The sequence below is a fragment of the Corvus hawaiiensis genome, chromosome Z, assembly GCF_020740725.1.
Source record: "Corvus hawaiiensis isolate bCorHaw1 chromosome Z, bCorHaw1.pri.cur, whole genome shotgun sequence".
Classification (NCBI taxonomy): Eukaryota; Metazoa; Chordata; class Aves; order Passeriformes; family Corvidae; genus Corvus; species Corvus hawaiiensis.
The window spans coordinates 33,715,547-33,941,333 of record NC_063255.1 but is presented as its reverse complement, the minus strand read 5'-3'; the positions used below and the strand labels follow the sequence as shown (position 1 = coordinate 33,941,333).

The following is a 225,787-nucleotide window of genomic DNA, read 5'->3' as shown; positions in this document are numbered from 1 at the left end:
GGTGCGGAGGGGTGCGGCCCGGTGGGGCTGCCCCCGGCAACCTCGCTTTGCTCTGTGCGTCCTGAACTCGCTGTCGCAGCAGGCGAGGCTGGGGGCTCATCAGCGGCCACGGTTCCGCATCATCCGAGGGCGGCCACGGGGCGCCGGACAGGACCGTCCCGCCCGGTCGTCTCCTCCGGAGGGGTGGTCGTGGAAGGCAGGTCCGGCGCGTGGTGTCGGGAGGAGAGAAGCCCTCTCCGCTGCCCCCTCTCTGGACTCTGTTTTCTGCCCTCGACAACTCCCCAGCAAAGAGTGCCTTTTCCCGTGGCGTGGATTCCCACGACCTGAGTATATTGCAGTATTAGTAGTGTTAGTATTATTGGTATTGTTAATTTTGCTTTGGTTCTCATGAGCTCCAAGATGCTGGAGCATTGCTTCCTCATTCTCCTGACCTCTGGGTAATGGCACTGTCCACAGCCCAGGATGACTGACAGCAGGAATTAAATGTTCAGGACACTGTGCCTACAGGGACAGTTTTAATTCTGAAGTTTAAGGTTGCCTGCATATTCTCCACATTTACATGCATCTCTTATTTAATTGTGCAAGATGTCTATCTCCAGCAAAAGCCAAAAATTGCTCCTCACATCCATTTGTTGTTTCACTGAAATATATTGATACAACAGATCCAGTAGCAAATACGTATCTTTAATAGTTTTCAGGTAAACCACCCATTTTTGTAGCTAATCTGTGGCGTTGTTTATCACTTCTTGTGACTTTATCAGTTGTCAGGCACGCCAAGGTGGGAGGAGGAGTATGGAGGCTGGTATTCTGTGATGTTAGCAAAAGTATGGGAACAGTGAGAGAAAAATTTCAAGCCTTTTTGGAAAAAGACAGATACTGCTTTACCCACCTAACAAAGCAAGTTTACTCTGCATAGTCTTTAGCTGTGAAGAGGCCACTTACTGAAGTAATTTGTAGTTTTTCCATGTGACTCCGCCACATGCAGTGAGCAGGCTGTGTGCTCTTTGTGTTTTTGGGATGTGGAAGCATCAGGCTCAGGAAGCATACCCTATGGCTTCCCCAGGACTGAGTGCCCTTTCAAAGCACTCCATCATTAATTTCCTCTCCATGTGCACACAGGCTGGCACATTTATAACACCAATCAGTAAGGCACTAGGTATTCATACCAGCTGTCACCACTAAAAACAACCCAAGCATTGTGTCTGGGCATATGAACACCACCTGAAATGTTGTGGGATGGACAAGGTGGCAGATCCTGGGTCTGTCTTCTCCAAGCTACTAACAGACAAGCTAAGTGGAAAGGATGTCCTCCAGAAAGCTTTTACAACGGCATTGGGAATTACCAGTATTATGAGCATCTCAGCTTTCCATGTGAGGCTTGCATTTAAAAATACTATCTCCCATCCCTTCCCCCCAGCTCCTTGCACACAGCTGGGAGTTGCTGGGCTCTGGTGAGTCATGTCCAGTAGAAAGGGCTCCTTGAGACCTACACAGCCCTATCATAATGGTGTCCTAAATTTTCAGACAGCTTAAGTACTCTGGGGTTGCAGAGGTGCAATGTATGACACCAAGCCGCCTCCATGCTTTTGCATATACTGAAATGACTCCAGTCTGTGTCAGCTGCACCAGCTCCTCAGATCTGACAGCTCTTATTTTTGTCACAAAAAGAGCAGGTAAACCCATGAGAGGTGACCATAAACCCTTTGCACACTTTGGAGTTGAAAATGGACCCCAAGGTGTGATGTGTTATCAAAATAATTCATAAGGAAATTGAATCTTTATCTGCATTATATTTTTAGTGTGTATCTATCTGCATTATATTTTTAGTTCAATATTATTCCACTATTTTGATACACTGCAGAGAAATCTATTGAAGGTTTGCGGGGTTTAATGGACGAAGACACAGACTGGACCACTTTTAGAGGAGCAACGGTGGCATCTAGTGGTTAACAGTAACAGTCCTGTACCTGTGTTCAGAATGCTTTTAAGAATCATGTAAAGGGCATCTAAAACACCGTTTGCCATATCTTTATAGCAGCCATAGGTGGAAAGCACTGACTCATTCTAGCTGCCCTGTAAGTGTTCTGTTAGGAAGTTAAGAAAGAATAATGGTGATGAATGCCATTTTTAAAACAACCAAAAAAAGCATCAAAAAAGTGGTGGCAAATGGATATGCTTGATGCAAGAAAGGAGAAATTTAAGACTAGAATGTATTAATTATTGAAAGGACTGGAGCTATTTCTATCACTAATCAGACAAATCTGAAAAATTTGCAGTAGGTTGGCAGTGTTCAAATCCAAATCAAATCTTTTTTCATTTCTTTTTCACTTTCATTCTTTAAAATATCACCACAAATCAGCAAAAAGCTCAGTTTTAGGTGTGCGGGATTAAAAAAAAATCTACAGCATTTGGTGCTAAGTGATAGAAAATAATGTGCCCACCCCATAAAAATAGCTCATATCGGAGCTAGCACAGCCACCTGCAAAAGATAAAGAAATTTCAATTGTGCTTGTAGAGCAAATTTTGAGGGACTCTGAGCTTGAAATTCCCCTTGGGCACTTGGTTTCATTATGGAGGCATACAGACATCATTTACAGAGCAGTAGTTGTAACTGCCAACCGTCCTATAACATTTTTATAAGCACATATTTATTCATTGATACACCTGGGTAATAATATGCATTAATGGTATCATAACTAAGAAATAGTTTTATTGTCTTAATTTTTAATGTTGCGTTACAAACATTTTTACACTCTGCTTGCATTATTGCAACATCTGGCTCTATAACCGTTTGCATTTCTATGTACGGTTTTATTTTGGAAGGTAATTATATGTGCAATCTATTAACCTTCACAGACATCCGACTGAATATGCCTTTTCTGTTGATTTTACTGGGCACTGATCCAGCCAGATCTTGGATAAATATGCCCCTTTCTTTCAAGAGAGACCAGCTCCTTATGTCCTTACAGTCTTACCAGCATTTCCTTGCAGAGGAATTACAGCTACTGCAGTAGGAGGCCAACTGCACTATCTTGTTCCTTCACTACTGTCCACAGAGCCAATTCTTATGCTCATATATTCAGTCCTGCCCCAGACTGAGATCAGTGAAGTGCAACAGGCGTTACTAAAAACAAAACCTTTGTATCTTTTAGAATTATATGCAGTTCTGAAAATCCATCAGTAATTCAAATTTTAGATTCAAGATGATTTCAAAACATCAACTATTATTAAACTCATCTTTTATTTGGGGGAAAAAACCAAACAAACTACATGATCTGCAATTTAATGAAAGAAAAGTGTGAAGCTTCATACTCAAATTTAAATAAAAACAAAATTGAAATAATATGACTATTGTGGGAAATCTGTACTTCTGAAAATCATTTTAGATTTAACATTTGCTCCATTACTTATGAAAAGTTATTATTGCCTAAAGTTTACATGGGCAATTTATATGTAAACTTATTTAACCTGCTTTATTTTACTCCTCTTTCAAACTGTTCATCTTGTCTGTATCTTGTAGTTGTTTTCCCTCTCTTCTTAGAATAGAAATAAATGAGACAAAATCACTTTCTTTTACAAATAGAAGACCTCCATACATAGCTCCCACCTCTATATGGGATATGCCAAACATAAGTGGTGGACAGCAGTATTTACTCTCTTCCTCCTGAGGTACCCCCTTAGCTATGAACTATGTATGGAAGACATAGTCTCAAGTGGTTTAAACAGTTCAAGTGGTTTAAACACTTCTGTCACACATTATTGCCTTCTACTCTAATGACAGATATAAGGATTAAAAGAACTAATTTCTGCCGTTTGAAAGAAAGTCAGCAATGTGTTGTGTCTCCATATGTGCTTAGGATAGACAGAAAGCCGCTGTATGTCAATCCTGGTAAAGAGGTCACTACAGCTGTAAGAAGCACAACTGAAAATTTCTCTTTTAAAGACCTCAGCAAACACATTCTCAGTACACTCTGAGAACAGGCCATATGGAGAAAGATTAAGATTGAAAGCAAAAACCTTTCTTGCTTAACCTAACTTCCCTGCAGTATCTGCGGTAGGAAAATAAACTGTGTAGTGTTTTCTTTCAAAATTGTAAAATATGTTTGTAAGACTGAAAAAGTTTTATTTGCAATAGCTTTTCCTAATTGTTTTACTACCAAAGGTAATAGCACCATTTGATTAACCTGGATACAAGATGTCTTTTTTCTTTTTCCACCTTGGAAACAAAAGAAGGTAAAATGGAAGATTAATTTCTAATAGCAATATCAGTATCCTATGTAGACAAATACCTTACTGGTTAATCTGCAGACTGCAGGAATGCATGCCAGAAAAATGCATGACAAACTTTGTTGTGTGGTTTGGGGAAGGTAGAGGGCACTGCTTTAAGGCTGCTCAAGCAATTTGAAAAGAAAAATCTGGCAGAGTAAATAAAAATTTAAACTAAGTTAAAAAAAAAGAACCCATTCAAAAGAAAACTCTAGAAAGGAAGTAGCAGGGTGTCTACAGACGTGAACAGCTATTTTTCCCAGAGGAAGAACAGAATGGTTATCTTTCATTATAAACCAAAACAAAAGTGACAATAAACACATACACATCCCCTCTTCCCACATCTAGTGTCAATGAACCACGTGACATCTTAAAAGGGAAAACTAGGAGAGAACTGTGTGGTCAGAAGTCTGATCCTAGGCCTGTTGGTTTCATGCATTTATATAATCCTTTATTAAGAACTGTTGAAGAGGTTTTACAAACAAGTTGATAACAAACAACATTTTTTTCAAGTTTGTTAGGAATTTTACTCAATTTTGATTTTTACTCAGATTTTACATCAAAGTCACCTAATGGAATATCCTTCTAGTCTGTGACTTGAAATGTCTGGATACTTACAATACTCACCTTCTTCATGAAACACTGCAATAACATTGTTTTGCAACTGTTAAGTAAAACCAGAAAAAAAGTTTCTTTTTTGTGCGATGTCACTTTCACCTCTTGATCTTAGAGACAAATTGCTGCAGTGGGGATCCTGCAACACGCATATACCAAACCAGGCGTCCCGTGGAAAGGAAATATATATGGACAGACAGATTCTTGATAGCTGTTTCAGAGATGTTTATTTCTCCAGCCGCATGGCCGGAGCTCTGCTCAGGAACTGTTCCAGTCACGGGACCAAGGGTCCTTCTGCCCGCGCAGGGAACACAAACCAACCAATGGGAACGAGGCTGAGCAGGGGCAGGGAAGCCCCGTGTCTGTGCCCTCAGGGCCCCTCTCCCAGGGCTACACGGCAGGGGAGGGACCCCAACAACAAATTTCCAAAGTTTGAGTTAAGAATATAAAGAATTATACAGTCACATTAAGAGAGCAAAATATCAAGAATTTTAATTAGAATCCACTCTTTCAGTCTGTCAGTACTCTGAATTTACTTAGAAGCCGTCCCATTGAATTTGGTAGGATTATGGATGTGTCAGCTTCTTGTTCCTGTTACTAGATGACTTATTAGTATTAGTAATCATACTAAGATTTCTAAAAAGCCAGACAAGACCTAAGCACTATGAGCTTGTTTTTCCTGAGAAGTTTAATATGTTGTCTCCTGTAGCTAATCACACACAGGATTAGAAAGCCTGGCAGGAGAGTTTAAACATGCTATATGTAAACTATTAAATTCCTATCAAAGACATTGGAAAGCTGCTTACTGATTTCAACAAGCCTTGGAATGGGCCTGAAATCTTGCTTATGCCTGAGATCTTTCTTATGCTTGCTTGATTTGAATACAGGTAGGCTCTTTTACAGCTACACTGGGAGCCTGGTTAGATGTTGGTTGAGGAAAAGTTTACATGCACGGTGTGAAGAGTAGTTGTGCCACCTTGTGAAACAACAACGTGGTTGCAGTCAGATGGTTTCTGGCAGCATTTCATTATAGTTCAAACCATCACATAATGTCTTCAGGACCAAGTTATTATTACACTGTTTTATTTTATACCTTTTATTAGAAAAATACTTTAAAAGAAACTGCTTCTCTACTTGATTTATTTGCTGAAAATGCTATCACAGTTTTGAAAAAATTATCTTTTACCTGCTAATTTCTGCCCAATGTAGCTGGAATACATTGTGCAAAGAGTAGATCGCTCTTGATAGCAGAAGTTTTTCCAAAATAATTGCGTCTTTGGCAAAAGCAAAAACTAATTTGTATAAAGTATTTTGTTCAGACAATCTAGAATTTTGAGGGGAAACACAAACAAACAAACAATCAAACAACAAACAATCAAATCTTCTAAGAGGCATAAGGAATTTCCCAAGGAAAAAGTTTGATTTTTTTGTTTTACCTATGATTGCATTCAAGAACTAAAAAAAAAAAAAAAATTAAAGCAGTTTGAAAGAAAACACTTTTTAGATTTAAAAGATATTATATTTCTGTGAGTAAAAATATGTGCAGGAAATGTCAACCACAAAATCAATTCAATGAACTTCTACAAGAAAACAGTTGCTCTGTTTTAAAAATACATCATATAACATATATACATCATAATTTTTACTAGCATTGTTTACTTACAATACAAATAGGAGATTTGATTAGTAATATTGGAAACCTTCACTCGGCTGAAGAGAACTCCACAGTTGAAGAAAGAATCATCCACATTTCCATTCTATCATTTTGCTTATTCAATGATCAGTTTGTGGCATATTTTGGCTACTCAGTTACCCAGTACCTGGTGGCCCAAGTTCAGCAGAATATATTCTTTTTGGCATGGAATGTATCCTAGGACAATTAAACTAAAAATCTCAAAACAGAAGTTATAGGCTAATTTTGTGCATAAAATTAAGAAGACACCACAAAATTTTGCTTTAGAATGGCTATATTTTAAGAGGTGCTACAAATTAAATTACAGCCTTACATTTAAAAGCACTATCCCCAAACCACTTATGTGGGAATTAAGCTTGTTGTGATTATTGAAATAAAGTGCTTGAAATTATGTCTGTTTCAACTTTTTTTCTAGTAAGAAAGTTAATAATTTTCTTATGCCTAAACACATTTAAATGTAGCTCAAAATATAGTTTACCGGTCGAATGTATTTTTACACTTAAAAGTGGCTATAGTGAAGAGGGAAGCTAAGAAATTAAATTTGTCACTCATATGCATTTAGCAACATAACATTCTCAGGGCAATGGCATCAAGTGTGAAGTCTGGCAAATTTGCTTTGCAAAATCCCACTGCTTACATAGCTACTTGTATTTTATGCAACATTTGCAAAGGAAAAGTTTGCATATTGGGGAACTGGCATTTATAAACTGATGAGCATCAGCATGTAATGAATTGCGGAAAATATCCAGGACTCGGAATTGTTTATCAATTTGAACTGTGGCCTTGAGGTAAGAGCGCAGGAAATTTACAGATTTATGGTCTCATACCACAAGTTTCGAAGAAAAATCTTCTCATGGGTAAGCTTCTGAAATTTCAGATGGTCATAAGACAAACATGGATGAATTTCTCTGACAATAAAGTAAGCATATGTGTCTTACTTTCTTTTGTATTATCCTGACTATGGTTGTCTCAAAGAACTGTGTTATGACTTTAGACAGACTTATGCTAAGTCTGTCTAAAGTAAAAAAGGCTTCAGATTTTAAAGGTAGGCTAGTTAATCAGGCTCCTGTCTCACATGGGAATCCATCCTTCCAGGCTGGAAGATGCAAGCTTGATGACAGCAGATCCTGATGAATTTTAATTTCATTTATATTAGGGAACAATTTTGTATGCCTTGTGCCTCCAAGCTGCTGTGGAGTATGTGGCAGCCATAGAAGAAGGGGCTGAGAAGATCTGCTGAGAGCTCCCTGGACAAAGACATGAAAGTTCTCCTGGGACAAGAAGGATAAATTGCAGATTACTCTTAATTAACACACTAAGGACCTAGGAATTCCTCCTATAGTATATTCTACCACTTCCATTACGTATAGTTCTTTCCAGATGGCTGGGACAAGCAGGACTGATATGGAGAGATACCATCATACCACCCAAAGGAAACAGCCATGCAGAGTTTAGCAGGAGAACATACACTGCTCGTTTTGTCTGGACTGGTAAGGCTGATTGCAGTAGCCATCAAAACTTACCCTTTACCATTTTTCTCAATATAATCTTTTATAAAGCAGGAGAGAAGGAAAGAAGAAGCCAACAACCAACTAAACCAAACTTTGAAAGGCCGGAGATAGACCTGAAGGCATAGCTGTGCAGCACAATATGAAAGCATTTGAGGAGGGGAGACAGCCCCATTCTTCCCTATTCCTGGGACATGGACAGTAAACAACATTTGGTACCATTACCTAGAGATATTTTTATATGAAATTAGTGGTTCAAGTCTATTATTTGCTGTATTTGTTTCACCGGTAATTGTAAATGAGAAAGCAAGTAATCGGCATTTCTTTGTCCTTGCTGTGTCTATGTCGCTAACATTTGTCTCTGGCTCCTTTTATTCAAGTAATCACCACTAGGAATTGTAACACTAGAACTTATGTTTTTCAGCTAACAAATTATTTCCTCTCAATATTTTAAACAGATTTCAGCTACTCAGCAGTTAGTGCAATATAAGAGTATATACAATAAAAACCACTGTCCTGTCATTTGCAGCATTTCTCTTCTGCCATGGTACAAAAGGTGATTAATACACTAAAACAGTGATATTTGGTAAATACAGCTTATAAGTATTTTTCTCTGTCAAGCACACTTCAAGATCACTGCTACTACCCTAAAAGTAGCATTTCCCAAGCAGCATAAGGCTGCAGAATTTACTTGCTGGAGAAGAACATTTTGTACAGATCAACCTCCCTATTCTGATGTACACACCTCAACTCTTCTCATACTTTTGTCTTTTCCCAAAGTGTGATTTCCTGAGCAGAGGGGAGTCAGAGTAGTATTCCTTATCTGTCTCTTGCAGTGTCAGGCAGGAAATTATAGATTTTATTGAAGATCTAAAATTTGCCATTCTCTTCCATTTATTTAGCTTCACTCTTTCAAACCTGGGACAGGGGAAAAAAAGACTTATCTTCACCTTCAATACACTCAATGATTCATCTCTTCCGTTTTCAGAGTTGTATTTGAAAGCCTTTTCACATTGAAGAGTGCTCAGCATGCTGCTTTATGCTTAAACAGAGGCTGACAGATCCTACACAAGAAAAAAGTCTCCTTTTCAGTGCCTCATTTTTAATGAAGCTGACGCTAGCATGGGGGCATATTCTTAGAAGAGAGCTCACCACTGACACCAGTTTTCAGCAGAACAATACATTACAGAATGGGCAGGCATGAATAAGTTTAGAGCACTGCCATGCAAAAATCCCTTGGGTTTTAAAGGAAGCAAAGTGGATTCTCAAAGAAACAGTGCCAGTGCTAAGAGAAAGAAATTCCCGTTGTGCGCATTTACAGTGCACTCATTGATAAGTGCAACAACTGAACCAACCTGACTTGGTTTTACATTTTTTAGTGCCTTAAATAAAAGAAAGAATTATGCAGAAAGTGAAAAACAAGTACTGAAGACAAGGCTGAAAATTTAATAAAGCGTCCAGGGACTGAAGTGATGCAGGATAACAGCAGGTATCAGAGGTAACAAGAACTTCTTGTGTAGGCACAGAAAATGCAGTGATCCTGAGCAGGCCAGAGGGCAGATATGTGAGAACTCATTATATCTTTATTTTCTTCAAAATGCCATCATACTTATATTTAACTGAGGAGGCTGTTTTTGAACTGGTTGATAACACAGACTGTGTCAGCACCAAAGACATAAGAATTCAATTTAGCATAGAGAAGGAAGAGACCAGCAAGAACCCTTAGAGAATTTAGATATTGCAAAGCTTCAGTCTAGGATGCTTGGAGAGCTAGGTTGCTACAGTAAAACCAGAAGTTGTCTCTCATAGTAGCAAGTTTGGTGAGGTCCTACAAAAACAAAGCAGGACCAGTGTTGATTTCGTTTAAACTTCAGTGATTAAAAACTCATGGTTTGCTTGACTATGGCTTCCAGAGAGAATAACCTGAAGTAAATCCAGCAATTTCTTATTATGTGAAAGCATAACAAGAGCTGAAAGTAGAAAGTTGTCCTGAACATAGGGCTTTGCTGAGCACAGGAGGCTGTGTTTGGCCCATCTCCATTTTTGACAACAACAAAAACACATCCTGAGGCTTCAACATGCTTCACAGAATCAAATCAGCATTTCTTGAAGATGACTCAGGTTCAGTCACTTAAAAATTCTAGATTTTTGAACATGGAGCTCAAAATTAGAGCAGGGAAATTTGATGTATTATTCTTAGCATCAATTCTTTAACTATTTTCAGATTTTTCACGTCCACTGCTGAGACTGACATTGAAAACTAGGAGTCTGCACCGATGCCTTTACTTTAAAAGCTTCCACCATAATTCTGATCAGGAGCTTCCATCTGTTTAAACTCAAGTGACTTCAGTTTCTCCTTCTAGTTCCAGTGGACACCCCCATAGTGCTTCTACATTCTCCTGAACTTGGATGAATTTTTCCAAATATTTCTGCTGATGTTTGCATATGGAGGCTCTATTGACCTGACAGAGCAAGTGATTTTCTGCCACATCAGTGCTGTACACACCACTCTCTAAGCCTGTGCAATAAAAAGTCCTAGTTGTGATTTCTTAGCAAGCATTTGATGGTACACTTACAGCAATGAATTCTTTCTAAAAAGTTGTCTTCCTTGTCTGCCATTTGTCTGTCTAGGTCACGAGCATGATGCCTGCAATATTAACAGCAGTCTTCCAAAGGAAAGTCACCAATAGACTTCTTTTGAAAATTTTATTTGAGGGGTGCAATATTATGATGTCTTAGGAGAAAAGCATTGGGTTTGTATTTGTAGCTTGTATTGCCAGGGTGCACTTCATACTAAAAAACAGTTCAATTCACAATAACATAGTTAAATTATTTTGTTGAGTGTTGGGGTCTCTCCCCCTGCCATATAGTCCTGGGAGAGGGCCCCTGGGGGGACAGACACGGGGTTTCCCTGCCCCTGCTCAGCCTCGTTCCCATTGGTTGTTTTGTGTTCCCTGCGCGGGCAAGGACCCGCGGGTCCTGTGATTACCTCAGTTCCTTGGCAGAGCCCCAGCCATGCAGCTGGAGAAAGAAACATCTCTGAAACATCTATCAAGAATCGGTCCATATATATTTTTTTCCACAGGCCTCGTTGTTTGATACGCGTGTTGCAGTATCCACACTGTAACAAATAGTAGAGAAATGCTGGCAAGACACCGATCCCTAAGGACAGAAAATTCGTGAGTAAAAACCACTCTAGATCTCTCTTCTCACCTTGGTTTGGATATTCTCTCTGGACTATGGAAAAATCGTGGGAAATGTGGCTGAGTCACAGAAAGAAATGTACCTAGAAGTTAAAGGAATCCTTGAACAACAAGAAAGTATTGTTTCCGGGAGACCTAGAACATTTTTTTAACTGGCTTTTCAAAAATTTCTTTTATATTTCTTGAGACTTACTTTTTGATATTAATCCTCCTAGAATTACTGGAATTAATCACGGGTGTCTTTGGCACAAGATCTGGGATGAGATAAGGGATCAAACAAAACATGCACTGGTGATAGAACCTCTCCATGCATCCCTTGTAATCAGCAAAGCTCTTGAGGAGCATTTGTATGATCCCATTACCTCTACAGCAGAGGATGGCCATAATGCCATGGCTGAGACCACGCGGCAGCCATCCCAGGAGTGCGTGACTGCAGCCGTGCCGGTGGAGGTGCCTGTACTGGATGTGCCTGGCCCCCTTGGGAGCCCGCGCCTTATCGCGGACCCCATCCCTGTCTCGGGGTCCCCGGACGCTCCACCGCGATTGAGGGAACAATGCCGCAGGCGCCGCGGGTGCCGTGAGCCACGTGCAACAGAGAGGTGGCCCCCACGAGCAGCCAGGAACCGGGCATCGGCGTGGCAGGCCACTCTGAGCACACGGCTCGGAGAGCCCTGCAGAGGGAGAAGCGGCGGTTTCCACAGCGACACGAGAAGCCGCGCAGCGCCGAGCCGGAACGGGGCCGCTCTCAAAGCAGCGTGGAGTTGGCGGAGCAGAACCGCTCGCAGGGCGTGGGGCCGGCGGCGATGGCAACGCGGGGCCGCGCAGAGCCCAGACACACGCCGGAGCAGCGCCGCTCGGAGGGCGCGGAGCAGCTGCAACGCGGGGGCCTGGCCGAGACATCAGAGTCGGCGAGGCAGCAACCACGCAGGACCAGCAGCCACGACGAACACGCAAGCACGTGATAGGAGGAGTTATAGCAACGAAAGTCACAGGAACTGTGAAATGGAACCATGTAAAAAACAACTATGGATTTGTAACATGAGATGATACAGGGGAAGATTTATTCATCCATAGAACTGCCATTAAAAGGAATAACCCTAAAAATTACCTGCAAAGTGTAGGAGATGGGGAAGTTGTACAATTTGATATAGTGCAAGGAAAGAAGGGTTTTCAAGCAGCAAATGTTACTGGGCCTGGGGGTATTCCAGTCAAAGGCAGCCGTTATGCACAAAATTATAAACGATATCCATCCCAGCAATTTCCCTACCCACAGCCTACTTTCCCCTTTTACCCTATACCCAATATGAACCCTTTCCTAAGTTTACCCCATCCCCAGTTTATTCCTAAGCCGTTTTTCACCCCATGGCTTCCCAATCAATTCCCTTTCCCTACAACTCCTCTCTGATGCCGAGGGGGGGATGAAAAGGGGGAGGGAAGAAATTAAACCCTCTCCTGCCTCAGTTTCCCCACAAAGCACGCCCGGAGAGTCCTGTCTCCCTTCTATCAGCCTTAAGATGTTCCAGAGAATCTGTCTGGACATTTAAAGACTCAGGAGGGTGGCTTGTTTTGTTTTAAAACTGTTCTTGTTATGTTTATCCAGTTGTTTTCAATGTTAAGTTTTAAATCTCCTTTTGTTAAAAATAAATGGGTGAAATGTTGGGGTCTCTCCCCTGCCGTGTAGCCCTGGGAGAGGGGCCCTGGGGGACAGACACGGGGTTTCCCTGCCCCTGCTCAGCCTCATTCCCACTGGTTGGTTTGTGTTCCCCTGCGCGGGCAGAAGGACCCTCGGGTCCCGTGACTGTGAGAGTTCCTCAGCAGAGCTCCGGCCATGCGGCTGGAGAAATAAACATCTCTCTGAAACATCTATCAAGAATCAGTCCATATATATTTTTTTCCGCAGGCCTCGTTGTTTGATACGCGTGTTGCAGTATCCGCACTGTAACAGTCAAGGGGGTTTTTTGGTGCTATTTTAATATAAAGAATGGAAAGATAAAGTCAAAGGTCAACCCTCAAAAATTAAAGATAAGCATTTTTCCTCTGTTATTTCTACTTCCAAAAAAAAGCATTAAATTAAGTTTTGAAGAAAAATTTAAGTATTTAATAATTTTTAAGGAATTATACAATACAACAGTAATCACAATTTGTTCCCTGGTTTGATGCCAGTATTTTCATCAAGGGAATAGATGTTTGCTGAAGACCTCACTTTTTTTTTAATGTAAATTATCATCTGAGAATTCTAGCTGTAGATGGAGAGGTTACGCTAAGTGGAAAGCAAATTTATGGTACATCATAAAAAAAGTACTTTTATAATAGAGCCTATTGACTTCTTTGGTGTGTTAACGTTCTCTGGAAGAAAAGAAGTGTTTGTAAATTAGACCCCAACCCTGCAATTATATTGCATAGCAGTTATGGTCATTTACCTTATAAAACCTACTTGTATAGTTAAGACTATACATTTTTTCTTTCTTTTCATTTCATTTGAAACTCCAAAACAGGAGAACTTAGAAGATAGAACTAGATTAAAAGGCAAAGCCGTCTGCTTCTACTTGCTAAAAAAAAGAGGGAAATATCTAGGTTTTGGGCATATTCTGCCAGCATAATTAAAATAGAACAAAATCCTTGTTTATGAACATCATGTTGATTTACTGAGAACTTCCTTCACTTTTGTTTTCTGTAATAGATAGTAAGTAATTTCGTGTCTTAACATCACCACATGCAAGAAATGACATGCAAAGATGAGTCAAAATTATTCACCTCTTTACAGAGAGTAGGGAAATACATTTTAATATTTTTTTAATAAAAACCAGCTACTGTTTTTTTGTCAGAAGCAACATGGTGATAATTTAGGCAGTGTCTCTGTGTCAGGCAGCTCTCAGCTCCTGCTGTGTTCCTCAGCAGTACTATCTGCTCACCCAGGAAGCGGGTGATGGTATAGTGACAGCCAGAAACTCCCCAGGAGTTCTCAGCTTCCCACTTCTTAAAGCAGCCCAGGGCTGTTGCTTAACAGGACCTGGTCACCTGCATCCTGCCTGTGAGAGTATCATGTTTCAGAGTCTGCCTGTTTTCATAAGTCTTTACTCATTCATTTTGAAGTCTGTTTCTTTAAAGGCATAATGGCCACTTTTAGAGGTGGCATGACTGATGTAGGTGCTGGTGCAGCTTTCCTGCAGCTGGTGTGACACTGGCTGAGATAGATCAATGTGGCAAGACAGTCTCCAGAGAATATTGCATTGCCTGTGGTGTAAATATGGTGCACTTAAAAATACATCAGAGGGAGCTGCAAAAATACACTGAATTATTTTGAAGCTTAAATGGGCTTGACAAACTTGCATACTGTCAATGTGCAGCATGAATGGAAATCTGCTAGAAGCAAGCTGTGGATGTAGTTGGCTCCATAAACTTGAACTGTGGCAGATAACCAAATATGAGGTTGGTATACACAGATATAACCAGGATGGATCAGCAGGAGCTAACTTTGTGTCAGAAAAGGAACTTGAGAAGAATCTCATAACTACACTGTAAAAGGAGGATTTGTCTAACAACACCACTGCTGATGTTATAAAGAACCATTTCCAAGGCATCCTGACCTCATCTCTGAATGCCATATATGAAAGGAAAAAACTGAAAAATCCTAAGCCCTTGAACATTTTTTTGATGAAGATATTACTGTGACTCACTAGAATGAGTCCTCAAGACAAGTCCCCTCTTTGTTATCAAGTTTTAAAGGTATAGCTGAAAGCACCTCTTCCAATAGAGGGCAGGCAGGGAAAGCCTCCTGGACTTTAGTACTTGTTAATCAAATTTGGTATACCACTGTGTTACTAGTGACAGAACTTAGCTCTTTTTAGTCTGCAGAACTTTATGATGGATGTCTTCCTCATAATCTTGTTGATCAACAGCTTCCTCCAATTGATCCTGCTGAAATCATCAGTAACAGTTTATTCTTTAGCACTTCATAAGCATCCAGCAGCAGTTTACTTAATTACTAGGTTGGAAACTGATTTTGAACACTAAGCAACTCCTGATAATTCACAGAAATACCTATTATTTTGGTTTTGGTGAGCTGACACTCTATCTCACATTTATGGTCCACATTACCGTGGTGAATAATTAAGTCAAAATGGATTAAGAGAACAGTAACAAAAAAAAAAATTTATTTTCAGCAAGCATTCAGCCTCCAGTCATAACATGTTAAAACATTTGCAGGTGAGAAAGTGGGGAGAGTCTTTTTCATTAAGAGACAGGGTCATCCCTCTAGAGTGAACTGATCCCACAAGAGGTTCCAGTGGGAGCCAGCACAGATGACCAATGCTGCCTCCCTGGTTTCCCCCAATTGCAGGGCTGCCCTGCTCCCCAGGTAGCCAGTAGAGCCTGCTGAGCTGCTTCAGTGTCCAGCTCCTTGTCTGAGCTGCCTGTCTGGCAGGTGGGGTGCCCACACCCCTGTGCACCCTCAGCAGCCCCAGATCAGAGTTGCGTGAGAAATGCAGCTTTACAGACCTCTGAGTAATTCAGGATTGAAAATGCACTGAACAGCATGCCTGGAGCCAGAGGTATATGACTAAGGATCCAAGAAATGTTACAGGTGTCAAACAAATGGAAAGGTCGATGACAGCTCCCCGCTGCCAGGATGCAGAGAGAGGAAGGCCAGGCACTTTGGCAGCATCTGACTGAGCCATCCTCACAATTGTTGTATCCAAACTCAGGGGTGCAGGGAATAATCTATCGTAGTGGAAGGAGATCTGTCTCAGAATGGAAGCAGATTTTCTGATGGTAGAATTGCCATCTGAAAACAAGGTCAGCTGACTCCTTGCTTGTGGTGGGGGTATGGACACAGCACTGGGGAAAGTATCTGACCAAGGCACATACTGTTAAATGTAGTTACAAAGGTAAAATTCCATGGATTTCACTACGTTGATCCTACCATGAAATGCCTTTATTTTTGTCAAAAAACACTCAAAGAAGCTGATTTCTCACTTCAAGGTCAGACATGCATTTAGGTCGTTAGTGAATTCTTCTCTCCCTTGGCAGTTTGCAGTGTATTTCAACATTCATTTCCATACAACATTACTGCTATAAACCCTTTTACTTACATGTTTTCTATTGCCTCAGGATTTGACAACTTGGCAATTTAACTCACTGCCTTCCAGGCTGCAAACAGTATCTCTACTCCATTTGCCAAGAGAACCCATTTTTCTCTAGCTCTGAGCTTCGCATAAACTGATACTGCTGACTTATATACTTCTAATATTTAATATTTTAATCTATATGTGCAAAGCCAGAGGTACTGTTGAATCAGCTCATTCAATTCTAAATGCCTTGCCCAGGATTTATTCTTGTCCTAAGTACAGTTTCTGCGTCACATTTCAATCAGGGACAAAGCCTGATTTAATGTCATAGCTGTCTCTTTATCCTCAGCTTAATCTTAACAAATTAGGAGGTTTACCATTCCATTTCTCATTATTTTATTTTTAAACAGTCTCTATAAACTGTGCTCTATGGTAACCTAATATTGCAGGCATTTCAGAAGTGTTTATGGGGTGCAATAACTTGTCAGACGTTTAGAGCAATACAGACCATTTCAGACAAAATAGAGCTTCCATATTCCCTACTTGATTTTTTTTCCCCACAAATGATCCTGAAACTCGATGCAGTTAATCTTAAGAAACAGACATTAATAAAATGAAAATAAAAATAAAATTTTTGGCACCCAGCTATGCAAATTACCCACATGCCAGTTTACTCGTACTTGGTTCAGCTCACATCTCAATGAGCTGAGACAATATTTATGGCATTGCTCATTAAAAAGCAAGAGAACTAATGCAAATTTAAAGATTGAATGCCCTGTGCTCATTTTAACCTAAGAACTACTTTTATAAAGCACATAGTCTTTCCCTTAGCAATTCACCACCAGGGCTAGTCACACACAGAACATTATTCACTAATACCTTCTGTATCCAGATTATTTTTTATCCCAAGAAGTTTCAAAACTTTATCCTTCTTACAGTTCAATAAATAAAAAAGTGGGTGTAGAAAAGAGGAATCAGACTTCAAACAAAAGCAAGCACCCCTCCACTACAAAATCATCCCCTGTTATTTCCACTATCTTTACCACTTCCCTTTCTGAGGAAGTACCAAGTTATTTAGAAGAGAGACCCAAACAGCTGAACAAAAAATACTGCTTCAGTATGCATACTTGTATGTGTGTTTTCAGTATTCAGTTGTGCCTAGAGAAAAGAAGCTTTGAAGGCTGAACAGGACACACACCCAGAGGTATTAAAAACAGCAGTCTACCAAATTTGAAACAAATAAGCCCAATACTCAGTAGATTTGTGCTGTGTGTTGAACAGTAACTGTGCTGCCATAAAACTTTCTGCCTTCCACCTTAACTCCACAATGCTCCCTCCAAAAAGACTAACCTTACCACAGGCAACAAGAATTCCCACAGATGAACCCACTTACAGCTACAAGAGTTTCAATTTACTACAGCAGCTGCAGCAAATTGATTTTTGAGCTGAGAGTGGCCTATTGGAGAATTTCCAAAAAGAGCACAATCAGCACAGAGGAAACTCCAGAGAGAAACAAGCCCTCTTCAGGAAGGCTGGTTCATATACTGGATTGTCTGTGAAGCTAAATACATGGATGGAAAAAATAATGCGCACAAACTCAGGAGCTGTGTGTTCTCATGAAAATGACATAGCAAGTCATACTGCTACGAATTAACCATCCTCCTCTCCCAGCCTAAAAACTGCCTACCAACTGGTTACAATAATGCATTGAAAATATAACTGTGTACAGGATTTTTGTTGCTGGGTTGCCTTAGTAGAATGTAATACACCAGAGGAGAGTGTGTCCAGCATTTTTTCCTCAGCCAGATGGCTTACGGTAAGTCTGGTGAGGAAAAAAGAACCCTTAACAATATGTAATTTATAACTGAATATTCTGACTCTTGGATTCAGTCTGTCATTCTGATCAGCATTTAGCTGTATCAGGATCATTACAACAAGTTTCCAGTTGCAAAGTTTCACAAAGTCAGCCTCCCTGACTAGAAAATCTTGACAAGTACCTCTGTCAGGAAGGGGGTTGCCTGTCAGGGTGCACCACCACCACTGACCAGACTCGCTGCTCCCAGGGAGAAGTTCACTAAGAAACAGCTGCAAAAGGAAGAAATCAAGAGAGATAGAGGGATCCGGTCAAAAGCTGCTTACCTAAAGCACATGTTCATTTAGACTCCACCTCAGCTCCAACTTGAACAACATCTGTTCTTCAGCAGAAATCTGCCTGGAATGTGTTTGTGTTTGGAGAGGAGGGGAGGGGGCAGTGCTCCCACAAATCCTGAACCTTGCAAGCTAAATCTTTTACAGATTTAGATTCACAGACTTACAGATAAGTATTACATGAAGAAATGTATTTTTCTCTACCATTGTTCTGTTGTTCTCCTTTCAGACAGTGGACAATAAGCCGGCACAGGCCTGTCGAACTTGACTTACAAGTGGGTTTGCAGTGCCATCAGGTTGCTGAGAAATTAATTGAACCATGGCACGTGTCATGTTCTTACCTATGAATACAGGTACCTGAATAGGGATGTAGCAATGTCTTAAGTCCAAACCAATATCATGGGAAACAAGAGTTGGAGCAGAGAAAGCCTTTCCATATAAGCAGGAGCTCACAGACACAAGAGTCCTTCCTGCATTCATTAATGCATTTCTCCAGAATGTAAATAATCAAGTTTGCAAATAAACAGTTTATGGCTGTGTAGGTAAGGCCCCAGCAGAACTGTCAATCCACAGAAGTGCTCTGGATTTGCATGCTTCTTTGTCCATGAAGTAAGGCTTTCCAGGAAATTAAAAAAAACTAAACAGATAATTCAAAGGGCACTTTTCACAAAGAAAGCTACATAGGAGGAAATGCTGTTGTTAAGTCAAAAAGTGTAATCCACTTAAAATACTAGATGCTAAAAACTTTTAATATTTATCTTATGCAACAAAGAGATTATACACTTTATCTTACATCTGTCACTTTTTACAGCAGGTAACTGCTACTCTAACTTTTCAAATCTAGATACATCTTCTAACCCGTAAAGCCACATGAGAAAATAGTTGACAGGAGAACCACATTTGCTGTGCTGGATGGCTGTCTAATGGCTGACTAGATTCCCTATAAATTTGCATTTCAGTGAATTACTCAATTTACAGGAGCATATCCACATAGAATAGATCCTTGAAGTGGATTCAGCAGTCTGGTCTGCTTCAAAATATCTCTGAACTAACCAGTGGGACATTCTCCTTGGGTAGGGAATTTTGTGGCACACCTTCCTGATCTTTCAGTGATAGATAGCAGGGATGCAGAGCATCCACACAGGTTCTGCTATTATGGTTATTCATTCACCATTCACACACCAAAATATCATAACTAAGGGAGTAACTTCTGACCTGCCCAGAGGTATTTATATTTATATTACATTATACTATATTGCAACTCACAACTCACATTGCTTCTTTCTTTTTCAAATCCTGATGTGACCAGATAATTTTGCTCATGGTAAACTCAAAAATGTCTCTTTCCCTCCCCTTTTTCTGTTATAGACCTTGCCTTCTGTAGTAGTTGCATTGGAAGGAAAAAAATATTAGGCTGGAAGATGAAAACATATACCCTGCTAAACAGCAAGCCCTGTGAGATCCTTTTCATGGACAAGGTCTGTACTTTACTGAAGGGGAGTGGTAGCTGTAATTTTCCCAAATTGTGCCTGTTGAAGTGCCAGAACTAAGCAGGACTCTGTTTTCAGTAACTTTAGAGGCCAAAACCAAACAAAATGAGAACATAGTTGCATATTTCTGAACAGTTTTGGGATGGGAAGAATGCAGCAAAGGAAGAGGAAGGCTGAATCTTCTAATATGTTCTAGTGATTTGGGAGAGTAGTTGTACCGAAAGGCAGCAAAAAAGTTCAATCACTTAGGTATTTTTGAAAGCTAAACCTTATTTAATAGAGAAAAGGTAGTTTTTCTATCACTTGTGAAATATAGTAATTACCAGTGCCATTATAAGTGGGCACAATCTGCAGAACTCTTACTTGCTTCCAGGTTGCTGCTGTGCAGTTTATAAGAGCAAATTCCTGCAGTTACTGCATCTTACAGCAAATTCCAGTTTTCCCAGTAAAAGGTAGTATTCTACCACAGCTATACCGTTCTCCTACATCTTTTTCGAGGTGCTGGTAAGATGTTGTTATATCAATTTGGTGTGGTGTGTTAAGAAGTTTCACTGATTACATAGGAGTTTTTGCTGCTATTCTAGCTGAGTACTATTGAAATAAAAATTTAAAAATCTTATTGAAGCTAAGTTTTCCACAGGGCTGCAGGAAAGGGACCTGGGGGTCCTTGTTGAGGACAAGTTGAACATGAGTTATTGTGCCCTGGCAGCCAGGAGGGCCAACCTTGTCCTGGAGTGCATCAGGCACAGCATCGCCAGCCGGGCAAAGGAGGATTGTCCTGCTCTGCTCTGCACTGGGGCAACCTCACCTCCAGTGCTGGGGGTAGTTTTGAGTGCCACAATATAAAATAGATGTTAAGTATCAGAGAGACTCCACAGGACGGCCACCAGGATGGTGAAGGGTTTGGAGGGGAGGCTGTATGAGGAGTGACTGAGGTCACCTGGTCTGGTCAGCCTGGAGGAGACTGAGGGGAGACCTCACTAAGGTCTTCAACATCCTTGTAGGGAGGGGCAGGGACTGATCTCTTCACTTTTGTGAGCATTGACAGTACTTGAAGAAATGGAATGAAGCTGAGAGAAGGTTTAGGTTGGATGTCAGGAAAAGGTTTTTCACTCACAGCGTGTGGTTGGGCACTGGAACAGGTTCTCCAGGGAACTGGTCACAGCACGAGCCTGACAGAGTTCAACAAGCATTTGGACAATACTCTCAGGCACATGGTGTGATTTTTGGGGTGTCCTGTGCAGGGCCAGGAGTGGGACTTGATGATTCTGATGGGCCCCTTCCAATTCAGCATATTCTGTGATTCTGTGAAAGTATGAAATTATTTGTGTAAGTGTGGTGTCAGGGTAGGGAGAGACCAACAAATGTAGATCACAGAGATTATGTACTGGAAACTCACCTAGTAGAGTTGTTTTATTCATGGAATCATATAATGATAAGGTTGTAAAGGACCTCTAAGATAATTTGTGCCAACTCTTAACCCAGCACCACTGTAATGACTACTAAACCACGTCCCCACAAACCACGTCCATACATTTCTTGAACATTTCCATGGGTGGCAACTCCATCACTTCTCTGGGCAACCTGTTCCAGCGCATGAAAACTGGAATTTCAGAGAAGAATGTTTTTTTAATATTGAATCCAAACCTTCCCTGGCACAACTGAGGCCATTTCTTCTTGTCCTGTCACTTGTTATCTGTGAGAAGAAGCTGACACCCACCTGTCTACAACCTCTTTTCATGCAGTTGTAGAGAGCGATATGGTTCCCCTGAGCCTCCTTTTCTCATAGTTTTTAAAGTACTTTTGGAATACACTAAACATTCTGTTCTCCAACCAACAATACTGATGCGAGTTTATTATGAATGTTGTGTGATGACTTGTCTTCTTCATTCTCTGTCACTAATGAATTAAAAGAACCCCAAACTACCCAAAACAATAAAAGAAAAAAATCTCACACGACAAAAGAAACAACACACAGCAATCTCTATTAACCAAAACTTTAAACTCTTTTTCTACAAGACATGTAAAGTAATACTGCATTAAATGGTTAAGGAAGGGTAGTCTCATTTATTGTTTTCAGACTTAGCACACGTCACAAAGGATTCCGAGGCTCCACCACTCTCCCCTGAAGAAAAGTCTTTATCTCTCAGTCTGTTGACGCTGGTTGGTCTTTTTCCCCTCGAAGTATTCAAGTGTTGTTTATTTCCGCAGTACCAAGAGCACAGCTCGCGTTTACACAGAAAATGGGCTCTCCCCATGCGAGCGCTCTCTGAAGGCCGCAGCAGCGAGCCCCTTCCTTCCCGGCGGGCAGGCGCTCCCGCAGGGCACGGAGGAGCCCTGCCGGCGCTGCCGCCGCTCCGCACGCCGCGCACCTTCCCGGGAGCCCGCGGGAGCCGCCTCCGCCCGCCGCGCTCCGCCGCGAGGGGTCACCAAAGGAGCCCGCATCGCCACGGCGCCAGCGGAGCGCAAAAGCCCGGCAGCCCTTCCCCCACCTCCAACAGAAACTGAACATTATATAAAAAAAAAAAAATTAATTTAAAAAAAAAAAGTTCAAACCAGCGTCTTATCTCCTGACACGTTTTTCCTCTTTTTTGACTCTCCGCTAGGTGACAGCAGTGAAGTAGGACTGAAAGAGCCCGTAGTGGACTTGTGGAGGAAACGGCTTTATGCTTTCAGCTAAGCCCTCACACAGTAATGCAGCTGAAAAACTCGCGTTATTGGCTGTTTTCCTGGAAATTACGGAGCCCTTTGCTTTTAGGCTTCCCGCCTGCAGGCCTCAATAATTTACAAAAGTACGTCTCTGTATTGTATGCAATGCACTTAAAGCAAATGTACTTGGGCTGGAAAGAAGTCAAGTATTCTTGGTTTAATGTGAGTAGTTACTTCATAATGACAGCTATTAGTCTTGTAAAATACTCCCAAGTTCTTACTTTCATAAACTGACTGGGTCTGATCTTTCAGACAAGAAATAATCTGCGCTGAAACTGCAGCAAGGCAGGAGACTGAGTTCCCTTGTAAATTGACAGCGATGTCCAATTTTGTAACAGGGATACTAATTTTACGCATGTGTATTTAAATGCTGCTACTCTTCTGCTGTTGTCTGCATACCAGATTAAAACAGTAAGCTTTTTTAGCTTGAATCTTCAAACTAGTTATAGTACAAGCTAGATCAGGGTCCAAGAAGTTACGGAACACACAAGAATCAATCATGGACTAGATGAGAAGGAAGGAATGAAATACACTTTTCTGAAGATGAATTCATCTTGAATTAAAGTGCTGTAAACCTGGTGTAAGTAGGGCACATTCTATAATTCAGAGGGGACAATACAAACCTCCTACCTTAGTTCTATTCCTGACTAATCCAAAGCATTTTTTTGTGGGACAAGAAGCAGACCTCGTATAACCTCAACTTTCCAGCTTCTGTGCATCTTCTCTTGAGTAAGGGAAATCCCTATCTCAATAGTATTCATAGCTCCTTAAATACCAAATACATAGATATAACTGGTCTGCAGCACCCAGAGTGTCTTTTCAGAAAGGAAATAATTACTTGAAGTTTTTCTCTCCCTGTTCACTCATTTTTTATTTTCCTATGTTTTCATTCTCGTGAATTATTCTGAGGTGTATTATCTTAGTTGTCTGTGTGCTCTGAACATTTCATTTTGTTCCTTAATTTACAAAGATCCTTTTTCACAGCCTGGTCATATAACTTTAATATTTTTAAGGTGAATTAATTCCAGTTTATACTCTAATACTCTGCAAATTTTTTTCCAAAAAAAAATATTGTCACTCCATCTTTTGGGGTGACAGAATGCTATATGTTGAAAGAAGATGACATAGGGATGGAAAAACTGTGTCACGGGTTCTCAGGCAATTTTTTTTAATAGAAACTCAGGGATCTATTTTCTGGTTTTCTTCTCTGAAAAAGTGTAAGAAAATATTTATGCATTTAGGCTGGGGTTTACTAAGTGCTGCATCATTGCAGCAATGCATTTAGTCACTAAGTAATGTGTTAATTTTTGTTTTATAATTCTTTGTGATATCTTGAGTGATACTTTATAATGCTTTTCGGTATTCTAAAATAGCTATCATAAAAAGACAAAGAGGATGGTAGGTGTTTATTAGAACAAATAGTCAGCTGGTTGTCTGTACATACTATATGTAATATATCACACATATTGACTTAAATCACTAGTCCAAAGAAGGCACTAAAAAATATAGCATATAGTTTTCTTTTTAAATTATACCTGTAAGGTGACATTCAGCCATGCTCAGAGTATTTGTCTCTTTTCAGGGTCAATTCCTTATGCTGTACAGGAATATTTTGAAGTAGTGATGTCAAATAAATTGTGGTTGTGACCAAAAAAAAATGGAGTTCAAATAAAACCAGAGAAGAGAATAGTTTAATAAAAATATTTATTGAAAAAAAAGTTCATCATCATTTGGCTGTACTAAGTAAATAAAACACTGAGCGTGATTACAGTAATTAGGATGCAAACAGCTAGTACCATGAGCAGGACGATTCGGCAATATTTGGAATGCTTTTTTTCTCTCTCCTTCTTTTTTAACAAGGTATCATACCCAGGAGTATAAATATCCCCCATCCAGAACTTTAGATCATTAGGATTTTCCTAGAAAAAAAATCAGAAAATTAAATTCTCTCTTTTACACACAAAGTCATTAGAACATACCCAGAAGTATTTTGGCTATCATCAGATACTGATTAATGAATTTAAGACATCATAACACATATGCAAGACACTTCTACTTGAATGTAGGTTGTGCTACTTTCCAGATGCTGTAAATGTTCCACTGGGGAAAATTAAAACCACACTTTTCATCCAGGAACCAAAAGTAGGACACCAGCCATTGAAATGTGTTTAAAAACCCAGAACAAACCATGTTGTCTTCTCAAGAAGAGATGTCATTGTATAAACACATCTCTGACTCTCTTTTCAAAAAATGAAACAGCAGAAAAAAAAGCCTACAACACTAATCCTAGAAGTGGTTTGTGCCAGCCCACAGGGAGGCAGGATCCTGGATAGTGTGGATGAGGCTGAGAAAAATATATGAAATTTTATAACAGAATTTGCTATGAACAGTTATTAAAGTGACTATATAGTATTTAAGTGCCATATTTATAGCTCCTCCCTATGTAAACAGGGAAGCTGAGTTGTACAGTGTTGTGCTTTAAGAGTTTTTCTAGTCAGAGGTCATGTACTGTAAAATTTAAATTCCTGGAGTCTGACCAGATATGTAGACTTCCTTTCCTGATCAGACTCATGCTAGTGTCATGCCTGTACCAGAAAATACCTCTATATTTACTTCTGTAATCCCACCTAAACATCCAAGCGAGCTGCGCAGTGGTTTGTGCATGCACAACACAGCTCACAGCAATTCACTTGCTCAAACGTAGCACAGCAGCAAATTACCTTTATGTGGCTGGCCAAGTTAGAGTGCAGTGACTGTCTGTCATAGTCCTGTACGGTCCAGGAAGGAGTCTTTTTCTTCTCCTGCCAGTCATCCTCCACATGGATATCACTAAACAGTGGGTTGCTTTTGATTGCGGATTTCAGGGTGATGGGTGTAATGTGTTTCCCCAGGGATTTGTCTATTATTTCTTGACTGACCCTGTTCAAGTCTAAGCCTGGCAGCTCAGTGACAGTTCTCTTTTCTCTCTGTAAGACACAAGTTAGATCAGAACCTGGCTTTCATTTGCATTACCTACGATGCAGGCCCACTTCCAGAATTACCACTTGTAATGCAACAGAATCATTTTAAAACTACACATGCAACCATTTTTCTCCTTCTGGCAAACTTCTGCAGTGCAGTGAGGGAGCCTGACTGCTCACTCAGGACAGATTTCTTCCTTCTGGGGAAAGGAGGTGGGTACAATCTGAACATTAAGTTCTTTTGCAAATGTGAACTGACATTATATTGCCTGCTGGAAGAAAGCCTCTGCTTTCACGAAACAGGGCTATGAAGAACTGCAGTAGAACATTATAGTTCTGGTGAAAACCATGGATGTATGATGAAGCAGCAAAGGTGTAAGGACAAAGCAGAATGATCACAGGGGAAATGGTGTGTAAATGACAGCCTCAGCTGGAAATGTATCTTTGATAGCAGGGGTGACTCGCAGTTCCGCTCATCCTGTTGAATGCTAGACCCATGTCAGGACGTCAAAGAGGCTCTTCATTTGACTGAGGGCACTGTCAGTATTCACAGGTAATTAAATATCTGAGCAGTCTCCCATTAACAAAAGCTTTTAAATAAGACCTTTTAGAACATGTGGGTGTCAAGGGAGGAAGATGAAGAACAACCCTGGTGGGATCACATTTTTTGAGACACCACAATCTGCCTCTTAAAACAGCACTAATGGCCTCTTTCAGAGTCTGCAAAATAGTAGTTACCATATTTTTCAATTTGTAATTCACCTGTAAAATGCAATCAGACTCTCTAGTTCAAGCTGTTCAATATTTATCACAACCTTCTGTCCCCGATGCTTTCAATTAACCTGCCCCTGATCTGTGGTTCCATGGTGCCCTTGTCTTATACTAACACCTCCCCCACCTCTCAGGACTCCCAGAACCAACCCAGAGCACATCCATCCTTCCTCATTAGTGCTTTTGTCCTTAGGAACTTTATGCTGAGTCAAGGGGAGCCTTGGCCTGACCCAGTGGTCCAGCGATCCCCACCTCTCTCCTGCTCTCAGAAATTACAAAGCTGTGGGCAGCACCTGCTGCAAGACGCACGTAAGGTTAAGTGCACAAAATAAACAGCTGATGAAGAGGCTGGGTCCTGAGAAACTTACTTCCATGTAAGGATGAATTTTCCTAATTTTTCAATTTTACTGAGATCTCCAGCTGTTAAGGTACCACGGGCTGAGTGGACTTCAGCCACAAAAGGGCTAGGGGCATGTTCTGCTTCTCCTTCTGCCTTTCTAGTGATAGCTCAGGGAATCTGACCTCTTGCACACTGGCTTTGGGAAATGCTTGGACACCTCATCAAGTCAGTGAAGGTCCCTAAGATGATAGCAAACTGTTGGCTTCTTCTGCTTGAATAATTTTCTGTTCACTTTGTGGGCTGGTGAATCCACTTTCAGTGGGAGTCAGCTGCTGTGTATCATCACCCACTTCATGACTGCAGTGTCTGTGTGCATGCATAGACACATGTACATTGGTCTGGGGCAGCCAGGTGTAGAAGGAAGCGTGAGAACTGAATTCCTTCAGAAAGTGAAGGTGGAGAAGAGAAAACAACAGGCTTTGTCTAAGAAACTCTACGAGGAAGCATCATACTGGCATTCCTATCACTAAACCCTGCAGAAGTGACTAAGCATGTTTCCCATCAATAATTGCCATTAGTAGACGGGTGGATCCTCAGTGACCTCCCATCCTTCTGTTAGTTCATCATTTCCACATGTAGTTCCTTAGCCTTCACACATCCCCTGATAATATTACTTTTTGCATTGCAGTTACAGCTGGCACTGAAGCCCTCTGGGCTGTACTGGCCAGATTTCAGCTGAGCTGGTGTTTTTAACCGCCTTTTCTTTCTGACTGCATTTTATTTTATTTACTTTATTTCTTATTTAAGATTTGTCATTGACCTTAATGATTCTTCCCTCAGGCTTGCTAAATAGTTGAACTTAGAGAACATTTTGTTGAAGAACGCGAACTGTCTCACCAAGGGATGATTGGTCTCCCTAGGCTAAAATGTTGTGAAAAGAATGTGACTTGACAGTAATTTCTAAAGCTGTTTTAAATAAAATTCTCCAAAACTTGGAATAGATGGCATGATGCAAAAATTTTTTCATAAAAAGAGTGCTTTTATGAAGCGCTCTTTTATGAAAAGAGTGGCAAAACTTTTCCCTCTACTCTCTGAAGTACCTTTCTTTTCAAGGGCATAAGGAGAATGTGGTAGCTTGGAGCAGATGTAGAGAGGGAATACATTGGGATGGGAAACGAGGTTTTACCATGAGAACTGGACTGGAATCTGGGATAGGATATAGTTTGCAGAAATTTTAGAGAACAGACATTGAAGTGACAAATGAATTGGGAGAATGTATTTGAGTACAGCAGAGGCTTGATTGTAAAACTTCTGCGGTAGATATGTCCTACAGACTAGTTAAGGAAAAGAAGGACAGAAACCAGAATCACATACAAAACCCTAAAGTTTTAGGTCTAAGAAATAATACAAAGACATATGAAGAATATCGTATTAAACATAGGCATTTCTAGAAGCAGAGAAACATAAGATTAGACAATAAAAATATGATTGCTAGTATTAACTCTTGCAAAAACTACTCTTTTTTTCTTTTAAGATTCAAAACACATCCCAACCTTTGTCACAGACTCTGATACATGAAGCAAATGTTCAAAGAAATACTTTAGGTATCCATATCTATTACAGAATTCATACAATATACAATGAATCTAAGAAGACAGTGTGAATGAGGGTGGAACAGAAAAAAATCAGAGGCAATTTGTGTTATTATTCACTGAATGGAAGGAGGGAAGAGTGAATACTCAAAGAAGCAGCAGTTTTGAAAAACACTGAAAAACTGTAGATTAAATACATTTGTGAAATACTTATTTAGCAAGATAAAAAACTCAAACTCTGCAAACATATAACTATGTTTGATCTACATATAGCTCATGAGCAAGAAAAGATGCTATGGAAAAACTGTCAGGAAGGCAAGGATTAACCAAAAACACATAAGGAGATATGAAAGACAGTAGGGCAGACAGCTCATATCAGCAATTCCTGAGAAGCCTGAGCAGGTCCAGATGAGACCACGAAGATGATCAGAGGGTTGGAGCACCTCTCCTATGAAGACAGGTTGAGTGAGCTGGGGTTGTTCAGCATAGAGAAGAGAAGGCTACAAGGGAGACCATGTAGCAGCCTTCTAGTACATACAGGTGTCTGACAAGAAAGCTGAAGAGAATTTTTACAATGATAGGACAAGGGAAATGGCTTTAAGCTGAAAGAGGGCAGGTTTAGATCAGCTGTTAGGATGAAATTCTTCCCTGTGAGGATGGTGAGACACTGGAGCAGGTTGCCCAGAGAAGTTGTGGATGTCCCATCCCTGACAGTGTTCAAAGCCAGGCTGACTGGGGCTTTGAAGACACCTGCTCTAGTAGATGTCTCTGCCTATGGCAGAGGAGTTGGAACCAGATGACACTTAAGGTTCCTTCCAAACCAAACCTTTCTATAATTCTATGATCCTAGGAATGAAGGTTTTTTTAAGGAAGAAAAAGAAGGGGAACTGGACTCCCTGTCAGGTACCCCAAAAACTGAAAAGCCACCTGACACAGATAGGAGAGAGATCAGTAGATGGTTATAAAAACTTCAGCCAAAGTGACAGGGATATTTACAGAAAAGTAAATATTCAGATGGACTATTTTAATTGCTCATCGAGGTTACTTCTTGTAATGAACTGTTTAGTTAAAAAAGGTGTTTTGTCTGTCATTGGTAATGGAGTTCTGCAGGGCTGTGAGTGCATTATATAAAAACTTTTGTTCAGTCTCAGACTAAAGCTCCTGCCAACCTTGCAGCTGGCTCTTATTGTGGCCAGTTGCAGATGTCTAGGGAAGAATAAGGGAGAGAGAGTGGAAATACGTAATGCACATATGAGCCAGGGGACAAAGAAGTGACTCTAACCTGGCACCTAACTTACAGATTTTAAAAAACCCTCTTGTCCTGGTATACTGAGAAACAAGCAAAGACAGGACACAGGCGTTAACTCATATGTAAGGCCAAAAAAACACCATGCCAAGAAGTAGCATGCTGCTAAGATTAAATGCTCTCTGCTGTCTTCCAAAAATAGAGAAAAAATGGAAATATAAACAAGAAAGAGAAGTCTGAGAATTGCAGAAAATTACCAGGTTGACTACAGGGGAGACTTGCATGAGAAACAGATATAGAGGATTAATCATCTGGTGTGTGCTGGGTATTAAAACATACTGTGGGGCAGAGGGTCCAGCAGGACTGGAAATTCTCAGGGTGAGCAGAATGCGGTCAGCAACAATCCATTTGCAGGAGAATGTCTGTGCTTTTTATGCTGCTTTTCACAAGGAAAGGCCAAAATTCCTGGACTGCTTTATGGTTTGTTTTAGTCAAAGTAGACGATGAAAGTACATACTAAGCTGGGAAGCTGTTTAGTTTGCCTGATACCAAAGAGGAAAATGAGGAGAAAGAGCAGCAGCTTTTTGTCATTACATGAAGCTGCTTTTTATAATGGAAACAAATTTTAAAACTTATAGGTGGAGAAAACACATAAGCACTTCAGTGCATTTGAAATAAAGTGATTTCATAATAAAGGTTTGGAAGAGTCCACAAACACACCACGGAGCAGTCACTTCACATAGGGAGCCCTGAGTAGCATTAGTTTCTTAACAGAATATTGACTTCTAAAAAGGGAATTTAGGCCACTCTCAAGGTTTAATGACTTTAGGAATCTTTAGATCACGCACATATGTTCTGAAATTAATTCTCTCTCTCCCCCAATCCCCCTTTTTCCATTTCTAAACTAACTAACCCTTAACCCCGTTATCTCTCTCATCTTAAAGTGAAATATATTATTCCTGCACCATTAGTTCTCCACTGTGCCATCGTGTTTCTTCTAATGTCTGGAACTCATCAGTACTTTTTCCTTTATTTGATTGTCAGCAAAAGGGGAAAAAGAATGCGAGCTCCTAAGGGAGAGAGAATGGCACAATGAATTTTATCTGGACAGCCTGAAATCACTAATGGCTACACTTACAAGTATAGATTGTGTCCTAGGTTTAACACTTATAAAATATACCACATGGCAAATGCCATATTTGGAGACATGGTGAGTACAGACATTTCCTTTGAAACAGCCATCCCGGGGCTGGGACACAGAGTTCCAGGAAAACCTTCTCACTGGTGGCGAAGAGCAGAGCACAGGTCAAAAAGCACAGGGCTCCCCCCACATTTTTAATCCTCCCGCAGCTCTGCAGCCCTGGCTCGGTGACAGTGCGTCCTGATTGACAACAATAGGGAGAAGGATCCCTGCTGTGGAGAAGGCTCTGTGTGTGGCTGCCTCCCTCCTGCACAAAAGAGGGGCTTGGGGGAGGAGGGGGGAGCACAGGGGGGAGGGGCAGCGAGGCCAGCATTGCACCATACCCTATTGTTCGGGATCCTTCAGGCTCCGTCCCTTGGTTAGGGCTGTTTGCATGGGAGACTACGGGCGACCGTGTGCTCCCCGCCCCAGCTCTCCTTGGGGAGTCGCCAGCAAAAATTATACAACACGAACAGAGTGGCTGGAGGCAGGGGAGTAGGCAGAGGGAAGGGTGTCTGGGATAGGGGAGAAGCTAGGGAAAGTAAGGGGGGAGCATGGAAGCGAGTGTCGCGGGGGGAGGACTTTTGCAGTTGGAGGAGGACTGGAATGGACTCCGGGAGGGAGCAAAGGGGTTTAGAGAGCTGATGGGGAGAAATGTCTGAAAGGGGAGAAGTGCAACAGGAAGTAGCCGTGGGAGACTTTCGGCATCATTCTCCTCCCTTCCCCCAGGTTCAAGATTTCTTGGCTCTTGCTCTTCACTCCCCTGGGGAATCGGACCCCCACCCTAAGGATCCTGAGAATGTAGACTCTTCTCCATCACCCCCTCACCCCCAATCACTTATGTATGTCTCCATCCCTTGACAAGAACCAGACCTTGGAGCTTTTTCTCATGCTAGGGGTGGGGAAAGGCGAGGGGCTCCCCGGGCAGCGGGGAAGGAGCACTGTGGAGCAGCGAGGCCCAGAGGGGTGTGAGCTGATGCAGCTGTACTGCTGCTGATCCAGACATGAACTTCTCCTCCGCCAGCTCCAGGGCCTCTGCTAGGCAGTGCACGTTTACATTTTTACCAAGAAACTGCTGCTACCTCTATGTAATAACCTGGATTGATGCAGTCAGCATGTTTCACACTTTCAACGCTTGTCTTTCAGTACAACAGGAATGCCAAAGTTGAATGAGGAAAAAAAAAGGCAAAATAAAGAGGAAGTTATGGTGAGCTATGTAGATATATACGCTTGTAGCAAGAATCTCTAATGTCTATCTAATGTGCCTTTTTATTAAGTTTAAGGGATATGACTTGACTTTCAGTTTTAAATCTGGGACTTTTTGTACTTCTTCAGAGAGTATATTCCATGCACAACTTTAGTACAATTAATTGGTATTTGACTTCAGTACTCCTTCCGGAAAATGCTATGAAAGTGTTACAAAGAGCAGTAGAAAGACTAATACACTGAAATAAAGTCAGTGGACCCCCTGAAGAGAGTAACTCTTCTCATGGAGCCTGATCCTCTCTGATGTCAATGGGAAAATTTACAGGAATATTAATAATTCAGATTAAGAGACACAGGAAGCTGAAACTACAGCTGATGTGTCGCTGTCATGTAATTTTTCTCCTGATCCTTAAAACAAGGTAGAAAAATTAGGAAAATGTCAGCCTCTTTTAGACCTTACCTGTAAATAGATCCTGTTGTGCCACCGTTGCACTCCAGGTAAAGCTGCTTCTGGGAATTTTGCCCAGCTGGCTGGTAGAAAGGCAGAGTTTTTCTCTAAAGATTTTACCTCCAGTTGCAGGAATTTATCAGGATGGTTGTTGTTTGGCAAAACAGAGAGGTCCATGTTTCTGTGCTGTAGAGTAATACTGAACACAGCCCCCGCTTCTGCTTCCTGGCTGTGCATGCTCTTTCTATTATTAATGACATGAAGAAGGATACGACAGTTTCCTGAAACTGTATCTGACCCCTGTTTGGTATCAGGCTCACTTATTTCATCTACCAATGATAAAAGATTGTTTGGAAGTGGCAGAGCAGACAGGACAAGTGTAAGTGCCTAGCTTAAGTTTTCGGGTTCAAGGTCTAGTTTGATAGATACATATGTGATCATTAAAACTAACTGAGAACCAGTGAGTAGATGCATAAGACACTTAAATGCATACCAGCACTTCCTCAAATTATCTGCCAAAAATGTCAAGCCTACAATACTTCAAAGTAAGATTTTTTCCCCCAGAAAATTAGAAGCAGCTTCCAGTCCAAAGCTTCTTTTCTGCAGCAGTACCAAGAGGCTCCATTGTGCTATGTGGGTTGGTACAATTTACCATGACATCTATGACATGCACTTTTTTAGGGTCAGGGATTTCTTTCACAGTCAATTCTTCTTGACCTTGGGAAATATTAGATTGTTTCAAGTAATTGATAACAGAAGTTTTCAGGGAATTGATTCTGCTCCCATTCAAGTGAGTAGAAAAACCCACTGTTACTGACTTGAATGGTATAGTCTCAGTCCCACCACTTCTATTATTTTATTTTGAGACTTGATATTTTCATAATCGTTTTATGATTCTTAAGTCCTTTTGACTTTCAGCTAATGAAATTACCCTTCTCATTATGGCCTCTATGCATAACTAGCAAAAATAGCCTCCTCATTTTTATTTTAACCTTTTCTTAAATATTGTTGTTTTTCTAGGATATGTTTCATTTTGATGACACTGTCACAGAGGAAAAGCTTTTGAAAGTTCACTGCTTGACATCTGGGAAAACCTATTTTGAATCAAATTTTGCTGAGAATTAAGACATCACAAAACTTTTAGCCCTGTCCTTAGACCACAGAATCAAACCAATTTATTTATGACACAGAAAATAGCTGAAATATAAAAATGAACTAAAAATAGTAAAACACTTTTAAAATCCTAAAGTAGTAAATGAATACTTGGATATACATGTAAGTTACGCTCCTTATTTACTTAGAAAGCTCATAATTTTTCCTTGCTTTTTTGGAGATTATTTTACAGTGTATCTGTTTAAAATTATTAATCTGGCACCTTTCAAGCAGATGGTCAAATAAGTATCTGCGAGCAGCCACAAAAGAGACAGTAGTGACTGTGTTTCTGAGTGGGTGTGGGGAACCTGCTGCTACATTTACAACTATGTCTCCCCTGTCTAATGAAGCCCTGAAACACTAATGCACCTTTCCAGTGTACCATAGGGATTACCATGAAGATGCTGTCTTAGACTTACCATGACACAGTGTTCTCACTTTTTCACTGTGCAGAACTACGACAGTAATTATTTTGTTCTAAAATATGTGGGTATATACAGCCATGACTTCTTAAACACAGACTTTCCAGCATCTCTCAAAACACAGGGGTTTCTGCGCTACTGTAGCATAAGATGTGGTGTGCGCCTGTGTGAATTTACATACCAACACTGCTTCATTAGACATAAGAACATAAAAGACATCTCACTGTGTCAGACCTCTCCCAGTCCCAGGATCTATCACTCTGTTTAAAAAGGGCAAGAACAGATGCTGTTTAGGGAGACAGTGTATATCTGGCTACTTTCTGCTGTTCATTCTTCTAGTCCCTCAAAAGACACACTTTTTTTTTTTTTGGCTGAAGTATCTATTTCCCAGGCTTTTTTATTATTTATTTATAAATTTGTTGTCTATAAAGCCATCTAACTGCTTTTCAACTTTTCTGATAGTACCTCCTTCAGAAGCAAGCTTCAGAACCTCATGACCATCTGCCTAAATTGCTTACTTTTATGTCTTTTAAATTAATTTCCATATAGACATATCATGGTGCGCTCTTTGCAGTACTGCACAGTTTTAAGAACAGATACCCATGCAGTTTATCCATCATCTTCAGGATTTTTTAACCTATAGTTATCTCAGTCTCTTTCTTTTCTATCTGAATTACCAACTTTTTTAATCTCATCTCATAAACCATCTAGTCTATCTCCTTGCTCATTTATTTTCCATTTTCAATGTGTTACACTGTAATTCCACTAAATTGTTCATAAGAATACAACAACCATAAATGAAAGCAATGTTCATGTTGTGGTTACACCAGTTCCAAAAATGGGAAAAATTATGTCTTCTCTTCTGACAACATCCCTCAGTTTCTGGTGCTTTTTTCCCTGCTATTCTCATAGCAGTTAGTAACTCTCATAGAGCTAGTAACTTCAGACCACAGAAACAAATGATACCATGATTTTTCTTCACTTCTATGACTGCCAGTTGCAAGTTCAGTATCTCATAGGAATGGTTCAGGCTATTTTTCATAGCTATAATACTTGACATTTAACTACATCATAGTTTTTCAGCTAATGTCTTGTCTAACCACTCAGTTTTATGTTTCTTGCCAATTGAGGCAGGAGTTAACCAGTAGAGCTTAATGTCACCTGCAGAGATGGAGAACTCAGTTTTTACTCTTCCTCATGCCATGGATGAAAATGCCAAAAAACCTAATCCCTTAGGGAACCATACCACTGACTTCTCCCCATCCTGAAAGATGACCATTTTGCTTCCAGTCCTTTAATCCTTTCAAGCCATAAAGATTGCTTCTGTTGTTCTGTGTGAACACAGTTTGTTGAATATCCTGTAATACTGAACTTCGTCAGAGATTTATGTGTCCCGCAGATCCTCTTTGCTCTGTTCACAACTGAAGCCATGCTGACTCTCACCCAAGAGCCCATGCTTATCCAGGTGCCCAGGGATCTTACTTTTTTTTTTGTTGGCTACTATGGCACTAGGAAAGGAACTCAAGACTCCCTAATCTGTAGGTCAAGGGGCTGCCTTTTCTACAGGCAGGAATTATACTGCAGTCTCCCAGTCCTCTGGCAGAGTGACTGTTTACGACGACAGCTTAGGCACCATGGCAGGTGGGTCTGATACCAATTTCCCTGTTGTGTTCTTCCAGTATTCTCAGGTGACTGCCACCCTAGATACTACTAGCATATAACATACTTATTTGGTCTTACTTTATTGTGTATTTCTTTCAGCTTGATCCAACTTCTCTGACATCTCTGCTGTAAGGAACCCTGCGACCTTTCATCTGGAAAGGCCAACACAAGTAATTCACTGAACTTCTCTTTCATAGCTTTATCACTCCTGACTGTCCCTTTCCCCCCTGTGTTATCAGATGGTCCCACCATCTCCCCATTTGGCTTCCTGGTTTGGATGTTTTTCAAGTTCCTTTTCTATTAGTTTGCACACTTTTTTTACAGAGCTCTTTAAATGAGTGTATCGAATTTTCTTTTTACAATTGATCTGTTAGGTTTTAGGGCCTCCACTGGTCTTATGATGCAGGCAAGATTTCTATTTTTAGTATATTGTTAGAATATACAAATGGCTGCTGTCATATCTTCTGTCACTGAAGAAGATAATGAAAACTGAATGGAAAAAACCCAGGCAACCCAAAATGAAACCCACTTCCTCCAGAACAAAGCAGCAATTTCCCTTCAGAATAAATGACAATGCAATTAAAATTCAGGTGTTTCTTCAAGAAAGTTATGACAGGTGGTAGCTATTGTAACTTTTGGTCACTACTCTAGCTGGCCAGCACATATGTGGGAGGAGGAAGTAAGCCTGCTGTGAACCAGCCTAGCACAAACCCTGTGTACCACTTAAATCCCACTTAATCCAACAAAATAGAGTCTAAGTGGTTTTTAATTAGCAGAGAGGCCTCCTCTAGTCCTTAGCTAAGAGTGAATTTCACCTTTACACACCAGCTGAACTTGACTGATTTAAGACTCATTTGTTGAACTGTTACATATCCATCAGGCTGGAAGGAAAACATATTAAAGCAGAGGGATGGGTGTTGAAAAAGAAAGAACAAATAAAAAAAAACCTAGTAAACTCTGGACTGTCTATGCCTGCATAAGGCTATGGATTGCCTGAACACAGCTGGAAAGGGCTGCCTGCTGCCACGAGGTCTATGGAAAAGCTCTGCAGGGCTGGCATACGCCTGCCCTCCCCACAGCATGCTGTGGCTCAAGACATAGCCCGGGCACATTTTCAGAACGTCCTTGTAATTTTCTGATCAAAGGGGAATTTTGGTCTGTACTGCTCCTCTGAATGATGACAGAATATACTAAAGCAGTAAAATGAACTTGTTTTAAAATGCATGCAGAGAAGGAAGAGGTATATTTGCTATTTAGACACAAAACTGCTTCAAAATCATTCACACACATTTAACTAATAGTTTTGTACAACAGATGCTAAAGGAATCAGAACCAGAGTTATCAGCACTATAACATCCTGATTTCACTCATTAGATTTTAAAAAAATGTCATTTCAGACCACAACTTTCCATCCCTGACTCCCAATCAAAAGTACTTTCCTTTCATGATGTTCTTATAGAGGTGATGGGATGATGATTTCAGCAGAAGTCACTCATCTGTTTTTGACAGATACAGGCAGATTTAAAACTCACTTTTTAAATTTTGTGATTAAGATGACATTCTTATTAGTGAAATATTCAAAATCAGCAGAGAATAAATATTTAGAACTGGGAGGATGATATCACCGGCTGATAAAAAATTTTTCTCTGATCCCTAGTCTGGAGGCATCTTTTCTTTTGCTTGATTTTCAATTGTGATTCAAGTGAGTGCAGGAGTATTACCAATATCTGGTGCTAAGTAAGAAGAAAATTTAAAATAATAATTGTTTCTTTTGCCTGCCAACTACAATAATTCTATTAAGACTTTCAAATGCATGGCTGTGACATTAAGGAGTTATGCCCAAGAGCAACTGAATATTCTGTGTATTTTAATTATACAAAATATAACATTCCATTATGTCGATGTTATTTTTCTTTCTTTTATTATTTTTCAGAACCAGAAGATATTTTATTTAAAATCATACACTGGCACCTCATTAAAGTTGCAGTTTTTGAATGCAGAGCCAAAGATTTTGATAGTACAGCTATTTGAAACACAGATGTTCATTTCAATGGGAGTTAAGACTGCATCTAAGTATTCTCTCTGGACAGAATCACAGTCCTGACTGGGGGCCTCAGTTTATTAAACTGTGTGGATATCTACATCACATCTATACAGTAGACTCTTTGCAGAGAATGAAAAGGAACAATCACTTAAAAATGCATTCCCTTTTTGCTCTGAGTAGAAAATATTATGCCTTCCTGACTTATTTCTCCTGCTGTCTTGCCTTTAGGTTTTGCTCTCCTACATATTTTCAGAGCATACTTAAAGGCTTGTGTCACAAAATGTGGGCAGAAGACCTACAGCTGACCACTTGCCAGGTTCAGTGGCTATAGCACTCACCTGAAATAAATAACTGCCTATCCATGAAATGTTACTCTGTTATTCTCAATGTTCCATATAAAGGCTCACAGAGTGACATGTCTGTCTGTAGCTGCAGAGTGGTGCCTAAGTCAAGAGGCAGAGAAGGTACTCGTACTGTAGCTGTACCTGCTGTGATGCAGGGCTCAATTGATTAATCTATCAGACACAGATACCCAAAAAAAAGAAAAATTCAAATAACAAAAGAAGCTTTACTTTTTATTGAAAATGTAAAAATCATGTGAATCATGTACAATATTTTCTCATAAGGAAAATCTTAGCTGTTTCATAATGTTTCACAAAACTGTAAAACATTTAATTTTTATAAAGACTTTTTCATTAGACAAAGATAAAACTAAAGTAGTATTACAAAGCTATTTTCTAAATCATCAACAGAAAACTGAGAATGTTTAACAGATTAATTCATACAAGTGGCAGGAGAAAGGACTCTTCCATTTGTAAATCTGCAAAAGGACACACAAAGGTATAGAGGGGCATGGGTTTTTTGTTTCAAAACTTTTAAAATTAAGTGACATGTTAAAACACTACAGACGTGGATTCATAGGATGGTACAAGTTCTAGGACTGCATTTCTCTACACTACCTCAAACAGTGCAACAGTGATTCAGTGTAAATCTCTACAGTGTTTCATTGATTTAATACTTGTGTTCAAGTATGTGTCCATGAGAATGATCAAAATCTCTACTTAGCTATTTTAATTTTCTTGTTTATAATATGTTATAAGTTACAGTAGAATATCCCCTTCAGTATGTTTCTAAATCAAATGAACTAATTTCACAATACATTCTGTAATAACCTGTTTAATAATGTTAGCTTGTTCACTTCGACATCTGTTGCAAAAAATACAAGATCATTCTGACTCCAAATGCCAAAAATATAATAAAATTTAAAAGGTCTTTATTTCCATATACAACAAAGCTATTCAGCTAAATTAAAATAAATTTAAGATAACACGACTTTTTTGCAACAGATGACCTTACTGAAAATAAACATTCAAAATACTAGTTACTATTTTTTAAAAATTCTGATAAATGTAACCAAAAGTGTTCATATAAAAATTAATTATGAAAATGTCAGAAGATAAAACATGTTGGCTGTGTAACCAAAACCATTAAGGATGTCTGGCAGGCAAAAATAAATTAATTTGATTAAATTATATGTCATCTGATAATATTTGGTCTGAAAAAGCGTGTGTGGGTGTGTGTGTGTTTATAAATAACAAGATTGCAAAGAGCTGAGAGCCAGCCAGCCTGACAGAGGTCAACTCTTTTTTTGCATTTTTTGCGCATAAAAGTCCCTGCATGTCTCGCAGCATCGCTGATACCACCTCATATCTTGACAGAGGTTCTTCTCTCTTATCACTCTGCAGTACACAGGCCACTGGTCTCCCAGGCACTTGAATGTTAAAGCAGCTGTGAAACAACAACAGCAAAATCAAATAAACATTACTGTTGCCTTTACTAGTGAAGAATCAGGTAGCAAAAGAGACAAGGGCACAAGAAGTGTATCTGGGGAAGAGAAAGAGTAATAGATGTAGATATTTAACAAAAGAAAGAATCCCCCTCGTCCTCCTGTTGTCAATATATTTAACATCAAAAATTTTTAAGGCCAGCTTTATTTGCAAATTGGATTAAGTTGCATTGAACTTAATTAATGTCATGCAGCTATCTTCTCATGAGAGAATGGAGCTCATCTTTCTGCCTTGTTTCACTTATGATGCCTCTTACAAAGTTTATCATAGAAGGACCATGGTACTAAAGCTGGAACTTTGCACATTTAGTTATACAAGCTGTAGCACACACATGGAATTAAAATGGGAACCCAGTGAAAAGCAGGGCACAAGAACAAGATATCGTCCAAAATCCATCACAAACACTGAATTGAGAAAATAAGTCAATTTCAGATTTGAGTTAATCTCCTATTTTAATAGAAGAGAAATTTGTAAAAGAGCTGGTGGCACAATCCCCTTAAGCTTTCACTAGCCCTACCCCCAAATCAAAAGATCTATACTGCATGATACAATGGAATGGGAGGCCAAAATTATCAATACACAGAAGAGAAGCATTGCATTATGTATTTTGGAGATATTAAGGTTTCTACTGGTTTGGATTCTGACTCCATGCTGGATGACATTGACCTGTAGATTACTAATTTCAGTACCACATAATCCATTCCGTGATGACAACATAGCCAAATCTTTTTTTTTTTCTTGAACTTCACATTAAGTCAAATTTTAATTGACACTGTATTTTTTCTGTGGTTCTTTCTGATTCACTGGACTCTGTGACACAAAGCTGCTTATATAACCTCACCAGAGGAAAATCATCAATGATGGGGCAATGGCATCTTGCTTCTGAAAGACCAGCTGAACAGAGAAAGCTGAAGTACGAAGAGGAGGAATCTTCAAACAGTGAAATAGCAAGGAGAGGGCCATAAGCAACAGCAAATTGAAACAACGACTACTGCACAGAAATGTTTAAAGGTTAAAAACCTGAAAGAGAAATACCCTCCACTGTCCTAAAGGAAGTATTGCATATAGTCTGAAATGCCAGTCTTGTTTTCCATGTGGGAGTAATCCATTGAACAGGAAGCTTTATCTTAAAAAGGGCTCTGAAAAATCAGCTGGAAAGGGTGTGCTGTCTTACAGCAAGCCTTTGAATATTCTTGTCATGCTCAAGATGCAAATGAACAATTAGGAGAACTAATGGTAATCATCATCAACAATGAACTAGGAAATAAAAACTACCAGAATTAACATCTCTGTAGTTGCACAATAACATAATTTGCTTAAGAACAATAGAGACTTAAGTTCTGCCAGGTACAGCAAATCTCTTCATTCAAACTAATTTTCCTTCACACATTCTAATACATCAGGCATAGACGTAGACATTTCAACTAAAGACAAGTGGAAAGAGCTGATTGTATTTGAGAAACAAATAAAGGCCTCCTTGATCTCACAAACATCAAGAGAACACAGTTTGCAGAATTTTTAAACAGGAAAGAAGATATTTTTCTTACTTTAGAAAGGTTTGATAAAATCGAATGGGTGAATATATATATCTATAAACATATATATTTATAGTGTCTCTAATATAAATATATTTTCATATGGGATGCTTTGTTCCCATAATACCATACAGTCTCATAATAAGTTCCTTCCTTGCATAACAAAACCCTTCACCATTCTTAGTTGCAGTCTCTACTGTGCATGCTCAAAAACTAAGGCAGGAAGATCAGTCTCTGCATAGAATTTAAATCTCCTGAATATCTCCTGAATCCTAGCCTTCTGTTTTTAAACAGGGATCATCATTACTGTATGGAGAGAAAGAACTGAAAAGAGATTTGTCATTTTTGACTGCTTACCTAACCTGGGTGATGTTATTGTGTTAACATTAATTTTCTCATTGCAGGGATGGAGATGACAGGGTCTGTAAGCTGCAGGCTTTTCTGAAGAAAAGCATTCATTGCCATGCCTTCCCGTGATCTTGTGCATGCACTGGATGACTCGAGACTGCATTCCTTTGCCACAGGTGACGGAGCACTGGAACACACAGAAGACACATTCAGTGGAAAGGTATTTTTGCCTGTAATCATGAACATGAAATGCCAGTCCAGGTGAATTCAGTGGCTGCTTCTTCCAAATTCCAAGATTTCTGCATTATATTGAGTTAGCTAAATGAAAATCAATTTTCAGCACAAATAAACTAGCAGTATTAATTGAAGGACTCATTCCTGCATCCAATTGCTATCAAAGCCCATTTTATAGAGCCTGTGATGAAACTCAAATACAGCAATGTGCCTGAAGGAAGCAAAGGCTACTCTCTTGTATCTGTATACTAATTTACTCTTATTAGAGGTTAAAGTTATGGAAAAAAAATTCACAGATACTAGCAGAGAGAAGAATTTTTAATAAAGCCATTAATTAACCACAGCAAAGATGCTCTTTCTGCTGAGCAGAGTGTATGCCTCCTGTCTTTGCATCACATCTTCATGTTTTCACAGGTATCTCACAGATACAACTCACAGTGTGAGACATGATACCTGGCCTTTAACTATCTTGCCATCTTGGTGCCACAGAGAATGAGGTAAGAAATGAAACAACTGAGCATTGTAACAATGGTAACATTCTACTTCTGTCACAGTAACATAATATATTAGAGTTAAAACTTGGACAGTGCTGTACAGATGCTTAGAAAACCTATTCCAAACAAAAACAAACAAAACAAAACAAAACAACAAAAAAAAAACCCCATGCTTTCCCCCTCTCTGACTTTATGTGAACAAAATTTCCTAAGACATGAATTACTTTTGTGTGTATTGACACACATGCTATTGCTTTAACTACAAATCTATTAAGGAATTACATATTGGAATTTCCTCCTACTCTCTAATGATTTTGACATAAGTGCCCACACATTTCACCAAGTTTTAGAGAAATTTACTATAGAGAACATCTTCAAATACTAATCAATTTCTTGTAATGAATAATCTAAGAGCTCAGGCTGAAAATTTTGCCACATAATCGTGAAAGTGTTTTTCTAAATAATTTTAATTACATAAATGTTCAGAATATATTTCCTTGCGAGACTTCAAGAAGCAGCTGAAAAAAAAACTGAAATGAGAAAGACAAGGAGAAGGTGCTATAACAAAAAATGTTTCCCACCCATCCTGTCTCAAGATGGAGATGGAGAAGTACAGTATTCTGCAAAGTAGGAATAAACCTTGACTACTGGAAATACTAAACAAGTTTGGTTTTGTTATCTGTGTGCTTTTGAGTGACATTTTAAACACTGTTACTTGGAAGAAAGATTTACATGTGCTAAATAGGAAGTAGAGGGCTTGCATCCCAAAATGTACATCAAGAGTGTATATCCTAGTCTCTTGTACCTCTCTTGAGCTCTTATGAGCTCATAAGAGCTCAAGAGAAGTACAAGAGACTGAGAGCTCAAGAGACTAGGATATACACTTGGAGGTTTTCACAAGGGACTGAACTTGTAACCACATGAAATCAAACACTGGCATTTTATAAAGGCAGCAAGTGGACTTGATTTTGCTTCTGTTCTCAGTGAGTCAATACAGAACTGTATGTTGCTGAGTTAATCAGATACAGCCTCCATGAGCCACGGCATGTAAAGATATTAAATTAACAATACATAGTCGTCTATCCAGTATCAACCACAGTTTAACACATGAACAATTATATGGTTTAGAGGAGGGAAATCAGTTAGTACTGTAGAATTTTCAAAGTATGCTATCAACTTTAAATTTAGTATACTGCTGTAAAATTGCTTGAGAAAAGCCTCTCAGTAGAACTCTTTTTCTTGAATTCTCTGCCTTTTCTCTGTGCAGCTAAAAATAATCTGAGTTCCTATAATAGCAAACATTATGCACATGGTCAACATGAAAAATCACACATATACTTAGATGAATTTTATCCCCAATAGCAGACGGAACACAGATTTTAGTCTTGTCAAAATTCTGGCCACTCCTTAAATTCCTCTCATTGTGATGTCAGAGATATTTATTTTTGGAATATTTTAATGAAATTAAAATTGAGACAATGGAATAGCAAAATTAACAACGGGAAAGAAAAGACAAAATTAAAACTATGACACAAAAAGAAAAAATAAGTGAGAATAAAGGGAAAATGAAGGAGATATGATGAAGCTAATATGTTGAAGATGTCTAATAATAAGATAATCTTTAAATGTTACCATAGTGATCTTAATTTAGAGTAATATTGTACACAGTATTACAATTTTTCCCTTCAGTAAAAGATTTGCATGTTTTTCAACCAAAGTTAGAGGATGTCTGAGCTTGTGGTATTCCTTTTGTTATCTACAAAGAAGGAGGACATGGGCAGGTGGACCTGGTACACAAGATCTCAAAAAAAACCTATCTGCCCTTAACCTTAGGTTATCAAAGAGTGAGTAGGTGCAATCCAGCCATCTGGAGTACTGGAGGGGAGAATGCGATTTGAAAACACTAGACTTTTGCTAATAAAATGGGCTCCAGTGGTTTATCTGCTAATTGATAATGCCAAACAATTCATGTAGGCAGGTGCCTTTGTGGAGAGCATTCTGGCAGCAGTCACATCCCTCCATCAGACGAGCTCTAGCCTGAAAGTTTGTTGTGACTGCAGCTGACAGAACACGTAACAGACAGATCTCTCTTGGCTAATCAGTGTTTAGGCGCTGAGTTTCTAGGCAGAATCTGGCAAGATTTTGGCATTAAAATCTTAATTGGTGAATTAATATCCTTTTAATAACTGAGCCTCCACTGGCCTTGGTGAGATATGTCAAAGAGTGCTGTGAAGCATTACAATGTAATTTTCCATCCAAAGATGTAGAGACATTGCAAACATTTAATTTTACCCTTGCTTTACCTACTTTTTAATATCACAACTTTAGACAAAGAAACTGACATCAGAGGATGATTAAATGAAATGTCTCAGTTCATATAGGAAATATGTGGCAATGCAGGAAATAAAGTAATTAGTGGTCTATCTTCTTTTCTCGCCATAGAAATGCACCGAATTTTAACAGTGCATTTATTCTTATTTTGAAAGAATGGGAACTTATTAAGTCTTGTAAGATGTTTGGGGAACATTGAGAAGAGGCAGGGCTACCACAGTGATTTGCAATCCAAAACATTTAAACTCAGCCTAGTCAGTATGTAAGTAAAGCAAGATTTTTTTACACAGCTAGGATTTAAAAATCAATGAGGGATCTGATAGGCATGCTGTGCTCTTCATACAGCAGCAGCAGCAGCAGCAGCGGTGGCATCTGACTTCAAAATTAAGAATTCTACTGACTGGAAGCGAGAAAAAAAAGTATCTTTTTGCCATATCTACATTATCCCATATTCAAAGTAATATGAAATAGTATGAAATAGGGAAAGCAGCAGGCATTTAGCAGTGCGCTTGCTAGCTACACAGGCAAACAGTGAAGTTTCTGTCACCATGAAGTGGCCTTAAACATGAATTTGTTTTGCAAACACATCAGCCAACTGCTGTTACAACTGAGAGAAGACACTAATATTGGACAACAGAAGTACATAATATTTTTCTTCTTTATCCTGAAAAGATACGGGCTTTGTCTGACTTAACTAGGAGACACCTCAGCTTCTGCAGATCAGCCAGATGTACCTTCAGAGCAACAGCTCTGACCCTCATTTTACATTCTAGCTGAAGCAGACTCTTCCAAAACTGCCTCCCAAGCTTGCCTCACCTTTGGATTGATCTCATTGCAAATATTGAATCTGAGGTAAATACCTTTCACTGGATATGCAGCTGTCACATTTTAGGTATTGATTGTGGTATGTAGTTGTAGTGGTTTGGTTCAAAATATCCATTACTTACTTATTTGGCTTCTGTGAGATAAGAATTAGGGGAAAGCAAAGCAGGAACAAAACTTAAAAGAATATAAAGAAGTTTATTAACAGACCTAACAGAAAGAAAAAAAGTCAGACTAAACCTTCAGAACACTTCTCTTCCCCCCACCTTTCTCCCCTCTCCCACTGACAATGTAAAAAGACAACCCTTAAGATTTTTCCAGTCAGTTTACCACCTCTATGATAATCTCTTTTTTTCAGTTCACTTAGGGAGAGGAGTCTCTCTTGCTCATGCTATGGAGACATCTCCACAAGAAACAGTTCTCTCATGGCTTCAATGTCACAGCAAGACAGCCGCCCAGGATGGTTCTCTGCTCGCATGTGAGAGTCCCTTCCCTTGTCTTACAGCTTTCCCCACAACTGCTTTTGAGGATCCAGTCTTGACCATTTTAAGGTTGAGCTGTTCAGAAGCAAAGGTTCTCCTCCCCCATCTCTGGGAGTATCTTCATCTCTAGGAATAGAGGTCTTCTTCCCTGGGAGCAAGGGTCTTCATCATTTTCATCTCTCTCTGTTCATGCTTCTCATCAAATCATAGCTACTTCATCATTTGCTGGTTTCAGCACAGATACTTTTGCTCACAATCACAGTTTGAGCGCTCTTCCCCCCCATTGCTTTTATGAAATTACAACAGGTACTCTGATGTATCATAGTCCATCACCCTAGATTTACAACAGAATTTCAGCTTCTAGGCTTGAAGCATCTCCTCTTTCTCCTCTCTCGGGGTTTCAGCTCTTCCTTCTTCACTGACCTTGGTGTCTTTATGGTGTTTTCTTCACGTGCCCTCACCTTTCCTTTTCTTGTGACTTGGGAGAGGATTGATGTCTGCAGGCGTCATCATTCCCTCTGCAGGAGGGAGCTTACAGCCCTACAAGGGTTAATGTCACCCGGCCCCGCAGCTGGAATTCCCTTATCGCTGTTGGTCACCTGCTCTTTGCCGGGCAGCGGCCTGAGATGAATTTGGGCCGCACTGGAGGGGTGAGGGCCGGCCTGGCCGAGCCGCGCCGCGGGGCCGCCCGCACGGAGCAGGGCCGCGGTGGAACACGGCCCCGTGGCTCCGGGGTGGCTGTGTCCCGGCCAGCCCGGCCCGCACTGAGGGGCTGCAGCTGAGATCTCAGCCAAGCCGTGACGCGGGCCCCCAGTTACCTGTCTGAAAGCCAGAAGCAAGAGAGCTTTCCCGGGCTTTGTTCGTTCTTAAATGTGGCTCACAGAGGTGTGTCAAGCTTCTCAAGTGGCTTAACAAAGTTGCCAATATTCAAACTGGCCAATTGATTGGTTCTGTCAGGTCATAGAGGAAGTTGTAAGCACCTCTTTGCAAAGAATCACTTCCGTGGCTGATGGAGCCCTCTTTAACTAAAAACCCGAACTATGCTAAACCACGACAGTAGTTGAAGCTGTATAGCTTCTGCATATTTCTGGAATTTCCATGTTTAAAACTCTAACGAAGCTTTCCATTTCAAAGAAATAAAAATATTTTCACTTTTACATATGAAGCAGTGAATTCAATCAGAAATAAATTTATCTGTCAAAACTGCCACTGCTTGCATTTTTATGTGCTTCTCTATATACATATATCTATCTATCCATCTATATATATCTAAAGGTAAAGCTTACAGATTTAAGCTTACAGCTTAAAGATTTACAGAAAATGCCCACTCCAAACCAATATGTAGCATTTTCATTAATTCAGCAGGTCTCAGGTTAACTTAAACCCACAGCTTTTATTAGTAGTGATGGAAGAATACATTTCTATAGTTCTTCTTCCCACCCACTCTATCTCCAAAATATCAGTCCTACACATGCAATACCTTATTTTTGTGGGGGTTAATTGCATTTTACTTCTCACTGTTCAGATGACCTACCCTTTAAGGCCATGTAGCCAATTAGCAAAAATTCCCGTAGGACAACTTTATTTGTAGGTTTAGACTAAATGTTCTAATACACAGCCAGAGGGGGTTTTTTATGTGGCTGTTAATCTATACATTTTGGACACAGTCCTAAAGGTACTGTAAAACCATTCAAGCAGCAAGACATGTAAAACATTCCTGTTAAAGATTACAAAAAATTCCTGTGCAAAGACAGTTAACAGCTATTCTTTAAAATCTCTTTTTTTCCTTTCAAAAAAAAAATCTAACCACCCTGTGATTTGAATTTTGTCCTATCTTTGAACTTCTTTTAGACATAATTTCAAGGACAGAAACCTATGTGTTAAATATAACAATCCTTACACTTGGCATGCACACCCGCTACCCAAGATTCCTTCTTTCTGTTCCCTTCCAAAGATATATATTCTGGAGAGAATACATATTCCCAAGGCCAACAGCTGAGGAAGTTGCTGTAATGTGTTAGCTGCTTCCAGCTGGCCTCCATGAGAAGGAGGAATTCCTAAATTAAGGGAAAAATTGTCACTGGCAGACAGTAACAGTCAAAATGCATCTTTCTGCCAAGACAACAGGCAATCACTGAAGAGGCTGATACAATCCACAATGAAAAAGCCAATCTGTGACAGTATTAACAGAATTGACTTGGACAATTTATTTTTGAGAATAAGTGGAGTGTTCAATAAAAGGTTTTACAAGTCTAAGTAGCATTCAAAGCAGAGGCTGACGTGCTCCTAAGGAAACTCAGTGATGAGTTTTACTGGAAATTATTAGCAGAGCATTCCTAATCATTTATGTATAGGTTCATCAGTTCCAGCTTTTAAGCGGTTTCAACCTTTTCATGAAGCAAGTGTGAAACAAGAATAGCAAGCAATCAGACTTTAGCAGCAGGATTCATATTTGCTGACATGCTTGCAAAATCCTTTTCTATTTTGTCTTTATATGAAGTTTGTATTTAAAGGCAGGTAGTAGATAAAGTGGTGCATTTTTTTCCAGCAAAGGCTTTTTACTGAGTTTGGCAATATTCTTAAAGATTACCTAAATCAAGCAAATAATCTGGAGCTTATTTAAGTCCTTTTTTTTTTTTTTTTTTTTTTTTAATATAGGCATTTCTGAATAGTGTAAAAAAAAGAGGGACTGATGGATACAAGCATAAGATGGAGTCTGAGTTCTCACATGCATCATTTCCAGGAAGGTCTTTCTGCCTCTCTCATTTCTGACACACCCAACACCTCAGCATGCCAAATTTAAAATTCAGAACTTGTGCTAAGTTTAGATAAAAAAAATCTGCTGTTGGTCTCTTCTAAGTTTAGAAAGTTTGAGTCGTCCCTATTTATTTTACTTTTACATTCTTTTTATTTTCCTTCTTCTGCCCCTGTCCCTCCATTTTTTCTTTCTAGCTCCTCTTTCTGGGATAAGAGCTTGTACTGCATAGCTCTTCAAAAGAGGTAAGATTTTCAATTAAGTCAGACAGAGCCCAAGTTCCCTTGATAAACTAGAGATAGAGCTCCTATGGTGGAAATCATCATCACCTCATCTCAATAACCTGGACCTTTCTTTTCTCTTTCTTTTTTTTTTTTTTCCTTCCCCTTTTTCCTTTCTTTCTTGAATCCCTTTTAAGGTCCCATGCAGAACAATTTGGTTGTTTGGCAGAGGAGGCAGAACTGCCTTTGGTATCAAGACAAGAAGCAACTCAAAGTTTATGAGTTGATTACAAAAGAAAATTTTTTTTTCCAGGTCAGTATTTATGCACCTATTCTTCAGAATATCACCACCTGTCTACTCTGAATCAGTAGTGGGGTTTGATAGGTTTGAATCTGAATGGGCTCTCTGGACTCAGCTTGGAAGTGGAAAATTCTTTGTCTCCACGTGAAATCCAGGCTCCATCACCCAATTTCTTTCTTGGATGAATTAATGAAACACAATCATCCACTTCATGGTTTAAAAACCAGGATTATCCCAATGACACTGGTTTGTTCTGTTAGAGACAAGCTGGAGTTCAAATCCATAAAAAACCTAAGACCCTATTACAGCCTCCCATTTCCCCCCGATACCATGGAAGGTATCAGCATTTTTCTCTCATCATTAATGACCTATATTAAAACATGGACAAATTCTGTAGTACCATAACAGATCTAGAAAGCCAAGTTTCTCTATATGCTCCAGATGTACTTACACACCATTTTAAATTTTGTATTTATGTTTTCTATAAATCTATATTTAATACAAAAACACATTCAAGTTTTAAGGCAAGTTAAATATACTGCCTCCTGAAATAGTTATTTATTCTTATTTAGGACTTTAGACACACTGCTAAATAGTATTTGACATCATAACACTGGTGGGTTTTACAAATTTTAGCCATGATTGTGCACCTTTGCTTGGGCACTACTGCAGGGACTCCTGTTAGTGAGGAAACAGAAATAAATTTTAGGTTTGGATTTGTGGTTGTCCTGGATGTCTGCCTGTGCTGACTCACCCATGGATGTATTATTGCCACTAGTGCTTAGCAAAGAACAAGACATTATTATATTTCAAATTTTCATATCTGAAATATCATTGCATGGTATTTTGGCAGGACATGACCTTCCATTCATTTTAGCTATCACACATCCAAACAAGAATCTGGAAACAGTTAGATTTCATGACATAATTACCTTTATCTTTCTGATTACATTAGTTGAGTGTGCTATTCAGAACTGATGAAAATGAATTCTTAAAATTAATTTGAAATATTCACCTTTGAGTACATAATTATATCAGGATACATGACAATGCTAGCCTGATGCTCAGTAGAAAACCTTGCAGGGAAAAGCATAGCTCAACAGCACAAAGAAGTAATTAAAGACTTATGGTATTTCTAATGAAAAGACAGGTCATAGAACCCACTAAGGATATAAAGGAAATTTCAAAGGAGGGAAAATGAAACCTCCAAGAAAATCCTTTCTTTTAAAATCTTCTATTTTACCTATTTACTTTTCAGAAATCAAAGAAACACATGTCAAAAAGCTGTTTTGTACAACATAGAATTAAGCACTGGCCTTTAAATATCATCAAACTATGTAGCACTTTCAAGTTTTTCCAGTAGATTGAATAAATGAAAGAACTCTTTTCTGATAATGAATTTACTTCCAGTCACTGTATCTACCAAATTTTAAATAATGAAGACCTGAAATGATAGCAGGTGCCTCACCTAAATGGCTATGAAAGGTATTAAAAAAACCAAACCAAGTTTACAAGGAATCAGAACCCTTAGAACTTCTATTTAGCTGAAATACAAGAATAAAATCATAGAATCAGATAAACTGGAAAAGACCTCTAAGATCATTGAGTCAAACCATTAACTCAGCACTCCCAAGTCCATCACTAAACCATGTCTGTAACTAACACAACTACATGTCTTTCAATACCTCTAGGGATGGTAACTCCACTGTCTGCCTAGGCAGTCTGTCCTAATCCTTTTGCTGAGGAACTTTTTCCTAATATTCAACCTAAGCCTCTGCTGGCTCAACTTGAGGCCATTTCCTCTCATTGCATCACTTGTTACCCGGGAGAGGAGACCAGCTCCCACCTCACTACACCTACCTTTCAGGCAGTTGTAGAGAGAGAGAAAGTCTACCCTGAGCCTCCTTTTCTCCAGGCCAAACAGCCCGAGCTCCCTCAGCCACCCTTCACAGGACTTGTACTCTAGACCCTTCATCATCTTCTGTTGCCCTTCTCTAGACACGCTCCAACACTTCAATATCTTACAGTGAGGGGCCCAAAACTGCACAACCTCACCAGTGCCGAGTACAGGGGGACAACTGCTGCCCAGGTCCTGCTGGCCACACTACTGCTGATATAGGCCAGGCTACCATTGGCCTTCTTGGCCATCTTGGCACAGCTGGCTCATGTTCAGTCACTGTTGACCATCAGCCCCATCCTTTTCTGCCAAGCAGCTGTCCAGCCACTCTGCCCCCAGCGTGTAGCACTGCCTGTGGTTGTTGTGATCCAAGTACACAATCCACCACTTGGCTTCGTAGAACGTCTTACCACTGGCCTCAGCCCATCAATTCAGCTTGTCTTTATCCCTCTGCACAGCTTTCCTACCCTCAGCAAGTCAACATTCCCATGCAACTTGGTGTTGTCTGTGCACTTACTGACGGTGCACTTGATTCCCCTGTCCAGATCATCAATAAAAATGTTAAACACGCCCTATACTAAACCCCAGGGAATACCTCTTAGTGGCCAATTGCCAGCTGGATGTAACTCCATTCACCACTCCTCTCTGGGTCCAGCCATGCAGACAGTTCTTAACAGCAAAGAGTGAGCCTGTCCAAGCCATGGGCTGCCAGCTTTTCCAGAAGAATGCTGAGGGAGACAGTGTCAAAGGCTTTACTAAGGCCCAGGTAGACAACATCCACAGTCTTTCCCTCATCCACTAGGTGGATAACCCTGTCTTAGAAGGAGATCAGGTTAGTCAAGAACTGCTTTTAATAAACCCATATGCTGACTGGGCCTGATCATGCAGGTTCAGTACATGCCATATGATGACACTCAGGATGATCTGCTCCTGACCTTCCCCAGCACTGAGGTCAAGCTGACAGGCCTGTAGTTCCCTGGATCCTCCTTCCAGCTTCCTCAGTACCCTCATGTGGATCCCATCCACCCTCACAGACTTGTCAGCTTCTAAGTGATGGAGCAGGTCACTGACCATTTTTCCTTTCCATTATGAGGGTTTGGTTCCATTTCCCATCCCTGTCTTTCAGCTCAGAATGTAGTATTAAAGATCGAGGCGAAGAAAGTATGAAGCAGTCTTTTCTTCATCCTTTGTCATTATGTTTCCCTCTGCATCCAATAAAGGATGGAGATTCTCCTTAGCCCTCCTTTTTTGTTGGACATGTGTTTATAGAAGCATTTTTTGTTCTTTATGGTAGTAGGATGATTAAATTCTAGCTGGGCCTTGACCCTTCTAATCTTCCTGCATAACCTCACAACATTTTCGTAGTGCTCCTGAGTTGCCTGCCCCTTCTTACAAAGGTCACAAACTCTTTTTTCCCCCCCAAGTTACAGCCAAAGCTCTCTGTTCAGACAGTTAGCTCGTCTTTCATCACATAGGGACAGACAACTCTGGAATCTTTAAGATTTCTTTCTTGAAGAATGTTTAGCCTTTCTGGACTCCTTTGCCATTCAGGACTGCCTCTCAAGGGACTCAGTCCATCAGTCTTCTAAACAAGCCAAAGTCTGCCCTCTGGAAGTACAAGATGGCAGTTCTGTTGCCTCCTCTCCTTACTGCTTTGAAAACTGAAAACTCTATCATTTCATGGTTGCTGTGCTCAAGACAGCCTCTGAAACAATTATTTCAAAAGAAATTTTCAAGATTTGGTTATTTCTTATGTTTTTAAAGTGTTTTCATCTTTTCACTAGTCATAAGTTACCAGAAAACAGCAAAAAAGTGACAATCACACAGGTTAAAACAAAACAACAAAAACCAAACAATAAATACTTTTGAGACAGAAAAGAATTTCATAGAAGATCAAGTTTATCACAAAAATGAACACCTGAGGCAATATTTTCTTTAGCTGCATGAAATATAGGATAATGGAAACATGAAAGAAAAGAATTTCCAACTAACAAAAATCAGCTAGGTCCCACCAAAAAGAATGGATTACATAAATTTTAACAGAAACCAAGTGAACCAGCTATAAGAGTTATGCGTTGGCAGATGATAGTCAGAGATACTGAGGAAGATATTTGGAAAGAGAGAGATTAGCTTAAAAATGGAGATACAGCAGGCAAAAGAACCCCTAATGCACTGAGTCTCAGCACCAGACGGTTTATCTACCTGCTTAAAATACACATCAGCCTTCCAGAAGATCCACTGTTCAAAGATCTCAGCACCCTCAACAAAAATTGGTAGGCATTTCTGGGAAAGCACATAGCAGACATAGGACATTTCTTCTCTTCAGCAATTCCCAAGAATGGCTTTCTTCACTTACATCTATGTTTATATGCATAAATTAAATCCCCTACAGCAGTAATGCATGGCCTAGCACTGTAAAACAAGCAGAAAAGTTTGAAATTTGTATCTGCTTGGGTATAGCCTGCACTAGAATGGCTTGGAAGACATTAGCAGTGGCAAAGGAGGTGATGGGAAGCTGCCAACACTGCTCTCCGTAACTTCTGCATTTGTAGCAGCATGACACAGCTTGTCTCCTTCGCCTGGCCTTCCAAGGGATCACTAAACCCAGTCAATCACACTTGTCAATTTCAAAGAGTGCCAAAAGCTGGTACAGGAAATAGCAGCCCCACTGCTTTGCTTATAGCAAAGGTTTCAGTCTGTAGGTAGAACCACAGAAAATCTGGCAAGAAGGAGCACACAGAAAATTTATAGAGCTGCCTAAAGGTTCAAAGTCAATAACTGCATACTAATATTAACAATATTTAGTTTCAAAATATTGCTGGGCATAAGTAGAAGAAAACAAAATTTGTTTATAATGTTATCAATTATCTATTTTAGCACCATTTTTATCATTTTACTTCTAATACCAGGGAGTAGAAAAACCCTACCTTGTTCAAGTATATTTCAGACCTCCTTTTCTTTTGGAATTTCCTAGGTTTTCTCTAACTGTTCAGGTTTATGAAGGTGACTTCGAAGTCAATCTTTTCACTACTGATTTGTGTCTCTACAGAAGACATCTCAGCCTGCTTCCCTGGAAACCACTTTTTAATATCATCAGAGTCCGAAACAATTTTGTTCAATTGCTGAATGCATCAATATTACCCTTTTCTTTCTCTGTCAGTGTCAGAGACACAACAGTGTCTCCCAACAGTGGGAGGGAATCTCCTCTTTCCCTGTACTGCTTCTTCAGGTGGCACTGTGCAGCATGTTGTACATTGTGCGGCGAGACCATGGTTGTACAGACACATTTAAGCACGGGGCTGCATTTGCCTCCACAACAGGCTGCCATCTTCCAGGCATCCTCTTCTAGCTATGAGGGTTGGTTTTCTGCACATGCACCCTTCTTTTTGCACCATACCATCTCTTATACTCCATGTGAAGGTCATTTTGGGAACAAACTTGTTCACTTCTTGATGAAAAAGTTAAAAAGTAATGTATAAAAGTGGTAACTTCTGCTTAAGACCTTCTCCTAGGACATACAGGGAAAAATAGAGTATATATTATGAGGTGGACTTAAAATTTTTTTTCTTTCTTTTCCTTTTCATTATTTATTTGATTGTATAGTTCTCCCATTACCATGTCAAGTAAGATTGCAAGCATCTTTCAGGAGCAGCTGTTAGTTTCTTTTGTTCTTGTTTCTTCATTATTTGATTTTCTCTGAGGCCTAGGAAGGTTCAATCCAGATGTGAACTATTAAGATGTACTACAACTTAATTATTTTCTAATATAACCACATTTACAGATAATGCAGCTTGAGAGACAACACAACACTCACTCATAATTACCTTTAGATTCCAATTTGGTATTCCCCAAAACTTTCTTAACCTAAAGACACTTGTAGCAGAAAACCAACAAAGACATCTTAGCAGATCTAGGTGTGATACAGACGCTAGAGTTTCCCATTTATGTGTGATTTTTTGTGTATGCAAAATGGGTGATACCTACTTTTAAAATCCTTTCCAGTCTTATTAGTGGTTTCTTCTATCATTAAGGGTAGTCTCATTCTGTTTCTCTAGAAACTATCATGACACTACATTTATTCCAGCCAAAATACTACAGCATATTGATCTAAAAAAAACCTTTATCTGAAACAGAAGATGTTAATATTACAGGACTGGTTAGAAATGTACAAAATTTCCCAATCTCATTTAATGATATTGACATCTTCCATATTATTTGCTCATGCTTCACTTCTGAAACAAAGACATACCTCATTTGCTGCAAATTAATGATATGTAAGTCAATATGAAAGTTATTGACATGATGACAATATTATTTTAATGTATATTATTTCACATAATGTGATTTCTTTGTCCATAAATCTACTGATAGTGTTATATTTTGACTCATGGCCAGCACTATTCCATTCCAAGAATCTAAAAGACCTTAATGATTTTGGATGGGGATACAAGGAAAGAAACCAAGACTAATTCCCTTGTCAGTAAAATTACAACATTAATATCATCCTTTATTTTTTTAATTGGAGGAGATTAAATCAGTTGAGTTTGTTTGCCATGGGAATTCAGAGGTTGTTTAAATATTTAAGCACACAATTTAAAGGTTGAATGCCCCATGCTCTTGAATAGTTGGCAAAAGAAGTTTGTGGGTTTTTACCTTCTGTCTGTTTACACATGTTCTCTGATTGGGGCAGAAGACGAACAATCCTTATCACTGACATCTGCTTTCTGTACCACTCATTTAGTAGATCACTCTGTGATTCTGCCTCCTGCTAACAGCAGGAGACTTGACTTCCACCATCTACACACTTTCTAGGGAGTACTGCATGTACTGTCTGAAATAAATAATTTGGAATAGGCCATGAATTCTGGGATTCATTGGTGTAAAAACTGAGCAGTTGTTTCAGATGCCCTTTCAGACTCAGTGGAAAAAAAGAGTAGGAGACTAACCTTTGCTTCACATTTCTGCTTCTTCCAGCTAGAGACAAAGTGAACTGCATCCCAACCATGGGGATCACTACCCCAGATGTTGTATTTGACTCCTCAGCATCTCTGGTCTAACACACAGATACTACTTCAAAATTCTGCTGCTGCTCCATCTTTAGTTTTTACAGAATGCATTCTTTTTCCAATCCTTTTACAACTTATGCCACATTATCCTCTCTGGTCTCCTATACACACATACTATATATATCTTCATCTTACAAATTGCTGCGCCCTAAATTCTAGTTTGTTGCCCAGTCTTTTGATCCTATTTTTCCTTGCTGAATGATATAGTACCATATCAAATGTAGGTTTTCAAATATCATTTTCAATACCCACTTTTCTAAATTATTCTCTCTTCCAAAATTCATCCTGCTTCTCATGCTTCATTTATTCTGACAGTGTTCCGAAGAGTCTAGATAGTAGCAGAAAAAAATATAGTTTCCTACATAAAGTAAAGTACCTTAAACATGCCTTTTGAGCACCCTATGCTGCTGAAATTTAAGTGTTTTTTGGAGAATGACTTCTACAATCATATGTTCTGTAGTAAGCTGTGCAGATGTGTAAACATGCAATTCATCTCCTTTTCATTTCACCTCTCCTCGGAGTATTTGTTTATACTTAGCTGATGAATGCCTCTGAGCATGATCCTGTCCTCATATGGCTTTGAAATGGGTAGCCAGTGGGCAGCTTAGCAAGGGACAATGGTGCTAACAACACCTTGCCCTACCTGGTGCCAGAATAGCTATGATCTCTGAGCATTCCTCATTTGAAGGTTACGCTCACATTGTTAGGTAGGATATTCCATGGATGGCATTCGCTGGGAAAATACATTGTCATTGGTAATGTTGCTAGGTACTAGCTCCAGAAGCTCAGTTTGAGCTTTTATTCTTTTCTTTCTCATCATACTCATATTCCTCACAAAGGTGGGCACAGGGCCCAAGTGATGTTAAGAGCAGAGATGTTTAGCGTATTGACTCACTGTACTGACTCAAATGCCATTACAGATTGAAATGTTGCACACAGGCAAAAGACTTCTTTTAGATTAAGTTTGAGTTTTAGAAGGATTATTGTGTTTATTGATCTGTTGGAGCATGGACTTTCGGTCAAATTTTCTTTGATCTTGGTATTGTTGAAACATAGAGCTTAAAAACTATTTGATCTCTATGTAACTATACCAATAAAACAAATTAACACCATTACAGCACTTCATAATTATTAATAATGTTGTCTTCTCAATAATACTTTAATTTAAGCTTCATTTTAAATTATGTCTTAGGAGTTCAAGGGAAACAGCAAAGAGAGTAAAGATCACATTAAGCCTCTTGTTTCAATGTGTGAGAAGCGTCATTTAAATTTTTCAAGTCAAATCTTGGCATTAGCTAAGGAGAACTTGGCTCTGCTCAAAGGAACAGACTTCTGTCAATGTCAAGAACAATCCTAAAGAGTAAAAACAGTGAACACAGAAGGCTGCACTGAACCTCTGGGTTAGAAACAAACAGTGAACAAAGATTAACATTTATCTGAGCTTTTAATTTGTTTTCACCATTGCAGACATTTTAACATATATGCCATGACTTCATGTTGCTATGTACTCCTTCAGTGGAATAGAAGAGTAACAGAGAAAAGAAATATAAATCCAAGTATATTTTAAATTGAACTTATGTCTCTGTAGAGAAATCAAAGTATCTATTTTTTAGTATAAATCTTGGAAAACCTCTGCTGTAAAAGTCACAGTCAGACTGTATGTTAACTGTTCAAAAGATTTTGCCAATTCCATAATTCCTCATGTCCTAATTGTGAAGTTCAAAGTACAATTTAGGTGAGAGTGTTACAGCTTTGACTCTAGGAGAAGAGCAGAAAATACAAGATTGTCAGTAAGTTTTTTGTACACTCATCTATGACATGGATGTTTGTGAAAAGTACTGAATTAGAGAATAAAGTTCTCTCCAGAGGGCACTGGGAACACAGTGTAACTGTCTGAGCATCCCCACATAGCCTCAGCAACCCCAATTTGAATGACTGCTTCAATTAAGAAAGCAGATGGTCATTTCTCCATGGTTTACTTCCTACCGGTGCTAGTGCTAAATGAGGCAGGTTTTAACCATAGTTATGTGGTAGAGAAATGGAAATACTAAACTTTATTGCCAAATGTATCTTCTTGTAAAAGTAATACTGCTACTGAAAGTTAGTTGCTTCTGTTGTTTAAAAAAATTAATGGTTATACTATGTGCTTTTGAAGTAGCTAGTTACTCATGAAGTACTTGCAGCTAATTCTTGGAAGGCTGGCTAGTCATACACTGCTGGCTTTAGTCCTTGTTTCCAGCTCCTACATCACATGAAAGACAACTAAAAATACATTAAATACTTCTCCATACAAGCAAGTTTAAAAAATGCTGCAATAATGATAGGTGCTGAAAGTAAAAATGTTGTGTGCAAAGTTATGAAGAGAAGCAAAGGAAATAAAAAGAGATTACAATATTTCTGCTAAAGTGTAGTCTGTGACACAGCAAGAGAAAACCTTGACAACATTCAACTTCAGAATTTCAGCATGTTTTGGATATTCCAAAACTGTATCAGATATTCAAGGTCAATCATAGATCTAACCAATATAATTTGTTACTGTTTGTCCTATGCTTATCCACCTCACTAAAATCAAAACCCATATGCCAAGGAAATAATGTAATGACAGCTATGTTGAGTATCCACAGTAATAAAAGAATAATAACGGAATAACAGTATTAGATGCTTCCTAGATGCTAAATGGTTTATGTGGAAATTTAATAGGCTAAAGGTGCTCCTGTATAAGGCTGGAGGGTGTACTTTATTGGAAATACAAATAAAATGTGCAAACACAAATTAAAAAAATATGTCAACTGTAAGGTTGGAGTTAATTGCAGTTTCTGAAGTTGCTTGCCTGCCTACTGACAACAGTAAATTCATACAGATTTGAATTATATTGAAGATTTATCTCACACTTATTTCATATTCCTGATTTTTATTTATTCTGTAGGCTCACTGTGACTACCAGTTTAGGGTTTGGGTTTTTTTGTCTATAGCCTTATTGTTCCCTCAGCTGGGACATTTGTACACTTTTGATAAGAGTAATTCTTATTAAGAACTCAACTAGTGAAATGTATTATGCTGGGGGGCACTGGTATCAAGGATTACTCACCTTAGACCAGTCTCCCATTCTCCAGACGTAGCATTTGGAATAGTCCTCACAGTCCTCCGCCTCTTTAGGTCTTGTGGACAAAACACATTTCTTGCGTGGATTGGTGCACCTCACAGTCCGATGCCGTACTCCCTTACCACACTTTACAGAGCACTGTTGGAAAAAAATGTTTTTCAGATTTCTACAAAATTCACTTACCCCATTTCATCCCCTTCTATATGACTTCTGCTAGGCCAACATAAATATTTCACAGCTTCAGTGATCTACTGACTGCCAACCTTCAATTGCATCAACACCAGCTATATTAAAAAATAAAAACTAACAAAAAATCCTTATGGGACAGAATGATAATTGATTCATTTTTACCTAAAATTAGATCAAAACTTAAGGAAAAAATAGGCTTTAAAATAAGAAAATATCTGAAAAGTTATTATTAAATGGATGCAAAATGTTATAGTAAAAATATTAGACAATCTTTCTTCTTCAAATGAAAAGAAATACAATGATAGAAAATCAAAATAATATTCATAGGAATAAAATATGAAGCAACTTCAGAAAAGGTCTGTTAGTGTCCAACAGGCCTTTTTTGGGAGGGGGAAAAATGTAGAATGGAAAAGTAAATATTCCAAAGCTATGCAAGAATACAAACTGAACTTGAAAATTCAAAGTCACTATATAGACAGCATGTGAAAACTCTCTTCAAGTTGCTCAGAAGGTCCTAATCTATGGGGTTTTTCCATCATTCCCACTTAAACTGCCAAAAATGATGCCATTTCCTTCTCAAAACATTATCACTGCTTTTGATCATCCCACTGCTTGCAGTTCAAAACTCTCCTTTGCCAAGCCGATTATAACCGCAGGAAGCAGTAATGGCTAGCTTCCTACATAATGGTGGTAGTAGGAATGGCCATGGGAAATACCTCGTTCTTCAAAAAATATTTATTGCTTCCAACAAAAACATGCTCACTCATTTCTCATCTCTGAAGTAAAACAAACTGACTAAACAATCCATGTATTTCTTTTTCTCACCTCTGTAAATGGATGCCTTTCTTCTCACAACCAGCCCTCGCATTATAAAACTGTGTACCACACCAGAAACTGCTGCTATTTACATCTCCTATCTCTACCTTAGCATCTGTTTTTCATCTTTGAAAACATTCCCTATTTGTTAGCTGTTTCTTGGTTGAGGATCAAGGGGTTCTGCTGAGTAGAGCAATCCAAAGAAGGGATTGAACCCACATTCAGAAGCTGCTATTTGTATTTTGATCACAGAGGGATCCATAGCACAGCTTCTAGTATGGGAGGCAATCAGAATTGCCTTTACTCTTCCAATGAAGAAGTTCCAAATAACCCTTTTCATCATCATCACCAGATGGCAGTGAGAACAACACTCTTCTTCCTGCATGGTCAGTTAACTTGAGAAGAAATCAAAGATGAAGAAAGCCAAATGGACAAGCACATTTAAAGACCTTAAATTAATAAAGCTTTTTGAACAATAATTACATTTTGCAGCAATCCTTCAGGATGCAACATATGTGAAATCGTGTTATTTGCAAGCCCATTTGCCTATTGCTGTTGCTTTGGAGAAAGAGCAGAGAAGAAAGAGGAAGGGAAGAAAATGTCTTTCTTTGCCAGAAGCTCCCCTCAAAGCCTCTCTGAAGCAGGATGGCATCAACTATCAGCTGATCAACATCCCTTGGTACAAAAGTACATCCCAGATGTTCCCACTCTGAGCCCAAGGTCTTGTAGCTTGTAAGTGGTGCCTTAATTCTATTTGCCCCTAGTTACCCACTACTACAGTCAGGACATACTTGATTATACGTGCTTGAGAACTAGCCAGAAGAAACTGTTCCACGACATTAACTAGGTAAAATGTAGTAGTTCTACACAGCTGGTTTTCCTAGTCCCTGAACCCTTTGCCAAATCGTTGCATGAGGACCGTGAAAATCATTAGGCTGAGCTGTGCCACTTGACGCTGAAAAAAACCTTATTTCCAAAAAATGCTAAGGCACAAATAACCACTATGGAGTATTTGTATAAATAAATGCAGCACCTCCGACCAGACTCCTGCCTCCCACACAGTCATGCAGTCCTGGCCTTCACAGCGCTGTGCAGAAGCAGGCTTTGGCCCCAGACAATCCCTCTCCCTAGCTCTGATCAGGGTCCCATTTCTGAGCTGCTGTGTGCAGGCTACTTGTCTGTTCTGGGTTCCTTTCCCACATGTCCTTGAACATGGTGTCCATTCTGTCATCATCCATCTGCAAAGAAACACAGGCAATGCAGTAATAAGCAATCAGGAAGGGAAAAATACCATCACATTATCTGGTTCTCTTTGCTCACCACTGTATACACCCAAGACACACTTGCATATTTTCAGCCTCCTCTTGTCTTTTGCTGTCCTTTTGCTAATGAAGTATTTATTAATCTAACATATATTTCCTCAAATACGGTATTAAAGTACATATAAATTCCTTCTGCAGTCCGCTACCCCTATGTTTTCAAAGAACTTTCCTCTAATTATAATTCCAATCAGAAAACTTTCAAAATATATATACATTTTAAAGATGACAGATCCTTGATCAGCCTGCTTGTTTTACTCTATATGTCTATCTATGTCAAGTGTATGCCATGCATGTAAAGTCCAGCATTCCTTGAAAATACTCTGTTGCAAGAAAGAATCACTCAAGTGTGAAAGACTCATTGCTCTGGAGAAAGCACAAAAGCCCACAATTCTTCATGTTCTTCAGAGTCAGGCCTAACTCAGGGTGCATGGTTTAAATCACAGCAGCAAGGAAGGCTGATGCAGTTGGCAAAGCCCACATACCTGGAGAGCAGTTGTTCTAGAACATAATTTTCCCCAGATGGTCTGTAGATCCAGATTATGGCCATGTGCCCTTAAAAATCAAACAGTTCTGCTCCTGATGCAGTACACAAGCATATTCAAGGAAACTTAGTTTGCAAGGAGAGTTCTTAAGAAACTGAGATTTAATAAATTTGTTTCAACCTTCTGTCATGCATTTGTAGCAAGAAAATAAAACATTTAACTAAGGGGTTTTTTGTTATCTGTCCATATATATAATTTTAAAATCATAGCCTGTCAAGATAATGAAGTAGACTTTAAGGTATTTCTTCAAATGCCAATAGCAAATAAGTAGTTATGCAAGTGTATGCTTCAGTAACATTTCTGTTGAAAGCTAATAATTTTTTGTAATGATCACTTACAGTGTATTAAAAACTGGATCATTAAGGATCATTAAATCTTTCTACATTTCTCAGCACAGCATCTCTGAGTTTCAATTAGCAACATCTTAAATTTTTCACTTAAGAAGCTGGAAAAAACACAGAATGTTGAAAATTTATGGTAGACAATACCTCAGAAAAAGACTAGATTATTCCATTTCTATCCATTAAGTGAACAGTAATGTTAATAAAATAAAACAAAGGTGTTTTCAAAATGCATATAATGAAATATAAATAATCCCTTCAAAGGGTAATGCCCTAGTTTGGGAAAGTACAAATGTAAGTGGTTTTGTCTTACTTAAAATGTATCCCACTTTGCATTTTACCAATTTCAGTGCATCCTTTCCAAGAAAGCTGTGTCTTCTAGTTCACTTTACATACTTTCTTCAACAGTATTTGCATTTAATTTATTTTTGGATTGTGTTGTTTAAAAATGCCATCTACCTGTCCTCCAGATGACTGCAGTAGACTGGTCCCAGTGCTTACTCCTGGAGGTGCTAGCCAGCTCTTGCTAGCTGGTCTCCCCTCCCTGAAAGGTGTGGACTTGCTCTAACATGCTTTAAACAAGTCCATGCGATTCTTGAGGACTTCCTCAAGTCGTAGTTCTTAGCTACCAAATGGAACCTCTCTGAAATGGGCCACTGTGCTGGCCTGGTCAGGCAGCGCAAGGAGCAGGCTGCCAGTTCAGCTGCAGGGACACCAGTGGGTGGTGGGCTTTGCCTGGCACGGGCTGCACACGGTGCTGCCTCCTGCCTCTTCCAGTGTTCAGCCATCAGAGTCTAGTTCAGCCTATTTATTGATCCACATACAAGGGTGAGAGGGAGGAGAGGAGCAAGGGGCAGGTTCTCTATACTTCAAGTTGCATAAATGTAGAAACAGTGATTAACAGCAGTTATTTATTTATTTATTTATTTACTATTTATTTATTTATTTACTATTTAGTGTACCCAGAGTTTAACAAGAGCTTTTAAGAAGCAGAGCCTTGATTGAAAAAAACCCACTAAAGTATATCATTAATTAAGTGCATGGGATTAAATCCCTTATACATCTTTATATAAACAGCATTTAAATTTCAGTTTTGTAGCACAGGTCAGTCTGTCAGAACAGTTTCTGAGGAAAGTAATGAATCACTTTATTGAATAAGAACTGATTTAGGCATGGTGCTTAAGGACTCTCTTTCATTACAACTCAGGAGAAACAACTTCCAGTGTTTCTGTTTTCCCTACATTTTGCATTATAACATTTTGGATGAATGTATTAACTGCACATTCATTGCCAGAAGCAGTCCACTTTGAGATTTTTACATCTAGATACTACAGTTTAATTTAACCAAATCACTATTACCTGGTCTGGCAGGGCTGTTCATTGCATTTGCGGATCTGTGGTTCAGGTTTTGTTAAATATTTGCACTTCTTGTTGTCCACAAGACTGATATTCTTGTTCATAATCTTTGTGCAAGAGACTGTTGTCTTTCTTTCACCTAGTGAAAAAAGAAGCAGGTATGTGAGGAAACTGAGAATATGCAACTTTGTTAAAGGAAGGACACAGATACAGCTATTTCGTATGCAGTTTGGCTAAAATAACTGCAAAACCAGTATAAGAAATTCAAAGCTAGCAGGGAGCCTGAAAGAAATCCTACAGTTTGTAGGGAACATTTTGAGTTTCTAACCTTGTCTTTGAACACCACCATCAACAGAGTTTTTCTGCTTTACTCCTGCAACTAGTTACAGGCCAAACCCTTACTCTTACTGGAATAATTTTCTTTCTCAACCACTGAAACCCCAGAGCTGAGCAAAGCTTACAGAAAGTTACAAAGAAAAGTATGGTTGTTAATTACTCCATAAGACGAGGAAAGAAATGACAAATTGTGGCAGGCACTCAGATGAAGGGAATCAGCACATGCATCCTTCAATGGGGAGCCTGCACTATTTCTCATGAACTAAAAAGGCCTGATGACCTGATCTGCAGGGTAATCATTTAGGAAGCTGAGTATGGTAGCAGAGATCCAGTGCATGCTCTGTACAGAATTCTTGTCCTGATGGGTGGCCTGGAGCCTGGTGTCTCTTGAACATTGAAGCATTAGAAATTAAAATTTAATGTAATACTGACCACAAGCAGAAACTTGTAATTAGACTGGAGCCTAAATTTTAGAAAACTAGCAATCCTTGAATTCAGGATTTCAGTTAGTAGAAAATAGGCTCATAACCATTTGCTCCTATGGTTACTTTTTAACACAGTCTGGAAGTTTACTGGCAAAGGGGCTGCGTGCATGAGCAGGGCAAGCTTAAGCATGAACATTCACCAGAGGTCAAAAATGAGCCTGTGGATGGAGCAGTTAAGTTATAAATGCACATTATGTGCGTGATTACAGCTGATATTTTACACAGTGCTTGTGTACGTGAGAGCACATGCAACTAATCTATCATATCACAGCATTTGAAATGTTTGACAATTCTTTCTGTGTATTTGTATTCTCTACCACATGAAGAAAACTTTTCTGCAACACAGGAGGTCGCAGACCAGTTACATATATAAACATACACAAAACCACATTGGCTTCATCAATAATTTTATCCTGACACATACTTTGAGCATTTAAACAAAACTATTGATAGTTTTTATATTATTTATTTGGATTAATTAAAATATTGATGCTAAATTTTAATCATAAATAGTTAGGGTAAAAGCTGCAGTATTTTAATTTCATTATTGCTTGATATTTAGGGAAGAAACTGAAAGAAGAGAGAAAATAGTTTTGTCTAAAGTAAGAAAAATCTTCCAGTAGTATTTCAGAATATTTGCAGTAAGAATACCTTCTATGGAATTTCGTAATAACTCAGCTATTTTAGACAATAACATAAAATGAAGGCCAGTTACAACAGAAAAAAAAAGATAAACATTAGAGTAAAACATTTAAATATTTATTTAAGCATTAATGTAGAATAAATTACTGACATACTTCATTTTAAGATTTCTGCAGATGATAGGTAACTTCAGAAATATTTGGGGCAATAATGACAGATTGTAGTTGCATTAAAAGTATTCTAAAAAGCCATCAGGAAATTGTAAAAAGTGTGAATTCAGAAGTAAACAGGAATGCACTTTCAAGAATCAGAGGATGCTACTAGCACCGTGTACAAAATACCTACTAGGGAAGAAGCTTTCTTACCAAACCACAGAAAGCATGTTTATGGAAACTACAGCAATCTTTCATGACACCAGGATTGTTCACAGAGTCAGAGGAGCTAGAACACTGTGTTCCTTATGCTGCTGTTATTAGAAAGAAAAGCATTTCCAGGTTTTCCTATTCAATCACAACGTGCATGGCAGTTTTCAGAACTGTTGATCAGAGCAACCATGACTGTCAAGATTGTAAGCACGAAAGACAGGTATCAAAAAACAGGACAGTGTTCACAGGCTGACTAATTGCACAAGGTATGAACAGATCACTGTACATTGCTTTCATTAAAAATAAGAAGTGTTTTTCCAGTGTAATTATAATTTTAAATAACATCTTCTAGAAAACAGTTTTAAAGATTTTTGTTACATCAATACTGTTCATATTCCAATATTTGTTTTCAGAATCATATTTTGTTCTTCCAAAATCACATTTTTTATGGTTAATAAACATAGGAAAAATATCACATAAGCATACTAATATCTGCTGTTGTAATATTTGTTCCATATGTTTCTGGATCATCCTCAACCTATGTTAATAACAGTACTTATTTGATCTGAGACTGGGATTCAGCTTTTCTGTGGTTTGAAATGTCTCTTACAGATCATTTATCTTCAGTAGTTCCAAATACAGAGTGGAATGCACTTTCTATTCTTGTTCTAGCTCTTGCACTTGTATTTCTTCTTGGAAACTGTCCTGAATTTGCTTGTTAGTCTAGATTTTGCTCCTTCATTACCATCTTTTGCTACTTTTTATATTTAGTCTGAATCTTTTCCTACAGTTATCACAGTTTTTTTAATGCATTTAGGAAGCATGAGACTGATGTACGGCCACATTGTATGGAATCATACAAGCCACAATGACGATATTAGTATTAAATATACAACACTGACCATCAGAATTGTAAATATATATAAACACACAGTGTTTATACATATAGGTGCATATTGCATAACACATTTGCAATGTATATATATATATATGCATATTGTATACACATATGCGTTTTTGATACGCGTCTCTGTGTGTGTGTGTGTGTGTTTGTACATTTTTCTCTTATTTTACCTCCTCCACATACAGCATCACAGTCCTCCCAGGTAGAATGTGTCCACATGAAAAGGGGCTCTGGTACTTTAGAGCTCTGATTTTCAGGGAGAGGATCCAGCGGGATTGTGTACTCATAGTGTAAACCATAGCTTTGGTCATGGAAGAGCAGCACCTGCAAGACACAAGTAAGGAAAGCCTTCCTACATACACAGACACTATGGAAGACAAACGCCAAACTGCAAGGAGATAATCTTGAAAAGCACAACAGAGTGACTTGATGCTCTATTGCCTTTCAGTCCTCCTGATGGATTTGCTGGAAGAAATTAATTAGAGTATCCAAATCAAGCCAATGTGAAAAAATATTTTGCTTTATTAAGAAAATTCCTTTAATTTAAAGGATTTGAATTGTGAAGTACTCCTCCATCATGTCTCCCTCTTTCTTTATGGTGGCTATTAACTTTTCCTCTCCTAAACTGAAATGCATCAAAACTCAACTTTTCCATGGAGAACTTGGGGATTGCAATTCTGAAATGGTGATGCTGTGCTATAGTCAGCCAGGATTAAAACAGTCTGAAATTAATTTGAATCTCTCTCTTTAGCTGGCACATCAGCTTTTTATGACATTTGTAGGAATGCTGAGACCTTCAATCCTGCCTCAACAACATAAAGATTGTTCTTGGATTTAAATGCATTTTTTTACAAGCAGGCTGACAGACCTCTCTCTCTCTCTCTCTCTCCTTACCACCACCCCCTTCCCACTTTTGTAGATATATATGTAAAAACAAAAGTAGGTATATCTTACATATATCTCATTATCCTCAGCAGTCTGGAAAAAATATTAGTTACTATTCTATATCATAGGAATCAAGTAAAAAACCCGAATTGTCATACCAGTAAATGTAAAGGTGATGTTGTGGGACCTTTGGCTGATATTTTCTCCCAGAGACCTCTCCGAACATAATGGACTGTGGTCCCAGCAATATTGAATGTTCCAGAATGCTCTATCTTCCAATCACTATTGATTGACTGTTTTCCAGCATCCCGAAGAGCTGCAAAATATATTAAAAAAGCCCAGTATAAAAGGTGCCTGTTCAGTAGTGATTTTCTTCTCCTCTCACTTCCTGTTTGGATAATTTAAAAAGTAGTTGAAATTCACCTAACTCTGATTGCAAATATATTTATGGATCCTACTGTACATGAACTTCAATTGGTATATACCTCAGAAACACCTTCTGGAGGGAATGCCTGGCAAAACCATGTTTAACATTTAACATTACTTGAAGTTAGCAACAGTGTTTTAATGACTAAAAAGACTGACAGGCTCCAACATAATTAAAAATTTGAACACTGAATTAATTTAAGGCAAAGGGAACTATTCTGTATTCCTAGGGTGGTCATTTCTATAATCCATAAAAGCACGGGAAACACAATTTTCACATGAGACTCTTCAAGATTTGTGGAACTAGGCTAAAACTTAAAAAAAAGAAAAAATTCTAGCTCCAAATTCTTTCCTAATAACTACACTTGCCTTTTCTGCACCTTGGAAAGTGATAAGACTTTATACACCAATTACCACGTAATTGGGTGCTTCTAACAAGTAGTAAAAGCTTGCTCTTTTTGGCTCATTTCTCATGCTAACCTAATTTACATCTAAAAACATTATCAAGCCATGTAAGATGTATTTCATACACTGAGAGCAAAGGATTTTACATTAGTAAATGGAATAGATTCTTCTGTGAATGATTTGTAATTTTATTTTGTTTTATTTATTTTATTTTGTTCCAATCAGTTCTGAATAGTCTTGTGAAGTAGAATATACTTGAAGTCACCTTCTGGACAAGAAGTTTTACACGTTTGTCTTCATTGAAATTGCATGTTTGGCATGAGATTGTTGTAAGACAACCTCCACATGTTCCAAAATTTCCCTTTTTAAAGTTGTAAGTTAATGTGAGTCACTCCTGTAATCATGTCCTCTCCTATTCATATTTATACTGTTATGTTTTGTTTCTACGGGAAACAATGGCAACAGGCCTACGGACTGGCAGGAATCCAACTGAGTAAGACACCACTGATGTGTACCACTGCAGCAGAGTGTAATAAATGTTAAGACTATAAAATCCATTAACACTGTATAAGTCTCGTACTAAAAAAACCCAGTGATTCTAAAAGATTTAAAAATTGGTATTTTAGGTTTAAACATTCAATTGTTAACAGTAATTAAGCTCCATTTAGTGTTCAAACTGTAGGAGCTAATCCTCTTCTCAGTGGAGAAATTAAAAAAATGTACTCGAATGTGCCAAGGTCCAGCTGGGTCATGCTGCTCAGATGGAGCAGCATCCTCTCCCCAGAGAGCAGCAGAGATCATTCTGTCTGGTCTTTAAAATTAACGTGTGTGCCATAGCTTGCAGACATGTGCAGGAAACTGAAATTCCAGCTCCAGAATACAAAAATATGCCAGATCTTGAATTTTCTGCTTTCAGATTCCTCATATGAGTCACTGGTCTTAGACAAAGTCAGAAAGCGTGTCCTCAAGACTTAAATTTGGACTTGGATTCAGGCAGTGCAGCTTCTGTTCTTGACTCTGTCACACCCCATTTTGTAAGCAAGTTCACTGAGTTTTATTCCATACCACACACATATTCCTATTCTTCTTAACTTTTGACAGAGGAGGTTGCCCTGTACAAAGTAACCCAAAACAGGAAGAACATTCAGCACACAAGTGTATCCTCTCTCAGGTAATTCAAGCAATACACGTACAACTGAAAAGACAACAAAAGAACACTTGGACTGGGAAAGCCTACCACAACTGTAACCACAACCACAATTTCAGTGCTAAACCAAGGGGACTAATTACAATTGTGTCTCTGTAGAGCATAAAACAGCCATCATAACAATGGCATTTAAGTGATGTTGATGAGTGGAATGTATTTTTTAATTACTGTACCAGGGCTATACATTCTTCCAAGTTTAATGAGGTGCAAGAGGCTACACAGCCAGAAAGATACAGTAATTCACAGTTTAGCTATTGCATCTCCAAATGCTCAGTGGGGAGTAACAGTGCCCTGGTTCTGCTCCTCCACTTGGTATATCAGTACCTACTAACCCTTTTTTTTCTATGAACAAATCATTCTACTGTATTAACTTAATGAATTTTGTGGGTTTTTTTGTCTAAAATATAGTCATACTTTCCAAAAAAATATCAAAATAATGCCATTCTGACTGATCCCTACTTTTCAATAGAAAATGTAAAAGATACCTGAAATTCAATTCTAACTGAAAGTCCATTCACTGATATTTTTTGTTAAGGAAGTAATTGTTTCACTTCCATTCAGGTTATCAGGTGTCCCTACAAGCCATCTTAAGAACATTAAGACTTGAGATTTGAGTAACTTTTTGAAAACTACAGCAGGCCTAAGTTTGACTGATCGGTAGTTGCCAGTGTCTTCTTTATCATCCTCTTCAAAAATGGTGCAATAGTCCCTTTTCTCCAATCACTGGGAACTTCACTGGGCTGCCATGACTTTTCAAATATACTTGAGAGTGACTTGATAACTACATTAGCCAGTTCCCTCAGGACCATAGGATGCATCTCATTAGGTCCCATATATTTGCGTATGTTCAGGTTCCTTGGCTGGTCTCAAACCTGATCTATGATGGGAGGAACTTCATTCCACCATTCCCTGCCCTGATGTTGAGGGACTTGAAAGATGTGGGGAAAGTGTTTACCACTCAAGCTGAGGCAAAAATCTGCTAAGCACTGCAGCCTTCTCCATGACCATCATCATTAGTTCTTCCTGTCCTATTTTTCAGTGTGTGTTGTGGGTGTGTATATCTTCTTTACTATTCCCTTTCTGACTAAAAACCTGTAGAAACCCTTAATAATCTCCCCATTCCTTGCAAAATTCAGCTCTACCTGTACCCTAGTCTTCCTGAACATATCCCCACATACATGAGCAGCATGCCTGTATACTTCCCAGCATATATGTCCCTGGTTCCACTGCCTATGCATTCCCTTCTTCCACTTCAGTTTGACCAAGAGGTACTTACTCAACCCTGCTAGTCTCCTGCCTTCCTTGCCCAATTTCTTATATGTTGGAATCAAGAGGTCTTGCAATCCAGGAAAAATTATTATCCTTAATTGTTATTAAAAATTATTATCCTAAATATTTAAAGAGCTTCTAGCTCTGTTTTGCTCCTGTACACTCAAGGGCAGTTTCCCAGGGGGTACCAGCTATCAGTTCCTTAGACAACTGGAAGTTTGTTCTCATAACATTCAGAGTCCTGGCTTTAGTCTTCATCTGGCCCGTATCTCTAAAATCATGAATTCCAGCAGAGCATGATCACTGCAGATTAGGCTGCCACCAAACTTGACCTCTCTAAATAGTTCATCTGTGTTGGGAAGCAACCAACAAGGTCCAGGAACACTATTACTCTGGTCTATCACTTGATTAAAAAATTATCCTCAATACACTCCAAGAGTCTCCGGGACTGCTTACACCTTGGTGTGCTGTTTTTCCAGCAGACATCAGGTAACTGAAATCACCAAGCCAGATCAGAGTCCGTAAGCATGATGATTGATGAAGCTGAAGTAAGAGCACTTCATCAGCAGACTCCTCTTGGTTAGGCAGCCTGTTGTAACCCCCAACAAAAAAGTCTCCTTTGTTGGCCTGGCATGCAATTTTTACCCATAGGCTTTCAACCATTTTCTGTGGTCCTCTATATACGAAAAGAAAACATGTTTAGTCTCAGTGGACTCTGGTCTCTGCTTTGCTTTCAGGGGCCAGGTTCTCAACTGGCTTCCCTTGAAATCTGAAATTACACTGTCTGCAAAGATTACACAGATTTGGTTTCAGGGGGTTTTTAAACTATTCATATTGTCAGAAATGAGGGATTCAAAATTTTTCAGACACCATCTTCTTTCCCACACCCTCCTGTCTCAAAATGTGACCCAACATGCTTTTTTTTACTAGGAAGCATTTCATAAAAGAAATCACATGGAACACAGCACACCTATAGGCTGGATGCCTAAAAGAGCATTGGCAATTACAATCTCATACTGTGTTACACTGCAGAACTGAAGGGTCTATATCCCTGAGGTAGCTTGATCATATATTTGAGAATAATGACACAGGTAATCCACTTCTTTAGTTCAGCTGAAAATGAATCTTTTCTCTCATTTCTGATTAGCACAAAAAAAATTCCATGGTTTAGACTGTAAGTAATTTCTGTAGCTGTAGTCCACTAACTAATCACATTAATTCATTGTAAAGCCTGGACCTGTTGTGCCATCACTCAAGTGTCTCATGAATGAGCTCTGTAATTTCAAAGCCTAGGACTTCTAAGACAGAAATATTTTAATTATCTTATACCATAGGAATGTAGATAATGCTTGAAAAAACTTTTTATAGCTGTTCTTAAAATGGTTTTTTAAGTATCTGATAGTGAAACAAATCTCAAAAACAGTGTTATTACTGCTAGTTTAGTCTTTGAAAATAAATAATGAAATTATTTCTAAAAATAATAATTTGTAATTCAAAAATTGGTACATTTATGCTTTAGGAAATATTCTTGACTTAAACAAACACTCCCCACCCACTGTACTGCTACATATAATTACCACTCCAGAATACTGTACTGATAAAAGAAGGATCACAAACTCTTGTGCTTTTTCCAATATAATTTCAGCGGGGAGGAATACCCAGTTTGACTGTATCCCTGCTTCTGCTTCTCCACAGGTGAGAAGAGATAGGACAGTTGTCAACAGGTCAATTAGTTCAGCAAACGCAGTTGCAAGTTTTACCTTGTCTTTTCCTCTGCTACGCCAGAGCTCCTGTTACTGTGGTGGATGTTGATATACTTCACACAAAGAAGACATCTGCTCTGACTATTTGCTTCAACAACACAATTATCCAGTGATGCTACTAATGTGGGCTGTAGTTTTACTAATCAATTTAGCAAAACCATTGCAGTTTCCAGATCATAGTGACTCTGTTTCCTGACCATCAAGTAAATTCAAAGAAGGGCACTGTATTTTGACTCCTTCTGTATTTGACCTGTGCTGTACAACAATGATCAAATCTTCCTTCAGCTAAAATTGCTTTCTAAGCAACAACTATTAGTGTATGCTGGAACACATTGTGTTTACACTTTACCTCCAGTTACACAATTATTAGTTGTATAGTGAGCTGTATTATTTCCAGACCTTAATCCTAAAATGTGTTTAGGACAATTAGTAAAACAGAAATAGTGTTGGCCTGTATTGACTAATTTCAAGTATAGAACCAAGTATCGTGCCACATAAAATTAACATAAAGAACTGTACAATGGAAAACCAATCAGAAACATTAAATAATTTAATCTGCATTACATTTCACATTTTTAACCACAGTATTGTGAAGAATATTGTTTCTACAACTAAAGACCTAAGCTTTCTCCCCAAAACTTTCATTATGTAATGCCTATTCAAAAACTACTCCTTTTCAATTCAGATTCTGATGCTTTCAGAATAAATTACCTACAAATGAAGAAATTTTAAATACCTTTTGCTAGTTAAAAAAACCACCAAAATGGTGCAACAGCACAGGTTTTAATTCAAGATGTGGCAACAGACCTCTTAATGGGTCCCCATAAAAGCTTACCAAAAAAAATAAGGCGTAAGGCTCAACAAAAGATATTGCAGAGAATACTGGCTGATCCTCAGTCAGACCTAAACCACTAAAATTAATGAAAATAAAATTACAGTAACAAGCAACTAGGAGCTAATTGGCAGCTTTCACAAATGAGCATCATGACTGACATTATTTCATGGGCATAAAAACCATTTCACTCTTTTTGCCTTTTGTATGGTAAGGGATAAATTAGTTTGCTACTCATAAAGAAGGAATAAATTTCCCTAAATGCAATGTCAGCAACTATATATTTATTTATGCACTATTCAAAAACCAGAAAATAATAGTATTTCTATTCTCTACATATGTTAATAGAAAGACAAACTTCATTTATTGTTTCAACACTCTTACCTATCCAAGTCCGTGGTTTACTGGGGAACAATTAAATATTCCAGATCTCAAAACCTCCTGCAAAGGCGCAGGCCTCAGACAAATCAGCAGTCATCCATTGATAACCTAGACTCTCCTAATTAAAATCCACCCTCTTCAACATTCTCTCAGTTGAAGTAACTAAGAATAGTGACCAGACCAGGGAATTTTTCATATCATTGTCCTGTTTCTCATACCATGTCTCTCTCAATTTAAATTTAAGCACTGCACAAAACAACACCAATTATGATATTTCATATATTCCCTTAAACCCTGTAACAATAATGGTAACAAAGTGTACTCTCCTACACAACTTCTTTAGACCTCATTAAAAGAGAAACACTTTTTTTTTAATCAATGAAAGACAATTTCACTTAAATGGAAAAAAAAAAAGAAAAAAATCACTGTGATTAAGTTTGCCTATTAGAAGATTTAGACAATTCAAAATAGTGCAAAGAAATACTTTTCTGCTTTTTCAGTCTAATTTTAGAACTTCTGTTCGACTTTTTTAGGGAACTGCTGTATGTTGCCCAGAGTGTGTCTTGTGTCTTGAGCACACATGATTTCATGTTTGAGCACAAAATTCTTTTCAGTAGTTTTAATGTGCTTCTCATATGAAAAATTAAAAATGAGCAAGTATGCACAGAAATTTTTTTGCATAATCTAAATAGTCTTTGAAATGTTCTCTAAAAAAGATGAGATAAAACTTCAGAAGAAGACCTATATGAAAACTGGTTCTGTAATAATTCTTTCCGTTCCTTAGACAAGTTCTTCACAGATCTACTTTTCTACTCAGAGTTTTGTTCAATCACAAAGGCATGTTTAGCTAGCACAGTTCAGTGTTGAGTAAAACAGGACATTAACACTAAAGCATATATAACGTTTACCTAAATAACTGTGAGCTGGTTTTTCTTCCACAACTTTGATTCTCCTTGCTCCTGCAGGTATCACCAAAGCTTCCACGTAACCTAAACATGAAATCAGATGTCCCAAGTTAAACAGAAAATCTGAAAAGCATAGAAAACTACATCTTGCACATTTCCTCATTTTTTTCTCCCCTATTTTGTTTTTTCAATGTAGGAAGTTATAATTTATAAACCAATATTTTGAGGATTCTTGCAAAATTGAAAAAGAAGCTATGGACCTGTGCCTTACACGTAATATATATATACAACACTACACAATTAAAAGAGCATAGCACAGTAAAACATAACAAGAACTAGTGAGGCTGGGAGACTGGGGCTGGAGCAGGTGAAGTTATCACTGCCTAGGTAGTTCTGTGTCACCATGACCACCAGATGACAAAAAAAGAATTCCAGCTTCACTCAGCATCTAAAGACAAATGGTATAGCACTAAAATCTAAGCATCCTTCTACTGCTTGGTATTTAGCTTGTTTTATATATTTTTGTTCCATCTCCTTCTTCTTGATTTAACATATTCAAACCCTGTCATGATAGGGTTTGAAATCTACTTATTAATTTTTAGCTTCAAATTGACATTGCTTCCTGATAGTGTGGGACTAAGAGAGGATGTTGAACAATTCCTTTTAAGTAAAAAATGGTGAAAAGGCAATATAGGTGGAAACCACTGTGCAGGAAGGAATGTCATAAATAAATAAACCCATGTTTTAGATTATCCAGGTGAACTTCACAAAAGGAAAAATATTCCCATCTTTTATTATGTGTAGCTATGTGATATTCTACAACAAAATACTTAGCATTTGCAACACTTTTTCAATAATCCTGAAACATGAAAATTAAAGCAGCATCTTTCATTTCTGTAAGACCTAATAACACTTTCTAAGTATTGCTTACAGCTTCTTAAGAAGGAAAATAACTTACACAGGTGTTAAGATGGCAATACCACAATATTGAGGGTTGACACAGCACCTCGAAAAAACTTTAAAGTGTGTAGATATTCACATTAGCAGCTCCACATTCAGTAGAAGAGACCTAACATAATGTGATTTTATTAGCAGGAACCTTCTTTGCTGTTTTTTTTGTATCTTGTAGTCCTCCAGACTCATCTGGGGTTTGGGATTGCTGCTTTGCCTTACATTCAGCTTGAGAGGGCCAGACATAAACATTTGAAGACTATGCCTAACTTTCCCCTCTTGCCTAAAGTACTATACTTCAGTCTAAAATCCACTGAAATCCTCTATTTTTCAAAGATATGCTGTCTGCTTCTAATTACAGTATTTTTTGATGTGATTTACTTACCACCTTTAAATTCTGCACATTTTCTACTCAAGAAACTGGAATTGTAATGGCAAACAAATGCTGATAGTTGGTCAAATGCTGTTTCAAAGGAAAGACTTGTATTCATAGTGCAAGGTGCACATTATTAGGATTTCAATTCTCTACTCTGTCAACATTATTGTGCTGGAGTCAGTAAGTTATTCTCATTCACAGGACAGATCACAGCAGCATGTGGATAGCTCATGTTCATTCTGCATCATAAAATCTGTTGGCTTTTTGAGATATTATTAGTATAAAACAATGAGTAATGAAGAGGTATTAGACTTCTTCACTTATTTGGCTTTATGATCTGTCACTGCCTGGCTTAGTTTAATAACATTACTCTAGGTAACAAATCATAATTTGGATATTTATTTTGAAGAATACTAAATGAATCTAAACATGAAAAGAATTTACAGTTCCTCTATTTGCTAAAGATTTAAATCTAATTTCTCATATTCCTTAAAAATTAGGCTCTTCTATGAAATAGAGTGTTTCTTAATGAAAGATATTTCCTTCATCTTGCAATTGAAATAATGTGCAATAATTTTGCAACAAATTTTAAAATATTTATGCAGTCTTATCTTCAATGTTTTATCTTTAAAAATCTAGGTCTACAGTTCTTTTGAGGATCTGCAAAGTTTTAAGAAATATAGTTTTTTAATATCCCAATGCTCAAAGTAATCAACAAGCCACTGGTTTCCTTAGTATTTGAAATAAACAAACAGACATTACCTGCTCCTCTGGTATGGTTAAAATCACCTTTAATAACTTTGCATGACTTTCCATTACCATTGCATATACCACAATGATCTTCACGAGCCAGAGATCCTAATATACCATCACAGCCAAATTTCTGCAGGAGAAGAAAGTAAAAGCTATTCAGATAGAGGCCATGTTTTTCATAAAGTTGCCCTTAGTATCAGGCACCTCTCCCTTCTGCAAGATGCCTAGCCTACATGACCCAGCCCTGCTGGGAATGAGGGTTGCACTAGCTCGTGACAGAGATCTGTCCCATAGAGAATTCCCCTGTGATTTTATGTAGATTGCTGCGTTTGCTCTTCCTGTGTGGTTGGCTAAGTCTACCAGCTGCTCTCCAAGAGAAACACAACCGCATTCCCATCTCCTGGTGGGACCTGTGGCACATCAGATGCCCTATGCAATGCAAACACCACAGGCCTTCCCACTAAGTGAATGCAATGTGCCTCTCCTGCTTTCTACTCAAAATATGGGTAGTTCTTTCCTATGCCCACAATGGGAAAGTGCCATTAATGTCAGCCTAAGACCTTATTCTGAACAGGGCATAAACAGGTCTAGAATATGTAAATATAAATTATATTCGTGTTTTGCTAAAAAGCATTCAGTTTAAAATAAATTAAGTTTACTCAAGCATCTCCATATTACTGTTAGACCTATTTCTATGAATTAGTATCAGGGGTAGCTTGACAACAGCAATAAAGTTAATATATGCAGGCCTGATATGAATTAAAAACCTTTTAAAGTCTTAACATATATGTGTGCTTGGTGTGTGCCAGTATATCCAGGTTCAAAACAAATAATTCATACCTGGCATCTACCATCTGCACAGACATCTAGCCCATGCTGGCCACAGGAAGTCCCATCCATCACCTTTTCTGTTAGAAGAACAGGTTGATCCTTTCCAGCCGGTGAACAGAATAAGGCACATGGCTTTTCTGTAGCAGCAATGGATGGAAAAACATGCAATATTGGAATAAGGGAACTTCAGAAATACAGAATTATCATCAACGCTATTGTTAAAACTGATACTTGCTTATGCGTGGCATGCATCTATGTTAACATAAGAAGTTATCTTAGACACAGGAAAAACAAAAAAGATTTTGATCCATTCCTTAGCTGTTTGAAAAACTTGAGGTTTTTTTTCCCCCTACAGCATGCTGTTGCTACAAACTTGGCCTACATAGTACTCATGTCATGCTCATTGTTGCAATTAAGAATATACACATTACAGCTGTTGGAATATTTTGGTTGTAACCTATACTTTCATTCTCCTATATTTTTGGCAGATCATAAATATTGGTTAAAAAAGGAGCTTAACACTTTCCAGACTTCCTAACTATGCAGGTCAAGGCGAAAAAAATGAAGTAACTGACACACCCTGGGAAGAAAAATATATGAATTTACAAATTCCACCTTAAAAAAAAAACAAACAAAAAAAAACCCACAACCCCCCTGGAAACATTATTTTTGACATTTTTACAAAGTTCAAGCAATTTTCTACTAAATTTCTAAAACATTCTGTAAATCATTTCTAATTATGAAAGCGCATAAAAATGTAGTAATGGCCTATGTATCCATGTATTTCTAATGGCCTCATTTATAAACAATGAAGTTTGTTTCACCACTGTGAAAGTAATAGCGAATAAAAGAAACTAAGTCTCTTCTCAGTGGCCAACAAAGTACAAAATGACAGGATTTTTTCGTATCTTTGTTCACAAATGAACTGACTCAGAACTTCTTCCTAAATCTGTTACAGACTTTTGAAAGGATAAAGTCAATCTTGAACCTGAAACTGATTTCACTTGGACACAATCTATGCCACTCTGACTTCATACTGACTTCTAGATTCCTGGAGTGCATTTTTATTAGTAAATTAAACAGTTCCAGGAAACATTCAGGGGCACAGGAATTCTACTGTCTATACAGCTGAACTGTAAAACAGTCTATGCCACATTTTTTTGCATGTGCTAACTAGCACTAGCTCAGTCTAGACTGGAAATTGCCATCTGCAAAGGACTGTTTTCAAAAAAGTCATTTTAGCATGCAAAAGAGTAGGAAAGTACAGACAGGACTTTTGTGCCAACTGACTTACACAACAGAGAGTGGTCTGGGCACATTCAAATTACTAAAATTGAGAGAGCCTCAGGGCTAGAGGACCAGTACAAACAGATGTGATCTCTTCTGCCAACATGTGAAGCTAGTCAGACACACACCATCTCCAGCTAAAAAGCTGCCTGAGTTTGTGCCCTCTGCATTCCTGTTATACTCCTTAAATAGTAACCTCAAAGTTCCCTGGGGCCTTTACACATGTATCAGCATTTTTTCAAAGGAATACATGACTGATGACCTAAACATTATTTTAAAGACACTGAACTCAAAGAGACAGCAACTAAACAACACCAGACAACTTCAACAGACTACAGACCCTCATACAGTAACTATTTTGGATATGGTGTACCATTAGTGTCCACTAAGAGAGCAAACAATTAAGGATTTGAGAGCAATGTATACTGGGATACTGGAACTCTCTGTCAGGTCCACTTTTGTCCCTGAAGGACACCTCAAGATAGTAGGATCACTCAGAACGAAGTTAGATGAAAGCAACCATCCATACTCGTTAACATGGCACAGGAGAGTGTCAAGATTTTTTCATCTGAATGAAATCATATTATTCAAAGTCAGATTTAAACATTTAGATCCTTTAGGATATAAATCATGTGGTCCTCTGCTAAAATGAAATTTAGTAAAACAAACCAAAAGTAATTGACTCAATAAGCACCTATGTAATAGCTGGAGAGAGTTCTTCTTACAATGAAATGAGCTAATATACAAGACTAATGAAAATACTATCACAAGTTTTCCCTTTGGCACCTTGAGAAAAGGCTTAGGAAAAAAAAAAACCTTCTTTAGTTAGGCATATATATTATAATATGTTGATAGCAAAATAGTCTTCTGTGCTTTCTGATGCTTTTTGATAAATTGTTTCAAGAGTTAAAACAATTTATAGTAATGAACTACTTAAAATTTGGTAACACACAGTACTCCTGTGTCATTCAAGGTTTTCTTTACTGTGGGTTGCTATGACTTTAGGTTCTCATGTCAACTGTTTTCATAACTGATGTGCTTTTGTTGTGCTTTTTCCTTTGTTTGTTTTTAATTTAAATAAATTAAAACAAAAAATTACAGAAAATTCAGTGGGGTGGCAATTATTGTTTACATTTCATAGGAATTTGTTTTCTAGTCACTGATGTCCTACACCAATATTATTTTTGCAGATAACATAAGTCTAATCTTACTATACTCCCTCTTGAGTGTTTTCCTAATGATATGGTATGAAAGCAAGTTTGTTGCATGGAAGCATGCAAACAGTATGCCAGGACTTTGCATGCAGTAGCTGTTAGGATTTAAAGAAATCTTATTGACGTTTACAGCATGTATTACATACAGATTGCTGCCAAAATCAAACACTGGTATGTGAAATACTCACAATGTTAAGCTGTAAGTTCTCTCCTTCCTCAAAAACAAGAGGCTCACAACATCTGCACTGTCTTTTTGGCTTTGTAGGTAAAAAATATAACTGATATATGCATGTTTAATGACGGACCATTACTCTAGAAAGTGCTATTTCTGAGACTCTTCATACTACAATTCTGATTAAATAGGAAAAAGCTGACTCAATTTTCATTCATCGTTTGTTTACTCTAGTTTTAACTATAGCTCTCTTGATCAACAATACCAACAAGCTGCAAGCCATATAAGCAGATGATAAGAACAAGGGAGATGGTTTATACTTACCATCATCAATGACAGCTTGCCACTGGTGCACATGCTTCTGATATGAAGATCTGATACTGAAAGCTTGGCACTGCCAGTCCCTAAAGGCAGGAACACCAGCAGGACAAGAAGGATTTTCACATACCCTATACTGCATTGTGGGCCCATGACACTCTCCTTCAAGGCCTGAACTAGAAAAGATGGCATAAATACAACCCTTTACTGTTGGCAATATTTTGTCAGATTTACAGTATAGTTTATTTATGCTAGACACAAACTCAAAATAGCAGGGTTTTTTTTGACACTTAGCATCCAGAAATCACCCATAAGAAATCAAAGTCACAGAACAAAACATGTTTGCCTTCTCTTTGTACCGGTTATGTTACATATAAGGAGGGATGGGTGCTAAGCCATAATTTACACTTAGCCTCAAGGAAGCATTCAGACTAGTAGGAGTTCAGTAAGGAGAAGCACAGCTGCAGTTTTGATATAGTTGAGATGATTTTTCTCTACCTGGGCTAAGCCAAAGGGGCTACTGAAAGGAAGCAACACCTGCAGATTTGCTACCTCTCCTTTTTCACTTTTAACAAGTGTAGTGTTACAGGGTTCAGACAAATGCTTTGTTTCTTTTTGGTCACTTCAGTTGTGCTTCCAGGTCCTAACGAACAAATACAAAAGAAGAGAGAACTGCAGAAACTGGAGCTAATTATTTGGAACCTTGCCTGGAAAAATGAATTCATGAGAGTGAAATTAAGAAATCTGTAAATTCTAGAAATAGCTTTAATGTATACAGCTGAAAGAGGTGTTTAGATGGCATGAACTATGAAAGCATTCTGCATACCTGAATTTCTGTTAAACTTATGCTTACATGCTTCTGTATAGTCATATCCAACTTTTCTGCAACATTCTTTATGCAAATTTATCTTTTTTAATCCTCCTGTCTATTTTGCCCCAAAATCTGCTATAATGTCTTCCATAATTCTTCATTTCCCCCTTTTGTTGTTGTATTATTATTTATTTAAAACCATTGACTCGACTCTTACCCACTCTGGTTTAGTCTTCCCTATACTTGCCTTCATTACTCTACTCTGTTCCCACTTCTATGCCTATTTTTCTTTTTCACTTGGTGTATAAATAACCCACAAAAATCAAGTTGGTACTGAGTAATTAAAAGGAAAATACCTTTTAGCTGGTCACTGAGACATAGCGAAACAAATTTCATTCAAGTCAAAAGTAAAAATCCCTTTATCTCCAATGGCAGAAGGCTTTCATTTTCACAAGATAGGGAACCTAAATTCTGTTTCCAGAGAGTCTATCTAAATGTCTGAGAAACTGGCAGAAAGGTCTCTTTGTAAAAGTTTCAATTCCTTGGTTCTCCAGATGAGATGCAGAAGTCAATCTTCTACAGTTAAAAAATTTAAAGACTAGAATTACACCCTGATGATCTGCAAGTCGGAAATTGTGAATTTAAGTTTCTGTTGCTTCTTCAGGTGAAGCTTAAAAAGAAAGTTTTATTCTTCCATTAATATTATCTAGGCTCTTGACAGAAGCAGAAAAGGTGAAAAATAGTGTTGCCATGCGATAAAAAAACTGAAATACCTCTTCTTCTAAGTTTTTCAGTATACAAAAAGTATTAATTGCTTAGGTAAAGGCCAATTGTTTCTTCATGGTTTCTGTACTCATTTAAGTTTTGTTCAGAAATTCTGATGAAAAGAAATGGAAACCTGAACTTGTTTTTACCCAGGGCATTTGCGTTGTCGACTACTGATTCCAGTGTTGCAAGTACGGCTACAAGTGCTCCACGCGCTCCACTCTCCCTCCATGTGCTCCGCAAAAGAGGTCCGATTGATACAATCTCCAGCCTTACACCACTAGGGGAAAATTCAGCTCTTATGTAAAAAAAATCAAGGCATATGCAAAACAATTCACTTCTCCACAAGCACATGGAAGCACAACATAAACACGTGGTTCAACATACAGTTTTCGTATCAGTCAGATATATTTTTGCCTAGTGTTCCCCAAAGCTTTTTTGTCTATCCTAGTAAATGCAGCAGCCAGAGACCTTTCTCTGGTTCAGTGGCCAAGGAGCAGATTCAGTTCTTGTCCATAACCTCAAAAATAAGTTAATTTCCAATGAAGGATGCCTCCTAGAAAAGGTATCCAGACTATGATGTCTCCCTTAATTTGAGTTGAGGCACTGCCTAACAAAGCATTTTGGGGTCCAGTCCAAACCTATTGCAGGGATCATCATCCTGCTGAACTGTATAGATGATCACAGCACAGTGTCCAGGGCTGTTCTCAGGAGTTGCTTGTTTCAGCATGACAGTTCCCACCAGCAGGAACTTCATTGTCCCTGACTATCCAGTGACAATTTCAATAGAAAAATATATTAAAAAGTAATAGAGAAAATAAGATTTTATTCACAGCTTGTATTCAAAGATAAAATGGAAGCTTCAAGAAGCTGGTGTTGAGAAAGTCAAAAGAATTTCTGTCATTTATTTAAATAGTAATAATAAACTCAACGATCTTGCATGCATATATCATTTCCCAGGACAACCGCAATTTCTCACTCAAAAACTATCTCATCACTATTGTTATGCTCTGTAACCTATGTTGATATCTCATAAAAATCATCATAAACTCTGCAGAAATTAGTGCTTTACCAAATTAACCAGCTATCTGTCATGTGTATTATGAAGTAGAGGTATTTTCCAATCGTAACAATTTCACCATTCTGTGATTCAGCAATTACAAAGCAATGAGGCTACAAGTAGACAACAAACACTTAATGTCATTAACATCAATAATTTAACTAATTTCTTTTTTCATTCTGAACTGTTGGTGAATGACTGTTATCAATGGAAAAAGTTCACAAAGAAGTCTCCTATTTATAGCAAAACAAAATGTGTCACTAATGCACTCAATAAAGGCTTTTGGTACTTTTAGAACACACCTCTGTAACTTTTAGTCTCTGTGCTAAATCCTTATCTGGTAACCTTTTCACCTGCTGGCCTTCACTGATCAGTTGATCCTAATTTTCTCTCAAATCATCACATTAAAATGATGGCATAATTATACCACTTTTGAAAAGTATTCATGTTCAATGGCTTCACCTTTATATTAGATTTTTAACCAGAAACTGTAAATTTTGTAATGCTCTTGGATGTTTCAAATCAAAAATGCTCATATCTATTTAAAGGTATTGCTTCAGATAAAATATGGATTTTTCTATAGACATACCATCTGCCCTATATGGAGTCTGAGGGATGCTTATAAATCCTTGACTTAAACCCCAGACAGGTTGGACAGGCTATGCAAATGGCATTTCCATCACTTCCTAAGATCCCAAGAGGAGCACAAGACAACAGTAATTCATCTCCACAATACCACTAAAAGAACCCAAAGCCAGTGATTTGTGTAACCTAAAGCCCATCTTGGACAGATAACAAACAAGAAGAATAATTCTTCCTCATCCCCTGGGATGGTTTGGTAAAGTCTGCTTAGTTTTTTACTGCTATACATAAAAAAGGCATCTCTATAGCCTGGCTCAATAAGCCATTTTAATTACAATCAGTAATTCTGAGTAATCTTTGTAAGAGGTTCTGCTTTCTTATTCCATAGCATGGGCAGCCCAGTCTCAATGTAAAACATGTGATATCAAACAACAGAAATGTCCCTTATGTTCCAGATGTTGACTTCAGACAGTATCACTACAAATTTTATCAGAATTAAAATATTGAAGCAATTGTCATTATTTTCGAGATATGAACAGAAATAAAACCTGGGTTTCCTTTCACATATAAAATTATATTTTTTGAAAATTTTATCTTAGTTGATTGATTTGATTTTAGGAGAATGATGAGAGTTCTGGTGAATGTAATATGACTCAAAAGAGTAAATCACTCCTGTGGGAAATTGCTGTCGGCACAGTATCAGGAAAATCCCAAGACATATGTACGCTCTTTCTCTGTTATCTATCTGGGGTTTATTTATATTCACTTACAGATATATACAAAGATTACAGATTATTTGAACTGGAAAACTCTTGAAGGACATTTAATGTACGTCTGACTTGGGTGACCATTTAATTATCTGTGATGGCATACTTTTAATGGCATTTGTCACTCTTTTACATGCACTTACACTATAAATATTTCATTACAAAACTTATCCTGAAAGGTTTTAACACAAATCTGTATCAATTCTTTCAAAAAGACTTTTTCCAAATCTTAAATCATAGCTGAGAACTCTGTATCTTTAAAATCTTAAGTTTCTAGTTATAGTTAGAAGAGCAACAATTGCATTCTATTCATAAATATGATACAAATTGAGAAAGATTTTTAAATAAAACAGCATAAATACTAAAACAACTGTCTCTTTGGCTAACTTTTTTTTAATTCACTGGTTTTAGGGAAATGTTCTTTTTTTCACATCTATATTATAAAATACATCACATATAATACATTCAACTATACTTAGTTTATTTTTATGATAATTGAGGCAAATAGGAACTTAAAAGAAGTGCAAAGACCTATTCAGTTTGTTTCCTTAACTATTAGATGTTCAGTATAGTTGATATTACTTTTCCACCAGAGGCATACCTTTCCAGTGTCACAATCTGTTCCATCCATTGGTGGATCCAGTTTAGTTTTGCATTCCTTCTCACTTTCCACCTTACACCACAACCCAGTGCAAATGACATGCTGAAAACCAAACAAAGAGTAAGCACAAAATCTATCCTATGCAAAATTTCTTTCTGCATGCAGTCTACTAATGTTGTCTAAATTTACTAGTTTGATGGTACTGAAATATGTTTAAAGACACATTAAACATGCAAAAAACCCCAAGTGGGCAGAGTGTCCTCAGACTTTTACTAATCATGCTTCTCTAGGACTTCTAGATCCCTCCTGTTTGTGCCATCCCAATGACTGCTGCTATCACACTCTTCCAATGATTCATAATTCCTCTAGAATTCATTTATTACTCCAGAAAAACAAAATTCCAAAAGCCATCGAACCTGATCTCCACAAAGAAGACATAAAGTAACCTGACAAATGAAGTATTTTTGCTGGAAAGAAGAGACAGGATATGACAGGGGTTCAAGTCAGCAGTGAATTTTAGAGATGGAAAGAAAAGCTGCTCATTCTGTCCCTCAGAAGTATAAGAACAAAAGAGTTTTTACTTTACTCAAAAGAAAGCACAGCCTTGCAGGATGCTGGCTCACATTTCCCTGAATTTCCTTGGCAGCTTTCCCTATTTTTCTCTAAAAAGTCCTCCTTCTCCCATGGTTTTCAGTCATGACTTCATTCTCCTTGCTGTCTGTTCCCCCCTTAACAATAAACCAAGTGGAAGTGAAGAGACGTCACATGGGGCTGAACTGTGGCCTGAATATTATTGCATAGGCACAGTGATCCTCCTCAATATGTATATTGCCCAAAGAGGGGCAAGAAGGATCAGGAGAGGGGAATGCATTGCAAGGAGGATAAAAGATACAGAACAGCTGGGTTTTTTAAACCAGGGCTGCCAGAAGACCTGCTTTTTCTGAGTGAAATGATTTGTTATATCGGTACTCCCAGTATGAGTCTCTGTGTCATTTACACTACGCATGAAAAACGTGTCATAAATCTTATGCTACCTTGAGAAAAGACTAAAAGCAGACGAAACGTAATTCAACAAAAGACTGTGTCTGAACCAGGAAACAGGGCAGTTCCAGTGGGAGTCTTGCACATAAAAATATCTGTAACATCAGTTGTCAAAAATAGTCAAAAATTGTAGAGGTCTGAAGCATTGTATAGAAACGAGACAGGATGGCAGCAGTCAGACTCACTCCTAATTCATCGTGTAAGAGTTTTTTGCTGAAGCTGAGCTAACAACACAACAACCAGCTTATGCATGTCTCCAAAAAACAGCTACAGAAGTTCTATCCTGTTCCTGGGTAATCTTAGCAAGCATTTTTCAAGTAACAAACTGTAATTTCTGTTCTTGTCTATTGTTCTTTAAACAATGTAGATGATGACAATAGTAGATGAGATAGAGTATCAGATGTTCATGACAAAGTACTTCCATACCAAGTATGAAATGAGAGACATACTGTTGGAACTACTCCACAAAAATATATGTTAATATAATGTTATTAATAAATATTTTTTGGAATACCTATAAGTCTTCATTTCTGAGTGACTAAAATGGTGGAAAAGCTATCCAGATTTATCCAATTTTTAAAAAAAATAGAGTCAAATTTTCTCTTGTGTTTTCACATTTTTAAGTACATTATCATTCTTTTTTTTCCCTAAACACTTTGACCTTATGGCTTACAACAAACAGCTCTTTACATATTTAGAAACAATTCTTCTAAATACAGAGAGGCATTAAGTCAGATTTACGGGGTTTGGAGTATTTTGGGTACCTAAACACAAAGATATACTTGAACCTTGTAAACTAAATGAAGTAAATCAAATCAAGACACTTTGCTTGCTAATCTGCATTGTATGCATGTTACTGTTTCTACAAATACTTGTATACCACCTCCGTACGAACCCAGGGAAGCCTAACTTCCTCAGACAGAAACTACTTTGAGCTGTAAGTGAACTGTATTCTAAAAACACTCACTTCACCAATTGTTAAAATAAGCATTCAATATTAGTAACTTTAATATTCCCCAAACCCAAGAAAAACTAAAATTTGTGGTTTACTTGTAAGGCTTTATTCTCAGCTTTTCATTTCAGTCAAATCACAAATAGACTCTTTAGTTACAGTTCAGACTGTATTTCTGTTCCAGAGGTATGAGATATGGAGATTACTGTCAGCATCTAAGTTTTGACATTTAAGGATTTCTGTATAAGGCCAGGCAAATGTGACACACCATGTGGGTTTTTCATTAGCAACCTGCAATGAAGCAGATCCGGACTGATTTGAAAACAAACAGAAATCTGGAGGCCAGTGTCAATGTTACAGTCACTCCAAAATCAGGGCACTTATACACCAGGATTTTACTCCTCTGGGGAGAAACTTTCCTCAGTCAAAATCAATATATCTAAGCTAACATTCACAAAGGTTTACTAGTTCTCTATGAAAAGTACAGTTCAACGACCATTACAGCTTTCTAGGCGAGCCAAGGGAAGGAACAGATATTGGAGATTAAAAGTTTACAATTGTGATATTAGACTATTCACAATCTGTAAAATATTTCTCTGCATGGACACTGGAAAACAAAATATTGCCAAGCACATACAAAGGACCTTTTTTTAAAAGAATGTGTTAGTCATGAGGTTTTAACAGCAAAAGCTTGTAAAATAAAACATGAAAGTCACAATGTACTATAGAAGTAGCAAAGGTCACTCCAGCTTTGGAGTTTTGTGGGGGTTTTGTGTCTGTTTGGAGTTTTTTAATTAAAATAGAGAGGCAGGTGTATGTGAATCAGAAGGATGCATTTCCAATCATAAAAGCATATGGAAAGAAAGTTCAGTTGAGAGGAATGACCAGACTGGGAATGACAAAAAGGGAATCTTAGAACAGTATTTGTGTGAAGTCAAGATTGTTTAGAATGTGGTGGTTGAGATGAGGACAGATATTTCACCAGGACTATAGCATTTCCATTACTTTTGTCCTTTTCATTTTGATCTTTCCCTGAAATGCCTTAAAAATCACCATGAAATACAACCACTCTCCTACTTTGCAAAGCTCACAGCTGTGTTATGACAAGAACTGTTTTAGTGGAACTGACCAGATAGCATTCACATCCTGGACTTTAATCTTAAAAGCCAATATTTAATAGTTCAACAATTGCATTAAATTGTCAAGCTTTACAATCCCATTTAATCACCAGGAACTACTTCTGGGCCATGATCTCACTATCTCTTATGTGAAAAAATGTTAGGATCTAATTGATTCTTGCATGAGACATTATGGGCATAAAAGCAAACTTGGCTCCCTTACAAAGTAAGCATTGAGATATGGTATAAATCTTGAACCTGGAGATCCACTTACGCTTTTCTAGGGTCTAAAAATTTTGCTTAAGATATGAAAAAAAAGGCTTTGAAATAAAGATGAAAAGGAAAAAATAAAGTCTGGACACCTTTTATGAAAGGGGAATGGGAGGGCTTCACTTAGGAAAATATAGGATTAGGATCTCAGTGGTTCCTTCAGTTCTTTACTTCATTCAATAAATTAAATTATAAAGAGGAATTCTTTATAGCAAGGGAATATCATTAGCATCAGTAGTATTTCTCAGAGGTTGCCATGTAATGTATCAGTAAAGTGCAAACTGAAAGTGCTCCTCAGTACTAATAGTTGTAGAAAATTACATCTCAGCACAAATGCACTACTGATTGTACCAATGATATCTGTAGAATTATTTTTCATCATTACCCCATTGTTTTCTTAGTTGAATGTCTGTTACACGTGAAACACAGTTGCTTAATGTAGAAGACAGTATGGAATTCTGCTCATTAAATCATCTTCCAGTCTCAAAATACATAAGATTGTGACATAGTTCATAATTTATCATTTACACAGTTATACTGAAGTGCATGAACTGTTCTGCAAGTAGAACATGTCCAAAAAATCCTGGGCTATAAATTGCTGGATTTACTGACATTTAAATGAACCTTCGAGGAGTGTGTTTCTCTCATTTCCTGGCTTGTGGACAACAACTATAACCATAATAAACTGCCAGTTACTGGCAGAGTAGGAGACACTATACAGAGGTTAAAGGAAGTAGTCTGGATATCACAGAATATTCAGTGGCAACCTATGCATAATTAAATAATTATTGTAATAAAGTAATACAATAACTAATGAAATACTGCATTCAATTTAGAAAGGTCTTCTAAATGTTGATTTCTCCAATGGCAGCCACAATAATTTGCATAATGAACAAAAAGAAATTTGAGTCATTTTTATATTAAGTAAAATGCAATTATATGCAAGGTTAGATTCAACATATTTGTTTTTTGTATCTAACATCTTTTTATTTCTGAAGAAGATGATAAAATGAGATACTGAGTAAGAGTGCTTCACAGTTAGATGATGTTGGTGTTGCACAGTTCACGTGCTAGAACTCATGAAGGATTTCTGGAAAGTTTAAATGGTTCGGTTCTAGCCCAATTCAAATGGTAACTTCTTTTTCCTCCTTTCACTTCCTAAACAGGAAGAAAACATGTAAGAGAAGGATGACTTTCTTATCCTCTGGGCTGTGCTCTATCCATTGCTCTGAGTTTCCCCTTCACGAAAGAAACATTATTTCTATTATTTAGAAGTTCTATATCTAATTGGACTAGCAGGAAACTTCCCTAAAGGATGAGATAAATTGAAGACCCACAGCAGGGAACAAAAGAAGAAGATCTGAATATGGTGCCTAAGCTTGCTCTAAGTAGCTCATCAGGTCTAGAAACTGAGGATCAAGTTTCTTGGATTTTTTTTTTTGTTGCAAGGAAGGTAAAAGTGTAAATTTTGCTTCCAGATAAAAGAACACAGAAGAAAACCAACAAGGTGATTTTACAGAGGTCTCAAGGAAGCTTTGGAAAATTTCTATCTCACCACTCTCACCATGTTTTCTCAATTTTGTCCTTTGTGTTGTTTATTCATGTGTATGTAATTTCTAATAGATCAAAGGTTCTTAAAATTCATTGCAATAATGTCTCGGTTCAACATTTCATTATACCATTTCCACTTCAGGGTTGGCAGTTTTGCAGAGGATTTTGGAAAAACTGCAGACGGTTCTTCCCCTTGCTCTCTTCTCAGAAACTGTTATTGGCCTCTCTTTTTCTAACTGTTAAGACCATAAGATTATCAAGTAACACATTCAGTTTTATGACAAGAACTAAAATTAAATTGCAGTTTGTCAGGAAAAAAGAATAGTTGAAATGAACACAGGCCTTTTTTATTGTCTTGAATCATTACTATATTCTTTCTTCACAGCAAACCCACATTATACTTGGATTTAAATTAAAATTGTATACTGATACAAATATTTAATAGGAAATTTCTGACAATTTTAATATAAGTATAAATATTTAATACAAATATAAAGCAATGATCCAGTAAGTAGGAAAAAGCAGAATAATTTAGTTAGCTTAAAATAAGTGATTTAGCTGAAAGGTGTTCTCTTACATACAGAATGTCAGAAGAGGGGACCACAATTGAAGATGACTAGAAATGGACAATAAGGTGTGAGCACCTAGAACCTAAGTAATCTCTGTGCAAACAGTTGAACACTACCTGGGTAATATTCACTGAATTTAATTTCCTAACATTTCTAAAATAATTATGTAAACAAAGAAACCTCAGAGTCAGGAAGTCAAAAGAATATTCACTGCATCTATGAAAAAAACACAACAAGCACAGGACAACTTGACTATCTGAATTTAAATATCTGAAGTAGAACAAAACACAAAGGTAATAAGAAAGGGATTTATCCAGACAAATGAAAAGCATACAAAGGTATTATGCAACAGCAAGTCTTGGCTCAGCAAAGTTTTTGTCTCTTCAACTACTTTTGAGAATCTTTCAACATTAAAGAAGACCTACAAGAAATACTAAACACTCTGCCATTTTCTTACTCAAAATAGACCTTAGAAAATGAAAAACAGAAATCGCATCCTTCAATTGAAAACAATGTACTAAAAAGCAAGAAACAGGTTGAAATTCATGAAAAAAGCCCTTGGAAGTAATGAAGAACATTTGTAGAACTGTGACATAGAGTTTTACTGCTCATGGCCAGAGTGAAAATGTTTTCGATAAGGCAGCTAAAACAAAATCCAGAAACTATGGCTTTTTTTTTCTCTTCAACTCTACCACTCTCAGCATGCCTTAGTTGTACATGTACTGTAATGTTTCCTTTGAGGGTCTTTTAGATAAAGATTAGTCTCAGTGAAAGTCTCTGAAGAAATAGTACTATGTCCAAACTGAAAACAGGAAGAGAACTGAAGAACTAAAGGGAAAAGGAATTATGTTTTCCTATTTAGTACTCCTAACCTTTTCAGGCTATCTGCCCACTGATTCTGATGGAATTTTATTTCACAGTTCCTCTAGTCCCTGCTCTATCAATCCATACTCCAAGCTCGTTATTTATTTGTATATCATCTTCCCACCTTGTCTTGGTAAGTGTCTTAAGGGCTTCCAAAATGTTTAGTCTCTCCTGTTGATGTTAAAAAAGGTTGACTTTTCTCCGTAAAAACCGTTCTGAAACTGCTTCTTCAATCAGATGTCTACTAGTATCAGTTCATAAAATTAGGAAGACCTGTTCAATTTTGCTAATCTGTCTTTTTAAGGTTAATATCTAGTGACACTGCTTCACACTGCTGATGAAGCAACATCAGCAAACTGACTTAAGTACTGGAACTCCTCTCGTCATGGCACTGTACAGCTCTGCCTGGGCTCACAGGGGCTTCCTGGGAGGTGCAGAGAGCCCAGCTAACACCACTATTACTCCTCCAAGCACAGCATAATCTTCTGAACGTTAGAAATGGCCAGTCAGTACCCAAACCATAATAAAATGGAACCCAAGTAATAAATTGCAGATATTCCACTTGCTGCAACAAGAAGTCTTAACACTATGACATCTTTTGTTTCTAAAGTGCAACGAAAGTATCAATAAAACACATTTCAGGGTATCCAGAGACCCAAAGCACGACTTACAAGAAAAACAAATGAAAATGTGCATATTAATTTTTAGAAAGCAAATGTAAAATTCTTATTTCAAAGGTGCTACATTCTCTACCAAACACATGTACAAAAGCTATTCTTACACAAAAATTGGATGGCAGATGTATTTTCTGAAGTACAGACACAGTCTTACCTGCATTTCTTGGCAAAAGGAAGCAGTTGGTCCAAAAAGAATCTGACACTGCTCATCGGCAGTGTATGTCATTCCTGGGAGCTTAGAGGGAATAATCACAGAATTGAGGCTCTGAGGATTCGTCTGTACCAGACAGTTACTGGCCTTTGACCTGGTAATATGCAGAGATTCATATGCTGAGCAATCCAAGAGTCTGATTGCCACACCAACTTAAACTTGCATACAACATTTGAAATACGTGGACAATTACAATTTTTTTATTCATCAGCATTGGGCTGCTTCTCATGTTTAAACTGATATGGCCCACTTGTTATAAGTTGATGTATTCTGTTGCACATTTGCAGAAAGATAATCTAATCTATCAACATTTCAGAAAAGTACTGGCCAACATTTTAGCATAACTTACCTAATGGATTAAGGTTTTGGTAGCCAAACATTTCAGTACACAGCATATTAATATATTGTAAATATAGTGACATACATAGAATGTGTATATAAGTATATAAAAATATAATCATATACCTTAAGACATGAAAACATAAAAATCCACATAATTGCTGGAAACAGATTTTAATAAATCTAATAGTAGATTGAGATGATTTTAAATATTTTGACGGATTTTGCAAAACAAATCTCCCACAGAAGCAAAAAATATTTAAAACTTATTATTTCAGTATATTAATTGCAACTATTTGTAAATGACATACAGTAAGAGTTCTTTTCTTGAATTATATACCTGAGAAATCTTTCCAGATCTTCCCTGCTGCACTGAGACCATGAAACATCGCCAAGATTCTGTCCTTTAATCCACTCCCCAGACATGATATGGACACCATCTGCACAGGATGGGTGGTCATTGTCGTGGTTTATCCCCATGCTGAAATTTGAAGGGATTAAAAATAAAACAAAGCACAACAAATTAACAGGTTGCTTTCAGAAATTTGGAAGTTAAAACTCTTGCAAAGGGCTGTAAAAAGCTCATATATACTATGTGTAGGAACTCTCTTTTGATTATTTTTCCCATGCTGTATTTCATAGAAGTGCATGGAACCATGTGTAGAGGCCAATTCTATAATTAAAGATGAAAGTGGAGCTGCATTTATTTGTTGAGAAATACTGCATTCTAATCATATTTTCATTTGCATTCTAATCATGCAGTTCAAAACATATTTTGGACAACTTTTTGAATTTTCAAAACTGTACAATTACTGCAAGTTTAATGAATACTACTTCTCTTGTAAATGGGCAATAAAAATACTGGAAATTTATTTTTTAAGATTCGTGATATTTTGGCAGTGACTCTATCTTCATTCTATATGGAACTGATTGTTTGAAATTTTACAGAACAGTAAAATTATTACTCCTTTAATGTGTAATTATTGTCTCTAAAGAAAAACACCTAAATGTGTTTTCAATCTCTTGTTAAAAGTAACACTGATGAAGAAATTAAATAGATTTTGGTTTTAAAGACGTAGCATCCATATGCATCCCAGTGAGTTCTCATACTCAATGCACTGCAATAAAAAATTCTACTAAATACCTGCTTGAAGCTGATGTTTTAACCGAAGATTCACTGTCACTCTCATTCACAATTAGCAAACAGAGAGGAAGAAGATACACTTAAACAAGATTTTCAAAATTAGCGAAGTGGATCATGCTTGACTCGTGTTATAAGAAATAAATACACTCAGCTGTTTTTGAAGATTTACAAATGAGTATGAGATTACTCTCCAGAGTACTGGATTTAAAGTAGTGCTGGAATTTTGTAGCACTAATCTGCCCTGCAGAAAAGCAAAGCTTCACAGTTGATAAAACTCTATGCCTTGTATTGATTCTTTCACTTACAGACTGCAAAGACAGAATAAATTGCTGTGTCTGTAGAAAAACTGGAGTACATCATGCTTCTCTTTATTTCACCACACCACAGTGGCAAATGGCAAAAAAGGCCTGTCTCCCAACACTTTTATTCTCCACTCTATCCCAAAATCCATTCATGACTAGACCAAATTTTACATACATTTGCAACTTGCTTTACTTTGTGTTTACTAATGAAATTGAAATATCATGCAGGGCCTATAGAAGTGCTCTGTGTCTTACACTGATGTGTACATCCTACAGTCTGGAGCTCTGGAACAGTGGCTTCTGAATAAATTGGATATTTTGCTATCTGTAAACAGTATAACTGAGGCAAGCAAATCTGTCTGACTCTCATCTTAGCCTCTGTCTTTTCCTGACCTACCTGAATGGGACAAAACATTTACACAGAAGTGCCTCTGCACTTGCTTTACATTCTCCTTGCATGTCTCACATGCAGAATTTGAGATGTCTCTATCTCCGGAGTTATTTACAACTGTAGGAACTACGGAGGAAGACACAAAAAATCTAATGATACTAAACCTTGTGGACTACATAAGAAATCAATTTTGCTTATAGCTCTTTGAGTTATATGCTTCCTTAGCGCAAAAGTACTCGTTTAAAAGTACTCATTTGTCAGTATCACATATACTGTAGGATTTAAACTAAAACATTTACAACACAAAATCTTGACAAAATTTATTATACAATTGATGGCTCCCATTTATGCAGAATGCAATTAACACATTTATATGTTTAAAACATTTTTTTAAATGAAAATTACAAAACCCCTGTAATTTCTAATTATTATTTCTCTTCACTCTGAAGAGCAATTCTTGAAGCTAGACTTCACAAAATAGTCTTTCTCTAAAGTCATCCAGAAAAATGTGTGCTGAGCTGAATCATGATCTTGACAGTTTGAAAAAACAATTACACTAGCCACCACTGCATACCTATATCAGTGTACCCACTTTTTCCAATCTACTACCACAGAAGCATTTTGTAAAGTTTATTAGCAAAAGAATTCTGAGGAAAACATTGTTTTAAAGTAAGAAGTAGTAAAAACTGTTGGACTTGTAACAGCTGTGTATATCAGCTATTTAAGCACGAGTAAAAAACCTAATTCTAATAATCATCCAAGACTTCAGCTGCCCATATTTTTATAACACTTCTCCTGTTCTGCTTTGACATTCAACTGTAGTTCAAAATATCTGCACTAATCCAATGGAATTCATTCCTCAATTCTCTTCACCTCCAAATTAAGTACACAGAAAAAAATCCAGAAACAGTAAAGACAAGTATTGAAGACTTTGCCTACCTGAATGAATAGGCATTTAAAAATGCCTATTCAAAAGGTAAATGCAGGTTGTATGTTAACAACATTTAACTAAATCGCGAGACAATATCGGAGAAGTAAGCTACAGAAGCAACAGAACCTGCTCTTAAACATTCTCAGAAATGTTTTCTTCAGTAAGGTCTTTTGATCTCTTCTGTGGAATGGTAGTGGCTGCATATTTTTATCTGACCTAGTATCAATTACAAGACCACATAAAAGTCAATGTGCAGCAGAACTGACTTCTGATTTCATTTCTCTCATTTCGTGTGTGGTGAAAAAAAGAAGATGAACAGTCATTGCTTTATTTACAAGAGAATGAGTAATGTAAGCATGTGTACCTACTTCTCCATTAACAATCAAGGATATAATAATATTCAATGCTTGCAGTGGCGGTCATGGTGTTTTCTAGCCTCCCTTGCTGCCCATGACAACTATATCCTTTCACTAATACAAAGGTACCACAGAAACTGTGTCTGTGTAAGGTGCTGTTCTGCCTCTTCCTATAGAATGTACTGTGCACTTAGCACATTGCCCCCTCTCCTCTCTCCCACAGCTGTGATCATTCAACCTCATACAAGAGTAAAGCAACACGATGTGCATGTGGGAAGAAGACAAAGGAGTTTGGGATTACAGGGTAACTTTGTAATAGCCTGAAAAAACACAATTAACAAAGAAGACAGTGCTGTACTTTAACCAGTACACCATGTCTATATATAGAAATAAAATATATTTTTAAGAACAGAAGTGTTATTTATTCAGTGTTACATAAAAATGCTTTACCCACTCTGGTTAAGGGCTGTATATAGCAGATAAAATACACAAGTAGGACGCATTCTATAGAATGCCTTCCCTAAGTAAAATATTAGCAACATTTAAATTCACACTATGCAATTAAACTATATTTTAATAATCTCAATTTAAAATTATTTTGGCAAAGAGCCTTGGTCCAATAAACTCCACTAACAGTATCAGCCAAGTCCACTGAAAAAAAATTTTTTGTTTAAAAACCCTCTAAAAATTCTTTAGAAGATTATTTATGGTTTTAGTGATATCATGTATAAAGTTGGAATCATTTTTCCTAAATCTTTAGTAAGTAACTAGGAATAGTACAAAGAAAGAAACATCATTAAATTCTCTGTGTTTGGAAATCAGAATTAAGAACTCAGGCCACTGAATGTAGAACAAAATTATTAGTTCAATATTTCAGTTAAAAAACAATTCTTTTGCAATTAACTACTGCAATTATATGTGTACAGCTGGAATCAGACAACAGCATCTCTCATGTCATTTTAGGGAATAGGTTATACTCTTGTATTCAAAATGCATTCCCAGTGTCAACATACTGAACAAGTACTAAGTATTATAATTTAACTTGACCTTATCATAGTGAAGTATTACAAAATCAAAGCTCTTTTAAGCCTCAACAGAGGATCCTCAGTCATTATTCTATATTTAAATAAGCTAAATAAGGTTATGCACACACCTTCTTGGAAGAACTAGGTCTGCGTTGCTATTTTATATTTCTCCTCACTGTAGGACATCAAAATTATTTGACGTGCTACTTTCATGACAACATGAATTTGCTCAGTGACCCCATATGCTTCCAGGTGAAAGCTTTTTATTATTTATTCATTATTTTATTTTTGCTTTGCAAATGGCAGATGATGGTTGTCACCATCCTATTACACTTAAAATGCAAGTAGTGCAGCTGAACAAGAATGATGCTAAAACCAGAAACAGGCTAAGAAGGGACAAAGATCAAATAGTAACAAAAACTTGATATAGGCGCAATTAATTAGGTCAGTTCAGATAGATGTGGAGAATTACTTTAGGCTTATCTGTAAACAAAAAATGAGAGAATTAAATAAAGAGAACTAGTACTGCTCAGATTTTTCCAGTCACTGAGACAGATTAGAAAGCAAGAGATGGATTAAGAAAAGTGCAAGAGCAAGTGGTCAAGGATCCAGCACTAGAATATTCACTATAATAAATAGATTCCCAAATACTAAAAGAGCTACTTCTTCCGAGTCATATATAGAACAAAGGAATGATGAGCATAAACTGCAGATCAAGTATAATACTACTAGTATAAGCTCAGGAGAGACTGAAAATTACTAGAAAACTTTCCCTTTGTGAAGGAGAAAGTCAATCTCTGAATGCAGTAGGCAGTTTGTATCTGTGATGTGTGATGGGATCATGGTGCCATCTGATCTGTTTAAAAATTCGTTTTAGTAAAAGTGATTACTACACAGTATTTGGAAATTAACTACAATTTTTATCCTACATATTTTTTCCATTCTGTGAAATAAATCACAAACATAACAAATTATATTACCTTGAAAATAAAAATTTCTTTTAAAAGTATTATTAATAATAGTGTTATCTTCCTTATTATTTCCACTGCTTTCTTTTTTGTCATCATTTTGTCCAACAGTATGCTAGAATGATCAAAAATTGTTAAACCGTGGACCCAGAAATTACAAGGTTTAAAAGCTTACATCAATTTTTCTAATCTGAAATTTTGCAGTATCATGAGGATGTATTTGATAAATGAAAATAACACCCCTTATGTGACTAAGAGACACAGAGACAGAAGCTATACTATTTTCTCAGTACCTTTATTGTACTTTTTCAATGAAGTGTTTTGTCACAGTGCCATTTTTATAGAGAAAAATATATAAAAAGACCAAATTAGCTGCAGTTTTTATAAGCTTTTTATATGTTGGTTTGGGGGTTTTTTTAATTTTAAAATTTTTTTTGTTGTTTTTTTTAAATCCCAGTTAGTGAAATAGTAAGTGTTGTATGATTTTTTTCTATGTCCTTTAAAACATATGCGGGCTTCACAGATCATTGAATAAATGGGATAAGACACATTTCAACTTGTAAATTAATTATTTAGCTGAAAGTGAAAGGCAATTGACCCAGCTACAGAAAAACTATGATGGTAAAAGGTAGAACATTATTTCTTTTGAAAAGAGTTTATCTTCAAAGGAAAATCTACTGAACAAGGAAATCTCAATCTTCTTGTTAATTATTAGATGATCTGAAAAATTAAAAATATATAACTATTTGCAAATATGACTTCTCTTTTGTGAATCATAAATCATTCTCCACAACGTTGGCAATTCAGATTACATTTTCAGTCTTAATTGGGTAAAAGTACCACATGCGTATTAGTATAGGGAAACTAACATACACTGGATGCTACTGTCCAGCTGACTTTGCAGCTTTTGCTGAACAGCTGTTTTTTCCTCTGTATCTCCAATACTTCTACCACCATGCTCCATGATGCTGGATCTAGACAAAGATGCCACGGTCCTTTGACTGAAGTATATAAATAATTTAAAGCTTTGCTGTGACAGATGTATTTAGCATCAAAACATGAAAATATAAATTGCCCCTTGCTGAAAGTTTTTTACAGAAATCATATAATACAGGAAAAGCATTTGCTTCTGGCAAATATGACACCCATGCCACATTCTTGAGCTATTACATACTTGGGTGAAGAGCTAAAAAAAATAGTTTTCTTGTTAAAAAAAACCACTGACACTGATCTTTTGCCAACTTTTTCACAGCTCTTTTAAATGTATTAGATTATCAATTAAGCCTTTGTAGGATGTTGCCCAGTTAATAACTGTTTAGTTTACAAATGTTATCCTAAGGAAAATCTAACACAAATCCATCCTGAAACAGTATAGCCTGGCAGAAATGCGACTCTTAATACCTTGCTAGAGAAACGGTTGACTAATCTAAATTTCAAGTAAAAAATCACCATATCTTTCAAAGTTACTAAAATGCTGATGCAGTGCTTCTTCCCTGTCTCAGTGCTTCATTTCTTCCTGAGCTGTTTCTTTCTTCAGCTGTCTTGCTACCAGCAAAAGGCTTGTGATGCTTTATTTCTGCCTGGCATTGCAGTGATGTGTGAAGTGAAGATCTTTCCGTGACTAGAACTGGACCAACAAAACTAATTTTCTTTTTTATGGTTTTTAATACCAGATAAGTTTTGAGTAAGAGTAAACAGAAATGCTAAGTATGTAACAGACTTCATTATTTTTCTGTTACCTGTAATCTTAAGTGTATTTTGGAGTACAATTTTCAGGCCACTGAAGTTTGGAATGATACACCCATGTGCCCAGTAAGACCTTAAGCTGATTGAAGAAGCCTATGACTGTGGAACACAGTCTACTTTGATATGGATGCAGGAGAACAAGAGATTATCAACTTTTAAAGAACTTGCCCACTAAACCATGAAAAATTAATGTAAGGTAATACAGTTTTTAATGACTGATTACACAGACAGAGCTCAAAAATCAATTGTTGACTTAATTAAAATATCATCTCCATTCAGATACACAAGGCTAGAACAAAGACGTTTCATATTGCAAAGTCAGGTTTAGTCTGCCTTTGTATTTCATTGAGAATATTTCTGTTGTAATTGGAAAAACTAAAAAACCAACGACACAATGCTTAATAAACATCCATGTATCACAAGTACACAATATCAGGGTCTCTTCTCCCAGGCAACTAACAACAGGACAAGAGGACATGACCTCAAGATGTGCCAGGGGAGTTCAGGTTGGATATCAGGAAAAATTTCTTCAATTAAAGGGTGGTTAAGCATCAGAACTTTATATTCATTAATACAATGACAACTTTGTTTGTATATGCTCTCAGAAAACAAAAATCAACAGCATCTAAATTGTGTAAGTTTTGAATCTATTTGTATGATAACTTATGGGCAAGAATAATATTTGTTGTACAGATGGGAAAAAAATACAATTTTTTTCTTTATCCTTCAAGAAGCAAAGTCTTTGGGAAAGCTATTGCTTCCATGCTGCTAAACTAGACTCTTCACAAGAGCAACTAGAATGGTTAAAGACATTACACACAAAAAAAACAAGGTAGTAGCTAAGTGACTTCAAGATTCAAAAAGAGTTAGTGAAAATTTTATAGAAAAGATGATGTGTTGAAAGAAGAACAATTTGTGACTGGTCTGTATGGTGAGCATTTAAACTCTGTTTCTGAGGCAGTTAAGAATGAGCAAGACAAATCTCTTTGAGAGATAGTCTAGATATGTTTGAATCTGCTGAAGTCCTTTCCAATAGGATCTACATTCAAATGTTTGTCTTCAAATATTTTTATATTGTCTCTTCACAAAGGTTCAGCTACTTCTAGTGTCTTCTTTGCAACTGCCAGGGCCTGGCTGGTAAACAGAGACAGTCAGAAAAACAGGCAGAAAAAACAAATGTCTCTAAAATACCACCTTACACTCTTTGGTGCGAGACCACTCTATTTCCATTTGTGACAGCTAAGGACTCTGACTCCATAATGAAGCAGGGATTAAGGTGAATGCCCTTCTGCCTCTGCATCTTTTACACTGGAGGATCCCCTTTTTTTTTTCTTTTTTTTTTCCCCAGCAGCTGCACATATATCTCTGGCTACCTATTCTTTGATTTTTGTGGTAGTCCTTCTATTTACTATCTCGTTTGTTACTAGCCTTCGTGAGTTCAGATTTCTTGAAGAAAAGTGTGGTTCAATCAACATCCTGTCTTTCATAATGACACAAGGTTTGATTTATTCTTTATTTCCACTTTTTAAAAATATCTATTACATTACCCACAGAGAATTGTGAGGATGTCTCTAAGGACATCCAAATGCCATTACTACTATGAGACTATGATGGCTGGGATACCATCATGATTTGTTTTTCTGAGTTTATTTGAATTAGTATGAAAGGATTTGAAAGCTCTGAAATTTCATATGTAGCCTTGTAACTTTTCTTCCCCCAGGATTTATGTATTAGCCATTTAAGTTTTACGTTCCTGCAAAATCCTTTCTCTTTCAAAGTCCAACAGCAATGCAAAGCCATGAAGATATTTCAAGTTCACAAACAAATATAACACAGGTTATAGAGCCTGGCCTGTCCTGCAGCCTTGGAAGAATTGCTAACAGCACCAGTGAGCTTCTCTGTCTACCTTGTTTCATGTGCTGCTTGGCATCTAGAAGACCTTAGCATGTCAAAGATAGGTTTGATTGTCTGCTGCAAGACAAAAACTTTACAACTGTGCATCTACATAAGCTTTTTGAGATCAGTAACCCACATTCTCAAATTTGCTATTGCACAATCAACACACCACTTGTAGCTTTGCAAGAATTTAATGTATCAGCATTTTTCAGGAAGCATAAAATGTTACATTTCTTGTTGATCAAGATGTCTCTCTTTTCAAATACAGTGATTCTGCTGTTAAGGTCTCTATTCTCTAAAAATATTTTTACTGTGTTGGGCATAAAGTAGTACTTACATCTGTTATTATCATACTTGTCTCAAACAATTTTCTAATTTACTCCACCAGTGAACTTATCATATCACCAGTGAACTTGATCATATTCAGTGATTGTTTCTTTCCTCTTATACTTGGAACAGAAAATAAGTCTTCCTCTACCCATTCCCTCTACTAATACCAGCAAACACTACAGCAAAAAATAGAAATAGAATGGTATGTAGCTACAAAACACAAATAATATTCCTTTTAAAGTCTTTCATTTATTGCAACTATCATGCAAGCAGGCTGGCTTACATTAACCAGGAGTTGCTTTCTGCAGTTACGAAAATGAAAAAAAAAAAAAGAAAAAACAGGAAAGATCAATTTTATGCAGCAACTTATACTTGTGTCAATCTTTATATGATTGCTCTGCATTTGCTTATTTTGCATCCGGGGGGAAAAAAAATCAATAGAAATATTTTAAATTCTGGTTTTTTCTTTCAACTAACTTCATGTTTCAACATTAGATGCTAGGATCTCCATTCTCAGAAAGCTTTGTCCTAATTTAAACCAAGTCACTTTTAATTCAGTGCTTGTCCTAAGATACCTAACCACACATTTAGCAGAACATCCCTCTCTGTTGTCTCTCTGAAACTGACATTATAATACAAAAACACAGCTACCTGGCACAGACACTGCAGACAAAAATGACAGCTAAATACATGCCTCCCTTTTGTTTCAGTTAGAAATGTTCTATAGGCATGTTCTATTTCTATAAGCATGTTCTATTTCTTTTTCTTTACAAGTAGTGAAGCCAAGAATGAAAATCAACTTTTATTAACAGTTTTTATTATTGCAAAATGAGAATTTTTCACTTTGGGTTAAAATATTTGACACTGAATGAGTTAAAACATGCAGCCCAATTGTGAAGGACAGTTTCCTTCACCTTCATTTTGCCATCCTTCTCTTCTTCTGCGAAGAAAAACAGTATTAATATTGCAATGTCCAATGACTTATCTACACTTTAATGGGATCTATCCTGAGAAAGCCAAACTAAATAAGGATTCTTCCAACTTATGATCTCATTAAAATGTTCGTTGGCAGCAATTGCTGGAGTTGGGTCTGTTACACAACACCATAGTCAGAGAAGAAAAAACATCTTGGGGTACCTGTTTTTCCTCTACACAATGGCAGTCTTTCCAGTTAATCTATTTATTTTGTAGCTATAAAGATTTTTGTATTACTTCAAGTTGTAAACATTTTCTTAAACTACATACTATATAAAGATACATGGTAGTATTATTATTATTATTATTATTATTATTATTATTAACAGAAACACTATTTTCCAAATTTTTCATTTCATTTAAATCCCTTCCTTACAGAAAAAAGAAAAAATTGAAGCACACAGTCAGATTAGTCAAATTGTACTAGTATTACGTGCAAACAAATACTAGAATTTAATATCCACATACTTACTTGTGACCCATTTCATGGGCAATTGTAAAAGCGAGATTCAGACCGTTGTCCTCTGCAATTATACATTTTCGTTTTTCACTGCACATTCCACTCAGGTATGCTATACCTAGGAAATACAACCACCACATTCAATTATTTTTAGTTATCACTAACTTTACATATTATGGGATAATTAGACCCAAACAAGACTGAAACCCAGTCTTGTTGTGGTCAGAGTCATCCTAGTATATAAACAGATATGACAAAGGTTTACCTACTCATTTTGCAACCAGTGGTAATATTACCTCACAGTAATGATTACATGGACTGCAATGTATAGAAAATGCATTCCTTAAAAGCACTGCTCGGTACCTTAACGAGATGTGATAGAACACATGTATGAATGTCAGTACTGCTGTAAATGAGAATAGATGTCTACAACAATAGAGCACAAGTTTGAACAGGTGCTTCCTCTGACAGACTTAGAAGAACAGAGTGCAAAGCACAGAGCTGTGTCCCTACACTTATCACTGCTAAGTACTGACAAAGCATTCAGCATGTTAGTGGTTTTAAAAATGTTTAGAAGAGTCAGATGTCCCAGAAGGAGACTGCAGCCTGTCAAACATATTTGTGGAGGCTATAATGCCTCTACTACATAACACCTTAGTTTCCAAAAAACCCAAAGAAGCTTCAGTGGTAGGGTTTTGAGTTCAAGTTCAGCTTTTAAAAGTAGAGTGTCTATAACTGTAAAAGCTTGAGGAATGCACAGCTTAATTTGGGTTTTAGACCACAAACACATTTAGCAGGGACAATAGTCATCACATGTCGTTTGAAAATCTGAAGCAACCAAAACACTGTTTCAAGTGTTTGGCCTTCTTCCCAGGAACTTCCTTTCAGTTGAATGGTGCCCTCCAGCTCAGCATGTTTGCTGGATATTTGCACATAAAGGTCAAGTTTGAAATGTTTGAGATTTGAATATTTGAAGTAATATTTGAAATTTAGTCATAATTATCATTCCAAGTTAATAAAATAAGTCATTCTTTTTACAGTCCAAGTATTTGTCAGTCTGTGAGCACAACACCTCACCCACAAGTAGTAACCCGATCACTATTCTGGCAGTGTTGCCCTCAAAAGAACTGGCTGAAAGCTTTTGGACACAGAACTTTTGACAAAAAAATGTTGTCCAGGACTGAACAAAACAATGATAAATTAAATTTGAATAAGGCATATTATTTCAACTTTTACTAATTGTTTCCAAAAGAGGGAATAGCCATCTGGGATACAAAAAAAAAAAAGCAAAAGGAAAAAAAAAATGTAGTCCTTCAAATGAGACCTTATGCTAAATGTAGGTATCACCGACACGAACTTGAATAAAAATAAGAGAAGAAATGCTCTGAAATGTAATGTTTTATTTCAAAAATGTTATGCTCCAATGGCTGAAATAAAAACAAGAATATTTCTAAAATCATTTTGTGCCTTGTAGTTCCACAACTGTATGCATGTTCTTCTAAGATTTGATGACCAAACTGAAAAAGATAGAAAGACTTTTAATGCTGGAGTTCGAAGTAGTACAGCTGGTAACAATACCGGAAGTGAACATCAGGGTCCTGACTTCAGCCATCATCAGCAAACTTAAGAAGTGCTCCAACAAAATAGAAAAATCACTCTTGCCAAAGACAAAACCCAATACTGCATTTTGAAGTGCTGGGAGTGATCCTTTACTATAATGCAAAACATTCCAAAATACCTTTCTTCTTGTGCCAGTTTTGGCTGTGATAGAGTTAATTGCCTTCACAGTAGCTGGTAAGGAACTATGTTTTGGGTTTGTGTGAAAAACAGTGCGGATAACACAGGGAGGTGCTCCCTGTTGCTGAGCAGTGCTTACACAGATTCAAGGCCTTTCCTCCTCCTCACACCACCCCACCACCAGGACAGCTGGGGCTGGGCAAGACACTGGGAGAGGGCACGGCCAACACAGATGACCCCAGCTGAGCAAGATATTCCACACCATGCAGCGCTGTGCTCAGCAAACACACTAGGGAGGTAGTTGCCAGGGGGCTGATGCTCAGGGATTGGCCAGGCTTTGGTTGGTTGCTGATGAGCAATTGTTTTTAGCAGCATCATTTGTCTTTCTTAGCTTTTACTTATCTCTGTTATTTTCCTTTTCATTGTTATTACTATCATTATTACTGTTATTTTTATTTCAATTACAAAACTATTTTTATCTCACTCTATCCTTGCAATTCTCTCCTCCCATTTCACAGTGTGGGGAGAGAGCAAGGAGCTGTGTGGTGTTTAGTTGCCATCTGGAGCTCAGTCATGACAGTGTTGATGGGTATTCTCAGTTGGATAAAACTTACTTGCCGGAATCTACAGAGAGGGAATTCCCAAACTTCCCTCTTCCTGGTGATGCTCAGTACTAACAGAAAACTATGATAATCTCTAGTTTTCTGAAGGAAAAAGTAGTTCCCTAACTTTCTTCTGACCTCTAAAATGGCAGGTTTTCCATACAACAACATGAGTACTACCAGTTCCTGTCCACTATCCTGACTGCCCCCCCGTTTACTCCCAAAGAATTATGAATGTTTCAAGTTTTATACCTGTTCTGCAAAAGAGGCAGTCAGCAGTATTAGAAATTTTCAATAATACTCATATATTGATCACATAATACTCATGTAATGCTCATATATATCCTCATATATCATAAAAAATTATTTTCTTACTTGGAATTCTTTGAAGAAAATTGATTATGTTTGAGCTTTATAAATTTGGCAGACAAAACACAAGACTTAAATTTCATTGAGATTGATTTAGATTACTGATTCTAGAAATTTCTAAAAGCATCAAAAGCGATTAATGCTTTATGACTTCTCCCCTACTAAACAAAGTCAACCTCGTGTGTGCCAGCCACATTCAACAGCAACTATGGGGTGTAAATCAGCCAACTACTAGCTGTGAACTAGTTTCATGTCTTGTCTTTGACTATGAATTTCACATGCAGTGAAGAAGAAACTGACTTCAGCAGCTGCTCTTGCTTAGTTGTCTGTGTATTAAGTAAGAGACAGAATTCGTTCTTTAAATATATTTATGTTCACTGCAGCTTCCTGTAGTTTATTAACACATCTGGAACTGCTCCAAGGTTAAATCCACATTTAAAAAAAAAAAAGAAAAAAAGAAAAAACCAACCCCCAAAACAAAAAAATCAATGAACAATTGCTCCCTTGTTATGATTAAGATATATCTAGTGAACCCCATAGCCTCAACACACTGTTTCAAATTAAAACACTTAGTATTTGAAAAGTGTTGGCTAGAAATCAGTAACTTCGTCTCACTGAAAATATAAGGAAGGATCCAATTATTTATCGATAAAATCTACGTTTTGAAACAAAAAAAAATCTTGATTGAATATATGTCAAATGCAATATATTCAAATTACTTCCCTCTGCGGATAACTTTTTCTCAAGTTAATTCAGAAGAAAATACATGCCACATCAATTAAAAGAGTAAAGCTTAACTTTATGCCTAAGAAGACCCCACATAAGGGACTACATTTTCTTATCAAACATGGAAATATTCAAATTAAATATATGCTGCTTCAGAAAAGTAGAACTTTTCCCAAGTGATAGCAGTAGTTTATTACTCCTGCTGTTAGTGCTACCCATAGACATGGGCATTTCATTCTACAAACTATGATAAATATTCTTGTTTGCTAATGAACACCCTCATCAAATCGCCAACCTTCTTGTTCTTTCAAAGGAGGCACACATCTACACCCTCTCTGTTGAAAAGTGCTAGTTCAGCTGACAGGGATGTTACACTTAACCAGTGTAAAGTATCTGAACAAGTCTGTTAGCTTTACCTACTCATTCATGGCCAGCTGCCTGTAACATAAATACACTATCTGTGTTAAAAAGGCTGCTGTCAGCATTCCCCCCAGGAACAAAAACTCCACAGTAAAAAAACCCCAAACAGAATCACATTAAGAGTATGCAGTCAAACTTACAATCATTGGTCTTCCTTACAGTGACCATAAAACAAGTAGGTATGACTCTAATAATGCGTTCTAAAAGGCTAGAAAATGGTTCTTACTTTTCTTTTTACAGTGAGCCACTGTAAAAATAGAGCTAATATTCTATAAGTCTAATCACCCAAATTACTTACTAAATTTCTTTTCCTCTTAAATTTCTTTTCCTTCTTAAATTTCTTCTCCTCTGAACTTCCTTGGTTTCACAACACATTAAAGTTTTTTTTGTCATGGTATTAGCTATGTGTTTATTCATAACTTCCAATAGCATGATCTTCATTTGAATTATCACTGATGCACAAAACTCACAAGCCACTACAATAGAAACATAATTTAAAGCCCAAGTACATCTGGCTTTTGATTCACAAATAAATATTTTACAGTAAAAAGTACTTAAAATACATTTAGAATGAACTGGCAAATCAATGGGCTTGTCAGCATAAGAAACCCCATTATTTAACTGCACTTTATTATTAATCTAAAAAATTACATTTTTTAGCAAACCAGATGCTTTTCTTAAGAAGCAAGTGTTCTTAAGAAAAAAGTTTTCCACCAAGCCGACACTTCAAAGTCTAATTAGCACAAGATGTTCTGAAGAGAGTCACAGATGACTTCCAGGAAAAACAAGTCTTGTAAGTTGTCTGTGAATCAGCAGCTCTTAAACATGTTAGTAATCAAAACAAGACAGTTAACAATCAGAAATCTCAAATGCAAAATGCAAAGCCCAGGAATATTTATTTTTCTCTTTTAAAGTGGGACATATAACAGTGAGGACAAATATACCTATACATGTGTGTCTTGCATCTTTACAAATACACATCAATGCAAGACATCAGAAAAAATGTCTTCAAATCAGTTTCTGTTGCATTTTTCCCAAATGTAACATAAATTTTATTCATGTCTTTTGTTATTTTATGATTTATGTACATTTTAGAAAATCCATGCTTTCAGGAGAACATCAATAACTACACTAATTTTTAGGTACTAGTAAGTATGTGATTTTATGTTTCAGAATAGACTATTAAGCTTACTTGTACATCTTGAAACAAACTGCCGCACTTGAATCCTAAGAGCAGGAAAAAAGTCTAAAAATGGAGAGCATATGTGTATGCCATAGATGCAAAAATAAATTCTGAATGTGTGTTTATACATTTTTAGGTTCTTAGTTCTTGTAATTTCTGAAGAATCCACAGGCAACTGAGATGCTAATATAGGGATGGGATGGCAGAAGTGCTGGAAGATACTAATTTTCTTCTAAAATGAAGCCCACATGGAAAAAATTTCTTCCAAGATGAATACACAGAGGAGACAATAAGTAAATTTCCCCCACTGCCCATTCCTGGCCTTGGCTGACAAGGGATGTACGGATGCCCTGAGCTAAAGGCTGGCTGCATCTCAACTGTCAACTTTAATAGTCAGCAAAGTACTTATCCTCTGAATTTGGGTATTCCTTCTTACCTGCATCTACTTGGGTCCATACCATGTGATGGCAACTAACTCCAGAGTGTAGTTGCCTACAACAGTACATATTTCTCTTCTTATGAAGATTGCAGAGGGAGTACTCTAACTCAAATACAAAACTCTCTTCATCTATTCAAAGTCATTTATGCCTTCCCAGACCTCTGTCAGCAATTGCAATGACCAACTGAGAAGATATAGCAAATTTAGCAACTCCTCAGGCAGAAGCCATCTACACCTATTTGACATCTTATAGCCCACTGCACACCTCACTTACTCTTGTTCTACTACAGTCTTTCAGACAGAAGTGGTTATAGTCAAAAAGACTGTAGTACCAAATAGAGGAGCAACATCATGATTTTTCTGTGGTTTTCTGTTCTTTCCTAGTCAGCCCTAATGTTCTGTTTACTCAGCTGATCATGAGGGCCAATGGGATCCTGGGATGCATTAGGAAGAGCAGTGCCAGCAGGCTGAATGAGGTGATCCTGCCCCTCTACTCAGCTCTGGTGAGGCCACATCTGGAGTATTGTGTCCAGTTCTGGGCTCCAAGAAAGACAAGGAGCTACTGCAGAGGGTCCAGTGGAGGCCACAGAGGTGACTTTGGATCTGGAGCTTCTCTTTTATGAGGAGACAACTGCAGGAGCTGGGCCTGTTTAGTCTGGAGAAGAGAAGACTGAGAAGGAATCTCATTAGTGAATATAAGTATCTCAAGGGTGGGTTTCAAGAGGATGGTGCCAGACTCTTTTTAGTGGTGCTCAACTGCTGGACAAGGATCAATGGCTATAAACCAAAACACAAGAAATTCCACCTCAACATGAGGAAAAACTTCTTTCCATTGAGGTTGTCAGAGCACTGGAACAGGCTGCCCAGGGAGGTCATGGAGTCTCCCTCTCTGGAGACATTTACACCCCACCTGGACATGGTTCCTAGTCACCCGCTCCAGGTGAACCTGCTCTTGCAGGGCAATTGGACTAGATGATTTCCAGAGGTGCCTTCCAACCTAAAAATTCAGTGATTTTTGGAGAACTGCCCCTTATCATTCTCTGATCTCTTTCCTGAGTGGCAGCAAAGCCCATGATTTCAAACATATAGGCTAAAGTCTAATTTTTTTCCTTCATATGCATTAGTTTGTCTATACTTCCATCTTCTCTTTCACTTCCTTTTCAGTATCTTGATATCTGTGAACAATTCTTCTTGTCAGTTTTATACTGAACTATCCAGAATGCTTCAAATCATATGAATGCATATGCAGGCCACCACTACTCCAAATAATTTATGAAGCAAGGAAGCTCTGAACTCAAGGATACCTTCCTCTAGTGTAAAAATTGACAAGTAATTCCCATGTCTTCTTTTAACTTATAAGTCACATATAAAAAATTCTTAAAAATTTAAAGGAAAATATTTAAAGCTATAAAACACTGTAACATGGTCACTGAGTACAGTCAGTATACTTTTGAAGTCTTTTAATTGCCCCTTTTTTTATTAAAGGCAACATCACCAAGTGGAAAACTTTTCCATAAAAATATGCACGAACAGGAAAAGACTCAAATGGAAAAGAAAACTGCATAGTGTTAAATGAAAAGCAGAAAGCCATAAATTTGAGAAAGTCACAACTTCCTTTTCTCCTCATTTAACCTTCCTTCTGTAATCTAGAAAGAAAAAAAAAACCCAACTTGAATAGCTTGTATATAATTAGTGTTGAAGAGGACCTAAATCATTCTGCTCAGAAGAAAATATGAAAAATTGGATATGAAGTTTTATGTAATAAAAATTTTCTTTGCTTCTTATTTTCTCATACTACCAACATGAAAGAAAAACCAAATGTAACCTTTCTAAGAAGTAACTCAATCTTCTAAGAAATTGAAATAGTTTGATCCATTACTTTAACTTCCTCATGGCATAATTTTCATGAACAATTTTTCTAGATGTTTGCTTTGCATGGCATAGAAAATTAATAAGAATCTTGAGCTACATATAAAAATTAAACTTTTGGACAGAAGTAGAAATGTCTATTTTTAGGACTTATGCAATAAGCACTTTCAGTCCTTAAATTATCTGATGAATTATAAGAGTGCCTTATGAAGTCTTCATGGAACTGCTGTATACAATCAAGTAAGATGTGACTTTGAAGACACCTCGCTTATTTGGCAACAAAACTGAATGAGGCTCTCTTAGTAAAGGGAAAGCTTGTTACTTAAAGAGCTGGCAACAGGTTAGAAGCTTAGCATGAGAACAGCTCTTACCAAATACAAACATAAATAACTTAATCTTGAGGATATGCTTTTCACTGATGCATTGGACAGACATGACAGACACACTGCTTACTGTGAATGATTATCACATGCCCCAGATCATGAGTTTGGGCCTGCTTCCTACCACAAAACTGTTTATGTACACTAAAAAAACCCTTTGTTATTCTACAAAATGATGAGATGATGACCGTGAACAGTGGAGTACACCATAGGAGGTAATTTTAAGAACTTGCTTTCTGTTTTCCAACTTGTTTTACAATTACATTTTCTTTCAAGGTGGGCAATGTCACAATGTTGCTTTGCAGTCTTTCAGGCTTTTCAACACAGAAGCTAAGGAAAGACTGCTATGAATGGATCATCACAATGACTTGGAAATACGTAAAACAAAGCATACACTTACCTTTTACTTCCTTACCTTTGTGATCATATACACCACTAGTCCAGACTGACACCTACATTTGCATAGTGCTACAAGGCGCACGTTATGATGGCTGCAACTTATTCGACTGTCTCTGCACTTCTGTGTACATAAATATATACACTTTTCTTTTTCTGCTCTTTTTATCTTTATTTAGTCCATCTCCCTTTTTTCTTTTCCACATCTGCTTTTCTTAAATAAACCTGTTTATTAAAAAAAAAAACCCAACCTTTTGATTCTTGGTCAGTAAACCCTTAAAAGAGATGCGGTGGGCAAGGGTGATGTACTTATGAAACTGAACAAAGAATGAAGGGAGTGACTGACCACAGCTGCTGCAAAAAAAAACCTGAACTCAAGAGGGACTGGAGAGTTAGCTTTAGATAAATGCCTGTATCAGTTCAGTGGATTAACTGCTTGTGTAAATATTTATCCTTGAGTTAATCAAAAGAGTGCGAATGGCTTCTTGAGTTAGCCACCCCAGCAAGGGGTAAGTGCATATGTAGCTCAGCCCAAAAGAGCTGTATAAAAACTGAACAACTGACAAAATGAACTGTGAACAGAGCAATGGGCTTGAGCTGACTTTAACTCACATGTTCTTTCCCAGCACCGGGGGATGTTCAGCATCATGACAGTGAGCATATGAGGGCCAATAGTGAGACTGAGATTTGTACTGTGATCCCACTGTATATTGTAATGGCTATACAATGGCTTGCACTGATTTCAGTATGCTGCCGTATCATTCTGCTAAATCAAAATCCCACATTAACATCAAATGTCTTCAGATAAGTACATTTTGTTTTAAACATGAAACCCTCCTCATGTGCAATACATAACAGAGCCTGGTCAAAGAATTCTGACCCTTGTGCATTTCATTACTCTCCACAGAGGATACTCTTTCAAAGATAGAAGAAGAAGTAATACTGTTCTATACAGCATACATACAGAACTAGCCTTTTCTAAAACATATTCTCTTCCTTATTGTTTTCAGTTTGAGTCAAGTTCTGTTCAGTTGCTGGAAACTAATCTTATGTCAGGGCATATAATAGCTCTTGAAACTGTCAGGAAGCAAGTGGGACCACTGTGAACATCTGGAACACGTAAGTGGTTATCTGTGTTTAATAGTGCCACACAAAAGCTTGACGATAGAGGGGTTCTTGAAAGCAAAAATTCTCTGTGAAGTTCTTTAAAGAGACAAATTATTCTTCAGATGATTTAAAAACTAATGTCCCATTTTAAAAACAGATAAGAGGAAAAAAGCATTATGAGACGTCCATTTTTCTTTCTGGAACATTTTTTTAGAAATTAAACACTTGACACACGGGAACAAATCTTCCACGCTTAAACAGCCTGATTAGTGCTGGATGACTTATATCTGGTATTTGTCCATTCAAAAATTTGTAAGAAATAGAAGGCATAGATTTACTAGGACAAGTATTTAGAAAGAGTTAACTTTAACAAAAAGAGAGAACAAGTTCATTTTGTAGCCTAGTATAATTGTGCAAAATGTTTTGGAGGCTTACATACTGAAGCTTCTGCTAGGGTATGACTTTAAAAGGGAAAGCAGGAACAACAGCTTCTAGTCTGAATTCAAAGGGAGATACCTTTGCCAAAAAGGCAAGTGAAATTTTAGTTTTCCAAGAATACCACAGTATAAGAAATCACAATATGAATACTTGCTACCATTAAGAAACAGAAACTGACCTCATTTGATGAAGACAATTCTTTCTAATAATTTGTTACAGCTTTGCTCTCAGATACTTTCTTGCTGCTGCCAGTCGTTTAAATTACCTTTTTTTTAATTTAATCACTATTTTAAGCATATTTTTATTAAAAAAACATATGGAAAGGTTTGGTCAATTTAAAAATATATTAAATGTCTGGAAGACATTAAAACACCCCAACATTTTCTTTTAAAGTATTTTTTTAAGCAGTCTTATCATTTGATGTCATGGGCCCTGGCTTAAGAAGTAGGAAGCACAGTGCACAGAAACAGCATGTTTATGAAAATGCTGATGTAAGTGTACGTTTTAGACTTCCATGGGAACTATACAGGGGCTTTTAAAGTTACTCTAGTTTTCAAGATCAGTTCTGAGGTAGCCTTTATTTTCTAAATGGAAATTTGACAGCACTTCTGTAACCTTAAAAAAATTGTGCTGGCCTTCAAACTTAAGTGCGTATGTCAAGATTTAATGTCCTCTGTTATTTCTAAATAGAAAAAACAAAAAAGAAAAAAATATTTATTGCACTCCTACTTCAATGCAAATGCTGTATGTTTACAACTCTCTCTTGTCTCTGATTCCACCTCTGAAAAAATTTGACTCTCCCCATAAAAAATATGATGACTAAATGCAGCCCTGGAACACAAGATGGTACAATTAGCTGTCAGAACTGCTTCCACTGCTGTGCCATGTGAGTTCACTTTAAGGTATTTTAGAATACTACGAGCCTACAACTCTATACACTTGGATCAAAATATATTAGCATCACAAAGTAAAATTTATACTAGCATTAATTAAGAATTATGTCCAACTAGTGAAAATATTCACCCAGGTGCTCATCTCTCTTCTTGCCTTCCTGACATCGGGATTTCAGTTCTCATCACATTCATAAAATGTGCAGCTGCTAAAGCTGCCCCCATGTTCTGTACATCTACACACATTGCAACGCCTTTGAATTCACCTCCTGTCTCATTCCATCAAATCATGTTTTTTCCTGAATATGTTTCCAAGGCTTGTGTAACATCAGTTCCCCTTACTGGTTTGATCTACTCATAATATATCACTGATTCTTTTCCTGCTCTTAAAAAAATTCCAGCCTTCATATCCTATTAAGCTGATTCTCCTGTAATTTAATTTCTGGTGCCTTCTTCCTGGAAGATGGTTGCTACCATCCCATATGCAACAATCCAGTGTGAAATCACTCACATCATTTTCACCCTATAATACATTATTTAGACCTATTTTTGTTCCTGCAAGAAACAAGACTGTCTTGCTTTTTTTTTGCAACTTATTTTATTATACCAACATTGTGGAAATGACACAGTGTTATAGAAACATAAAATTGTTCCTTGATACACAGGGCTTCAGCACAGTAAAACATTTCCTCATTTTCTGCAACCTGAGTAATTCCTGTAAAACGTTCCTCATGTTTTTATGATATGCTCAACTTAAAAGTGATATGGAAGTGAATATTTAACTGTTGCTGAGATCCCACTTAAAGAAAATATTTAGGACTTTTTTCCCCATTATTCAATGGGGCACTCTCTTTTATGGGAAACAAGGTCCAGCTAGTGGGACTGAAAGTGGTATTAGTCTGTTTTTGCTTTGTTTTTTAGCATAATGTATTATTCTATGGCCAAAGTTTTTGCAGTTTGTGCCATTTAAGATTTTTGTGTGAAATTATACTTTTTTTCACTGAGAGATGCGCTATAAGAAAGTCACTGATCTTGAGGCTGCTTATAGCAGACACTATTAGCACATCTTCTAGGAAATGTGAATTGAATAGCCAACTGTTCCTTTATACAGAAAACACTGACCAGACATGGATGCACAGCTTAGCTAGCATCTTTTGATAAATGAGAATAAAGGAAAAGCTATCTTGAGAAGGGTCTTCCACTATACCTCTTTTCAGCTAAAATAATTTGATTTAAAATCACTATTTTTATCTGCAGATGATCATCCTGCATTTTGTCTACATTGGTACAACTAAGGCTATGTTGTTTCATGCTGTATTATCACACATGATCAAAGTGTTTACGGTGCCCCAGTAACAGTCAGTGTTAACTGACCAGTGGCACAACCTGATGCACAACTTTCTTCAAGTTCATGTCTCAATGTTCTTGTAAACTGTTTTCAGTTCATAAATTCTTTGAGTTTGTTGGGATGAACTTCTCTGGAAGTCTGAGTTCAATGAAAGCAAGCTGAATAGACTGAGACAATCAGGTCTTTCTTCTTCCAGGGTGCACATTATCCAAAATAACCTTTGAAAAGTCTGCAAGTTGCAAGGTAATTGAGAATGCAGCCTTAGCTCCTACTTGAGCACTCTGAGTAAAGCAAGACTTAGCTGATGTTTTATTCAGGGTAGGGTACTATCATCCTGCAAACATAAAACTTTAGTGTGGACTCAAAACAAAACTACAAAAAAAACTTGTTGCCACTTAAATGTCACAAAAGGGATCTATGAAATGGATTCAAACTGAAAGTCCTCCCAAAGGCATTTAAATGAAGAGTGAGACTTGGCCCTATCTCTCTGTTCTTTTCTGCTGACATTTGTGGAGCACTTTTCCTTGTATTTTAACAAGTTAGATGCAGTTGAATCAATCATCTGCAGTTCTCTCCACAAATATGGAGCTCTTCTAGTTTCCTCCTCAGTTAAAGGACTCATATCACTGACCACCACTCCCATTCTTCAAAAAAATGCATTTTTTACATTCTAATTCCATTATACCTTTTACATTCTAATTCCCCCCAATCCCCCCCTGTCATATAGTTACAGGACATAGAAACTGATGCATTAGTTGCAAGGAGCTACCTGTCTCTCTTGTTATGAAAACATTTCCACTAAAAAACACTGGCCACAACACTATACAAAGTTGACTATTCATGCAAAACTTTGCAAATACTTCTTCTGAAGGGATAAAAATATTTTATGCAAGCATACCTACCAAGAGCTGAACACACTACTCATTACCAGTGGATGGCTAGCTAGAAAACAGGTATTTTACAGCCATATATTTTGAATGCCTTTAATTTGTAATGTGTGACAACACTTTTTTTTTTTTCCTTTTTAAAATTTAATTGTATGCAGGATACATTAAGTGAGGAATAATTCTTTATACAAACTAATCCAGAGTATATACTGGTATTATAGCATATAGAGTAACTTATTATTTATGCATGATTATTTACAGCTCCAACCCACATGATTTTACATTTTTTATACAAAAAACCCTGTAAAAGATGAGTAGTGAAGTTATAAAATCCAGGAGACAATGGAAGACATTTTTAAGTGCTTACAGTTGCTTGGAGCTGATTCAGTTGTTCAACCATTTCAATGAATAAAGTGACACAAAACATAATTCACTGTTCAATGCACTGAGAGGGTCACTAAATCACTCATGCTTTTATCTCCTACAATCTGATTAGCAAAAATGGTAAATTTTATCCTGGTGAAAGAATTTTTGCCTAATCTTAAGTAAGCCATGCCCACTTCTGTCCTCTGCTTTCTGTCTCACCACCCTGCCCCATCCTTGGCATGATATCTCTTGTGTACCATGGCAGTCTTTCTCTGAGGCTTCACTGATTTTTCACTTTTGCATCTGGCATGATTAAGTGAAGGATCCGCACATGAAGTTAGAAAGTACACACTACTCAAAAGACAAATGCAAATTACTGTGATAATTAACTTGCAATTTCCTTCTGTTTTCTTTAACACATAGTAAATATGCACTGTATAATATATGAGATTCTTTTGTCCTTACTTTGGAATGCCTTTTTCTGATGGAAGCAGGAATTTTGTCTATGAAGAAAACTGAAGTTCCAGGTCAAAACATAAATATTCTAAATGCTATTCAGTGTAATGTTAAAGTTCTTACAAATAGTAAGTCTCTCTGTAGTTTAAATTCCTTTGGAAGAGCACTTTAAATATCTCAGGTTAAGTTGAAACTAAACACAGAAAAGAAAATAAAATTAAAGATATACCTGGTGATGAACCAGTATAATCTGTAGCAAATGACAAAGTCTCATTGCATTTTCACAGAAGGGATATGAAATTACAAGGGTCTGTGGACAGCACTGCGGCATATTACAGGACCCCTTACTCAAGTCAAGGACCAAATTCAGAGACTGAGCTTGGAGCTGAATCCACTGGGATTTAAACATACGTTAAGAACAATGATCACATGATAACTAGATAAGAAAGAGCACAACTAAATCTTAAATGGAATGTGCAACAGGAATTAGATATGTGTCTAAACTAATAGTTATTATTACAATATAAGAAAAAATGGCATCTAACCTCAGAGGTATTGCAAGACGGACACTACCTGAAAGAGTTGATTTCTTTAGTAACTGAGGAATGATTGCACCTTTAATACTATCTTAAATATACCACATTTATTTTTTATTAAGAACTATTACATAAATAAACAACTATTATACAAATAAATAATATCAAAGACAACCATACCACACCAACCACACCAACACTACCAACAAATACACAAAATTATTCTGCCCATCAAATGAGCAACATGTTTCAGCCTCAAAAATTCCTTGAACTAGAACATCCAGAGGCTAATGGAAGTTCAATACAGAATGTCACAGATTTTCCCAGCTCTAACATTTACATAGATTTCATTGTAAACTTCTGAAACTGTACGTAGACATAAAAATTAACCTTCCCATTTTCCTAAACACACTCAAAGGCCCTACTGCTTTCTAAGACAAACTGTTAACATGTACTTAGTAAGAAAGCAGTAAGTGATCTCTGTAGTATAATCTGAAAAACAAAACAGAAAATATCTTTTCCCCATTACTTGCAGCTCTCTAAATGCATTGGCTAACTACTTCAAAGTAAAATACATTCAAATAAAGAAAAAAATTGAGTTGCCTGCATCAAGTCCTTGATCAATTTTTTAATGAAGAAAAGACTTGTTTTTTAAGAATGGTAAGTGTTGCTAACTAAAAGCTCAGTGATTATGAAATTGCCATCAAGAGTCCATTCAGAGAGATTTATTCTCTGTCACCCTACTACTGTTGAGACTAATTAAGCTTTAAACACTTTAAATAAAGCACTGGAAAATAAAACAATCTGATGTGTTGTAACATAGTTATTTTGTGTTTGAGTTACAACATCACTTGAAAACAAAGGTTTGCACATCTCGATGTGAAAACTTATCTCTCTGGTCTCAGTGGAGTGAGACCAATTCACAAGACAAATGCACTGGAGTGAGACCAACTCCAACTCAGTAAAACAAGAGGCAAGCTAAGATAGGACTGCATCCTAAGAGTTTTGCTAGAAACATGAAGCTCAGTAATTTTTAGAACTGTATTTCATATAAGAAGAATAAAGTTGAGGGTTGTAATAGCAATGTATGGACTTGATGACTGAACACCTGTATTGCAGTCCCATATTCTGCTTTTCTGAAAAACTGCACCAAGCATGCATAATTCATTTGATGTTTTATGACATATGAGGTAAACTAAATTCTATTTACTTATTTTGCTTCTGTTTTTTACATTTATTGGAATTCACAATTAATTAGGTTCTCTTTTGCTGTACTTATGGACATGCAACTCACTGGCAAAAGCAAATTTTATTCTGTAGGCTGTAGAAGTCAAAATTTTCCAATGATTTAAAAAAAAATCTTGTGTATTAAAGGTATTTGTATACTAGATACACTAGACTATTGTATGGATATCACTTCCTAGGGAACTTTTGCATTTCTACAGAAGAAAATCAATGTTCAGAAGCCCCATGTGAACAATGGAGCTACTGAGGCATTTGCAGCTACTGACTACACATCTGAGCTACAGTACTTTTCTTTCAAAAGAAACAAAAGTCCAGGAATTATAATTGAGTGAGATCTCTTCGGCTAGCTTTTTCACAAAAGCACTTAAATCAGGGTCCTGCTCTCACTGTATGAGATGTTCCTATCTATGCGAGTCTGTGAATTATTAATATCATGATCTTGCTGTAAAAGAGAATGTTGTAAGAATGCAAAATTGCATGCATTGTAAATTTTATGTGAATGACTTAGATTAGATTAGACATTGGAAATCTCCTGCAGATTAAAAGATGAGTCTAGTTCACTGAATGTCAGCCATCTTACTGAAAAAAACTTATCTTTTCTTTACACAGGATGTGTTTAGAGTACCTTTTGTTCAGTGGGGCAAATCAATTCTGTGGGAACCCAGAGTGCAGAGAATATTTCTCTGCCTGTTTTGAGGGGTTTCACCCCCCTGAACAACACAGCTTTTGACCTCCGTCCATGGAAAAAACTGCCTACTATCAGACAAGAACTAGAAACTACACTAGTGTAAATTAGGTGATAGACTACTATGTAAGATTGTCAAAGGGTGAAAAATTTAGAGGTTTTGGGTTTGTTAATGTAGTAAATAGATAAAAGCAAAAAACATCAAAATGGAGGATTGTTGTTGTTCTTCAAACCTTCTTCTTCTTCTTCTACTACTCCATATTCTGCAGTAAAAGTAGTTTGGGATGATTGGACAAAGAATTCCACAGTTCCTAGCTGTGTTACTAAATAATTGGCAGAAAAGTAAAAATAATGTACGTTTTTAGTAACCATTGGTTGATTTACCTTTAAAAAGGCCGTGTAATCTTGATAATCCAGCTTTCTCCTGCATTCCCTGTTTTGTGCTATGTCTGGATCACGCTAGTGACTGTTTCTCTGATAAGACTTAATAAACAACTATCAAGAAGCAGCGAAGGCTGAGAGTCCCCGTTTGTCTCTGGAAATCAGTGTCAAATTCAGAGAGCAAAACTCAAAGTTTACAATGCTTTTGCTGTTTTTGCAAATTTTGTCTAGCATCAAGCTTGGAGATATGTCAGAGAACATTTAAGACCTAGGAAATTTAACAGACTGCAGTTATGCCTTTGCTGGGAGAAAGTTTCTGTAATTGTTTCTCACCATCCAGTCTGTCATTCAACTGCCCTCCTCCAACTCTGAATTCCCCATGGCACCAAGACCAGTAACATTCACAACAAAACCAAGCAAATTAATTACACTAGTGATGAACATTTGAAAAAATCGCTGGCGTACATAGCTATGTATGGGTAACCTCAGTCAACAGAATTTTAAAATGGTAATTATTCATAAAGTATTCAGTTACTTAAAACATAACACTTTTCACCAATATCCAACTAGACTGTGTGTAGTGCTGAAATGTTAAAAAACCCAGGTGTTAAAAAAATGTTACAAAACTCATCTTTCTAACCTTAACTGATTTCATCCTCTCAGCATGCTTCCTACACTTCCATCTGCAAGACTGACTGTACTCTGCTATGTACAGAGCAGAACCTATACATAGGTTCTATATTCCATCCTACATGGAAGTAGTCAGGGACCACGCCCTAGTTTCAGCTTTCTTGTGGAGACACCTGTTTCCAAAAATGCATGTCAGCTTTAGGACATATCATAAATGACAGGCTCTGGGATTTTTGGATTCCTGTTTGCCTTGACTGATCAGAAACCTTCCTCTCCCCAACAAGTGAATAACCTTCAGTCTTGATTTGGAACTGCTGCAAGTGCATACAACACCTGAATAACCTACAGCATTGATTTGGAACCGCTGCAAGTGCATTTTTTCAATAACTGTGACTCAACAAAAGAGAAGAAACAAGACAAAGACTAACAATGACTAACCCTGCCAATATGGCTTAAGCCTCAAGGGCTCCTGTTCTACATCCCACAGGTACTTGAACTGGGTTTGAATTAGCAGCATCGAGTGCCCACAGCACACAGCTCAGCATGAGGAGGTTCACTGTGATTCTCAACAAACTTTTACCAGCTAGTTAGGCTAAGAGCAGCTGCGTAAGACTACAACAGAGAGATAGTCTGGATAAGAGGAGGTATGCCAGATGACTGGATTCAGATGAAGAAGTACAGGGAAAGAGACTTCAGTTTACTTCTGCTGTGCTGCTGCCTGTGTTCTGTGCAACTTCTTTGGCTGCCTGTTCACTGGTAACTGGCCCTAAGCATTCAGCTTCAGTATTTCTGGCATTAACCCTCACTGGACATGGATAGTCTGCCCAATTCACTATTTCTATCATATCTCTTAATACGTAGGGCTGGTCTAAACCTTTGTCCCTAGGGGCAAAGCTTGGAGGAAAATTCAGAGCTCTTTGTATTAAAGATATATAGCTTTCATATTAGGAAAGAAAAGTAAATAAATCTGTCTTTGGTATTTTTCTAAGTTGGATGGAAAATTTATTCTTTCACTTCATTTTGGTTTGTGGTCTTTATTTCATGGATGTTTGTCTGATTCCTTACCGGTCATGATTTGTATTCATGCCATTGAGTTCCTTTGCAACAGTAAAAAGATCTGATGGCATCTTAATTTTCTGCTATTTTTTTGTATCTGCAACACTAGCTGTTATCAAATTTAGAAACTTTTAGTATACTGTATTTATGCCCAAAACCAATCTGACAATTTTTAGAGGAACTGTGTTTAGAGATTGCATTTTATTGGAAAATGCCTTTTAGCAAACAGTTTAGATAGAATCAAATATTCTTATAGCTGTTCTTTTAACTGAAAATGGTTATCTAAAAATCTAAACCAGAAACAGTCACTACCTGATTTTCTGCAGATTAGCAGGGCATCAAACTGATGCCAACATAAGACAAGCACCATTTTACTATCTTTCCATGCCTGTAACACTGCACTCTAAGAACTCGCTATTATAGTGTTTCCACAGAAGACATTAGCCAGCAGCAAACAACAAATCTAATCCAGAAGTATGCCTCAGAGAGTCAAAACCTTCATTGGTGAAGTGGAAACGTAGACAAGAGGAAGGGAAATTCAAATGTGCAAACACTTGCTTCAAGAAACTGTGTTTACTTGTTAGTCTACTTGTTGAGAAAATATCTGTTTATTTCCATCTCATAAAGGTTTGTGCAATTTCCCAATAACAATTTGCCCTATGAATCATTGCTCATCTCAGTTACTTCAATATAATACCAGAAGAGTCACACACAAGAAAAATACAACATGTGTAATCCCCAGTTTACATTTTGTGTTGATTCTATTGCAATGGACTTAATTTTCTGAAAATCGACAGTTGAATTACTTCTTAAATTTTTTAGAAATTCATTGGTAAATCCACACTCATAATTTTACCTGTCATCAGCACAAGAAAAAGATCAACATTCCAAATCACCACAAATTCAAAAGGTAGTTTCCTCTGACTAAGTTAACAAAGCTTGTTTGAAGGAGAAACATGCTATGATCCCAAAACCCAGTTGCCTTCTGGGAGAAAAGAACCTTGAGCAATTACATATCTAAAACAGTCTTCTCATTAGCTAACTTAATTTGTATAAAAACATCTTCATATTTTTTGACCCTCTGAGAAATCCTCTGTTGTAATCCTCTGTTGTTATGTCCCTAAAAACAAGTCTGAAACCTCTCTTAAGCTACAGATGAACAGTGAGAATCACAAGGTATCACTTGATATCACTTCTGTGCAGGAATAAGGGATGGAAAGCATACACATGAGCAGAAGAGGAGGGGCAAAAAGAAAAAAGAATGCTGCAGCCAACCAACCAACCAGAGGAAGCTCAAGAACACTTGGATCTGGTCAATTTTCAGCCTGAAACAATTGCTTTGTGGTTCTCCACCCAGAATGAATTTGACAGTGGCTGCAACAATTGATAATGCTGAAATCAGAATATCTTAGCTGTAGTCAATTGACCTGGGCTGACTGATACCACATGAGAGTCTATCTTAATGTTTTACAGAAACATGGGATTAGATAAGGAAGGCATTAATCTGAGTTACTCTGGATTTATTTTATGAAGTAAGAAAGTTGAGGGTTTAGTCAAGTCCCTGGCTACATCACAGATTTCCAAATATTTCTAGCAATAGTGAAATACTTAGTATTGAAAGGCATAAAGTAAATACATTCTACTTCCTAAACTTAACACACTTTGGGGAATCAAATAAAATTCCTGAAATAATTCTTCTCTTTCTGCCTACTTTGAAAAAGTATAAAATATGAAGTATAAATGATTTTGGAATCACAGAATGGTTGGATGGGACCTTAAAGATCAGCTAGTTCCAACCCCCCCCAACATGAGCAGGGACATCTTCCACTAGATCAAGTTTCTCAGGGGCCCATCCAACGTGGCTTTGAACATCCACAACTTCTCTGGGCAACCTGTTCCACTGCTTCACCACCCTCTGAGTAAAGAATTTCTTACCTATATCTAATCTACACCTGCCCTCTTTCAGTTTAAAACCATTTCCCATTGTCCTGCCACTATCTGCCTGCATAAAAAATCCTTCTTCCTTCTTTTTAATAAGCCATCTTCAGGTACTGGACCACAGTGAGGTCTCCCCGAAGCCTTCTCTTCCCCATGATGTTTGGTCTCCAAGAGAGAGATATTTTTTTTCCCAAGTAAGAATTTAACATTTTGATAATCAATCCAAATCATGGTTTTTATCATTATATAAAAAAAAAAATCTTGTATTTGTCCACCTTAAATGCTTTCCTGAAGGAATATTTAGAAGATTATCTCCACATATTTTGTTCAAAATCATTAATGAAATACATTTCAGTATATTTCTAGGGAGATTTGTCATATGGTTTTGATTTTGAGTAAACATTTTTTTCTGGTTAACAGAGTTCTTGGTTAATTATACCTTTAAACCATTAAATCTTCATATAAATCACTGTTATTTTACACGACAATGAAAAACTACTTACTGAAAAGTGTATAAGTTCTGTACTTTCTGTAGAAGAAGACTGGAAGTACAGAAAAGTGTGTTATTTGCCACCTAAATATATGAAAACTTTGTCTATATAACAGAATACTGGCACTTCCTCTCTCTGGCTTAAGTGGATACTCATGTCCAGTCTGAAAACTGTGAGTCTTGGCATGTAATGACTAAACAATAAATCCAGGATTTGTCTGCTTAATATCCATCACTGGAAAGAACTACTATCCAACATGACAACCCTTTCCAGTAATGAGGTCTGTCCTGTACATGCTCCCTTCTCTTGACTTTCATTTCTGGATTGTGTAAAGTGCTACAAAGATCACCTTGACTGCCTCACATACCTGTACAGTTATATTAATATTACAGAGATAAATGTATTATTTCTCTCTTTATGGTAGAGAAAAGTCTGTACTGTGCATTCTTCTGGATTTTTTGAGGTGGGGGAAGGTGAGGCAAGGTCTGGACACTGGGGAGTCGTATAGGACATTAGCATTTCTCACTTACTGCCTTTGGCAAATTCTGTAATTTGCAACATGTGACAAATCTCTGGAATGTACTGTCTCTTTTTGCCTCTAAACTTGTTGCATGAATATAGGAAGATCAAATTGCCCTTCAATTGCTTTCAACAAACTTTTACTCATGATCTAATCTAAAATCTTCTTTTTGGTTTTCCTAGGGGGAACAAAAATAAAAGTGAAGATACCAAAATGAAACCACATTCTACATGTAATTTCAACAGCTTGGCATTATAGACCTGTTATCCTAAAGATAATTGACATAATATATCCACACCAGTAAGATAACTTAAAAATTCTCTTCAAGAAGAATGTGCAAAGTTTTTCAACACTCTTCCTTAAATGAGCTCCAGAATGGTGGACAAGAGCCTCAGAAAATTTTCTTCTCAACAGTGAGCATGCACCCACAGTACTTTAAAAATTCATGGAAGAAACAATACCCTAAATCTATGGAAAGGTGCTATATTCATCTGGGAAAGTAATGATTGAAATTCATAAAATAAATGATGAAATATAAGGAAAAGAATGACCTTTGCTTTTGCTGCACAACTGTACCTATATGGAAAGAACTATACATACAGTTTCAATTCCTGAAGAAACCTCTGAACAACAACACAAAGAATGGGAAAGTCCACAAGAGCCAATCCACAAAATGCCAGGTCATTCAGTCAAGGTCTCTACTTCATTTTGATTATCACAATATTAAGACTGCAAATTCTTTACCTCCTGTGCACTTAATAATTAATAGACTGCCACATTTTCAAGTTTCCTCCCAGTGTCTTCACCACAGAACTGTTAACGACTGATACTTGAGTCAGTTTAATCTTATTCCATTTAAAATTCTACAGACAAATTCAGAGATAAATGGTCCTCCTATTACCTCCAAGATTCAGCCAAAGAGAAAATATTGTTCAGGGAAAATCCTTGAATATATTCAATTCAATTCTGAAATTCAGGCAGCAGCCTATCCTGATTTAGATATACTGGAAGTACTCCTGATTTAAATTTTAGTTTAAGTCAACATAAAATGATGAAGACTTCTTGTCACATTGCTTCCTCTTTCAGCTGGAAGTAAATATTTTTGGACTAGTAAGTCAAAAATATATGCTTCTAAACACAAAACACTCATACAAAATTGACCTAAGACTAATACACCAATTAGTGAAAGAACACTATGAATTCTTAACCATTTACTGCTGTGAAACATATTCCATTCTTACTTAGAAGGCTTTTTTATTGATATCCATTCCACAGACACACTCACAGACATCTGGGATACAGCAGTAAGAGAAGAAAGACTAGCAAGTAGTGAAGTAATACAGTTTACATAAGAAATCTCCTCAAACCTTTGCAACTGAAATGAAACAGGAAAAAAATCTACTTCTTCTCTACTTAGGAGAGAGCACAAGTATGATATAATCCTAATCTTACTGAAAAAGAAATTAGGTTCTGATTACTTGTAGTCACATACAGAACTGTTAAACACTTATATTAGCAAATTGAAATTCTTTGTTAAGAACATACCACGACAGCCTTCAATTAAGGTAATGGCGTGTTTTCAACCAGAATTACAACTGAACAGAACAACTGCTACTTTTTACTACCTTTTCCACCAGACCTTTACACCGAAAAAATGTCTTCCAAAAAGTGTGTGAACTACATAAATGTTTACAGAAAAACTCAGGGCAGCCTGCACTCACTTTAACTGAAGATATCAGAAGATGCCTTTCACAATAGCTCACATCCTGTATTCTTTTGAAGAAGTTCATAAATACATAGTTCATAAACACTGTATCATACATTAGATTCTTATGGAGACTTCTTTTATAAATCATAAACGTATGGTAAATATCACACCAAAGATAAATCCATTGCATAAAAAAAATTTATAAACACATCTTCTTAGCTTCATATTCATAATTAAAACTAGTAAAACAATTTTCTATTAGTGAGACTAAAAAGAAAAAAACTTTAAAGTTTGCTCTATGAAAGAGACAGAAATATTGTACTTAAACACAGTATTTTTCTAGAAGCATACACCAATCTAACAATATTATCAGCATTTAAGATGTATTTTTCATTTTAGTTAGTTACTGCTTTCCATCACCGATTTTGCTGTCACCTTTTAGTATCACATTTCTATTTATATAACACTAATTTTATTAAGTAGTTTATACACAGTCTCTTATGTTTATTTACTTACCAACAGTATCACATGGTTCATCCTTATGTACACAGAAGTCCTTCCTAGAATTCAGGGGGGAGGGGGGGAAAGGAAAAATGTTAAGCAAGTCAAGCTGTTAGATGTTAACAACTGTGTAACCTATTTAGAAACATTTTTTACGGCTCAATGAATAAATACAGAACACTATTATCTCAACAAAGAACAAGAGGAAGCAAAGGCCAGGATTACATAGAGCAGTTAAACTCCAGCTTATTCTCAGAACAGATTTAAGAGTAGTCAAGTGACATTACATGTACCATATATTCAAATTGCATTGCACCTGATTTCTAGGTTCTTTTGGGTTTTGGGGTTTGTTTTTTTTCTGTTTCTGTAAGTATCTTGAGAAGCAACAACTCTAAAGCTAGTCTTTCTAACGTTTGAAATGAAAACATTTTCATGCTTAACATGAGATTCAAATGCAGCATTAAATCAGTGATAGAGTCAGAAAGTTTTTATTCTAGCAAGTCAGTGTTTAAAAACACTAATAGGAATATTACAAGAAACATTTTTGCTAGGGCATCCCCTTATAGTAGTGGAAGACTTATAAAAATTAACTACCCTATCGCCAATACATATTTTAGTCCAGTCATAGGTCTATAAATAAGACTGCTCTATTGCATAAAGGAGAATACATATTTCAAGTGTATGGTAAACATCTGCTTGGGATTCATTTTGATTTCACATGTATTTTACTTCTTCTCAGAGGCACACAAGTTACTAAAAGAGCAAAGGGAAAACTGCTTTTTACTGGAGTGTTTATGAGTAATGTTAATTTGTTATTTTAAGTTAAAAAAGAGTTGCTGAGGTATGCATGAACTGGAGAGGTTGGGAGGGAACCAGTGGGGAAAAATACAACAAAAGAACTCCAGGTATAGCAACCCCACAAATAAAGAAGTTCTGTTTTTCTGCTGTGCCACAGACTAAGGCTCTCTGTTTTTAGAGAGAAAGACAATATGAATCAGAGAAATTTAGTTTTTATATTCTGTCCATGAAGGCACATAGATTGATAATGATAAAGATACACATACAGAGAAAGACCCATTTTCCAGGAACAAAATGCAGGAATTGTTTGGTGCTTGAAATGAAAGATACTGACACTTATCTTTTTTACAAATGTAACTACTCCAAGAGCTGTTTGTTTGTTTCCCACAGACTGTTTCTACATAGGGATTTAGACCCAAAAGCAATTTCAAGAGGTTGGCAAATTTCTGACACTTGTTAAGGGCCACACAGATAGATACATGGGGTTATATAGCTTTTAATTAACCAGTCGCCACTGCCAGATAATTACACAGTAGAGAAGAAGAGCAGCAGTGTTATAAATTAATAAAGTTGTGAGTAAACCAATAAGGATGCTCTGAGAATACACTCAAAAGGGCCCGGGAAATGAGCAAAAGGTGGTGAACAAGAAACTACGATCAGATACACAAGAAAGTTGTTTAGTTTTGTTTTTTTTAAACCTACAAGAAATTGCATTAATTCACTGCGTTGTAACACAATTCTTTGTTTTGTGCTATGTGACACAGGGGACTTATTGTCCTGTTAAGCAACATGACAGAACGATTAGAAATATGGGACTTGTGGTGAAGCAAGAGAACATGTGTAAAGACAATCTAAGGACACTGATTGCCTTCCACGCACACCCACCCAACCACCATAAATATTAACTGATGTAATAACAAGTAAAAAAAAAAAAAAAAAAGAGAAAATAATAGAGCATACCTTCAAATGTAAAAGAATACCATGTTACATTTTAAAACTGGCAACATCCAAGAGGTTTCTGCCCATGTAATAGCTTTGTTCTCAAATACTCACTGAGCTGTTTTTGTTTTGTTTTTAGTTCTTGGCTGAATCTGACTATGATTATGTTGTGCATTCAGGGTTTCATTACGGGACTTGGGGGAAATGGTACTGCTATGATTTGGCAAGAGGGAAATACAGTAAACCATTCTTAGTTCCCAACTTACATTGGAAGAATGTAATACCTCCTTTAATTTCCAGGAATATGAATGCATTACATATAGTTGAGACCAGGCTCCTTAGTAAAGATTTACAGTGCTAGCTAAACCTACCAGTGACTCTCACAAAAATAAAGCACACTACTAAGTCCTCAGAGAGATTATTTGCCTTTGTCCTTTTCATCCTTTCTCTTTGCAAAACAGGGCAAAGATATTACAAATTACCACTAGCACATATTGCAGATTTAGTGGCACAAGTTAGTAACTGAGTCTGTCAACAAAAGCAAGAAACTGGTTAAAGCCCACCCACTGTAAGCAGTACCCAGCACAAAACATCCATTCCTCTAAACGCTTACTTTGCATACACATGGAAGGAAAAACAGGTCCTTATTCAAGTGAAGGAAAAGAGGAGCTTTCACACTATTTATACCTGAATTCTGCACTTGAATGAATTGGCTAACACGAGAAAAGGATAATAAGCAAGGATAGGTAACCACTAATGCATTGTTTCAGAAAATTGTATTCAGTTAGTAGATTTTAATTGATTACAAATAGCATTATGAAAGACTTTCACAGCAAACAAAGCTATTTCTAAACTTTCTGATTTCTAAATACCAAGTATCTCAGTACATTGTCTTTGTTAAAATAAATCCTGATGTGTAGATGGGATGTACAACAGAAGACATCATGAACAGTAAAGGAAGACTAAATTAAAATCCAGACTTGTTTTTGTGAATAATTTCCAGCAATTTGTTGTTTCAGTTAAATTTAATACTTGTTTTTGCAAGTCAAAATAGTCAAAAGATCTATTTTTTGTTCAGGCTGGTATATCATTTCCTTCCATATGCTAGATGGGAGAAAAGAAGAAAAAGAAGAGGACAGATAACAGATTTTACCAGTCTACCAGATCTTCATTCTGGCTTCACTCTACTCAAATTTCTCTAATGTTTGTAATTTTGAAACGTAGCACAGGCTTGAAACTGCAGTCTAACTTCTGCTGATATTGATTCCAGGGCTTACAACATTTTTGAGGCTTATTGCCCAAGTAGTAAGTTTCAACAAATCCTAAGATTTTGATAAGGAACAGTTGCAATTAATGGCACGTGTGGCAAATTTTTTTTGTAAATGTCTTCACTTGCATTGTGCAAAGTGAATAACTACAACACTGAAGATGTTCGTGTCTCTTCAAATAATAGGATATTCTGAAATAATTCTCACATATAAAAAAAGCACGTCTACTAATTAATAAATGCACTTTTAGTGGCAATAATTATATTTTAAATTATTTTGATGTTAATGAACCACAAGAAAAATTACATATGTACTATTTAGTTGGGAATTTAAATAAATGGACAATGTTACTAGCATAAATGGTATTTCAGAAACTGTTTATTATTTTGAAGATAAATCTCAAAGGTACCAGTATGCAGTGGTTAGTGAATTTCAGGAAAAACAGGAAATACTATATTTAAATATTTCAAAAGGTAACACATCACTTAGGCTCTGTAAAGTTGAATTGAGACTAAAAAGGATGATATAAACAGTCCTTCTAAAGCTCACACTTCAGTCTAACTAAAAAACAAAGTTCAGAAGTGTGACAACAGCTGAACTGAATGTATAGTTAATACATCAAAACAGATATAGAATAGTTAGGAAGCCAAGGAAGGTGCTTTTGAGCAGAATCAAACAGAATCTAGACACAGCATTAGCATTAAACAATGACCCAGAAGAAAATAGGAGAACATTCCTGCTAAACTTCAAAAATTAAATGAGTTCTGATAGATACACATAGGAATCAAGACAGAACAAATCTTAAAGATGACTCATCTGAGTAAATTTTCTTCTAATGTAGCCAAAACTGGCCTCCTGACTTGATTAGACAAAACAAGAGCAAAAAATGAGCCTCTGAAAATATGCAGTAGGACAGAATAGCATCCTTTGATAAAGATGCAGAAAAATGTCAGAATAACACCACTACCTTTGTTCACACAACGTTGTGTCCAGTTTTGGTGCTTATGGTTGAAAAAATAATTTTGTAAAGTGGAAAAGGTCTGGAAAGAGGTGAGAGAATAATTATATAGAATAACCTCTGTAAATTACTCTGAGACAAAGAGTTGTTACTTGAGCACAGCCTACAAGTATTTTCATAGGGAAGAGTTTTCTAACAGATTTTAGCAAAAAAGGGTACAAAGAGATCCATGGTTGAAAGCTGAAGTAACAAAAATTAGGAATAAGTCCAACTGTCCATTCAGCAAGTAAATAACTGTGCCAATAATCAAATGCAGAACACAGTTAATCTTCCTTTCTTTTAAATTTTTGTCTTAAGACTTGTCTACACCTTTCTTGCTCACCAGGAAAATTAAAATGTAAAAATTACTGTCTAAATTTGACATTTGTGTCTCGCACTAGATACTCAGAGATTTTAAGTTCAGCTTAAGTCCATGTATTTCTATGGAACAGATCTGTACTATGAATGGAACATGCACAGCCTAATTACACCAGCTTGAAAGAACAAGATGAGAGCAACAGGTAAATTCATGGAAATTTTTCCCACGTCCATTCCCACAACCACTTCACAGACGCAAATACCTTAACTTAAAAAAGAAAAGTTAACATAAACTTAAAAAAGAAAAAACCAAAACAGCATTTGATGACTTAAAAATTAGTGTGACTTTTTTAAATACACAAGGTAAAAAATACAGGTCTTCAATGTTACAAGAGATTCTGGCTTTAAAAAAAAAACAAAAGGACAGAACTTTTTATTTAAATATGCTTTTTCCATGTTTTCCTGCTTTCTTCTGCATCTACAATCCTATTACTAAACAATTAACAGTAATGCCATGTGAGATTCTCATGAACTTCCTTGATGTCTGCTGGTGGTATCAAATAAATCAAATTATCAGGAGAGTTGATAAATTGAGTACAAAATTATCAAGAGAGTTGGCAGTATTGAAATCACAGTGATGAAGACAAAATTAAGAATAATCTCATCTCTCACCATGCATTTGCAAGAACTCACTTTTCCAAAGCTGAAATTCACTAGTAGTTTAAGGACAGCAGTAGCTGCTGAATAACCCAATCTCTCTCTCTCTCTCAAATACATTGCAGCAATTTGGGGCAGCCAAACACTCCAGGATTTTGGGGTGACCCTGTAATATCAGTTTCATTCATGCAGGTATCTTTCACAGTCTTCTTCCTCTGACTTTCTTGAGGAAATAAAGGAATAAAAAGCAAAGTCAGAAAAATAACTTGTACTTCTTGTGTGTATTGGAAGATAACAGTAACACTTAAAAAAATCTTGTCCAAGCTTTGGAGAGAGGTCTGGATGGTTGGAACTATTGGAAGTAAAACAATATTTATGAAATCTACTTGCTAATGTTTATGCTATTGCCTACTTTTCTAGAACGAGGCACTTTCTTACAGTAAAAATGCCTAACAGCACTGTTTCAGTTATGTGTCACCCAGGACAAGGAGACCTCAGATACTGAAGTATGAATAAACGGCTGATGCACACTGTCAACATGGAACATCACTACCTGATGAATATTAGGAGAATCAGAGGTCTACTTTCTGTTGTAAGAACATATGAAAATGTAATTTCTGAGAAGGACAATAAAGAATTTGGTATTTTTCTGTATTCTTCTCTTCATACTTGTTCTTCTAAAAACCACTGTGATACAACAGATTGACCAATGCACTGGAAAAGCAGAAAAATGTATAATTTTTAAGTGAAGGTAGATTCTGCCTCATTCTTGTAACCACACTTTTATACACTTCAAAGCCTTCATTACCTAATTTGCAATAGAGGATGTAAGAACTAGAACAGAATATATAAGAACTTAAATACCATCACAGAACAACTGGGAACACCATGGGCCTTTTCCTGCCTTATTTTCAGTTACTTCATTCAGGTCAAGCAACCCATGCAGATAGCAACTGGTAATGTCATCTCAGGGGCCACCAAAATCAGGGCTTGTCTCTGCACAGTCAGACCCTGTGATTTAAAAGGCAAGGAGGACATTGATGCGGTATGTGCATTTTTTCCTCAGAGAAAATTCCTCATAATGTCTATCTCTAAAGTAACTATGCTAATTTATAACTGAATACAGTACACAGTACCTGACAAAACAGGTAGTTTTATCAAACAGTCCTTAAATAACTTTTTGTCTTATTTATCACATTCTCTTTATATCAACCTCCCCAGTAATCTTTTCTAAATACATTACAAACTCTTTCTGCCTTTCTTCTCCTTCATGGCATCATATTTTAAACAGGATATTACTTCATCAAAATAAGCTGGTTTAAAGGGAATCTAAACAAAAACTGACATCATGAAATAGGACCAAAGTAAATTGAAATGAATTCGTAGCAGATTCATATGTATTAAAGTCTTTGGGCAGAAAAAAAAGCTGTAGGGAGAAGCTGGTTTTGCTTTCCTCTTTACAGAACAAATGCAAAAATAAGTTTTGAAAACTACCTTTTTCCTGGAAAGGCTATGATGGCCCTCTCGCTGTTGAACAACAGTCTCCATAACATCCACATTACACTCTTCGTACACAGGCATTAAAAATTAGCTCTGCAGAACACTCAATACTTCATGTCTAACTCTTGGTTACTACACAAAACTGGCATGTGAAAGCTCAGGAAAACTTCTACAAAGCACCCTTGCTGTCCTATTATCATGTGAGACAAAACAGGAAACGCGGCAAGTTTTAGGAGGGCTGCCACAGAAATTGTGGCATATCCAGAACTTTACATATTTACTCGAAAAAACACCAAGCAGTTGGTGTTCATCTGTATGAACAACATTATTTCTCTCAATAAAGCAGACCTGCTGCCCAAAGCTCTTTGGAAGTTGTGACAAAGGAGCTTATTCCATGTTTGCAAAACAGAATGAGACTCTGAATTAACAAAACACACGTGTAGAGCCACACATGGTGTTAGCTATACCATAAACCTGATGATATGTAGAGGTAGCCTGGATTAGCAAAACATTTCCACAGTCAGAAATTGCTCTGGTGTGATTTATTAGCAGCTAAAGCAGCTCTCAGGTGGGAGGCAGTACAGTCTAGAGAATAATACCACTGAAAAATAAAAACATCAGAAGAACAGATCTTTTATTTCTAGCTCCAGCATTACCTACTATTTGACATCAAACCAATCACTTCCCTTCTCTCTACTTCAATTTCCTTAAAACTGATCAAAGATTCAATCCAAAAAATTGTATTTAAACTGACAGGCAAAAAATTGTAGACAACCCTGGAGCGAGTCCAGAGGAGAAGCATGAAAATGATCTGAGGGCTGAGGCACCTCTCCTATGAAGACAGACTGAGACAGTTGGGGTTGGTCAGCCCGCAGAAGAGAGGAGTTGATATTACAGCCTTTCAGTACCTAAAGGAGGCCTACAAGAGGGCTAGAGAGGAATTTTTTACAGGGTCATGTAGTGACAGGACAAAGGGGAATGGCTTTAAACTGAAAGAGGCTATGTTTATATTAGATATAGGGAAGAAATTCTTTACTGTAGAGGTGTGAGACACTGGCCCAGGTCACCCAGAGAAGCTGTGAATGCCCCATTCCTGGAAATTCTAAAGGCCAGGTTGGCTGGAGCTTTGATCAATATGCTCTAATACAAAGTGTCCCTGCCCATGTGGTAGGGGGTTTAGAACTAGATTATCTTTAAGGTTCATTCCAACCCAAACAATTCTATGATTCTATGAAATCAGTATATCATTATTACGAAGCAGAAAAGCATCTTAACGTGTGATCAGACTTTCACACATTCAGAATCACAGAATCCCAGAATTGTTAGGGTTGGAAGGGACCTTTGGAGATCATCCAGTCCAATTCCCCAGTCAAGGCAGGGTCACCCTGAGCAGGTGACCAAGAAACATGTCCAGGTGGGGTGTAAATGTCTCCAGAGAGGGAGACTCCATGACCTCCCTGGGCAGCCTGTTCCAGTGCTCTGACAACCTCAATGGAAAGAAGTTTTTCCTCATGTTGAGGTGGAATTTCTTGTGTTTTGGTTTATAGCCATTGATCCTTGTCCAGCAGTTGAGCACCACTAAAAAGAGTCTGGCACCATCCTCTTGAAACCCACCCTTGAGATACTTATATTCACTAATGAGATCCCTTCTCAGTCTTCTCTTCTCCAGACTAAACAGGCCCAGCTCCTGCAGTGTCTCCTCATAAGAGAGATGCTCCAGATCCCAAATCATCTTTGTGGCCTCTGCTAGACCCTCTGCAGTAGCTCCTTGTCTTTCTTGTACTGAGGAGCCCAGAACTGAACACAATACCCCAGATGTGGGCAAATAGAAGGGGGCAGGATCACCTTCCTTAACCTGCTGGCCACATTCTTTGCAATGCACCCCAGGATCCCATTGGTCCTCAGGGCCACAAGGGTACACTGCAACTCCATGGTCAACTTCTCATCCACCAGTACTCCCAGAAATGCTGCATTAAATCCTAAAAGCTGTGTGGCCAAAAGCACTGACAGTTGAAGATATCTCCAGACCACTGACTATCTTAACTAGCATCTCTTGCATCAGTTCAGAATGCCTCTGCCTCTTCCCATAAAGGTTCATTAAGCTGAAGATGAATAAATGAGAGGAAAAAGGTTTATGCTTTATTTATTTTATAGCATCTTGCCACTCACAAGATACATCTTACAGCTAAAGAATGCAGCCCTAGGTTCACTCTCCTGGCCATACAGGCTTGAAGCATTTGATACTCGCTCAAACTGCTGCTGCTATTGCAGATACTGCTAGCTGCCTCAGCTGTCTCAAATAAAGAGAGCCCAGGGATAAGGTTTCTAGCAAACAAGCAGAATGCTATTGCTCATTATCCTTGAACAGTCACAAGGAACATCTAGATGTAAGGAAGTCTATTCCCCTTTAGCCACCTTGATCAACGCAATGCTACATATGATACTCAGATATCCTTTATGCCTTGGCCCAAGTTTACTCTTGTTGCGGTGACCCAGCCCACTGCAGGGCTGGGGCAGCGTGATGCCAATCAATCCCAGCCCACCCCCTGGATCAAATTTCCTGAAGAGGCAGGCTCAGGGGGTGGGTCAAGGGGTGGCTCAGAAGCCTAAGCCGCACCCCCCCAGGCGGTGCCCGGGTCCAAGCCGCCTCCCCCGGTTCGGGAAAATTCCCGGTTACTCGGTTGTTCACTGGTTCTCTGTTATAACTCCCGCCTTTCCCCCAGTGGTTCTTGTTAAATCGTACCCTCCTCCTGGCTTGTAACTCATTGGTTGTTTTCCCCTTTCACCGCGGTTTTCAAATTGCCTGTAAAACTGAGGACAAGCCTCGGGGAGGAGCCCATCGCGTTCCATCCCTTCCGAGCTTGTTCGGGTTGCGAAACTTCTAAGAATAAACCTGTTAGGAGCCAGACCAGAACAGCCTCTCTCTTCCTTTGCCTCCGAGCTAACGTGAGCCGGTACCATCGGCTGCTGCCGTGTTTCCTCTGCCGAGAAGCCAGCGAGCTAGCCCAGCAAGCAGCTCTTTTCCTGATGCCGAAGTCACTTCAGCAATGCACAGAAGAACGCAGCTGGACTCTCTCTGACCTGGAGCACGCCAGAGCTCATGCTTCGAGCACAAGTGCTGCATTATACTCTTTCCTACTGCTTGCTTCTTTTCTTCTCCATCTAGACTTCCCCGCCCCACAATGCACTCACTACTACTAAAATCAGCTTGGGGTCTTAATCTGCAAAATCTATTTCTAGTCTGTTACCCCAAGTATGCTTTCTGACGAGCTAATGAAAATTTGCTGCAGAGAACATTTCTCATGTCTTCCACCAAAGATTAAAAGAGCTTGTGGGTAGCGTAGCTACTGCTTAGCTAATGTGTTAATGTGTAACAAATACTAATCTGCCCCCTCAAAGCCCCGCTATCCATAAAACAACCATACACATTAAATACAGAAGGATGACATAAAGTAAAAAGTGGGGGGTTTTCCAAGAAAAGATAAGGGACTGAACAGCAAAAATGGCAACAAAGCTGTTGCCACAGCTAAATTTCTAAATTTCCTGCTTCCTGTAAGTGACCAGCTCTCTAAAACAGGAAAATTTAGGGAACAAATGCTTCAGAAAATTGAAATACACTATAGATATTGGAGTAATCAGAATGTAACTAATCTAAAAGAAAAATGCATTAAGTTCCCAGTGACAGTGCTCTGTCATGTACGTGTAAAGCTTACACATGGTTTTAGGATACCACATCACTGACCAGCATGGGATTGCACAGTGGTATTCTGCTACAGCAAATCACAGGAATTTTCTTTGGAAGGGAGCACTGAAGGTTATCCGGCCCAAGCTCCACCTCAAAAATGGCACTTAGTCCAACCCTAGGCTGGTCGAATCATCATTCTGTCCTTTCCTCTGGATCGTGTCTGCACACTGGATGAACACTAACATGCATCCCCCTGTGCACCACCTACAGCCAAAAACATGACAGTACCTGCTTGGAACAAAAGAGGTGAACTGGAGGAGGCCTATTTCCTTCTCAATGTGTGAAATGCCTGACACTTAAAGAGTTACAAGGAACTGCAGATCTGGAATCATAACCTTGTGGCTGCAGAGCACATGTTGAGCATGTACATGAAGTACCTTCTGCACGCAATGAAACATACTAGCTCTAGGTCAGTAAGAGGAACGCGTAACTCAGTAATGTGCCTAATGCTGATCTAGCTCTGAAAGGCTTAAATATGTTTTCTGTTTTGAATGAAAGTATCTGCAGGTCTGCGTGGGCTGCCTGTTTTTTAATGAAGGCACATGGATGAAGGATTCCAACCTTTGCTATACAGATAAGACCTCAGCTATAGAGCCAAAGAAGAAACAAGAGAGTAACCTATTAATCATTTCAAACATTTACCATCTGGGAAATACTGCTTTCTGCACCACCTCTACCAACACTTTACCAACACCTTTGAGATCAAGATGCCTCAAAATGCTCCCTTCGTCATTGCAAACTAAATTCTTACTGTGTTGGTGTCATAGGTTAGCAAGCATAGTCCCGGAAGGGATGTCCTTGCTAAGGGGTGCTTACAGCTTCCTCTGGGACCTGATAGAACCTATCAGCTGGCCAGTTTGAATATGGACAATTCTTTAAGCCACTTAAAGTTGTGACCGCCTCTGTGATACACACTTAAGAATAGACAACCCCCCCACAGCTCTCTTTCTCATTTCCGGCGCTGGGACAGGTGGCTGCGGGGCCCAAACAGGGGCCAGTGGGCCCGGCCCCTGCTCAGGCCAGGCCAGGCCAGGCCATGGCTCCAGGATGACCCCCAGCCCCAGCAGGACTGTGGGCAGCCAGAGCGGCTCGGAACTCCCCCCTCCCCTCTCCACTGCGGCCAAGATTTCAGCAAAAGCGGCACCGCTGTCCGGCAGAGGCCAGGTGACCAACAGCGATAAGACACACAGCTGCAAGGCTGAGGTGAGATTAACCCTTTTATTGCTGTGAAGAGCTGAAAACCTGAGAGAAGAGAAAGAGGAGATGCTTAAAGCTGAAATTCTGTTGTGAAGCTATGATATATCAGAGTATCCCGTTGTAATTTCATGAAGATATGGGGGGTGGAATGTTCAACTCGTGAGCTGAGATAGGCAGATGCTGACACAGCTGTAATTTCATGAGAAGTTTGGACAGGGAGAGATGGACCAGATGAGGACTTTTGCTCCAAATGGAAAAGGAGAAAACCTCAATTCCTAGAGATGCTCCCAGAGATAGCCCTAAAGATGAAGATGAGGAGGACCCTTTGCTCCCAGGGAAGGCGGAGGGCCTCTGTTCTTAGAGATGAAATGCCCCCAGAGATGGGTGAAGAGAACTTTTGTTTCTGAATGGCTCAACCTTAAAATTGTACCCCAAAAACTTCAAGAGTGGACCCTCGAAAGCAGTTGCAGGAAAAGCTGCAGGGCAGGGGAAGGGACTCACATGCGAGCAGAGAGACTCCTCTTCCTAAATGGACTGAACAATATTTGCAAGCGGGCAGCTGTCTTGTTGTGGTAATGTTTTCACAGCACGAGCAAGAAGAGACTTCTCTTTCTAAATGGACTGAACAAGGTTATTATGGCAGTGGTAAACAGACTGAACATCTCAAGGGTTGTCTTTTTACATTGTCAGTGGGAGAAGGGAGGAAGGTGGGGGGAGGAGGAGAGTTCTGAAGGTGGTATAATTTTTTTTTTCCCCTCTTTTAGGTCTGTTAATAAACTTCTTTACATTCTTTCAAGTTTGGTGCCTGCTTTGCATTTCTCCTAATTCTTATCTCACAGAAGATAAACAGTAATGAGTATTTTGGGCCAAACCACTACAGTTGGCCATCTACTTCAATCTACGTTCACACTGGTGTCATGCCTATTTTTTAATGCTCATCTTTCACTACTTTACCTTGTGATCAGTATGGCTGCATCAACTGAAGACATGTCTTCTCCCCAGCTTGTCGACATTTCTAAGTGTATATCATTCTTCTTGCCAAATTCTTCATGTTGCCATTTACAAAAGCTTTCCAGCATTTTTTCCCCATGATGTCCAATATACATATCTGCCTGGAAATAAAAAACAATTCATTTTATTAAAACTAGGATTCTGTAAATAGAATTCGGAGAATTTTTTGACTGAGTTACTAAAAATATTCTGCTTTTTATGACATAATATATCCACAGCAAAACAACTCAAACTTCAGGAGCAGAGACTACCTTTTTCTCATTTTAAAGATACAAATGAAGACAGTGCATTGACAGTGTACATGCATCTGTTCACTCAAACTCTTATCTTATTTATTTGATGATTTTTCATTATCCATAGTGAGGAAAAATATAATGACGTTAAGATTCAGAATTTGAACGTGAAATGAGATTACTCCAACTACTGAGAGGAACTGGAGAAAGAAATACTTACTTATTCACTGGAAAATTATAATATTTTAAATTAGAACTATTGTTAAGGGAATCCCATTTCCTTATGAACTAAGTGCTATATCAGCTTCTATTTGTCTAGAGATTGGGCTTAAAGACTATTTTTCTATTGAGATACGTGAATGCACAAAATGCAGAGCAGAGGCAGATTTTCTTAAGATCTACCTGATTTCCACATAGAAACTTCAGTTGATTTTTAATTGTAAGCACAGACAAGTTTCAATACATGCAGCACATAAATTAGGAGAAGGTTAATCTGGGGCTGCTCATCAGTGCAAATCACTAAATAATATACAAAAGTTAACTGACAAATTTTTTTAGCCATTAAAGTTCATTAATATTGCAAGCTTTTGTGGACTAACAAGATAAGTAGCATTACCCTCTACAGGCTAAGACAAACATCATAAATACTTACTGGAGTCTCATGAAGGAGAACAAGCTTAGTCACCCGAAGATTTACTTGTAGTCCAAGACTCTTGTGTTGGAAAAGATTAAAAACCTAAGACAGAAAAAAACAACAAATAAAAATAGGAACTTGTATTGCACGTACACTAAAAATAACAGAACACTGTATGCTAAAAACAACAGAATCCCAAAGAACCTCAAAACTCTCATATTCTACTGTAACTGTTTTATTTTCCATAATTTGAACAGAGCATTAAGATAATGTACTATGTTGGTCTTCTGAAGGGAAAACAGAGCTTAGGCAGTATCATTCCAGGGACATAAAAATACACACTATCCTCTGAATGGCCATGACCACTTTATAAATTGTGGCCTGTTTCTCCAAATATTTACAGGCATATTTAATACTGTTCACACGAAAATTTCTATTCAGTTAAATCCATGATTGGGGACCAAGTGGTCTGAGCTAACCTCTAATTCTCTAATTCTTCCTATCCTTCTTATATTAATTGTTCAGCCTATGCTCCCCTTCTTTAGAACAATCTTTCCTTGTATACTACAGATGCTATTTTTCACTGTTTTATGCACCAAATGAGTGCACTATAGCTCCAGATGGATCCAGAAGGGAATGTAATTGTCCATGTCCATCACTCTTTCTTTTTTTTCTACCACTATTGATCACAAAATCCTCTTCCTGGAAGAGGAAAATGTCATGAAATGAAAATGTCTCCTTAACAAGCATAGGTCATCAGAAACTACCCAATATTCCAACCTTTCCAACAACACCATGAGCTTCTAACCAAAAATTTATCTTGTTCTCTCATTTCCAGGCTTCCCTGAGATGTATGACCAGACAGTACAGATAAGTCTGCAGCATCATGGTTTTCTGCTGCAAAACATATGGGCTAAGTCTTGACAGCCTGCTGATGGTCATGTACTAACTGTCCCTTACAGGTGTTCAGTCAGAATCATTAGAAGGAGTAATTAAATAAGCCTGCTGTGCATGAACTGTTGGCAAAACATCAAAATTAGTTTTATATTTCCTACCATGTTTAAGATGGTTAGAATAAATCTTCTGGCAGCATCCGTTCCATGATACGAAACCATAGCTGGATCTGCCACCACAACAGTTTCTATGTTGTACTCCTGAGGTAACTTGTAAGAGTATCGCTTTCCTCTTCCACCTTCTGACACCTTTTGATTCTTGGATTTTCTTTTATCTGTAAACCAAAACAGCACTTGAGAAACTCATCCATCAAACTACCCCTGCAGTACTTTTTAGGATTTGTTACTCTTGGCTATGTTATAACTCTCATTATACGGAAAGTAATAGCTATGGATTTTAATATATATATGCTTATTTGCCTCTGCCAATGCTAAGGCTCATACTGAAGGTCTATACTAAGTATAAATATTAGCTTATACCAAGAAAACAGAAATTTTATCCATCTTTTCAAATAAAGTCAGAAAGATTATTTGCATCCTTTCACCTAATATATTTATAAAAAGAATATGTGTCTCACTCTGGTTTGTGGGAGAAAACGCAACTCATGTTGGATCTGAAGGAAAAATAGTCTCACTGACACTGCAGAATTGTTGTCTGTCCATCTTCATAAATCACAGAGAAAATATCTTGATGTCATTGTATCTTAGCATACAAGACAACAAATACAGATTTGCCATAAAATCATGTATTAGGTAAATACATGCAACAATTCCATGATTTGAAAAGAGGAAAGAATATTTCAGGTGAATGACAGAGAATGATACAGGCTTATTAGAAACAAAAAAGTGAATTTTTACTGACACGACTTCAAAGTCAGTGCTGATGTCATTATAAGCAGCTGAAGCAAAGTAACAAAACCAAACCCTGGAAACAGGCCTCCAAATCTACAGAAAGCTACAAATTGAAAACATGTTATATTTATGGTAAGGTTGAGGTTACTGATGGTGTTAATTTTAAGTTTCCCCTCCAAAAACCCAACAAAATCCCCATTACTACTACAACATATATTAAACCCCCCCACCCAATTACACAGAAACTGTTCAAGCCAGAAGGTGGTCAGATTTACAGACAGCAGCTAGCAATGCCATTTTAAATAATCTAATTTAAAACAGAATGTGCTAAACACTAAGAACACTGTGGTCCCATAAACTGTTGAAACCTCTGTCTTTTGGGATTGCAGTGGATGAGAAGACTACACAGCTCTACAGACAAGCTGTCTGCCCATCATTTGCCTTAGATAGCTCTGCCATTAACAAACCAATGGACAATCTGTTCTTGGCCAGCCAACCTTTTCCAAATTGCTGGCAGAAATCCCCATCACGAGATCTCATTTATCTGAAAATTGTAGCTCTTCTCGAAGAACTTTAGATAAATGGAATTAGTAATTTTGGTACTACTAGTATTCAAACAACTGCCACATTTGCTGCCACATAACAAGCAAAAGAGGCTTTAGGCAAAATCAATTGTTTCTTTATATACTCATAAATAAGTAAAAATTACAAAGAATTGGTCATTATTGAAGGCAAAGTATGTAAGAGATAACAACTGCTACAAAAAACCCAGCTACATCAATAACACATGTGCTATCAAGATAAAAGTCAGAATAAAGATGCATTAATTAATCTTAAAAATTTAATTACATTGCCAAAATAAAAAATAAATTCTACAGGAGGGTTCTGTGCAGTAAGACCTCTATTTTGTGCAACTATGGAAAATAAGAAGATTCCACATTCATATATTATTTAAACACAGTTGAGTGAAAGGAAAGCTAGGAATACTGCATTACTCCAGCAAGATGGCTAAAAATACTGCAGCAAGGACATTTGACATAAAATAGGCAATTAAGAGAAAACAACAAGAATGCTAACAAAACAATAACCCCACCCTAAAAAAATTTAGAGAGATTAAAATCCAGCTACTATAATCACAGGTTACATAAAGTATATGAGCCACTAAGAAGAGGCTCTGACTACAGGACTCCTGCACACCTTCAAGTCCTCGGGCACAAAAGCATTTCCTGAGTACATGCACGTGAGGCCCAGACTACAGGGGAATCACCACCACTCCCCAGGGGGTAACCTAGTCATACGGAAATTGCAGCATTCTGCCTACATAAGGAATATTCAGGAGCTTAGGAAGACATGAGCTATACTTCCATTGTAATTTGATCAGGGATCTAAATACTTTCCTACAGAGTGACAACTTTTTTCTGGAGTAGAAGCGAACATCTGAAGTGGCACCAGTCTCCATCTGACACAATCTCATACATCCATGACCTGGATTGTTTGCACATTTTACTGCAAGACTATCACATAGAAACAGGCTGTAGAGAAAGAATCAACACAGCTCTCTCAGCTGACTGAGCAGTCTACATCCCAAAATGTAAAACTTCTGCTTTTGATACAGTGAAACTTAGCTGGCTTTTTTTCCTGCAAAATGACATTGTTCTAAGAGGAAAAGCACACCTGTAGCTCAGGACAGTATGTTGTTTATTGCCAGATCTAAGAAGTAGAAGAGGAGTCTTCCAATCTCACAAATTCAGAGGGGATTCGAAATTCACATTTTTCATATCCTTCGTAAGAGATTTCTTTTTTCTCAACATGCCCCATGCCTTGACCATGACTTCAGTTCACTGTACAAACAACTTCAGTCTGGAACAAGTACTTCAGATTAGGAAGAAGAAAATATCTTAGCTTCCCAGTGTGGCCCTTTGCTCTAATTACAACTGCTTCTCTCACATTTTTTCTGTAACACACTTCTGAATTGGTTTCTTTTAAAGGTTTCATGGGCCATGTGCTAAAGACAGGTGTGGAGTGTAAGGTCTGTGGATGTGCAACTGGCTTATATATGTAAATAAATCATACACACTTTCAACAAAATTATATACATGCACACTGTCAACAACCAAGAAAGCATCTGCTTCTGTCAGTATGATTCTTTCCCTCGCCTAATTAATAAGAAAATCACCCCATTCACAAAAACAAGTTCTTTGTTCTCTCCAAACAAGTTTGGCTGTGTAGCAACTTTCAATCCACCCCTCAGTGGTTAACGGACAACAAACAATACCTTCTTTGATTGCCTTTGCTAGTTCTCCATGAAAAGCTATTATTCCCAATAGTGATCCTTCAGCACCTCCAGCACAGACATTCATTCATTCTGATAATTACAGTTCATCACTGGCAATACTCATTTACTTGATAGGTAGCCAGCCTTTGAGATCGATTTGGATCAAAACCAGCAGCAGAAATACTTGCCCCTCTTCTGACACACAAGTACTGTAGAAGCAAGAGATACGGTTGTAAGATAGGACCATATTGCAGAGAAGTTGCTGTGTCACCAAGGTTGTAGTTGCTCTATGTCACACAGCTACACCTCTACCAAAGGCAGCTGAGACTATCTCAGAGCCCCACACACTCATCTGTTTTATTTTTGTCTAATTGATCTACTTAGCTTATTATTTGACTTAGAATCTTCAAATATTTATGTAAAGGCTTATTTTTGATGCTTCAATTCACCTTTAAGGCTGTGTCTGTAGTATGAATATCTTGGTGATATTAACTAATTTCATGTCATACAAACAAATTCCTCCCAGCATAGACAGAAAATTTTAAGCATACTGCAGTCCGTCTCAGTAAAACAACCTGTAGCAGTGGACTGAGGGACTGGTATTGCTAGAACAACAGCATCAGTTAGAAACTGCAGATATTTATAGTCCCTGGCAATAACATTGTGTCAGAAGATGCTACTCAAGTTATGCACAGCTTGAACTCTTTTGAAATTTCAAAGCTGGTAGTAAATATAATGAAACTTCCTTCAAGCAGATATTTGATTCTCGGTTGACAGATTATTTACAACAAATCAAAGCTTTGAGTGTAAGATTATTACAAAAGAATAAGCTGACTTTCCCATTTTAGAGGGGATATTTGATAATGAACATCACAGAAGAATAATGTCCTTACAAAGGAGTTTGCATCTTTACTCACTTTCATACCCATCACAGTTTGCTACGTCAGATACTCCTCCCCACCTTTCACAGTGCATACACCACGCATACTTTTCATTTTCTCTTTCTCATTCCCATACATATGCAGGCATGCATACCCTACAACACTTTTCACTAATAGGGAGGAATAAACAGCTTTACTTAATGTGAACAACCTTTACTAATACAGAAAATTTAACTTTCAGATAAGCAGTGTCAGTGTAATACGATGCCTAGAAAAGTAATGTAGAGCCACTGGAGGAAGTATGTGTCATTTATTTCATCCCGCTGCAAAAAGAGCCTTGCTTTGCTAATTTATCTTTGGTTTCAAATGGATGCCTAACTATAAAAACAATACTTCCAAAATGGAAAAAAACTCCACCACAAAACTTGCCACATTTATTCTGTAACTATATAAAATGGACAGAGCAGTATAAATGTTCAGGAAGGATCAGACAGCCATGGAAAAGTTTAGGCTGAAAATGATCTCCAGAGGGCAGCTAGTCCAACCTGCTGCTCGAGTCAGTGCAAGAGTCAAAGTATAATCAGCTCTCTTAGAGCCGTTTCCAGCCATGCTTTATAAATACCTGGGGATGTGGACTCAACAGCCTCTCTAGTCAACCTCTTCCAGTGCTAGGCATTCTTACTGAGATTTTTTTTTCCTTATGGAAATTGAAATGTCCTTGAACACAAGTTACAACTGTTGTCTGCCACAGCATACCTCTAAGGAATGTCTGGCTTCATCCTCTCTCTGCAGACCCTTAGGCACCAGAAAACTGCAGCTGCATCCTTCCCTTTATCTTTCCTCTCCTACTTGAAATAACTTAGTTCCTTCTGCCTCATCCCAAATGTCATATAATCCAGGTGCCACTTCTGCCATTTCTTTGCATTTTGCTAGGATCTCATTTATACACGAAAAACATGCCTAAAAATCTGATCTAAGAATCACTCCTTCTCGTTTATTTCCTAGGAGAAAAGTAATTTCTCACAACAAGATTAGAAACACCCCCAGCTCATGCTGAGGTCAAAGGACTGAGAAGAACCCTTTGGAGAATGAGAGCTGATGATGAAGCAGAAAAAACAAAACGTCATCTTTCACAAAAGCCATTTTTTCCCTTCTCCACTGACAACTATGAAGTCATCACTATGTGCCAAACTTCTGTTGAAACCCTTCTGCCTCAAAAAAGTTCTACCTGCCATTGAGGAAGATGCTTTAGGATTGTTTCATACACATCTTCTAAGCGTCATTCATAGAACAAAAACACTTATAAATTCAGACACATTTGGAAGTTCACAACTTTTCTAAAAAAAACCAGGAAGTTCTCCTTAGCTGTGTTTTAAAACAGAAAATTAAGTACAAGCACTGCACATAGTGCAATTTAAGCAGCTCTGAAGACAGAGAGGGACAGAAAATAGATTTTAAGTATTAAGCTGAATTTAAAAATGCCCTGAAGATTTCTGCTTTCAAATACAAAAGCATATTAAGAAGCAGCATCCATTCCCTCTCCCAACAAGCGAAACTGCAGCCTCAGCATGCCACCTTGGAGTCCACCATAGGGTACTGCTACAAGAGTAATCAGATATGCTTTTGTCAGGGTTCTTTTTTAACTACTATCTACTTTTCTTAAAAATATATTTGCAATATTACAACTTTTCAGTGTGATTTGTATATTACCTGTAACAACACCACAGTACTGATTCTGAGAAGGTGGCTTTTCAGAAATTTTCTCCTCTATGGATCTTTTTCGTCTGTACACCCTGTGTGCATGTCCTGTCACAGCCAAAGTGCGGTTGAGTGGCTCAATAAATATGAAGTCCTCATTAATCTGTATAAACCCCATCTGCAAAGGAAAACAAAAGGAACATATAAGGCAAGAATTTATTGAGTTGTGCACAGTCCTGCAGGAGGAAAAAACCCCACAAAACTCCATTTAAGAAAACACTTTGTTTTAGTAACCTTATGAGCAAAGTGAGTACCTTTGTATTTTACAAGTTTTCTACTTAAATGAACCAGAATAAGTTTCATTTATTTCAGCTAAATCTGGGTGGGTGGGTGGCTACATGCCAGTAGCATATGCACAGTAAAAGATATGGAATGTTAAAAGTTTACTTTGGGAGACCCAGGGGGTCATTTATATATGTACAGCATGTACAGAAAAGTCTATACACTGGTTTTATTGTTTATTATTGTCACATTTTTAGATAACTATATTTAATGATATAACAGGAACAACATAAGGCATGTGAATACATCTTGAACAAATGTGAGGATGGAAAAGAATTCTCATGGCTCTCTTTTTACTCTTTTTCAAACTAAGAAAACCCAAAACTATTTAAAAAAAGGCAGAAATACACCTTCTTGGTTTCCAGCAGTTACACCAGAAAAATATATGAATACAGCCATTTAGTTGGTTAACTCTTCCCCCATCCCAACATATTTATACACACAAACATACAAGAAAAGTTAACACACCAGATGCACATCTAATATTACAAGACTGTAGCCAAAGCTAAAAAAATAATACTGTAAAACATACTTACATAAATACCACACAAATAAAACTCAGCTCAAACTGTTAAGCTGCCAATGCACACAAGTTCCTATCAAGAGTAAAGCTGGAGACAGCAAGGTTTTGTGGGGTTTTGTTCCCCACATCAGCATGACTGACAGTTAATTTCCTCATTCTCTAAGCTTAAATCTGTTAAACTGTTTTGCTACAGAAACAAAACAATGTGATGTATTTGGCTAAGAGAAGCAGAGAGCTCTTCTGTATGTTTCTATAGCATCAATGGAGAGAAACAGAAAATAATTTTGTTCCTCTGGAATTATGTAGGTGCCATTATCACACTGGAAATCCTGCCTGACAGATGAATAAACCATCCAAAAATATTCTGACCCAAGGAAGAAAACTAAACCAAAATTTTTAACTGGTACAAAACACAATTTCATTCAAACACAATACTTTTAAAAGAAAAAACCCAACAATCTTTCTGCACAATCACATGAAATAAATGTCAATACATACATTTAATTTTTTCAATCAGCTACACTACAGAATGCTAAAGAGATGTTGAAAGGTCATCACTAAAATTGCACACAAACGCAAAAGTATCTGGAGTTTTGGCTGTTCCTTTTCCTTTTTGCATTCACATTATAGGTTCAGTTCACCAGGAACTTTAAATGTCACACACTGGAAGATTAGCTAGGAATGTATTGCTAATTACTTTCTGTACACCTACAAGATAACACTTCCATGTATCTTGAAAAATGCTACTTTTACATAACAATTAAGCTTGTCTTACATAAACTATAAATGATGTGAAATGATTTTTTATTTAAAAGCATAGTTCTCAAACATCAGTAAAATGCACAAATCACTTTTCATTTTATTTTTATGTCAGATGTTGAATTTCACTCAGGCATGGATTATTTTACTTTTTTTAATAATTATTTAGTATATGAAAGATGGTCATAAACTCTGAATATAGAACAGGAACAGCAGCCCATTAGGTGGTGCTGCAAGTTTCCCCTGTCCACCAGCAAAAAGCAAGGCCTTAGTCCCTCCTGAACAAAGACTCAATCATAGAACATTTGCCACATTTCTTCCGTCTTCATTCTCTTTGCTGCAAAATGAAACCAGGGCTTTAAAATTATGTCCTTCAGATTGCCACCTAGACATACTGAAAAGTTTTGCTAGGACCAACATTTAATGTTTTCTTCCAGGTCCTTGCATAGACTGAAGTTTAATTCATTGGCAGAGAAATCCAAAATTTATTGCCTGTTTCCTGAGCCAGAAGTTAAAGAACTGAACGGTGATGTAAAGTTATATGTATACATATGGGTAATTCAAGACAAATTTGGATAACCAAATAATCTCTGATGCTATTTTGACTGCTTTAAAAAAAAAAAAAAAAAAAAAAAAGACATAATTTCTCCAACTTTTGGATAATCTCACAGGTAGAAAATGGTAGATGAAATGGTAGCCTTGTCAACCATGTCCTTATTTTTTCATAAGCATTACAAATAGAGCTAAGAATATCTTTTAACAAAGTAAACACAGAAAGCAGAGAAGTCAAAGACATGCATTAAAGCATTACAGTTTCAACGCATTTTCATATATTGAATGCCAGGACCAATTACAGCCTTTAGACAGTTCAAATGGCAAAACTTCCATGTCATGAAAATGTACAGCAAAACAAAGATTAAAAAGATGGAAAAGCAAAACCCTAATATCCATCTGGGATAGAACTGTGAATTCTGACTAACTGACCGATCTTCCACCAGCTTCATCTGAAAAATTACCACTGCTCACAGCTGCAACTAAAAAGCCTATCAGGATGCTGGACTTATCTCATGCAAAGGTAGCTGTCCTGGGTTGCAGTGTATTCTATTACCATCCCCATCAGCCGTTGAAACCAGGTGGGGCAGTGTTTCCTTGCCTCCTCCCCCCAGACTATCTTGCTGTTAATTGCCCATCATTGTCCTGCCGCCTGACTCAGAGATAACTCCCTCCGGACTATCTTCTGTTAATGAGCCTAATCAACACTTGGCCTCATGACTCATTACCCCATTGTGAGATGCTCCACCCAGAGGGAGGAACCAAGCATCCCATCGTGGATATAATCTGGGACTCTGACCAGCAGAGATGCCTTTCCACTGGATTTCCAGAGGACAGGAGCTACACAGCCACCACTGGACCTTCTGAGGAGGAGCAGACCCTTCTTTTTCTACAGGATCGCCACTTCGGGAGGACTGCAGCCACCATTCTCCCAGACTGCCACCACCACCCTGACTAACAGGGTGCCAGGTTGTATCCTAACTCTGTCAGTTTAACCCAGTGTTATCTGCTTTTATTGTTTTTTCCTTCCCCCTCCTTTTATTTCCCTATTAAATTGTTATTCTGACTTGGTGTCTCCCACTAGTTTGTTTTCAAACTAGTACAGTAGCATAACATGTCGCTCTTCCCCCTGCTTTATCAAGTTTCTTACCTGAAAAAGACCCCCAAACTTAAATGTAGTACACACATCTCAGTAAATTTCAAGCCCATCCTAATCTCATTTGGCAAAAGTATCCTCAAATTTTGTAGGTATTGATGAACGCAGTACTTGCTCTGTATTTATTTACTTTATGCAGTAAAGAGAGACATTAAGTGTAGGGCAAAATTCAGATAATGGGCAAATAAAACTTGGCTTGCAGAAAATTAATTTTTTGCTAAATTTGGATAGTGGGAAACCAAGACTAATGAAAACACCTTTCCCCAGCACCCTGAGTGGTGAGGGCAGGTGGGGAACAGCGGGTGTGGTCAGCATGTTAGAGTTTCTCCCTGCTGCAGTCAACTCTCCACTCTCTTGTGAAGCAAATGTACACAAGTGAGCAAGGACAGGCTGTACAAGACTGTACTTCTTCATGCTCCCACCATACTGTCCAAGGCAAGTATCAATGGGAAAAATGCATTCCTATCATATGCAGAAAATGTATGTTTCTTACTACACATATTGCATCCATCAGTGCCAAAATATTAATGTCACATTTGCAGTGTAAAAATGAAAGATCCTCTTCACTGTACCATGCAAAAAACCAAATCTTCTTTACAAGTTCAATAGTTACTTGTTTTGAAACATAATCTGGTATTAGGCTTTGTACTATTTGTCAGATGTCCCAAAACTGAGGATATATTCCTGAGTAAACAGGCAAAATCTTTGATTTATGTATCAGTATCCCCCTCTGAAGGTGGTTTTTCCCCATGATTTTAAAAATCCAGATTTAATTTAGTATCATGATTCTAACAATTCTATCAGAACCTGACTTCAGCTGAAATACAACAAAAAGTCTCCAGCTCTTACTAAGGCAAATAATAAAGCGAGCTCAAATAACTTTTCAAACTGCGAAAATAACAGTATAAGAACTCTGTAAGCTGATGTTATTCAAATGCTCTACCACTTTCCGTCTATAAGGACCTTCACTGCTGAAGGCTGAAGAAACGTAAGTGCCAGCAACTTCTGTCGTCAATTAACTGCATTTCACAGCCATGCACATCATATACACTGTGCTTCTCCTGGAGGTTTTCCCTACCTGTCTGCTCACTCCACCTTGCTGCATGGAGATAGGAGACATCACAGAGGGGAGAGAGTCAGTATTATCACTGTTGACTGGCTTTCAGCTGCTGACATAGTGTTCAATCCAATCCTTTCTGGGATCTTTTTTAATCCTAGGGCTGTGTCTTATGGAAGAACACATACCTGCACAATACTACACATTATAGCCCTGAGAGAGGAAAAACATTTAGACTGTTATGCAGAGACCACTGGGTTAAAAGCATGTATTCAGGTACTAGCCCCCAAATTTGAGGTCTGTGGAAACAATTTTTCCATGGCTTTAGAATCCTTCCAAACTTCTCCACTCCCAGTCTGGTTTAAGATACACAGTACCCTGAATTCTTAGGAAAATCATTCTCTATAGGATGCTGCTCTCATGTTTAAGAGGATGACTACTTTTTTCAAAACAACCTGATGATGCACAAAGATGCAGGAAAATATTTATGTTGTTACTCAGCAGCACTCACTACGCAACTCACAATTAAACAGGTGTCATGGCTTAGCATAGTTTGGTTTTTTAGTAAAGAGGGCTCCATCAGCTACAGACATGATTCGCTTGCAAAGAGGTGCTTACAGCTTCCTCTACAACCTGACAGAACCTATCACCTGGCTAGTTTGAATATTGGCAACTTTTAAAGCCACTTAAGAAGCTTGACACGCCTCTCTGATCCACATTTAAGAATGAACAGAGCCCAGGAAAGCTCTCTTGTCTTCCAGCTTTCGGACAGGTAGCGTGCTTCCTAAATTCATGGTGGCATTTTAAAGTCAGATATTTGGTCACTGCTATCAGCAGTGAAACTCATGAACCAGATAGAAGCCAAGTGCCACAGCTTTCTGTGCAATACAACAGGCTGGTCATCAGGTTCAAGTGACCACTTCTTCTACATGACAGCTACTCTCTGTTCTTATGACAAATACCAGCTGGCTGTAGACTCTTGCAACTCACACCGTCACAAAGTTCCCTGGTTCAGCTTGTGCCACTATTTTCAGAAATGTCAGTGCAGTTTCAACTACTGCATACTTGACCTTTGACCACCAGAAGAATTTAGGAGAACTGACAACCCAACTATTAAATGCTGAAACTATGTGTTCCATCCCCCTTTCTCTTCCTTTGCCCAGGAAGCTATTGCCCAGTTTCTGGTTGACTAGTCTTTGGCTTAGAAGATCAAAACCACCTGAACTTAAGAAACACCTGTGACAAAGGAAAGCACACCTCAACTCACGAGAAGATTGAAAGACCGTGTATTCTATGAAAGAAATAAAAACCCAGCAGGAAAGACCCCTTGCTACCAATCATCTAGAGCTCTCCAATATTGATTGTAGCACCCAGTTTGTTCTGAATAATACACAGTTCGTGTGTTATTCAGAACAAAGGACACTGTCTTGAGGGAAGCATCAGCTCAGAGAACAATTGGCTGATTCCTCTAGCAATTTACCTAGCACAATGGAATTTCAGCTTTGTCTCAAAGTCATAAAAAGCCATTTAATCTTCTTACTCTAGGCAGAAAATCAAACGTACTAAAATATATTAATATATCACTCATGAATTGTAGGTTTGCTTATAAATTTCACTTGATTATTGAAACAAACTCAGCTAAACTCAATGTGCTAAGTCAAGCCAAATTTTTTCTTTATGTCATAGGCAGCATGCATTATTTCATTATTGTCATTACAGCACCTTAATTGTCACTGCTTAGGTCCTGTAGTAATGGAAAAATAATGAATAAGACACAATGGAGAATACAGATGCAAATTGCCTCTGTATTTTAATGTCTTAGATCCACACATCAAGTCCAGTCCCCTATGCATTGGAGATTTTTTAAAATAGAGGGTTTCTTACGTTTACTCTTATAACACAAATCTTTTGTCAGACTACACTTCCTTTTACATTTCCTTGCTGCTACTGTTAAATAAAACAGTTTCAATAGAACTGCTCTCTATTATTTTACTATTCTTATTTGAAATGTTTCATATTTTTCTCTTCTAACAGTTGGAAATCTTTCCAATATTACAACTTTATTGATTCATGGCCATTATTTTACACCCATCTGATCCAGGGTCTACATTGCTTTCCTTCTGGGCCAGCTTTCCAGCCAGCTTTCCAGGTCCCTTGATACTTACTTCGAAGTTTTTATAAATGGTAATCATACTGTACTGCAGTTTCTACTGTGTGATGACAAATACACTAGCCTTTGACTGTTGCTTGATGAAGCAGGCTTTACTATAACTCTGAGATTAGCTCAGCTGGTTAGAGCCAGGTCCTAATAGTATCAAGGTTTGTGGGTTCAATACCTGTATGGGCCACTCAAGAGTTGGACTTGATCCTTGTGGGTCCCTTCCAACTTGGAATATTCTGATTATGTCATTATCCTTGTAACCACAAATTAATTCCTCTCTCTGAACATCAGCAAACAGAACTGCCAGCCACATTTCAGCTATCATTGCACTGCAAATTCATGAAATGAGAATAAAGTTTCTGTATCTTCACTTAACACCCTCAACCAATTACATATGCTTGATGGCTCATAATGATCCTGTGATCAGAAAATACACAATCTTTACACAATCTTTTTTTCCCCGTCACTGTCAGCTAATTCACTAGTCTGTAAAGCAAATGTATAAATGTAGTAAGTCACAAATAGAAGCAACTTACCTTTGGTCGGGCCACAGCCTCTGGTCTGTTTAATTCTTCTATGCCTCCCAGCTCTGAATTTACCACTAAAGGAGAGTCAAGTTCCCAAGTATTGTTACTGACCTTACCTCTGGCTCACATAAAGCATCTGAACTAGGTTTTTCATGACTAGGGACCGAGCCTTCCAGCAATAGACAGGTTTTCTTCCTTTGAAAACATTTATTGTCTAAAACATTGCCTTCTCTCCACATTAATATGAACAATAGTCACACTGAAAACCAAGCAAAATTTACTGGAACTCTTTCTCTCACTCTGCCAGTTAAATTTGTGAGAATTGGACTTCAGAGCAATCACAGGAAGTTACACCAAAGGTACATCTTCCACTGAAAGCCAGATAGCTTCACATGGAGAATGAAGTCCTTAAGAAGTGGGAAAGCACAGAACAACAAATATAAACATAAAAGGATGACTACAGGTAACACAATTCCTAAACTTTGCTATTTCCAGCGTATTATTTATGGTCATGGTCACACCTAACATTCAGTTTTTATAAAAATATCTCCTTGCATCTCAATTTCCTAGATCTAACTAGTTTTATCTGTTAGTCTTTGGAGCTACTTACTTTTCCTAAGGCATAAGGCAAGAAACATGATATGGTGGTGAAAATTGTTTCACCTAAGTAATGTGCCCACAAGTTCATTACAACATCATGCATGCTTAAAAAAAAAGGCAAATTTTAAGAGGTTGACTGAAATTAAACATATGTTGCAGTTTTCACAGATTTATTGCTTCAATAGTACATTGTAAATGGACTCCACTGTACACTCTTATTTTGGCAGCAGTTATCCTGAAGAACAGTTTAGCTGTAGTTTTTTTCAATCATATTAGTTGTGTAAAAACACTGGAATGGCCTCAATGTTTTAAAACAGAGAATTCATCTCAAACACTTTAGAATCTTGCATTGAGAGGGCACAGAATAGTATAAGCATACATGAAAATTTTCAAAATCTCTAATGCAATGTAACTCAAATTTCATAAAACTAAACCTTAAAAGATAAATAGGCACTGATGCTGAGTGAAACCCTACAGTTCTTATGATGACTTGTTCTGGAAAAACTATAGAAATCTTATAAACAATTACTACTGTACACAGACTGTCTCATGAACTGTACTTGCATGTGCTGTTCTTTCTCTCTGTAGACACAAGACTAATCTTTTCCAGTTTGAGGTAATCAAAGTATCTTTAATAATAATTCATTGAAAACTACTTCCATAAGGCAATTCTAAGTGCTATTTTTAAATGCTTAAAACCGAAAAGTAACAAATATGAAACATAAACTCCTAAAGCTAAATGTACCATTTCTGCTGTACAGCCTGTTTTTCTAAAAAATGGATGGCAACCAAACCAACTGTGTCTAACTGCAGGTAACTCATTCACACAGTGTCACATGAAGATAATACTGTTATGCGTGATATGCACTATAGGTAATAGTAACCTCCAGACAATTTAATATTTTGGGGCTTGAACAGGTATGACCAGACAAAGAATGTCATCTATGAGCCAGATAAAAGCATAGAGAACAGCAATAGCCAACAGGAGTTCCAGCATCTTCACTAAAGCCATAGAATGACAGAAATGTATTTATTTATCAGAAAGAGCTTTGTGAAATTCATCTAGCATGAATGCCAAGCCTAGCTCCAGTCCCTGGGACAGATCCACCCCCAGCACTAGTACAGACTTCATATTACATGGATGGATGTAATGGACTGTGAGAAGATCGGTTAAAATGGTCCTGGTGGTCCTTGAGGGCAGTAGGTATACAACAAAGGATCATACGCAAATAAAGATAAAAAGCCTAATGAAAATTTATATAGCCCTCTGTAGTGTAACATACGATCAGTGCGAAAGAAAATTAATACAACTATTTTTGTCCAAAGTTTTTTAAAAAAATCCACAGTAATGCAATTCTGAATGAATAATAGAACATTGTAGTGTTACGATTTCTGAAAGATACAACTTCTAAAAGCTTGTTCAGCACTTCCTCAGTTTAGGCCAAATAACCCCTATAATTCTGTTCTGCTGAAATTTGATTCTTTCCACTAGTAACAACTGACCTATGCCATTGCCTGCATCAACACCCACACCTCCCCTAGAGGGGAGACATAGAATCATAGAATCACACTTGTCTGTGATGTTTTACTAAGTCATTAATCAGTTGTCCTGATCTCTAAATTCTAGTCCAATTCTATTATGTAGTTTTATTCTGTCTTTGCATTAAGTTTTGAATTCTCGTCTTGTTCTGTCATCAACTTGCAATCTAAATTTTGCCAAGATACTTATGTATTCTTAACTAGCATTCAGTTTGGGGATTGTATGTGTATACACAGAATACTAAAAATCTGAGCTATTCAAAACCAGTGGCTATATTTTAAAAATTTGATAGAAATCACCATTTAAAGTCTACTTTTCAATTGCAACATCTACAAAACAAAGAACTGCAGTTGCATGGTAACATGCAAAAATACTTGAAAAATACTTGACAGAAGCAGAAATACTCTAAATGGTTTTTTTTCTTGTTACCATGTACCATTTACAGCTAAAATTACTGTGTAAATAAATGTATTTTTTTACTAAGTTGAAGATATCAAGATTCTAGATACACAGCTATAGAATAGTTTTAGGTCTACTAATCTATCAAGTGTTTAGGTTCTACAGCCTTTCAAAGAGGAGGGAAAGGAAAGGGGAGAGAGACTACAAAATATAGAGATGGTCTAGAAATTTGGTGGTCTAGAAATTTGCAGTACATGAACTTCCATTTTCCTTTCACCAAAACAGTTTCATGTTCACTCAATAAAAGTATTCCACAATTACATCTTTAAAATCATAAATCCAAAATTATTAATACTTTAAGGTTCATACTTAGATACTACAAACTAAGAATTGCCCACTTAGCACAGGCATGTTCTTATTTCTTTTCTTTATGCAGCATTCTGGAAGTTTATGAGGTACAGAAAGCCTACTACTCCCAGCACAGGTAACTTCATTTATAAAATTTTAAAACCAAATTAGGATTTCTGATCCAAGTGCTACAAGGTATTGTTGAAATGAAATTCAATGTATGTGACGGTCAATTTAAAACCTATTTTCAAGACACACAGGATTAATGACACACTGAAAATACCCTTGATTTTTAAACTAATTAAATTGAAAAACTATTTTATTCATTTACTACAGGCAATTATACAAGTATTGACTAATATGATTAAGGAAAGAGACAGCTATTGGCAAGTCAGACTTCATCAGTGGTGCAGCTACTTAATGTTCAGAATATCCATAACTGCACTCAAGGCACACTTTGTAATCCTTAAGAAAACAAGCACAACACTTTCATCCTTAGATGCCCAAACAAGGCAACCATGACTATGTCACAAAAGACATCGGCATATGTAATGTGCCAACCCATCACATAATTGTTTTTTTTTTTTAATCTCTTTCTGATCATCTCTCCCTTCACTCAGTAGCTCCTACCCTTTATCTTAGAAGGCTGAACTGATCAGTAAAACTAACTAGATCTTGGAATTATTCCTCTCTTTCAAGTAGTTTGTCTTCTATTACAGAAGAAACAGAAGCTCCAAGGAAGGGCTGGAAAGCCTTAAAGGCTGACTATTTAGTCCAATAACATAAGATGAATTACCAAAATCATAGAATGATTTGGGTTGGTGTTGTGGCTGGTGAACATACATTACAAGGGACAGAGAGTTTTCAGTAAGACAAGTCCCTAGTAACACAAGAACCATTTATGTTAGGGCAACCAAAAAACCTTCTCCCAGGATGCTTGTTCTGTTCTGTTAATCTATCCCAGTTTGGATTCCCCGGTTGGCTGTTGGCCTCTACCCCTCATCACTCCCCGAGAGTTCCCCATTGGTCCCCGTTCCCTAGTCCTGCCTTTTCCCCGGCCCCGGATAAAACTGTGAGCTTCGGGATCATGTTCATATTTGCTGCTGCACCCTTCGACAGTGTAGCAGGAATAAATGCTCCGGCCAGAACACACGCAAACGCCCTTCTCGACTCTTTGCTACCGACTATAGTACTGAACCCATCCGTGCTTCTGTGGGTGCACATGGGACCCCACGGAGCCGAGCAGGGACAGTATTAGGTTGGGAAGGACTTTAAAGAGCATCTCATTCCAACTCCCATCATGGGCAGGGACACCTTCCACTGGACCAGGCTGCTCAAAGCCCATCTAGGCTGGCCTTCAACACTGCCAGGAATGGGGCATCCACGACTTCCCTGGGCAACCTGTTCCAGCACCTTACCACCTTCTGAGCAAAGAGTTTCTTCCTAATTTCTAATCTAAATCTACCCTTTTTCAGTTCTTAAGGCATTTCCCTTATCCTGTCACTCTAAGCCCTTGCGAAAAGTCCCTCTCCAGCTCTTTTGTAGGCCTACAATTAGATCAGAAGCAACTTTCTCAATTATAGAATGTTAAAAGGGAAGACAAATGAGGCTGTTGTTATGGCCATGATGACAAACCTCAATCAGCTCTGGCCAATATATGCTTAATAAAACAAGATACAGTATTCCATCCTAGCTGGCTAAACACTAATACTCAGATCTGACTTCATACCGATTTAGATCAATGATAGTGCTTTGATAGTAAAGTTTTTACATAATTAAGATTCTGAATTTATGCTATGTAGCAAAATCCATTGCCTATAGCTTTATGCTACAAAATTAATTTATTTAAAAATAACAAGTAATGAATGGAGCTAGAGCTACTAAGACAACTAGAAGGCAATGTCTGTGCAAAAATAAAAAACTGGCCACCTAACTTATTCCCCTTCACTTATATTAAAAAATTACTATTACTGTCTCAGAAATAATTAAAATTCTATTAAAAGAACATAGAAAATTTCTATACTCACAGCTCTAAATGATCATCTACAGACAGAAACTTTTTTTTTTAAGAAAGTTCTTTCAGTGGTCTCCCAGCATTTTGGTTTTCAGGTTTCATATTTTGATCTGTCCTTATGAGGGCTACAGAATTAGTTTTTCATTTTTCTCAGTTCTCATTTTCATGTAGGCATATGTTCCAAGAAGCTGGAAGTAATAAAAGGGCCATGTCTTCAGTTTGGTTCATTAAGAACACAATGATCAGAGCTGACTGTGGTTGAAGCACAGTTTCCACATGAATGAAAAAAACTAACCACCATTACAAAAGAAAGCATTAACCAACTATCAAGGCTGCTAAACCTGAGGAAAAAAACCAAAAAATATCAAATGCTTGCATACTAGGGACAAAGATCTGCATTTTGTCCCCTGTACAATTCTGTATTAAATATAAATTTATGTGGTTGCATGACTTCAACTCCATTGTTGGTGCATGCACCAACTGACGCATAAAAGGGCTTCCTGTCTGTTGCCTGAAATGTTCTGAAAAGCCTTACTTTATTTTGCTTCAAAAGTATGCTGGAGCAATATGTTCAACCAACCACAGACGACTAATATAGGCCAATAAAATAAAACTACAATCAAAATGAAAAATCAAAATAGAATTATATTTTAACAAGCCTGGCACAGCCCTTTACTTGCAGAATTCAAAAAAAATCGATTTTTAAAACAGCCACCTAACCTGTAGATTGTGTCTATCATTTTGTCCTAACTAAGTCATGATATTAACAATCGTTTGGTTTTGTTCATCAAGTAAATGCTATATAAAGTGGAACACAACCACTGACTTACTGTTAAAAAAAAAATAGAATTCACAAACCCAGCCATAACTCCTTTCCAGAATAAATACAAGAGTTTCTATAAAGTGAGCCAGGATTTAAAAAACTTTATTCCATAAAACTTAAGTTAAAAATTCTTTACAATAAGCTGGTTTAGTGATATTTCAGATCACTTATTTCACAGCAATGTTTCAGTCGTTATTAATACTGTCTAAGAAAGTCTCTCTGCGCAGCTAAGCGTGACTAGTTACAGAAAAAACAGCACCTATGGAAACATACCACCTCAGGAAAAAATCCTTGCAATTAAAGACTCAATGCTCATAAAGACGTTTCTTTAGAACATTTTGGTGTAATATGAGTAACTTCAGCAATTCTTGTGGTAAGACTAAAAACCTCTCTTTTGGAATATGAATCAAAGTGCTGTACCTTTAGCTAATGAAACAGCATTAAAGCCATTTCTTTAGTGCAAGCCTGGATTTTATACCATCAGAATCTGAAATGGTACTTTATGGAGGAAATAATATAATAATACACAAAGGATGAGCACTAAGCATTCTACACCTAGTCCCATGCAGGAGGTTAAACAGAAAATATCAACAACTGTGCAAGTAATCTCCATCAGATAAAACACCTAGACTAGTACCAAGAAGGCCAATACAAGGGATCCAAGCTTAAATTGATTCATCCATGTAAAATACTTAAATAGAGCATACCAATGAGTTACCATTGTTCAAACCCATGTGCTTTCATTGTAGCCACAGAAGGATATGGCAGAGTTCCAAAACACACCCATGATTGTCCATAGAGAAATTTAATCGCTGCTAATCCTTATTGAAATATCTATCCACGACTCCATTATCTTGGTTTCTTTCTGACAGAGAGGCTGATTTGCTCCTATTATTACTATTATTAAGCATTATTTAATTCAAGGCAACACTCCATGAAACTCAGTTTCATTCAAATTTGCAATTTGCCAAAACTACTAACTGTGGAAAACAGTAATTCAAGAAAGGAAAGTAAAATATATTTATAGGTATAGAACTACAACAAATAAAGTTAGTCCTTCTATAAAATAAAGTTATGCTTAGGCTTTTTTATATCTGTCTAGAATTACATTAATCCAAAACAGTCAGCTTTAAGAGAAATAAACAAAACTCTCACAACATTGTTTTAAAAAGTTAAAAATATATAGCAGTGATATTCTTCTATGACTCCTAACTGAAATTCAGGGGTTTTTTTCCAAACTATACATAGTATTTTGCTTTCAACCTCTAAACCTAGATCCTCCTTTCTTTTTTTGAGGGAAAAAAAATCAATTTACCTTTTCTTGCACAAAGCAACTAAAGCTCTCCTACCCTCAGGAAAGAAGGTACAGTATCTAATTATTTTTCAAGAACTATTATTTAAACTAGAAGAAATAAATATTTGGATTAAGGTTTTTTTCCTTTTAAGTTAGAGAGTTTGATTTTATGTGCAAAAGAACACAAATGGTGATCAGAATCGAGTTTTGACATTAGCATCTTGAACCAAGTACCATTAGTCTTGATTGGTCACTTTTAAGCAAAGTTGGTTAAATGAAATAAGCAAAGGATTTATTATGCAACATGAAATACAAAGGAAAGCAATTATTTCCTTCCATTATTTCCAATGTAAATGATTTAGTATTGGACGAAAAAAAAAAACAACCATGAAGAGACATCCAAGAAATGTGTTGTTATTACTGTGCTTCCTTAGATAGGTTACTACAGAAGAAAACTAAGCTTTTTACATGCCTAATTACATCCATTTTACTCTATAAGCCCTCTTCTTCTTTAAACTCCCTCACTACCCTCATGTGTTTCTAAATAAATATTTGAGGTGAGGTCCACTGATGTCACAAAGAGACGAAAGAGATTGGCAATCTCTTACGTAGGCATAAAATCACTTAAGCAACTTCCTGTCTCCTACCTTACAACAAGATTGTCAATTCTCAGGAGGTTTCAAAAGTTGTGCAAATTAGAAGAGTTTCACACACAATTTACAACAGAAACAGATACAGACAGCTTCATGCTTAAATGCATTTTTCAGAATTAAGACCACAATTAAATATTAAGAGAAAATGTGCCCCTTATGATGTCCCTTTTATTTCCTGTCTCCCAGTTTCAGAAGAAGACCAAAGCACTTCATACGTGCCTTGAAGAACAGTTACATCTGAGTTTTCAGGGTTAAAATCCAATTGCCAGGCTAATCTGACAAAAACAAAAAAAAAAACCAAAACCAAACAAAAAACCAAGCAAACTAACAAACAACTAACAACAAAAACAAAACAAACAAGCAAAATTAAAAAAAAAAAGAAAGAAAAAAGAAGAGCACTCCAAATTTTAAGCACATCTGAAGCACAGTTTAACATTCTATACAAAAGACGGCATTACTATAATGGCTGTAGCCATCACTCGGGCACTTCTCCCACCCAGCATACCCTGAAGCCCAGAGGGACGTAACAGGACATTTACTTTGTACTGAAGCATAAGAAGTTGTCCTCAGCTGAATTAACATCTTGTGCAGAAATAGCTGTATTTTCCTTAACTTACTGCTATCTAAATAAGCTTGACCTGACTTGACCCAGTTAAACTTCTGACATCTAATGAGAACTTAAGGTAGCACAGCTGAGATCATAAAACAAGCATATGCAATTGTTGGAAGATAATCACACAGAAACTAAATCACTTCACAAGTCAGTTTTGGGCACATTTCTACATTTTTGGATGCAAAACTCATTCAGAAAATAATTCTGACTGAAGTACTGGTAGACCCAAGAAAAACATTCAACAGCACCGGCTTCCAAAAAAATTTTACTTCTATTCACTTACGTGCAGATGTATGTATTACTAGCAGCTAATGTTAGGAGATTGATTTCTCATTCTAAATCAACTGTTCTAAAATTAACACTTGAAATATTCTTCATTCTTTCACTTCCAAAATAATACTTATTGCTTATTTATGATGGCATATGAGAAGCAATAAAAATAAACAAGAAGACCAGATTGTCCAGGCAATGACATGTAAACAACAAAAAGTTAACTGAACTGTTAATGCACTGCAGATGCACATCTGATCTTAAAACTATTATGTTTTGGGCTATTGGTTTATAAAAATTTGACCAACTACTGCCTGGATATGCAATATAACACACATGTTCATGCACATGGCTCAGTGTAGTTCACACTACTTCCACTACACTGTTGATTCTGCAAGGAGAAACCAACCATGCTATATCCCTGAAGTCACCCGAGAGATCTGTGTAAACCAAGGAAAGACACGCACTCCACAGAAAAACTCTGCAAACACCTCACTCTGCCACAAATCCAAATGGCTTTGTCTCACTCCCATCTATTGAGGTATGATCACCATTTGAATACTACTTCTACACAACCCTTGGCTTTCACAGACTCCTCCTTGAATATTCTCACTTAACATCAATCTCACAGCTCTCGCACCTAATGCTTTCTATTGGATTTTTCCCTATTTCCCAGCTCCCCCTATTTTTATGTTATTTAGCATGGAGACCATGGATGTTGCTCCTTTCTGCCTCCACCCCGTCACAATTCATCATTAACAACCACAATAATATCCACTCCTGCAAGAAAACATTTTAAAAAGAAAAAGAACAGTCCTTTTAACGTAATATTACAAGGGTTGCGACATGGAGAACATTTGGTTCTTTTAAAAATCCTGGTTCATTTGCTAGAGAAGAAACAATTGGCACATACATGAGATATATAAGCCAGGGATACATGTTCTGAAGAAAATGTTGGTTTCATTAACAGCAGTTGTAGCTGGGAGACACTCAGTGCTCTGCCTTTTCTTTTTAAAGCAGTTAACTTCAAATTAGGAGGCCAGAACTTCACTAATTTACTAATTTAATTAATGGAATCAGTTTTTCTGATTTGCCACCTCACTTCTCTATCTTGAAAAATAACCTTGACAATTTTATACGTTAATTACAATGGGTAGAGATCTGAGATGATGCACAGCAATCTCAATTTTTTTTCAAATAAAGCCACTCTGGAGATAGTGTATTTCTCATTTCTGATTATCACTCAGAAATATATTTCAAAGGAAGTATTTTTACTGAAACTAAGCACTTTAGGAAGAAAGCAGGCTATTATAAGCAGGATTAGAATCACAAATCAAAGCTGTCTCAGGATTGAGCGACTGCATGATTGTAGGATAGCTCTTAGAAGAAGGAATCATTACCACATGGTCTGAGGCATTGTGGCCCAAAATCTCACATACCATGCCACAGCGTTTAATATTAAAGGAAACAGAGATTGTTATAGTTCAAAGGTAGTCTTGGCCTAAGTCAAACCTGATTTTCTAAACCTTTCAGCTTTACATTAATGTTAGTGTTCTCTGTTTAAAAGACATATCCTTCTTATGAATTAGGAAGAGTTCACAGATACACAAAACAAAAATCTGAACAAAAGATATTTCATCAGAAAGATAAAGAAAAATAGCAACAGACTGCAGCATCAGAACCCCAGCAGGAAAACAGAAACAAAGAGAGTTCATTCCTTTATCTTTAAGCAGATCTTTGTTGGTTTATGGCACTTAATGACAGTAACCGAACTTTTAAAGGGAAGCCATCTCCAGTACTCCTTTCCTTTATTAAAAAGAAAGAAAAGAAAAAACCAAAACAAAACAAAACAAACCCCACCCCACAACCTAGATTTAACAGTTTTGTTTGTAACTAACTCACTGTTCAGCTAGTTTGTTAATAGCATTAATAGTGTTTTGCTAGTTATTCAGCTGGCCACAGTCACTCCCTCCATTTTAATTTTCTTGGGCTTCTCTACTTTGTGTTGAGTTCTGCTTCATTACATTTTCAATGTGATATTTTAATAAAGGGATTTGAATATAACAGAAACACTACAATTACAGCAGCTAAGCTTTAGCTGGAGGCAAAAATGTGGCAGATGTGCCTCTGCCTAAGCATGCCAAAGTAACCTCATGTAAACAACTTTTTTTGTCCTGTTGGAAACCAGACTTCCTACGGATCTGGCTGCCCTCCTCTTTCCCACCTTCCACTGTCCTGTAAATCCAGGAGGAACAATCCAAATGAGTTTCAACACAGACAGTGAAAGAATGCATTCCTCCAGGAGCACTACCTCTTTTCATTCATTCTCCAACTAATTTTTTGTCCAATGCTTTGTTTTCCCAGGAATGCTTGGGGTTTTTTCTGAGGAAAAAAGACTCAAAACACTTTGATAACAGAGCAAACCTGCTTTCTGTTCTAACATTTCCACTCATGTCCTACCTCACTCATCTATTTATACTGATAAGAAATTTTACATTACCCATTTAAAGGTGTTTAAAACACAAATAAGGCACACTTTAAAATCAACAAAGCAAATCTTGTTGAACCTGTGAATTCTCAGAATGGGATACTCATAGAGTATCCTCATTCACACATTTATTTCTGTCCCCGTCAGTAAAGTTTCATTTCTCTAACAAACTTGTAATGAAACAGTAGGCAGACTGCTTCTGTTTGTTCTCCCTTAAGATCCCAGGAAGCTGGGTGAATAGAAGGAGAGAGTGTGTACTTAATTTTATTCTGGCAGCCTGTAATGATAATCCTATTCAATTTTATAATCCTCCTCCTGCAATGTCAAACTTTAGCCTGTATGTATCAAATGGACCATAAAGACTGCTAACAGTCTCTTTTCTTTACCCTTTTTTAAAAAAATTGTTGGTGATCTCTGTTTTCTAATGCTTACCACGAACATAAAAGAAGCTGTAATTGTCTCAAATTTCTTTTGGAAAAGCATCTGGTGTGGAAGTTACTCAATACGGATGTATAACTGCAAGGGTCACTGAGGTGGGGAGGAAGGGGCACTACATTTGGTTGACAAAAGGCTGGGTATTTAACCCATTTCAGCTTGCATGTTGGTACTGTATGATTCAGGATGTGTAATGGGGCAGTTGCATTCCGGCCTGATCGATACAAGAACTCTATGTAACTCTCAGAGCCTTACAGCAGGAGCTCACATGCTGTAACAGCACAGCTTCCCAGGGCGATGTATGAAGCCCAAATGTATGAGTTGTTCTGACCACCTCCTCCCAGAGGCGCATAAAAGCAGGGATACTCACAAAAGCAAGATTTTAGGTTGCATGTCCACTGCACAGCAAACAGACTCATTACCCACACCACACGCAAACAGCCTATTCATTCTCAATCCATCAGATCCTATGCCAGGAAAGGAGTTGCAGCAGGTTAAGTACTGCACTGCCACTGAAAGCTGTGCAACCAAAAGGTAGAAGCTCTCCAAAACTGTTTGACCTGCCCAAAAATTCAACTATACTTGCCATATCAGGCACTGTAGGACCCCAGAGTGCAGAGAATATTTCTCTGCCTGTTATGAAGGGTTCTACCCCCCTGGACAACACTGTTTTTGACCTTCGTCCATGGAGAAAATTGGCTACCCTCTGGGAAGAATTAGAATCTACACTGGTGTGAACTAGGTGATAGAATACTATGTAAGATTGTCAGAGGGTGAAAATTTAGAGGATTTGGGTTTGTTAATATAGTAAATAGATACAAGCAAAAAACTTCAAAATGGAGGATTGTTGTTGTTCTCCAGACCCTCTTCTTCTACTAATCCATATTCTGCAGCAGAAGTAGTTTGGGATGATTGGATAAAGAATTCCTCAGCTCCTGTCTACGTGACTAGATGATTTATTATACATTGGTGGAAAACTAAAAATAATGTACACTTTTGGTGACCATTGGTTAATTTACCTTTAAAAAGGCTGTGTAATCTTGATAATTTGGCATTCTCCTGCATTCTCTGTTCTGTCTTCTTAATGTCTGGGTCACGTTAAGTGGCTCTATTTCTCTGATAAGACTTAATAAACAACTATCTGAAAGCAGAGAAGGCTGATGGCCCCGTTCGTCTCTCGGACTCCTGGCAAAGACTCTAAAATTCTCCCCCATCAGGGGAGGCATAATTAAGGCACAGCCAGTGTCAAGGCACTATTGTCATTGCAGGAATCACAAGGAAGTGTAACTAAGAACTATATTCACTGGGATTTTTCCCATATAAAAATGTTGAAACACTGAGGTTAAAATCCCTGTCTAGGAAGAAAGATGTCAAAACATAGATTCAGCCTTTTTTTGGGGTGAATCCTATCCCCAAAAGTGATTGTGTGCAGAATTGTAGGAAAATACAAATTTATTAATGGATTACTATTGTTCATTCCAATTTCATTCTGCTTATTCTGAGACAAGCTACGAAGTTAGACTGTCCTCAATGGACAGGTACAAAATAAAAATTCCAGTTTTCTAGAAGCTCCAGTGTCCTGAATGTAAGGGACATGTGAAATTAGAATATTATAAGAAATCTAAAATATTTTTAATCCATCATGTGTCATTCAATTACTAGTAGTTAATAACACTAATATTCAAAACCTAGTTTGTGTCAGAAGTAAAAAAAAGTCATGCATTTCCTGTAGAGGCGCTTCAGGTTTTATTCAAATCTTACTGAAGCACTTCCATTAGCCAATGAAGGCATGTAGGTTTTTCACATCCTTATTTACTTCTGTTTTATTGTAAAAGTAGAACATTGCAATCAGAAATATTAATTGAAATTCTGCTGTCCAATGACACTTGGCACATTTCGGCATGGCACAGAACAACTGTCATCCATTCTTTTGCTTATGCTGGCAGCATTGCTTTGGATAGTGCTATGCAGGTGAAGTACTTGTCTATAAACTATCGGTCAGATTTTTTAATATGTGCTTGTTACTGGCAACGAGGCCTAATAAAAGCACCATACACTTCTGTAGAGAGAGCTATTCCCTGGACTGAGGGAATACGCTGAGACTTGTTCAAACTCACATCACTGTGAAAATGCACATTACTTTTAATTGCAAATAGTATTTTACACAGATTCATCAGAACTATAAATATGCTATTGCCTGATTCACTTTCTTAACATCCAGTGAAAATCAGATGAATTTCAAAACTTCTCTCCAGTAAATTAACCCAAATGTCAATGTTGTCTTCTCAGGTAGAGCTCCAGAGATGTTCTGTTAGACAACCTGCTAAGAAGCTGAGATGAACAGCACAGCGGTAAGAAGCTGCATTGTTCTGTCCGTCCTCTCTGTCTTTGCTCCTGTTTGCACTTCCTGAAAGTCTAAACATACCCCATTGCTTTAGAAATAAAAAAAGCATTCAAATCCTTTCTCTGCCTAAACAGAAATAGCTGTTCTCTATTTACTGCAAACTGTTTCAGCTGAAATAAGAAGAAACATTGGGGAAACGCATGCCTGTCAGTATACAGCCATAGAGTACTAGCTAAGGAATTAATTACTGAGAAAAAATTGAAGTAAAACCTCTCTTTTTGAAATGAAATGAGTAGGGGATAAAGCACACATCTGCCATGTTCACAGCACTCTGTGGGAAAAGCAGTGAGACTACTTCAACTTTCATTCTAGCAGTAGATAAAGAACCAGTAGTCTGATTTCTTAAGTCCACAGTAAATTTCTCCTACATCATGCTATAAAAAGAATTACCACATACATATATGTATTACCAGCCACAAATAACCTTTGACACAACTTTTTTCTTATTTCAAATATTATGGCAGAACACAAGCAAACAGAAGAAAAAAGCATTTAAATAATTAATGGTCCAGCTCTGCAATTCATCAGTTTCAGAACAGTCTCACTGGCATCAGCAGAACTGTTTACATCCTGGTATTTGGCTAACCATGAACAAAAAGCAGGCAGTCGGCATACAGATGGGAGAATCCTTGGAAACCTCTCCTTTTTCCCAGAGCACCAGTGCAGAATCCCAAAATGTACTCAGAGTAAATCCCACTGAGATTCAAAGAGATGTAAGCATCCACAAGTGTTTTACCAAGGAGCTGGAGAGGACTGTCACCATTGATCATGTGAGCTCTGAGATTGCACCAAAGTCACCATGATGAAGTTTCTAGATAGTCTATGCCTATCTCCAACCTTTAGATTCATTAGAAAATAACCACTGAGTTATGTTTCCTTCATTTGCCAGGTAAGTGGCTGGATGAAGACCACACCCGCAGTCAGAATTTGGTTAGTAATTACCTAGGAGTACAGCTTTCATTTCTCATTTGTGTTTTTGCATTACTTTCATGGTATGTTAGGAGCCCCATTATTATCACCCCTCCATACTGGTTCTTGGCAAGCAGCTTAAGAAAAAACACACTACTGAAGCTCTCAAAAACTGTGAAATAATATGGGGAAGCTTTAATGTTGTGCTGTATGTTAGATGCTTTACACAAGTACAACCATTGAAATATTAAAAAAGCATCTAAATTTCAGCTTCAGAGGGATAAGGCCCCTAACATCTGCATCAATATTCTTCTGCTTTTCTCTGTATAGAAGTAGAAGTTGATTTCTACACAGACTTTTTTTTCCAGTTTCCTGAATATCATTGGCATGTCAGGTCTCTGTGCCTTGAGAAGTTGGAACGGACACCAGCATTCTGTGTGGATGGTACAACAGTTTCTAAGGCCTCTCTTTAATTTACTGAAGATGTAGTACCTTTTGACAAAACTAGTCCTACAGCAACAGCCATACATCTGTACAGCCAGGTACGACCTTTCCCTGCATATGATGGCCAAACCACTGCACTCCTTCACCCTTCCTCCTACATGGCAAAATCACTGTTGTCCATCAGACTACACTTAATGTACTTGGTGAGCAAAGACTCACTAAAAGGCCATTTCTGAAGAGCAGAATGGTGTAATCTAAGCTGCGTATTAGCCCACATTTTACCAAAATGTATGCAGCTTACTAAACCTCGCCCAAAGTCTGCTAAGCTTTGAAATTAGTGTATATCTAAATTCATATTTTCTCTGAAATGTCTTTATATTTAAAATGAAAAAATAAATTCTAATTCCAGTAACTACAATAAAATATTTGTGGGCTCAAGTTTCAGTGTTATTTTACATCTTAAAAAAAGAAAATGTAGTTTGAAATAGTGCTTGGTCCTATTTGCAGGGCCAGGCCTAGACGAAACAGGGTGGAATATGCAACGCATGTTAGGATGTTTTTTCAATACTCTTGGAAACTCAGCAACTTATATATGTAATAGAGCCCAAGCAATGACTGAATAAAGAATGACAAATAGCTTAGGATTTGTTATGACAACTTTGACATAATAGCACTGTGCAATTTTTTTTAACTATGCCTGACACAGCAACACTCTCAGGAAAAACTGCTGCTTAACTGTTTCACCACAAACAAGACTATGCAGTTGAGGATCGTGGCAACACCAGTCAACATCAACAACAGTTTCCAATTTTGAGATACACAGAGTACTTTATGTTTCAGCTGCAGCTTTCTAGATGGGGAACATGATCTGGTCACATGCATGCTTAGATGGCCAAACGCTTTGGAGTAAGCTGGTACTCCTAGTAAAGTCTAACAGAATCGAATATTACTAATGGGCCTCTTAAGAAACTGGGATCTATCCAAAAAGTGAATTTCAATTTTTATAACAAATCAGAGGTGTTACAGACATGCAATGATGTACATGGCTTTTGAGCAGACATAATAAAAAGGTGATAATTACTTCCACCAATTTCTTTACTAAGATTTTCTAACCTAATTTTACCCAAACACAATGTGGAAGGAAGTAAAACTGTCAAAATAAAAAGGAGCACAGAAGTCAAATGCTTTTCATGAATACAAAACTCTTTTACCTGATTGCTTTCAAACTACCATCACTTGACTTTCAGTATTTTTCTCCACAATTAATTCTACTACCATGCTTCGGAAAATCTGACAAAATATCAATAATTAGATGCCAGCCACTTAGACTTGTGTGAAACTTGGCGGTGTCACTTTGCAGGAGTGCAGGCAAATATTTTATTTGGTGTCAATCCACCATTTTCAGTTTGTGTTGATTTTTGAATAAGTTCAAACAGGCAAATGAATAAGCAGTCAAAATTTCCACATTTTACCTGGTTTCACTTCACGGCCATACAAATAAAAAGGTACATCTTCAAGAATCAACAGTGGAACAAGTTAGATGTTCAAATTCAGAAAAAAAATACAAGAAAATATCTGTCATGTGGTTATGGTGATTTACACCCCAACCCCAGGACCATGGAGGATGTTAACCCTTTCTAGCACTGTTACTCTTTGTATTCTAAATTCTGTAATGTGCTGCAGGTACATGCATTTATGATGCTACATAAGGGCCACAAATGAGAAAAACAGTAGCAATAATCAGTTCTGTTTTAGATCCTGCCAGCATTCTGCACCATCGCAGGTAAACTTTCTTTCCACACTTTCCATCAACCCACAAGTACCTTAGGACTGCAGCTCTTTGGATCATCACTGCTGTTGTCAGTGTACCCTCTTTATCTGGCAAAAATCATGATTGATGCAACAGAAATAATAGCAGGAGAAACTTGTTTTAAATAAGAGAGGTATGCCACAGAAGTGGTAACAATTTAAAAGGTCTGACTGTATTAATATTTCTGCTGAGAACACACTCATTGCATTCTTCTGTGGAGGAGTTAAAAGGAAAGAAGTCCCAAATTCAAGTAACTACAGGTACCACATGTGGGAAGCTGTGAGGTAGAGAAAAAAGGCCGAAGAGATGAAAAAAGGAATAATGAAAAGGAGAAAGGAGACACTGGTAAAATACTGGTAGAAATAGGAAAGACAGAACAGTTTGAAAACTGAGATAATACAAAGGAGGAAGATAACTTTAGAATACAGGATGAGAATGAAGAGAAAATGGATTACAGATGGACTGAAGGAGAGATGATGACACAGTGAAAAGAAAGGAGAGGGAGCATGGAGATACCTAATTACAGACATCCATGGACAGCAAGATAAAATTACAGATGGAGATGAGAAAAGTTTAAGAAAGGATGGTATAAGAAGACGGAAATCCAAAACCAGAAAGGTATGTATCTGGAAATGGGATAAATAATATCACTATTGTACAGGCTAAAAGCAGAATTATGGATCTGAGAAATGTTATGAGAAGAGTATGAATAGGAAAATTGTTAAGAAGAAGGGTAGGTACAGAGGTAGGACCCAAGATAATATGGAAGAAAGAAGACCTTAAGAAAAGAATGGGAGTGAAAAGCAACAGATGAAGCAGACTTGGATGGAGACCTGGGTGCTACTGCTGCATGCAAGGTCATCTTACCAATCCACCACAGGTACTGAAGGAGGCGAAGGAGCCCGGGTAGCGGAGGACAGCACCACTGTAGTAACAGGCTCTCTCAGGTTGCGACTGTGCAGCACTGGGTGGACTTTTGCCCTCAGCCCCGAGCCGCTCTTCCACAGCAAAGCCGGGAGCCAGGAAGCGGCTGTCCCTCTTGAGCAGCAGGTAGAGTTCCCGAGCAAAAGCTGGGATCCTCAGCAGCACTTCGTCTCCATCCTCTGCTGGAGGTGGTGGTGGGGGGGACGGTGGTGGTGGCAGCTGAGAGGCAGCACCAGACCCCTGGGGCAGGGGGGACCAGTGGTAAAACTCCTGAGACTCATACTCATCCTCCGTGTCCTCTTCCTCTGCTGCCTCCCCTACAGCCTGCACCTGCCCATCTACCGAGGAGGAGACTGAACGCACCTCTCGGGAACTGCCAGCCACTGGGCTAGGTGTGACTGGGGCGCTGAACGTGCTGCTTCGGTTCCCACTACCGGGGTCGACGTTGCAACCCCCACCACCACCACTACCACCGGTCGGCTCCTGCTGGCCCGGGCTCCACAGTGCAGGGAAGACGATCTCCCACTCCTCAGTCTCTTCTGAAGCATGGAGACCTGTGGGAAAGCCAGCAGATGCTTTAAATGAGTGGAGCACCGAGCAGCATCCAGTGCCTGCCAGAAACGTACCCTTTGATAACACAAGATGGTCCTTCTGACTCCTAGACCAACAAGCACACCACACAAAATACAGTGGGCTTCATTTGTCCCTTTCATCTTGTCCTTACACACAGCAAGGGGGCCAGCTACTAGATGGGTCTGTGCCTGTTGATGCGTCTGGAACACACCAGGGTCCTGCTGAACATTGAGAGAAAGCCAGAGCCCAAGCTGGGCAGAAGTTATGTTTGTACCAGCAGCTGGGGATGTTCTTCCTTTTGATCACCACCTCCAAGCAAGAAAAGTTGCATAAACCCTTCATCATTTAGACAAAGTAACAACTTTTTCATATAGCTAAAAAAAAATTGCTGGGGAAAACCTGCACAAATTTGAAAATTTCAACCTTCTTCTCAGCATGTTTTGTAGAGAACCATTATGCCTTCCAAAGTTCAGCCAAATAAACACACACACACCATGGCTGCACATACAAGTGGCAGTTGCACGCACATGCTGTATCATGATAATTCTTCTAATGAAACTGAATTAGAATCACGAATTAGTGATGTCTGCATATCACACACACTCTACATACAACCCAAATTCCAGCATGCCAGCATTATGTTTATAAACATCTGAGTACACACAACCTCCGCTGGCCTGAGACAGGAAACGGTTTTATTTACACATTCATCTCACTCTAGGAACAGCACAGCCGGCAGAGATGACAGGGCTGCCTGTGGAAATCAGGTCTCGTACAGAGGAGTGCTGCGCAGTGCACCCTCACAGCCGAGGAGCGCATTATCTGATCACCCATCGGTTACGGGGGGCGGGCGCGGTTAACAATGGCCAGGTACCGCCACCGGCAGCCGGCGGGGCGCGGAGGCCGCCCCGGGCTCGGCCCGTCCCGCGAAAGGCGCGCACTTACCTGCGCCGAGACCGCTTGACAGCACGCACAGCTGGTAGAACACGCAGCAGACGCGGCTCAGGCGCATCCTCCCGCCCAAAGCCATCGGCTCTGCGCCCGCGGGACGCCGGCTGGCAAGACACGCAGGGTCGTGCTGAGTCGTGCCGGGCCGAGCGGGAAGCGCCGCGGGGCACAGCCACCTGGGCACCCGCGGAGAAACTGCGGGAGACCGCGACTGGCGCGTCCCGGCGGGGCAGGCGGGCAGCACCGGCGGCGCGGGATGCGCAGCGCACGGCGGGCGGGCGTGTGTGTGTGTGCGTGTCTGTGTGTGTGCGTGTCTGTGTGTGTGCGTGTCCCTGCGCGCGTGTCTCTGTGTGCGTGTGGGCGCACGCAGGCAGGAGCGCGGCCCGTGCGCGCACTCAGCGCCCGGCGGCGGGCGGGCAGCTGCGCCCCGGCGGCAGCGACCGCGTTGCCCCCGCCCGCCGCTCGCCCCCACGGGGCGGGACGCGCCGGGCCCCGTCCCGTCCGGCCCCGCCCCGCCCCGCCCGGGCGGGCACCCGCCGCGGCCCCCCTTCCTTCGCCCCGCCACAACCCCGCCGCCGGGCCGCGGGCAGGCGCCCGGGCGGGTCCGCGAGCAGCCGAGCCCCGGCCCCGGGGGACGGCGCTTCGCACCCCGGCAGCCCCTCCCGTCCGTGAGGGGCGCGCACGGCGCGCGCCCCGGCGGCAGGGAGGGCTCCCCTCATCCCTGTCGCCAGCAAGCGGAGCCTTGCGGAGGCTTTGCCTAAATTCAGGGGGCAGCAGACATTGACCACTTTTGCCTAGTTTTGTGTAAGTTGATTCTAAACTCCTTTTGCCCCCACCACGCAGCTTTCCATGGAAACCCATCACTTTCCACCCCGGCCCTTGTCAGCAGAAGAATGAGTAAATGAGGAGTTGAGCAAAAAGCTTTAGCTGCACATCTAGCATCAGCATGAAATGCAGAAGCAACAGAAGCAAATACGTCCCTCTGAAAGTCGGATTTTGCCATAACTTCTGCTGCTTTACCTACTGTTACTGGTGTCAAAGGTGATTGCTGTGCCTAAGGGAAAACAGAGCAATTCAGTGCGGTGAGGAAAGCCATCTGTGCCATTAAGGGGAAGTTAAGAAGTTTTAAGAATTCTTTCTAGAAGTTAGTTGTGTAAAATGAAAAGCAAAGCATACAAACAAACAAAAATCACGTGTTACAGCTCAAATAAAAAACACGTTTAGACTCCACGGAAGCCAAATGCAGCTGGCTTTTAGTCTCTGCTGTGCTCAATAGCTGCTTGAAATGTATGCTGCATGGGTAGGTATTCTCAGCTGCCTCCAAATAGTATTTTTGATTAGTTGTTAACTTTTTTCCCGTGTTAAATGAATCATACGATGGTCTTTTTTCATTTCTTTTCTGTTTTTTTTTTTTTTTGACATCTGAGCCAACTAACACTAAGCAAAATCAGAGGGACCCAGTGAAAACAAGATGAATTGATTAGGAAGAGGGGAGTTTTTCAGGGCTTCAGACTGGTATTTGCCTGATAATTAGGTGACCTTAAAATGCATTTCAAGGGAAGCTTTGTTTTCCAAATAAATAACAACATATGTACTAATCTAGTTAATAGGTCAAATCCTGCAGCCTTTTCACAGCCAAAACTCTCCTTACTGATCAGGAAGTGCTGCAAAATGTGGTTTATAAGGCAAATACTAGATGGAAATTCTGATTGTATTTTTGTTATAAAAAATCAGGATGTACAGGCAAGATGCAAAAATGCACAGAGAGGATCTTTACTGTGAATACATTTACATCACAAAATACATAAATGGATAACAAGCAGGAATAAGGTAAAAAGATATAGCATATGATTTTGCTTACTTTAAAACTGTAAATTGCTATAACTTTTCAATATGCTGAAGTTTTTGGTCCCTTTGGACAAAATTTGCTTCTCTTACTCACATGTACAATCTTAGTAAAAAGACAAAAGCACTGTTTTTGACAGTAAGGTAAGGAGAATTTGGCCTTTTCAACACAAACTTCAAAGGGTAAAGACATTTTAAGAAATGCCAATTGAGAAAGACTTTAATATGTTTGACTCTATCACCAGCCAAAGGAAAAAGAACATTTTTAGTAATTCTCTACATATGAGTACAAGGCAAGCTAAAGTCAAAATGGAGCTGCAACAAATTTCTTTAGTTCATTTTATGTTTTGTTTTTATCGTTTCAGTAGTTAAAGTAAAAATATAGGGGGAAGTTCTCTATGTTTAAATTTGGGGAAAGTGCACTATAAAATAGAGCCCCTACTGGTGTTCATTAGTTTTAACAAAGAGTCTGGTCATAGGTTAATGCTGGTAGATGATATTGTAGCCCACCACATGCTAACTGTCGTCACTATGAGACTAGTGCAGGGAAGCCTATGTCTAAGAGAATAAGAATTAAAGGAACAAAACAATTCTTTCATACCACAGTTAGTTTGCAGAGAGAATATTGTATCCACATGTACTCTACAAATGACTATTTTCTTAATCACAAAGCCATCAAAACTCTGCAAAGTAGTTTTTATTTTACACAACATATGGTACAGGAAGTGTTATTAACTATGCATTTGTCAAATTGGAAGAAATAGTATCTTCAAACTTGATAAAAAGCAAAATGAAAAGAAACATTAAGTTTGCTCCAGTAAAATTGCATTACCTACCTGAAAGGTCAAAGCCTTTTGGCATTTCAAGGGACTTGTGCAGAATCACAAATGTAAAGCATGTGTTATTTTGTAAAATATTACAGTGATTCAGACCATTTCACTGACATGAGTAAAAAAAACCAGAAAATGAGGTAAAGAATATGTCCTCATCAGTCATTACTGACTGAGATAAATAAGCCTAATTTTGTTGACATCTCAACAATCTCAATCTCTCAACAGAGATTTGGCATTTTCCTTTTCTTTAGTCCTCCCTGATGTTAAATTTACAGAACTGTGCCATCAGTCCCTTAAGGACTGGCAGGGCAAGGGTTCTCCCAGCCCCCACCACAGGCTGACTTTTCATTTCTTCAGTATACCAACATCATTCATGATCACTGATGACAAACCATAGACATCTCAAGCCATCTTTTGAAGACATCGGTGATTCTTCTTCCACAGCCCTCAAACCATGGTTTTATTTAAATCTGTGCTGCAGTTGTTGTCTTACCTTACATAAGCAAGGGCAGAATCCCTGCTTCCCCCAGAGCCTCATTTCATTCACTATCTTTTAAGAGTGATTTATTTCTGGGGATTAAGGTGAGTATAGACAGATCATTCTATTGAATTCAAAGTATCAGCCTCTAGCAATATAAACATCACATGAGTCAGAGACTTTCCTTGGTTTGTTTTTTCTCTTTACTTAATCATTTGAGTGTAAAAACTTATACAAGTTTATACATACAAAAGTGTTTTAAGATTACCTCAGCTTTGCATTATATACAAGATTTCCTCCAGTAATTGTTACCAAAAAGCCGCAAACCTTTAATCCTTTTACACAGATATAGTTACTAATTATTTTTTGCATATGCTTTATATATAACTATTGATGATGCCATTGATTTTTAAAAAATCTTTAACTATAGATGTTTCACATTTTTACAACTTAAGAAAATATTCTGGGTGAATGGAAAAAATCTATTCTGTTTTGAATGGGGCTTACTACATTAAGGCCACATATCATATGTCCATTGAGATTAGAAACAGAAACTCACATCTTCCTGTTTCTGGGGTGCTTTGCAAATGTTATCTCAGTATAAATAAACTTGTTTAAAAGAAGATTGAACTAAATATCTTCTGATGCACAAGATGTATGTGAACCAATGCTGCAAGTTTTCTCTACCTAAGCATCAATCAAAGGAAGTTTTTTTCCCTTTTGGAAAATGCTGTATTCCTCTTTGACTGAACAGTGAATTTCCACTGTCTGTTAGCTCACAAACTCTGAGCACTTAAGTCTGTAATTCAATATTCTGTTATTTGTGTGCTCAAAACAAAAGGTTTATTTAAGAGGTATGTATTTAAGACCACTTCAAACAACTTCTCTTTAGCAGCTCTTACTAAAGAGCAAATCTTACAGTTACGTCTGAACTCAGTCGTACAATCGGATGACCTGCTGAGTAAGATATGTGTCAAACTGTTGTGAGCTTAATACCTCTACTGGTTTAAAGTGCATCAACTTTAAAAGGGCAAAGTTAGGCCCGTAGCAGCTCAATGTCATTATGCCACCCCACTACTTCATATGATTAAATTGAATTAAGGTAATTCAGTGAAATTTACCCCCACGTTAAACTTGTTGCCTTGTGAGTTACTTCTCAAAGTCACATTGATCAAGGTATTTGTGGATAGTATTAGACAGCTAAAAATACACTTTCAACACACTATTTACCCTATTTATTTAGAATGCTTGTCCAAGTCATGGCTTAAACAGAATAGGCCTTCACAGCTCTTTTATTATACCCTTTCAATTTAGTAATTCCTTTTTCAGAAAAAACAAATATGCTTGGCAATTATTTACATTTTGACAGAAAGCTCTGCCTGTACAATGGAAGGTAGTAAAGTACTCTACTTAAGCTGAAACCGCTTTAAAGACAGCAAGGCACTCTGTGTGAACCTGAGTTCCAAACACCTTCCCAAGCTGAAGTTTGCCCTCAAAGTGGAGCTTCCTCAGCTTTCAAAACTGAATCATCTAATAAGCGAACATGTCACCTGATCGGTTATGGGGAACAGGCTACTCCAAAATGATCAAGAAATAGTTCCCATTTTTGGAACACCTTACAAGAGCAAGGCTTCAAATTTGAAACCTGCAAGTCATCTCTTGGAGAAAAAAAATTGTTAATTTCCAAGAATCCCATAATCATTTATGTTGAAAAAGACCTCTGAGATCATCAAGTTGAACCTTTGCCTTCGGAGAGTGTAAAAAAGATGCTATAGCAGAGGATCCTTATGGAGAATAATTCACATTGTTGGTTAACATTGCATGGTTCTTCTCGACAATTAAATTGTAAAATAATACAATAATCCTCTTTTAGAACGCATCCTCAAAATAAAAATAGTTTAGAACTGTAGTATAATTTATAAATGTATATGAGCAAATGGAAACATTAACTACTGAAAAATGCAATAATGGAAAATATCCTTAAAATGGGCTTAACGGACATGAATTTTCAGAGCGGAAGGAAGTCTTTCCCCAAAATAAAGATGATGAAAGTTAACTCCTCCACTACACTGTAATAACAGGTTAGAAGGGCAAAGAAATTCTGCATCACCAAAAATGGTGGAAATGCCTCCTGTAGGAAAATTATCCCATTTGTAGCATTTTTATTTAAAAAAAACCAGAAAACCTCTTCTAATTTATATCAGAAACAAAATCAGGGAATTTGATGAGGTGACTTCATGCTCCCTCTACCCACACATTCCCCCATGTTTAAAGGAGGTGGGGACAGCAGGCAGGAATACAAACCTTATAGGAAAAGAAAATTTTTGGTAGGAACTGCAAACATCTGGGACTGAGTACAAAATGTAGCATTTATTATAAAACCAGAATTATTGGCAACTACATTAGTTTATTAGTAAATGTTAGATAGATGTCTGCTATGTTTAAATTAGTAAGTTTAAAATATTCTATAAGCCCATTATCCCAGCCCTACTAGTCAGTCAGTCTGTTTCAGAATTTATTCTGATTTTATCAGAAAAATGAACCAATCATATCAATAATTATACAGTGAGTTAAAAATACTTTCTATTGCTTACATACACAGTTTAGATGCTAAGTGGTGTTACCATCATAATCTAGTTACAGCATTTTCTCTTCTGAAAAAAAATAAACCCCCCTGTTTTTTCAGTCAAGGAATCAGTATAACTCAGAAGCCTATAAACTTGAAAAAAAAATGAAGAATATCAGACTGGGAATGATAATATGAAAGGCCATGCAGGCAAATATGGTATGACATGAAATATGTCTCCAAGAGATGTTTAAATAACTGAGTAAGTTCTAGAGTTTCAGACAGTTAAACTGCAGTATAATCTTCAGTTTATCAGTATAGATGCATTATCATTTTTATTATGGAGAAACATCTCTATTATACTACTAACACACACTGAGAAAAAGAAGACAACAGGGAGGAGAAGGGATCCAGGACCAGGAGAAGCCAGAGGTGAGTGAAAACTGATCAAGGAAACAAAGTCAAGTAAAACAAGAGAGGATACAGAGAAGATCATGAGATTCCACTTTGTAGCGGGTTGAGTTTGAAACCGGGCGGAAAACACCAATTAAATGTAGTGGTTTTGATTCAAAATATTCATTATTTACTTATTTTCCTTCTGTGAGATAAGAATTAGGAGAAAAGCAAAAGCAGGCCACAAACCTTAAACAGTTGCAGTACAATGAAAGAGCTTTATTACTAACAGAATTAAAAGTAAAGAGAAAACAACAAAACAAAATTAAAGTAAATTCCCCCCCACCCCCTTCTTTCCAGCACTTCTCTCCTTTTATCCAGCTCACACAAGGATGACAGAACATGGGATGTTAGTCAGTGTTGCAGTTCTTGAAAAGTCTCTCTCTTATGCTTAAGGAAAAGGGTTTTCCTTCAGTTGCACGTGGTTCCCAAACTGCCACCAATAGCAGACCCGCCCGGAAACAAACAGTCTGCTATGTGTAGAACGTCTCTCCCATGAAGAATTTCACAGTTCTTTCACACTACAGAACATGGGCCATCACATGGGGTTATTCATCTTTTTAAGGATAAGTTATTTTGGCCTGCACACAGAGGCTTTTCTTCGCCACAAGTCTCTAACAGCCTCTCACTGCTTCTATATAGCCTGGCATAGGCACTCTTCACAAACTTCATAGGCACACGTTGATTCTCCACCCCCCCCCCCCCCATGTTCTTCAAATGGATTAAAGAGACAAACAGTTTGTGGTATTACAGTTTCTTACCACGGCATGCAAGAAGGTTTCTTTTAAGCTGCGCGCCAGAATCGCGGCACCGCCCTCTTTTCTCCTGTCGCCATGCTCAGCTCCGTCCCACGGGACTCACTTCTCTTTCTCTCTGACTCTGAAGCCGCCATGTTGAAGGGTGTTCTTGTTCGGGCTTTACGGTGGGGAAAGCCTCGCTCCCTCTGTGCTGCTGGCTGCGTGGTGTCCTCTTCAGTTCAGCACGGAGTGTGCTGGCTGCAGACAGGAGGCTCTGCCGGCTCCCGCTGGCTCCGCCGGCTCCGCATGGAGAGGAGAGGGACCCGCCTGTCCCCAGAAGCCGCGCTGGATGGGTTTAGCTGTGGCAGTCCATGGCTGGTTTTAGCTGCCTGCGGCTCTGGGACAGTCCCCCTCAGTGACCCAGGGTCCGTGCCGCAGCGATGGGAAAGGGGGAAAGGGGCAGTGGCCCCGGCCCGGCCCAGTGGGGCCGGGAGGCTCGGAGCCCCCCCACCTTCCAGCAGGCGAGCTCCGACCAAAAAGGGGAAGTCCCGCCTTTCGGTGCCGTTTAAATATGTAAATTGTGAGAAGCGTAATTGGTCTTAAAGACTGTCCATCAACTCAGGGTCAACCCAACACATTCCACCCCTCGCTTCTTAAAATTTACATATCCAAAAGTTACTTAAAATAGCAAAACCAGAGCTAAAAGAAAACAAATTACATAAACCTCCACCCCTAGAATTTTTACCACTACTACAAAGCAAATTTCTTCTATTATTCTACTTAATTTTATAACTTTCTACTTGCTTTGCTTATTATTTTCTCCTAATTAAGCTTCATCTCACAGCGCTCATTAATTGCCCGCATTCTCCACCATAAATGTAGCGGGTTGAGTTTGAAACCGGGCGGAAAACACCAATTAAATGTAGTGGTTTTGATTCAAAATATTCATTATTTACTTATTTTCCTTCTGTGAGATAAGAATTAGGAGAAAAGCAAAAGCAGGCCACAAACCTTAAACAGTTGCAGTACAATGAAAGAGCTTTATTACTAACAGAATTAAAAGTAAAGAGAAAACAACAAAACAAAATTAAAGTAAATTCCCCCCCACCCCCTTCTTTCCAGCACTTCTCTCCTTTTATCCAGCTCACACAAGGATGACAGAACATGGGATGTTAGTCAGTGTTGCAGTTCTTGAAAAGTCTCTCTCTTATGCTTAAGGAAAAGGGTTTTCCTTCAGTTGCACGTGGTTCCCAAACTGCCACCAATAGCAGACCCGCCCGGAAACAAACAGTCTGCTATGTGTAGAACGTCTCTCCCATGAAGAATTTCACAGTTCTTTCACACTACAGAACATGGGCCATCACATGGGGTTATTCATCTTTTTAAGGATAAGTTATTTTGGCCTGCACACAGAGGCTTTTCTTCGCCACAAGTCTCTAACAGCCTCTCACTGCTTCTATATAGCCTGGCATAGGCACTCTTCACAAACTTCATAGGCACACGTTGATTCTCCACCCCCCCCCCCCCATGTTCTTCAAATGGATTAAAGAGACAAACAGTTTGTGGTATTACAGTTTCTTACCACGGCATGCAAGAAGGTTTCTTTTAAGCTGCGCGCCAGAATCGCGGCACCGCCCTCTTTTCTCCCGTCGCCATGCTCAGCTCCGTCCCACGTGACTCACTTCTCTTTCTCTCTGACTCTGAAGCCGCCATGTTGAAGGGTGTTCTTGTTCGGGCTTTACGGTGGGGAAAGCCTCGCTCCCTCTGTGCTGCTGGCTGCGTGGTGTCCTCTTCAGTTCAGCACGGAGTGTGCTGGCTGCAGACAGGAGGCTCTGCCGGCTCCCGCTGGCTCCGCCGGCTCCGCATGGAGAGGAGAGGGACCCGCCTGTCCCCAGAAGCCGCGCTGGATGGGTTTAGCTGTGGCAGTCCATGGCTGGTTTTAGCTGCCTGCGGCTCTGGGACAGTCCCCCTCAGTGACCCAGGGTCCGTGCCGCAGCGATGGGAAAGGGGGAAAGGGGCAGTGGCCCCGGCCCGGCCCAGCGGGGCCGGGAGGCTCGGAGCCCCCCCACCTTCCAGCAGGCGAGCTCCGACCAAAAAGGGGAAGTCCCGCCTTTCCGTGCGGTTTAAATATGTAAATTGTGAGAAGCGTAATTGGTCTTAAAGACTGTCCATCAACTCAGGGTCAACCCAACACACACTTCAAAAGCTGTAAGTAAATCAAAGGGAGCAGTCCATGCAGCAAGGTAATTTCCTTGCTGTTTTGTAAGGTGACGCGTACAAATAGCCTTGCTTTCTGAAACACATCTTTCTTTCTGTGTGGATTTAAAGAAAGCATTCAATAACAGAGCTAAACAAAGACAATCACTGATTTCTAGATAGCAGCCTTCAGCTTCTTACCTATCTGCAAGCCCTGAAGATATCATGAAACCCTAGAAATGAAGTTAAATAGTCTCCCAGTCATTATTCATTTAGATGACAGTGTGAATGTCCTATTTGCACTTTCCCTTGCCACAGGAGAGAAAGGCTTCATTATAGCTACCAGATAAAAAGCAAACATTGTAGAAATGATTTATTTTCTCCTATCTAAAGGATTTATTCATAAGAACTGCTGTGTGGTAGCCTGCAGAACAGGCTGCCTTGCTCTTTTAGCCTCTGTAACTGGGAAACCCATTAAGACCACATGAGTTGTCAAAGCATACAGTATGTTACATACCGTATGAGTACTGTCCACAGGCACTCGCTTTGAAGGCAGGCCAATGGCAAACAGTGGCACCCAGGAGACCAGCTAAAATATAGAGAAATCAAGGTGACAGCACATAAAACACAAGTTGTGCAAGACCTCTGTTAAACAGGCAAAAAGCCAAGAACACATGGCTAAGAGGCTTCCAAGGTACTCTCTAGAAGTCTTTTGCTTGAATAGAGGTGGAAAAAAAAATACTGGCATCCTATGAGATGTTCTAAGTTTTGCTTCATAATTCTTAATCTCTGCTTCATTCTCTCTCCCATTATGCTGAGACAGATACGAACAAAAGTTCAAAAGTTGGTGTATTTAAGCAAGATCAGGCAGTAGAAATAAACAAATTGACAAGCCACACAATGGTGATTATGTTCCTGGCCAAAACCAGGAAGTGTCAGTCAACAGAGAGCTCAAAGATCTCCATTGTGGAGGAGACATCAGTTTCTGTTTCCAGAGCTCCCTGAAGATTAAATGTATATATCATTACTGTCTAAAGAGTTCAGTTATCGAGTAAAATGCTATGTAGTTCAGAAAACTTTGGGATTACTTACAAATACTTTTTCTGAACCAGCTGATGTAAATCTGGTGTCCATGATTGCTCCTGCATTTTCAGCCAGTGTAAAAGCTTGTAGACCAAGGAATTTACCTCCATGCCTAGATAGCCATCTAAGTCTGATTCATGTCCAATATGAAGGAAACAGGTTTCCATGTATTCAAATTAACTACTACTGTATGACGCCTGAGACTGATAGTATATCACTAAAAAACAGATGGAATGGTTATCCTCCAAAAAAGACTCACAATTGTTGAATAAATAATAATAAAATAATGAAATAATAACAATAAACTAATAAAATAATAAAAAATACATGAAGTATTTTTCCTATGAGTAGAAATATTTCCAACAGAACAGCAAAGTAATAGCTTGTTACTAATCCACTTATGTTGTACCTAACCCTACTTTTAAAGGTCCTACTATCACAGCTTTCTTACAGTTTGAATTTACTTGCGTGATTGAAAGATACAAAAGCATATTTTCATCTTCTTATTTGGTGAAAAAAAGCACAAAGACACAAACTAGTGATCTGTTGAAAGCTACGCAATTTGACTTTAAAATTATATCCATGATTCTATGATCCCTCACTTCCAAGCTGGTGTCCTGGATGGCAAACCCAGTTATTTTAATATTTATGCTAGGTAAGATAATATCAACCCAAGATATTATCAATTCAGTCATTTCATAAACAAGTAAGATCATCTGCACTTTTCCCCTCTCATCTCTTACCTCGATTTTGATGTGAATGAAATGCTATAGAAGCATATTATTAGGGATAGCTGATTTAACAAGATCAGTGTCAGTGTGACAGTTTTTCAAAAATAATGAAACTGGCTTAATCTTATCCACAAACCTTCTGTACAAATTTTTCATAAATATACGCAGAAGATGGGCCTAAAGGGAAAGCAGCATATTTTAAACAAAGCCTATCTGGCTTTGTGCTACTTAAAAGAACAAAAGAATATACTTTAACACATAGCAGTTACCCGCAAAAGGTAAATACTTGCAGAACACAGATCAGAGAATATTGGTGGGTTGCTTTTTGCTTCAGGAAACCTGTGTTTGGTATTTGCACATTGGTGCCAAAGCAGCACCTCCAGTTTCATTCTAAATGTAGCAGGATTTCTTTGTACTTTACTTATCCCCTCATTCATCAGTCTGCACATATGAGAAGAAAGTCTTCCTTTGATCTTTGGAAATAAAGACATCTCTTCTGGAAAAGTATTTCAAATGCAAAAAGGAGCCAAAGAAATAATTTTTGCAAAGCAATGAAGAAACCTGGATGTGGGTGGAGAGATGGAGGCTTTAAAATACAATCTGTAAGGTGCCAAATTCAAAAAGTGGGGTCCCTTGCCTGGTTAAAAAGCTACCCTCTTTGTAACCAGGTGTTCTAGCACAAAAAGCCTCTTATTAATTCAGGCTGGGGGCTGTAGAGGCAAACACACAGGTAGGACTCTTCCCATTTAATCAAAATCCTAAATTCAGCTTTAAACCATTGGTTTTCTCAGAGGAAAACTGAGCATTCAGGTTTAAGATTTCAGTTTAGTTCAGACAAGGAAGATAAATATAGTTGTTTATACTGCATTTACCCCTTGATAGCTATTGCTTGTATTTCACAATCTATAAAAAAGCATCATTGTATTTTCCACTTGATATTTATAAAAAGATCAGTTTTGGTTATTTCATGACTTGAGGTCATGAAAATTAGAGTGCCTTAAGAAACATGTAGTTTCACAAGCTAGGAGGACCATATAATTTATATTCGCTTTTAGTATGATTTCTAGAGAAAAAGAGATGAAGGCACAGCAAAAGCAAACAAGGATATCGTTTGACTGGAAGACATGATGTGGAAATTGGCCAAATAACAAGCTCTCCCTCTAGCTGTCCCTCCTGACCTATGAAATGGCTATCTCAGTAGTGGAAATGCCACAAATGAGCAAGTTGTTCCACCTCTTCTTCATTTTGACCAATGAAAAACTAGTGAGAATGACCACTGCTTCATTCTGAAAAGGGAAGCACTTAGAGGGCAAAATCTTCCCCTACTTTTAGGTACTGCAGAACATGTTGCACTAAACTGTTCAGTCCTTAGTACACAGAGGGTCAGCTGCACTTGTTGAAAAAAGAAAGCACAAATGTGCAGTTCAGATGTGGCTGGCTTGCCCATCTTAATACATTCTAATTTTTCCCAACTTACTCTTCTTTTTTTTAAATACTTTCCACTATACAAAATCAAGTGGCTCTCCTGTTAAGAAGTGTGATTCACAAATACAAGCAAAACTTATGAATGAACAAAAAGACAATTAAAAATAAAAAGAAAAAGAAAAGGGGGGGGAGGGAAGGGGGAAAAAAAGGAAAAAAAAAAAAAGTGAGACAACATCCTTTTCCCTTTAATGGCTATGAATACTGCAAGGTTTCTGTGTTGGCTCTCTAGCATACCACTTTCAGCTTGAGGGCTGCTGAAGTTTTGCTCCTGCTTTAGTAACCCACAGAGCTTTACAAAAGACATACTATTTTAAGGCATTTAGGACATTATGTCAAACTTCTCCATGTTCTTTTCTAAAGAAAAGTTTCTCTTTAAAGAAATTCATCTCACTTCCAGCTATCAAATTATTAATTTAAAATTCCTAACATCAATCAGTAGGTTATATTCTTTATAATCCTACTGTCCATCAGTAGTTTATCTAATTTAAGAATAATAATTGCTGTCATTCTTTCTAGACAAATAGATATGCCCATCATAGAAGATCAGCAGTCGATAATAATGTTCTAGGTGTCTTGAGGCTTGATCTTGAAAAAAATTATCTCAATTGTTTTATTGAGTATTCAGATACAAATTGTGGGTTTTAATAGCTCAGTGGAGACAGCCATATACTAAATGGAGATACCTTCCCAATTTACCGATTACAAAATTCTTAAGAAGCATTTCCAATTCTGTATACGGTGAAAAAGTATGAAATATGCAGTCATCTGTACCTTCCTGTGAACATGTCAAGTGTGCTTAAAAGAGACAACTATGCTACCACCAAAAAAGACAGATCAAAGTTCTTTTCAGGTATCTTTTCAAGATAAGAGGTTTTTTTCTCATCTCCTGTGTCTGGGATGAAAATAATATTCCTGCATTGTATAAATCTCTTTCAAAATATGTTTGATCTCCAGAATATCTAGCCTTAACTGCTGAAAAAGGATCTGTGTGAAGCAATGTGTTTTAAGAAAACAGGGAGAAAAGCAGTCATAGAACCACTTCAGAGGACAAGCAGGATAAAATGACTGAGAATAACTAACTCTGCTAGAGGGAGCTCTGCAGCTACATATTTACTCAAGCGAACTTTAAAAGAATTTGCAGTCTACCTACTGCTGTAGACAAAATTAGTCAAAACTTGGAGCTAGCAGCTTAAACAGTAGTAATAGCTAGGGCAGGCAGAGCCTATACATCATGGCATATGATCCACGGCAACCAGAATTCAACATGTGAAACAGCTAACCGCAGGAACAGCCGAAGGCGACCTAAGATGATGTGATATTGTACAAGAAGATTACCACTTAACAACCTCTTTGTTTAAAAAAAAAAAAAAAAAAAAAACAACAAACCAGAAAACAAATCAAAACAGTGGAAAACCAATAAGACCTGGATGCTAATATTACTACAGGTCCAACCTATCCCTTGAGGGATGGGGAACTTAGATGCTAAGAGCATAATTGCCCAGCAATTTATTTGTTTGGAGTCCATCATCAGAAGCACCCAGCCTGAGCTTCAACGCTATTGATAAAACAAACTTTCAGCTTTTTGATTCAGTTGACACCTGATATTTAACCCTGTTATGGTGGCTGGCACGTGTAAGTCCCATAACACTACACAGAATTATGGTAACTTGAACTTGAAATAGCAACATATGTTGTATATTGTCCTAAGCACAACACCTACGTTCCTAATGATCTGTGAAACATTGGTTTTTGCTTTGAACATTATTTTTTCAATCAAACTAGAGTCTGCTCTTAACAGTTGTATCTTAAAATGGTAGTTCCGTTATGGGTTCAAAAACACAGATAATGTTTTATAAAAAGATACAAACTTTCTTTTGTGTTTTCAAGCCTACGTGTAAACAGAGAACATGCTTTTGTACAAGAAATGTAGTGAAAAGCCTGATAACTGCGTTAGGCAAAACAACCATTGCTTTTAGGGTAGAACCAGACAAAGCATATGAGCTCTGACAAGGTTACAATTTTTACTCATGTACTTCGAGCTGGTCAAGAATTGAACTCCTGTTCTCATTTAGGGCCATAAATGAGAGTCAAATTGTCTTGGTGCATTTCTTCTATTCATTCCTTGGAAAGTCTACTTCTTATCCACTGTTCAATTTGCTGCTTCCATACAGCTGTACTGCTGCAACCTCTCAGCGTCTGCTTTGCATTAGCAGGCCCTGGCTTTGCTAGCAGTCAAGGCAGCAAAAAATTCTCCTATGTGAAGCAGCCTCACTGCAAAACCTGTGTGAGGCAAGAAAATATTCTGACATTTTTCTGTGCTAAGTGTTCCAGCCACTAAACTGTGCTGCTAGCAGAACTAGTTAAGGCTTATTTCAGAGGACAGAACACTGCAGTGCTATGCACAGAGGTGACCTCTAAATGAAAGAAAGTACAAACTAAAAAAGCGTCTTAAGACATCTTTTTTTCTCACAAACAGAGAGAAAAAAGAAATTTCCTTATTAGTGCTTTTGCTTTTAGTTAATCTCATTACTGACTACTGTCTGAATCTCCCTCCCGTATACATATTACTGAGCAGAAGATAGAGCTAAGTGTTAAAAATCAGAGGAAAAACCCTGACTTGACAATATATTAGTGACAGGTTTCAGCTTCTTATGCTGTACTTACAAGTAAACTTTTACAGTAAAACTTCATTGCATGCAACGTATCAAATGGTTCCAGGACAAGCTTATTCCCATGACTAAGAGAGCATATAAGCAGCTATGAGGTAAATAAAAGGACAGCATGATTGAATTTCCCCCCCCCCTTAAAAATGGGAAAATATAGACATTCTAATTTAGAAATTATTTAAATAGAGTATCTTTGAAAAAAATTTGTTGTTAAAAATATCACAGAAAAAGATCAAAATAACCAGCTGAAACAATGGCCCCTTGAGTCTAAGCATCTTAACAGATGGTTTCTATTAAACTTCTATTGCTTCTTCAAGAAGAACTGCTTTAATGTCTACTACAGTTTTATTATCATTATTATTTTGAGAACATACCTACAGTATTTTAGACATATAATATAAGGGCAAAACTATGCCAAAAATCTGACAGAAGCATTTCTTACAGCCTTAACATCTATGCTTTTTTTCTGCTGCTGATTTAAGTCACGTTTTCATTTACTCTCTACTGCTGTTGAACTTGATGAACGATTCTGTTCAACAGGAGGCTCTTTCACCACAGTTCAGTTTCTATTCAGTGTTTTCTCATGCTTTTCTTCAACAGCACATTTGAAGCAAAAGTGCTTTAAAATATTTTGTTCCCTTGGATTTTAAAAAGCACAAGTATTTAGGATGTACAAGAAGGCATCCAGCAACCCGTATGGAAACTTGTTGACGTAGAGTTTGGTCCTGATCCCAGACAAGAAAGCTCTCATGACTTTAAATCCTTTGTAAGCATAAGAAATAACTATGTAATGCACTTATCTTGTATTATTTCATAGGAAATGTGTTCCAAAATGACTAAGTGATGTAAGTCAGTATTGGTACATTGTATTCCAGGAAAATACACCATTTCTTCTTCTAGAATAAATTCTATACAAAAGCAAAGATACATAGAAATATGGTAGATTTTTAATATATTCAAAAGACCAGTGGGAGCAAGGTAGTGAGGAGAAAAAATGTAGCACACAGAGCACTCTTTGATTTCCCCTGCTACAGTCAAATTAAGAACCAGGGTTAAATTAATAACTAGGGCTTCCTGGTTTCTCTGAGTGATTCTAGGTATTAGCTGGCATTACCTGTATATAAACTTCCATCATTTGTATTTGAGAGTGTTCTCTGCATGATTTCCCGTAGTTTTCAGATTCAGCATTAGAAAACATTATGGTGATTCTCCTCAGCAGATGCTGTAGTCATAAGCTAGAGTGATGGGCCTTTTATGGCCTTCAGTTTCAATGCTCATAGAAATGGTAGGTACTATCTTTTTAGTAAATCTCTTTCTGTTTAATAGCCAACAAATAAACAGAATGAATTTCTAAAAAGAATGAGACTGTAGACTAAAATTTTTAAATAAACAGAGTGTAGTAGTTCCACAGAGAGCACAAAATTAAGTACCAAAAAAAAATTCACCTGTTTCTCTAATGATCTCACCTTATCTAGTCTAACTGCAGGCAAGTATAATGATCTCACCAAATGTCCACCTGCAAAAATACCATAGTTAGTAGTAGCATTACCTTTTTTGGGAATAGTTAATGACTCTCATGTGAAAGGAACTCAAATTGAACTTCATTGGCATTTATTATTCTGGTTTTCCCAATCTCAGGATTATGCAATCAAGAATAGAAAATAAATGTGCCAACAGAGTGCAGGCATATTTTCATGAGACACAGTCTAGAGGGAAGTGAAATGTTTGCTGGAGGGATCAGGCTCTCAAGCTCTCTAGGGGTAGTTATAAAACTTATCATCATCACCAACCTTTTGTTTTCTTACACATTTATGTTTTCCTGTGTCCTTCTAACTTTCTAACTTTCTAACTCTGTTCCCCTCATGCTACAAGGAAGTGGGACTGGTCTCAGCCGTGGCTTAGTTAGACTACTGAGCAGTTTCATCATTTGTCCTTTGCACTTCTCCATAGAAACTACTCAGAACAACCTTCCTGCTCTCCATTGCAGCGTCCATCACCAAACAGATTAAAGGAAGCATTTAAGACAGAATTCAATACTGCTGTCCTTCAATCTCTTTGGTTCATGGGTAAACCTACAGCACCCAAAACATATGGATACATCGTGGGCATGTATTCAATAGCAAAAGGAAATTGTGTATTTTCAGTGTGAAAATATAGGAACGGACACAAACTTACAGATGGATGTGAAAGTAAAAGTGCTGGAGCAAGTGACAGTCAGAAACAATTTACTGTTTTTATGGTAGATATGTCTGAATTGAATAGGAACATGGCATTGAATGATAACAGAGTAAGCTCACGGTAACTCTCTCTTATTCTCCGAAACATGGACAAGTCCAACAGTCTGGAGGAAAGAAAAAATACAAAACAAAACAATAAATCTTGGTGCTACAGATAGGGTACTTACAAGAGAGAGCTAAAAGCCCCACAGTATGACATCAAAACTACTATTTAGAGTCACTCAGCTCCACATGGGGATTTCTTAAAAATAACAGAGAGAGAGAATGCATAACATTAAGCATAAAAACAAAATAGCCAAAGGAGATCTTGAAAAACTATGGAAAACAAATGCTATAAGAAAAAACAATAGAATATTTGCTCTTTCGGGGACAATGCAAGACTGAACTTACGGAAGCTGTCAAGTCTAATGGAATTTTCAAAGATTATTTTAATAAAAATTGACCAAAATAAAACCACAGCAAAAACATGAAAGCAAACCCTAAATCAAAACTAGTGTAAGAGTCTGGAAGCCATAGAACTAACATAGAAAATTAGATTCTTAGTAATAGCTAGAAATAAAATAGCAGATAGAATTAAAACTGTTGATAGCCCTCCAGCAGTAAAGATTACTTCTATTTAGCCATGCAGATGGTAGACTTTTTCATTAGCTTCAATATCTGTGGGATCAAGCATTGATTTTCACTATCCAAAAGCCCAGGCAATTCATGGGACAAAAATTAGGAAAGTGGTACTGAAGAAAAGAGGGGGAAAAAGTTTGATTAAACAAAAAACCAAAAAAAGTCTGTGACTGAGACTCTGAACGAGATTGGTTTTGTGCCAACATTGCGGTTCCAAACTTTTATGTACTTGGACATCTAGGAAGATTACTAGTGTCTTCTGAGCTATTTATTTTATTTATTTTCTTTTTTATATACAGTCGGTCAGCTGCAGTCAAACCTGGTCTAGTTCCTTTTCATGGCAGGGGGTTGAAACTGGATGATTAAAACATCCCTTCCAACCTATACCATTCTGTGGTTCTATGATTATGCTTCTGTGACACTATGATTTTATGGAACAGACTTTATATGTTATCTCAGTGACCAATTAATTGCATTTCTGTCCTAAAAAATGTTCTATATGCCTTCACATGCAGGTATCATTCTTTTAATTCACTGCTATCACCCAGGAGCTAATATTGCATCACATTTCTCCATAGTTTTCTGAAATTAAAATCTTAGTTTTACAACAGCAAGTGACTAGAATGGCTTATAATATCCACCTAGATCAGCCATTTTCATATATTAACATATAGCTGAATTCTGGCATTTGCTGGTATCTTTTTAAAACTGATTAATGTAGGAGAAACTTGGATTTGAAGTTATTTTATCTTGGAGATTTATTATTTTGATTTTCCATACCAAAGTTGTTTTACTTCATGAAGTGGTTTTGCTCTCTGTTTGGTGACAATAAAAGCTCATGTGTTTCAACTTCAGGTGACATGAAAGTGTGTTTAAAAAGATTCAGCTTTCATTTAATCCACAACACAGAATCTGTAGTCAGCATAATGCATTTGTTCATAGTCTGAGAAGAGGCATACCAAGAAATTTGGTTTTTTCTCAGTAAAAACTGAAGTTTCCAGCTCTGAGGTGCCAGGAACAATCTAGAGGTATGGCTTAATTGCACAGAAAGATATTTGCCTGAATTGCCATTTTTTCCCTTCAATCATAACAACTTTTTGAATCTGTGCCATGAAAGTTAGAGTGAACTCAATGTCCAGTTTTGTTCTGGACATATATTTGAAGCTTGTGTTAGATCATGTTCAACAAAAACAAGGAGACCAGGAACAATTTAAAATCCACTGAGACCATGAATATTTTCCCCCGGGCACACCCCCAAATGCAATACTTTCAGCAGGTCTTAGTAAGTGATTGTGAAAGGCATCTGGACCAGACAGACACACAAAGGAAAACAGGATCTAGCTATTCACTCCAGAGGAAGAAGTAGGATCTTTACCTTTCCGTGTGTAGGGAAATTTGTCTACCGGGACATTATGAGGATGGAATATGAGAACAGGAAGAAAAACAAAGAAAGAGTCACTAAAGTAAGAAAAAGAGAGTAATTGTTGTAATGACTGAGGGGAGCAGACCTAATACTACAAGTGTCAAATAAGTGAAAATTGAGCAAAACACAGTGGAACAACAAAATTTTTTCCAAAACCAGGTATGTACAGTTGGGCCATATGCTTAGTGACAAACCTGCTCATGCAGCAGTAAGATTGCATGCAGGTTGTCCTGTATATTTCCTAGGGAAAGGACTGGAAAGTCCTTCAGTATTATAATTGAAAATTTTGTCAAAGGACTAGGCCCTTTGGTTTCATTATAGCATAACAAAAGCAGGATATTGATAATTTGTAACCCAAACACAAGGCATGTCGTGGATCAGAGGGCAGGAAATATGTCAGTCATCTTCATTAGTTCTGCCAGGATTATCCTAGTAATGATTATGGTTTAGCACAATCGAATTGGAGATCCTATTGTGAAAAAGATACATTTCTTAAGGACTTCACATATACTGATAAGCATTGTCATAAAAGACTACAACAGCCCCATCTGGGATCTTTAACTGTGGGGAGCCTTTCATTAAAAAGGACTTTGGTTCCCGTTTCTCATGAATAAACAGTCAATTCTAACTGGAATGCTGAGGGTATTCTCACCTGCCATAGTAGCCGTCTTCAGAGAGTAGCTGTCTTTGAATCACATGGGAACCAATGAAATTAAGCAGATAAAAGTCCAAAGCCAAAATAACAAAATCAAAATAGAAACAGAATATTTATATTACATATGGAAATTAAATGAGAGCTGAACTTTGCAGATACTCCTTTCTGAGAAAATTTTCCTAAAAATCCATGTAATCCTCTCAATTGAAAGCTCTGGGTCAGAATCCCCAGTTACAACTCCCTAATAGAAGGTAGAACAATGCCATTAGCTCTTCTAATAATTTTTCCAAGGCTAATTCTGCTTATTTTTATTCCCCACAAACGTCTTTGCAGACATGCCCTTACCAAAAGAGACAAGCTGACTACTATTGTCGTACCTAGTAAATTACAGTACCAAGCTGAGTAATAGATACAGACACTGCTATTTTATTGCTACTGAAAATTGTCTTCAAAACAGGAGTACAAGACCCAGGAGATTGTTCTTAGTCTGTAAATAATTTAAATAAATTATTCCAAGTTAGATTTATCTTTGCATGTTAGACTATGGTTTTAATCCCTTTTGTTCAATTAGCATAAATGGCTAGAATTTGCATTCTATTCCCATTTATTGCAAGGTCGCAAGCAAGCATTGGCATAGGCACAGTATTTTGCCACAAAACAAAACATGAGAAAAAAAGCTTCTATATTTTTTTGTTCTGGGTATGTGTTGTCATAGGAGGAATATTTGATAGCAAGTTGGTAAACAAAAAATTTGTCAGTGCAAAAAGAAATGAGAACAAATGAAGTGGTATCTTGCTTTTCTCCCAGTATCCTCATTGATCAAAAGCAACTTTATGTGTTTGGCTTATTTATCAGTTTGAAACTCGCCTAGTACTTCTAGAGTCTCACCAAGAGATACTGTTGACCAAAACTCAAGCCAAAAAAACATTTGTCCTTTCTGAAGCCAGCTTTTAGTGTGCAAGCCAAAAGTCAGTTCTGAGTTTTAGTGTGTTTATCCAAGTATAACAAAAACCCCTCATCATGAAACACTCAACCAGCCCCAAGAGTAGACAATTACTTGGAACTAGTCACTGACTGAGATGTTACAGATGTCATGGAAAAGAAAACTAATATGATTTTTCCTGAGCAGTCATGGCATTAGACAGGCTTTACCAACATCTTTGTCACTGACACTCTAGTTATCTCCTGTGATACTTCAGGACATTGCTAAGCTAAGTCTTGAAAAGCATTATTGGGTAATATTGCACCTACAACTGTGAGAACAATGGTTTACCAGTCTCTTAATAGGCAGCAAAACAATTTTTTTTCTGAACTGTTTATAGTCAGTCTGGATCAGCAAGTGGTCCAGACAATAATGAGGAAATCTTTAATCGTTATGTATTTTGGTGATTTCTAATTAGAGTTTATATATAATATGGATTCTGTATATTGCAGTGTTGTTATCTCCAGTCCTGTATGAAAAGCAAGATCAGAGAAAGGCATGGTAAAAAGCAGGTCCATAACGAAAGTAATTATTCCTTTCATTGCTACTTACAGAAAGTATGAATTTTTGAAGCTCTTCAGAGGATTTGGTGTTCATATAGGTACTAAAATGTCCCAGGGCAATAAGTTTATTCACATTTTATCTGTTCAAGTAAAAGTATTTTACTCAACTAAATGAATTATTTAAGTATTTAATTTAAAATAAAATTTTGCTATTTAGTTAAGTGGGAAATAGAACAGCTCTAAAATAAATATGTCCAGTAACCTACTGGAGTGAGGGAAGTCCATCCATCTTTTCATTTCACTGGGCTTCCACCTATGGTATATGTCATGCATGGAGGTAAATGGCACCATAAATCAACAGCAGAATGCTACAAACATCCTCAGAAAGGCTGAGAATATCTCATGGTTAACAATTTAGGTAAGGCATGTAATTCAGTAGTGAGGTTTGTGCACTTACAATATACCACTAGTTAACAAGTGATCTCTGTGTCTAATATCAAAGTGAATGCTAATAGTCATAATTATACCTGAAAATATAATGTTATATTAACCCACGACTTCCAGCTAATCCAATATTCAATGAGATACAGTGTGTGCAGAGATGAACCAAAATTAATAGATGCTGTGGGGCCTAGCAGTTCAGGCTTGGCATCAGAAATGCTAGAAAAGCCCAGCAGGAAAGGAAACCACAGCAGCAGCAGCTGCTGAAAAGGTGGCAGAGATTGTAATGCAACCTATGTTTGATGAATCGTGACGCAGCCTGATAAGCAGGAGAGGGTGTCCCAGCTGGATGTTAGTGAGTTCAAATTTTAATTTTGTTTTTGTAAGAGTATAACCGAGGTACATTACTTCTACAATGTCTACGCAAAATATATGTCCGTGCTGTTTTTCGCTGGGGTAGAGTTAATTGTCATGGTGGCTGGTATGGAGCTTCTTTTGGATTTGTGCTGAACAGTGTTGATAATGTAGAGATGTTTTTGTTATTGCTGAGCAGGGCTTGCACAGAGGCCTTTTCTGCGTTTTGCACTGCTGTGATGGTGGGGAAGTTGGGGGGTGCATGGGAGGTTGGGAGGAGACACAGCCACGAGAGGTGACCCAACTGACCAAAGGGATATTCCAGACTGTATGGCATCATGTTGTGTTTATAAAGTGGGGGGAAGAAGGAGAAAGAGGGGGGATGTTTGGAGCAATGGTTTTTGTCTTTCCAAGTAACTGTTGCATGTGATGGGGCCCTGCTCTCCTGGGGAAGCTGAACACCTGCCTGCCCATGGGAAGGGGTGAATGAATTCCTTTTTTTTTTCCTTTGCTTGTGTTCATGGCTTTTGTTTTCCCGATTAAACTGTCTTCATCTCAACGCATGAGCTTTCTTCCTTTAACCCTTCCAATTCTCTACTTGATAAAGTGGGGGGAGTGAGCAAGTGGCTGTGAGGGGCCTAGTTGCTGGATGGGGATAAACCATGACAATGTCACAGTGCAATAATCACAGGATGTACAGAGTATCTATAATCTTCTGTTGGATTTTGTTGTCAGACTTACATAAACTAAATTAAATTAGACAAGAAATGAACTCTTCATTGCATGGAGAAGATGAGAATTTCTTACCATACTATAAACATTGATTAGGCTTACATATAAATGATTCACACATGGATTATATAAGCACTTTAGCCTTTAAAAACTGCCTGTGAGTTCTGCCTGCAGAGTTGGAGCCTCAGAATTTCACAGACAAATGCTGATGCATCTGCTGGTTTTATTTATTTTGATTTTTTTTAAAGCTGGAAACCGTCCCAAAATGGGTTTCCATACACAAAATATCTTCACCTGTTCATTTACATTTACATTCATTTAAATGTATTCATTTACACTTTTACCACTATGTCTTAAAAAGAAGCTATTTTTAATTGAAACTGCAAGTGTGAGAGAAATTATGGACAGACTCAACTGGCTTGGGCTGGGGTAGAGTTAATCTTCTTCATATAGTTTGTTTGATGCTGTTTTGGATTTGTGATAAAAGCAGTGTTGATAACACTTCAATGCTTTAGTTATTGCTGAACACTGCTTATTCAGTGTAAAGACCTTTTCTGCTCCTCATACTGCCCTGCCAGCAAGTAGGCTGGGGTGCACAAGAATTTTGAGGGATACTGAGTTGGGAAAACTGACTCCAACTGACCAACGGGACGTTCCATACTGCCGATGGGTTAAACCATGACACAGGCCCAGGAAAGATGCAAGCATCTGAAGATATCCCTAAATATACAGTTTTTAGGGATATGCTAGTACAAATTCCCTGTTTAAGATGGCTGTACCTCCAAAATTGCTGCCTTGCATGTTTTGTCCTTTAACTCACACTTTCCAAAAACTGAGAAGATTACAGGTATCTTCCCACATCTCTAGTAGTCTACCTGTGGTTCTTTACACACTAATATATCAACTAAGCAGTATCCTGCTTGAACCTCTTCACTCAACCTTACTGATTGTTTTCACTCTTAGATTCTGTATCTATACAGAAAAACATTCACAGCAGAAATTAGTTCTCATTTTTCTGAAGTTTCTCATACTATGAGGAGGAAATATTATTGGATTATTTTCAAGAAGGAAATACAAATTTCTGACTACGGTGCTCATAACAGGCAAGGACAGATCTCTACATTCTGAAACCCACAGTACGAGGAGGGTTCTATAACACTACTGATAGCTAGAAATATTTAGATTATAGGTACCTATAATTTCTATATATTTGCTGTTCTGTCATTACCATTATCAGTAATTTGTGAAAAAGTTCCTTTTCATCACCTGTTTAATTTTGCAACCATGTTCCTTACATGTGGGATCTCACTCTATGTCACAGAAAAGCAACAGTGCCTCTTGACCTGTGCTGGAAACAAATCTTGGTACAGGCTGGAATAGCACTTGCTGCAATCATGGCAGTTTCCAACCACATTCCTGTGATCAAAAATCTAATAAGATTTACACATGTGTTCTGCTTTCAAAAGGTTAGCCTCCCATTTAGAAAGAAAAACTGAGAAGAAATTAACTCTACCCTAGCTCAAACCAGGACAATAATTCACAGATATGTAGTGCATGATTCACAGGCACAGGAAAAATCTGTTTCGATTTTCACTCTGAAATAAAGATCTTCCTCTGAGCCCAACTATGCCACAAGGGAGGACTTTGCACTATTCTACAGAGAAGATGATGAAATTCTCCTGATCTGGGGCAGTAAATTCATTTTTAACAGCAGTTTTCATGTTTAATACTTTCTAGTTAATTTTTAATAATTTCTAGTTCCATACTCTCATGCCATCTAGCCATTCTGCCTTGGCCCTTGAATTCAACTTTAACATTGTTCTGGAAAGGTAAAGTACTATTTTAATTCTGGTTCATTATTCCTCTGTTGTTCTCCCTTTAAATTCTGTCTTCGCTGCATGGTGTCACCACATTTATGCTCCTTCTGTTTGCATGAGTAAAGAAACTTCATAGTTGGATTTAAATTTTTGGGCAAGATCTTCTGGTTCTGTTTTTTACTCCATACAATTATTTAAATTCTGAGACTATGGTACACATGAAACCACTATATCTGTTCAGAAGAAAATAGCCTTGATAAAATGTGGCATGTGAATACTCATTTATTATTATATTTCTTACATTTTATTAAATTGTTTAGAGTGATACAGAGTAATTTTGTTTACATAAGGAGGCATGCTGTGAAATGCTGAATATGTTTTTTGGATATTAAACACTTTGGTTGCTTGGTCTACAACCAGTATCCTTGACTATAATTTTTCATTGCACAAATGTGTTAAAGGTCATGTGTTCTGCTTTGTGATGGCCCAGAGCTGACAGTGAACTGGCTGACTAAATTTGAACACAGTCCTATCGCTATCCTGAAAGAGACAGGAAAAAATAATAGCACTAGAAAAAAATGTAGTTCAAACATGGAAGGTAATTTCTCCTTCATGTTTTTTCTCTATAGCTGATGAAACTGTGCACTACTGACATCGCTTAAGAGACTTTATGTAAGAAACGTCCAATGCTTGTGCTAGGAGAATGGTTGGACATGAAATTCAAACAAACTCATGATAGCAGTTGAAGGAAAGAAAGACCCTATTATCTTCAGTAATTGAATTTTAATAACAGTTATTTTGAAGGAGGCAGTCAAGTGTGGGGGAGTGTGAGACAGCCACAAAACAGAAGACACAGAGATGATTGTGGTAGAAATCTGAATGCTGAGTTTTCTGTGGCTTTGTTCTTGGAACAGTAATAGTCACACTACCTATGGACATTTCATATCTCAAGAAAACCTGATGTTATATTCACCAATCAGTTTTAACGACGTACCAAAAAAAAAAAAAGAAGAGCTTACATGACTTTTTATTAATATCTTGGTACTATTTTCTTACATCAAATAAATACTTTGTATGAAGTGTGAACAACTAGGGTAATGTAATTACTGCTTAGCCTACATTTTAATAGTTGAAATTACTTTAAAATACATTGTCAATCACTTCTGATATATTTTGAAATCTATTTGAAAATATTATATATAGATTTAGCAGTACAATTACATTTATTTATTCCATGTTATAAATTTATTCAGGAATTTGTATTTAGAGGTCTGAAAATTGTTACTAATTTGCCAACATTTGCAAGCTCTCATGCATACATTTTGGATGAAAATCATTTCATTTAATTACTTGATTCTTTCAACATAGTATTCTTCATCATAAACCAATTACTTTAAGCTGGTATGGAACAAGTAAAATTGATCCCAAATAAAAAAGAATTCTAGCACATTCTTCTATCTACTCTTTAGCCAGAGACTCTTTTTCCACTTTATAATTTTTTTTTATTGTGAAGTACCTATGGTTAGAAGTGGTTCTTTAGAATTCCCTCTAGAGATTCAGTCTAGAGACAAGACCACCAGCAGGATGACAGTGCCTTCTGGGAAAAAAAAACCAGTAGACTTACTGGTATTTTTTTGAACAGTCATCCTTTCAATGTTGATAGCAATTTAAATCAAGTAAGAATCATAGTATTTCGCCTAGTATATCTTGCTAGTTTCCTATATTTAGTTTCTTAATGGAAACAGACAGTGAGACTGGTAGCTGGGGATTCACACCTCCTGCGTACCCTGCACTTCTATAAGGGCATAGGATTTTCAGAGAATATTGGTGGGTTCTTTACACTGTCCAGGAAAGATAATACTCCCTTGGCCAACCTTGAGGAAAAGGTAAGTGTTCAAACAGTAGGGAAAAGCTGGCAATAAGGATAATCAAATAGAAGGGTTCATCATGGTAGCTCAGGCAGTTGTTTTCTAAACCAACAACTTTTTCAGCTGCGACACAAGCAGCATTGGATATCTTCTAAGTTAACTGTGAGTATCTAAAGCTGTGTGGGCTAAAGTACAGCTTACAAGGTTTGTCAAAGCCAAGGTCAGCAGACGCTCCCAAAAATACTAAATGAAGTTTTGAGTTTGGTTCCCAATAGATTTACAAGGTTAGAAAGGGAGTTTTGTATTGCCTTTTTTTTTTTTTCCTTAGAAGCTAATGAACTCTTCAAAGACAAAAATCTGTTTATTCCCATTGGCAACCAATAACCCAAATGAAATAGATATATGTGTTCCACTGGGATTTATACCATTTGCTCTAGCATTTATATTATTGGCTTGTACAAAGGAAAGAAATAGTAGTTTGAGTTCATAATATGTTGGGCAAAATATCAAGAAGATTAGGCCACATGGTAGAGTAAGGTCTGATGAAAAACATACATTTACTGCAGAGAAATTTTTATGCCAAAATCTAAAAATCCTACTGCAAACACAGTGTCTGCCTTGTATCATGGTCTTTTGCTCCCTTTCACTCTGTAAGATTTTCTTAGGAGGAAACTGGGCCTTAGCAAAAAGGATCTGAGGAGCAGATTATTTCAAAAAGATTAGGAGAATTAATGTAGGCACAGAGAAGAGAAAAGATAGAAACAATCTAGACCATTTTTTTATTAGCAAAATATTAATCTTTTTCTGCCCCATAAAGTGATGACTGCCACAAATACTACAGATGTTTAAACTACAGATGTTGAAGGAGACCATCAAATGCACTTTAAGATGTTTATGATATTTATTATGATGACCTCATTTGGGATTCAGTCTAATATTAATTATGCTCTGCAGCTGGTAGTCCACCATTTCCCTAGGGAATAAGGAAAATGCTTGCAATACGTCACATCCATGAAAAACAAGCTACATGTTAGACAAACTGTTCCTTCACACTTTACAAGGCTGCAATCTTTCTCTACACTGCTCAGCAAGGAGTTATAACCCAAACCACAGCTGCTGTCTACAAGGATGAACAGCCCAACATCTGCCTCCTTCTCACTAGCCAGAACTATGTTGATGACACCCCTTTGTTCACAGTTGTCACCCCAGGGAGCACGCTGCCAAGAAGGCTAAATGGATGGACACAGCCTTTACTTTCAACCTTCGCTAAGCTGAGCTCAGTACTTCTGTGCTGCAGAACTCATCCTCAAAATCACTACTTCATCCAATGCATTGTCTTCCTCTCAAAAACATTTTGGCGCATTGGGTAATATCCTGTTTCCTACTGGCACAGGAGCATACTGGGGACAATTAAGTCTGTCAAATCTTAATGATTTGAACAATTACACTGATTCGTATTAGTTCGGATCCCTCATCTCTGATAGTAGCATTTGGTTATGGTTCTTTCACTGACTTGCTTTCCATTTTTGTTGTACCAAGATGTAGACAAAAGTGCCAGAACTATGTTGATGGCAGACCTTTTTTCACAGTTCATCGTATCTCATAAAAGAGCCACACAGAGGGGAAAAAACTAAGACAACTGTTAAGAGGGAAGTAAAACAAGATTTCTTAATAAAGAAGTTCCCATTCTGGGAATAGCCACATCTCAGGAGGAAAAGACATGAAGACATTTCCCGAGCTGTCAGGGAAGATGAACACAGAACCAGAACAAACCATTTTAGTCTAGATAGCACAAGAAAGAGCGTACCAAACCCCTGTAATAGCACAATGGGATTTTCAAAGTCAGATTTTTCTGAGGCACAGCACTGCTGTTAGTTTCAGGAAAGCTACTAGGTTAGAAACCGCATTTACCAGCAGTTTATGAGGATTATTACAGACACAGCTCTGTTGGTGATGCTGTGCTAATTTAGTAGAGTTTCAGGCGCTGCTAAGCACAAATAATATGGCATATTAGGTGTAGTTAAGGCAAGATGTTTGAAAGCAGAGTACTCCATAAGATGTATCAGATACTTTTGATGTATATGTGATGTGTCTCAGTGACTTGGATCTGTAGATTCCCCCTCGGGCACAGGCATTACTTTTGCTAAAGATGTTTAAGGGATCTCTTTGCTTTGGTAGGGTTGCTAGTTCTAGTGTTATCAGTTTCAGTGTTCTTGTACAAATTGGCAGGTTTATATCACCCCTTCTCTTCATTTTTGCTGGATGCTACGATGAAACTTGTCTCAGTTTGTGTCCACCAAGTTTTCAGGACTGCATTATAAGCTGTTACTGTTGTTTTCCCCTGCTAGATATATAGTACATTTTTTCTGAATCGGAAAATACTTCAAGTACTGTACTGTATTGACTATTCTGTTTGTCATTTTTTGCTTTTTTGTAAGTCTGCAATTCCTTTTTTCCTCTGGCATCAGTTTTAAATATTACAGGCTCATTGCATCCATGATTCTATTAAATATGACAGCTGTACTTGGCTGATGCCAAAGTATAATTTGATTGAGAAAAGTATGAATGACACCACATGATTTCTCTAATGATGTTTTGCTACTGAGGTAGTTTTCTTTTTGGACTGGGATGAAGGATTTTATGTCTCACCCCAGACTTCAATACCTGAAGTCACGGTCATTGGTCTGTGCATTATACATTGCTGCTATGCTAGAAATACAACATCTTGAAAAATAGAGTTCCAACTAATCTGTTTTCTAGCAAACTTACATTTGGAAAATCAGGTTTCCAGGCTCTTGGAGAAGTTCTGGGGTCTGTAGCTTTATTGTGGATGTTGACTCTCAAATTGCTTTGGGTATGGTCCCACTTGTCCTCAGTCAGTGTAGCAGTTTTTGCCTGCTTAGCTTTGGGGATTGAAAGCTTTTGTTCAGACTGCAAAACATTATTATTTGGGGGAGGGGTGGGAGGGGCCTTCACTTATGGCATATGCAGGAAAATATGAAATGGTCTAAATATTTTGCCAATTGTTTGTGTTTGTTCTAGAACTCCCTCTCTGCTCCTCTTTTTGATGGCCTTACAAAGGTCCTGGATAGGCCAAAATTAGTCTGTAACTGAATTGCAGGGGAAGAATGAGATTCTTCCACAATTCTACTTCCTTTATATTTTCAATCACATCTTTTTCCTTTCCTTTAGAAGGCAGTCCTAGCTCATAACATGAATACCAATACCAGTCTATTACTTCCTGTTTCACTCGCTAAACACAGTAAATGTTTTAGTCCAAGACACTTTTTAAAATAAAGCCACTGTCTGAAAATCTTCGTTTGTACCAGTACTCATTTGTTTGATAAGCACAGAATGAGGGACCCCTCATGGAACATAATTTTGCAGTTCTGCATCCTCCAGCATCTCAGTTCCTGTCACCTTGCACCTACATATGAGATGGCTCCACAGCAAGTCATATTATCCTCCAAAGTAAGAAGTCTTTTAACAGTCATAATGATGTCTTGAGAATAGAATGTATTTTCTAAGAATGTACAGATATGTGTCCAGTTCTGGGATCCTCAGTACAAGAGAGATGTGGAGCTCCTGAAGCAGGCCCAGAGGATGATTATAGATGATTAAAGGACTGGAGCCTCTCTCATATGAGGAAAGGATGAGGAAGCTGGGTCTTTTCAGGCTTCAAAAAAGACAACTGAGAAGGGACCTCAGCAATGTGTATAAATATCTAAAGGGACAGTGTCAGAGGATGGATCTAGGCTCTTCTTGGTATAAGCAGTAAGACAAGAGGCAATGGGCAGAAACTGATGCACAGGAAGTTCTGCCTGAATATTGTCTAGAGAGGTGGTGGAGTCTCCCTCACCGGAGATATTCAAGAAGCATCTGGACACAACCCTGTGCCATGTGCTCTGGGATGACCCTGTTTGAGCAGAGAGGTTGGACCAGATGACCCACTGTGATCCCTTCAAACCTGACCTGTTCTGTCATTCGGTGATTCTGTGATTCTGTATTACCCATTAACAGCAAGTCAATCTTAATTTAAAACATACAATTCTGGCAAAGTAGCATGTTTTTGTAATTTTGTGGGGACCTCAGTTATTTCCAAAGAGAGAGAAAGAGCAGTTAACCTCTTTGCAATCTCACTTCTCCCCAACTTCCAGCATTATGTTTAATGATAGCTAAAAAGCAATGAAATTAGGATTTGATTAGATTAATTATAAACTATTACATAGCAGATATCATAACTTCTATATGGAAACATAGTCATCTTGTTCTTAGCTGGGGCTCTGGCTTTTTTTTGTAGAAAATACTCAATTTAGAAATACACAACTGAACTACCAGAGCAACCTAAACTCTGTGCTGAAAGTATGATGGTGTCTGCACAGGTTTTAGCTAGCAAATAATCTTGTTCTTTTGCACTCTCAACCAATACAATCCATGCCACATTAGCATGGCATCTTTCCTAAAATAATATACCATTCTTCAGGTCAAGGCTTATTAGCTTGGGCTCTGTGATATTCTAATTGCAGTTAAATGGCTTTTGTTGGCTTAGGGTCTCAGAAGAGCATGGTCATGACTGTTGTAGCACACCATTTGGCAATACCTCATGAAGTAAACATCTTAATTAATAATCCCACTATAACTGCTGTGTGTATCTTTGCAATTGCAATTGTTGTCTCCAGAGCTCCTCACTGTTACTGCCTCTGAGATTGGCTTCCCTGGGGATCCAAGATGAAATGGTCCAATCTGTTTAATTCTGCACTGAAGAAGTGTGTATAACATTGATTACATTATGGTAGGTGGAAAGCCTGCAGACAAAGCTCAGCAACTGCTAAAACAGTAATCAATACATCTTCATTAAGCTAGTGGTTCCTAAGCCTTCCCCTGATTTGTACTGTCATCACATTCATAAATCTCTTTCAAGCTGTTTTTTTAGGTGTATCAGAAAATCTTATACCTTCTGTTCATCAATTTTCAATTTTATCTCCTTTTTCTGTCCTCAGTGTTACAAAAATAAATCTTTGTTTTGGTATGTTTGGCTTTCCTTTTTCACATCACATGGTTTTATCTAGAAATTGTGGTAGTCTGTACCAAAAGGGAGTGAAAAAAAGAGCAATTTTCTATATCAGGTTTTCATGTGGAAAAAGATTAGCTTGTTTCCACATTAGTAATTCTAAAATTATGAAATGGTAATTATAAATTAAATTCACCTGCATCCAAAGATCTTTATTTAAATCATTTTTAGCTCTAACAGATGAGCTTAAATGATGCAAAGTATGGTTACACAGATCTCTGCACTGGCATTTGATTGAAATGTGTACAATTATACCAACCTCCAGAGAAATTACAAATATCTAATACCTTTTCTTCCTTTTGTCGAGATACATTGTGACCAGTTTTCTGACTTCTAGTTGGAGTAACCAAAGAAATGGTGAATAGCCAACTACTGACAGTATGCCAAATTTGGATTTGAATATAAGAAGTTGCGGTGACCTACCCATTATATTGAAAGAAAACACAAAGTATTTAATCTGTCGACCTAACTAGAGTTGAAGATTTCCCACCAGATAGATACTCAGGACTCATGTTCTAATTATAAAATACATTTCCAGGAATCTATTCCTTCATGCCTCTATCACACTCATCTGCCATTTGTTCAGTCTCTGAAATGTTCCAGACTTGACCTTGTCCCTGTTTTCTGTTTCTGTTTCTCTCTACTACTCTTCTCCTGGCAGATTTCATATACCACGAAATGTTTTGTACCTCATTGAAAAGTCAGGGTGTTTCATAAGTACAGTTTTCTGGATTGTAGCATCCTTATTACTTTAAATTAGATCTTACAGATCTGTTCTTCAAGTTTAAACAAAAGAATAAAAATTCTTTCAATTATCCTGGTAAAAGGAAGGTTTCTCCTGTAGTGCAATTACTTCCTACTTCGGTTTGCAAGTCAACATTTTAAAACATGAAAGAAAACAGAGCTCACGTGCTATAGATTAGCCTCATTGTGACATGGATGGGAATTTATTTTTAAAAATCTATATTTGAATTTTTGTAATTTTTTAATATAGTATCAAAGGAAGCTTCCCTGTCTACATTTGCCTAAAAGTGGGTGCTGGGATAAATTTAAGGCTTCCCTTATGAGGAGCAGTATGAGGTTGTTTTGACTGTCATACATCTGTTTTTTCAGACAGGAAATGCAATATCCCCATCGCCTTACAAATGTTGGATGCTTTTATGAACAGAGAAATGGTCTTTACTCAGCTTGAAAGGGACTTAGTCACAAACTCCTTTCTACTAGAAAAAGCTAATGTGGATTTTATTTGATTTCTTTATTTAAATTTTTTTTGCCTTCTATAAAGCATTTCTCACAACGTTTATAATGCTTCATGCCAGAGCATTTTCATCAACTTCATTCCATATCTTGATTTAAAGATTTTTTTAAATAATTTTTTAAAATCAAGCATTAATTTGCTTAAATCTTTGGTTAATCAGAATGGTTTCTAGAATTAAAAACTTTCAAATTCATCATGTAGCTATAGATTTTTTCTTTCTACATATGTGTATTTAATGTATACTCCCTTTTTAATTTAGGGGATTAAAAAGAACAAATATTGTGGACTGGTTTGGGGTGACTCATGTAAACAAAAGCTGCATCAAAATCACATGTCAGCTTGACTTCTCTAGTATAAAATGAAAAAATCTACTGAATTATATGGCATTATCTTCTTGTTTAATTCTGCAGTCCTGTATTGGCAAATTCTGAAATACCATTCTGTATCATTCATGGATTTACACAAAATCAAACAACTTACCTTAAAATAAAATGAGAGATTTAAATGTGAGATTTAAATTTACTTGGTCACAGAGATACCACAAAGATAGGGAAACCTTCCTTTTACCAGGCATATATATGGTACATATATATATGTATACAGTCACATACAGCAGTAAACAAGAACAGGTCTGTAGGACTGTAAATCCCTTGGCCATATGACTTCCTTTCATGTGCATGTTGGCAGCATGCAATAATCAATTACACTATTAACAATAAAACTGATTAAGAGGGTAGATTATAGCTTCCCCATGTAATTTCATTATTTTGCTCTTTAATCTACCCTATGGCACTTCATTAAAATTATCATGATTATTGTCAGAGAGTAATAAGATTTCTAGACTAGTGTATCTTTCTAAAAATGAAGATGCAGATTCAAAAGTTCTGCTGGTGGGACCCCCATGCAAGCCACACTGCCTTGGCTTTGGGTGAGCTGCTGCTGTAGGGAAGGTGGTCAGAGTTTTCTGGTTGCGGCCCTTAACAGAAGACCCTTGAGCACTCAGAGTTGTGTAGTAATGTTTCAAATCCTAACTAATCAATTTTATTTTAATTTCTCTCTTTCTTTTCTTTTTATTTGATGAAATAATTATGTGGTGAAAAAGAAACAAAATCCAAAATGTAAGTTGGTAGTTAACTTGTAACTACTGCTGCTGTAATTCCATCCAGCCATTTTTGGCATCACTTTTGAAATACCCCCAATATAACCCTACATATCAGTTCTTGTATAAACCATCATGTGGACTGTGACAATATGTGGTTTATCTTAACTTGGTATTTCAATTGGCAGTATCATTCAGCTATCATGTTCAATGAGGTGAAATTTGTCTTTGACACGAAATCCTAAACACATACAGTACTATATATTTCATATTTGAAAACAAGAGAAAAAATCCTGAAGTTATCATATGACATGAAACCCTTTGTTTGCTGTCACATGATTGTCTTTCACTCAGATGAATTAACTGACACTGTTCAGGGAGAGATATATCCCAGAAACCTCAGTTCAAGGCATGATATCCTACCATACTATGGTGAAAGATAGAATGGCTGCAGTATTTAGCCTTTATGTAAGGATTATGCTAGTGGTAGAAACAAATCAGATGAAAACATCCTTATCATTGTACATAAACCAGCCAGACCTTAAAACAAATATTCATTCATCATCTGATTCACCATTCAGCTCCAGAATAACTCTCACTGGGTTGTGAGTAAAGACTACAGCAAGAGTGTATTCAGCATCCTCGGCAGTCCCAAGCTAATTATGGAGCCAGTTCCTCTGACATGTTGAAGGCTGCATGTTGAAGGAGGAACTGCACTCTCCCTGATTGATACCAACCAGTGCAGCTTCACCTGCAACTGAATTCAGTGAGGCTGTTCAACACTTGGGTCCTTGCAGAATATGATCCCACATCTGTTTAAAACAACATGGTTTCAATCAAAACACCTGATGACAACTGTCCAGGGAGTTTTTACTTCAACAAGCTGACTGGCTACTTGAAGCAGAAGTTTCCAGTACAAAATGTACTACATTTTAGTTCATGAATAAAAACTAGGGAAACTGCCAATTAAAAAAACGGTATGGGTGGAGCTCCCTCTCTCCTTTTCTCTCCTTTCTGCCATCCTTTCAGTGTCACTGTCATTAGGCTAGCATTTGCCCAGATGTTTTTAATGCCATGTGACAAACACGATAAAAAGTTTGAGTTCTACCCAGTCCTTCTTGGCTCATGATCACACAAAACCTCCATGACAAGGGAAAAAATTACTTCCAAAGATTAGTGTTACCATTTTACAGACACTCTGAGCAAAATCATGAGCCAGGACCACAGGCCACTGAAAGGCATTGCAAAGTGAAAATCTAGGTGATTGTCTTCTGAGTGATTTTAAGTAAAACACTAATTTCCTCCGACATGGTTGCTGAGCTGAGTTCTGTTTACATAAGATTCTTTGAAATGCTCCCTGCTACCCTCTTTATTTTCTTAATCTTAGTCTAGTTTCAGCTTTGTTCATTAAAAACCCATCAGTGAACTATTATGTTTGAATCCTGACTTAAACAGGCCGCTTGGGGGTACTATGCTGTAAAGCCAAGAGAGCAAGCAACATTAAAAAGGCAGACATAATCTCATTCACAGCCTAGATTTTCAGAAGAACACCTGGAATATAAATGCGTCTGGATAGGACCAAGGTTTTTGTGATTAATTGCCAGCTGTTGTCCACAGAAGATAGAATGATGCTGTGAAACCAAGAGAAAGTGTTCCTTGGGGCTTCTACTGCTCTCCTTCAGATGTATGGCGTGGGAAGGAGCTCATTGAAACTCACAAGAAGAAACAGATCTTTTCAGAGGAAAAAAGCCAAATATTGATACACTATTTATTTGCTGCCTTGTCAAGGCTATTCCAAATTAAGGATTTATGCAAGGTTGCAACCCGGCTTAATTACCTGTGTTTTCCCACAGTTTCCTTGTAGAAAGCATAACCTTGCCTAACCATAAGTTCAATTAAGAATCATGATCTGTGCTATTTAAGCATATAAATGTGGCAAATTCTGCTGAGCTGCAACATGTGGAATATTGTCACCAAAAAAAAAAGCAATTACATTAAAATTTCACTTCAAAACTAGCTTAAAAAATAACAGATAGTAATCAGCAATTTTAGAGCAGTAACAAATTTTGATACATTGCTTCTATTAATTGAAGAAATATGGAAATAGAAAAACTGACCAGTATTTTACAGATTTGTAGTGCTCTTCATTCAAATGTAGCAATTTTGTAATGTGGCAAAATAGATAACTTATATTTCAGAATTACCCAATTTAATTTGACATATTGAAACAAGATGAAACATTGTATCAAGTCATATGCTGAATCGTAAACCCCAGAATGTCTCTGTCATTTCCTGCTGGCCCTTAATAAAATATTCTTTTTTAAAAAAATTAATGTTTCTCTGATCATGCACTTAGAGAAGCTAATGAGTATGTATTTCTAAAGCAGTTAGATGATTTAAGAAAAATTCTATTTCTAGTAGCATCTTACTTAAGAGAGTGGGTTGTAAGCTGCTAAGTAGCAATTTCTTGAAAACGGGTATTTAACTTTGGTATTTTTGTGTATTTTAGACACTAGCTCCAACTGTGTAATGTGCTGAGTACTGTTCCTCTCAAAACCAAACTCAGACTCCCTTGGGTTAAGGACTTAACACTTGTTCCTGTGTGGAGCTTCAGCAACTGCCCAATAAAAATCATACACTCCAACAGCTTGCAGTTTTCTCTAATGTGATATAAGAACATAAAACTGGAAAGACCCTCCTGGAATAGTAAGTCTAGACCCTTTTTACTGCAAATAATCTTCTATCCTGTCCTCCACAAGAATATAAACTTACGCTTAAAAAATAACTTGTTCCTTTTTATCCCTGTACGAAAATTCCTCCAAAATCCGATTCCTTGAATTCTTAGAAGTATAATTTCCAGTCTATATTTACTCATAACAAGTGTGCACTCATTTGTTTTTCCTGCTTGAGTAACTTCTCATCAGTCTTCCTGATATGTTCATAAAGGTCAAAAGCTCGGGGTTTTAAAGTCACATTAGATGTGTGAAAAATATTTTAGAAACACCTTCAGAATTATGTTAACCTTCAGAAAGATTTTTAAAGGTCAGCTACTGCAGGTACTGAAGCTCTGAAAACTAGTTTAGTTTCAGCTGTATGAACCTTACCTAATTAGAATCAACATTAGTGTGCAAGTGCAGGCAAAAAAAGATGAGACTTCTCAATCACTGAATAGATCATTAATTAATCCCTTTAATCTAATAAATTCAAAAGGGCAAGGTTTTTTCAATGGTTTTCAACAAGCAGTCTTCTGTTTAACAGTTATTGGTAGATTTTGTTATTTGGAGCAAATTTGTCTTCAATGAGTTACTTCTTTAACATGTTGCCTACAAATATATGTGTACTCTGGATTCTACTCTATTTTCTCTACACACAGCCAGAATTTCTCACACAGGTCCTTTACTGTTTTCATTTCATCATGAATTTTTACTTTTACTCTGACGTGATGAATTCATTAAAATCTTGCATTTCTCTTTTTGCCTAATTAGAGTTTTATACTACATCATCTTAAAAATACAAATTTTTTTGTTTCACGCAGTGATTGCCTTAATGAATGCCTTCCAACAAGTCTCAAGGGAAAATTCCCAGATCTACAGAACATCTCAGAATGGATTGCCCTTCTTATTTTCTAAATCTTGGGAACACACAGGTAAATATTTTTTTTTCTTTTTTGGGTCCTTTTCATGTGAAAGCCTTTTTTTTCCCTCCTCAAAAAAAATGAACCCATCCATTCTGTCAATAATATAGGGTATGGCCATGCCATGTCAGTTCAATAACCCTCTCTATTTGAATTAGAAGTGCTTCAAGAATCATCACAATTACTTGTGCATCTCACAGTCTCACATAGTCTGGGGAAAAAGAAACAGACCAAGTTGTTCAGAGTAAACTCATCACAGAACTTTGAAAAATTATTTGCAAAAAGAAGTTTTATAGCCTAATGATTTCATTGATTGTCAATATTTCCGGACAGTAGATGTTGAAAAAAAGGTCTTACAAAAGTACTGTTTATTCAGGTCACGAATAAGCATGAAAACATGACTTTATTATGCTTCCTTGGAAATCAATGCACTTTAAAAAGAAATAGAAACAACCAAACATTCCCTTCTCCATGTGGAAAATTTTTCAATTGGTACAGCATTGTTTAATATTTGTTTGACCTAAATACTTGGTACAAAGAGAACACAAGATGTGGAACATCAGACAGTCTATACTGAAATGATTTTCTAGGCACTTCACAGGGACAGCTGAAGAAAGGGGAGTTTTCAACAGAAACTGGTTAATCTGACTAAAGATATATAAAATTGATGGCCAAGAAGACTGGGAAGGGTTGACATACTGGCAGTTTTGCATATTATTGTACTGAGCAGTTCATGATTATGAAAACACAAATACTTTAGAGCTGCTTTTCAAGCAGAAATAAACCTGGGACCTATGCTCTGAGTCACTCTTGTTCTGAAGTCATAGATAGCAGAATGGCCTTCTGTTGGACAGGAGTAATAGCTATAAAAGTATTAGACAGAAATAGAGTGTTTCATGGGAAGCTTGTTAATAGCCTGTCTTGTCTCTACAGTCAGCAAAACTGTCTTTAACAGGAAAGCAAAAAATGTATTTTGAAAGCAGACTGAGATTACTATTCAGAAAAAGTCGTGTCCCATTAAAAAGGGGGAGAGCAGAAAGGGGAAGAGTAGAAGAAGGACTTACAAATAAAGAAAGACTGAACTGTGTGAAAATTCTAGGGCATTTTTGTACAAAAGACAGCTATTCAAGAGATTAAAAATCAGAGATGGGTAAAATATATGCCAGAAATGGACAAATGCACATGCTTTAAATTTTTTTTAAACTATTGTCATTCTATAGACATTTTATACATATAATTTATTAATTATTTTTCAGAACAGTAAGTTGCTATATACATACATTATATGCGGATGATCTGAAAAGAGAATGGAAAATATTTTTGTGATTTGGTGTACGCTTTCTAAATGAGCAAATCTAACATGCAGGGCCAGAGCTCTGCAATAAAGTCTCCATTGGTAGCTAACATAAATTCTTGCTCTTACTTTATACCTCACATTGCCCACTACTTGGCAAAGCAGAATGATTGCAGTGTTGTGCTTAGCTAGTATTAGAGATGGCAGAGACCTTTTGTGGCTCAAAAGATCCCTTTCACAATCCAAATGCCAGCTCTCCTGAGGGCTGGAAGGGTAATTAGGAGCCTAAGTCTGCTGTCATGTCCTGACAGGCCATGTCACAGCAGGGTAAAATGAAACAAGGTCCAGCAAAATAAAAGTATTGAAGGAAAGGACCACAGGGAAGTCCTAATGCCTACCCTTACACTCTAACCCAAAGGTATTTCATTATTCTGTTTACTGAGATAATGGGAATAAGGCAACCGGGGATACATAGGGGATGGCTGAACACCTGTGATAGTAGAGCTTGGATTAGCTCAAGAGTCAGTGAATCTGAAGAAATTATATGTCCCCACCAGGTTAAGAGCTGCTGCCAGATATTTTTGCTCTGTTCTGCTTTTGCCTCATGCTAACTGTAATGGCAAACTGGTGTCCTGCTAGCCTGAAGCCATCTGCATCCCTTCAGAGATGGCAATTTACCATGTGTTAAGATAAAGTATACATAAAGCATAGCTTGGGTTTGATTACTCTGGTTTTGCTATAGGGTGGGCGTACCATTTGTCAAAAAATTCCCAACACTGGGAAATTCTAAGTAGATTTCTAGCTCTGTGACACTCAGCCATATATGAGTTACTAGCAGGTTAGTGTATTTTTGCTCTGACACAGAAGAGAATGTGAAGGCTTTCAGGGTTTGGCAGTAGGTTGTGTTTCCCACTGGATGCCTTAGACACTAGTTTCCAGGACATTCCTGGTTTTGCTGTGCATCTGAATGGAGGGGAAGGTATGGGGCACACAGAGACCAAGTCTACCTCAGGCTGCCTTGCCAGCCAGCTGCAATCGTGTAGTGATCTCGGGCTGGAATTTCTTTTGTTCCAGAAGGGAACTTGAGCAGGGAGTTTAGCTTTTTTTGTCTAAAAAAGAAACCCAAATCTCAGCTTTAAAATGTGTTTCCTATTTCCAAGCCAAACACAATGTAACACAGAGTTTAAGTCTCTCAAACTCATCTTTAAGGCGCAGGAAGTGAAGGCATTTGAGTAAATTGTGCCACATAGGTTTGTTATTTTACAGACTGTGTTTTGCAGTTTTCTATATAGGAAATAATGCATTTCCATACAGTTTCTGGTAGTCTGTACAGAATATAATGTTGATTAGTTTGCACTTGGTGTTTTTCAGAGTCAACATGACGTTCTGAGTAGTAAATATACTCTTTCAGTAACTTTACAGTAAACTTGTAGAACCTCATGCCACCTTGTCCAAAAGCAGTTGTCTAGGAACAACTTCTCTAAATATTTCATGGTACTTTTCCTACTGTATTGCATCAGGAATACAAATAGCAGTGACCAGGGAAATAAAACAAACTTTGAAAAATGCTGACCAGCAGGAGCTACATTTGCTTCTTTGTTACATATAGACACTTCTCTAACATCACATGTCCTGGATTGAACCCCAACACAATTGCAGCATTCTTAGCTCTAATGGAGAGGAATGTGTTAATTCATCTTTTCTTTCTCAGTTTGTAGTTCTCTTTCATCCTTTATGGTTTTGGTCAGTTCTCAGGCAGTTTGAATACTTACATCTATTTACATCTGTTCCTTTACTGTTACTTATCTCCACACATAGTATTTGATTCAAAACAAAGAAACGTGTCCAGCTTCCATGCCACAGTACCACCAAAAATAGATTCTTCAGAGTGCTTGCAGCCATACACAGACTTCTGCAATGCTCAAGTCACCACAGTTTAGCAGGCTGTTTTCAAAAGCACTTAGCAGGAAATTTTCAAAAGTTTGCTAAAAATTGATTTAAACATTGAAACTAAGATACAGAAAATGCATTCCAGCCTTCTCCCTCCCACCCCTCCAAAGATCTGGTGGTCCCTGATACCAGATATTTGCACTGCTTGATCATTAGGTAATGTAAACTGAATCTGGAGTAGATGTATTTTTAATTAATTAGCTGGAGCATATAACTAGGTGTTTACATAGCATTTGCCTCAAATTTTTCACCTATGGCCCTGCTTGCTTATGTTCATTCTCTTCTAGCATGGTGGTGGTGGGGACTTAACCCATACTTGTCTGTGATGCTGAGTCTTTCACCATCAGTACAGTCACCCTCTTGATTTGACAACTGGGCTTGGTTTTCACTGGCTAATCTGGGAACAGACTTTGTTTATAACATCAGTCACTGCTGTCAGTAAAAGCTTAAATAAAATTACAAACCTCTCTACCAGGATAGGTAGCAGACGACTGTGCCACAAATACCAGTTTGAGGAAAATGTCAGGCTAAAGAAACTTTTTTCCATTGACATCAGTGTTTAAGTTCGACCTTGATAGATAAACTAGTCAACAGGAGATTTCAGCTAGGAAAAGAAATGCCAGGATTATTTGAAAGCATTCAGTCACTGACACTGTTGGGGCTGCCCAAGGCAGCACAGCGTCCAGCTGCAGACGTCCCTGACTTCTTCTGCTACAGGCAGGGGTCAGCTGCCGCTAGCAGGGAAAGCAGTCAGCTGCAAAAGGCAGGGGTTGGCTGCAGCAAGCAGGCAAAGCTGTCAGCTGCAGCCTGCAGGGAAAGCTGCCTCCTTCACAAGGAGCAAGCCCCAAACAAAGGTGGTGTAAAAGCATCAGCAGAGGCAAAGAACAAGAGAGGAGTCTTTGTGTAGGTTCCAGCTGGTTTATTGCTGGTGGAGGGTCCAGGGACAAAGACTAGCAAAAAGGAGAGAACACAGTATTTTATATGGGAGTGGAACAAAGGGAAATAACCAATGGGGATCTACTGAGGAGGAAGAGATAACAGAGGAATATCCAATAGGGGTAACTTAAGGGAGGGAATTATATGCGTAGACATACGGAGCATTGAAGAAGGGAGAACTTTCCAGAACTAATACATAGGCAACTAGGGGAAATACATAAACATAAAACTTATACATAAAACTGGGTGGAGAACTCCTGAACCAATAAACTTAAAACATATAAACTAAGAACCACTAGGAACATGAGAACTCGCCATAACCATGGGGTGAGAATCAGACCTCTGTGTTCTGGAAGCCTGTCCACCAGTCCTCTGAATGCTCTGCTGCAGAGGCCACTGCCACCTGCACTGCAACAAGTCACAGACATGTGCTGTTTCTAGTCATTTTGGTGTAAGCATCTCACTATGATTCAGGGGTAGTTTCTGTCATTCAGAAGGTCTTGTTATCCTGCTAATTTTAGATGGTACACCCATGGAAGAGTACAACAGGTTTTATGGACATGGCTTTCCTTATCCATGTCAGAACAACCAGTTTGATATATTATGGTGTATACTTATGTCCTCTTCTCTGGCCACTCCTGTTTCCTGTGTAAACACAGGAAATTGTAATTCTCCTTTGCATTTTGACTGAGTAATTGTGTTACAGTGAATGTTTTTCACCATGTCTGTACGTTGCAATGTCAGTAGGAACAATCCCCAGGTAGAGAGCTTCTCCTAGTGCAAACAACAGCAAAAAGCCAGAATGTCCCTGATGCTGAATCCCTCACCACCCCTATAGGTATGCTTGCTAATTGATGACTCTTTCAAGTTTACCTGTTGCACTTCAAACAGAGATCATTTCATTTGCAATGCTATCCCACAGAGAATTGGAGAGGTACAGACAAGGACTTGATATACTGGGACAGAGAATCAGAAGCACCATTTGGAGGTTTGGGAAGGAAAGGGTACACCTCATTCAACTTTGTTCCCTGAAGAAAGTAGCAATGAATTTGTGTGCCGAATGCTTCCAGAAAATTGCAAACAGAATAAATTCTGACAAAAAAAAAGTTAACTCTCCATCTAAATAATGAAGTTTGAGCATAAGAAATGTAATGCTCTAATTTGCAGACTAAAGCAGCATATAATTTAAATGACTGATCTCGAAGATGGAAGTTTAGTCTGAATATCAGATTAATGCTACTACTGTACAGTCAAGCCTATAGTGTAGTGGGAATTATTCCCTTAATTCATGTTAATAATTACATATTAGGAAAGTTATTTTTTACTTACAAGATGTAGAAGCTATGCTAAGGAACATGAAGGACAGGGACATGACTTGAGACAGCCAGCACAGCTTCACCAACAGCAAGTCCTGCCTGACCAACCCAGTGGCCTTGAATGATGGAGTGACTCCATCAGTGGACAAGATAAAGGCTACAGTTTCTGTCCCTCCACTCTGCTCTGGTGAAACCTCACCTGGAACACTGCATCCGGCTCTGGGATCCTCAGCACAGGTAGGACACGGACCCATTGGAGTGAGTTCAGAGGAGGGACACAGAGATGATCAGAGGGCTGGAGAACCTCTCCTGTGAGGAAAGGCTGAAAGAACTGGGTTTGTTCAGCATGGAAAAGGAAAGACTTCAGATTGTCCCAGATGTTTTTTAAATTCCATTTTGAAAAGGGGATAATTGTGAGAAGTAATCTTGAAGCTGATTGTAATAAGACTAACAGCAACCACTAGTTTCTCCCTTCTTTTAATCTTTTCTGTTTATGATTAAGGTAGTTTAAGTTTCATGTATGACATCTGTTTTCTTTTCTTTACACTTGAAATAACATGATTGAATCTCCACAGACTTGATGTTTACATAGCCTTTTACAATTCCAAAATCTATGTAATATATACGTTATTTGTTTTTAGGCATACTATTTTAGTAAAGATTATACAACAGCTATGCTGAATGGGGATGAAGATCCTAGGAAAGTGGCAAAGCTATTAGAGATAATTCTAAATGTCAAACAGTAGGATTTAACTAGATGACAAATAAGACATTAAACAGAGCACAGTCTTTGCAGAGATCTTGACGTTACTTTGTAATGGAAGGAGGATTGCAGACATGAATTGAGTTCAAAGTCTTCTAATGGATGCAGGGTGGGGGAGACAATGTAGTCAAAGTCTGTGTGGTTTCTGATTTAACCCTTGAATGGCAAAAAAATCTGCATAAATAAAATAAAATTATTTTAGAAGCCCAAAGCACCAATAACCAAAACTTTAAAACCCCCCAAAAATCAAAAACCAAAACCAGATACACATATGAAACTGGACATTTGGCTTCTTTTTTATGAAAGTTTATCCAGCTCCATTGCCTACAATATTTATACCAGTGTCTTTCCACAATGTGATGCTCTTCATAAGCTAAATACAAACATGCAAACCTCCAAACTCACGGCTTGGAACTATAACCTTTAGAAGAGGAGCCTGCATGCCATTTGGATCAGACCAACCAAGAAAAAACCCAAGTATTAGGAACAACAATACAACAACTACCTAGTGCAATTCAGTGTGTGCAGAATGTGAAGTTCAATTCTATTTATTCTATGGTCTCTGTATTGAATTTTTAACCCCCAGTACTTTAATTACTATGAAACCAGCTGCACTGAGCTCAAAATGAGATAATTATTAAAAAGCCGGAATGATTTCCACTATGTTTTTCACCCAGAAAACACACAACTATAAAATTTTGTGTCTCAGGAGCTTTTCATGTTGAGATTTTAGTACTGACACCCCAAAGATGAAAAAGAGTTATCATTTTTCATCTCCTATTTCTAGATTGACAAGGGTTTAAGTACAACTCCCAGTGGCTCAGGGGCAGGTATTGCTTACTATCAAAAATGAATCAGCTAATTCTGCTACTGAACTCTGTATGTAGAAGCATGGCAATATAGAGAAATTATTTTAATTATGAATAATAAAATTATCATTCTACTGACAGGAAATAAATTACATAAAATGGTAAAATTAAAAAAAAAAAGCATTTTTACTTCTTTGGGAGTAAAAGCATTTTTAAATTTGTTTTCCTCTGGATTCAGACCTATAAAAAGTGTAAAAAAGCTGGAGTTGAACCAGTTTTGATTTTCTTACTCTTGCAAGCATCCTAAATGATATTAATTAGCAATTGGGATATGGCTGAGGAAGGAAAGGCACCCAACTTAATGGGTCTTTGCACATTATCACATAGGTGTTATTATGGAGGATCACAGAGGGGTTGAGGCTGGAAGGGGCTTGTGGAGATCAACTAGTCCAACATCCCTGCTCAAAATAGGGGTAGCTGGAACAGATTGTTCAAGGCTGTGTCCAGACAGGCTTTGGATATCTCTAAGGGTGGAGATATTGCTAAATCCTTTAGTAGGTGCACATTTATATAACAGACTTCCCTTTGCAGCATACAAGCAGAAGGTATTGAATCTTTCATGCATCTCAGCTGATTCAAGAGCCTGTTAGGCTAACATTATGAATCATCTTTCACCTATATCCTTTTATGCACAGTAAGCCACATCATGGGGACTGCTGTTACTGAATACCTGGTTTCCAGCTGAGCAGACAACTGCTGCTCTTTGATATCTATAGTAGCTTTGTAATCTTCATTTAAGAAAAGTCATGTTTTGATGAATATAGTATAAAACTCTTCTAATGTTGACTAAAGAGACACATCCAAACTCCAGGCAAATTTCTGAATGCAATACTATGGATCTCTTCACTATGCAAGAAACATGCATACCTTTGAGGGTGTTTTCTATTAATGGCAGTAAGCTTCTAAAATAAAGAGTTACTCCAAAGAAATCCTACTACATTGCAAGCATACTGACAGCTCTTGCAGCTCTGCCTTGCCACAGAGTGCAGTGGGCAAAGTACTATTGCTAAACTCTCTGTAGGCATTAGCTGAAATTCCACTCAGCATCTTCAAGAATGAAATAATTGAATGAGACAATTAAGTGTTGGAGGGAGCTCCCAGTGAAAGTGAATGTCCTCTTGTGAGACTTCTGCTAAAGTCTTGCAGAGCAACATCCCCCTGCAGAAGCACTCAGATAATCTGTGCCGGAAATAATGAATCCACTGACACTTCAGAGAAAATTTTCCGCTTTTGGAAAGGTAAAGACAAGAGGAGGTGTGAAATATTTTCTTACAGTCTCCACAGTGCATATGCGGGTATACCACAGGAAACCCAAGACCTTTAACCATTCCCCTTTATCTTGACCACCTCTTTCTTGACTGGAGTCAGAAGAATTGTGACATATACATAGCTCTTGACTGCTGGGCTGCAAGGGCAAAATGGAAATGTCACATCCATTCAAATGAAGTACATATCACCCACACAAGGAATTGCTCTTCTGAGTCATACGGAGAGGAAAACAAGATTATGGTCTTTATTCCCATCTGTTTCTCACTCCTATTTTGTGTAGGCTGGTTCACTGTTCTCAGCAACCTTCCACTCCAGGAAGCGGAGGGGTGATGATTTCTTCCATCATCTTCCCTGAGTACTTTCAGGTTAAAACCTAAATTCAAACTTTTAAATTTAGGCCAGAAGAGGAAAAGAAACACAAAAAGCCAGGAAAACAAAATTTCTTCCATAAAAATGAGAAGTGGCAGTAGAAGTTCACCACGTTTACTTTATGCAGAAAAAGGTTTTTTAGAAGGAACTCTTAATCTTCTTTCTAAATTTTAGACCTGAATACCTTGTGGTAGTAATAAATAATTTTTTCCTGATATTAAATACAATTATTCAAATTTTAAAAAGGAAGTTTTGAAAAATCTACAACTTCAAATTAGGGTCTCTGTACCCTATTAAAAAGAAAAGCTGGACTTCAGATCTTTAACACTCTTTATAACCCATGGTATTAGCTACATTTCTTTGTGAAAGAAGAAGCTCTTATGAGACAAGTGACAGAATATTAGTGCATGGGTAATAGGTGGTGTCAAAGGTGATGTCGTCACAGTTATGTAGTAATTCTGAGTTGTCCTTTTAATTTAATAAAACCTAAAACTTTAAAAGAGGGGGGGGAGGTGTTAAAGCTCTTAATATTAAGACAGTGTGTTGTAGTATTGACCTCAGTGCAAGAAATTTCTAAGATTTTAAATCATCATCATCATCATCTTCTGTCCTTAGTATTTATTAAACAGCATTATGTTTCTGATTTGATATTTTATTGAATACTTATTAGAGTTTGCATTTGCTATCCTAAACACACTTTAAAGATCATTTATGTGGTTAATTAATTAAGTGGTTAATTAATTTCATTGGACATTTTCATAATTGTGAGGTGGTAATTTTATTTACCTTAACAGGGGGTATAATCATGAATGAAAAGATAATTCCTTGCATCTGAAAAAGCAAGTGTCTAAACTCCATCATATCTTCAGAGGTAAAAGTTCCCCTTAGCAAAAACTTTTATAACTTGACCTAGCTGTTTTGCTTTGTGCCAAAAAAAAAAAAAAGCAACCCCACATTGAGTCACACCAGATCATTTCAAATATTTCCAAGATAGACTGTTCTAGGATAAATAAGCTTCACAGAAGGTATAATGATGCCCTACTACTGTTAATCTTTGTGACCGCTTATTAAATTCCTCCCTCTTCACCAGACTGTCAGGCAGCCTTACTTATTTCAAGGTAGGTGCCTGGTAATGAAATACATGCATATAAATCCCAAAGTACTAAAATCTGGAGAAAAGGAGTTAAGAAAAAAAATAATTTTCGTGGTAGGAAATCTTCAAATTATAGAGATATATTACTGATGTTTAATACACAGGTAACGGGCTTACATAAAAGTGTCCAGTTTATCCATCTCCCAAACTGGACAGAAAAAGATCTCCTCCCCCTCCATTTCTATAATTTTTCTGAAGAAGTCAGTTTGTCACACCTGAAGTTTTAAGTATGCCTGTCAAATGCCAGACAGAAACCAATGACACTTGGGTTCATACTATCTGTTTGGGAAATCCAGAATTATTCATGTACTGTCATTACTTGGAAAGATTTTGCTCTGATCATGAAGTTTTCATTGAAACCTTTTATATTTTTAAACTAAAAACACTTATAACCCAAATTTTCATCTTACCTGTTATGAAATAGTTAGAAAATAAACCATAAATATAAGTCCCATTGCAAGGAACATATTGGGAGTTAAAAGTCTGCTATTGTTTGGCTATGTAATCAGGCTCTCAGAGGTCAACTGGGTTTACACCTGTAGCTAAAAAAATCCTGAAACAAAAATGCCTGTGGTACAAAGTAGTAAGGATTCAAAGAATAGGTAGTGGAAAGAATGAGCAATAATATAAAAGCTAAAAAAATGAGAGACAGAAAAATTCACAGATCTTTTCCTCTCAAGTTCACAAAATATAAATATGGTTCAAATATTCATTTCAAAATCAATTTTGTCTTGAAAAATACATACAAATGATCCAAATGGCTTTTATATGGGAAAACACTTACAACTTCCACCAATTAACACTTGTGCTGTTGGCCTGGTGTTTTGTGTACCAGTTTTAATTTAAAATCCATTCTCCATGGATAGAAGCCCTGAAAACAATGATTTGCCATGGAAATATTGACACAATGCAAAACACAAATAGGACCAGTTCTGCCCTTAGACACAAGTGACTCATTCTGCAGTGAATCACTGTTCCACATTGGCAACTTGATTTCCTGGCTCTATCACTCCTCTCTATATCCTAAAAAATTATGTTTGAATGTTGGCCATAATACTAACTCACACAACTGTTGCAGTGGGGATACTGCAACACGCATATATCAAACCAGGAGTCCCGTGGAAAGGAAATATATATGGACAGACAGATTCTTGCTAGATGTTTCAGAGATGTTTATTTCTCCAGCCGCATGGCCGGAGCTCTGCCCAGGAACTGTCCCAGTCACGGGACCAAGGGTCCTTCTGCCCGCGCAGGGAACACAAACCAACCAATGGGAACGAGGCTGAGCAGGGGCAGGAAACCCCGTGTCTGTGCCCTCAGGGCCCCTCTCCCAGGGCTACACGGCAGGGGAGGGACCCCAACACCTCACCCGTTTTATTTTAATAAAAGGAGAATGAAAACAACTGGATAAACATAACAAGAACCGTTTCAAAACAAAACAAGCCACCCTCCTGAGTCTTTAAATGTCCAAACAGATTCTGTGGAACATCTTAGGGCTGACAGAAGGGAGACAGAATTCTCTGAGCATGCTTTGTGGGGAAACTGAGGCAGGAGAGGGTTTAACTTCTTCCCTCCCCCTTTTCATCCCCCACTCGGCATTGGAAAGGGATTTTTGGGGAAACAATTGGCAAAAGCATGGTTTTGTGAGGGAAACCATGGATGAAAAAACGGATTGGGAATACACTGGGGGTAATAGGACATAGGGTAAAAGGGAAAGGTGGGATTAGGAAAGGGAGACTGTAGGGGGGACTTACAATAGAGATACTGTCTAACATGACTACGATTTTTTGCATATATACTGCCTTTTACAGGAACACCATCAGGCCCAGTGACCTGCGATGCTTGTAACCCTTTTCTCCCTAGTACAATATTAAATTCCACCACCTCTCCATCTCCCAAGCTTGGGATGCATTTTTCAGGGTTATTCTTTTTAATAGCAGTTCTATGCACGAATATGTCTTGCTGGTTGTCACACCTTGTTATAAAACCATAATTTTGCTTAACATTATACCATTTTACTATCCCTAAGGTCTTAGTTACTATGATCTTTTCCTTTTTCCGAGTGGCTGCTGTTTTCTGTCTCGCTGCGTCTTTGCTCTCTCCTTCAGTCGCTCCCGTGTTGGAATTGTCGGGGCTGCTGGTGCCTGCGCGCTCTTCCCGGGGTCGCGTTCGGGGCTGCGCGGGCCGGGCCGGGCCGCGCCGCTCAGTTCTCCGTGCGTCGCCTCCTCTGGTCGCAGCTTCGCTGCCAATGCCAGGCGCTGTACCCACGTCTCGGCCGGGCCCCCGAGCGACGACCCCCCCGCGCCCGGCTCCAGCGCGCGTCTCGGCTGGGCACGGCTCCGTTCCACCGCCATTGCCGCCAGCCGCCGCCCGCGCGCCGCCCCTCTCGGTCGGGCGTTCACGGGGTTCGCTCCACCACGCGCTGCACGGGGCCATTCGGGCACCGCCGGGTCCCGCCGCTCCCGCCGCGCCTCGCTCCGCCACCGACACTGCGGCTCGCGTGGCTCCGCCCGCGCGCGGGAACTGCCTCGCTGCTGCTCTCAGAGCGCTCGGTGCACGTGGCCTGGGCCGCACGGTCCCTGCGCCAGGCTTCCCTTCGCCAGGACACAGCTGACATTGCTCAACAGTCTCGGTAACTAAATAATATTCACGAAAATATTCTTCCATCGGCATATATTTTGACTCCAGTATTAACTGTGTCCAAACGGTTTTCCAAAAGCCCTTGGGAAGAATTAAATCCCAAGAAACATAGAAAAAGTTCTTAAACAACCATGCCAGGAAGTGTTTCAGTTCTTTTTGAGCTTGAATCAAGCTAAAATTTACAAATCGTTGTTCAAGAATCATTTTAAGTTTAAGATAAATGTCCATATGCGGCTCTGAGAGCCAAGAGTCTTCCCACGGTTCCTCCATAGTTTAGATATGGAATAGCAAAGCAAAACCAAGAAGAGGAATCCAAAGTTTCCAGGGTTTACTCACACAAATCAGTCGCTTAGGGATCGGGGATCGTTCTGCTCTCAATTCTCCACCATTTGTTGCAGTGGGGATACTGCAACATACATATATCAAACCAGGAGTCCCGTGGAAAGGAAATATATATGGACAGACAGATTCTTGATAGCTGTTTCAGAGATGTTTATTTCTCCAGCCGCATGGCCGGAGCTCTGCCCAGGAACTGTCCCAGTCACGGGACCAAGGGTCCTTCTGCCCGCGCAGGGAACACAAACCAACCAATGGGAACGAGGCTGAGCAGGGGCAGGGAAGCCCCGTGTCTGTGCCCTCAGGGCCCCTCTCCCAGGGCTACACGGCGGGGGAGGGACCCCAACACACAACTACTTTAATAATAAAGGCTACCAAAATATCTACAGAGCTACATAAATTGTTCTTCTGTGTCACAGAATTAGACAGCAATACCATGCTTCATCTAAAGCCTCCCATTCTTGTACCTTTGAAGATTAGGTCAGTATGCCATATGGTTAACCTCAAATTCCCTCAAGGAAAACACTACTTTATAGTCAACATATCTAAGAAGCTGTAATTACTTGGCCTTAATTCTTTGGGATTATTTCAGCTGTACTCTCTTGTGCTTATTTGTTATTTCGTACGGTTTATTGAGTTGTTTGCTTGATGCTGTGCAAGCATAAAGAAATAGATTGAATAATGCACTTTTTAATGGGTTTTTTTGTTTGGGGTTTTTTTTTGGTGCAATAGAGTATTGTCATTTTGAGGTTTCACACAACACTTCTAACTCAAATCTGAACTGGGAATTTATATACCATTTTCCAGGATGACTGCATCATATACATGCAGATATACAAAAGACATCTATTTCAAGTAGAGAAATAGTTTGTACTCTCCTGAGCTAAAAAACATATAACCAAAATAAAAAGCATTTAAATTCCATAATCCCGTGTTGTCCTGTTGTTATAAAAAAAGACATCTTGTAACAAAACTCCACTTCCAATTTAGAGGCTTTTGAAAGTTTTGATTCACATTTTGAGACTATGATCCTTTTCTAGTCAGTTATCCAAATCCTTCCTGATTTTAAGCCAAAATTCAGCAGAATTAACTGAAGGTGAGATCTGGCCAGATAATTTTTGGTGCAAAATTATTTCTAGATTCTTGTGAAAACATTTTGGACTAGCACGATGCTAACCAGCTAGTGCTTTACGTAGTTGGACTGAACACCTATTTGCTTGCTGATATACTGCTGGCTTTGGTTCAGGGCTTTCTAGGTGCAACAGCAAGAAGTTAGCATTTCTTCAAGCTCATGATTGGGCATCTTGCTGAAAAAGGAAAACCACAGGCATCTGATGGAAATACAGCCATGCCTCTCTAAATAATATGAAGCATGGCAGTCATAGCTGTTCAGTTATTCCTGCTCAGCATTCAACAGTAGGAAAAACCTGATCAGGAAAGAGGAGAGAAGTTGCCACGTGGTGAATTATCTGTTCTGTGAAATTCTGAAATAAATGAATTATACTTTTCCTAGCAGTTAGACCATTCCTTAAGAAAAGAAAAAAAAAAAGAAGAAAAAAAGGTATCAGACACAGCCAAATGCGTCAGGCAGATGTGGCTAGAGAAGCTACCTGAGGTGCCAGCTGGATTTATACTAGCATTCTTGGAGAGACTGAAGACACGAATGGCTGCTTTGAATTTAATCTATGTTATTTCCTGCCTGCTGGCATTACTTACAGGACATTTGCTGTCCACTCTGTAATGCCCTTCAAATGTTGGTTTTGGTTTTTTTCCTTCAATTTTGTTATTAATTTTTAATACACATTCACTAAATGATACAAAAATATTAAATTGTTGCCTTAATCATTTGGCTCCAATCACTTTGTACTTAAACGAAGACAGACAGCAATTCATGGTAAAGAGCAAAGGCAAATGGTTAACACATTTTGAAATAGATTTTTGGCAATAAAAGAAATTTGTGAAATAGTTTCTGACTTTTTCCTGAAACAAAGCTGCTTTCTAGAACTACTAGGAAGTTTCTGTGATACCCTTGCCCTTGTGAAGCTTATTTGCAGCTCACATTGTAATTATGTACTACGAGTGAGAAACGACATAGTTTATCCAGAATTTTTATTTAGAAAAGCCGAATCAGTAAGCTTGATTAAAATTGGTAGAGTTGACCCTAATCTT

At 37.8% G+C, this 225,787-nt stretch overlaps 2 protein-coding genes across 2 annotated transcripts; both read right to left on the bottom strand.

Moving 5' to 3' along the window:
- Nucleotides 1-24,437: 24,437 nt before the first annotated feature.
- Nucleotides 24,438-32,618, bottom strand: MINAR2 (membrane integral NOTCH2 associated receptor 2). Its single transcript, XM_048292531.1, has 3 exons — nucleotides 32,454-32,618; nucleotides 25,419-25,664; nucleotides 24,438-24,617 (listed from the first exon to the last, which is right to left on the bottom strand). The coding sequence occupies exons 1-3, from the start codon at nucleotides 32,616-32,618 to the stop codon at nucleotides 24,438-24,440; spliced, it is 591 nt and encodes a 196-aa protein (XP_048148488.1).
- A 5,651-nt stretch (nucleotides 32,619-38,269) lies between these two features.
- ADAMTS19 (ADAM metallopeptidase with thrombospondin type 1 motif 19) lies at nucleotides 38,270-173,375 on the bottom strand. The gene is made up of 23 exons (XM_048292123.1): nucleotides 172,956-173,375; nucleotides 171,381-171,991; nucleotides 146,405-146,570; nucleotides 140,789-140,961; nucleotides 139,752-139,835; nucleotides 138,810-138,967; nucleotides 126,452-126,495; nucleotides 103,145-103,250; nucleotides 92,949-93,089; nucleotides 92,213-92,363; nucleotides 85,017-85,118; nucleotides 82,156-82,286; nucleotides 80,437-80,606; nucleotides 77,449-77,576; nucleotides 76,618-76,738; nucleotides 74,532-74,612; nucleotides 67,499-67,656; nucleotides 66,626-66,779; nucleotides 63,727-63,862; nucleotides 61,196-61,400; nucleotides 59,143-59,295; nucleotides 41,461-41,638; nucleotides 38,270-39,509 (listed from the first exon to the last, which is right to left on the bottom strand). The coding sequence occupies exons 1-23, from the start codon at nucleotides 173,038-173,040 to the stop codon at nucleotides 39,358-39,360; spliced, it is 3,588 nt and encodes a 1,195-aa protein (XP_048148080.1). The 5' UTR covers nucleotides 173,041-173,375; the 3' UTR covers nucleotides 38,270-39,357.
- Nucleotides 173,376-225,787: the final 52,412 nt, after the last annotated feature.

Coding starts and splice junctions, on each gene's coding strand:
- ADAMTS19 (XM_048292123.1), bottom strand. CDS start 173,040: ATGGCTTTGGGCGGGAGGATGCGCCTGAGCCGCGTCTGCTGCGTGTTC. Junction 67,657..74,531: donor ACCAGCTCACAGTTATTTAG/GTAAACGTTATA, acceptor TATATTTTGCAG/CTCTTCGGGATGCTGGAAAA. Junction 41,639..59,142: donor GAATGGGAGACTGGTCTAAG/GTGAGTAATCCT, acceptor TGTGTGTTCCAG/TGCTCCGTCACCTGTGGCAA.
- MINAR2 (XM_048292531.1), bottom strand. CDS start 32,618: ATGGACCTCTCTGTTTTGCCAAACAACAACCATCCTGATAAATTCCTG. Junction 25,665..32,453: donor ACAACAGGATCTATTTACAG/GTAAGGTCTAAA, acceptor TGTGTCTTACAG/AGAGAAAAGAGAACTGTCAC. Junction 24,618..25,418: donor ACTTGGCCAGCCACATAAAG/GTAATTTGCTGC, acceptor TTTTTTTTCTAG/GAAAATCCTAATGATCTAAA.